This window comes from Leptosomus discolor, chromosome 4 (genome assembly GCF_034619465.1).
Source record: "Leptosomus discolor isolate bLepDis1 chromosome 4, bLepDis1.hap2, whole genome shotgun sequence".
NCBI classification, from domain to species: domain Eukaryota; kingdom Metazoa; phylum Chordata; class Aves; order Leptosomiformes; family Leptosomidae; genus Leptosomus; species Leptosomus discolor.
In genome coordinates, this window is record NC_141394.1 from 53,338,483 (window position 1) to 53,595,520 (window position 257,038).

The 257,038-nt window shown below is 41.1% G+C and overlaps 2 protein-coding genes and 1 non-coding gene across 3 annotated transcripts; 1 reads left to right on the forward strand and 2 right to left on the reverse strand.

Annotated features, from left to right (window-relative positions):
- Nucleotides 1-3,672: 3,672 nt before the first annotated feature.
- SCFD2 (sec1 family domain containing 2) lies at nt 3,673-206,772 on the forward strand. The gene is made up of 9 exons (XM_086464441.1): nt 3,673-4,405; nt 13,106-13,274; nt 38,517-38,644; nt 58,009-58,184; nt 92,609-92,858; nt 193,309-193,454; nt 196,906-197,040; nt 202,394-202,513; nt 206,680-206,772. Exons 1-9 carry the CDS (start codon nt 3,673-3,675, stop codon nt 206,770-206,772), a joined length of 1,950 nt encoding a protein of 649 aa, XP_086320567.1.
- A 4,230-nt stretch (nt 206,773-211,002) lies between these two features.
- RASL11B (RAS like family 11 member B) lies at nt 211,003-213,735 on the reverse strand. Its single transcript, XM_086464333.1, has 4 exons — nt 213,600-213,735; nt 213,454-213,510; nt 212,302-212,378; nt 211,003-211,470 (listed from the first exon to the last, which is right to left on the reverse strand). Exons 1-4 carry the CDS (start codon nt 213,733-213,735, stop codon nt 211,003-211,005), a joined length of 738 nt encoding a protein of 245 aa, XP_086320459.1.
- Nucleotides 213,736-254,780: 41,045 nt separating this feature from the next.
- LOC147415674 (small nucleolar RNA SNORA26) lies at nt 254,781-254,898 on the reverse strand. The gene has a single exon (XR_015183486.1). It is a non-coding gene; the product is annotated as a small nucleolar RNA SNORA26 (small nucleolar RNA).
- Between the last annotated feature and the right edge of the window lie 2,140 nt (nt 254,899-257,038).

Here is a 257,038-nt window from a genome sequence, read left to right on the forward strand (position 1 = left end):
CTTTGTCGCCGCTGCTCTCGGTGGTCCCTGTGCGCTTCTGCGTCCCCAAATGCCCCGTCCGTCCCCTCAGCAAGGATGACCGGCGGCGTGGCGATCTCCTCTAGGACACCCTCGCCCATCTCCAGAAGCAGGACTTGGCCAAACACACGTACAGTCCAGTGCCGTGCTTCTACTGGCGGCTGATGGCAGCTGCTGGGGGGAGCATAACCACAGCATAAACACGCTGCTACTTTTACTAGTACTGTCCTAGCTCTCAGCTCGGGGACTCTCCCAGCTGGAGGTAATATTTTAGGTTTAACAGCTCTCTATGATTTTTTTTCCTCCACAAATTGTCTGATTTTATTTTTAGTTCCACTCCAGTAAGAGTTTAACATTCGTAGTGTGCTGTGAATGTTTGAGAGCGTAACTACACATTTCATAAAGAAGTTGCTTTGTTCTAAAAGCAATGGGAAGCAGCAAGCCATTTTTCCTGATTTTCTCACTTTACGTCTGCGAATGCTGCATTAACTACTGCAAGACTCATTAGAAAATTTGAGTACCAACGACTGTCAAAGCAAGTTTTGACCAGTTGTATGTACAAGTGGAGCCTTCAGTGTCTTAGGATGTTTGTGGAAACTAAAAAAGGGACCCCTCTTTCACAGCAGGACAGCTTGTGAAAAATCAGACCAGAGGGCTTGACTGTGTCATAAACACAACACAGCTCTGGGTGGGGGAAACTTAAGCTTTGAATAGCCTGCATAGAGAACCTTGTTTTAAAGTTTCATGTATGGCATGACATTGGAGTTCACATGAACAACCTACCTTTCCAAAAGGCATTTTTTCCCCCTGAAATTAAATATTCTGGTGTCATGTACAGATCCTGAGTTATGTGGTGTAATTGGGTAGATTTTCATCGTGCAATTCCATTTTTATACATATAGTAGCAGAGTCAACAAAGGTGTTTTTCATCCAAAACATTGCTAGATGCTTGTTTCTCATAAACCAAGTTTCTACTGTAGTACCTCTTATTGGGCATCAGTATCTGTCTTCATTTTCATTCCTGTTCTGTTTACTTGGCCATTTAGCACACTTCTGGCTGACATTAAATGACGCAATAGAATTCTGTTAGTTTTCTTTGAGTGCAGACACAAAGAAGAAGAAAGAAATTACATTTGTGGCAAATACCACAAAGAGAAATTAGGAGTAAGTGTAGAACATAAAATCTCTTAAAATACGTCAATGCGGATCTCAAAGCGGTTTTCCTCATAGAAACTTTAGTCATCGCATTGAGCTGGCAGTGACATAAAAATCCATCTTGAACAGCTTGAACACTGGAAGCTGGTACAAGAAGGCTAAGTCCTGAAAATAGTTGCCAGCCTTCCACTGCTCCCAGAAAGATCTTCACCCACCTCTGGCTCTGGTTGACAGAGAGTGTGCTCTGAACCTGCTTCCTGCCTTGCTGCCGAGGACAGAATGCTGGCCTAGATGGCATTTTAATTCTGCCCTTGACGATAAAACTCCCGCCAGTCCCGGCCTCTAGAATGGACCTTGCAGTTTCTCCTTACTGCTGTGCGGAGGAAGAGCAGCAGTTGGGGCCTGAAAACAAGGCTTCTCCCAAGGCCCTGAGTAGCTAAAAGGCTGTGGACAGAAGATGACATCTTTGCGAGCTGCGTAAACATTTTAACTCACGGGTGATGCTCCAGCAACCCACAACAAGGTATCAAGTTTACACGAACCCTTTGATACAGTTCTTTTTCCAACACGGTAGTTGTAAATGTGCACATGGAATAAAATAAGCTGTAAAAACTTCTTAGAAAATTTTGGGTTTTAATTTAACTACCGTGCTTTAAACTGATTAGCCTCATTTTGTCTTTTGGCTAGTAATCCTCTTTTTCGACATTGGCATCTGCAGAACTAGTTGCAATCTATGCGCTATTTATAAAGTAAAAAAGCTATTTGTTTTCTTAAAAAAGCTTCTGCTGTTTTGACAATATGGCTGAAAAAAAAAACCCCAATCTTTTAAAAATGGTAACTAAAGAGTTGGACAAGCCATAATATATCTAGCTTTTGTCCATGGCACTCAAGCAAGAGCTCAGCAATACATAATCTCTGAGGTAATTGAATCTGAGAAGAGGATAATTCTAATTGTGTGTAAGCCCAGGGGCCCAGTGGTTAACCATCCCCAACCCTTTCTTGGCATTTATTTTTCAAATTTAAAACAGTTGAGAAAGCTATTAACTTAGATATTTTTCTAGCATCATAAAGTTATATGCCATAAGTTTAAAATAACAGCTCAGTGTTGGAAGAGCACAAAGGCATTAAGTCTGGGTTTGGAAAAGGGAAGAATGCATCAGGGTAGTGATTTGCATGGAGCAGACTGGAAGGAGAGGATTTTACTTCATTACTGGAAATCTGGTGATTCCACATTACTCGTGTTTTTCAATGTTCTCAAACCAGCTGAACCTGCAAGAACCAGCCTAAGGTGACCAGTTAAGATAGTGGATGAGCCAATTAGATCATGTATCTTTTTGTTGTTGCTGATAATCCCATCATGTCAGAAGAAGTATCCTCCTCACTCTGTACTAAGGAGGTTGCCCAAGCGAAATACTATGTAAAACACAAATTTGCAAGCGAGCCACCCATTCTCTGGGGAGAAGAAACTGTAGATGCGTATTATGGCATTTTTTCTGTTTAGCTTTGAAACTGATTTTGAGATCAAGAGCTTTTTAAAGGAGAAATGTCATTACTTTGTCGTGTCTCCAACTGTATATCATAAAAGCTGCGTTTGTTAAAAGAGACTATTTCTTGTTCCTAGCTCATCAGCCACTGGGTTTATTAATACTAACACAAGGAATACAGAATTACAGGACAGGGAACAGTGATGGAAGTTTCACCTTTCCACTGCTGTACATTTAAAAAAGTAGCAGCCAAACAGTTCTCTTGGTAGAACAAAGATACCGAAGCAGCACAAAAGACGTAGTGACATAAATAGCGACACTGAATTGTTTTAACATTTACCAGGAGCGAGACCACAGAAGCTCCCAACCTTTTTGGGAAAATGCCAGGCAAAACTGAACCGTCAGTGCTCAGGTGTCCCTGGCCAGGCCTACTGTCCTGGTTTGAGCTTAACAGGTATAGGCTGTAACAGAGTTTCTGATACAGACTGTAGGTGAGAGAAACACCTTAATGCTTGTCAGAATTTGGCACTGCCAGCAAAAAAAGAAGAGCCCCCTGCCCTCTCCTCTCGCAGAGGTGTAGCCCTGCTGCTGCTCTGGTGGTGGAACAGACCCGGGCCGGAGAACCGGCCGAGGGTCACCCTTGGGGACACCAAGCCCCGGACCGGCTACCAGGAGTGCTGCACGGGCAGCGCTTCAGCAGACGCCCAGGCTACGGCGGCTCCTCCGGGGACGGGCGGCCCCTCGGCGGGACACGGCAGCGCAGCGCAGCCCCCGCGGCCGGAGGAAAGGCCTCACCGGCGCCGTTAACCCCGCCAGAGACACCCGGGCCTGCGCGGCCTCCCTCGAGCCACCACTTCCAGCCCCGTCACCGGGCAGGGACGCTGCCGCCCGGAGTGCCCGCCCCACCCCGCCGGCGGACAGCCAACCCGCGCCCGCCGCGTCATCCCGCGGCGCCTGCGGCGCGCCGGGCACGTGCGGTGTGTTGTGGCTGTCAGCGCTGCCCGCTGCCGCCGCCATGGCGGTGCCGGTGCCGGAGCTGCGGCGGGTGTGCCGGCAGGCCTGGGAGCCCGTGCTCGCCAGGGCGCACCGGGCTGTCGTCTTCTTGGACGCGGCGGCAGCCGAGGCGCTGCACTGGGGCGGCGGCGGGGCGGGCGAGCTGCTGGCGGCGGGGGCGCTGGCCGTCAGGGCGCTGCCCGCTGAGGCGGGGGAGGCGGCGGGGCCGGCCCGCGTCGTCTTCGTGGTGAGCGGGGCGCTGCGGGGCGGCACAGCCGCCGCCGTGCGCCGCGTGCTGGGCCAGGGCGCCGTGCGGCACTGCGTGCTGGTGTCCGGCGGCGAGGCGGAGGGCGGCGGGCCGGCCGAGCTGGAGGAGACGCTGAGGCGGTGGATGGGCGAGGGCGGCTACGCCGAGGTGGTGCTGCGGGGCCCGCCGCTTCTGGCGCCCGTCTCGGCAGAGCTCTGCCTGCTGCCCGCCCTGGCGGCGCTCCTCCCGCCTCTGCCCGGGCCCGGCCCCGCGGACGTCGGGCTGGGCGCCCTGCCCGGCGAGCTGCGGGCAGCGGTACGGGCCCTGGTGGGCGACCTTGACGCTCTGTTCACCGCGCTGGGCCTGCGGGAGGAGAGCTTCGCCGTGGGGGCCCTCAGCAGGGTGGTCGCTGCTGAGCTGGCAAGCTATGCCCCGGCCAGGAACAGGAGGAGGACAGCCACCAACAAGGCCTCTGTCGTCTTCGTGGACAGGACGTTGGACCTTGCTGGTAAGAAACCCACTGCTGGCGGGGGCTGTCATCCCTGCAGGCCCACGTCCACCCCGTCGGGAGGGTTTCAGGTAGTTGCAGGAGTCCTCGTGGCCTGGGAGCATGTCCGCTATGGCCATGGTGGTTGCACACACCCCCTTGCTCTCCAGTGGATCATAGAAATGAAGAGTGAAACAGAAGGTACTGCTGGAAACACAAAGGTTTGTTTCTGGCTCTTCCACTTTGCTGCAAACTAGAGACCTTAGCTGTGCCTGTGTGGCATCCCAAGGTGTGAAGGAAGTGGTCTGCATGGACTGTGCCTGGTGGTTTACTGTGAAGCATTTCCCAGTGTATCTACTTGTCACCCTTAGCGTTATACCTGGCTAAACAGATATACATCTCTATATGCACTTAGCTATATCTGTATGCCTGAAAGTGTCTCTGTGTATTTATATATGTATATATGGCTTTTATATGCTATACATTATAGTTAGTCTTTTAATGAAGCAATTGCACATGACTGGTGTTGTTAACACGGAAAACGTGTTTGAGTGAAAACAGTACAGAATTGGTTATACAACACCTTCGGGGAAGCAAAGGAGTGTAAGAATGAACCATATGGTAAATTAATATTGCCAATTAATGCAGAATTAATGCAAAAGTTGAGAAGTGTAGGGATTGGTGTGAGAAACTGTCCACTGGGAAACTGTCAGAAGGAGAATGTCTAGTATTGTAATCAACCTGCGAACTTGGTAAGTGAGGTAAAGTCTCTTAAGCCGGTAGTATGTGATCTCAGAAGGGCAGAAAGGGAAAGGGTAAGTGAATGAGTCACCAGCAAGGTGCTGGGCCAGTGACCCAGAAAAAGTTTGTATCAGGCTCTCACTTTTGGAGTAACTGTCTTTCAGAGGAAACAGTAAACTCAGAGAATAATTGATATAGGTGTGGCTGCATTTACTTACCCAGCATGATTGATAGACCTGCTCACATATACAGTGTGCAGGCCTGGTTCTGTTTGCATTGCATATAGTCAATAATTCAGGTTGTAATTTTGCCATGTGACCCACAGCAAGTGCTTGGCACCTGCAGCTCATCTGTTCCTGAATTGTCTTTGTTTTACCCTCAGTTTTGGCTTGTGTATCCTTGCAGTGCTGTAGGGTTTGCAGCTGTGAACAGCGTGCTAAAGAGCAGCTGTGGATCTGGAGGGTTAGTGCTGTGCTGTGGTTTGGGAAGATCACTGGAAAGACTTCAGGAAGGTGGACTTGGATGAAGAGCCTTGAAATGAAACTGTGAGAAGAGTGCCCGTTTGGGGTGGGGACCGGTGAAACTGGGCAAGGATTCGTGCACTCAGGTAGTGGGGAAAAATTAAATAAGAAAAGGAACCAGAAAATGTGGGTGACAGGGAGCTGCCTGATAAGGAGACTGGTGAGGAATTGTGAAGAGAGATAATTGTTACCAACTTAAATCTGGGAAGTGAAGTCTGGAATCTTGTATTTCAGTAGGAGAAGGTTTTTTGGAGAAAACATCAGGGCTGTGGTGGGGAAGCTTTGGAGGGGATGCATCAAAGCTCTTGAACTAAGGATAAGAAATTAAAGTATTAATTTTTTTTAGGTATATATTCTCCTCAGTATCTGTAACTGAAAGCAAAATCCCTTCATGCAGCCATTCTTTTGTTCCCAACAAATGTCTCCAGATTCATTGAAGCCTTCCTGTGCTTTGGACATGATACCATACTCTTGCCATTAAGTACGGTGCAAACTGAAGGAAGAAAAATCTAGTGCGTTTCAGAGGTAAAGCACTATATGGACCTGATTTTAGTGCCACACAATGAGATTTGTTTCATTGGTTTGCTAGAAATTGTATGATAAAAAGTACATGAAAAGAACAGCATTTAAGTTGTGAAATAGTTGTCAGGAAGTAGGAAATGGCAGAACCCGAAACCTTAATTTTCTTATGTGTACTCAGCCTTTTATATACTCTCTCCCCTGGACCCCTACCTCTGACTCCACTGCTTGGCCTTCAAGTGAACAAGTCTGTTGAATTTCAGCCTTACACTTTGTAAAACTAAGGCTTCCTGTCTGCAAGTTTCCAGCTTGGTATTGGCAACTGGGCTACTGGATTATTTTTTTTTAAGCTATGATATGTATTTGTAGTCAGCAGTATAAAAATGATTTTTTTTTTTTTTTTTTTTCAGATAATAGCTCACTGCAGGTGGAAGTCTTTGAGGTAGACTTTCTCATTTGCAGCTCACTTCAAACAGCTTTATAAATCTCCCCTCTGTAAAGATAAAAGATTTTGGATTTGATTTGTAAATGTCTTATTGATACCTGAATCTTGCCCAACATCTGGGCTGCAGATATGAGAAATGGTTATGTGTCCATGAATTGTGAGAGTGCTTTCATATTCCAAGCACTTCCACAAAAACCTGGAAGTTCATTAGGGGTAGATGCTGGGCGCTCTCTGATTAAGTCAGGCTACTATGTCAAACAACGTGACTTTGAATCACTCTGAATAGGCTATCAGGGGGCAAATATTTTCAAACTCAAACACCTGAATGGAATACAGCTTTATGTAGCTCTAGATGGTGTCTAAAGGAGTTGCACTAACAGATGTCTTATTTTTGGCTCATGTTCCAGGCTTATCTAGAGCAAATAAGATGTTGGGCTAGAATAACAAATAGTTTTTAATAATACCAATTGATTTCTAATAGTAAAAATCAACATGTCTCAAAAGTGCCTTTTCTGCTGTTGCAATTGCAAACAACTGAACTAAGTGAAAATACTGGTACTTAAATATTAAAACTTTCCACTTTAAATAATATACTAAAGAAGTATTAAGTACATTTTGGTAAAGCACCTCTGGTGCCAGTGTCAACAGACTGTGTTATCTTTGTTGTGACAATTATTTAAAAAAGTAATCACATACAAAATGGCACATTTTTCTATCAAAAAAAAAAAAAATCAGAAAGCATCTGACTGACTAGGTTAGCTTTCTAGGTTCCATGAAGCAAGGATTCTTTTCTGACCTATTAGTCTAAAATTTGGATTAAGATCTATTGAATACTTTTTATAATCTTATTTTTTTGTGTTCAGCTTTACTTATGCATGCTGTATTTAATGAATAGAGAGGAAAATACTGGATTAAGATAAATAATTCTCCTTTTTGTCCTGTATGGCGTAACATTCAGCTGAGCTGTAGCAGGGATATTCTTTTTGTGGCCTTTGCTGTCCTCACTGCAGTGGCATGACTTCAACTGGGGATGGCATGGATACTGTCTGTCCTTGCAGTGTAGGATTCTATGGATAAGGCAGTGCCCCTGAAGGTGTGATATGTGTTTTCACACCCTGGGGAGATTGCAGGCTTAGTACTTTGTGCTCACTTCTTGAATTCTGATTGCATAAAACTTTGTTACTAGTGCTGTCCCTAATCCATATTCCTTCTTACTGTTTTAAAGTTCACTACCTTTGCTTTGAAAAGCAGAATAAATCCTCCTAGCTGGAGTGGTGCTCTGATAAGTGACACTGGTTAGGGTCAGAGCTAACTCTGGGATCTTAATTCCTCTTTATTTTGTGCCTCTAAATATTTGCACCCCTAAATATTTGCATTGTGATATCCTCCTTCCATGTGTTTCTTAGTCACCACCCTGCCAGCAGTCACACCTTTTATGAAGCAGTTTTTCTAGCTTCCCATTTTCCTTTTTAATTCGTCATCTCATTGATATCTTTCAGAGACTGGTGTTCAGAACAGCTAGATGTGTTTCTCTTTCCAGTCTCTTGGTGCTTTGCAGCATTTGGGATGTGGGCTGTTGTAAGCACAGGGGATAGTGAGGTCTCACCCACTGGTATGTGCAGGTGATTTTGAAATGCAGTACAGTGAGCAGAAGACAGAGAAGAATGAATAGCGGGGAAGTGCCTGTGCGGTTAATGTATAGTTTTGAGTAATAACATTTGTATGAGTGTTGTTGGATATTTCAGTGCTGTCAGCAGCAGCAGTTTTTTCTTCCTATAGGACTTTTGCGGGTATCAGTCCAAATCACAGGAATGTTTCCCTACAGCCAAAGCTGCAAACTCAGGTTTAACTTTCTGTATCGTCTCTCTCACTGTCAGCCAGGCATCATTTTTGCATCGCACCCTTGCTCTGGTTGTAATGTTTTCAGCTGTTGTCAGATATGAAAAGCACAGTTCAAGCGCTCATCAATGAAGTGTAGATACCATTCTCTTTCAGTTCCTGGGAGCAGCCACAGCGATGCGAGAGCTGTGGTGTGCTTTAATTGTTCTACTGCATAATCCCATTCATAGAGGAGGAGACGAATGTAGGCCAATGCCTTCCTGGTAAAGTCTGCTTCTGACTAATATCTCTTTTTGATTATTTTTGTTTTAAACTCTTTGTAATTGTCTATTTCTTTCATTCTATATGTCATGTTTCTAATTTGGAATGCTTTACTCATGCTCTTTTTGATTGCAGGATCTTCCAAGTTGATGCATCGGTAGATTGACACTGATGTCTTTTTAAAGGAAACAAAACCATCTCTTCCTTGCCATATAAGCTGAGGTCTTGAAAACATAAATACTGAGGCCCGTAGAGTACAGTAGTACCCTTTTTACAAACCAGGCTGGGACTTTGACACAGGAGGCAACTGTTGCTTAAGTTGTTATGGTTACTTGAGGTTGTAGACTGCAGCTGTGAGGAGTGATGGCAGCTGCAGATATTCAAGTGGTGTCAACTCAATACTGCAGGTCAGGCTGCAGCCTCTGCTATGGCGTGGTTTGTAAAGATTCTGCTGTTGTGGAATAGGCACACAAATTTTTATACTAGGTCTTTAAATCCTTCAGACATTAAATTTGTTATAGAGGCTTTACAGAGATAAGCAAATAAATGGAATGAGTTTTGCCTGTTTAAAGAAAACTGCAGGTGGTTAGGTCAGTCCATGGGACTTGGAAATTACATGAGCCTTGAGCAGATGCTTAAGTATTTCTTATTTCGAAATTTACTACTCTTTACATATGTTGCAATAGCTGGCTGTGAGAGATGGAGAATCTCTCATATTTCTATGGCAGCACCCTGATGCTGTTGTGCTTGGCTGTGGGCTTCTGTGCTCCTACTGGTGGGCTGTAAGTTGGTTTTTTTTTTTGGAGGGGTGGGGTTTTTGTTGTGTTTTTTGGTTTTGTTTTGTGTTTTTAAGATTCGGTAGCCAGCATAGTGGGACAGATAACTGACTACTTTGATGTTCCTTTGTACAAAGGAGAATGTGAATCTGTCTTTTGGCAAGGTAGAAGAATGCTCTAGTTTGCCTTGAATGCTGCACAATGATTCCTGGGAACATACAGGCTGTATATTACAGCACTGTTTGACAAGGTCAGCTTAAGCTAACACTGGATGAAAGAATATGGCAGAACTGTGAAGCTTTGGAACCAGAACTCCAAGTATCCAGCTTCTTTCAAGGGAATAGGTGTAAATATTTCTGCTTTCTGATATTTTAGATCCTGCTCTCACTGAGGTGATGCATTGCCTAAGAAAGCTGCATCATAGGAATTGTCCCACTGCAGTCCTTTAGTGTAAAGTCTTCCTAGTGGTGATCTTATTCAGAAAAGCATTGGGTGAGTGTGCGGTGTTGAAACATCATGAATGTTTCATGATGGGATGGGTTTGTCCATGTATCTTACCAAGATCATCAGTCCTGAACTAATGTACAAAGCAGTTAAAATGTCAGAAAGAGCATTAAGACAGCTTGATAGTGGGGGCAAGATATACTTTGCATGCTGTTTTGGTGCACACAGACTTATATTTGAACTTTGATTGAAGGAGAAGCCCCCAGTAGAAACTAGCTGCATTAGTTGTTGGGTAGTGAGCAATGTCATTGTAGAACTGCTTTCTACTTCAAGCTCCTCATGTTTAGTAACTGACTTTAAAGTATTCCCATTGCCCAAGCTCTCATGTTGCTTCTGTGATGTGCAATTGCCCCTTAAATCAGCTGGGTTTTTTGCTTGTTTTGTTTTTGAACCAGACAGTAGAACCAGTAGGAGAACGTTAGGATTGGAGTAGAAATGGTGTGATATAGGGATGGTAATGGGCTTAGGAAAATATTTTCTTGTATCCATGTCATTGATGCTTTTTGGGGGGAGGGAGGGTGCAGTTAATGAGTTCCTGGCTGCGGTTAAACAATCGGTTGGTCAGCTTAGCTGATCATGCCAGCTACAACCTGTATCAATTGTCACGTATTTCAGTTTGTAACTTAATGAGAAGAAAAAGTAAAATGAAAACAGTGTGATACTTAAGATTTCCTGTATCCTCAAGACTGGATATGAGCCTAGCATGAAGACTCCTATTTTACATTGGCCAGACAACTTCTTCTTGTCACTTTAATGCCTCATCTGTGTGCACGTTGGCAGCATTAAAAACTGCCAGCTGTCTTGAACACTGTTGGTCATGAGAAGCTGCTGAGTGGCCTGTTGACTGTGCTCAACGGTGATGAGGAGAGAGGATGGAAACCAGTCCCATACACCCTGCTGAAGTCAGTGCGATTGAAAAGCGACTCCCTGTGACTTCCTGTCCTAGTCTTGTGAGGTTTAACTGCCTTTCCAGCCTTGCTAATTTGTGTAGTTGGTCAGGGGTGACAGTGATTTTTAAAACCTCCAGGAGATGTTTTCTGATTGATTTGGTGAGACACAGCAAAAGCTGTTAGCACCTGTGGGTCAGTGGGAGCATCCAGGTTGTGGGAAGGATACTGAGATGGCACTGACTGATCATGGAAGCAACTCGAGTATATTGAGACTTCTCCCTATGTCAAGGAGAAAGGAGGGATGTTAATAATTAATGTGGGTTTATTTGCATTCTAGGTGTTTCCAGTTTAGTTAATATGTTGTCTAGCTAACTGTTGCTCGCGTGCAGCAAGTGTGGAGAGATAGACATTGCTTCCAGTACGTGGGGGTGGAGGTTCAGAAGATTACCATCTGTTTTCCATGTCTGTAACTTTGTGAGTGTTGATAACTGCAGTGTGGCTGACAAGCAACTGACCTAGCAAGAAGAATGTAGGGATTTTGGAGAGCAGATGGCTTAGGGAGTCGCAAAAACAACACAGCTCATTTCATCTGTACTTCAGTGGTCTAAATCTGTCTGCTGATGGTAGAAACGAAAGTTACTGTCATTCTGTGAGTATTACAATCTCTGGTGAAACAAATTGGTAATCTCAATCCAGCTGAGCAGCCAGGTGTCCACACGTACCACCATGTGCTGGGCACATGTGCCTTGATTGCCTTCTGTGGATAGAGACATTGCCAGCATGGAGTTGGATTTTACTTTTCTGCTCCCTTTTCATCCTTGCTTTTCTTTTCAACTTCTTCTACAATTCAGAATAGTTGATAAACCATGAGATGGTTTCACAGCATGGATAGCTGGCTGCTGTAGACTTGCTGGAGACAATCTTCTGCTTATCCAAGAGTAGTTAATAATATGACCCCGCTAATGTCCTTGATGTACGGGCCTTGCTTGGATTTATGGTGCACATGACGCTACTTCAGCTGTTGAAACAGACCTCCTCTGTCTTTGGAAATGATGAAAAGTGAGAGCAAATAGACTGCCACATAGACAGATTTGATGGCATGGGACCATAGCCTGAAAGATCTTTTTTCTGCCTCTCAATGGTGGCTTCAGAAGGCCCTGTTCTTCTGTGAGAAAAGTCAGGAGAACAATAGTAAACTCAGCACTGGTGTCCAGCCCTATGGTGATAGTTGAATCATAGCTAAAGTGGCAGCGTACAGATACCTTCAACTTGTTCCTGACTTAAACGCAGTAAGGTTTCTGATCCCTCTCTTTGACTTTTTTGTCTGTAGTGTGTGTTGTTTTTCTGCTTTGGCTTGGCTCACTGTCTTAATATTTTGTAAGTTGGTTGTAGTGCCTGTGTTGAGAGTTTGTGAATGGAAAGAAAAGCATGTGTGTTTGAAGTCAGGAGAACTGAAGAAATGCCAACTGGAATTCAGAGTTACTCTTGGAACGTGGTCAAACTGACATTTTATACTATGTAACTGGTTGGTTTAGTTATTTCTCAATAACTCGGGTTTCACCTGAGCTGCCCTCAGTCCATGCAGAAGCGATGACCTTGATGGTTGCATGTTGTTGGTAATTGTTTATTTTAATGTTGTCCTAGCCTATCTGGGTAGCTATGTATGCAATTTGCATATGGCCATTTTAAGCACAGTCCTATTAGTTTAGGTAGAAAAGTGTAGTTTGCATGTGAGTGTGTGTATAAAAATGTTTGCTGGCTTTTTAAAATAGCCACTGAAAATTGTGTTTAACAACTTTCTTATGCAAAGAATAGTATTTTGCATGTTTAAGTGCAAAATCAGTGAATATCTAACAACTGTAAAACTAATAATTTGTGCTTTTTAAATTATTTTTTCTGAAACGTTGTCAATGCTTTTAAATTCAGACATTCCAGAAATTAATTTTATTTTCATAGCAAAATATCTTTGAAAAGCTAAATGTGATCTTGATGTTATGACTACTAGTGTTCTTCTCCCCAAAACATGTGGTTATTATTTTGTTCTCAATTCCTTGTGTTTTGTTTTTGTTTTTTTTTTTTGGTGGGGTTTTTTCTTGTTTTTTTTTGGGGGGGGGTTGGTGTTTTTTGTTGTTTTGGTTTTGTTGTTGGTTGGGTTTTCTTTTTTACTAGTTACGTGCCTGACAGTTTTTGGGTCTTTTTTTTTTTTTTTTTTTTTTTACCCCTAGGAGCAGTTGGCCATCATGGCGACAATCTTGCAGAAAAGATACTTTCCGTGCTTCCAAAGCTTCCTGGCCACAAGACTGATGTGATGGTTAACATGGTGGAACTTACGGCGCTGCAGACTACAGATGAAACTTGCAGTATTATAGCACCTGGCTGCTTAGCACAACCAAAGTAAACAGTCTTTTCTTCTTTTTTTTTTTTTTTTTTTCCAGAAGATGAATATGTTTATCTCTTGACAAAATGAACTGAGAACAAGTCTCTTCTTTTTTTTAAAAAAATCGGGCTTACAGCAAAACCACATCTGGTCCTAATTCTGCTGCGATATAGTTATCTATATGTGTACATTGAGCAAACGGGCCTGATAAGACTCCCAAAAGTGGGGAAGTCTCAGGACCCTTTTAGATTTGGGTTGTTTAAATTGCTGTAGATTACTGTAATAGAAAACAGTACAGATTAAACACCAAGAATTCTTTTTTGTGACATTTCTTTTTCTGATGAAGTTACAGGTCATACCAACAGGTAGGTGTTAAATGTGGCTGCCTTTTCCCATAAGCCTCTTTATAAAGTGAGCTGCATGCTGACTTCTTGTTACAGTACCTGTTAACTTAAGGTTTTATCCCTGCTTTCAAACACAGTACTTGCAGAGAAAGATAATTAGGCACAAATTTAGGTATATAGACAGCTTCATGAGGGCCTGTTTTTTGCTTAAATAAGGGCAACATAAAAGCAGTAACTTTGAACAATTGTACTTAGCTATGTATAATTTGTAGCTAAGACTTTGCTTGTAAAGTGCATCAGATTTGATGTTTCACTTTCTAAATTTAGTTGTTCAAACTGAAACTTTCCTGCAGCCTCTGTTACCATGCATAAAATACAGAATACACCAGGTGCTGGTTTCATTCCACAAAAAACATTTTGCTCAGTAGTGCTCTAGAAATTCATGCAGTGCAAAGGAGATTAAAAGTTCTTTCTCTTTTGCTATAATGTTCCCCCCATATATGAAAAAGGGTTTTTCAAGATGGGCTATCTAATGTAGTTTCTGTTGTTCTATTTTGACTCCTTTTGGTGCTTTACACCTGTGCTGTAGTCCCTCTTCTCTCCCTCCTAAAGATTTCACAGAAGACTTGCCACTGTTCCAAAATATGGTCATTATTTTCTGAACGCCTGCAGATCCTTTGTCATCTTCCATCTCCTAAACGAGTTGTAACCGGGTCCAGTTTCTAGGTTTCACATTGCATAACTCTTCTTCTTTAGGAGTTGGAGAGGAAACATTTCCTCATATAGGTGGATTCAATTGTAAGTTGCTGCTGGGATGACTAACTTAAATAAAATTTGTTCTGGTTTTCTTCTCATTGGCTGCTTTCCAGCTGGTCTCTAAAGCAGAAGTGAGATGTCCTTAAGATCTGTCTACACAGCAAAATGAAGAGGTCATTGCCTGTGGTGGACATGCTGTGGTAGCTGTTGTTTGTGCTAACTTTGAGTAGCTACCAGAAATAAAGAAAATTTCTGGCAGCGTGGACAATGAAGGAAAAAAAATATATTTATTGTCCTGGGATTGTGACTTGTGCTACCACTCCGTTATTGCTGACATTATGGACAGTGAGGAGACTAAAGCTAGTGCTAGTATTCCTTCCCATGCTAAAATTATGACTTCAGTCAACATTAGTGTGCTTAGGAACAGCCGTCAGAGTTTTATTGTGTACTAAGGTGGCTAATAGTGTATATACCGAGGTTTGCCTATTTGCTAGCCAGTGGGAAGGTGCACTCTGTTAACAGTGCAGTTAGACTTAACATATTTTGCAAAGTCTCCTATGGACACAAGTGGTTAAAGAACAACAGGATTTGGCTACAAGGTGTAAGCGTGGCAAAACTGGGTGACAGTAGCTGGTACCTGGTACTGAGGCAGTGGCGTCATTACCACACCAGTCTATAACAGCTTTCCCAAAATACCCTCCCTCTGCAAAGTCATCTCACAGAATCTGTTACAGTGGAAATTTTTAAGAACAGATTAGGCAAATACTGGTTTAAATAGGCTTGATCTTGCCTTGGAGCAGAGCAAAGGGTCTAGATGACCCCTCAAAATCACTCCTGTGGTCATTGTTCACAATTGCAAGAAGTGTTGCATGCCTCAGCATAGTCTCCAAACTCCAAAGAATGTGGCTCTGTGATGTTCAACCCTCCGTCTTTCACTTTTTCTCTGACTACATAATGATTAGGAATAGTTTCTAATTTAAAATAGGCATTTCCAAAGCAACTTAAGACAGTTGCTGAAGAGTACGAGAAACCAAAGCAGTGTCTGAAGGGGTGACTGAAGGTGGTAGTTTCCATTCTGTTCAACAGGACTGTGTTCTTAGTGTTGGGTTATCAACATCAGTATTAATCATCTTTGCTAGTGTAAAATGGCTGAAGTTCTTCTGAAGCACCAAAATGGATTTAAAATTCCCACTAGTAAGTTTCCATGTCAATTCTGGAAGAAATTCCATAGAACGCTCTCAGTTCTTAGTCAACATGGTAGCTGGCTCCCAAGTGTTTCTTGTAATTGAAAACTTAAGTCTTGATAGATATTTGTGAATGATGCATGGCAAGGAGTGTTCTGTTTGTAAATTTTCTGTTTACTCTGGTGAGTGAAAGTGCCAGCACCTTTCCCAGAGACAGGACCAGTAACTGCAGTTATACCCAAATGGAATGCGTGGGGGCTGTTTCACGTGAAATTTTGTGATCAGACTGTGTGTTTCACAGACTTGCATATTCTGAATATTTTTCAAATGTTTTCATTATTTTTTCTCAAGTAATATTTGAGCATGCTGTGGCGGGGAGAGAGAGAGAGGTCTGCTCCTTCCACACATCTTGCTATATTTAACTTTTCTTATGGAATGCCTCTCCAGCAGAAACATCTGGGCTCAGTTACAGAGTTAGCAAACAGAATTAATGAATAATTTATGGCTGGTGTGGTGAAATAAAGCAGGGTTCTTTTCTTAAATCTAAGGAAATAATGGACTTCTTTAAAGATTTAGATGAAAATGTAAATGCCATATGCTGCTTAAGTTACTGTACTTTGAAGGTGCTCTCTTTGTGAGGAAGGCAATTTCTTAAAAAAAATAAATAAATCTATTCTAGAGTACTTAATTTTATTAGTCTTAGTAGCCTCAGAAATATCGCGGAGTAATTGTTTGTCCTACTGTAGTCACTGATGTGTTGCTGCTCCAGTGTGAATTTTAGCCGAGTTACACTTTTTGGAGAATTGTGTCAAAATATTTTATTCATTTTTATATACATATGGATACATATACATATAAAAATTAAACGGTTTATGGACCTAAAACTGAAGACATCCACTCTTGATCAGAACTGTTGGTTTCTGATTAAGAAAAGTGATAGCCACCTTGTCGTTTCAAACAGATTATGCTTAATGGCAGAGGTAATTAAAAAAAAAAAAAGATTGCAGTTCTCTTGCTGATCTTTATATTTTGAAAACCTACACAGGATTTGTTTGGGTTTTTTTGGAGGAATTCTTCAAAATTTCAGCTTTTGATTTTAAGCATACATGCAGTGGCTTCTAGGAGTTGTCTGCTTGGATGAACATCAAGCTCTCTGTGTTTGTGAGCCATCCATCCTGTCCATTTGATAACATTTTGGCCACTTTTTTTCTTGAAGCACCCATCTTGTGTTTTTAAGATTAGTATTTTATCATGTGGAAGCATCCTGCTGTCAGTAATGGGTTTATCTTGATGGAGGTTTATCTTTTGCTGTTTTCCACCTCTTGCAAGCTGGGAGCCAAGGTTCAAGGAGGTCTCATGGCTCCCTGAAGCCTCAAATCAGGGTTCAGATGCCTGCATCCTGGCCACAAGTCTGTGGCATATGAGAGCAAGAAGTAAAGAGTTATGTGATACTGAACTGTGGGCAACTGAAGAAATATGTATGTTTGTTCTTTTTTGATCTGCTCTGCTCTTTTATTACCCAGGAACACTTTTATGTGCTCTTGTATTTTGCTGAATAAACTGAATACTTAATTCATTTATGCACATTTCAAGAACTTGCTGAATAGAGATTTCTTGCCTGGTCCACTCTTGTTTCCTCTCTCCAATCTTTGGAGTTTACAAGCTTCTTGGAATTCAATGTGGTGTTAAAATCCCAGAAAAAAAGACAAGATTTTTATTTAAAATACTTATGTATTTAGTGCAATATGCAAAGAACCATTGGGTTCTTACAGCAAGCATTTTTCCATAAACATGCAAAACTGTAACATAACACACTTCATGTTTGGGCTGCTATGCCTAAAGCAATTCAATGAGCAATACAGCTGAGGTGTCTGGGCGCTTTTGACAAAGCAGATGGAGCCAGTAAATCATCTGGGTTTGCATAGGGGAGGAAAAATAGCAAGTTCAGAATGAGGTGATCATGTTGATGGGTGTGATGCAGAAAGCATTGATATGCAGGCCAGATGTTTGAAACACAGCACTTGCAAAATCTTTCTTTAGGTCTTTGCATGAGAGGTGGGAAGGAAAGGTGTGCCCAGGGGGAGCTGGTTAAAAATCAGAACATTCTTGGAGACGTAGTAATAAAATTTCCACGTCTTATGTTAATGGCAGTTAAAAATGCATACTTCTCCCAATCCTCCTTAGTTCTGAGGTTGTTACTCCTATTTTTGGATTGATTAGTACTTTTGTTTACAAGCGCTAAAACTATTACAGTTTGGATGGAAAAGAAAGCCCTGCTCCAGCCGCACCTTTGCTCTTGAGCATGATGTGATGATGCAGTCCTCCCTTGATACTGGTGGGACGCGGACAACCCTGAGCGTAGAGGAGGGGCATGAGGTGAGGGGACTTGTACTCCAGTCCTGGCTCTGCTGTTGACTTGCAGAGGGAGCTTGGACCGGGTCACTTAGTTTCTTTCTGCTCCTAGTCCTTGCCCAAAGAACTTGTTTTTTAAACCAGTAAAACAGGGATACAAGTTTTCAGACCACATGGCAGAAAATCCTAGGAGTTCTGGTCTTTAGAAGGGTACAAATAATGATGTGAATGATTATGTGGGGAGTTAGGTGTCAGGGCAATCCAAGGCAGGATCTCCATTTGTCCTTTCTTCAGTACTGTGTCCTTCCCACTCCTACCCACAGTGCTTTGTTGTGCTGGCGAGAGGAGACTGTTCTGAGTTGTGCCCTGCAGCCTGTTTTCCTGTGAGCTGATGGAACAGCAGTTCCAGTGATCTCTGTAAAACACACCACTGCAGTATTCTTTGAACAATTATGTATGATGTGAATTTAAAATGAATTGTGTTTGTATGGCAAAGAAAAGGGCAGCAAGAATTAAAACTGGAAAGGAGATTAAAGTCTCCTTTTAAGCTGGGTAATAGACTTTTTCTGAATGGCTGATCCTATTTTCTTGATTATTGTTTTTCCCACTTTTAAACTGGGGAACAAGCATCTGAAGGATATCAGAATGATGTTTTTCTTAACACTGAATTAATTACAAACTAAGCTTTGGGGGGGGGGGGTGGTTCTTGGCTCTCTGTGGTATTTTCAGTTTTATTTTTTTATTTCCTTCATGCCAGATGTAGATATTAATAATAAATAAAACCCACAACTTTTTTGCATGCATAAGTTTATAAAAGCTTGTAATAAGAAGGTAATTTGGGACAGTGTTATTCTTGAATGAGCTAGGAATTTATGGCATAAATTAATTTTCGTTTCTGGAATGTTAAGGAGGAAACGTTAATACTACAGTAAGAAAATCCAGATGACATGGCTGTATTGCTTCATAGCCACTGAGAGCTTTGAGGAGCAGAAGGAAGGGTAAACCGAAACAATGGATGGCAAGGCTCTTTCAGACGGGGAGGGGGGGTAGCTGCGCTCTCTGCCCCGGTATGTTGTTGGCGGTTCGGCAGCAGCGGGGTGCTGCCGGGGCTCCCTGCCCGTCCCTGCCCGCCTGCGCGGGGCTCCCTGCCCGTCCCTGCCCGCCTGCGCGGGGCTCCCTGCCCGTCCCTGCCCGTCCCTGCCTGCGCGGGGCTCCCTGCCCGTCCCTGCCTGCCTGCCCGTCCCTGCCTGTCTGCGCGGGGCTCCCTGCCCGTCCCTGCTGCCCGGGCGCTCCTCCGGCTTTTCGGCTGCTGGAGGCTTCCCCCTGCCGGGCGCTGCGCGCTCCTGCTCTCCCGGGACCCGGCCGCCTGCCTCTGCTGCAGTGCCCTGCTGAGCTCCGCTCTTGGGGGATTGCTTTAAAATGAAACTTAACCCCTGCCAAGTCACAAAAAACCCAACCAACCAAAAAAAAAAAAAAAAAAAGCCACTACCCGTGTACAGCTTTTCCTATCTGCCTTTCTGAGCAAGGTCAGCAGCACTTTTACGGAGAAAAGGAGGTCTTAACTGCAGGATTTCTGGAAAGCAGACCTCACATTAAAAATACCCTTGAAATTTTCCTTCACCAATGACTGAAGAAGTCGTGGCCCAGCCCCATGCTTCTAGGACTCGTGCTGTGCCACTGAGGTCTTTTTTCAGGGAGATGAATTGGGCTTTACAGGGTTTTTCTGTTGATAACCTTTTGCCTTTTCAGCAATCTAGCCAAGAGATGCTTCTCTAAGTGGTGGATTGGGTGTGAGGAATGCCCCAAACACCGCATCTCCCAGCTGCGACCATGTTCCTGGACTGGCGGTCTTCCTGCTCAACACTCTATTTTACTCACACAGGCTCAGAGTACAGTCCTGAGTCGAGGCCTATTCAGAGTTTCCTTATTGTTCAAAATTTCTCAAGGCATCTTCTTGTTGGGAATAACAGCCCCAGCTGCATCAGCTTCTGGGGTTTGTCAGTCAAGACAGGCTTTCCAGGAGAAGCTTTCTGCTCAGTTTCAAACCAGCCTGAATCAAATGAACATAATTGACTGTTGCCAGAGGACAAGATGAACAAGCTGATAAGATTTATTATATCTTCCAGTAAATGTGTATATTTGCCCAGATCCTTTCAACACAGGACCTCCTTGAAATGGAAAAAAGGAAGGGGTGAGAGGGGTGTACCGAGGGTGGAAAATTCTGGGAAGAGGTGAAGACCTCTTGCTTGCCTGTGCTGTGTAACATACAGCATTGCTATAGAAGACCTTGCTGCTGCTCTGCAAAACCCCAGTTTGCCTCAATAGCGGGTTTGTTGAAGAAACCAGTGGAGGAGTTGCATGAGGGTTCTTCATCCAACCAGGTTCCTGCCTAATAGGTGCCATGTTTTTTTCAATTGCCTGTTATGACAGGCCTCAGAAGCCTTAGAAGTTGTTTTCTAGATAAGAGAAAGCTTGAAGCTTATTTTCCTTGAGATAAAGAATGAATTGAGCTGACAAACTCTCAGCATCAGCTGGGCAGTTCTTCCTTATCTGTGCTTCTCTGCCCACAAAAAGGACTTCGGGGGGTTGTGGGAAGCTGGACTGCTCAAGACATTGTTCCTTGTGCTTTGAGGATCTCTAACTGCACTGGTTGTCATAAGCTAGACTAATGAAAGTTTTCAGCCAGAATTCAGGTTTTTTTCCTGGCCTTTCTGACACTCGCATAGCCATCCTTAGAGTGCAAGGATCAAGACGTTTGAGATACTGTTGCCTGTAGAATCTGCTAGTTGAAAATGGCAGAATCTAGAATGCTTTGTGCTTAATTTTTTGAAGACATGTTTTTAGTTCTTCTGGGGAAGGTCTCCATGTATTTATATTCTCAATATAATCTCTGTCTGTCATTAAGTTCCAAGTTTCTGACTTTTTCCTTTGCCCACGGAAAGACACAATAAATTTGATTAACTATCAGAAAGAGTTGATGTCTGCAGTCAGGACAGAAAGTGGAGATCTTTGTGTTGCTTAGGGGTGGTGGTTTTTTGGTTGTCTGCAGCATTTCTTTAAAAACTGACATCCCTTTCTTGTTACCTGAGTGCTTTTGTTTGAGGATTTTGCGTGTTCCTTTTTTCCGCTGTGTACGTTTGCAAAATGCTTTTCACTTCGTGTGGCCACAGTACATTTTCCCACAGATGTATTCAGAATTCAATAGCAACATAAAGACTTATGTCTGTTTAAGTTTAATCTCAAAAGTGAGCGCTGATCTTTCTTGTGTTTTAGTATGATCTCCCAGTAACTGTTGCTTTGGCTGATGTGAGATTCTTCTAAGACTAGCTCTCACTCTGCTTGGCCAACTGCCTTCAAGTTTGCCTCCTGAATGACCTTCAACAACGACGTTTTAAATGCAGTGATATGCATTGGTGTTATTACATACTGCAGAATTACTCATTTGCTGTTCCCATAGTGCCAGAACAGAGAGTGACTGAGTGACCTGGAGGGGTGTTTTAGTTTGTCATTCTGATACTATAAAGTAAGCCTGCTGTCTCTTACAACAGAGAAAAAAGTGCCATGATAGATGATCAGAAGAACAAATGACAGCTGCTCATTCGGATGACAAATCAATGTTTGGGAAGGAAATAGTATTATCCATTAGCAACAGGTTTGGTTGCAAGTTTTAATTATATGATTGGGATTCTTTCATGATTCCAAACTTAATATGAAATAGGAATCAAAGCTTATGCAGGCTGAGACTTATGTGGAGTGAGCTATTTACCTGGCAGAGCTTAAAGGTGCTTTTACTCTGGAAGGCAGACAGAATCTCTGTGTGGAGAAATACTTCTTTGTTTTTATACAGACAAATAAATATCGATTTTAATTTTTTCATAATTGATCCAAAAATCTAGCCTCCTCTTCTATTATTTAGCATGGCTAAATAATATTTAGCATGGCTTCTGTTGTTTAGATGGCAGAGCTTTGGGTTCTAATTCATAATGCCTAGCTCCAGTGCTCGCTTCTCTTCATGCATCTTGTTTTCCTGAAGTGTAGGAAGGAGATGCTGAAATGGGTTTTGCTGCTTTATAGCTGTTTACAGCTTCAAAAGTGGTTGTGAAAATTGACCAAACCAAGCCAGTTTTTATGCCCTGATGAACTATGGCACAGAAGCAGTCCTTCTGCAGGCTCTGAACAACTGTGCTACACCAAGTACCACTTAATTTCCATAGATTGTGAATGTATTTTCTAAAATTATCTTCAACGGGGAAAGATTCCCATTCACTGTGGGAGAGAAAAGTTTTATGACCTTACCTAAATCTCTCTGAGACTATACTACTTATTTAAATAAGCAACCAGAAAAAGAAATCCATATTGAGCCACTTTCAATTACTGGATGCACTGAATGTGTATGCTGCACATGGATGCTTGAGCTACAGTTACCCCTTAGAAAAAGGAAATTAACCTTGACAGAAAAAGCTACAGTTCTTATTAATGTCAGGGGAATATGTCATTGCTTCAAACACTCTTTGCACAGGTCAGAAAATACTATCAATGATACATTTGGTTTGGTGGTAAGGAGTGAATGTGGAGGAGGAGGGCAAAAACACTTCTTATACAAGCCCTTTTATAGGAGGAGAGTGCAGCATTGATATTGAATGACTACAAAAAGCCACTGAAAATCCAGAGATTTTGGATTAGGACAAAATTCTGCTCTCCTTACACTTCTGCCTATACAGAATGAGTATCAGGGAGGGGTTGTGAGAAGATATCCAGAACACAGAGTAAGTATATGAAATGTAGACAGAAGTCCTTATCTCATTCTCTATGACAGATTACCCAGAGTATGGAAATAGTTATAAAAATGAAAGCCTGAGGCTGGAGCTTTATTCGTTCTGAATAGCTGTCAGTTTGGTTTTGAAGGCTAGAATTGGCCATATTAGGTTTGCATGAGATCTGAAGAAGCTAGGACTCTAGGTTTGCATTGAAACTATGACAAATATGCTGCTTTGAAGTAAGAGAGGGGAATAAGGAAGATATGCAGGGCCAGGCCCTCAAGTTGATCTAAGTTTGCTTCCACCAACATGCTAGCAGAGAATCTGGCCCTGCATGTTCAAACAACATGTGTTTAAGATGTAAGGTCCGCTTCAGATTATTATTTTACTATTTATTTTGGGTCTCCAAGTCTCTACCTGAATACTTGTTCTCAACTTATGAAGGGAGTATCTTTGTTTTAACTAGTCTATGCCATAAGACTTCATAAGCAATGACTTTTGTGGTAACCGAGTCACTTATGGAAAGGATAGTCTTTCTTTGTGTGATGAAGACATACTCCTGTACGTTAAGCCCTCAAAATGGCCTAGTCCAGAGCTTGCATGAGTAACACAAGGCTTTAGGCCAGAAAATGAGGGAGAGAGGTCAAAGGAGACTACCAAAAAGTGGCCCTGTAAATCAAAAACATTGAAGAGAGGGAATTCCTGGCATTCCATGGTATCTGGGTTTATTTTCTTACATTTTTCTAATAAGAAAAACACACTTCAGATGTGTTCTTGGTAAATGTTTTCACTTGTCTCATCTATTTCTGCTCCCAAATGTGACCCAAAATATATTGGTTTTACTTACCTCGAGGACATCTATTGGATAACTAACCAGTGCATCTGTAAAAGTGGAGCTGGCACTCCAATGCAATCCCTGAATATAGATTCAGTTGTCAGCACCTCATTACTAACTGTTCTTCCACTGGAATCATTTTTATTAATATAACCTTATGCAATATCTTTAAAACACAGAACAGAATGCTCTAAAGTAACCTATGTTACATGTAGTATTCCCAAGTAATACATATGTTGTAAGGATCAGACTTTATTTTTAGCGTAATTCATTTACTTTGTCCAAAACCTAAATTAAAATCCCTGACAAGTAACTCTTTCATATGCACATTTTAAAGAGCTGCTTGGCAAGAATTTTGATATACTTTGTAGTGTACAAAATCCTACTCAGAAGCTTTCAATTAACTTGATTCATACAATAACTTGGTCTGGCATTCTGCATAAGCTGTCCTGCAGCTTGTAGGAATGAAACATTTTACAGAACCATTTCGTTGGACTAAAAGGCAGCCAGTTGAAACTCAGATGTAACTAAATGATAGTTATGAATATCAGAAAGTTTTAAGAAATTATTTGTGGCTCTTTTTTTTCCTTTGCCTCTGCAGAGTTTGGCCACTGTTAGAGGACCAAGAGTGAATTTTGGGTTAATGCTGGAATGATTAAGGTCTCCTTTATTACAGTGACCAAGAGGACTGTGGCGTATCTGGGAAGCCTTTCAGCATCAAGCCTTCCCTTTACCTTGTGAAGTACTGTATATCCACATCTGCTCATTTGAAAACATGGTGGGTCAGGTTGCAATAAGCAATTCTACTTCCAACAGAAAGAATTTAACTTTTCAGTGATTTTCAGTGATTTTTGTTTTGTTTGTCTTGAAGACAGCAAACTGTATTCAATGTTCATCTGAATGGTCAGTTGTTTTGTTCCTGGCAGTCCTCCAGTTGCTATGGTGTGCTTTGTTGTTTATTTGGATCAGCCTGCCTTTAATTGTTGCTTTGGGGCCTAAAGATCAGGTGCTGCTTCTGCTTTTGAATGGTAGTGGACATAAAAGGGAATAACCTTTTTTTTTTTTTTTTTTTTTTTTTTTAACCTGTATGTGACAATGTCTTCACATGCTATTACAGGCTATGCATCTTGCCCTTCTGCAGGAGCTTCTTTGAGAAATCTTTGAAGACTTCTAAAGAATGTATTGCGGGGTGGGGGTGGGGCACAGGGCAAGAGAAGAAGGGGAAGGAGCACTCCTGGTCCCATGCTGAGTCAGGGGAATGGCAGGGGTTGGAAGGGACCTCTGGAGATCATCTAGTCCAACCCCCTGCGAAAGCAGGTTCATCTACAGCAGGTTGCACAGGAACGCGTCCAGGTGGGTTTTTAATATCTCCCGGGAAGGAGACTCCACAGCATCTCTGCGCAGCCTGTTCCAGTGCTCTGCCACCCTCAAAGTAAAGAAGTTTTTCCTCATGTTCAGTTGGAAAGAGTCAATGCAGAGGACCTTAGTCCTGAATACCTCGCAAGAAGTGACAACACTATGCTGTATTTGGAACTGAAACTTGTTTTTGCAAGTTCAAGTATGATGCATAGCTATCCACCGAGTGCCCCAACGCCACCATAATTGTTTAAGAGCTCCTTTAGTACTACTGTTGGAATAATGGGAAAGTTTTAGGGTAGCTTAATGTTCTGTGGCCTGTAATAAAGGCTCTTCTGCAGAGATGGCTGGTGTGAAGCAATGCAGAAGGGAGGGAAGCCTACCAGCTGGTTAATGGATGAAAATTATAACAGTATGTATTATCTATTGTTAAATAACATAATTTAAAAAAGGAACAGATAGGGGTTAGAGGAAGGATAGAGTTAAAATGTCTTGAGGTATGCTGACTGCATCTTAGAGCTAGGACTCTGCCCAGTTGACAGTTAATCTGCTTTTCTCTTTGCACAGAGCACATTCAAAAACATGTCTCTGTACAAGATGGAGCTTAGTGGGACTTAATACTTCAAGGATTAGTAAGACCTAAACATCAGTCAGCCTCTGTCAAAACCAGTCGTACCTTCCTGAGATGCATCTTGCTTGCTCTTTCAGTAATCTGCCAGGTCCATCTGCTTAGGGTGTCAGCAGAAAAGGTTAAAACGATCAAACCTTGTGTTTGGAAAGTACACTTGCAGCACATCAAAAAGAATAATGCTTAGAAAAGATTAATAGAATTCCTGTTTTATTGGTGCACTTGACTTTCAGTAAAGTTTTTGAGATAATCCAAGTTTTGAAAAAAACACACTGAAATTCATGTATTTTAAGACAACCAGAGGCATTTGGTTCCAGGATAATAATCAGGCAAGATTATAGAGGTTCTTGAAGTTGATAAGTAAGGTCATAAAGTGATTTCAGGCAAAGATGATGATCTGTTTCTTGTTGGTGCAATTGCCAGGCATGGCTTCTGTTTCAGGGCCGTTCACATGACTAATGAATGCTCCCCTTTCAGTCATGCTTCAGCCTGATGAGCAGCAACAGCTTTGCATGGGTTCCTTTTCCTACACCCCTTACCTTCCTGAATTTGCCTTTGTTTCCTCAAGGCTTGCGTCAGGGTAGCATCTTTCAGCATTAGCATTATGACAAAAAACATACTACAGTTTGCGCGGTAGTCATATAATGGTGTGAAACATCACTGGCAGTCAGTTTGGAGAATCTGAATAGAGCTGGCTTCAGAAATGTATTTAAGGAAAGCCTGGTCCTTTGCCAGCCATTTCATGCTCGTGCTGTTGCTTCATCCAGTAGTTCAGCAGGAGCAGCCTTACTTGTTTAGAGGAACTCTCTTCCTGACAAAACATTTGATAGCTACTGAAGAAATGATCTTGTAGCAGTATCAGCCACCATATGTACTTGCAGAGCAGTCTGCTAACATGACTCCCAGTATGTGTGCGTTAGTGTTACATTTAAATTAAACTTTTCCAAAGTGTACAGGAGCTTTGGTGTTCTGGTCAGTAACCCAATTCAGAGTTCTAGTAACTTTGTAATTCGCAGACAACAAGGTGTTATGGAATTAAGCAGTAGGTCTTCTTTTCACAGGGTGGTTTGGAGGAGATGAAGAATCCTAACCTAAATAGTTTCTCCCTGCAATGTCAAGCCTCTTCTGCTTCTCAGTTTATTTTACAGTTTTTGATGTACTGTACTTGGATGCCACAGCACATGTAGGGGACAACAATTTATATATATATATTCCCTCCAATGTCACAAACTGGTTTATCTGCACGTATAGCTTTGTTAGTGTTGGCATGGGTCATCTGCAGAAGGATAACTATGTGAGAGGTTAGTCAAGGAGTTGCAGAGGTTTTGCTTGTTGTTTGGTCCACAAGCAGACCCCTCTTGGTCTTAAAACTTGTTGCATTTGTAAAGTTTTTGTGTGTTCTCAGTGCTGCTGATGCCAAGCTTATACGTGCAATATAACACATCACTGCTGTAGGTTAACAACAACGATGTGTGCCTTAGGTTTAGTTTATGGTTTAGGGGTTTATGTTGCTTGTGGCAGTGTAAGGTATTTATACAGTATTAGAGTTTTTGGGGTATGGTTTTATTCCATCTATGGAATGTTTGAATATTTTTCTACTTGTTCTGATTTCATAGCATTTTCTAGAAAGCCACAGTTAGTAAATTTCAAAATTACTGTATAAAAGGAATTACTAGTCATTCTGTACATCTTCCAAATTAAGAATGCTGGCTCAATATGGAGTTTATCTTCTTATCTCTTCTATTACTAAGAAAGAAGAAAAGAAAGTGTAGTTTAAGGAAACTGCCTTAATGTTTCACAGCATATAATCCAGTTGAATGCTCTGTATTGTATTGCTTCCTTATGTTTCACCTTTGGTTGACCTTGAAGTTTACAGGTTCAAGTGGGTATTAATGATCTTGGGACGAGTTAAAGTAAGCAGAACACAAAGGTGATGAGAATCCATAGCTCCCCAAACTATTTGTTGGACTGTGTAGTTTTGTTTTTAACACAGGAAAATGCTGTATTGGCTGTCCATAATCAGATGAAACATTGTAGAAATGCTGTCTGTCTAAAGGATTGTTAGATGTGACCATATTGGTTCAAATGTATAGTAAATTCTGTTGCAAAAAAAGCTCTGAATGTTTTCTTCGAAATTTTTCACTAAGCAACTGTTCTAATGTTAAGCTGATACGGAAATTCTGTATCACTAGTATATGTAAATGGAATAGAATAAGAGGATTTATAAATTAATTTTCCTTTCAGATACTGTGTGTGTGCATGCATTTGTGCTGACTTTTGTTACAGTAAAATAAGGTCCACAGCTTATTTTTCTGCTATCTTGAATTATTTTTCTGTTTTGGTTTAATGCACGCTGGTGTCATTGGTTTACACTATTAGTCTTTGATACTGGAAGCAGGAATGAGCGGAGTTGCATTGCTTTTCAGTAACATCATTCCGTGCACAGCTGCATTGTCTCATATATGTTGCTGTTAGCATGGAAAGTTGTTCTGTGTCATGGATACCAAAGTGTGGATGTTAAACTTTTTGCCTTTCTGAAGCCAGAAAACTTCTTGTATGTGTATCACAGCATATATATATATAAATACTTCTATATTTAGATCAACATGAAACAGTACTGTGGTTAAGATGCTTGTCCGTACAAGTTTACATGATGCTTGGATTGAGGAAATGTTTGATAAAATTTAAGATGGTGGGTTTGGCAAGTGACAAACCTGCTTCAGATGGTGGTTGACCACAGTCATCAGACTTATGTACATATTCTAAGTATGGCCATCTGTAAGTTAGATACATGAATGATCCAGAAAGTTAAGTTTCTCTCTTATTTTTTTTTTTAATTAAAAATAATAGGGCAAAACATACAATGCTGTGTTACCATTCACTTTTGTTGGGAGCATTTTTCCCCTCTTTTTAATCAGTTCCTGATGTAAACTGTATCCTTGCCAACCTTATAATAATTAATTCTTAAACTGTATTGTAATTCAGTTCACCTGTGGGACCAAAAGTACGTCAAATTTTAAGAGTCTGATTTACTGTCTATTATCTGTGAAGGACGGGAAAGGAATTCAGCCCCAAGCAAAGAGCTATAGGTAAACAGAGCAGTTGTGGGGCAGTTTGGGGTTGCTGTGTTGGTTGTATTTATAAGAACCTCCTGAATTGTTTGTTTTTAAGTTCTCCCATGCTCCACTGATAACAGGAAGCATATTTCTTCCTGGTTTGGAGTATAGTGGTCATGGTTTTATTGGAACACAATAATTTATATGAAACATAGCGGTTTTGCAACTTAAAATTACGATGTTTTAAAAGCTGTTTTGACTTAATTCTTTTCACAATTCTTGTCTGTCTGAAATGAGCTTGTGATTTTGTGTATTCTCAGCATTTTTTAGACTTTTGCTACTATGTCCATGAAAATCCTGTCCCGTACTTCATATGCTTCATTGTGAGACGAACCAAAACTTACTCGCTCATGAGGCTCAGTAACAAATTCAAAGAATACTTTCCTTTTCCTGTTGGTCTTAGTCATTGGTCATGTCTGCTGATCTTATTTTCTCTTCTCCTAATAGTAATTAACAGCCTGCTTTATCATCCTGCATCTGAAAATGACTGCAAAGTTTAAGTTAACTTGACCAGGTGTACAGCATTGCCCTGAAGTGTTGCTATGTGTAGGTATGCCTTTATGAAGGTAAATAGAATAGCTTGAATATAATAACTTGCATGTGGTAACTGCTCCCTCTCTTATTGCTGTGTTTTAACAAATTTTCCCCTGGTGCAATAGACAGTGTACCCTTAGTTTGTGAGCTGGAGCTTTCACAGAGTAACACCTGTGCTCTGCCCCTTTGTTTTATGGCCATGTTGAATCAGCTGTATGCGAAAACAGTAATGAAGGAAAACTTGGTCAGTATCCTGTGGAGCTGCCTGGCAGTCCCTCCCAGCTGTTGAGGACTAGGCTAAGCAAGTTCTCTGCTTCCCAATTCGGCTTGCAAAGTGATCCTGCATGCTGGGTCAGTATTGCTGGCGCAGGGGGATCTATGCTAAGGTGAAAATTGGGGAGAGGAAGCAAAATATTATGGAATTTTTGACTTCTAGTGGCAAATCATGTCTTTTTATGAACAAGTCTACTGTATTAGTCCAATTAATACTGTACTTTCTCAGTATGTATACCTGTATGTTGAACCACATAGAGTGAACTGACCAATAAACTCCTGATAAAAATGTGTTACTTCTAACAGTTATTAATTACAAGTATTTCAGGTAGTCCAGAGGAGAATCTATTGTAAAACTTTGTGGCTGATCATCAGCTTTAGCCTTGCTGGCTGCAAGCTGATTTGCAACACCTTGTATATTATCTCATAACTGCTTTTAGAATGCCTGGCAGCTTCTGTATTATCTGTCTACTGTTTAAAGTAAATTTTAAAATTGGTGGCAAAAGGTTGTTAAGAATCTAGTCTATTTTTAATTATTTTCATGTATCTTTAGAATGAGATTCTTTTTAAATAAATTATGCTGCTTGTGTCTTGCAGAAAAGGAATCTAATTGTATAATTTGATAAGTTTGCTAACATCTAATACGTAATAATTTGGTCATATAGGACTATGTTCCTTATAGGAGTATTTTAACAGTACAGAAACATTAATATACTAGGAAATACTCCTAGTTTGGAGTAAATAGCACAGGATATCACATAGGCAAGGCCCCTAGTTTTCTTTTTGGGAAAGTTCAGTAGTTTACAGAACTAACAATATAGAAAATTCTCTTATTATCTCATGAAGTACTGAAGTAGCTTCTGAACTTTGCAGTGCACTTTGACAATTTAATTTCTCATAGCTTCTTCCATCAGTTTTTGTAGTGTGATTATTTCTTTAAAATTGCTGTTTGCAGTGTAGAAAAATGCAACTCTTACGATTTTGCAAAACCTTATGCATTGTTGAGGCAGAAAAGTTGGTGTTTTAACAGCACTCCCCATGACCTTTAGTGAATCAATTGTTTTATCAATCAAATTATGCTAGTATGAGCTAATTAATTAACTTGATCTTGATGTGACACAGCCTTCCTGGAGTATACGCAGAAAGGAGGGAGAGGAAAGAAGGGTCTGTACAAACAGCACATGCAAAGGCTGAAGCTATCAGCCTGCCATTAGCCCTTTATCTAGGAGGCTCTTGGCATATAAATCAAACAATAACCTCTCTTTTTTGACTTGGTGCCAAAGTACACAGCCACAGTTGAGTCTAGAGCAGATTACACCCACCAAGTGGCTTGAGGGCTTGGAGTGAAACTGGGAAATAACTTAAATTATTCAGGAACACATTTATGTTCTTTAATGTTGGCCGTTGGATTTTTTTTTTTTTAGTACCATTTGCATGTTCTAATCATAAAAAAACAATACACAGAGAGCATTTTAACAGTCATCTAGATGAGGACGTGAGAATAATGTTCTAAGCCGAACAGCTTGTTTTTTAAAAAGTTTTGTATGTTTTGCCATGTTGCAATATTTTTACTAATTGATGGTGAATGTGGTAATATCCAATGCTTCTTCTGCAGTTTTCTGCAAGCGTAATTCCAAGATGACATTAGCTTTCCATTTACCTTTTTTTTTGTGGCTAGGATGGATTGGAAAATAGTACAAGTTCCTGCTGTCTATGAGGTGCATTTAATTAGGCTGAGCAGATTTGCCAACCATATAAAATATCGAACAGCAGGATTACAGTCTGCTGCTAAGAGCCATTTTAAAACTTCAAAAAGTTGTCATTTTACTCTCAGAAACAAGAAAGTGTTAGTCCCTTCTGGGGATGTGCGTTTATCTGAAAATAAGTATTTTGCAGGTTTTGTGTTTTTTCTGTGAAGAAGGCATTGCTGCATCTTCAGTTGAACACAGGTTGGCTAGCCCATTGAGTGCGTGCGCTTGGGATGTGCACAAATACACAGCGATGCTAAAGACTGAAGTCCTGGAAATACCGATAGCTGTTTCTCTATAGAAAGTTTTTAATAAATATTAGAGCCATTTGTTTACTTTCAGAAGGATGAAATGAAGAGCAGCTTCATTCTTTCTCCAAGCCTGGCTGTGTCCAGGCAGTGCGGAGGTCGGCTCTTTCCATCCCCATGGCGTTCTCCGCAGCATCCCTGTGGCATGGAGCAGAGGCTGTTCAGTGGAGGCTGTTCCACGTGTCCCTGTTGGTTCTTGCCAGTGGGGGCTGCTGTGCATGAAGTGAGGTGCGTTGGGGACTTGGCTGTTCCCCCGCAGTTGTCAGGCTGGTGCGTGTCCAGGAATGTGCAGTATATCTGGTGTAGCCTTGGCGCAGCCTCCGCTCGCTCTGAAACAGCCGGGCAATTAGAGGAGGGGGGTGTCTCTTGATATGTGGCCCCTCGCTCCAGGCTCGTAGCCAAGTCGTTGCATCTTATCGCAGGCTTGTGCTTCTCTTCGGTTTATCGGTATTCAAATTACATTATTGCCAGCAAGGGGTTTGTCCCTCATAGTAACAGTCTTCTAATCACTTTGGTGTTACTTTTTTTGAAGTGTTGTGTGCTTAGTGTGGATCTTGCGTCGTCTTTAAACAAATGCGAGTTATTGCAAAGGATATGTAGTCAGCACATTTACTTTTTTTTTTAGCAGTCGCTCAGTTTCGGACAGCCTTGTGGTATTAATGAAGCTCTAATTTAATCTTTACTGAATTTTTCCCTCCTTCCTTCCTCTTGTGAAAATATACAGGCGCAGCTGAGATGTAAAGCTATATAGACAAGGTGAAAGTCTTGCTGATACAATAACCACAGAATCTGTCTCATGTTGAGACTATTACAATTTTCCTTCTGATTTTTTTTTTGTCTGTAAATGTACAAACAGACTATTTTATTATGCTGAAATGCTGTCATTTCAGCTGGTTAGTTTTTGAAGCCCTACTCACTGTTGTTTTCTGTTGCTTATTCAGAGCCTGTGTCAGCAATTTGCTCTTTGAAATCCTGTGTCCTTTGCCAGGTGTAGAAATAACCACATTTCCTTCCTTACTTCTTGCTCATATGATGTCCTCCACCTGGTTACTTGCAGTTTCTGATGTAGGCTATGCTTTCACCTGACCCCAAGCAGTTTAAAACCAAAATGAAATCATACAAAATCATATTTTCCTTTCTTGATTTGAGCTACAGGAGATCTGGGAAGGAAACTGGATGTAGATACTGGCTTCTCAGTTTGGCCTTTGAAAAGGTTATGGAAGAGACTCTTGACCTGTGTTTCAGGAGGCCTGGGGACATGGCAAGGGTTGCATGTAACTGAAAGAAAAAGTTTCTTATGCCAGTGTTTTATAAGGAGAAAACAGGATGACCTGAATTTGTCCTGTTAGGCAAAACACTCCAGGCAAAAATCCACTAATAATGTACATGTCGATTTTATCCTCCTGACTGGAAATTAGATCATATCAAAGTAATTTGCAATAGCTTGCCAGAGACTACAGATGTGGCTGGTAATTTTGGTGATTATGGTATGCTGCTTTGACAAGAGTGTTTGACTTGTTTTCATTTGGTTAATTATACATGGTGATTGAAGAAATATGTTGACAAACCAATGTTAGAATGGCTAAGGGAGTTAAGAATGGCCTATTGGTAGATCTGAAAACATAATAATAAATGGGGAACACGTAGTTATTGAGTGGACATATTTTCCAGTATGGTCTTACTGCTTCTTGTCCTTTTGCTCTTGCATTTGTGACCTGGAAGACCATATTTTAATAATTTATCAGTAATAGACAAGACCCGGAGCAGTAAGGGAAGTAAATATCTTTCTGTACTGGTGGTATGAAGCAAGAGGCATATAATTTCAGCCAGTCTAAAACTGTGGTGTTGTGCGTTGGACCTCCCAGGATAATGTCCCTGGGTTTCTGTTTTTGCCTTTAGGTTTGCATCTACTTTGAGAGTTTGTTCTCCATTGACTAGTGCTTGATTTCACCTATTTCCAGACTCCTACTTCCAGCTTGGTCATAGCACATCCCAGTGCCACCAGCCTCCCCTGTTCTCCCCAAATGCATTTAAAATGAGTAGCTTTGAGACTAAGCCTACAGATGATCACACATAGGGGCACACAAGGGTCTGTCAGATAACATTGACAGTGTTGTCCTTGCAGGACTGGACGAGACCAGATCAAGAGAATAAGTTACAGTTATTTTTACAGATGCAAGATTAGACATTTGATTATCAATCTACAAATGTCTTGATCAAGCAAATTAGTTTAGGGATCTGAGCTGTGTTTAAAAATTACCAAGTTTTTCCTATCTGACTCAATGCGTAGTCCCACATGGAACGTGTTGCCACAGCTGAAAAGGGTGCCATGGGAATGAGAACAAGTTACCCCACAGCAAGTGTTACTGAAGCTAGCATGCCACCACCAAAAGAACTGCTTACCAAACTGCACCCTTATTTCTGCTCAAGGCTTTGGCTTTCACCCTGGCATCTTGCTACCATGGAACAGCAGATTTTGTTGAGCTGTGTTTCCTTTGGGTATTGTAAATTAGGGAAGCCAGCTAGTTAGCCACTTCACAGCTAACTTGATTTTTATTTTCCTGTCTTTCCTATCTTTAATTAAAAAAAAAAGAATGCCTCAAGGGACTGCAAATCAGAGCTTCTTTGAAATGCCTGCAGCTATCTTTGGTCAGCATAGAACATCCCAGTCTTTCTGAGCTGCTTCTTATCAGCACCTCTTTCCTGGCACTATTGGCAGCTGATGTCTCATTTTAGGATTCATAAAGATTATGGGTCTGATGATTTGGTCCTTTTTCCCTCTTTGTCTTCACGATTAAGCTTTGAAAACTGGCATGGAAATACCAGAAGTAGGGAAGCTGCATCTTTTAGGTGTCTAGATTTCTCCCTCTTCCTTTATAATCTTGGTTTTTTAATTGTTTTTAAAGTCCTAATTATATGCAGTTGTGTAACATTTACGTATGAGGGGAAGGGAGAAATTTGCAATTATTAGATCTCTGTCAAAAACCTTGCTTTGTGTGTATTTAATGGTATAGTTCTGTCTAACAGGACTTTTCAAAGACTTCAGCCTTATCTCTGAACATAATGTAATACTTTTGTTTAATAAACTTCTAATTTGTCTACCAGATAACTGCTACGCTTGTTTTTGTTGTATTCTGTTTTCTGAGGTGGCTGGTTGATTAGGTACTATGACCATAGTGATAAAAGGAAGGGCCAGGGTATCAAAACCTGGGAGCAAAACTCTAAGCTTGGTGGTGAAACTGGTTAATGACAGAAGCCCCTGAATTTTCGTGCTCTATTCTCTTTGTCACTGTAATATTTACCTATTGTTGTGACATTTATTTTGAAGGGTTCCTGATCCGTATTGTAGTGTAACTAAAGAATTTATTTTTTCTTAAGCAAAACAACATGGTTTAGACAATATCGTTAGAAGTTTTGACATGCATAAAGTATTTTTAAAATAATCTACTTAGTTTCAGAAAACTACTTTCAGAGTGCAGTGGTTCACTTAGATAATGTGTAAAATCAATAAATAATCCTTGGGAAGTCAAGGAATGCAAGAGGAAGGAGAAATTTGAGTTGGGGTACTGGATCCCATACAAATCACTGATTAGAGCGGCAGTGTCATCAGATTAGGGCATTTGGGCTAAAGCAGAGGAACTGCAGATGGGAAAAAGAGGAGGGGAAGGGCACCATGACAAGAGCTGGAAGGCAGTTACAGACAAAGGTCTCACCAAAAGAGAAGATAAGATAATATTGTTTCCGAGTGTTAGAAATCTCTAAAAGGAAAATGTTGTGGTAACTTTTCAGATCAGGCAAGAGGCAACACCAGAGCCCTGTGCTGCATCCTACTGACTCATTCCCAGGAGCCATTCCTGTCTTGTCATTGAGGAAGTTAAAGGATGGGCAGTTTCTCAAAGCAAAAGCCCTTCACTGAAGGCGTAATAGTCGGGGAGCGGGAAAAGTGTTTTCAGCAGAAAATATGCAAGTAATTTTGTTGCTCTGTTTCCAAAAAAATGACTGAACGTGAGAAATGTTGCTTTCTGTGGATTGAGCTAGTCAGTTGGCTATGTATGTGAGCTATAAGTATATATTGATCTCATCCTGTTTATATATTGTTCTGTATATGATACCTAAACCACTAGGTATTCTGCAAAGCAGTGGGAAGAAAACTGTCTACAGAAACTCAGTGGGTTGCACAAAGATCCAAGCATACAGGAGTGTGGTTGACCCCCATCTGCTTTTAGGCTGTACCACAGTTGTTTTGCTTTTTGCTATTTTTGGTGTGCTAAAGCAACCCTAAGGGATCATGCAAACATAGGTCCATTAAAGAAAACCTACTGTGGCTAAAGGAGGAAGAAAGAGTTTACAAAGCAAAAAGCAAACCTTCCCCTTTTCCCCCCCTTCCCCGCCATCTTGTTTTATTGCATTAGTATGACTCACTCTTACTTTTGTTTTTGTTTTTGTTTTTAAGTTTAAAATAATTGGTCTGTTATTTTGGAGGGTTTTTATTGTTTAAACTAGGAGCAAGTAGAAGTACCAGCTGAAGCAGGGACTTGTCATAGTGGTTATAGTATATGTTGCTTTCAAAGACGTTGCAGTCTAAATTGACAGGACTAATCCACATGTGGTGTGGAAAGGGAAAGCAGCAAGCAAGAACAACAGGTAGAAAAATGGTGCAACCTTATCACATACGTTCTGACTTTTACTGAGGTCTATAGGTGCTTTTGGGATGAATTTTCCACACTTTACTATTTGCTAAGTATCTTTTTGAAGTACAGGAGTGAGAAAGACTACAATAACATGTGCAATATTTGGTAACTTTTATTTTAACTTCCTTGTGTTGTTTGTTTTCCTTTGTAAAGTCTTAGCTCCCGGTGTCTGTGTTTATGTGAGACTCTCTGCTTGTATTTACAGTGATGAAGAGAAATGGGAAAATGTGAATGGGTTAAAATCTTAGAAAACAGAAGCTTGACTTTTCTTCCAAATAGGAAAAAGAATATTTTTAAAACTAGATTCCTGATGGTTTAGGCCTGATTCCTGATGTCTATAGATTTGTATTTGGAACTGCGTGTTCAGGAAGGGATTAGTTAACAGGCAAAGTGGTGGCCTTTTGCAATCCAAACCTCAGGCACAGTTTTAAATGACAAGGAGACGTACTCCATGAATGTGATGTGAACAGGATCAATAGGCTACATTTAAAAGTGATGCTGGGTGGCTAGGACTGAATCACAATAATTGAGCAGATAGTCTGTAAAAATAGCATACCCAAGGATCCGTTACTTAAAGAAGATTCTATTGAAGCATCTAGTTGCTTTGGAAATATCTTTCTTAATTCTTGCGTTATCATACTTTATAAATTGGTGTGCTTTTTCTTGTGAGAAATCCCCTTGGAGCTGCTGCCCATGAATAGTGCACAGCACCAGTGCTCAGATCACACTTAGTGATGGAGTAGAGGGAGTTGCTGCAGATGCCCTGGCTGCTTTGGGATGTGCTGCCTCCTGCCTCGATCACTGGAGGAAGGTTGAGTTTTGCAATATGTGAAAGAGAAATGGAAGGACTGTGTCAGGTCATAGAATCACAGAATGTATTGGGTTGGAAGGGTCATCTAGTCCAACCGCCCTGCAATAAGCAGGAACATCTCTAGCTAGGTCAGGTTGCTCAGGGCCCCATCAAGCCTGACCTTGAACATCTCCAGGGATGGGGCTTCCACTACCTCTCTGGGCAACCTGTTCCACTGATCCATCACCCTCATATTAAAGAACTTTTTCCTAATGTCCAACCTAAATCTACCCTTTTCTAGCTTAAAAACGTTACCCCTCATGCTGTCGCTACAAACCTTTGTGAACAGTTCTTCCCCTGCCGCCTTATAGACTCCTTTCAGGTATTGGAAAGTTGTTGATTTTTCATGCATTTCAAAGTCATTTTTCCTTTCTTAAAGCATGGCAATAGGATGAATTTTGCTCTTCCTATTAATTTGTGGTTTGTTCAGAAGAAGGGTAACTCAGCCTTCTTCCCATGGTCCTTCCACCCACTCAGGCTTTGACAGAGAATGTGCATTCCTGGGGTGACAGGAGTAGGGCTTGGTGATCCTCTTACCTGGTTTGGGAGATAGCACAGATTTGCTAAATACAGCAATGCTGTTGCAGCAGAGTGTAAGCACAGCTGCTCTGTAATGGGTATCAAATGAATTATTTGTTTTTTTTTTTTCTTTTGTGTGGAACTAAGCTTGTTTTGGCATGTTTATAAGCATCTTGTAAATGACATCAAAACTTATTTAGGAGCTAAACATCTCCTGAGGAAAAAACAGAGGGAAGCTTTTGCTTTAAAAGAGAAAATTAATAAAAAAAGAAATTCAACACAGTTAATCTCAATGTGTGGCTTTAGCCCCAGGTGAGGGTTTTTCCTCTGTTCTCCTCACCCACCCCCCTACTGAGAAAACACTGAATTCATTCACAACAGCAACAAAAGCAGTGTCCTGAAGGAGAGAGAAGACTGACAGGGAACTGAGTGCAGATGAGCCTCACTAATTCCTAAGTTAAGCTTAGCAACAGCAACAATAAAAAGGAAATCTAAATACAGAAACCGTAAGGACAGTTACATTTTGCTATGGATTGTTCTTTTTGTGTAAGGAGAATCCATGGACCCCAAAGTGACGGTAGTTCATCAAATCATACCAACAGCCTTCAGCATTAGAAGTATTGGCTTTGGGATTTAAATTCTCATGGGGAGGTTAGAGCCTATCCTTTCCATAGTGTTTTGGTAACTGAAGAAGTTTGGACTGTGACTGATATACCCATGGTTGAACAGTCGTGGTTACTTTGAGGCTGACACGTGTATTTATTTCATATGAATTACAGTGCTTTATGATTAGTAGCAAAAAAAATCTAGATTTTTTTTTTCTGTAAAACTGTAGCAACTGTTCTGCTAAGAAAAATCAAGCTTTTACATCACTTTATTTTTGCTTGTATCCTGCTCACCTCAGAGAAGTTACTCAGTAGAAGCACTCATTTTAAAAATATAAACGTTGTCTTAAGCTTACTCCATTATTCAAGCAATGTTTAATGTAACCCTGTCATTTTCTTATAGTGATCCAGCTGCCAAAGCTCTCTGGGAGTCCTTCATGAACCTCAAACAAAAGGAAGCTGTGATGGAGGCTAGGAGACACCTTGTGGAGGCTGCGAGCAGAGAAAATTTACCTATTAAGATGAGCATGGGTGAGTAGTGTGACTACCCTTCCCTATATAGTGGTAATGTGAAAGATTATGTCACCTCCTCTTCTTCCACTGAACGCTCTCACGGAAAACTCACCCCGTCCTTGGTTCATCCCCACTGTTGTCAACAGATTCTGGGTGAGAATTGTGGCTACCATAGAATCTTTCTGGTATATAAGTGAGAGGCAAGTGTTTTCTTTTAAATACAACAATCTTAAAAACATTGAGAGCAGTGGTGAAGCGACGGAGTTCTATGAAGGAGGCTTTTAAAGGCATGCAAATGGTTAGCAGTGCTGCTTGTCTTTATTTTGCAAAGCATGAGAATTTTGTTATTCTGAAGAAGTCAGCAGGATCTATGTCCTGAAAGCAGGCATTGTGAATAGCAGCTGATCTGATGGAAGTTGTGCAGGTCTTGCATATGATTATATTTTATGGGTAGTGGTTGCATTACATAGATAGTGAGGTTTAGGTGAAGTAAGGCTGCCTGGCTCAAGAGAGTTTAAGCTGAAAAAACACATCTGGACACTGTTTAAACCTGATTCATTCAAAATATTAGAGATACAGATTATAACATAATGATTTTCAATAGCTTTTATAGAACCTCATTCTCACTATGTACCATACTTGGAGAAATGCAGGAATTGATATAATGTTAGGCTTATAAAACTGGTATTGCTCTATACCACAGTATTTTTTTGCATTTTATGTACTCTTAAGACTGTTTTATGCTGAACTTTTCATCAAGAGAGAAAGGTCCTCATGGAATAAGAGTAATAAGCTTTTATCTGGGACTCCAGACTAAACTGCCAAGATATTGTAGAATTAGTTGTACAGCCAACTCATGTACTCTTAAGAACTATAACATTTTGTATATTGTATGGTCTTTACAAATAACTAGAGCATGCATTTAGTAGATTATTAATCAGAAATACTAGATCTCTGCAGCAGTAATGCTGGAAGCTGTTTTAAAGAAATGGAAAAGGAGCAGCTATGAGAGGGCTATTACAAATTTGTCTGAAGGAGGTAAGGCACAGTAAATAATAAAATCTTGTTTAAGCTTTCACTGATAATGTGTGTGTGAGTATTCACAATAACAACATTAAGAAGCTCCCACTGTTTTCTTTTACATATGCCTTAAAAAAATTATTATTGTTGAAATTCAGCTTTGTTTTAACGTTAATAACTTCCTGTCTTTGGGAGGTAACAATCCATCTACCACCTTTGCTGCTTTGTGTGAATGATTAGATCAGCCACCATTTCCTCTGTGTCCCCTTCCCACTGTATCCAGTGAAGGCTGCAGTAACCTGGTTCTTAATCATATTAGCTGACACTTACTGATGGCAGCCTAAACGTCTGATATACCTGGGCCCAATATAGTGCTATGTAGAAAGGTTTGGGTTGATGGTGAAACAAATTTCTGACACTGAATTTCTTGAGACTTGTTTTTTGTTGCAGTGTAGCTGTAATTTACTAATGTTAATGGAACTTTGTTATTTATTTTGTGAATTGTGTGTTTATCTTGCACTAGAATCATAATTGGTTAACTTCATAGTTGAACTCCAAAGGGTGAAACAAAATTTGAGGCCGTCTTGTAAATGATAAACAGGGATAAAATGAGAAACAAGAAAAGCAGGGCATTACAGTTGCCAAAATCAAAACTTCTTATTGAGCATAATTGCAGAAAACCAAGCCTGTTGGAAACTCAAATGACATATTTTTTAATGTCTTTTTAGTACAAATCTGCATCTTTACAGCATTTACTGCTTGTTCATCGTGCTACAGAGCATCTTAGTTCTCTGTAGGGAGGCTGGAAATTGTGGTGTTTATCAATTGCTGCTTTAGCTGAGAAGGAAGAATTCTAGTGGCCTGTTCTGGTCCCAGTTGCCTTGTTTAGTTGAAAGACTTCTGCCATGGCAGCTATGATATGAGGCAACACTGGCTGGAGAGAAGGAAAATGCTTTCACTGTGGTCTATGCTTAGGCTTGAGTTTTTATAATCTTACCTCACGTTCTGCCTGTATCGGAAGATCTTGGTGGATTGCACACAGATTTTCCCAATGTATAGGGTATTTTCTGAGTTTTTTATGGCCTTAATATTGAATGTCAGAGAGTTTTTTTTTTTTTTCTGGCATGAAAATTGCCTCTTACTCTCTTTACCAAGACCGGCTGTGCCAGATGGTAAGAGTATTTTCCTTACTACTACTTTTTTGCTTTTTTTCCCCTCTGGAAATAAGGAGTTAATTACATTTGAAAGCAAAGCGTTGAATTCCATTTGGTGTAGCCAGCCCTCCTGCAGTGGCCACCTGCCTGAAAAACTGCATCACGTGTGACACTGGCAGCACAGAAGCCCTGTGCAGCAATGAGAAACTCGATCCCATCCTGTTTCCGTATTTTCAGTGCAAGACAAATAAATTCTGTTGTTTTCTGGGCTGCTTATTACTCTGAGGTGTGCGTGTGCTTGCCCACGTTTTGCCTGCAAGCAATGTACCTGATGTCTGGCTTTGTTCTTTCTCTGCCTTGACTGCATGTGGCAGGAGCTGTGACAGTTGTGGGAGGACACACAGCTCAAGCTTTCTCTTTATCTTCTGAATGTGTACTCCTCCTGAGAGGGAAGGAGAGTAGGAGAACTGTAGAAGGGGACACGTGTCTTCTCCCCAACACCCCTAAATGTCTGCAGTCCACTGGGAATGCCATCTTCTGCCATTGAAATCAACAGGAGTGGAGAGAGGAAAGTAGTTCTGAGGAAGGAGACGGAAGAGAAATAAAGGAAATGAACAATTTTGGTCACATATTTTGAGCTGAGTAGATTGGAGTGCTGCTTTCAGGTGGTCTTCACTTGCATATTCATTTTATTAGTTGTATTAAGGAAAGTGGTAGTGAGGATGTCTGGAAGTTCTATTGATTGTTTCAGAAGGAATCAGTGTAGAAAGAAGGTGGCTGAAGAGGAGCTGACAAAATTTTGTTGAAAGTTTTGGTACATGGACTCTTGGAGCAAGCTCAGTTTCAAATTTAAGACCATCTCCATGACATGCATAAATAGAGCAGAATTGTTGTCTTTTTCTGTAACTGTCTCATACTCAGGTTTTCAGGTGGGCCATTAAGTGGCCTTGCACCATTTTCAAGGAAGATTTGCCTTTTTCTCCCTTCCATTTCTGTCTGAGGAAAGTGCATATTTTACCTGTCATTTCACTTTGTGAGTGAAAGAACTATGTTGTTGTTACAAACTTCAGCAAGTGACACAGGCTAGTAAGCTGTCCAGAACTGTTCATTGCAAGCATTTAAAAATCCTATTTCTTTTTTAAAGAATTGCAAGTCTTGGGGAAACTGCATCACAGAGGGAGACAAAATGCCAAGTGATGGTCCATAAACCAACTAGAAAATGAAACTGTGGAGCTATTTGCCATTTCATTACAGAACAAAACCTGAGCTGTATAGTTATGTAGCATATTCAGTTTTCTGAGTTCAGCCCTGAAGAAGGCAGGCAAAGCAGTGTGTGGAATTCCACCCAGTATAAAGGCTTTACACATGCCACATCCGGTTTACTTACTATTTAATCTATTCCATCCATAACAACATAACAAGGGTATATAGGTTTTGAAGATGTAATTTCCTGTGGAGTTTAGTAATGCTGCCAGTATTGACTTTTGCAGAGTATTTGTTTGGTTTTGCTTACTGTGGGCATGTGGACGTTGAGCCCCTTCTTTACAGAATGATATAGATGCACTGAAACCATGTTACTAACATAGTAGTTACATCTAAGTTTTTGCCTTAACTCTTTCAACTACATGTATTTCCCAAAACAGTATATGTTTGCATGTAAACAGGTGGAGCTGTCTTTTGCTAAATGTCCATTTAAATAAAGAGGCATTAAAGTATTCCCCCTCTCTCTCTTTGTGTATATATATATATATACACACAGAGAGAAAGTTAAAAAAACCCAAACAAACAAACACCAAAAACCCCCCCCAAAATCCAACAAAAAACAAAACCCAATGCTTTTTAAGAACTACATCAGCTTCATTTTGCCTCTGAGGCAGTTGCATTTGTGTTTTGGATACCCCAGTGAATGCTGATAAATATCTGGGGAAGATAAATATTTGCCAAGTTCTGGTCAGATATCCCACTGTGTAGGTGTAAATTATTTTGGCATCATAAAAATCCTGGCATTTAAAGAAATATTTTATTTCAAGAATTAAATCTCCTTTTGAAAGGCTCTTTGGAAGACAGTTTAGAAGATTGTCGGAATAGGGTTTTGGTGAGATTTATAGCACTGTGCTAAATTCAAGTGAGATTGTAAATACTGGAAAGGGATTACTTCTGCTTGGCTCTTAAAGTAAGTGACTGTAAGGAGTTCTGCTCTGAGGCAGCAGCCTGACTTACAGTACGGCAGAAAGGTTGCAGGTTTTTCCATTCGTCTACTTCCTGTTCCGTTCTTTGTAGGTCTGCTGCATATCTTGATCATCTTCTGGACGTGGCAGCCCATGAATCTCTTGCTGAAAGTTTTGCTATTAGCATAGTATTTGGCAGTGGTAAAAACTGCTACAAATGTTCTTTTGTGGCTTTAGAAACACCCTAGCTCTTCTGTTTGAAAAGAGCACAGTAAACCTTGATCAAGTCTGAATTCCTTTATTGTGTCTTTTTACTGGCATGGATACTGAAGAAAGTTGAAACACTGGTATAGTAACAGAAACAAAGTGCAGTGTGCTGTTACACAAGCTCTTGTTAGCAGAAGAAAAGCTTTTTGGTCTCTTTCCATTTGACCTGTACAAATAGTTTTAAAAATCAAGATCACTACAAAATTAGCAAAGCCGCAGGCTTTGTGAAGTAAAGAGGAATACTGTAACTTTTTCAGGCGGGCTGGTTTGCATGGGTTGAATTGAATTCTAGAATTTGTTTGGGTAGAAATGGGAAGATCCTGAAATTTTCGCCTGGAGATACAAAGTAACACTTTGAGTTAGAAAAGTACCTTAAAATGGACAGGAAAACATAGGTGAATACTTTACCTGAAAACATAAAGGATATAAAATGTGCATTTATTATTTTTTTTTTTAATGAAAAGTTGCATTGGACTGTAACAGTGTTTAACATGCTATTTATTTTTGACAAGATCAATGTAAAAATATTCAAGATTCAATACCATCAATTCTGGGAATAAACTTTAGGGATAAAAGCTACCCACTAAGATAATAAGCTGTAATAAAGTAGATAAGTATGTATATATCTTTCCAGATAAATCAAATCTAATCTCAGATATCGAAAATCCACCCTGAACAACCATTAGGACAATTCTGTGATAGAGACAAGTAGTGAGACAATGTCAGTCTGGGTTTGAGGTCCTTACAAAGGAGGAGAAGGCAGATTGGCATTGCAGGGCTCAAAGCAATTTGCAGGGTGTTCGAACCCCTTCTGTGGCACATCTCTGAGTAAGTGATGGGCACCTGGATAACAGCTGGGCTTGGGAGACACTGTGGCCCCCATTATGCAGAGAGATCATATTATAGACTGGTTCTTGGGATGTTTATATACATTTCTCTGTTGTCTGTTTACCTGGTCTCCAAACCCATCAGGAGATCAAGCTGCAGAATCAGTGAGACAGCAGCAAAAGTCTCCCTCCAGGCATCCTAATGAAGCGGGAGGCTTCCCACACCAACTCGACTGAGACAGGCCTGGCTTAGCCCAAGGACTCCCAAGTTCCTGACAGTGGGTCTCACAGTGCTGTTCCAAGGGCTCAGTGGTGTTCTCAGGGCATTTTTCCAAGGAGAGGGGATGCTGCTTGTCTCAGACCTGAACTCCTTTCATTGTGCAGCCTGGACTCTGAGTAGGTGATTCCTGAGTTAAATTAGTCTGCTCTTTGTCTCATCAAAAGTAACAGAAGTCCTGCAGTGTGGGACTATCTAGCCAAGCGGACTTGGTTTTTCCAGCCTGTTGCAATACTGAGTTCCTGATTTCTCCCTGTAGTGCAACTAAAAACGTAGTCTTGACCCTGAAGCAAATGTTCCCAATCTCAGTGGTGGTCAATATAGCAGATGTTTTGTTGCATCACTTGCTCCCGGAGGCAGGAAGGCTTTTTGCATCTCAGAGTGCTAAATGTTTTTGAAGAGCTTGAAGTGTTTCTGAAAGTTTTGGCTGTGTTCCTATTTGGGGAGCTTCTGTATAGGCCTATGCATTCCCAGTGGGATGCTTTTCAAGTATAGTGGGGGTTAGGCTTTCCCTGATAACTCTTGATGAAGATGGTCTTTCTGAATAGTCATTACCACATTGAGAACTGTAGAAAAAAATTGATATTATGGCTATTTCACCTGGCAGTGTTATACCAGGATGAAGTTCAGGGTTTCAACCCTGTTGAGTATGGTCAGTGTTCACTAAACTAATTAGATCCCATCTTCTGATAGTCATCTGGTTTTGCCGGTCTAGGACAGAGATGTTGCTCCAAGCTCCAGATGTGCAAAGAGTATGTAGCCTTCTGCTGTTTTTCTTAAGCAACTAAACTTTTCAGGTCATCTCTGTAACTCATTAGAAATAACAGAAAGGATGAAGGATACTGCTAATCCTGCCAACAAAGTTCTCTGTTTTTCAGATGTGACAAAATAGCTGAGATGGAGAGATATTCAGGAGCAGAAGTTTGAGTAAGTGACACTGTATTTGTGTGCAGTGCTGCTTAGAAGCCTCACCAGCTGAGAAGCCATCTTTGCACTAGTCATTATGCTTCTTTCAAGTTGGATGCTGAATTCAGGAGAGTGGTGTGCCAGTTCATTTTTTTCAGTCTCACCTGCCAATACACAGGGTGGCATCCTTGAGAGCACAAAACAATTGCTCAAAAAAGAAAACAAATGTACCTTAGAATAACTGGAACTACGTGAGGTGTTATGTCCATGTGCATATTTTGCAATTTATCCTCCCTCCCTTCTTTTTCAGTCTAGCACATATAGATTCCTATAGTTGAAAGAAACCTATGATTTATGAGGAGCAAGTACTTATGAACAGTGAATGGACTGCTTACTGGGCTTGGAAGTGGCTGTTAATGCAGAGGCAACAGTGTGGCAGACACTTGGTGGCAGTGAAGAAGATAAGGCAGTGGCAGAAGGCTCATTTTGAGATCACAGATGTGCATCCTTTCCTATCAAGTGCATTCCAGAGAAAGAATTCTATAACATGAAGTTGACTGAAAAGGCTTGGCAGGAAATTTGCCCTTTTTGATGACTGCCTGCAGCTTAGCGTAGACTGAGTGATATCAACGGATATGGATGAATTGTAGAATACTTTTGGGTTGGAACAGATCTCTGGAGGTCATCTAGTCCAACCCCCTACTGAAACCAAGGACAGCTCAGGAGTTAGACTAGATATTTGGACCTCGTTCAGCTGAATTTTGAGTATGTCCAAGGATGGCAGTTCCACAGCCTGTCTGGGTACCCTCCACTAGTCTTGACCACTCTTGTGGAGAAAATGTTCTCCTTTATGTACAGTTTGATTTTTTCACTTGCTGTAATGTGTAACCATTGCTTCTTATCCTCTCACTGTGCACCTCCAAGAAGTATGATTCAGTCTTCTCAGTAATCACTTATTATGTCCTTGAAGGCAGTAAGTAACTCTTCTCCCTGCTTTTATTTCTTGGGACTAAACAAACCCATCTCCTTCAGCCATTACTTGTGCATCAATTTCTCTAGCCCCCTAAACCATTGTAGTGACCCTTCTCTAGACCCACTCCAGTGTGTCTTGTACTGTGGAGCCCAAAAGTTCATACTCCAGATGCTGTCTCACAAGTACTAAATAGAAGGTTTATAACCACTTCCCTCTGCCTGCTGGCTACATTTGTGCTGATGCCACCTAGTATATGGTTCGCTTCCCTTGCTGATGTACAGCTGATTCATGTTCAACTTGACAGACACATTTAACCCTGAACTTTAGAGGGATTTAGGTCACAGTTTCATTATTAGACTATTGCAAATGAAAGAAACACAGGAAAAGTTGAAATTAAGGCTGGGAAAAAAAAAAGTCGTTGCTGCAAAACAGTGTGTTGAAGAAAGCAAAAGGCTTGCTAGTGTCTACAGGCATCCATGAAATATGTTCTTAGTGACTGCTATTGTTTCTACAGTTGAATAGAGGACTGGAAACTGCTGTGTCCCAAATGTTGAAATATTGTGCTAGCAAATAATAAATTTTAATCCTCCACATTGGACTTCTGCTTGAACACTGGAAGTACATAAAAATGAGAGGATTTCTTACATGCAGTTACTTAAGCTTACTGTTGTTAACTGCATTTGTTTTAGTTGGGCAAGAACTTGAGGACTGAAAAAGAGGTACTGTGCCAGGTCCAGACACAGACTGTGACTCTTTAATACCAATGCCTTTAAAAGTGAAGGAACTCTTAACTGGTGGAGCAGTGCAGTATATTTCATGAGGAAGAAGAAAAGTCTGAAGTGATAAAGGCAGCTCTAGGTAGCTTGTTCTTATCCAGCTCCGTTGACCTTGTAGCTGCTCAGCCAATTGAGTCAATTTTTTTTTTTTTTTAAACAACTTACCAGTTTCTTTCCTTCATCTCTCACTGTACCTTTCTCCCCTTCCTTAAATTGTCTTTCTGTAGGTTATGTTCCTTTATGACTTCGGGAAAACAGAACTTCGCATCTATCTGTTATTTATGTACTGGTTTGTGTATCTTCAATGACAGAGTATCAATTTGACCCTTAAAGTGCAGTTTTTTCTGGGAAATGTACACACTAAAATCCTTCTTATTGAGGAGTGAAGAGAGGAAAAAATGCTGATAGAACATATATGTCATTTACACATCCTGTCTGACAAAACTCTTGAAATACCAAATCTTCATCTTAATTGTAGAGATGAATAGAATGGTGTGGATTGTGCAACCCTACTGGGTTCTCCTACGTGCTGCAACAGCTACAGCTTTCTGGAATGGGTTTCAAAGTGGTCCTGGAAGTTAAGTCCTGCCCTCTGCTTAAAGAAAACATGCCTAATTAGAGCAGGAGACTGAGATAGATAATGTGAAGTGCACTTATAACAAAATGAAATAGATTTAACCAGAACACGTTAGCAGAGATGTTTTAATCCAAAATTGAAATTGCTCAGAATAGTATTAAAGGAAAAGCAGTAGTTTTGTAGAGCATCCTGTACTTCCTCTATTGCAAGAAGTTTATTTGGAGACAAAATTTCTCCCTCAATGTTTTAGGAAGATATTGCCTGCAGGTGACTGTAAATGGCTTTTTTCTGTTCTTGTTTAAGAAGTCAGGTGTTGTTCAGATCTGTTCTGAGTGTTGTGTGTTCGTTTGGGCTTTTGTTTGTTTGTTTAATGACTCCTGTGTTATGCATTGTGTGAATTTACCTCTATGAAAGAAGTGTAATATTGGGACTACTCACACTGACATTTAAAGAAAGACTTCAGTTGGTTCTGAAGTATCAAGTACCATGTTTTACCTTAAGCTCTTGTTGATTTTTTTATTTTTATTTTTTTTTTATTTATTTATTCTGTGACTTCATATTCTTGCAGAAATAACAGTTCCTAGGTTAAGTTAGTTTACAAACTTTCAGTAAAGGCATTTTTGTCTCTACTGTCTCTTGTTTAGTGAATAATATACCGCATGCTACTCTCTTGTGGTGTAAATGGGCAATGGTTCAAGCCCTAATAAAATTATAAAGCATGTCATATTTATATCTCATACCTCATGCACTTCACTGCTATAAAACAATTAGCAGATGTAAGTGAAACACAGAATCCTGTGCAGTGATGTGAGAGAAATATGCTGTTAGTATGTTATCTTTGATTAACTTGTAGTTGGCACATGGATGCAAGACTATTTGGCTAACCTTACTGTTACTTTTAAGAATAGAATGGGGTGACAATAGTCTTTCTATGTGTCTGGACTTCTTGGATAAAGGCTTTTTTTTAAAAAAAAAAAAAAAAATTTTTTCTAGACAGTAAACCCAAACACTTAAATATGAACTTGTGGTCGGGTCTCCTTCCACGTCTGGTTGTGATTAGAGTTGAAGATAATTCTTAAAAATTTAAAAGAAAACAGAAGTGTGTTGCTCTTGCAGGAGTTCTGCAAATATATAATTTCATTATTTATATTCTTTGCTAATGTAATACTGCAAAGCTTATATTAACTTCAGTATGAAGGCTTTTTGTCTTCATAAAAGTATTGTGAAAAGCCTATATTAAGTGGTCTTTCTCTAGACAATTTGCATGATATTCATGATAGTTGGGAGTAAACATTAATGTTCAGGTAAACATTTGTGAAACTTTGAAATGTACGTTGTTATTAATTTTTTTATACCATGAATCTTTAGGATGAAATGACTGTGGCTAAAAGCTTAACATTTTAAGTAGCATTTACTTGCAGATATACTGGTAACTGGTATTGTTTTGAGAGATGTTTTAAGTAACAGTACTTCTTCATTGGCTGAAATCTGTAGTGAGTCACAGTGTTTCTAACATGTCTAAACAAACAACTTTTATATCAAAAAAAGCAAATTACCCAGGAAGGGTTGAAATGATTCTTCCAGTTTTTGATTATCCATTAGTCAGTAGTGGATATAAAGCTCGGTCAGTAATCCTGTTATATAGAAATAAGCTGATTTTATACATATATAAATAAAATATAGATAAGTAAAGTATTAAAGATACTATTTGTTAGTTACTGAATGCTGATGCAACTTCCTAAAAAGAAGTAATTGTATTGCCATCTTCTGTTCTATGGTAAAATTTATTTGGTGGGTTTTTTCCAAGTAAACACCAGAGATTTCTTTTATTCACTAAGCTTACTTTATTTTTTTGCTGATGTTGAGTTCTATTATATCTTCTCAGTCTTGAAAAGAAGTATTTTGAACTTTTGAATTTGAAGGACTTTTGTTTGGTTGTTTTGTTGTTTTTTTTTTTTTTTTTTTAAAAAGCCGCTGTACTTGTAGACTGTCCATTTGGGATGATCAAGACATAGTTAAAAACACAGGAGCAGGTCCCTTAAGCCTCTTTGAAGCTGGGTGAAAAATAAAACACTTATTCTTTAAGTCCAAGAAAAGGAAATTTACTACAGTTGCTGGGGGGAAGCAGCCTGGTTGGAAATAAGATACAACATACTGTACCTGTGTGCTGTGATATCTTCTTTTCATAGGGTGTGTCAGCCATAATGACTGTTTTACATTAGCAGGAGAGTTCATGAGTATGGGTTGGGAGATGACAATTCTGGTGTCTGCTTGGCATGCAGTGGAAACGTGTGGCACCTGCACTTTACTGGAACACTGGGGCGGTTGTGGGTATCAGCACTAAGTACTGTGCTTTGTGTGTCTTGAAGATAACAGAAGCGGTTTCAGAATTTCTTTATCTTAAGAAAGGAGCCATCTCGTCAAAAAAAAGGGGGAGCAAACTTGAAGGAAGTAGCTGAAAGTGATGTAGAAGTAAAGGAGCGAAGTGTCACTAAGAACAACCTGTGCCAAAGGATTTACATGTTGGTGTGCTTGCAAAGTCTCCAAGTGTAAGATTTGAGGTAGAACATGGCAGTACAATAACACTGGGTGCTTGCCCAGTTCTTTTTTTCCAAGCATAATTGTGTAAGCCTCATCATTCAGTCTTGCAAAGGATGACTCGTTACACAGGAGACATGGTGAATTACATGTGTACATACTCATACATCATCATGTTTTCCATCCCTATTTGTTTGCTTACCACCCAAAATGATTGTTAGGGTATTCTCAGCTGTAGCAGTCTTCCAGAAATCATTAGAGAAATAGTGAGTCCTGTGAATAATGTACCAAAGAAGAACGACGACCTCCCTCTCTCTGGGACAGCGTGCCAGGAACATGATGAAGTACTCAGTGTCTGAAAACATATGTCTTAGTGCTAAATGAGGACATGCACAAGCCACCTGAAATCCTTTGGGCGTGTTGTTTTAAGACAAACAAGTTGATTCATTTCTGCGAGAAGTTTAAAGCATCCAGGAGATGATTCAACCAAATTTACAGATTTCAAGTCCCTTTCTGTTTTCAAGGATTACTGGTTTTCTAGGGCTGGAGACCCTCTCTTTGGGACTTGGCCTAGTACCCTATTCATTAACCTGGTGGAAGAGGTGAAAATATGACCGTGATACTTATTTAGTCAAGATTAAGAAGGGGATTTGAGAAACTGGTATGCCAGTATAAAAATGGAAGTTTAATATAGATGGCAACCCCTAGGAAGTTTAATTCTGGAAGATAAGATTTCACTTATTTATTCAAGCAGTTCTGAAATTTGCTTTAATATTTGTGAGCGCAACCAGAGAATATTGTAGATGCTGGTAGAGGTGGTTGTTACTTTTTTCTTCATACTGATTTAACAATGGAAAGGGGAGACTGAATATTGGAGTGCACAAAGAAGGAAATAATGGGTTGAAGTGGCAATGCACTTAAAACAAAAGCTCTGAAGGATGGAAATTAAAAAAAAACATTAATCCATATTGAGACACCTAAGCTGCCAGTTATGTTTGCCAAAGCCTTCTGAATGTACTGGGAAACTTCAAACTGTAGCTAATCTAGTAATGTAAATCATAACTGGGGTCATATTTAGGCATCTGCACTTAGGTGCTTAGGACTGAAAATCTTGATGGTTAGAGTGCTTTAGTTACATTTGCCCCACCTGATTGATTAGGTATTATTTGTGTTGAGGCACACAAAAGAATTTTGAAAGAATAGTAACGGAACTCATATTTAAGCATGGTTTCCATTTTGTCGTAAAAGACTGAAGCTAATTAGGAAAGAAGGCTAAAATAGCATATGGCACTTGTGTGAATATAAATGAACTATATAGGAACACTGTTAAAACAAGGATTTAATGATACAATACACATCTAATGATGAAAAATAGACAGCTTTTTTAGATAAGTAACTCGATACTACAGCTGATGAGACTGGAGCCAAGTCGGGTTAGATGTTCACACTCACATGACAAGTGGTAGTTGAGTAGCAGGCAGACTCCAGCTTTATTTGTTCTGGGTGTGTACCTCTATTCCAGAATTTGCTAAACCTCAGCACAGTTGTCACCACTGTCAATGGCTTCTATGTCCTTTAAAGCCGCTGCTATGCACGCCTTCAGACACATGACGTGTGATAGGCTTTCCATCACTCTGGAGTGACTTGAGATGCACTGGAAAGCCCACAAGGGACAGGGAAGAGAGGCAGACCTCCAATGCCTGTGTCCTGCATCTGTTGCTAAAGGTGGCAGAAGGATTGGGGGTCAGTAAAGGCCAACAAGGAAGGGAGGCTGGTCACAGCCCTTCCTTGGTGGCACAGTGCTGCTGGGCGCAGGCAACAGGAAGCTGTCTCTGGCATGCAATTTGGGGTGTACTTCAGGGGCTGCTCAGACTCCCAAGACGGGCTTATCCTGGGATTGCTCTAGTGGGGACTTGCTGTTTGTGCTCATGCCAGTGACCGTGGGGTTATCTGGATGCTACTACACCTGCAACAGAAAAGGGAGAGAGGCTTACAAGTGACCGTCAACTCCAGAGCAGATGGGTTTTGTTTGTGGGAGTTGAGCATATGCTCTTAGAAATAAGCCTGTAACATCTGCTTTCAGTCTGCTATAAGGTTTAGTGCTCTTCAGGTCCAGAGCCTTATTCTGGAGAAGCCAGCCAAACAGCATCTCATACTGGCCTACTTTTCATCTCTCCAAAGAACTAGGGAGTAGTTGGCGTTCTTCTCTTCTTTATTAACAATTGAAGGACTGGATGACTTTTGAAGTTAACAAAAGTTGAGATCAAATTATTTCTGTGGCACTTGCTGTTGAAGAGTGTTACTGAAACTTCCTAAGATGTACAAAAGCATTTTGAGTTAATAATAACATCTGGAAATTACACTAACAAGGAGTCATTAGGGGCGTCATCCATGCTACTAAACTGCTCTCACTTAGTTTGCAAAATATCCGACTCCCTTAGCAGTACTGTTGTCCAATTGGCTTCGTGGCGTATGAGAGCTTTCTACATTCCTCGCAAGTATCCGGCATTGGACATGATCAGAGGCAAGCTACTGGGAGAGATAGGTCTATATTCCTAAGACTGTGGACAAGGAAAACAATTTATTTGGAATTTTTCAACCCTCTGATGCCTTGAAAAATCTCACCTGTGAACATAAATGTGCCAAGATAATTTCGTATTCGTGGTTCTGTCAAGTGAAAAACGGACCTCAGCAAAAGCGCTCTAGCCAGTGAAGCTCAAACTGTGTTCTTGTATAAAACTGAGCAAAGTCTAAAGCTATGTGTATTTGGCGGTTCCTGTAGTCTTGGAAAAGCGTCCACTTATTTACTCAATTGGTCACAAAATGTACTTTCCTCTTTACTTGTTTTCTTGTCCCTATGGAGATAATTAACTAAGTGTTAGATGAAAAAATAAGGACTGTATATTTGGAACAGTGCATTGATAATTCTGACCTTTGCTCTTTAGACACCTCGTTCATCCATAAATCTTTATGTAACAAAAAAAAAAAAAATCATTTTGGGATTCTGAATTTTAAAAATTTACTTCTACCAGTAAATCTGTATTGAAAAATAATTATTTTCTTGAAGCAATGCCTGCATTACACTATGTAGACTGCAGCATTAATTTAAAATGGAAAAAAGTCATACTGTGGAATCGTGTCTTGATGTCTACAAATGTGGTTTGTCCAGTTAACTTTTTGTTTAACTGTTGACGTGAAAGTCTTTCTGTTCCACTCAGGCAACTCTCGCTACTCAAAAACACATTTTTGACAGACTTTTAATATCAATTGCTGGCAATTTCTGCCCCAGTATGTCTAACTTCAGTGATCTACTTTACTAGTAGTGGAATTGTTCCTTCACTTTAGTCTAGCTGCTATTTTAATATCTAACAAAATTTTTTTTTTTTTTTTTTTTTTTTTAAATAGAAGGTATGGCTTCTGTAATTTAAAAGTTGGCAAAAGTAGTTCTTCTAGAACCTGCCCTGAATTCTTGACATCTGGAGGTGGAATTCAATATTTGTATGTCCCAGTATGTTTGCAACTTAATTATTGTAGGAGTGAAGGACTGAAGGGGGACATTTGTATTGAATTAAGTCTTATGAGCATTTATGCGACGGCTCATTAGACACTCATCAAACCCTGCCTTAGAAGAAGTTAAATTTATTTGCCTCCACTCTTTACTCCACTGTTGGAAGATTGATTGATACAGCGATATGTTTCTTAATGTTTTGTGCAAATATATTCATGCTTTATTTATGCCCATTGATTTTAGTATCAATATTGACCATTAAACATTTTTCATGCATTTGTAGAGATCTCTGGTTTTTTTTCAGGTGGGGCAGGGAGCCCATATAAGCCAGGCTTTCCTAACTTAAGTCCTCTGTCCCCCTAGTCGTTATGGTAGCCTCTCTGTGCATGCAGCACAATTTTGAGTTAAACTTCCAGGAATGAAGCTGCATGGAGTGCTCCAGGAGGAGAAGCTTCGTACTTTCGCATTTCTATGGCCCTGTTTTTACTGTAACTCTATCAGCTGGTATGGATTGTACCTGCTTTTTTACAATGAGGTGGCTTAGACATTATTTCCTCCTCCTGTCATTTCCAGGTTTTAACTCCCAATTTACAGCAGACGTTCTTACTCTAGCCTCAAGATGCATAATTTTGCACTTTATATTGTTAAATTTCATCCCACTTACATTAGTCCAATGCTCAAAGCTCTTTATCTGTATTAATGATGTTTCACAACCTTGTGACAGCACCTGTTTTGGCACTGTTTAGTACCAAAATTTGTACTATAAATACGTACATGCACACACAACCACACTCTTATTTTACCTTTTCTTTTTATATGCTAGTGCTTTATTACGTATTACCTGCCATCTACTTTTGGAAGTTTCTTAGATATCTTACAATTCTTCTAATCCTAGTCTTTTCCCCCTTAAATATGGTTATAGCATAGTTAATACTATGCTAAATCTATGTGCATTGCAATTAATTCGTTGATTGGTTGCACATCCGTTTGACATGATATTCTTTGATAAATGTACTTTGCATTTTATCCCACTGTGATGTATTTTTTTCTTTGACAGCTTTTCATACTCCTGATGTTAGACTAATAAGGCAGCTAATTTTCACTATTTCTTAGACATAAATATTAGTTTTCTTTTTTCCTAGCCCCTGTTATCTCTTCCTTTTTATCCTCAGTTTATGAGATTACTAAAATACAGAGCTGCTTCATCACACTGACTTTCGGTGTTTCCTGGACAGAACTGGCTCTTCAGTAGTGAGACTGGTACCTAGTCCGCCATGTTTCTGTTACTTCTGTAATGTCCAGTTTCATTCTCTACACTATTTTTTCATTCTGTTGCCCAAGATTGTTGCATTAGTGCACAAATACTTTGATCGTTCCTTAACTAACCAGTCACAGTTTCGTACCTGAATGAATTCCTGCACTACCTGGCTCATCAGTCTATCAGCATTGCTATTGTCCTTCCCTGCTCCCTCATCCTCCTATATTCTATTAACTTTTGAGTTTCACTGTGAGACTTTCCAGTCACCACCTACTCATTTTATCCTCTCTGCTATACTTGAGAAGATGCATGAAACTTTGAAACGTATTTTTTTTTAATGTTGCTTTCAGTAGGTGTAGTTTTTTATCGAGTCCTGTATCATGATTTAATGTCATTGACAGAGTTTGGGATAAACGTACCTGTTTCACATATGCTACACTTGATAACTATTAATGGCCAAGGTTACTTCACAGACAATATAGAATTCCCAGTATTAGTGCAAGAAAGGTTATCAGTACTTTTAAATCCTTTAAGGGTGGTTGAGATCATAGTTCTTCTTCCCACAACCAGGAATTAAAAAATGATCAAGTGCTTTGTCAATATAACGTAGTCCTCACAAGTCATACTTTGGTGCCCACAGAGGCATCTGGCTATGCATAGGTGTAGAGTTTGGAGCAGAGTGTGGCTGCAATGGAGCAGGAAGAGACAAGATGCTTACACTACAGTCGTTTCTGCCAGTAGTTGCCATCTTCTGCCTGTGAATCTCTGGATTTGCCTTAGAAGAACAAAATGACAGTTGAAACGTGATGATGTGGTTGGCATCTATCTCCTCTTGATTTTATAGGACTTGCCTGCCACGTTGCAACAGAAAGGATCTGAAACAGCAGAGGGACTTAAAAAAAAAATAGGAGGTTTGTAGTGTTGGGAATAGATTAAATTCAATCTATTGTGCTGAAATTTGCATCTGTGAGCAAGCAACAGGAGTGAGGATTCAGGCCTCAGGAAAAGTTGTTTAATTGTTGATTACCACCAATCACGTTCCCAAATTCCTTTCCTCATCTACTGAACAGTTGTATTTATCAGCCAGCTGTCCAGGGTGATTTGTGTATAGAAATTGGCTGAAACTCTTGAACACTGGATCCGAGTGTTCCATGGGTATTGTAAATACCACAGATGAGATGCTGGACTCTTTAATGCCAATGTAAGTTTTGTTAATGACTCACTGAGGTCAGGATTTCACTTAATGTTTACATGTTTGTTGGACTTTCTTTTGGTGATACTCTGAGGGTGGGAAAGAATTTGATTGTTTATCTCAAATGGTGCTGAATGGATCTCAGACTGATGCAGTGCTGCATCTGGATTCACTTTCACAAGGGACAATGTGGAACAAAACTCTTGAAAAGTTGAGTTTTTTTAAACTGAGATCAGAAGTCTTGAAAGCCCTCCCGTTTTACTGTTTCATGTGAGGGAAGGGCTGGCAACTTCATGTTTTCTCAGTTGAAGCAAGTTACCAGATTTTGAATTTGCTACAATTTATCAGGACTGCTATGGGTAATAATGCAGTCATTATCAAAGGTATGCTGCAAGGCATCGTGGACTGACATTTTCAAATCACCGTGTAAATCTGCCTGACACAGCTTTAAAAGAAATAAAACAAGACTGAAAGCTCCAGTGTTTAGTCTAAAAACACACATGGCTGTGGTTGCCGTTTTAGCCTATGTGGGCTAACTGTGGAAGCCTTTTGTCAGCTCTCGGGCCTACTGAGTGATGTCAGCTTGATTTGTGTGTTAATTTGCTGACTTATAGGTTTGATGCTTTCCGTTAAAATTCACATAAAGAGCCTGTGTGTTTTTGCTTTATTTAGCAGCTTTCCCTAATCGAAATGCTCTTCCGAAGACTGCCCTTGATATCATTGAAACTAAGAGAAGGCGCTTTCAACATTTATTCACTGTTGGAATAATTTCTTTGCCATTTATATGATACTGAAAGGATGGAGGCAGATGGAGAGCCTGTAAAGTGATGATATAAGCAAACACAGAGAAGAAACACAGTGGCAGTCTTAGAAGGTCTGTCCCTTATGGAAAAATACTGAATGAAATGATAAGTAGTGTAAGCCATGAACTGCCTAACATCAGCTCAGCCTAGTGCCTTCCTGGCACCAAAACTTCTCCTGTTTAAGTTAAAGGACGCTCCATCTCACACGTCCCTGCTCTTTGGGTCTGGTTTGCTTGAGGAAGATGACTCGTTACTGGCAGAGGCTGCCAGGAACCAGGAATCAGCCCTGGACTGGATCTCAGTCCAGCCTTGCAGTTATGATGGTGTTTTGACACCATTTTTCCTTGCGTTGTTGATGGCAAGTCTGATCGCCTATGATTTTCTTGGGACAGCTGAGGTACTATGGACCTTCCTCCCTGTAACAGATCACTTCTAAAATATAAATTGAGCACTTTAATGTTGGATGGAATAACTACTAATTCTGTAGTATTTGTGTGGCCTGAACGAATACCCCTCATGCTCTTCTATTTACCAGCCAATGTATGGGCACTGTGGTGTTTATTTTCAGATAACATATGAAATCGTGCCATGCTTACTGCATCTCGGAAACTGAGGAGTCATGCCTTGGAAGTGACCCTTCCAAGAACAGCTCCAGAAAACAGTTCCTTGAATCACTAACATTATCTCTATTTTTTGAGTCGTGACTGATTAAAAATGTACCCTCAGGACGCAGCTGGAGGGTGTGGGTTTGGTGTAAGGTAAAAGACTCACAAATTCTCATGGGACATTTGGTAAAAATAGAAAGATCAACAATTGTTTAGAAGTAGTCAAGTATTATTTCTCTAGCTTAAATGAATGTCCCTCTATGTCTGAAAACAAGAAATGCTATTACCCTTTATGTCAGCATCTGTTGTGTATTGTTAAATACCTGCCATACCACATACCTTAAGCCACAGTTCACAGATGAAGTAAGTCTTTGTCCTTCCAAATCATTTCAAGTGATTGCTGTGAAGCTAAGATCAGGCCCATAGTGGAGAGAGCCTCTAAAGTTCTCTGTAACCCATTCACTCTAATTTAAAAAAAACCTAGGTTTGCGTTTGCCACCATTGAATGCTGTGTCCTGTTTTCCTTTCCACAGGCAGAGTCACCCCAGAACAGCTCAGCTCATACATTCAGCTTTTCAGAAATAATCTCAAAGCTTTGGAGAACCATTGTGGTCTTCTACAGCTTGTGCTGGCCACGGTCCAGACTTTGAAACACCCCCAGACTTCCAAATGGGACAACTTCCTTGCCTTTGAGAGATTACTTCTGCAGGTACATATTATGTGAATTTCTTTGATCTTAGTAGAAGTGTTTTATTTAATTTTTTGAATTTCCATTGAATTCTGTAGCTTGGATTTTTTATGAAGCAGCATGTTGGATGTCTTGCTAAAAAGCTGTTCCTTATTGCCAAACTGGTAAAAGGAATGGGAACCTACATGGTTAATCTTTTATAGTTTTGTCTAAGAATAATTTTATAAAAAAAAAGGTAGACATTAAAGGTGAAGTACATAAATAATCTGAATTGGGTGACCTTTTTACATCTGTATGAAATTTCAAGAGGACATAACTTTTAGCATTGGATAGGATGATTATTATTATTATTATCGCTACCAGTCTAAAGATGCTTCTTGAGATAACATGATGAATCAAATGCAGAGAGGACTTTGTTACTATGTGAGTGTAAAACTTGGGTAATTTTCTAAGCAGATGAAAATATAGTAGGAAATTCCATGCACCAAAAGATTGAGGTTTCTCTTGCTCGCAGCTGTCATCTGCCCTCAGCTTTACCCACCACCACGTTTTTTACGGCATCCTGTTGGTGACCACAGCATTATTTACGTACCATTTTGTGTCACTCTTGGATTTCTCTCAGGAAATTCAGAGTCAGCAGTATATTGAACTCTATCCTGCTAACCTTTGGAGATGTACCAAACAAAGGAGGAGTTTTTCTAAGAGCTTAATAGAGTTAATTTTTGCTGAAATTCAGCAAAAGCTCAAAACTTTCCTCCCTGTGCTGTCTCTTCTGCCAGTGTATCGTTTTTAGAGGAACCATCTTCTGAAATCCTAGCAAGAGGCAAGTCTTCATGAGCTAACTTCTAATGAAGTTAGTCAGCCTTGAATGAAGTGTATAGTGTGGACCTCAACGAAAACTGGATACTTCTGTAAAAATTAGCTGACTTTGTCTAGATGTTAAAAACAAACCACAACACAACTCTCCTGATGATCTCTGGTGGCAGGATGTAATCCCTGGTACCTTTGAGAAGACTTGGACCATACTTCATAGCTTTGTAGTCAATACATTTCTGTGATATTTGGGGACCAAAAATTGCAAAACTTAAATAGTAGCAAGCTCTTGTCTATATTAATTTAAAAAACTATTCTCTCTTGGTAAGACTGAAATATTTTTGAAAAACATAGGCAGCCTTCTTTCTGTACTTAAGAAACAAACACATCTAGGGTAAAAGAACCCATTGCAGCCATTCTTTGTTTTTTCTGCACTGTAGAGCATGGAACTGACAGCCCATAGTCCCCTTCTCTCTCCTGCAGTGACTCATGTCATTAGCCAGCTTCTGACAAGAGCTATAGTTCCATCTTAAAACTAATTCAACTTTAGAATCAAAATAAAGCTGCAAGCTCAGCATTGTTTTCACAACAACAGACAGCTGTCTATATAAAAGCCACGCTGTAAGTCATCAGGGAGTGGAAAAACAGAGGTAAGAAACAACCAAACTATATATTTCATAAGAAAGAAATGTATAACAAGCACTGTCATAATCGTAGGCGGCTTTGGATTGTACCCACTGCCTGCCACCCATCATATTAAGGTAAAATGTGTTAGCCAAAGCAAACTTTCTAGGCTAACATTTGTAACTGTTCCTTAGGCACATACTCATTTTCGGTAGTTCAAACAACAATTATTTTGAATTGCACAATCTGTACAGCATGTATGCTTTTACTGACTCTATTTTGAAGACAGAGTCTGACATGCGCTATCTGCTTCTGAGCCCAGTGCCTGTCTCTGATCTGTTGACAGGGGTTTGTAAGAAGAGCAAAATACTGAGAGACCCAGAAGACAGCAGAGATATTTTTATTTAAAAAAATCAACTAGGACATTACATTGTGAATGGTTGGTACGTGGCACTCTGCACTAAATTTGATGCCATGGTAGTTTATATCAGCAGTAATACTGAGAAATTCTTTAGCATAATTGTAATGTTTCAGATAATTTATAATATATCTTTAAAAATCCTCAATGAAAAGTAATTGTTTCAACCTGAAAGTAGTATTGTTGCTATCCTACATTGGAACCATATAGAAGACAACTATTTGTGAAAGACCTACTGGGAGTAATATTATTAGACTTGGACAGTGTAGGGATTTTAGATTTTTCACTGACGGATGCATGTCAGACTCCAGCTGATGCTAAAGGAGATAACCCAGCATAAAGAGCGGTGTTAGAATTCTTAGATTTCCCAAAATAAGAAATCTGCATGGTTTTGGAATTTCTCTCATTACTGGATCTCTCTGATGGGTCTCATGATTTTCTGCTTAGTCTACTTTCTGCTTTTCAGAAAAAACACATTGTTGACATGAAACGTTCAGTCTAACTGTTACATTGAATAACCCCTTCCATTTTTCTTCTTCTCTTTTCTCCTTAATTCACGCCTTCCAGTTGATGTTGCAGGTACTCAGTTCTAAAAATAGCATGGTAGAGGTAGAAAGCAGCCCACTTCTGCTATTTTATCATAATTAAAGGTCTGTAACTACATTTTTCAGACCTATGTTGTCTCAATAAGTCTTTTACCTCTCCAGCAAGGAAGTTTGGTTTTTAACTAGAAGTCCACTGAAAATCAGTGCAGCTGCATACTTATTACAGAGTTGTCCTCTTCTTACTTGGGATGGATAAATTGGTCTGAAACAGAAATGGGATTTTGATGGGATCATGGCCTGGACCTTGAAGGAAAGAGGATCGTGTGCTGGGTTAAGAGTAATGCATCTTGTCAATCACCAGTTTTCTCTGTGTTCTGCTGCTCTGTCTCTGCACATAATGGAGCTTTTACTACACACAAGTTTTAAATGCTTTGTGAATTGAAACAGTATATCCTATTTACCAAGGAGATATCCCCATTGTATTTTCCTTCTCTTCAGGTCCTTTTCCTGTTTTTCTAATTCTGACCATCCATAAAACTGATAGGTGGGAAAGGGAATACAAGCTAAACGCTGCACCATGCTGCCTGCAGCTCCCCAGTATTCCTCATGTGACTGCATTGTTTTCCTTCAAGTGAGGATTTAAAATTGAGGGAGGTAACAGAGAGTAAGAAAGGGTGTTGTCACTCCATTCTTTTCAGCTCTGTGTAGCTATATCCCCTGTTCTCCTCAAATTTATGACTTACATGTAGGTTTATTAAGCACCAGAGGCCCATGAAATATAAAAGCACAAGAGCAGCAGCACACACGTTGTCCTATTGCTCTTGGATTTGAGCTCATGAACAGCCTACCTAGCTCAATAGTGCATTACTTCTGTGCTTCTAGTCTCTGCCAAGAACATACAGGTGTGCACTGTGCATCACTTTGGCTGCCTAGAAAAACAAATACAGTGCTGTAATGCCAATTAGCAAGCAAAGATAGATCTTACAAGATAGGCTGCCATATATCTATATATCAAAGCCATCATTATGTGTGAATTCAATATAGAATATGTGATGTATCTGTCAAAGTCATTACCTTCTTACCTAAGTTAACTTATTTGTTTTCAAAGGATGACTTGGTTGTTTGTTAAATTTTACAGGTTCTTTTCCATTCTTTTTTGAAAGCTTTGCTGTCATAGGAAAGAGAACACTAATATTTTATCAAAAGTATCTGGAGTTTCTAGTGGCTCCTGGTAATAATATAAGTAGGTCAAATACTCTGGTGGTGGAAGCTATGTATACATACTTACAGGGAGAGCTCCCGACAGTATAATATTTTCATGTTTAAATGTCCCAATTTTAATTACTTTTATTTTATTTTTATTTTCTCATTTTGGTCTTGTAAAATTTGTCAGAAGACAGATTTTGGTTTTTGTTTTTTTGTTTGTTTTTTTTTTTATCCTTGGTGCCTTGAGAAACAGAAAATACAGACATGTTTTTAAGAGAAACAGAAACTTCATGCCAGATGGCGATTCAAATGTTTTTATTTTTCGGTTGGCGGAAAGTGGTTATGAGGTTAATAAAATGACATCGTTCTTACTCCTATGAATATTAGAGTGCAAACTCACAAAAAAAAAGTGAAAAAACTGCAATAAAGCTGAGTGTTTTACACTGTAGTTAATGTTTCAGTAGCAATATCTAATAGCTAGGGTGTTAGTAATCATTCTGTCCTGTGCCGTGATTCTCTACCATTTTTACAAATGCAGGGTACAGATGAAGGGTGGCGTTATTATTTATTTGCACTTTTGGCCATTGCAGAATATGGGAGGCACTGCTCACATATGCATGCCTGCGCAGGACCCCATGCCAATAAATTTGTAAACTTTAAGACATCAGTTTACAGACTTTCCCTGCCTAGAACTCACTGTAGTTTTCAGACCTCTCAACTTTTCTACAGGGTACAGTAGTTACTAGGTAACATTTACGGACTCTAAACTGGTATAAACCAAAAGCTTAAGCATGGGCTTCTGGACTGCCAAAGCAAGGAGTCTGATACAAAGCAGTGAGGAAACAGAAAAGTTTTTGGAGCAATTCCTCTTGCTCTGTAAGAATAATTCATAGTTCAGCTGTAGTGAGACCTTTATTTCTACATAGACTAGATTAAGATCAGTGGCATTCCTTGTTGTTATTATTTATGTTGGTTTAGTCTACATGGAATTTATAATTATGTAGTTCAGCTCGGTGCAAAAAATTTTTGGTGGCCTATGATGATCAATAAATCTGTTTAGAAGAGATATCGCAACATTATTTGGAAAGAAGAACCATGATAGCTGCCTGTAATTAGAGGTATTAAAAAAAGTCTTGAAATTAGATCAGACAGGAATGAATTGTCTTGATGGGAGTCTTGCATGATACCATGTTGATTGCACAGGTCATCTTCAGGAATTCAGTACCTTTTGGATGAGATTGCCATTTGGACACTGATACACATTCTGTCTTACACAGATAGAGAATCAAATGTAATTTGTTGATGACTTCTGAAGAGAAAATAGTCCTGCAGCAATCACTTGCTTAAGCTTCCAAATTATTTACAGTAAGTTCTTATTTAACCATCTATTTGTTAGACTTGCTCCCTTTAAACTGGGAGTCATTTCCAGAATATGTATACCCATTTGGATTCTGCCTTTACATACGTGGTATTTTTAACTTTGCAAGTATTTATTCTACATAAAATTTGTTCTGTTTCATGGCCTTGCTTAAAAACTGATATATACAAGCCCTGAAATAGTGTTGCTTCTTGTCACCTGCCTCACATGGTCTCAGTTCACTCCTTTTGCTTGCTCAATGCCTCTTATGTTCATGATACCTTGTTTTTAACAAGAATTCAGTTGTGTTTATGTGTTTTCTATAAATTTCTATAAAATAGAGCTCTAAACTGCTGGGGACAACTTAGTGCTCCAGCAATACAGGTAAAACTGTGGACTAAATTTGTGGTGAGCTGTTTTGAGTGTGTTTGGTTTTCTGCACCACCTATGATACTCCATAGAGGAGGAGCTTGTTGGTTACAATTCATATTCCATGTTCTCAGGGAGCTTGGTAATTGACCAGTTCCCAGGTCTGACGTGCCAGAATTAAGACATTGCAACTAGTTTTGCTCAGAAAGATGTGTGTGTGTGTATAAATTCTTCTATTCTGTATATGTATACATATAATTCTTCTAGCCAAACTAACTTTCTGTGAGTAGAATGCTCCTGTAAGACTACTTTGAGAGCAAAATTAAATGCAGGTAGGGATTGTTTTAGCATTAAATAAATCCTTTGAGAGTGAACAGAAGCTATTTCTACTGACAATCTATTGAAAGAAAACTGTTTTAAGTTTTTCTAACTCTGGCTGACAAGGGGTTAAAATATCTTAAGTGTGGTTACCATATCACATGAGAATTAAGAGTATCTTTCTGTATTCTTGTCAAAGAAATGTGTTTGCGTTTGGTCTGAAAAATTGCAAAGTATTGCCATTGTGGCTCTCATTTAAAAAGTGAAGACTTCCCTCCCTCCTCTCCTGAAAGAGCTAATATTTTGTATCCAGATAATGGTCACGTAGAGCCTCTATAATGAGCACTTAATGAAGAAATGGCTTTCTTAAGTGAACAAATGTCGACATCAATAAAACTTAAAAAGCCTTGTGGGAAGAAGAGGCCAAACATATTAAGTCAATGGGAACTGTTAAATTAATGTTCTATGTACAAAACCAAAATACTTGCTGTAAAAGAATTCCAATGTATAAATGATTGTAATGGGAGCCAGCTCTTCGGGTGGCAGGGGGGAGCAAAAATCCACCACTAACCCCCTCTACACACATGCACATTATTTTGTTAGAAGTTTAAACAGTTAGTGGCTCTTTCTTGCCAGTTTTCATTTGAGCTGCGTGTTGAGATTACATAGCAGTTGATATCTGGTGAGCCCGTGTTGGAGAAGGACAGCATGATTTTCAGTTCCATATGAACACTTGTCACCAGCAATAGCTGAAGCCCTTCACCAGCCCTGGGGAATCCCTGTGCAGAGCTACAACTCTGCCTGTCACTTGCCATTCTTTCTCCTTTGTGACTTTTCTCCTTAAAATGTAATATTAACTGCTTGCTTGCTGTAAAAGATAACATTAACCAGGCCGAAAGGCAGATGCCCTCACTCCCTGTCAGTGTACGTGGAGGAGTTGCGGAGAGGCACAATGTTAACAATATTGAATGAGTCACCATTTACTCTTACACAGATAATTGTGCTCCAAGAGGCAAAGCTTCTGTCATGTGTGGTCCCACTAAGTCCTTGCTTTGCTGTATGCATTGCTCCACTGGTAGAGTTGCGTACTACCTGATTTACATTAGCGGCAGGATCTGCTTTCCAGTCTTTACTTCTTAAGGAGATTGTTGCCATCCTCACCAAAAAAATTATCTTGCTTCTTTCTGTTACTGCTCGCACAGCACAGGCCGAGTCATGCATGAAATGTTTTTTAAAAATACTCTTCAAAAAACGTAAGAAATGTCTTCATAGACTGGGCAAAGCTCTTGGCTTACTAACCTGCAGAAGAATGAGATGCACTATTTTGATCTAACAAAGTGGAGGATTCAAGTGCTCTTGGCAGCATCATCTTATATTTTGTGAGGCAGGGACCTGTAAGCGGTGCCTTTTTAGGTGTGGCTTCTGTGATCACAGGTGAACAGTGCAAGAGTGCAGATTCCCTTAGTCCATCTTTTTGCCTCTTAACAACAGAAATCCCATTAGCAATGCCCATTCATCCACCTTCTGATGGACAAGTTAATTGGCAAGATTTGACCAACTGCTAAATCGTATGTTATTGTGGTGCTTGGTCTTTGCTAATAAGCTTATTAATTTGGTGTTGATTGTGTGTTACTGGACAAAGTGGTATATGAATGGAGATGGGGAGGTAGGCAGCTCCAGCTGTGCTCTAGCATTTTGTTTTCTATCCATTTTGCTCATTATGATATCCATGCTTTTTTAATAAAAAGACGTGTTTGGTGTATTTTTTTTGGATGCTTCTAGTCAAGATGGTTCACTCAGCTTGTCATAGTCTAAGTTAGAAAAGCAGGGTTTTTTTAAGACAATACGTAGGGGTTTTAGCTAATAATCCTAATTGGATTTTACCACTGCTATAGGTTTGGAGCAGGACTGCATTTATCTTTGGGTTTTGTTTGCTTTCACCAATTATATTATAGTCTTTAAGGAAATGAGCATTGCCTTATTTTCACAGTCCATGTGTGTCCCTAGGTAAGATTCCAGGTACTCAGAGAATCAGAATAGTTTGAGTTGGAAGGGATCTTTAGAGGTCCTCTAGTCCAACCCCCCTGCAGTGAGCAGGGACATCTTGAGCTAGATCAGGTTGCTCAGAGCCCTGTCCAACCTGACCTTGAATGTTTCCAGGGATGGGGCTTCTACCACCTTTCTGGGCAACCTGTTCCAGTGTTTCACCACCCTCACTGTAAAAAATTTCTTCATTATATCTAGCCTAAATCTGACCTCTTTTAGTTTAAAACCATTATTCCTTGTCGTATTGCAACAGGCCCTGCTAAAAAGATTGCCCCCATCTTTCCTGTAGGCCCCCTTTAAGTACTGAAAGGCCTCTATAAGGTGTCCCTGGAGCCTTCTCTTCTCCAGGCTGAACAACCCCAACTCTCTCAGCTTGTCCTGGTAGGGGAGGTGCTCCAGCCCCATGTTGATCTTTGTGGCCCTCCTCTGGACTTGTTCGAGCGGGTCCATGTCTTTCTTGTGCTGAGGACCCCAGAGCTGGACACAGTACTGCAGGTGGGGTCTCAGGAGAGTGGAGTAGAGGGGGAGAATCACCTCCCTCAACCTGCTGGCCGTGCTTCTTTTGATGCAGCCCAGGATATGGTTGGCCTTCTGGGCTGCGAGCGCACATTGTCAGCTTCTGTCCAGCTTTTCGTCCACCCAGTCCCCCAAGTCCTTCTTGGCAGGGCTGCTCTCAATCTGTTCATCTCCCAGCCTGTATTGATACTGGGGATTGCCCTGACCCAGGTGCAGGACCTTGCACTTGGCCTTGTTGAGCGTGTTCATGTGGGTCCACTTCTTAAGGTTGTCCAGGTCCCTCTGGATGGCATCCCGTCCCTCAGGCATGTCAGCTGCAACACTCAGCTGGGTGTCATCTGCAAACTTGCTGAGCGTGCACTTGATCCCACTATGGCATTGAGGAAGATACTAAGTAGTAGTGGTCCCAGTATGGACCCCTGAGGGATGCCACTCATCACTGATCTCCATCTGGACATTGAGCCATTGACCACTACCCTCTGGATGCAATCATCCAACCAACTCTTCATCCACCAAACAGTCCACCCGTCAAATCCATGTCTTTCCAATTTAGAGTGAGGGATGTTGTGGGGGACCCTGTCAAAGGCCTTACAGAAGTCCAGATAGATGACATCCATAGCTCTTCCCTTGTAGTCACTCCATCATAGAAGGCCACAAGGTTGGTCAGGCAGGACTTGCCCTTGGTGAAGCCATACTGGCTGTCTCGAATCACCTTCCTGTCCTCTATGTGCCTTTGCATAGCTTCTAGTAGGGTCTGTTCCATGATCTTTCCAGGCATAGAGGTGAGGCTGACAGGTCAGTAGTTCCCAGGGTCCTCTTTTCTACCCTTTTTAGAAATGAGTGCAATGTTTCCCCTTTTCTAGTCACTAGGGACTTCACCTCACTGCCGTGACTTTACAAGTATCATGGAGAATGGCTTGGCAGCTACATCAGCCAATTCCCTCAGGGCTCTGTTTAATAATATTGAAATCAACACCACAGAGCACAGCATCTAATGAGAGCTTTACTTATAGGAACTGCGTATCGTTGTGGTTGTTGGCCCAAAGGCAGTAAATCACCTATCAAATCTCTTATCTGCAAACCAGTTTGATAGCGCCAGGACTGTATATCTGGGTTTGAGTCTGATTGCATTAGTCTGTCAGCTTAGTTTTCCTCATTTTTTGGAGGATATACTTGATTATTTCCTACAGACTGGCAAGGAGCAAGCGGAGAAACAACACAACTGAAAATTAATGAAAACTTTACTGTGGGCGATATCCAAAATTAACAGTTGGGCTGCCACATTGCATTCCCTCTGTCTCCCCACCTTAATGAGTTGCATATTTCTCTTTCCACTGGCCTACACACTTCCTTGGATCACAGACATTTCTGGGCACAGGGTACATGCACAGACATACAGGTGCACACTGAATGGCTTTTCCCACAGTCTGGGCTGCCTGAATGTTAGTCAGCCCCAACCTGGAAAGCAGATAGACCCATTGGCACAGTACTGATCCCTAGATGTAAGCCTAGCCTCTCCGTTCGTCTTCTGTCTCACAGAATATGCTAAGGGATTCTCGCCTCCACAAAAAAAAATAAACTTTGTTGAGTCTTGATGTGCTTGTGTAAACATGTCTTTATGGCTGCTGCCTTCAAATCACAGCTCTTACCTCTGCATCGTCTCTTCTTGGTTATGGAGCTCTTTGAAGGCACAACTGTGCTCAGACTCTGAGGCTAGTATTTTTTCCCAAAACCATTATTTTCAGTAGAAAAGTAAGTATATTCTTAATTTGCTTACTTGGTGGAAACCAAGGTGGTGGTAGTTTTCCGAGTTGTCAGACCAGCCAAGATCGGGGTGGTCTAGGACTTAACTACTTCTGCTGACTTAAGATTTTATCTTTTACGTGGTGAAATTGAACTGGCAGTGAGTTCGAGAACTTGCAAAACTCTGAGTTGTTGGCCGTCTTTTCAATGAAACCCCCCTGCCAGAGGAGATAGTACTACACAAGTTGGTTATGGCTCTGTCCAGTTATGGTGCCATGGTAGAATTTTGTTCATTATAAATTATATCATTGTTTGCAGATGTATAGACTTGCTTGATATCATTTTCTCACTTCCAGTAAAGAAGGAAGGTTCCGCTCTCCTTGTCTAGGTTAGAAAACCAGGTCTTGTTTGAAGGCAACATGCCAACTCAGCAAGCAAAAACTTAGTGGAATTTTACCTCTGCATTAGATCATGAAGAATTATTTTTCAAACCAAATTTGGCTTGTCATAGGTCTGCCTGTGTAGTACTTACTGCCTGGCATCCTCTTGGAGATGACCAGTTACCTCTGCTTAAACAAAGTTGTAATCCCAACTCTTCCCTCTTGGAGAGGTGAATATTAGGATTTAATCAAGTGGATACTACTACCTCTCTGACAGGTATATGTAACAGACAAATGACTCAGTCCTAGCAGGTGTTTCCCACATGTACCTGAGGTTTCTTAAGAAATGGAGAGAGATTTCTTTTCATGGTCTTCTTTCTTTAGGTTTTCTCCAGTTCATGTCTCTTCAGCTAAGTTACCTTTTGTTGCCATGAAGTTTCTCTAGGGACTTTCTTGATCTAAGAAGATACCTCTTTGGAGCCTGCCTGTTTTACCCCATGGCACCATATATGGGTACAAGAACATTAACATAAGCATGCCGTAGGCCTGATAAAAGTGGATTTTTCCACCACAATGGTGGAAGCTGCCTGCTAGCTGTGGTGTCCCAGCTCAGCACAGAGCAGCGTGAGGGCTGATACAAGACACACTGGTCTAACAAGACTGCTTCCTTCTCATTTGCACCCCACCTCCCCCCAAAAAGCAAAAGGAAATGCTTCCTCCATACCTAGAAATGACCTGCTTTTACCTAGTCTGAGTCTTCTGTAGCATTGTTGTCTCTGTGTTTAGTCTTTCATGTATTCTCTAAGAATACTTTGTTAATTGAAAATGTAGTAGGCAAAAGAGAAAAAAAGAAATTTCTCTCTGGATGTCCCCCCCACCCTGCACAACCCCATCCCAGGGTGTTTGCCTTTGTGTGCCTTTAAAACAAATAGCATATGGTTCTGTGAGTGTTCTTGTGATTCAAAGTAGTCACGTTGCCTGCAGAAATGAAGGGCACCATGCACATGTAAAGCTTGTACAGTATTTTCTAATGAAATACGACAGCCCGTTTGTGCAGCTGTGTCTAATGAGGCATGAGTACAGTTAACTGGTATTTACCTCCTCACACTCTGTTTGTTTGAAGTACAGAAATGCTGTACATTCACGTTAGGCAATTCAGTATAGAAATCTAACTTGGACTATTGACAGGAAGTATTTCATAATTTTGTAGCAGGTTAAAACATATGGTTGTAGTTACAATAAATAAATGGCTTAGTGCATAAAACACTGCCATTCAGCATAACTGTCAAATTGATGTAGGTTTATCCTTCAGGAGAGTAAAACGTAGGTAATGGATAAGTAATAAATGAAAGTCTGGATCTCTGCCTGGGGAAGGGAAAAGTTTCAAATTCTTTTTAACGAGGGCATTTGTAGGAGAAGAGGAAAAGGTAATGTTCCAGAGATGAGAAATTCTCCAAATATGACTTAATTCTCTCCATCAGTTTGTCTTCTAGTATTTCTTCTTACCCATCTCCAAGTCTAGGGAAAGTGAAATAGCTGCTAAGCCGTAGGGAGCAAAGGATTCAGACAGACTCCATGTTTCATCTGACTTATCCTCACATAGTAGTGCTGCCTTTCCTGAACAGAGCAGAAGGGTCCTTCTCCGATAAAAATAAGGAATGTTTTCCTTAAGTTTTTGAAAAAGTCTCCAGTTTTCTCTCAATTTCTTAACCCAGTATTCTTCTGCAACACGGGAACAAAGATAACACAGTTAGATTTGGGAATATGTAGGCACTGTATTAAGTGAGGTCATCAAATGCTGTAGCTATTAAATGTATCTGCTCAAAATATTGGTTTTGTATCTGCTCAGAATATTTTTTTTCAATTGTCAATAGGTTCAGAGTGTGTTTAAAATAAAGGTTCCCTAAGTGAGCATGGCATGGGTCCTCAACTGCCTTTTTATTAACAGATATTTTAAAAAAGGCTATGGTGTCCGTGGTGACCAGGCTGTCACTGGCTTTATTTGTTTTGGTTCTCTTTGGTTTTGAAAGTACATTTTTAAAGAGAATTCATTCTTATATCTGTTTTAACAGATACAGTTACCAGAAAACTATGAAAGTCTAGACTTGCAGAATGAAAAAAATACTTTAAAAAGCTAAAATTCTTGGTATCATGTATCACTACCTAAATTTCATTGTCTGTAGTGGACAGTTGCCTTAGCTGGGTGTAAGTCTTCTGATTGTGACTATATGATACATAGGAATACATTTAAAAATATATGTTCTTGTACCAAAAGCTAAGTGAAAAGCTCTCTTAACCTTCTCAGTTGTCTTAATTGAATTACCCTGCCTCCCCTCTATATAGGTTTTTCCCCAGACTGTAGATGGATTTTCTGTACAGGTTATTTCATTTCTGGAGTTGCTCAAAAAATACTCTGTGCTCAAGGAGTCCATATAAAACACTCAAGTACCCTGTGTTCCACAGTAGTTCTGGAGAGCTTTAGAACAACTCGAGTAGCACCTTCTATGTCCTCTTATCTGCTGTTTCTCCAAGCTTGTCTGGGTGAGAGGTTGGCTTTTGCCAGAATTATTGGAAAATTGATGCTGCTTCTCCTGTGTCCCCTGGAAAAAAAAAAAAAAAGGCTGTTTGAGAATCTACATACTGCAAGAGGGAAATGGTTCACAAGATCTCTTCATTGCACCTACAGAGATGGCAGCAGATCTACAAAGGTGTAAACTGCTGCTACTTAAGGCAGTGTCAATCACTGACGTAGGCAGAGTTTTGCATTCTCTCCATCCTGTTTCAGATTCATATGCGTGTTCACTGCAAAGGAGCAGTTGAATGTACTGAAGGCACATGTGCCAACATTTAATTGGTAGGGGTCTGACTGCACACATTGGCAACAAACGTGGAGCCACCATGCATTTCAGGGGACATAACTGAGAAGTCTATTAGCAGCATGCAAAATGTCAGTGTGTTGCCTCAGGTTCTGATTTCACCCAGTTTTTGCAGCTACATGGAATGAATCTTTTTGTGTATGAATTCAACCTGTGCAAGGCTATCAGTTTGAACGCCAAATATCAGCATCTGCAAATGGTTTGGCTGCCTCTGTGAAATTAATTGTTTCCTAGCCTATCACTGTATGCATTTGTCCATAGCTTGAGCAAGATCGCTATTAGAAATGATCACTACTAGAAAACGATTACTTTTGTACCTGATGGGTGGACTTAGAGAAGTAGAGATAAGTGTGGAGTAGTGTGCCCTTTCTTATCCTGCCTCCCTTTTGTAAGTCAAAAGAGGATACGCAGTTTGAAGATGTCAGTAAAGCACCTGTGCTGGGCACTAGTTATCTTGTCCCATTCCTGCATATGCTCTTCACAGCTTTATTTCATAAAATATGTAGAAGCAGAGGGTACCTTTAAGTCTTTTAACTCTTAAATGTTTTCAATAAGTAGTGGCACAGGAACTGAGTTTCTTCTGTAACAATACAAAAGCTCGATGCTGTCTCACAGAGGGAGCAACATATTTCATGCAGATGGGCTCTCAAACGGCGATGAAAACAGCGACTCATGGATGACCAGGTGGCCTGTTTTTGTGTCCTGAAGAACTAAAAATAATTTACATATTTTTGTTTTTAAAATATTTGCATGTCATCTTGGTGTGATTACTGGCACATGTTGTATTGATTCAACTTTATTGTCGCATTATTCTCTCACATTCAAGGCCCACATGTGCTCCACATCTGGTGAACATTCAAAGGCCTTTTGAAAAACATCACCACGTTTTTGTTCTTAGAAATGCTTATGACAAATATCACGCTCTTGCATCTGCTTCTGCTATTGGTTGCAAACAGGATGCACTAGGCTATGCCTACTGTCCAGTTACAAAACCACCAAAAATAAAGTAATACATTTCCTGTTAACCAAAGTGATTAACTGCTTGACTGTTGATCCTTGTTCATTCCACCAGCATGATGATGTGTCCTTGTTCTGGTGAACTGTTCTGGTGGGCTGTACTGGATGTGTGTCTCTTTATGGCCACTTTCATTAGACTAGGCAATGTGAGAAAAAGGGACCGCAGGAAGAAAACTTGCATTTTTAGGAATTAATAGGAACCCTTTTTTTTGTAGTTACTTATGATAAAATATAATCTTGCTTTTGAGGAGAGCATACCTTAAAAACTGCTAGCATAGTATTTGATGTCAAAAGTCCCCAGTAAACTACTACTAAAAACATTCTGGAAAAAGTTTAATGTTTCCTTACAGACCTGTCGGTACTGTTCTGGTTTGGTACGTTGCTCAATGCATTATATAGTGTGACTGCACGACTATTTACCACGCTTCACGACGGATGACGTTGCATTTATCGTGAACCTCTCATGGTGTGAAGTAAACTCATTCTGAACACCATCTGTTTAGAATATACAGTTCCCTGTACCAAATCAGTTGCATGCAAAGGAGATTGCAGTGTGCTTTTCGCACATTATTTACTATGTAGGGCAAAGTTAAAAATCATGATTAGCATCTTCTTACATTTCACCCTTAGGTGCATATAATATAAAAATCTCATTTGGAGACACCTAAAGCCAAACTCAAACCTGAAACATGTTTAGTTGGGCTTAGAATGAAGGAGAAAATATTCTCCTGACTCAATAATGAACTTCATTTCTCTTTTGGGACTTGACTTCTGACACCAAGAGAAGGCCAAAATAAAAACCAGAGTGAGTGAGGGCCCCGACTTAAACCTGCTTTTAATTAAGTCTTGCAAAGAAGCTTTTCTGCTAAAACTCTCAGGTTGAAGAGTTCATGCAAGAAAACCTCTCTGTGGCTTATGAACAGCCAAAGTGGGGACATTCAAATGCACATTTTTTAATAGTTTAAACCAGAAAAAATGCAAGCGAGAAAGTCCATATAATTTGTTTAATGCAGTTTTTAGCAGGCCATTCCTTTTCCAGTTATCTTCTTTTTTATTATTATTTTGTGTGTTTCTGTTTAAAACTTAATGCTGCTACAAGATGTTTTGATATTAACAAACATGAAAACTAAATTGCTTTGGTTTCCTTTTTTCCTAATTGCACATAAATCTGACCCAGTTCAGCTGGACACAGTTACAGTGCATTAGAAAAGTAATACACGTTTCAAATCAGAATCCTTGCGCCAAAGCAAAGGTCAAAGTAATTTTCTTGTTTGTTTGTTTTTAAAAGGATTAAATAAATGTAGTTTTACCACAAGGAAAATGGTAATGCCCTTTGCTCAAGTATGGCTTTTAAGTCCACATTTAAATGGGCGTAGACAATCCTGTCTGCAGCGGTGGCAGGGATCATTTCAGAAGTAAAGGTTGCATGCTTCCTGTGCAAAGTGATGCTCATTGCGCAAGACTTCTGCTAGATCACTTACACTATCAACCCCAGACAAGAGCTTGCACTGCATTAAAATAAAGCTCTGGCTTCAGTGACAGGCTGTAAACAAAAAGGGGTGGGATACAGTTAATGGCAGCAGTATAGCACTGAAGAAAAATAAATAATTCCCTTTTACTTGCAACTGGCAAAGGCCCAAATCCTGAAACATCATCAGTCATCCTTGATGACTAGATGAGATCATAAACTGAATGAGGAAAAATAAGCTTGAATTTAACTTAAATTGTGATTGGCACAGTAAAAATTAACTTTCACCCAAAAAAATGTTTTCTTCTTCCAAAACATCTCTAATTGCTGCCCTTCCCAAATTTTCCCCACCCATTGCAGAACTTCCAAGTGCTCTTCATAGTTGGTAGATGTCATTCCTTATCCTTCCACTTCTGTCTCAGCATGTGCTTTTAGTTTTTTGTTGAGAAGCAAACTGCTTTTGCATTTCTTCCAAAAAAACATTTAAAGTGTAGTCTTCCTATGAATACTGAACATCATGTTACTCATAACCTCATAATTCACCAGTCTACCAGCTGAATAATGTATCAGGCATGGAATACTGAGAAGCAAAGGATGTTATACAGACCAGGAAAGCCATTCTGACAAAAGATCTGTTGGGGAAAAACTTCCTGAGAAAAAAAAACATGAAGTTTCTTTTTCAGTTTTTCACACATCTACAGCTTACTATGAACAAAATACACACTCTAGGGAACAGTTATGTACTGTCAGGAAAATTGACTTGATATTTTAATTTTTACAGCTGTTTATATTTTGCTTTGTGATTTTTTACAAAGTTTCTGTATAATATTCCTTGAGAGAGAGCTTTGTTCTTCATGAGCTGATAGATTTAAATATAAAAGTTAATTTCTGGAAAGTTGGAGACCTGGTGGAAACAATACTAAAATTCCACCAACAGTATGAAGTCTTGAGGTTATGAAATCAGTTTTGGAGCTGTCAAACTATATCTTTATTAGAAGATAAAACAGCATTTCATGAACGTTTCAGCCAGGCAATGATCATTACTGATTATTTGAGAAACATCAGACACATGGTTGGAAAGATCAGTTTAATACTTTTTTTTTTGATAAGCAATAAGCAAGGAAAATTTATACTTTTAGGTAATTGATTTAAAGGCACTGTTACATCCTAGCTGTTCATGGCACATATGAAGTAAGTTGAGAATATCAATCTGGTTCTTAGGGGTCTAATTGATGCCAAATTGGCAGAGATCGAGTAGGAAGGGAGTTTGGGCTACCCCCTAACCTCTTGTGCTTTTGCATACTTACTTTATCAGTTGTGTAGATAAGGGCTTTTGCTTCACCATGCTGTCAATCTGGTCCTTGCTCTAACATGGAAACACTGAATTTAATTATGTAGCTGTGGGCCTGGGTTCAGCCATCCCCTGTGATATCAGATGTGCAAGGTGAACCTCTGCTGGAAATTAGTATGTATTACTGATGAGTGTTGGGAACAAACTACGTGAGCGATCTTTTTGATACATACTGTGAGAGGTTTAATTTTTCCCCCTTATTTAAAAAAAAAAAAGAGGCATAAACACTGACTTAGAATTGCTCTGGTTATGTAGCATTGAAGTAATGGACTGGTTATGCTGTTTATTTATTGATTTACATAATAAGATTTAGCGGGAAAGCTATTCTAGGCTGAGTTAAATTTCTGTCAGCATATGACAATGCCACGTTATTTTATGTGGATAGAGCTTTGTAAGTTGAGAACTTGTGATTTTGGAGGAATGTCTTTCGAAGGCTCGCTGCTGGTTGCAGCTTACAGTGCTGGAGGGATGCAGCCAAAATAGTATTTTAACTTTTTTTTTTCCCCCAGTTATACATGTCAGTTTTTCTGGCTGTGTTGGCAGGAGGCTTAGTGTGCGGATAGATGTTTATCCTTTTATACGTGATCGTGTTCATGTAATCGGTCTTACCAGAAAGTGGGGACTTTGAAACACCCAGTGTAGATTTTGTGGATGTAGGGGTTTTGATAATAGTCTGTGAGACCCTTTCCAGCGGCCAGTGCACGAGTGTTTGGATGTGAGAACTGTGGGCATTGTGGCAGTGCCCTGCTGTTGTCAGAAGAGGGAAACACGTCTGCCGTGTGCTAGGGCCATACGGCTCTTCTAGGGCCACAGTGTCCCTTGAAAGGACCAATAGTAAAACTTAAGTGTAACGTGTCGTTCTGGGGTATTTTGTTTCAATTTCACTTTACTAAAGTTGCCACATACTCTCAAGTGGTTGGACGTTGAGATTTAATAACCTTGTCTTCTAAGTTTATTATATTTTCAGATGAGATTGGTGACCAATGGAACGTGTGACCTAATTCAAGGACAGAACTAGTGGAGTGGTCCTTTAGGACCAATTCTCAGTTATTTTGCAGTTGGCTCAGTATTTGCTAGTCTGCACTGAAAAGAAGGGCTAAGAAAAGAAATGGCTGTGCTGTTTCCGAGGAGAGCTGCTTACTGCTTAAAGCTAGGTCAGCTTTTGCAGATCCCATTGATACCTCCATCTCAGGATACAGGGCAAGTTTGGATATCCCAGTAGTCCCAAAAAATTCTCAAATGAAGAAAATACTTTTCCTCATTGTTTTGCTATTGCTGTATCAAAGTTGCCTTTGCTGTGTGGTTTCTATATTCATAGCTGCAGCTTCAGAGCCTGTTCTAAATGTCATGGCCATCTTTGCACTCTTTGCAGAGAACAGTATGAAATAATGGCTTTTATAGCTCAGCCTTACTCTTTTCCTGGTGTTTGGGATGAATGTTTTGCTCTTACTGTGAATTTTCTATTGCTCTGTGCCATTCAAGATGAGGATTTGCTCTTCTTACCAGGATTAATAGCTTCACACCAAAAGTTGGTAGATCTAAGTATTTGGAAGGATTGGCAGATAAGGGTATGTTCTGTAAGACTAGGTGAGTAATGAGTGTAAAATTCAGGCATCTTCTGTTAATTCAGCCTTTCAGATTAAATATAGCATACTGTTGCTTCTGTAGTAATCTAGAAATTTAGCAAGCTGATTTTTGGTAAAAGTAGGAAGAATTAGGGGTAACAGAGATTTTAGAAATTTTTTCTGATTTTCATTTCTTCTTTTGGTAACAGCAAATACATATTCATAGAATGATAGAATGGTTTGAGTTGGAAGACACCTTAAAGATCATCTAGTTCCAACCCCCCTGCCATGGGCAGGGACACCTTCCACCAGACCAGGTTGCTCAAAGCCCCATTCAGCTTGACCTTGAACACTTCCAGGGAGGGGGCAGCCACAGCTTCCCTGGGCAACCTGTGCCAGTGTCTCATCACCCTCACAGTAAAGAATTTCTTCCTAATCTAAATCTACCCCTTTTCAGTTTACACTCCCTGATCAAGAGTCCCTCTCCACCTTTCCTGCAGGCCCCCTTGAAGTACTGGAAGGCTGCTAGAAGGTCTCCTCAGAGCCTTCTCTTCTCCAGGCTGATCAACCCCAACTCTCTCAGCCTGTCCTCATAGGGGAGGTGCTCCAGCCCCCTGATCATCTTTGTGGCCCTCCTCAAGGCTGTATTCCCCATGTCCTTCACTTTATCCATGCATACCAAAAGGTTGCAAGTTTTAAATGATCGCCGAAACAGTTAAATAATCATTCTTGTTCCTTTTGTAATCCTCTGGGAATTGGGTACTGGGAAGAAAGATTCCAGGAGCCAGTTCTCCTGCAGGAATGAGGAATGTAGATCACTGGTTTGGGAGGTTTTCTCCACTCAGGGGACTGGTTTGAGCGTCAAGATCTGACAAAGAAATATAGCTGGCTTCCCCAAGGGGAGCGAAAGCCATTGAAGGCAGTGAAGATAATCTCAGTAGCTTCATTTTCCTTTTCTACTGCTTCTGCCAAGGATCACCTAAGCCCTCACAAAAGTTCTACTAAATAGAAGAAAACTATTGCAGTTAACGTACATGTTTGCCTTTAGTGGTTAATGCCGTATATTTGCATCATCTTTCATGTTGGACATGAAGTATATAGCGACTTCTGTTTTTTCTTGTTTGTCAAAGAAACATCTGGTTTCTGTAAATGAGCAGGGAATTCGGTACAGAAGATGATTGCAAAATAGCGTCTATATGGTCTCTGCATCAGTAATTCAGCCACAATTTGTAAAAAATCAATATTTATTACTTCTATAAATGCTGTCCCTTTTTCAGTGTTCATTGTTAATAAGCGTGTTTTCCTCCTGCGAATTTAAAATAATTAAAAAGAAAAAAAAAAAAAAAGAGAGAGAGAAAGAAGCACGTTCGCACTAGCAATGTAGCACATTTTCGTGATGTTCGGGGAATTGCAGCGGGCGGCTGGGCTGCAGCCGGGATCGGGTGTCCCGGCGGCGGCTCTCCGCCCTCCGGCGCTCCAACACTGCCGCCTGCAGGGCCCCGCCGCCGCCGCCGCCCCCGGCCCGGCCCGGCCCGACCCGACCGGGGCACCCGGGGCAGCCTCGGGGCGGGGCTGGTTTCCAGTCGAGCAGGAGAGTAACGCGTGGGGCCGCTTCGGGCTGGGCCGTGGCCCGAGGGTTTGTTTCTGCCCCTCTCTTTTGCGTCTCTGCGAGCAGATGCGCGTCCTGCGGTCCTGTGCATTGGTGTCCGGAGCGTGCGCTGGCCCCCTTCCCACCAGATGTCGAGGTCTATACAGGCTTTTCTTTTTTCGTTTGCAGAAAGCAAGCTGGTAATTCACCTTAATAAATTCAAAGCGCCGCTCAGCACCGAAAAAACAATTCTTGTGTCAAAGTTTGTTGTTTTTTTTTTTTTTTAATTAAATCTGGCTCTGACTCGATCGTGTTTTATTAAAATTATTTTGGTGGCATTTCTGTTGCATGTTTTCTGAGGTGGAAAAACAGATCAAAACCCACTTATCACATGAATCATTGTTGAAGTCAGCAGTAGTCTTCTGTGTAAGATCTGCCAGTAAAAGCTGGGAGGATGGGGATTAAACCTGGAGCACATTAAATTAGTTCCAGTCTATCCCGAGCAGGCTCTGCATTGCTTGCTTAGGCAGGCAAAACGGAAACAGGCAGTTTATAACAAGGCTGGTTTAAAAACTGTGGGGTTCATTTGAAAAAGATTTATATCCCCCGCTTACATAAACATTACAAATGTGGGCTGCAAGCAGGAGGCAAATCTTTATCGAAATCTCTTTAAGAGCTTTTTCATTGTGAATGAAATGGACAGCATGTACTCTTGTTTGAAGATTCGCCAATATTTGTACAATAATCTTTTCTCAATGCTTTGACTAATTAAAGTACGGCTCAGGGTAGAACAGCGAGACCACCAACTGGTAGTTTGCTGGGCTCTGACAAAAGTGACGATGACTGAGGTGGCAGAGGGAAATTATTTGGAGGCAGAAGAAAGATTGTCCTGAGACCAGTTTAGGTTTTCTGTAATGGTTATTAAAAAAAAAAAAAAAAAGTGAAATTTTAAAGAGAAAACAACTGTGTTTAGATTTATCTCCACCCACCCCCGTTCCCTGGTGGATGCTGCTGTTCTTAAACAGTAGCATAGAAATTTTGTGGGTTTTGTGATCTTTGCTAGGGCCTACAGAACTCTGCTGGGAAGGTTGGAATGTTTGCTGAAAGTGGCCTGGGATGTGAGGGTCCCAGCTGATGGCTGAAGTAGCTACTCACATTGTAACATTTGGGAGTAGCTTAATTGTGATGGTGTTATTTTGAAAGTTTATTCTTAGAAGGTTTAAACATATATTAGTGCAGTAAAAAAAATGTATTTTTAGTGTTAACACACAGTTTTATTTCTAGCTGTTGCAATATCATTTTACTTTGTTGATTTAGTGTACGTATTATAAGACTTGTCCAGATCCTGGATTTAACAGAAAGTGCTTTTCATATTTCATTTTTATGTTAATAAACAGTGTCTAAAAAGAGGTTTGTAATACTAGTCTGCCTTCCAAAATAGGATCCAAGTCTCAGATAAATGACTTAAAGTATTTTGTGAGTTGTAACATATAACCAAGATCCTCTGGATTCTGTCATTCAAACTACAGTTTCTCATACCTCTTCTTTTTTGCTGCCGTCTCCGTACGGAATGTCACTTATGCCCCAAATGTCTGATTCTCGTGTCCTGAGAGCAGACTGACAGTCAGCTTGTTAGAAAAGCGGGAGCTTTCTACGCTGTGGAGGGGGTGAAGAGTTTTCTAGTAGTTGCCAAAAAAGAAATTAGGATTTTTTTGCTCTTACAGTGGTATGTATACACTGCAGTAGAAGCCGCGTACAGTAGAGGTTGGAAGCACTCCCACCCTGAGGTGTGGGGAAACAGGTGAGAAGAATAGAAATTATATCAAAGTGCTATATTTTCTCTCCTACAAAGGTTGTGCCAGAGAGGCTGTGAGGTAGATAGACATACTGGTACTGGCTTTTGCAAAAGAAGCTAGTTAATACTGAGCTCCATCCCATGACAGCTCAACGACGATTCATACTTGAACTAAATAGGTTACAGGGCTCCGTGTGCCTCTGCTGTATTGGCATCAGCGTACCATGGCTCGCAGTGTATGTGGGGGCTGCAAAGGGAATTATTTGCTGCACTGAATGTTATTACTCATACCTGTGTCTCGGCATCAGACTACCAGAGCACTAACTCCTGATAGCATGAGGAATCTACTGCTGGTTACAGATTCAGAAAAGCAAGAAGCTCACAGTTGGACATGGAGGTGAGCGTCGGTCTCCAGAGTCTCAGTCTGGTGCCTGACCACTGGGCCGTGCCTCCTTTCTCTCCTACCAAAAAGCACAATGGGGAACTAGAAAATATCTTGGTACCTCACTGTCTAGCACATACAACTGAATTTGTGGGGTTTTGTTTTGTTTTTTACCATTGCACATACAACCACCTTATTTTCACCTGTTATTGAAATCTGAATTGTAAGCATATTTTGGTATTGTCCTGGAATAATTAAATGGGTAAGGTGATTTTTTAATTGAAAAAAATAGTTAATATAAAGGTAGATTAAATCACATCTGGGCTTATCTTTAAGGCTGGGTTGATTTTTTTCTAGTTAAAATGGAATGGAATATACATTTCCCCAGATCTTCGGAGTGAAACCTGAATGTAAGAAATCCTTACTAGGAAATATATATGAAAGTAACTGGAAACTTCTGAAGGCCTTAAATGTTTGGAATGACATGCATGATTTAAGTGTTTTAGATATTGGGACCAGATGTCCTGTGCTTCAGTCAGCTCCCTTTGCACAAATGTGATATCATGAGGGATAGTTATGCTGACTCAGGCATTTGGCTGAGTGGGAGGGAAATCCCAGGGGGACAGAAAGCCGGGATTGTTTTCCTAGCTGTAGCTCGTGCTGGACAAACAGACGGGGAGGAGGAGTGGCAGGAGCCATCCCTGGCAGCCAGGATGCCCTCACATGGCCCTTGCAGCCATAGTGGGAGAGCAGCCTGATATCTTCTCTATCCAGAGCAAGGAGTCAGCTGCAAAACCACCGTCACTGCCACCCAGCACAGCCCAGTCCCACAGGTGGACAATGGGAACACTGAAAGGAGCTGAAAGAGGAGAGGACTTGCTGCATGCTGGCTGTGGCAAGGGCACGTGGGCCAAGGGGCATGGAGCATCGTGACTGATGAGCAGGCGTGGGGTATACTTTCTGATCACTGGTGTCCTGGAAGGTCGTATACCCGTGCACAGGTGTGCCCAACCCAGGGCGTGCAGTCTGTTCACCACCACATGTGAATGCCAGCGTGGAGGATTCCTGCTCAGTTAAGGAGCTGAAGGAACAGCTCATAGGCAGTCGAGTTAAACTGTGCTTGAAGACATAACTTCTAGCTTCTAGAGCAGGAAAACATTTGCCAGATGGGATGAGAAGATTAAAAGAATGGGATTTCGGAAGTTTTTCACTGTAGCACTATCACATTGGAAAAATAATTGTCATTTTGCCTATGCCTGTATTTTGCTTGATGTTTTGTATTAGATATATGATCAATAGCCATTACAGCTGCAGTTCTTGCACATTTATAGGGAAAAAAATACATCCTTTATTTTGAAGTATCACTGTGGTTTCTGCCGTCTGTTCTCTGAAAGATGGTAACCTGTTTTTAATGGCAGTTGAAAGCTGGACAGAAAATGAAGGTTTTAACCTGATACATTTCATAGGATGAAATGACATATAGCTGTATAATTAAGCTTGTTTTATTCTTCCAAACCTGAAAAAGGGAAGGAAAATGTTCTTCCTTGTGCAAATCATGCCACAGCAAGCATCCTCCAGTGAAGATGTCCTGTCATTGAAAGATTCCTTCCATACACAAAAATGGATGAGGGGTTCATAAGTTACAAACTTGCTCATGCATGTGACATCTGCCTTTAATCACCATGAAAGCCTGAATCCTGTTTAAAGCATGGTGAGCCTTGTACAAGGGCTAGAAATGTCGGTACTCTATTGTGATAACATTTACTGTACTGATTAACAACTGTGGTGCTTTGCAGTGGACTGATAATCTGCCTTTGCTTGTCTTTGTGTTGCCGTTCTGTCTCCTTCCTGTGGTTCCAACCGGGGCTGTAGGCAGAGCAGTGGGATCTTCTCCTATGCAAACCTCCCATGTCCATATATTTTTGCTTTGTGGTTTATGTCATATATTATGTCTTTGTCTATCTGCATACCAAGTTATAGAATATTTTAAAGACGATGCAAAACATTTCCAAGTTAGCTACTGTTTAAATTCATATCTGTAAAATGCAGTAACATGATCCATCATCTAGTCTCATATGACCATCTCATGTAAGTTGATGTTTTAAATGGATTTAAAGTTTCTTGACTTGTAGGAGTTTCAATTCCTAGTATTTTGGTAAATTCCAACAGCTTTTGGCAGGTATGTTTATCTTTGTGCCAAATTTTCACGAAGTTTTTTGGCCTTTTTTTAAAGGAGAAAAAGAGAAGGGATGGGGAGAGAGAATGCTGCTTTGCTCAGATCTGCATCCATTTTTGTTAAAATTGTCAACAAGAAGTTGCATCTCAGGGATACTGCAAAATGGGGTATGTTTTGGTCAAAACAGTACCCTTATTCAGCATATTTTATGTAATAGTATAATCTCTAAGCATCACTAAAAGCTATCAGGTTAATGTTTCCCCTAACTTAGTTGGAATGGTAGTTCGTGTGATGCTTTGGTGCAAACTGGCATGGGTGCTTGTGGCAATGTATGATAGAAGTCCTAATTGTCTGTTAGTGTCAAACTTCTAGGGGCAGAACTTCAAAAATTTTGATGGTGAGGCAACACACTTAAGCACAAAAAGCTAACAGCAATAAGAAGACACTTTTCTTTCAAATGAACCCAAACAGTTGTGTGGGCTCCAAACTCCTGTTGTTTTTCACCCCTTAGGACTTGTTTTCCTGTTTTACCCCTATCTCAGGTAATCTCATTTTTTCATTTCTGGTACCAGTGTCCACCATGGGCTGACCTGTCACCAAAAGTCTGGAGGTTTTCCTGCAGCCCTGAGGAGTTTCTGGAATATCTGACATTAAACTAGCGTAGGAGTGAAGGATGATGCATAGAACAAAGGGCTGAGAGAGAAGAGGTGCCTGAAAAGGCAAGAATGTGGAGGAAAAGGCACAAGATGGGGTTGTTTTGACTGTCAGTCTCCTTTTATAACTTCTGCTGTGTGCCAGCACTCACAACACGTCCAGTCTTTCAGTATGTGTTACCTTTATCCTTTCTGCAATTTCTGAAGTGTTTTTCTCTCACAGTTCACAATTCCTTTCACTGCAATTAAGCACTGTGCCAAAGAGTTTATGGGTTTATTCACCGGATGCATTTTATGCATAGTGTTTTATTGCGTGAGACCACTGAGTTTGTGCTTTCTGCTTGTTTTCTGTCCTTTCACCCTCCAAAGTCTCCAAAATATGCACGCCACTGAGAGCATCTCCACTGACTTGAGAACTGGCAAAGTCGTAGTTTCAACTTCCCTTGTTTCTCCTGTGCCTTTCTTGACTAGATTCAAGAGCTGTCTTGTACTCTGAAATTTTCTTCTGTCTGAAGAGACATACATTAACTGTTATTCTTCCTCTCGTTAAGCCAGCTGTCTCACTCTTTTAGTTGTTGTGTAACTGTCTCCAACATTATGTCTAGTTTTCTGCATCTTCTTAGAAATGTGGACACTGGAACTGGGCACAATATATCAGAATTAATCCTGACAGTGCCACATACTGTAATAAACCTGCTCCCCGATTTCTTTCGCCTGGATACTGTATTTTGTAGTTGTATTGGTCCTTTTGCCGTGGCTTTGAGGTAAATACATGCATTCTGGATCAAAAATGTGGCTGAGCTAGTTTGCTTTTTCTAACCATACTCAGAAGCAGCTGCCTACAGAAGATTAAGAGAAGAGGATGAGGTTATATGATACTCTCCCAGCTCCAACCATTTTGAGTTCTGGAACAGATGTGGTTTCTCTGTATTTACTAATATTTGATGAAAAATTTTTCCCCTGTGAGTTTTCACATTATCTTTGTGAACCCAAGTAAGAGTTTAGCAGCACAACAACCTTTGGCAAAGAGTTCAACATCTGAGCAAATTGCATGAAGAACTACCTCCTTTTAATTTGCTTTTTAAACTGGCTCTTACCAGCTTTGTATATTGTCCCTTAGTTCTTGTGTTGGGACAGAGAGTGAGCCATCAATCCCTCCATGCCTTCTCTAGTCTACTTGTGATTTTTTAGATGTTTTATCACCTCTGGATCACCTGTTTTTGCAACCTGGAGGGTTATAGCTAGTGATCTAAGGAGGGATTCACATCCTTGTCTTTGTCCAGTGCACCTCAAATCTTTTTCAGTAACCATCTCCTGGGGTAGAATTCTCTGCTTCTGCAGATATGGTCTGCACTATTGAATGACTGGTTTGGTTGTACTATATTTTTCTTGATTTATATCCCATTTATTTGTTTTCTGTCCCTGCGGATTCTTTTCCTTTGCTTTGTAGTGACTGAATACTTTCCCATTGTTCTCCTCAAAGCCAATGTCAGTCTTGACCTCCTAGAATATTATGTTATCCCCGTGCCCTTTTCTCAGTTTTGAACCCCTGCCATCTCTTGGCAGTTTTCCCAATATTCCAAGGCTTTTAAAAACAAACAAACAACCTCAAAAAACCACACACACAAAATCCTGACGTGGATACCACCAAGATTTTTCTCTGATACGTGTTTTATCTTGACTATGCCTGTACTCTTTCATTCTTCAGACACTGTTTTTGCCATGCTGATTCATGTTTTTACCAAGCACATCTGTAGAAGCCATCACAGCTAAAAGCTTTTGACTGTGTAGGTTGGAAGTACTCCCTTTTTAACTTGCTGGTGAGTCTCTTATGTCAGACATGCAGTGATTTAAGTAAAATTGTCCTTATTCTTGCAGCGCTTTGTCTAATAAAATCCAGACTTATTAAATATCCTTTTCTCAGTATACTGATGCTGCTGAGCCCCCTTGAACCCGTTAAAATATCTTAACACAGCTGTACGCTTAGATGGTTTCCAAAGAGAGAGGGGAAAACTGGACTGTATGATGTAATGATAGATCGCCAGACAGCATAACTCATTGGAATGAAGTGATTTCTGTACTATGGAAGATTAGATAACAGTGGGTTTATGAGAAGCTTTTGTGGTGCCGTTTAAATTTTCTCAAAATGTATGTATAAGTTTTGGGATTCTGTATCTGCCTCTGGTAAATCAAGAAAAAAAAATAACTGAAGAAGTTGCAAGATGATTGAAAATGGGAAACTGTTGAACAACTGCGGTGCTCAGTGAAGGCAAGAGAAAGGTGATAGGAGGAAATCTTAATTATGTTGTTCAAAATAGAATTTCTTTTTATTTCCTGAGGAAGTTAGGTTAAAGAAAAATACTGGAATACACTACTTTGGCTATGGGTTATGTGTGGAATTCAATTGCTTAAGTCATGATCATGGGCTCAGGAGCTATTGGCTGAAAGATCTGTCCTGGGCTTTGCTTTTGTTTTGGCTTTAGAAATGATAGGGCTTGAACAGCTTGTTTTAAGTATTTTGTTGTTATCACATATTAGCTGTTAAGTGTCGGTGGTGTGTTTTTGGAATTATGCAAGACATATGTTAAAAAAACCCCATCTCTGACCAGAAGAGCTTACAAATGTTGTGCTTTTTAAAAGCTTTATGTTATAGGTTAATTTTTCTTGCCTTTGATTTGTCACTGTGTTTTGCAGTAAGTGCTAACTTCCTGGAGAGATATTCAGCAGGTATAAATTGGCAAAGGAATGTTGATGTCTGTGGTGTTGACTGATAGACACCAATTAAGAATCTGGCCTTATGACAGTGTATTGAAGAAGTCATCCAAAGAGCAGGTGATTATTTATATAATTGTCTTTTATATCTCTTGGCAACCTTAAACTCTAATTCATGTAGGCTTCAAACCAGCGCTGTTGCATAAAGAAGCAGTCCAATCCTTGTCCTTCGTGGCTTGTGTAAGTGTTTCTGTGGCCAAGCAGTAAACCCAAGCAGAGAACCAGTCTGGTTAAAACAATTTGTTTTAATGCACAGTCACAGAAACGCTTCAGCAGGCTGGAAGGAAGGAAGAGGCTGCTGTGGTGGGCAGAACGCAAGAATGAAGGCTGATTGGGAGAGCATGCATGTAGGATGAGTGTGGATCTGTGTCTCTGACAGCATGAGCCAGGTTAAAAATAGCTTTTTAAAAGCTTTCTCGTTTTCTTTTATTTGCTTTTTATTTGTTTACGGTAGAATTTTAAGACTCTGTCTACAAGGGCTGCCTGGAAATTGTCTCTGCGGTTTTGAGAATATAGTTCTTGGGGCAGTGCTCAGAGCGGGTGATAAATGCCAAAAAGGGGACAGGAGACAGAATTGGCTCTGTAGGGATATTTCATTAAAGACGGAGGAGTCATTAAGAGTAATGACAGAGGAGACGGGTCCTGGGTGCTTTTACTGTTTCCTGTGTCTCTCACTAGCAGTTTAGTTCTCTGCTATTTTCTTTATATGCTTATTCTTGGTGGATTTCTGTATCGTCTATCAAGTCAATAGACAGATACTTCCATTAAACAGAGGAAAATGAAAGTCCCTTGACAGGGGCAAGCCATAAACCTGTTTTGGTCCCCAACAAAAGGCAATGTGATCCTCCCGTTATCTTTAACGACTTGCACTTATTTTTTTTTTACTGGAAGCAGCCATTTACTGCCAGCATTTCACACCTTCACTCTCAAGCTGCCTTGAGTTTGCTGGATGCTTCTTTTACTTTCTCCTGAGGCTAAAGTTTGCTCCTTCTCCCTGCAAGGCAAGACTTGGTCAACCCTCCCCAGCTGGAAACATAAGTTTGAGACAAAAACGTCTCTGGCATCCAAGCTCACTTCCTGCAAAAGGAATTGTACAGACAGTGGACTTCAGTTATCAAAATAGTTTCATCCTCTTCTTAAATAGCCTGCCTGAATAATCAGATGCTATGTATTTTGACTCTGACAGATTGAGGGGTTTCTTAATGGTGAGAGCGTAGTACTGCGAAGACCTTCACTTTTTGTGTTGTGTTTTGGGTTGGTTATTCTTCAATCATAACCTACAAATATGGAAGAGGAAGACAAAGAGAAAGTATATTTTTATGAAAACCTGCCCAAGTCAAGAATTATAATACTTTGTAGAGCTTCATGTGAAAAACATAATTTGCATGGTAAGATCATACTTCCACTAGTCACCCGCAGGCCATTTAATGAAAACTAAATACATGAAATGATTGTTTTGCTAGGACTAGGGAGTACAGACATCTTCTCACCCATATGGAAATTACATGCAATCAACCCCAAGTCTCAGGTGGCCAAACAGTGTAAAACAGCGAGTAACAGCACTACAGCGTTTGATTTATGGGCAGCTGAGCACTGCAGGCAGCTAAGACTCCTTAGCTTCGCAGCGCCTCTCATTTTCACTAAGATGACTACTGCCGCAGAGACCTGTTGCCATCAAAGGATCTGAGCTGGTTTTGCATACCCATGAGGTCCTCCCTTGGTGCCATTGTCACTTTTAGTGGGTAGAATATTCTGCCTTTGTCTGGATAGCGGGTAATCTAATACGCTGCAAAATTGTGAAACACAAAATGTCAAACCCAGGTAAAACATGACAAATCAGATAGAGTGACATTGGAAAGCTGCTTAGTCCACAACTCATGAACCCTCTTTTCCTGCCTAAGTTATCAATAAAAGGAGCTTCTATTAAACATGGCAGCCCAGGAGCGAATGACCCAAGGGCCTGTGAGCTTCCACTGATCATTCTGCTGGTTTTACCTGCAGATGGGTTTTGGGGTTGCTTTTTAGTTTTGTTTTTTCCCAATAAAATTCCTTGCTATTGTAAAGCTGTGTGGTTCCCATTCCAAAAAGTTCTGTTAACTCATGCGACCTCTGAAGGAATTAAACATGTTTTGCTTCCTAAATGGAAAGCTGCTAGAATATTTACATAATGAAGTAGTCTCTTAAGATTTATCTCCTCCTTCCTCCTGGATTTTAAAAGAAAATAAATTCCACTTCCTTGAAGTTGATTTTTGCTTTAATATTTTTAATGATGTGTTGAGGACAGTGGGCTGGAAGCATGGGGATTAGAGTGCTCAGTTCTCTTCTCAATTTTGTCAGGGACACGTGTTAATTCAAGTAAACTCTGACCTTCCTCTTCTCTTCCTCCCCAGTGCACTCTGTTTTCTATTGTGTAAAAGATCTCTAATGATACATATGGCTTTAGATTCTTACAGGTTTATTTAATACTGAAAATAATGCCTTTCACAGAAATGCAAAACATTTTTTCTTGAGTTTATTACACTTCCTCTTAATTCTTGTAGATCCTTTAAATCACATTTTAAATGTCACTTTTGAAGCAAAATATCATGTTCAGTATTTAAAAATTGAAAAAAAATTACATTTGTTCTTTTTTCACTGTCCTCTCATCTGCCAAAACTCAGGCCTTTTGCAAAAATCAGCAAATTGATGTCAGTTCATTTACCCTTAGGGACAGTAAGTTATTACACAGCTTAAGTTTTAAAAATAAATAACTAAGGAGGGTGGAGGAAAGAGATGGAAAGCAACAAAAATCTATCACAAACTCTCCCTGGATTCTGAAGAATATATGATTATAGCATTAAAATGCCCAAACAGTTCAACGGAGCAGAAGGTGTTAGAGCTTGGGCCTTAGCTGGCTCTGCGTTAAGCAGCGGTAATTTTTTATATAGACTTTGGAAAGTTCAGAATTGACCTGTTTTTATTATTTTTATTGGCTCCCTTGATGATAGACAAATGGGGCTAACCCGAGGCCAACATAACCAGCAGGAAATTTGGGTCATGGGTAGTTACATTTTTAAAACTTGTGTTTTAGCGTTGTTCAATCAGGGTAATTGATTGATTGTTAGGCAGTGCAGGGAGCCCCTAAATCATCGGAGGTGGCCAGATAATGACAATCTGCCCGTGGATTTTGTTTGAGGCAAATTTCCCAGCTCCCTGCGGAGCCATGCTCTGCAGTGAGGCTGCGAGTTCCTTTTTTTTTCATGCATGCTCCAGTCCAACTGGCCTGTTTGGACAAAATAGCCTCTGAAACTTGGCAGTTCCATTTGAAGTCCTCTGTAGTGCCATTTCCCAAGAGATAAGGGAAAAACATTCCAGAGAAGTTCATACCCCAGAAAGACCCTACATGCGTTCTGATGTTAACGGTTTATTATAGCTCTTTAATTTTTTTTTTCTCTTTCATTTTTACTTTGAAGATAAGAGGTGGCAATTGTTGCTTTAAGTTGTTGAGTTTTAGCCCACCCTACAGTAAATCATCCTGAAAGTTTAGACCAAATTTTTTTTATCATGTGTGTTTGAAAGTTTGCCAGAGATGCTGTACACGTGTACTTTCAGGAGCTACTATCCTCAAGCACAATCTGTTAACTCTACTGTTTTGGACAACCTCGATGCTCTGTGCATTTGGATAATTTGTGCATTTGGAGTAGAGCTTTTTCAAGAACTCATCTTTGGTGTTGTAGGAGCATGCTATGCGATATTTAGAGATGGGGTGAAGTAGAGAGTTTGTGTGTTGGGAGGGGAGGGGGGAATAGATGATGGGCCAGTAGATGTGGCATAGGACTTGCCTCTTCTTAAAAGTGACTTCAGGTTAATATAGATTGAAGGTTGTCATCTATTCCAGAATAACTCCACATGTAGGTTAATCTTCAGTTGTTAGATTTTTAGGACTGATTAGGCTTTTGTTCGTTGTGGGTGGCTTTCTCCCAGTAGCTGCATACCTCTGAATTCCTTTAAGTTTTGTCTTTATCCATTTTAGGATCTGGATGATCTGATATTTATTGTACTGGTGTACAGATGAGAATTTGTTTGTGTCACTTTTCAAGAAGAGAGCAGGTAATACTGAACTGAGGCAGGGCTGAGTTGGAATTTGGGAACCAACAGCCTTGTCTTGAGGGTGACCCAGCTGCCAGCGTATGCCAGACTGGCACCGAACACCATAGATTTGCTTCCCAGGCGAAGCAGTGCCTGGACTTGCTGTGCATGTGATTTAACGCTCCCTGCCCAAACACACACAGTGTGCCAACCCCTCCTAGATTTCTAAATGTTCTGTTTTGGCTCCCACATGCTTTTGACCACTGTAGCTTTGTAATTTACTGCTTCAAGTCCATGGTTGCACTTACTTTTAGGTTTAGCTTGTGGGTAGTTAGAAAATGCTTCTCTAAGGTATGTATTCAAATAGAAACATTACATCTTCCTTGAGAGATGGGTCCATGACAAAACTTGTATGTCAGGAGCTGGGGCCCAAAGTCTGGAGAAGTGTTTGCTGTAGCACAGGCTGGAGAAAAGTTCCTTGAGAGCTAGAATAACTCATGCTTACTTCATGATCAAGAACTGTAGTGGATCAGTATAAGTATAAAAATTACAGTTTATGAGATGCTTGTTAGTGTTTCTGAGATTGTCAAAGAACAACTAAAACAAAATACAGCCAAACCCAGGACCCCCTGAAGTGTTGTATGGAGTACTCCAGGAGATGAAACTTCCAGTTTCTGTGTTTCAAAAGTTAGACTCTGAAATCCATGCCTGGGTTTCAGAAAAAACTACTCAGTTGTCAGAAAAGCTCAGAACTAAATTAATGCAGTTAAAAGCAGCGATAAACCTAATTGTGTGATTTTGTTATTGTATAAACTTGTGTCTCTTTCTGGTTTGGTTTTTTTTGTATTTTATTTACTTATTGTGAATCTATTTAAAGGGTATATTATTGGCTGTGATGCCTGTTTACCATGACTAGTCTGTTTGAAGTTACTGTAGTAACAACCAAGAATAAATATTTGCAGACTTGACTCTTTAGATTATAAGAGATTTGATATTTTGCTGTACACAAGGAATTGACCCACAGGTCTTCACAGGGAGCTTTTTGGTGATCACAGGGCAAGGGGCAGGGTACTGGTGTTGCAGGAGACCTCTTGGATGGATCTGAGCGATTGCTGCCACCAATACAGGAAAGCTTTTCTCTCGGCTGACACCTCTCTCCCCACGCAGGAACAGCGCGCGTCTCCTGCTTGCCTTGCACTGGCCCTGCTCCTTACCTCATCCCACTGCTGAGCTGCAAACTAACCTACTGCAGAAAACTAGCGTGTGAAGATTTCATACACATGTGTGTGTGCACAGCAAGGGTGGCATTTTGCCAGTACAATTAGTCACTCTGCGCTCCTGAGTGGTAGAGACATGTATGGTGGATCTAAACCCTGACTCTGGTGTTAGATGATGTGGATGTCAGTGTGGCACTTCAGGGGATTCATGTCTGAAGTCTCGTTTTTACAACACAGTAAAGCTGTACGGACACCTGTCCCACAGAGATGAGTGCAATTTCAACTACTGAGGACCTGGAACATCCCAGAATACTCTCAGTTTCCCTTTCTTTTCTCTGGCAGCCTTCCTCTCATACACTTTATGATCATCTCTCAACCTCACAGTCATGTACTTCTCCCTGCTTCCACATGGCCTTGGCCTTACTTGCCTCACAGCATGGATGTGCTGTGGGAATGAGCCTGACCTGCCTAGCAAAGAAGGCTTTTTCAGTGTGGAAGACTCCTGTTACATGGCTTGAGAAGCTGCTGAGCGTGCTGTGAAGGAGGCAGAGGGAGAAGAGGGTCAGGGCACACGCTAGGGTGGTGACTGCTGCCCTGTCCTTGCTCTGTCGTAGAGCTCTTCTAGGAAACCATGCCGGTCACTTAAACGACATGCTTCGCAGGTGGTTCCCTCGGTTTCTCATTTTTTGTGTTTCTGACCTGAAAGCATAGGGTCAGCATCTCAGCAGATGTGCTGAGAGCTCACAATAGCGGCTGAAGTCAATGGGAGCTGGGCTTTGAACTCCCTGCTGGAGTATAAAATCAGGCCCAAGGAGCAGGCCCAAATTTTAGAGGAAGCATTTCACCTTGTGTTTTGTACCATTTCTGCCTATACCACAGAGACTGATGCTCCTGTCCTCTCATCGTACTGGTACATGGAGAAGATGTAATCAAGTGCTAAGATGCTGCTATCCTGAGTCCCTAGGAAAAACCTTGTAGGAAACTAATTTGCTGTCTGAGCAGCAAATAAGTCACAGGGGCATGTGCTAACAAATGAGAATGCAAATACTTGAACAATGTTACATTATATCAGCACTGCTATTATGAGAAATAATAACTTGCAGTTGCAGGCAGGAGTGGGTCTGATGCTAACTGATAAGCAGTACGGGGGCAATCTGACACGATCTTCCTTCTTTTTTTCAGACTATTGGTGAGTCAGAAATGCCCAGTGTTTTGAACCAGTTATTGCCAATGATCAAGTCTTACAATGAGAGGATGAAAGATGATTATACCTGCGAGGACTTTCTTGTCTTGCTAGTATACATGTATTCTGTGGTTGGAGAAATCAAAAGTGGGAAAGAGCTGGATGCAGCTGAAGAAGAGGTGAAAAAGGCCCTAGTCGAGGCCATTTGTGATGAGCCAGACACATCTCCGTTGTTGCAGAAAATAACAGGTAAGATTCTGCTTGTGTGGTGAGAAATTGGATGGCTGGTAATGCAGGAACTGGGAGAAACACGTAAAAGCAGCTTGACTCGTCTGTGGTGCTGAGGGTACATGAGTAAGCACAAGGATTTCCTGTAGATTTGTTCCATCTCCCATATTCTTATATGCCAAATGCTGACAGGCTGTCCTTGAAGAGTGCTGAGTCTGATGGAAGCTCTACAAGTTGTTCTTTTTTGTTAAAGGTTGGCTAAGTTTATATGTTTTCATAAGGTAATCTTTTCCACCATTTCTTTAATTGATCAGTGTAAAGTTGACCCTGGGAAGTCAGAATTAATTCTGGAAACATGTTCAGTGAACCGCAGTTGCTTTGTGAATACGAGGAGCTGGCCTGTCTGGCATAAAAGAAGAAATGTGTCTAAAACCAACACTGAGCTTTTTGCTGAAACAATGTGAACATTAGCCTTTAAAAATAGCACAGTAAGCCTTTTTTTAGATGAGCACTCATAGAGTAGGAAAGCCCTAACCTCTTGCTGCTGGTGTCACATTTTAGAAAAATACAGTGGTTAAAAACATTCATTAAAATGCATGAACTATGGCTCGAGGGTGGCATATCTGAATGGCAGAAGGGATCTTACTTCCTGCTGTCAGTTTTCTCAATATTTACTAATAGCGGGCAGGTCATTGGCCAGGTCATCTTTGAGGTAAGGAGCATATGAACATAAATCAAGATGTCGTGGGCAGCTTACAATCAAAAGCCTTTGCCAAGAATGGGCCTAAGTGTGGAGTCTTAAGGGAAGTGGGATAATACCACTGTTGGTTATTCTGGTACTATTCCCTGTGGACGCTTCTGCTTCAAAATACAAGTGTGATCTGACCAGTCTGCTGTTGGTTTGAGTGTAAAATACTGTAATGGTTAAAAAACTTTTACTGAAGGAATGGACATGTTCATTCATATTTGCACAGTGCAATTATTTTGATAGTCCTGTCCATGGTGCCTGCGATGTTCAAGGCTTCTTGTAGACTTCTGCTCTCCTGTTTTTCAATATGTACTGTATGCACATCTTGTCCCCTATATGGTGCTTCCTTCACAGCTTCAGTGGTGTCTTCTACTGGATGTGGTGCTGTCATTCCTAAACCTCCATTTTCATATTTTGCGTTTTCTCCTATAATGGACAGTGGTTTTAATCACAACTTTATCAGTTTCTCTTTGTTGTGCCTAGCATAAATATGGAAAGATTTGAAGTCTGTAAAACTTCAGTTAAGTACCAAAGAGAAGCTACATTCCTGTGTGCATAGATGCTTCCCTTGTTGCTCTCTATGCTCTCAGGTTATGTAGTTGCAAGCACAGATGGAGGTCAAAATAGACGTTGTGCTTGTCTTATGTTCCATAACCTGTCAGTAATTTCAGTTTTTACAAAATATTTGTATGCTTGATTTCCAGTGTGCATGTTTCCTGAGTAAAAGTGAATATCTGGGTGTTTGCTCTCAACTTCTGGGCGGATGAACAGGTGTATGAATGTTTCAGTACAAAGATTCTTTAGTTTATGAAATAAAATTACTTCTTTTTACATGATGGGCAGACTATTAGAAGCATGGTGGGTGTCTGAAGTACAGCATTCATTTCCTTAGCCGTGAGTATTCACTCTGTTATGTGGGGCATCTGACTATGAAAAAGAGAAAGCCTTGACACTGTGGAAGCACTGTTCAGCCACAGCCAAAGCATTCGTGAGTTATCAATGTGGGTTTAGCCACAAATCCAAAACACAGCACCATACAAGCTGCTGTGAAGAAAGTTAACTCCATCCCAGCCAGACCCAGTACAGGTAGTTTTAGACCAAGCACATCATTATTATGTGAAGTTCATTGCATAACACAGAGCCAGAGTCCTTGCATCCCTCTATTTCTGTATCTGTGTGTTTAGCACAACCATGTTTGTGCTTTCTGCACAAGCATGTGGTAGTATTTCCCTTTGCTTGCAAACTTTTTTGGTTTATCAGCATTCTTTGGTTTTACATTTTATTTAGAACAACAGTTCTTTGGCTTATTCATAAAAGAGGAAAAAAAATTAAAACTCATGTCATGACCAAAAATAAGGATTGTCTTGGGAGGAAAGTATAAAATGGAATTTCTAGGAATGTCCCTTAGGTAGTTTTCAAGCCTTTATTCATCCAACAGATTGCTTTCTCTGCATTAGTGGAATTTGCTGAATTTGTAGTTTGCTATATTTGCAGTTGAACTGGGAAGACTGAGAAAACATAAGCAGCCTTAGACCTACTCTTCCTTGACCTGCATTTTGCCAGGCCTGTGTTCTACATCCTGCTTCCCTCTGAAACTTGGGTACCTTGCTTGCTGCTTGAGAGGCAAAGCAAGTCAGAAGCGTAGGAGCACCCTCAAGCTTTCTTTCAAAGGCGCAGCATGATGACTTGCTTTGTAATAGGGCTGAAAGTCAGGGAACAGATGGCAGCGCCAATTTCCCCTTTTGATGCAATAGCGGATACAATGTGGAGACGTCTCCTGCTTCTGCCATGAACCCCAGACCAGCTACTCCTTTTAGCAGATACAGGTTGGCCTGTTTTCACAAGGTCAGCCCAGCTCTGCAAGATCTGTCCAGACAGCCACAGGTCTGGACGGATCGTGGTCCAGGCCTACAGCATTCTTTCCTCATTTTACTTTAAGTCAGAAACAAAAGAAAACTTTTTTTCTCTTCAATGGCCATGAAAGTTAGACTAAAATAAATTTAAATAATTCTTGGAATCTCTTATTCATGATCAGAACAAAGCAAAATGTTCACTGTCTTTTATTTTCAGCTTTCCATCAAGGTAAGTGATAGGAAGAATGTTAAATTGAATGTGTCAGGAGAGCAAACTAAGCCAGTTACTGAGTGGGTTCAAGACACTGCCTGCTGGCTCACTCCTCGCCTCCAGATTCCCATGTGGGACCTGAGTTTCTGAATATTCAATATCCATTCTGCAGTAAATACGCTCTTAGGAAGTAGCTTAACCTGCAGAGCCGCATGCTGAAGTTTCAGACCCTGCTGGCGATGCATATTTGCACAGCTTTGGTTATAGCAACAGATAGCAAAATTCACTCTTGCCTTTAAAAAGGCATACAGAAGTAATAATGCGTAGGCTGCAAAGCCAAGCACTTCAAAGTTGAGAAATGCCAGTAACTCAGTTTCCCATGCAACCATCATTTGACTCCTGTGTGCATTGTAGCACAGGCTTCAATTTCATGATTATATAGCCTATTTTCTATGAGCCATGGCTGCATTTAGTGTATGGACTGAACACCACAGAGAACCAGAACAATGTAGCTTCAGTTATTCCTACACATGATGAATAAGTACTAATAAAGTAAGTGAGACTCTCTATATGATATTCAGCAAGTAACTTTCTCTGGGTCGCAGTTTGCAGTTCATGAAGTGGATTGGTGCGCTCAGCTTTATGTGACTCATTTTGGAACTTGAAGAAAAGCATTAAATTACATTTTTAGGTATTAGTAACTACATTTCTTTGAACAGAGAGGACTTTGTGCTCTGCTTCCTGTTACACCTGGTGCCTGATATTTTTGTTTCCGTTTGGACCCAACACTGTACTAAGGCTGTTCAGTTGATTTAAGTTGAAACTAAAAGGTTTATCTCAGCTGTGGCTCTGAACTGCTGCCTAAGCTTTTTGCTTTCCTCTTCTCTGCAAAGCATGGAAGGTGTGCAGTCTTGACAGATACACATTTTTGTTGGTTTCATTTGGTGTTCCCATGGAGTCACTGGAGAAATAAAATGCGAAACCCTTGTAAAACTTTAGAAAACTTGACTTTTGAGGTCAAGTCATCAGTCAATGTAATAGCCAGGTTTATACCGGTGTCTTTTATTTCTATTATACTTGTTAAATGTGAACTTACTTACGCTTGCCTGAGTCTCTGCCTATAGGAAATCTCTAGTGATGTGACTGCCTCACAGAACTAGAGCAAACCTCCCCCAAAAGGCGCTGCTCATCAGTGCACAGGCAATATTTATGCTGTGTTTGGTTTTTGGTGTTACCTAGTGAAACTGGATTAGTATTTGCAGTGGTGCAAAAGAAAGCGATTCTGTCGGTCCAGTTGGCCACAGTAGGTTTCCCTGATGTAGCCTAGATGGTTACAGCCCTCTGCAGAATACATTAAGATGCAGCACTTGTGTAAGCTAATATTGTGAAAGAAGCGTAAGCACTCACAATTTCCTGGCTGTTGAGTGTTAGGCTTTTCAACCTTATTGTTGCCTCAACATATGTTTTCCAAAATATTTATACATTCTGCATTTATGTAACACCTTGTTTCACTGAAGCACTAAAAATATCCTGGAACTGTTAATTAAAATGAAAATGCAACCCGTTAATCACTCAATGAGATTTAGGAAATATGATACAATTTTTTTTGCATGCATAATAATATAAAAGTATATTAATAGTGTTGTGTTTGATGGAACTGTTAAATAATACGTGTTGTGGTAGACTGTCTTAATGCCTTGGGTAATAAAACTGAATGTAACAGTTCCAAGATTTCTCCTGGGTGTCATTTACCGCAGACATATGTTCTTCATCACTGTTTCCAGCAGAATGTTACAAATTGGAGGGGAAACAGAATAGACTAAAACATGATGGAAAATGATGCTTTTCAACAGAATGCTGGGTTTGGGGGCATTTGGGAGGGGGGGGTATGTCTTTTCGGCAGCTGTTTAAAAAAAAAACAAACTGTAAAAGATTGTATTTATTTTATCATCTTATCTGCTCATCTAGTTTTGTAAATGTCTGCATAGAGCTGTGTGCAGCTACAAATGTATGCAAAAGTAATGCTAATAGAGCCGCAAAGCAATTAAAAATCTATTTTTTCAGCTGCACCGTTCTCTCTTTTTCATCTGCAAATCTCTTCGGGAGCTTTGTAGAGCAGATCTGCCTTTTGTGGTCTGCTCAGGAGGCCAGCAGGCCAGCCCTGGGTGCTGTGGGGCAGCCAGCTACGCTGCCCCTATGCAGTAACTCGCAGCTGGTAGGGTTCTAGGTACCAGTTGCACCCTCTCAAGCATAGGTGAGGCAGGAACCCTTTTGTGCCAGGAACTGCTGTTTACCAGCTTCTAAAACCTGAAATTTTTAAGCATAAAATGGATTTCTATACCTTTTCCTTGCTTTTTCTAAATTCTGTGTGTTGAAGTGTAGGCGTTGCTGTATTGGGTTAGACACATGGTGTCTTGGCTGCTTCTGCTTCTGATTGTCCTCAGCACACAATTCTTGGGGGTAATGTTATGCAGGCTACCTGAAGGTATACTTACCTTCCTGCTAGTGTGGCCTAAGTATCATGAGTCCTAAAATCAAAGCCAGTTTTGCAATAAGCATTTACATTCCTAGAAAGGGATGGCCAGTTCCCTTAGAGGAAGGACATGCTCACTTTTATTTGGCTGTGGTCTTGGCTTCATTGCTGGTTTGGAGCAACGATTTCCCAGTTATGGGGAGGGAGATGTGAAATTAGGTCCTGGGCTGTGGTTACAATGTAGGCCCTTTAGATTTGATTGAATGTGCCACCCCCTTGTGCAGGGACGCAGGAGGGCTTCCCCTGCTTCCCAGTGGAAGTGTAGCCTAGGTATCTGCTAGTGATTTCTACCCCCTCCCCACCCCTTCCACCCCCAATTCATGCAGTTCAGGAAAATATTGTGAAACTACCATTGTTTAAAATCATAAAATCCAAGAGTAAATGCTGAGTGAATTAAAATTTTTCGTGCTTTTGTCAACAATATTTTCTATAAAGTTTCCACTAGTTCAGTGAAAGGCTAGCCCCACCCCTTGCTTGTATGATAGCTTATTTCCAAGTAACCCATGAGTTTCACAACAAAACTGATAAAAAAAGTCATGTCTTGCAGAAAACATTTGCAGTCTTTTTTTTAAATTATTTTTCTTGTTTATTGAGAGTTTAATCTGTGCTACAAAGAGGGTTTTTTCACATGTTGGTAAAAGCTAAATGCTTTATTAATGAAACATGTAGACAAATTAGAGAAGGATTAATCTGGTATTTCTATATAATGTAGGTATTTATGCTGAGAACTATAACTGGCTCTATTTATCCAAAATAAAATAAAGCTCCAATCGAATTGTTCCTTGCTATCATTTAGGGGAAAAAAATAGAAAAATAAAAATTATATATTGTCCCCTCTCAGTTTTCAAAGAAATGAAATTCAAGAAATTCAAAGTTCAGTTCTTTCTTTTTGAACATTTAGAGAAGTCTTAACAAGCTGTGCTGTCTCCCAGGCCTTCCCAAGGGCTTCCATTTTGCCCTTTCACGCTTCGGGAGCTCTGCATTTGCATTGTCTGCACAAAAAGTAAGAGCAATGCATTAGCAGTGCTGGGTCCTTCTGGGGCAGTCCTGCAGGTCTGGGGTCCAGGACTTGGGTTTAAGGATTTCTCATTGATTCCAGGCATGAGTGGGAGTCTGACTGCAAGTAGATCGAGATCAGCTCCCCACCAGAGTGAAGGTTTATAAACTAAACTGTTTATGTTAAAAGTTCATGGAGTGGGTTACAGAGGGTGGGGGAATACCTCAACACATCAAATATCTAAACATTTTGAATGTCCAGACAGGCTTCTCTCTGAAATACTGGTTAGCTGCTTCTAGTCCCTGACACTAAAGGGTCATTTTCATGCCTAATGTTAGCAGGAAAGCTTTGCACCACAGTTTGAGTTGGGAAGAAGACCTCTTCCCACCAGATTAGGCTGTTGTATGTACATGATTATAGGCTGTGGTGTTTGGGGAATCAGCTCTGTCCTGTAGCTTGCAAGTCATAACTGCTGCTCTGTAATAAAGGAAAACACCAGAAATGCCACTGAGTATGGTCTATGTAGAGCTAAATCTGCTGAGATATAGAGAGGAGCTGTAAATGCTGGTGTGGCGTGGCTGTGCAAGCTCCAGGGCTGCTGACATCACCATGGATGCATTACAAGGAAGAAAAACTTTCTCACAGGACGGCTTCAATCAAATGATAAAAAAGAAAGTCATCTCAGATTATGGAAATGTTTCTTTCTCTTTCTCCCATGCTCCCTGTGTCTCCTCCAGTAACAAGGAGATGGTCCTTGCCCCACAGAGCCCTCCCAGGCTGGCGTGCAGATTAGGCACAATTAGAATGAGTTTTCCCTTTTGTGTTGGATGACAAAATGTAGTCTCTGTTGATAGAGCTAAATAGCTTCATCCTGCCACAGTGCAGTCATTACTACAGCCAGAGGAAACCCAGACCATTTTCTCCTTCATTCTGAAGTGGGAGTTGGATGTTCAGGAGGCTTTTTTTCCTGTTGCCTCAGCTGATTTTACAGACACTTATAATACCCCTCTCTCTGACTGGCAGAGGGTAAGTGTAAGATGACCTCCTGGTATCTGTATTTTCTTGATGCATTTGGACACAATCCAATGGAAAGTATTTGTGGTCCGGCAGTCCCAGAGGATAGTGGATCTGACGTTTGCTCTGCCAGGAGCACTGGGAAGACATGAGCAAAGCTGCTGCCTTGCCATGCAAGCAAGGCTGTGTGGGGAGCTCCTGCACTTTAATTAACCCTGAGATGCCACTGCTGCAACACTTCAGTCCTTTGCTTCATGGAGAAAAAAGTTCACGTCTTCCAAGATATTTGTCTGATTTACACAACAATTGGAAGGATTCATGGGGAGTGTTGTGACGTCTCTGCAAAAACAGGGATAAACTCGGTGTTCACTGAAGCAATGACCTGCTCTGCTTTAGCCACTGAATCTGCAGGCACAGAGTACATATCCTAACTTTTGTCAGCTCTCCTTAGGACCCTTGAGCTCTCCGAGACCTCAGTACCTTTCTGCTGTGACCTTTCTAAAGGCTTTTTCCTATTTCTGTTCGAAATCTGTGGATGGCGAGTGGGAGATGAGTGAGCCAAATCAGCAGTTGCCGATTTCAGGCTTTGTATCACTGCCTGGGTAGATTCCTGGGCTATTTCTCAGCTGGGAAACATGGAATGTTTTCTAGTGAGTTGTTTGGGAGACAAATTGCAGTAGTGTTCTGGATCAATTTATATCTAAATTTGCATATGCATATTTTTTTAGGTCTTAAAAGTATGGGGCATATCTTAAAAATCAGTGTTAAAAAGCTATAGTCCTAAAGGTGAGAAAAACCATCTGCTTTGTACACATGCAGGGATATTTTGTTTGGATTTCATGATGTACATTAAAATGTATGGTATAAGACAATCCCAATGGAAGCCCAGTGGTGTTGGGGATTTTTAATTTTTTTTAAACTTTCATATGTTGTCTGTTATTTTGTCTTCAGCACCTGGTCTCAGTTGGCTCCAAACTGGATAGTAATTTTCATTGAAGTGTTTATAACATGAAGTCTTTTTTTTCCTTTTTAACATGAGACATATGCCTGCAGCTCTGCAGGCCGCTGTCTCGCTGCCAACTTAGCAGGACAGCCAGCTGCAACAGGAAACTGATACGGTGCAATTTTTGTTAATGATTTGTATTCTTTTTCAGCATGTAAATTCAATAGCGTTTAGAAGATGCTTCTAACATCAAATATCTCTTTGCTTTAAGCATAAAATGAAAACAGAAGCTGCTTTAGAATTAGGCAACTTTTTTAAAGGTACTTTTATATGTATATGGCATGGTTAAATCCTTTTTTTCTTCTTTCCATATGAGTCACTTCCTTGCAAAATGTTCAAGTTTTGGCATATTGTAAAATTACGAGTGAATTCTTGCTGTTTTGCAGAGCACACCCAGCCTGGCAAACCAAAAATAGTGAAGTATTAAATAACTGTCTAATTACAGAAAAAAAAAACCCAAAACAGAATAAAACAAAAAGAAAAGAAAGAAAAAAAACGGACTTGTTAGTAGTCACCACCCATATGACAGACAACTAATGAAATTTTTTGGAGTTTGTTTTTCTTTTGCACAAAGACACAAATCTTAAGGTGTTTGCTGTAGATTGCAAAATTTTGCTTTGTTACATTTGAATGTCTTCTAAGAAGAGTTTCTAAGTATTCTAATTCTTGTCATTTTGGTATCTATTTTAAATACCACTCTGTGTGCTGGATCTGATGGCACAAGGACAGACAGCATTGCCTCCACCTAGGCAAGGAGGAATAACTGTCAGCTTCAGATGTTTCTAGTTTTCTTCAGCTCCATGTTGGTGGTAATTCTCTTGTGCTTACCATGAGATTTTGTCAGGGGTGAATTCTGTCCTTTGAATTTTGGGCAGTCAACCTATGTCAAGCTAGCAATCTCTGTGTATTTTAATGATGATGCAATATGTTGAAATCCAGTATTTCAAGAAGCAATCATGCCCAGATGTAAAATGGAGCCATACGGTCTGCGTTATCGTAGTGTTAAAAGGAAAGAAATCTCTTGAATAATTGATCATAGCCCGTCTCTTATCTTGCAAAAGCTTTGCTGTGTTGGTCATCTTAGCATCTCAACAGCAGAAACACAAATATATGAATCACATTGAAAATAATTTCTATAATCTAATAAATAGCTCAGGGGTTTGTGGCTTATACATCACTTGCCTGTGCAGTTCACTAGTCATCATGCTGTAATTTTCCCCTTTTCATCTCAAGCTTTGGAGACTCATGGATTTTGGCTCTGGAGGTCTTCTGTTCAATCGTTTATAATCAAGATAATTTGCTTTCACATCTATTATATTTTAAGGGTCAGGTTCTGCTTCTGTATAAATCAGTGTGAAAAATAGTGCTCCTCCTGCTTGCAACAGTCCTGAGATCAAGTTTAAGGTGTAGATCAAACTGTTGTAACGTTGTCTATGGATCAGTTCTGAGGTAAGGGGATAAGCAGGATTAAACATTTTCATTGATCTGTCAACCTTGCTAAAACAACTTTTGTTTTAATATAACAATTTAAATAGCTTCCTTAGAACTGTTTTTAGTGCTACCACCTTTTTGTTTTCAATAACATCTAAATATTGTTACATACTACAGAGATTCAAAAGCGCTACCTTACTTAAATGAGTACTTTCTCACAAATCTCTTCATGTGTACTTAGGCCCTTACTATAAACCTAAGAGGCAGATCTCTCATGGTCTTGAATTTCAAATCAACATGGAGAAGGTGCTCTCATAGTCCCTTTCTCCCTGTTTGTTCTTGTTTAGTTTTAAATTTTATAGTTGAGTAAATATCGCCTCCAGTGGTTAAAGTTCAGGTCAAGTTACATTTTGCTGTGGCCCTCCTGCTGTCTTATGCAGACGTTGGGACTGTGGTCTGTCAAGACAGGAAAATTTACAGATGATAGCCTAAGGATTCCCCCCACACCCCGCCCCGCCTCTTTCTGTCTTGGATATGCTTTTGTCAGGCAAGGAAAGTAATGTTTGTAAAATTGGATTGAGAGAGCTCTGTTAATTGAGAGTTTTGTGTAAATAACAGAGAGATGTTTGTACCCTACACAATTTTAGAAAGCATTATACATCGCTGGAGCTAGTTGAGAACCAGATGTCTGATTCTCTTTTAATTTCCCACTTTATTCATTAAAATAAACATTATTGTGGATATAGTTGCCTGATGAGAGGTGGCAGCAGCCAGTCATAGCCAATTAGACACATTTATTTAACAAAACCCAATACAAATATGTATTTGACTTGCATGGATTTGTGTTAATGTGAGGAATGTGTGGATATAATGTGTGAATGTTCCTGGTTTATTCAAATCTCCTTCTTCAGGCTTTTGCTGTCTGTGCATATTTGTTTTACAGATCTGTGTACACCACATGTATTTGGTTTAACAAATAATAGAGGGAGACAGAGGTAGAGTTAGACCTATAAAACAGTCTTGGGGAATGCTTATAGCCATGGAGAAGTGTTGCTGCCGGTTCACCAAGCAGAGCTACCTAGATTTCTGCTTTCCCAAGTTGTACCGAATATCAGCATGTCTGCACCCAGGAGGCTTCGCAGAGGAATGCCACAATTCTGGTGGGAGTTCTGCCTTTCTTCTCTTAAAATGTTGAGCAATTGGAGAATATATAGACATGACAGAGGCACCCTTGTGTTAGCTGAAAGGAGGTTTATTAGAATGGAGGCTGCAAAAGAGAAAAATCTAATAAAATAAAAATTTTGAAAGAGCCTTGCCTCCAGTAGCCTTGCCTATCAGCAGGTGAGAATTGGAAGTCAAAGAAAGAGAATCTGATTCTTCAGTTTCTTCATCATTTTTTCCTTTTCTGCCCCTTTCTGCCATCTTCTCCATACTCTGCTCACATTCCTGCAAATCCTGTGCTCTAAGTGAGGAAGAAATGGCAGAAGAAATAGTAGGGGCTAATCCATTGCCTCCATATCTTAAAAGTTGTTCATGCTGAGGAACTGTAATTCTGGCATTTGTTAACTTTTGAGTGCTTGCATTCACAAACTCACTGTTGTTCCTTTGGTGCTTTCAACATAATTTCTGAAGTAAGCAAACAAAACACTTAAAAGTTGAAACAACATTTTGACTGTAGAGAATGATACTTATTTTACTGGCAAGTTCAAATAGTTTGGCTGCACATCACAGCTGTCTGCTGCTTGCACTAGTGAAGAGATCAGCGCAATAGCAAGTTATCTTCCAAATAGACCAAATTTTTACCAGCAGGTAAGCATACCACCTAGGCTTTGCAGGTATTTGACAGCAACAGAGTACTGAAGTTTAGAATAATTGATTCAATTTGAGATTTTCTGCCTATATTGCTTTAGCTTCTTTTGTGTCTTCATGCCACAGCTCTTTTCCCCCACCATCCATCTCGTATTCCTCTCTGTCCATCTGTTTTTACATCTGCCCCCATTTCCAGCCCGTTGCCCCAGTTCTTCCCTCTGCCTCTCCACCACCCACGTGGATCCAGTCTGCCCTTAGCTCCTTGCTACACTTCATTTTTTTGTCCACCTCCTCCTGAAGTCTGCCTCTGGTCTCCCCAGGCCTGTAGGAGGTCTTGCACCTCTGCTGCATTCGTGTATGTGAACTATCTTTCTGCCCTTCATTATTTGTAATTTCAAGTCAAGCATTTATGCTGTGGGGACTTCAGTGACCAGTTGTTGTATCCCCAGGTGAAAATGCTATGTTCTTACTCTTCTACTCGTAGATCTACTCTGTTCCCCAGAACAAGTTGCTGTAGAACAGTTCCAGACACAACTGGTTACCAAATTCAATTTTAAAAAGTAAAAAAAAAAAAAAAAACAAAAACAAAAGCATTACACTTATTTTTTATAGCTCCTTAAAAGCCCTCTATTCCTACATTACTCCTCCAAAAGACTTGTATTGATCAGGGATGGAAGTGGAGTATGCTGGATTTGTTCCCACCACACTAACCCAGGTTTAAAATAGGAGACTTGTCTGTCTGTCTGTCTTTATATGGCCAACAGAGTTTTTTCACAGGCCTGATCGTCTTGTTTAGTTGGGTGCCTTGAACCAGCCTTATGAAGTACTTGCCCTTCCATTCCCAAGGGTGAGGTGTGGGAACCATCCTTCACCAATTTGGTTATGTGCCTATGGAGCAGGCGTACCTGCCTGGCTTGTGACGTGTCTGCAGAGAGCCACAGCGGGATGGTGACAGTCCACACCCAAGCTGCTCCTGGGGGATTTCATCCATAAAGCTCAAGTTGCAAAGTTGGATGTTACTTTATTTTTGTTCATAATTATTGATTTGTGCCTTTCTCTTTGCTTCATATTCTGCAAACCCCTTCTTTCTTCAGAAATAGTCTTATATTGAAAGTTTACCTCCTTTCACCAGCACTATCCTTGTCTAAAGGTCTGGATATTTGACTTCACATTCGTGGTGGTTCCTTCTCAGTTCTTGTGTCTTAGCATTTCTCTGTGCAGAAAATACACATTTATCTGGCATATATTTCAAGAAACAAGAATATGTATAGATGGTAATATGTACTTGTTTACAGCTGGTTTTATGAGACAAGAAATTACAATCTTTGTTATTTTTGCTTCCATTTTCCATGCGCGTTTACAATCTGCTTCTCCAGCAACACACTGTTTCTGGCAGGTAGATAGGAACTGGGAGTGCGTCATGCCTTTTATTTTGCAGTAAGTGGACGTTTCTGCACTTTTCAATGCACATGTCCCTTCCTTAACTCAATGGCCCTGGGTTTGAGGTGCTGTCTTATGTGTTGCCTCTGCAACTAATTTCTTCCAGTCTCCTACTTGTAGTGGTAGGTGGAGCGATTTGGTTTGGTTTTCCTTGTAGCACCTGTGATTGTTGGATTTATATTTGATTCTAGTATATTCACTAGTATATCTTTCCTTGTTTCGAGGAGATAAACTGGGATGAGTCATAGAGCACTAATTCCCAGAGATAGCTTCAGCAATTGAAAAGAGACCATGAATACTTCAGGCAAAAGTACTAAATATTAGGCACAGATGCTATGAAGGTCACTGGGTTTTGTTGTTTTTTCCCCCTCCCTAAGTAGATGAAGTTCTCTTCAAACAGACTGCAGAAATACCAATTAGTGTGCTTCATTCTGAATTGTAATCAAATTTAAAATATAAAAAATCCCTTTCGGCTACAGTATAATCGGGCCCCTAATTATGAAAGGCATATGTTCCCCTCCATCTTTCTTCCCTCCACGCATGTAGATAATTGTCCTTCTTGAATGATTTCTTCTTTGTAAAAATCTTTGTGACATTCTACTCCTGGTTTGCTCAAAGCAATGCTGTTATCTGGTGCATTAGGTTTGTGGTGTTGGATTCTCGCAGGATAATATGCAATGTAGTTACACTGATTACTTGCTATTTCATGTGTCATCTGTGTTTTGGAATATCTCAAAGCTTGTCAGTCTTCCACTGGGGATTACATCATTTTGGGGGTCTCAACCGTTGTGAAACAAAAGCATACTTCAGTAGTAAAGTATGTAGGCCCGGATGGCTGGCAGTCTTTCAAGGCTCCAAACTTGACACAGAGTTAGTCTCAGAGAAATGTATTTTCATCTATTCATAGTAACTAAACAATTATTTCCATGCTGGGTTTTTTTTTGCCTTTTTTTTCCCCCGCTTTTCTTTACAAATGGTAATTACTGGCATAAAATACATTTCTTTGTTTTTTTCCCAGCCACTGCAGGATTTATTCCGGGGTAGTGATTTTGGTTTCTGCATGGTCTTTGAATGTTTTGGCAATGGTCAATTCAAATTAATAGTTGTTTCTTTAGTGGTATGTTTGATCTTGTTTGAAATGTGTTTTGTGTTTTCTGTGAAACAGAGTCTGTCTGTTACTAGCTTGCCTTTTTTTTAGGGGCAGACCTTTGGGGAGAAAGTCATCTGCACCTGCTAAGATACCTTGTCCCATATTGAATTATAACAACAAATTGGTATCATAGACCATACCACTCTATCATACAAAATATTTACAACTATTTATGCTGTAAAGGCTTCATAGGAGTTGAATTAAAACACAACTTGTTGCACTAGGGTGAATTTCGTCCAATATCAGCTATATAAAATGGCTTCAAAGCTGTTATGAGAAGATGCTAGAAAGAACAGCAATGCAAAATTGGACCAAGAATTTGCCATGTGCATACTTAATCTAGATTTTCCTGCTATTCCTACTACTCTGTTAGGTTTAAAAGATGTATGCTGCATTTAACTTGTTCTGAGGAAAACCTGTATGCCAGACTACCAACTCCTAGCTTTTATTTGTGTGGCCCAGTTCCAGACTCATGCCCTTGTGGATCTTTTTTCGGTACCAGCTTCTGCAATCAGGCTCACCCATAGATGGGCAAAGTCTGCTTTGGGAGCTGCTGCATTCAGAGGCACTGTGTGAATCTCTTTCGCAGACCTACTATGTAAGGATGTAGCTGAAGTGAAAACACCTGCAGAATATTCTCAGTTTTAACAGAGTATCTGTTTTATTTTCCTAAAACATTGTTTCATCAAATATTTTTATCATATATCCCTAATGTTAAGAATTTGCCTTTCCATTTGAGAGAGGATTTAGGCATAGAGTTTGAATAACTGATATGAACTAATAGTAACAAATAAAAAATGTAAATGAACTAAGAATATTAATTTATTTTAATTTGGCATATAGTACCAATAAATACATTACTATTGTTGGGGATGTATGTATGGATCTATTTCTATATACGATTCACCAAAAAACTTGTGTGAGTTAACTTAATAGCTTGCAGAAGGTAAGGTTTCCTCTGGATTTTTTGATATACTTTTTTTAATTTGCCAAGAATTCATGTTAAAAGAGTTATGGGAATGGGGGATTTATGCTTTTGTTTCACATAAGATGTAGACATCACTGGTATGACAGATGAGTTCTTTCTATATGTAGAAAAGCATTTAAATAAGTGGAACGAGAATATGAAAAAGTTCTGGGATTTTTTTTAAGACTAGACTTTTCCAAAAACATTCCTTAAAAAGATTTTCTATCTCCTTTTAATTTATCACAGATTAATGAAATCTATGTTCCTCTTAATTTTAGTGGAATTTAATTTTAATTAATGTTTTTCTTTCCTGTGTGCAAGAACTTTCCAATATAAAGAGATTAGATGGCCTTCATTCATTCTTTTCAAGGCACACCACTGCCAAAAGAGCACTTTGTAAGCAATTAAGCAGAATTGTGCAAGCTCTTATTGCTGTTGTTTAAATCAACAGCAAATCTGATTTCCCATTGGTTTGCATGCAAGTCATGCAGTCAAGTGTCTAAGTATGCAGGTCATGTCAATTACAAGTTTATTGAAGGGTCAGTATAGTTATCAATGGCAGCTGTTCATAGGATCCTTAACACTGAGCTGAAAATTTATCTTTTGATTTGGATGGTTCTCACCCTTAGAAACATTATAAGGTCTCAGAAGCATTACTATTTTTAACTAAATAGTGGTTATGTCTTTGAGTTTACTTAGGCATCAGGCCAAAGATCATCGAAGTCAATATGAATTCTTTCACTTACATCAGCATGCTCTGGGTCATGCCCTTAATAAACTGTTGTGTTTACTATTCAAACCAGAGGAGATTACAACATAAAAACTGGTTCAGTACAAACAAAAATGGGTTCAGCAATAGCCTTAAGTACTGATTCTACCTCCAGTCAAGCCAGTGGTCGATAAACTTCCCACAAGAAAAGTTGAACTGTTTGTTGCATTGAAATTGCCTTTCAGCTAACCTAACCATGGTAAAAACGTTTTGGCATGACCACCTTGCCCACACACTGATGTTAGTGATGAGAGGTCAGGGTGGAGGATAAAACGCCATGTAAGATTTTGGAGTGTGAATGTTTATCATTAAGCAAACACTGGGTCAACTGTGAAGTCAAAAAAGGTTTTGATCTTTGTTTGGGAGGTCTTTTACTCATGATAGAACAGTTATATTTCTAATGCAGAAGCTTTGAAAGACATGGTGAAAATTCTAGTAACAATTAAGCTGATATCAGGACCCTGAAAATATGCTTGGAATAGAAAGTTCGGTAGTCTAAACATTAGGAATTCAGGTATTGTACTGTATGAAAGTTTCATAATAAGGAGAAAGAAGGAATCATATGGTGTTTTGCAAAATTACTCCGTTAGTGTTCAGAGGAAAAATTGGAAGGAGAAAAACAAACCAAAAGACTACATTAAACCCTTTCACATTATTGCATTATAACTGAGTAATCCAGTGGAATTTAAAAAATATTTTTATAAGGAAAAGAAAGGGAAGCGAAATACCCTAATACTAAAAATATTGCAGACAATCAATGAATTTGGGATTAAAAATGCGCAATAGAAAAAAAAAAATACCTGATTTTGAAGCTTGATTTTAAGGCATCTTCAGCCTTCTCTCTGGAAAGGCTTAGAAAAGCAAAATTTTCTGCATGAAATGAGGCTAATTTTTGGTGGGCCTGTTAGGCCCTTACTCAATGTCACGAGGAATATTCTTAGAGGTGAAAATAACTGTTAGGTAGAAAATTGCAGTCTGAACTGCGGGTTGACCCAAATAGTAAAATGGAAAGTCCTTCACTGGTGCGCCTGAAAGTGCAAAACTCTTTTACTTGCTTTTGTTTGGTAGAAGTATTAACCTTGTGGGAAACCTTATTGATAGTAAACCTTTTTGTGTGATGCTGAATTTTAGCTTTGCAACAAGAAAAAGCACAAGCTGCGCAAATGTAATAATGGTAATCTTAAAATTTAGTTTTGTTTAGTTTAATTTTTAAAATAGAAGCTTTTTTTGACTTATCAGAAAGGAACTGAAAGAAATGGCTATCATTATGCTAAATTGTTCTCTGCTTTCCAGTTTCGTTCCATGCTAAATTATTCCCTTGACAAACAGGCTAGAAAGTATTTGTGCTTCAGACATTCTATGATTAATCAGCCTCTGTGTTTGTGTGTGGGTTAGTAAAAACAGAGCTACTGTTGAAGGGTGGAAATAATCATGCTGGCTTATGCCTGGAGTCAATGCTTCTACCTCTGTTGGGTACATTTTTTCGAAAATGTATCAAATACCATATAGAAGGTATAGCAGTGATTAAGGAAATGGCTGCTAAAGGGCTGTTTAGGCAAAGCCTTTTGCTTACACTTTATACAGTTCAGTAGCAGAAGTGCTGTGGTATTATTAGTGGTTATTTGTTAATGTTAGGTGCCTGAGACTCATTTTTGATGGTGGCAAATTCTCAAAAGGTGTTTGTTACTACTGGCCCAGGGTTGGGGACGGGTTAGGCTGGTGCTCCTCACCCCTGAGAATCAGGTCGATGTGATTTTTTTTTTAATTGGCTTTATGGTCTAGCCGATGGAGTGGTTTCTTTGAAGAGGTTTTGAACACGATTCACCAGCTACTTTGAAAAGATTACCAATTAAGGCCCTTTGGTACAATTTTCAGTCACTGTGGGCAAAGTGCTCCCTTGCAGTCCCAGCTTTGGTAGAAATTGCTTCTGTGATATTTTGCAGATGCACCTAGAGGGGATCTTGGCTCAGGTTTCTGGCTGCTTATCATAAAGCCACGAGGCCCTTGGTGCGGGGGGAGTCATGCATTGCCGAGGACATCTGAAGTTCAGACTTATCTAAGAGAAGAAGCTGAGCCACGGGGTTCGCGCTTTCCCCTGCGTGTCCAGGTTGGGTGGAGACCGGGGCCAGTGCTGATGATCAAAGTGGAGAAGTGCACACCGTGAATACTGGCTTTGTTCCTCAACCCTGTTTATCAAAGAGGAAGGTGCTTATTAGCACAGAAGTGAGAAGGGAGTGTTGCTGGCCTGAAAGTCATTGTTATCTGGATTTTTGCATGGGAATAGATGGAGAGGAGAAAATGTTCCTCCAAATACAGCCTTATCTACTAGCTCGTTTCATAATTTCCTTTACACAATCAATTTGCGTTCTTTACAAGCAGTGTCTTGCCTCTGTTTTTTCTCTACCAAGGGGAAACGGAAGTAAATGGCTCGTTTTCTTGTATGACTTTGGCGTCTTCTACACTTCATAAGAAACAGAAGGTTTTCTTCTAAAGATGGTCTTGAATACTAACGTTTACCTGGTTTAGAACGGGAGAAGCAGATTTTTATGGCTGATAACTGAAATTGTGCGTGCAGCTTTGTAGAGTATGCTCTTAGTTATGTGAACAAGTGATGAGTTGTTCAGATAATGTTGCTCAGTTTACCCATGCAAATGCTACACCATGAGCAAGTGCCATCGTATGTAAAGGTCAGCATAGAAAAACAAAGCAAAAAGTCACCATGAAATAGCCATGATGATTTATTCATTATTATAAGTATTAACGTAATGTAAAATCCTTGCTCAGTTTTCTTGAATACCAGCAAAAAAGGTATTTCCCTATGTAGGACACTGCAACAGAAAAGTGGTTCTTTCTGGCCATTAGTCTAAGGACAAGGAGTGAAAAATTGTAGCAGTTCCTGGTCACTATAGATCAGCAGAAACTTAGAGTGGTTTATAGCATTGTTTTACAGGTTGTTGTTGGTTTTAGTTTGGATTAATTCCCTGACCTGGTTCACAGTGCAGCTTCTCTATCAATATGGCTGAGGGAGCTGGTTTGCAGTGCCAGAGAGTGCTGGGAGGAGCGAGGACTCCTGCCATCACCATGGCTGCTGAGCAGCCTGGACAACCATTTCTTCTGTGAACTTTAATTTCACATGATGAGCACTTTATCAGCCAAATTCATGGATTCCATAGCTTTCACCAGGGCATCCCTCTGCTTTTTCTCTTCAGTCTTTCCCCGATTGTTGAACTATCAGTGAAATAAAATAGCAGGGAACCCTCCTGTAGATAGAAGTCGTGTCAGTCCTCCTCCAGCACCCTTCAGCACATAGCTGGTGCCATCATGGTCCTGCAGCTTTGAAATGCATCCTAACAAGCAATCAGTTGTGTTGTTGGATGGGTGCTAAATCCCACTTCCCTTTTCCCTCCCCATCCCCACAGCACTCACAAGCATTTGTCTCTAAGGGCACTGGTTATATCTTTATACACTCTCCTTTATTCATTTTAATCTAATCTACCTCCCTTACATCATTCTCTCTTCCTGCCGGGAAGTCATGCTGAGGAGAGCTCCCCTGGTCCTCTGAGACTTGTCTCAGGGAGATACCTCGTGCTGTTGAAGGCCCCATTTTACACTTTGTGGAATGTAGATGGTCTAGACACAAATTGCGTTTTGTCTTTCAACACAAAGCACTGCATTTTTGACACATACCTCCAATGAATACAGCAAGAGGGGAACCAGTTAGCAATGGTTCCTTAAGGCAGATATTCCAGTTGTCTTGGAGTTTTAATGTGCCTCAGTATGGCATGCCCCCCTCAGGAACATAGCTTCTAGGATATGGGGTTGCTATAAAGCAATAGCACAGGACTGTCAATGTGCTAGCTTAAGTCCTTGCTGTATTTTTTCATCCTTTGTTCTTTTTAAGTAGCTGTTGGTTATGCTGCTGCACACAGGACTATTGCTTCAACACAACAGTTAGATTTCCTTTGTTCCACAGAAAGTTATGTCATATCTAGCTACATTTATTTAAGCGACTACATGGCTTAGCTTCCATTTGCAATTTTTTTGATCTATTATTTTTTGCCTTAAATTGTACCAGTCTCTCTCCAGATGAAATGTGAAATTAAATTTTAAAATTGCACGCAGTTTTTATTTTTAATCAGTTACAAAAAGCTTCCTTAAATGTGCTGAAGGCTTTTTAAAAACTGATTTAAAAGCATTTTGATAAATTTAAATGCAAGTTTTTCCAGTTAATAATGAAACTGAAAGATCATACTGTTCTAAAGGCTTCACTTGATTAGACCTCATGCATTGCTATCTAGTTTATCCGTAAATTGGAAATTGGTTCTCTGTATCCAACAACCAAAGATTTTCTCAGCTTTGAGTGAACTAGCCTTTGAATTGAGCTAGATGAATAAACTGACTTAAATAAAGTGTTCTCCCTGCACCTGCAGAAGAAGCTGCAGCTGTCAAAAGATGAATACTTCAAAAACTTGGATCCCTAGGATTTAGCCAGTGATTTCTGCCAGTTCAGTACTTTGATGTTCTTTGAAAGTTCAGCACCAAATGCGCAGTAATGGGGTTATTATGTAAGTATAGCCCTTTTTAAAAAAATAACATAATCTCAATTTAGAATCTTAATAAGAAAAAAAAATCCAACTTAAACTGTTGGTGGAGGCAGTTTTTAACACCTGCTTTGTATTCATCCTCTTGGCTCTGAAATCAGCTTTCCATATGACTCTTGTCAGTGCAGGTGATGGAGGTCAGCTGCCAGCAGAGAGGTATTCATTTAAAAGAAAAAAAGATAAACCAGGGAGGGAAGCATCATTTCACTAAGTCAGTAGGGATGGAGGGTGTTCATCCAAGGTTTCTGGAAGAATTTCAGGAAGCAGTTGAGTTACAGTCATATGTAACTCACTGAAAACAATTACTTCAGCAAAGAAACAGATGTGGCCAATAGCATACCTAGCTTAGGACAGTGGGTATAATTATGAAGCTTGCTTTCCTACTGGCACAAACAGTGAAGTGCTGAAGAGAGAAGTACAAAGGCAGAAGGAAGAGATGGCCGTTAAGCCCTGTGAGTACGGGCAGGAAACCTCTGGGATGCAGGGGAGGGGATTGCAGGAGGCAGCAGTGACCTGTGCAGGAACTCACCCTGGGTTTTAACAGCACTATAGATACATTCCTGCTCGTCCTGATGGAAGGAGGGTAGCCATCAGAGACCTGGATCATCAGCAACGGGCTGGTGGGTGTTCTCACATTGTGAGCGGAGGAGGAGGGAGCTATTCAATATGTAGTCCCCTTCACTTTATTCAGCTTGAAAATGCGGAAAGATTGCAATAATTTCCAGAAAAATCTTACACAGTTAGCAAACAGATTACAGAACTTCACTGTTAACAAATGCAAGGCAGCAAGCTTTGGAAAGAGTATGTAACTCGCTCTTTGTCCTGAATGTGGTGAAAATGACATCTGGTTAGGTTTTTGCAAGAGATTATCTGTATGTGTTAAGCCTGGACAGCAGTTGTCAGATAAATGAATTTAGTATTAGCATCTTTTTGTGGGTGTTATTTTGCGTAAATTGATATTGACATTTACAAATGAAATCATCCTCTTATTCTGTTCAGCTCTTGTCATAAATTAATAGAAAAGGTAGAGAAATGAAGCCATGGGAAGTGAATAGCTGGAAGATCATATAAGGAGCCAGAGTTATCTGGAAAAGTTTGGAAGAGACATGGGGAAAAAAAAGCCTAAACATGAGGTTTTGTATGAAGAATTTTGTTCTGTGATATGTGATATTTGCCTGTGATATGAGGATGCTGAAATTAAAATAGCAGGCAGTTTAAGTGCTGTCAATGGACGTGTCATTTCAGGTATAGCTTTTGTGTTCATTTTCTGATGTGAACCCAGGAGGCACACACAGTTGCATGGTGCACATACACACTCTCATGTATGTCCATGAAGGTACATGCCCTAGAAAGTCTACCCAAGGCTGGAAAAGATGATTCTGCAAAGACAAGATCTAATGCTAAATTGCTTTCTCATGCTGTTGCCTGAGCAGACTTTGAAGGATTGTATCGCAAAGTAGTCACATTGCAGGGAACACATGCTGGTATTTCAGATGGCCAGATATCACATTTTTAAAGATAGCACCCCTTCAACATTAAAAAACCCTCAAATACCAGAATGAAATAAAAAAATAGAGTTAAATTATATCAGAGATATAGATGAAATATATTCTATTAGTAGTGATGATGTGGTAGAAGTAGAAATAAAAGTGCCATATTTCACAGTTGGACACTTCAAAGGATACTCCTCTCCCAGTAATCCTCTGATCTGCTTCATGTCACAGGTCACCTAAACAGCATTTACAAACCTCCTGATTGGAGCACTCATTCAGGATATAAGGTGTCGCAACTTTTTTTGACATCAAAAGTTCAAGTGCACTGACATTTCTCTGGGAATGTTACATCAGACTCACGTTTACGAATATGTCTCCTCAAGACCGATGTGAAACTTGCCTGGAGAGAGGGAAAAGTTTTCTCCTGACAGCTACGTGATGAGGTTAGACAGTGTCTGGTAGTTAGCTGGGTGCTACTTCGAACGTGCTCAAAAAGGTGAGCATGAAAGCCAGAGTCAAAAGGCTTGGCTTAACCATTGTGTGATGTATCACTGAGAAACTGGTGTGAACTCTGGGTTCCTGTTACATGTGAATGTAAATATTGATGTTCTCCTCCGAAGTGCTTTGCCACCTTGAAAAGTAAATGCAACGACAGTAATTGCTGCTATAATTTTGAGTATGGGCTGGACTTTCGAAACCAAACTGCTTCTGAGAGGCTGATATTTACCACGTGGTGCTTGGGCAACGATGGATTCTTCTCTCTCAGGCAGTCAGTCCTTGGTTCTAGGTGGCCTTTCTCAATCCATCAAGTCATGAGGGTCTGAGAATTTTGTATGATCAGGCAGTTGGCAGTTGCTGGTTGCTTCAATTAGGTGGCTCCTATCTTCTACTCTTTCCAGAAAGGTTACTTTTTACTCTCAAGCAAATGATGGCATAAGCTGATTACTGCAAGTCCCTGCGCAGTAGGAAACTTGGAAAACCCTTGCAGTAGGAAAGCTGCTCTATGGAACTCTGGTGCTAGGCATGTTGGCAGGCATTTGAAGAAGTTTTTCATGCTTTTCTTCCTGTTTTGTTTTTACAAGAAAGGAGAGCATGTTCAAAATATTTCTACAGCACCAAGGTGAAAGGACTAAGTTCCTAGGGTCACACCTGAAATAAAACTCTTGAGTATTTTACACTTGCCAAATTAAGAATGCCTGATTGCTTTGTCCATGAATTATTTGAGGGAAGAAGGATATTTTTTCAAATCTGTTTAATTAAGATGCCTCTTCAGTTCTTACTGTCCTTCATTTCAATAGGTTTTCAGAGGCTTTCAAACCAGAACTACACAGGGCTCTATTTCAAGTGCGCTGTAAAGAGCTGATAATATAGCCTCTGTGGCTGGGGCACAGAATCTTCCTTATATAGCTTTTCTGAACAGAATACGCTTGTTCTGCAACAGATCTTGCGTTGTTTATTCCTGATAACCATTCTCAAGTCAGTATAAATGACACTTCCAGATAACTTTCTTCCTCCCTGATAACAATCTGGTAGTTTATACCACTTTCCAGAAGTGTATATTTCTGTTTAGTTTTTTAGGGTACATTTAGTATTTAGTATGGCCAAAGTAGTAATTCTTTCAGTATCTGCCAGCTAGATCAGTTTTGAGAAGAGTCTCTTCAAAGCAATGTCTGTTTAGAACTGACTTATTTATGTGCAGTTTCTGCACCACAACAAAGCAGTCAAAGAAACGGAGCATCAGTTCTTGGTGCCTGAGAAAGAGGCCTGAGAAAGGTCTCAGAAAACAGGTATGATTTAGAAAGTAATTTGCAAGAACTCTGTGTTCTGAATAGCTGTGTACTCGTGCACATTTCAGATCTTATTTTTAAGACTTTGTTTTTAGAACAAAGCACTGACAAATGTGGAGCCAACAGTGGATTGTGCTGAAAGGAAAGTGATTGGAATCCAGGGAGGTTACTAGCAAAGCTCTTTGAGGATGGTGCTCAGGACAGTTGTAGGGTCCCATAAATGGCTTTAGCATGTTAAGAGGCGTGCTCATGTAGGTTGCTGGTGACCCAAAGTTGTCAGTACAGGGGAAGGTGGGCTGTCATGCAGAAAGAAATTGGACGACATCGAAGTATAATAGAAATGGGGCAGAATTTTGTAGGTCAAAATATATGTTGAGACTAATAATGAGATTTTCTTGGCTGGAAAGAGTCACTGTGGTCTGTTACTGAGTGGTTACAGAAAGGTGATCCTGAACTACAGCCTGTTGCTGGTGCATGTCAGGGCAGCAGATTACAGCCAGGCAGCTGTGGCATTAATGCTGCTGAATTGGGGCTAGGAGTTTTCCTCTGGTTCTGTTTGCCCACATGTAAGAAAAGTTGACTGTAGCTGAAACAAGTTAAGAAGAGAGCTTGCTGGATGTCAAGGAAGGAGTTGCTGGGTGCTAAAGAGGCATATGCGTTTTACAGGATGGAGAAGAATTCTTAATAAGAATAGGGAGCAAAGCAGGACTGTCTTAGGTGGGGGCACTAGCTGGTTTGGATTACATAGCATAGCAAAACAAAGGCAAAGAGAGGAGGTGGTTGCTGTCTGTAAATTGTCTTTTGTGAGGCAGAACCCAGGCAAACAGTGGCGTTGACTACACAGAGGGTAATGCTAGTGTAAAAACAAATAGCATAAACCTGTTCATTCATAATGTAGAAAACCAGTAACAAGTTTCTGACTGTGGAGTGGCACAATTGTATGAATGTCAGAGGGAGGAGAAATCCCACACTTACAGCCTGTTCTCCAAACAGAGCTCAGTGAGTAAGTAGAACTGTACAATATGGTGGCCTGCAAAAACAAGAAACTAGTAACAAGGGACTGATGGATGTCAAGAAACACTTTTCCAGTCCTTTTTGTTCCTAAGTTGTAGGTTGGCTAATAGATATTGGAAAGCTAAACACAAAGTATCTCGGGGTTTAGAAGAGTGCCTGCCATCTCTCCTGCCATCTCTTTCAAGCATTTGAAAGTACTTTCTGATTTGTTTTCTGTTCTGAAATTGCATTTACCAGTAGAAAAAAGAAAAGATTTTGCCATGCTTGTAAGGGAAAATATGTTATGTTGGATCTGACAACCCAAGGGAGGAGAGGCTGCTGCAGCTCCACGTCCCCAGGTTCAACCAGTAGCAAGGCTGAAGAAGTAAATATTCCCAGCAGCTACATGTGCACACAGCATATGTATATATAAATCTTTTCCTCTGAATCCTCAGTTTAGGTTCCCCACTTGCTATTGTGCCTCTGTGCTCCTCTGAGCTTGTGCAGGGGGGCCTTTGATGGGCTGAAGGCTCCAGTGGGGCTTTCCACATCCCCTTCCCATTCCCTGGAAATTCAGAGACAGCTCCATGCCCACTGCCAGAGGGACAGAGGAGAAGGATTCCTGGAGTCTTCTCATCACTTCTAGGCTTAGACTCCCATCTGAGGAATTCCTGCCTGGTAAGTCCTCATTCGAATGTTTCTGCTCAACAAAATATTTCTAAACAGCACAGTATTGTTAACATAACTGTCAAAAAACTCATCTAGATCCATAGTATGTATTGTGAAGGCAGGGGTGACTATAGCGGGTGACTTAATTCTCCAAATTGTTCAAGCAAAGCCTATCCATTTGAGCCCCTCCAGAAAACCTGTGTATACGTTCCTCAGTTTGTCTTTCCATCCAAGTAGAGTGCCTTAGTGAAGCTGCTTGGGTGACGTTACTGTCATAAGAGAAGAATTGAGTAGAATCATGGAATCACAGAATGGTTTGAGTGTGAAGGGACCTTCAAAGATCATCTAGTCCATCTAGACATCTTTCACTAGATCAGGTTGCTCAAAGCCCCATCCAACCTGACCTTGAACACTTCCAGTGGTGGGGCATCCACAACTTCTCAGGGCAACCTGTTCAAGTGTCTCCCTACTCTCATTGTAAAAAAATTCTTCCTTATAGCCAATCTAAATCTGCCCTGATTAGTTTAAACTGAGTGGGAGTGCTTCCAGCTTTTCTGAACACTCACGCCTCTTTCCCACAGGAAGAAGTCAATTAACTCTTAGTTCATTTGAAACACTCAGGTGATGAGAGGTTTTCCGTTATGAAACCTTGCTCCACTCTCCTCCCCTCAACTATTCATAATTTTATTAAAATAATGCATTTGAATAATTCAAAGCTTTTATTGTTTGATGTCTACCAAAAGTTACTGTCAGAAATTCTCTTTGAGAAATCATTTTGAATCAAGAAGAAGGTGCTCCTATTTTGTATCCCTAACAAAATTCTTGGATTTTTTGAATCTTCATTACAAATGCAGTAAAAAACATTTTTAAGGTAAAGTCAGAGCAGGATCCACTATAATATGGGCACATTCCCTACTGGTACTAGATTCTCCTGTCTTGCTTTCAAACAAATAGGCAAATTAAGTCTCTTTAGTCTTTACAACATCATTACATGTCGGGAATATATAGATTCAACCAGTGATTGATAGTACTTCAGCAATAGCTGGAAGCCCTTGTTGTTATGCACTCCAAAATATGTTGTTCAGAGTGGTTGTAAAGTGAGATGAACCAAATCAAATAGTCTGCAGAATAGCTGCAAAGTCTGCCAAGCATGTTCTGTCCACTTCCATCTTCGTGGCTCTGGCTCCAGCAAGGATGGTGTAACTCAGTCTCCCTTTAGCAATGGATGTGTGGGGTCTACCTGACTGCCAAGATCTGTGCAATTGGGACCTGCCTTCTTAATGACTTAAATTGAAGACTTAACAGGTACGATGTGGAGTAGACCAAGAGAACAAGCTGGGGCAATAGGAAGGAGTTTCAGTCTCCGCTGGTGCCATCCTCTTCTCTTTCCCACCAAAGCAGTAGTTGTGCAGCAGTAACTATGAAGTGCATTTATGTTGTGCATGCAGAATAGGCCTGGCACATCCCGAGCACACTGGATTCTCCATGGATGGGCTGCACAGCACATGTTGCTGTATAGACTGTTGGGTAGCTGAGATTTCTTTTACTGAAGTATGGGAGCCATATGTACATGTGCCTGGATTATGTGCCATGACTGTGCAACGTCATCTGGCCAGGTCCGCCTGAACCATCCATCCAATGTGATGATCCTGTGCCACACAAAGTGGGTTTGTTAAATGTTGGAGTAAGAAAATGGAGTGACTCCCTTCTGCACATCAAAGCAATGAGAGCTGGGAACCTCAAGATGGAAAGATTTAGGAAGTATAAGTCTTTGGCATTTTTTTTCCTCAATTAATTTTGTCTAGGGTCATAGCTAGGCTTGGCTACATATCTGTTTTTAAACTTCTGTAAGCAAGCATAACTGTTGCAAATATAAATGCCTTTAAAACTTCCGTTTAATGGATAATTCTACAAATCTACAGTATTTTAAAATTGGTTCTCCACATATTTAACTTTTAAGGGCATCTCTTAAAATAAAGAGACTTTGCAAAGTGGCATCTAAAACATAGCTGTTAGAATTGCAAGCAGCTGTGTGTGGGAATGGCACAATGCACATAATGGTACTGTGACAGCAGGGGAGGTGGTTTTGCAGAGATTTGATGCATTTTTTAACTTTCAAGGTCACTTTAGACACCACTGTGCAAATCAGACCTCAAAATTATAAGACAGAAGAAACTAATAAATATTTTTATGAATGCAGAAGTTAATAAGAGTAGCTGCAATAACATTTGTGAAAGCAAGATTTAAAGATCATAAAAGCATTTTTACATTAAAGAGGTAAAGTTTCTGAATAATCTGTCATAGAATTTAAGCTCATTTGAAGCTCAGATTAGGGATTTTTTTGAACTGAAACAATGCACAGCTTTCAGTGTGGTTAAAACCTCCATTCAGGTATTTAATTTTTAAAAAACTCTATAACCACAGAAAATATTCATCCATTTTCTTTCTGCTTTACGAAAAGACACATTTCAGCTTTATGAAGGAGGTGTTCTCCGCAGAATGGGTGCTGATGAGAACCATGCACAGAACAGGAAGTTCAGAAGACGGGGGATGGCAGCTGAGAGCGGCTCCATCTGCTCTGGAAGCGCATTGCTGTACAGCGGAGGCCAAAACAACTGACAAGACGAAGTCATTATTTATGGAAAGACTCTGAACTCTGGCCATTTGTCAAGCTGACTCAAGTAGTCTGCTGCTGGACCTGATGAGCTAGCGAGTATCTAACATAGATTTGTGCTCCAATAAATGTCAGATACAGAGGCGTTACTGAAACAAATTGCTAAAATATTAGGAAAAAAGAGGAATGTACATTGAACAGCAAAAGACCCTAATTACTAACTTCACAAATAAAGACTGGAGAGCATCAGAACTCCTCATTTTCAAAGGAAAGGTGTGGGGGAAGGGGAGCAGTGTGAAGTCCCAGCCCTGAAACCAATGGCAGAAATCTCACTGGCTGACAGGGAGCTAGGGTTTCACCTGCCATGTGCAGTGTTTCAGTGTACTTCTCCATCCATTCACTTCATCCTGCAGGAGCGGGATGGTTCATGTGTTTGTGAAATAGTTTCCACGTCTGCCTACTCAGTAAAAGTTCCAGTCCCCAGGCCAATGAAAACATTCCCTGTTCTCCTCAAAAATGTGCATCAGCAAGGACAAATGATATCTCTTAGACTAATAAAAAATGATTGGGATGATGCTGTGCTTCTTTTTCATGCAAACCTCTGTTGAAAGCTGGGAGTTAGAAAAAAATCAGACGAAATAAGTATGAATAATCTCATAGCCAAGTCAGTTTGGGTACATTTTTTTGTCTGTTGTTTGGGGGTGTCCCAATTCTTGTCATCATTCTCTGATATATGAGTTTTGGCATGTTAGAAGATTACCAGAAGGACGACTTTCCATAACTGTATAGTATACGTGCTACGTACAGTCAACAACCAGAAATTCATGTGCCTTCCTGCTCGATTGCTCCACTACCTGACTTCAATAGCAATGAGTAATTTGATGTTGTCTTCAAAAAGTGTCATGATTCTCCAGTTAGTTACAGGAATTTTCCTATTGCAAAAATATTCTCTAAACATAGGCACTTCTAAAAAAATAATAAACCCAAACCTCCTAGTAGGAAGCCTGTCTAGATTCATTGCTTGGCTGCGTGACATACAGCAAGAAAGGGAGCCACATGTTCCTGTCTGGAAAGTGATCAGTTACATTATTCTAAGCATTAAAATGTGTCCGTATGTGTGCATCTGTATACACAGAGACACGCATATTTCAGATCGTGCTGATAATGACATTTCCAGTCTCAAAAGAAAAACAGATTGTGTACGAAATCTTTTATTTATCAGGTGTAGAATTTCATTGTGGTCTATCCCTTCAACTTTAAAAATACTCTTTATTATAATGGCAAGAGCAGTCGTAGAGTGGTTAACTGACTCTGTGTATAGCCTCTCATTTAGTTTGTTACTGAATGAAAAAAAGGAGTACAATGATCTCCTACTTTATCATATTTTATATAGTGTAAGGGCAGGTTATGTTTATCTGTAGTTCTGTATAAAGTAATATATCCGTTATAGTCCTGTACATTGGATATTCTAGATAGCTGAGAGTCTCATGATGAGTTGTAATCATGCGACACAGTCATTTATCACGTCTGTGACAGTCTCACCTGCATGTTGGCCATTAATCTGTTCTCCAAGAATGTCTAACATTACTGTCCCCAGATAATTTTGCGGTTTCCCTGCATCAAAAGGCAAAAAAAAACTGCTACAAAAGTTTTCTTTCCATCCTATCAAATGTCGAACTTCCTCCAAAAGTACTGTCAGTGAAGTCTAAAATGAGCAAGGTTCAGTCTAGAATTAGTGGTGAAGTTGTGGATGCCTCATCATTGGAAGTGTTCAGGGTCAGGTTGGATGGGGTTTTAAGAAACCTGATCTAGTTGAAGATGTCCCTGCTCATGGCAAGGGGGTTGAACTAGATGGTCTTTGAAGGTCCCTTCCAACCCAAACCATTCTGTGGTTCTGTGAAGCAGGACATTAACAATGTGGGTGATTTTGGAGAGCTAGAACTTCAGACCTCAGCAAGACAGGGGCAGCTGTATTTCTGCTAGCCTAGGAAAGGCATCCACCACAGACACTTCACGCTGTAGAGGGCTTTGGCAAAGGTGGTAGGTTGGAAAGGAACAAAGCTGTCTTTCAGGCATTGGGATCTGAGGCTGTCACCTTAACTAGGGACTGTAGATGATGGGGAAGCAGCTGAAATAATACACCTTCTACAGCTTGCCCAAGCCTATTTAGGAGGAAGTGGAACAAGGCTTTGGGACCTCCAGGAGTTTTGCTGGTGACAGAAATAGTGGTTGTAACAGCACTGAACCTGTGCAGGGTTTTGTCACTTTGTCAGAAGGCGGTGTAGAGGGACCCTTCTAGAACAGAGTTCAGAGTGGAACATGAAGTCAAGGTACAAGCACAGACCCGTGCTGGATCATGCCTTCACTGTGCTGTTCCTATCAGCATGTTCCTTACTGTCTGCTTAAAAACAGCCCTTTTGGGGGCTCTGAGCATTAGGTCTGATCTCACGATGAGCCTTCTGCAAACAGCAGAACCATGCAGCAGTGGCTTTACTCTGTGTTGTGCTGCTTGTTACTGAAGAGTGTTTATGGTCATGAAATTTAGCTGCTTTTTTCTGTCTGCATTAGGAATTTATATTTGTCAGTGACAAAAGGAATTTATTTTGTCAATAAATTTATGTACTTTTCCTTCATTTAATTGTAATTTTCACTGCAAAAGACAAGTCTTGGTTTGGGGAAGGGTATAAGAGTCAGATATTTTACAAATGAGCAGCCGGTTCCTAAGTTCTGCACTACAAAGGTTATTTTGCATTTTTACTGCATTTGATACTCATTATGCTGTACATGATCTGTTCTTTCCATGAGGAATCCTGCAGATGTAACGGCTCACACTGTGGCTGGTTTAATTAGAAATGAATTGTCAAGAAATTTGACATCTTTTTTATTCTTTGCTCAAATAACAAATGTTGAACACATGGACACCAATTAATTCCTGGACCAATTTAACTGATTTTAGTGGTATTACAGCAGGGATCATTTGGCCTATGACATTGATTTCAATTTTTTTTTTTTTTTTAATTAACGTCTCTAATTAATGTTGCGATCTAAAAATCTGTGGTAAAAGAGGAGTAGCTTGAGATCTGAGAAGAGCGTTGTCAGCCATGCTTCCACTTGGCCAGTCATTTACTAGGTGATTTTCTGAATGTTGTTATTTTGCTAAGGGGTAGTGTTGGAGAGAAGAGAGAGTGTTTTTATTTATCCTTCTTTTTTTGTTTTTTGGGAGAGTGGTGACTTTGCACATTACTGAAGATCCTCTTCTGCAACTAGAGTTCAGTCGTATTCTTGCAAATTGTGAATTGAAGTCGTTTGCTGCTGCAAGTTATTGGCAGTAATGATTGCAGAATTGGACTCTTAAGTTACAATATTGTCAAAGAAGCTGTTACAAATAGTAATAAGACCATTAAAATGTTTTCATTAGGATTTGCTTTGAGAAATGGCCATTTCACATGCCTTTGCTGCAAATGTTGATTTGTATGTGTGTCCATACTCATTTCCAAGGTGCAAATTTAGCAGATACTTGTGGAATGAATCAGTAAAACTATTGTGCTCTGTGAAGAAGTGAATAAACCAGCTATTTTAATCTGAGCCTAGGCTTCCCCTCTCCTGGGCTTCCTAGCGGATCCTTTTGAGATATATCTGTTTGTAAAATAAAGACACTTTTTATGCTTTTTAGTACTTGCTGACTATTTGCCAAGGATTTCTATGAAGTATCTGTGAATATAGCCTGAGACAACCCGACACTGCTTCCCCTGTTTCCTGTGCTGAATGGCCAGCCCCAATGATAAACTGTAACACTACTCAAGGTAGGAAGGGTGAGCTGCCAAAAACTATTTATCACTTCACTGGCTTTGTACCATGCACATCCGTCTGAAGTTAAATTGAGGTTATAAAAGGAGTTTTCTTTTTACTCTGGCTTTGCCAGCGATAGTATCTTGCATAAAGATGAACATAGAAGTTCAGTGTTTAGCCCTTAGATGTTCCCATGCCATGGAAAGAAGATGGAAGTGATAGAAAATTTGACTCAAAGACCTTCAGTTTCTGACTGCTAGTGCTATAATGTTGATCTGCCATTGACTTCAGTAAGGTGAATATCTGTTTCTAATGGCAGATATCAGGATGATGCTTTATGTACTAATATATAAGGTCAGGTTTCAGCTCAAATTTTCATCCTCTTTGGATGTTTTAGGAGTTTTTAAGATAGTAATGTCTCCTGTTCTTTCATTCTGTTTGATATTGTTGTTATGGAGAAAAAAGTTAATTCTCTGTTGTCTGTACAACCTCATTTTAGAGAATGTAGATATTCTAAGCTAAAAGTAAAACATAAATGCTATTCTAAGCAAAGCTTTGGGTAATTCTGTGCAGTTCAACTCTTTATAAAAACTCATAAATCCATGTGAAGTTAGTCTTAAATGTTTCCTACAGCAGAATGAGAGTTTAACTTTTGTGATGTTTCTCTCTTAATCAGCGTCAAGTACCATGAATCCCATGGTACGTAACTTGTAAAATGGAAGCATCATCAAAAAGCTCTCATTTTAGCACATCCAAAGCAGATGTGCATCTTCATTATCAATGCTGGTTGTGTTTTGATGTTAACAGTTGAGCCAGGTGTTACCTTAGAAAAAATGGAATCAAAGAAACAACAGACTTGACTTATAAAAAGACAGTACTTGAGAAGTGGTCGCTGTGATAGCAGTGGCTGATGAGACACACCATGCTTGTACACATCTTCAGATAATTCACTGTCTGTAGTTGTTGCAAAACGACTTTGCTAAGAGATATTCCCAGTGATTCCGTCATTACTTTACAGCTTCCATTTCTACCGACTGCAGTTTGCTAAAGTTTAAGCTGTTACTTTCAAACAGTTGGCTCATGCTGACAGGAATATTGGCTGCCTGTCTCATCAGCTCGAGTGGGACAGGGTACTCAAGTCGACCACCCTGCTGTCTGAAGACAGGGAGCCTGAGAGCAGAGCACACCGCTCGGGAGCAATTACGTGCTGGGTGACCTCCCAGCCGCTCCACACAAAGCATCCCCTTTCCCATGCTTTCTCCAGACCTTGGCAATGGCAGAGCACTAAATGGATAAGAGGGTGTGGTAGGAGAGGCTGAGCTGGGGATGAAGAGAAGCGAGGAAGGCTTTATTTCTAGACATTGGGAAGAGTGTGTACGTAAGAAGTCTTTATGAATATTTTGCATATGAGCCCAGAGCTTTAAGTGAGGCATACTGTAAATTAATCAAAATATATCATTGAAACAAACTTATTTGTATAACCAGAATTCCATCATGCAATCAAAATTCACTTACTTTTTCTTTAAATTTGTGGCAACAGCAAACTTATTTATGTTTATGCTTTTCTAAGCATGTCAAAAATGCTTAATGTATCACTTGAAAAATGTTGGTGCAATAACTATGTTTCATTTTTATACCAAAATACAAAAATGCATGATAAATATGCTATGAAGAGAAATAATTGATTGCTAGTCCGTGCCGTAGAGACTGACTGACTATGCAACACCCTTAAGTAATTAAATTGCTTTAACCACAGATAGCTAGGCCAGATTCCTTTACATGATTCCCGCCCCCCACCCAGGATTCATTATTTCATTTCACTTGGTGTTGACCTTTCTTTAAGCTAAAAACACACAGATAATGTGTAAACCCAACTCATAGTATTGTTTTTGCTTTATGAAAGAAAAGAGTTGGTTTTACTCTATTATTTTAATGAACTTCAGAAAGGTCAATTACTTTCAGTACTTTGATGTGTTTGGGGTTTTCTTTCGTAAAGAAATAAAAGCTACTTACTCGAGTAAAGGAGACTTTTTCTGATAAAAATCCAGTTCTTCTGACTTACTGCCTGGTTTTACTGTGCATTCCCTTTTCCTTTTGAATTTTGCTCTTACAAGGAAGGGTAGCTAAACAAATACAGTAGCACAGAAACAAATGGAAAACATCTGTTGTTCTCAGTCAGGAATTTAGTGAGTCAGGTTTTATGAACTCTAAACTCAGCACTTTTACATAGCTGTAGAATTTTCTGTAGTTTAAAATTATTATTGTAAAACATATACTTACAGAGAATACTGTAAAAAGTATTGAGAGTGTGCTTGCACTTTGGAAAAGCCAAAGCTGAACAGGAATCAAAAGAAAGTGGTTTTTTGGTTTTGTTTTTTTTTTAATGGAAACAATTGAGAACACCAGGGAAATAAGAAGAGCAGGACCGAAGCCTGGTGCCTGTGTCTGGCAGTGGCCAGTAGAAGGAAATGAAAGACCTGCTCTTTTCAGAGTGATCCTTCCCTGATACGCCGTCCTGTTCTCCAGCAATCAGAGATGTAAAAGATTTGCTGAGCTAGTGGTGGATCTGGTAATGGCAATAGCAGTGTAATGGAGATGGATACTCTGTGATTTATAATTAGCAAGGCTAAAGGATATTTGTAATAGATGGGAGCACAGATTTTTTTTACAGGAAATGAGTAAGTACTGTGGCTTAAAGAGAAGGTCACTATATTATAGCAACTTTTAAAACTATGATGTTCTGATAATGAAGAGAATTGAGTTTACCTAAAATATTAGAATGCCCTTCTCTGTGTTACATCAAGTTGAAAATGGCTTTTTATTCTCGTATGGCCTATTTGTTGTATCAGTGTTGTCATTATGAAAATTCTCTTGTTGTCTCTCACTCTCTTAGACCATGAGCTCATCTCCTTTGTTTCTACAGCTTTCTCCTTCTCTGTATTCAGAGCCCCTTCAAAACTTTATTCTGCACAAGTCTGGTATTTGAGACATAGTAAGTATCACCGCATTGCCAGAGCTGGATGTCATTAGTTTCTTAAGTCACCTAATGTTCCCACAATTTTATCTCTCCATGCTGAGAACTACTGCAAACGTTCATTAATTCAGTACCTGTTATGTCATCTTTATTTTGGCAGTGTTAAAGAACTTTACTCCCACTCAACTTCCTCACCTGTAAACTGCTAAAAGTGGGAATAAATTAATTCATTCTTGTACCAAAATGCAACACTTCATAAAACTTATTTAAATCCTCTTTCTTGAAAGAGAAGCAGCTCTTTCCCACCAAATGCCAGTGTGCATTTTCTTGCAGTTATGGCAGCGATGTTGTGATGTCACAAGTACTGTTTTGGTAATCTGTAGGAAAGGAAAAAGAGCCTACAGCTTCTGTGTCTTGAGCCAGTAAAGTTTTCAAACTCTGTGAAAATCCAATGCCTCCAAAGATAATTTTTTGGCTCCACATGGTGGACCTCCAAACTGTATTAAAACACTACATGCTGGGCACCAAAAGCTTACAAAATTCAAGTTAGTCATTCCCCCCACCTTTAAAATGCATGTTGAAAAAAGTTGAGACTAAAACAAATATCACCTATCAGAAAACATTTTGTGCTAACAGAAATAAAAAATAAGCATTTAAAACATGCAGGTATTTCAGTCTGAATTGCTGAAAAAGACAGTGCAGGCAATGAGGTTAACAGCTGATAATTATGGCAGAAAGCACCTTCTTAGTTGTTGGCAGATGTTAGGCTGCAGCCACTCATTTACCCTAGAGAGGCTTAGTGTCCTGGAAGGTCTTGTATAGTTTGAAACATAGAAAACTAGGTATACCCAATCCGCTGTGTTGTTTTGAGCACTGGAATACTAACATCTACTGATACAGTGAATGCCAGCGCTATTTTCTGTATCTGATTAACTACATGGGGAATAGCACCTGTTCAGTCAGGCCCACCCATAAAAAGGATGCATGTGTTCTGCAATTTTGCTTGTATGTGCTAATTATTGGCTTTGGCATGCATGTTATTCATTATTGTTTGGAAAGAATGTGGAAAAGGCATTTTGTTCTGAAAATAGCTAAAAGAAAGAGGTGGGAGAAAGAAAAAGTGCTTTTATAATTGTTTCAGAGTGAATTTGGGATCCATTGCTTTCCATCTCCCACTTGTGCAATTTCAAATCCTCTGCCCTTCAAGGTCAGTTGAGCCAGGTCAGAGCAATTCAAAGGAGCTGTGTGCTTTGTGGCTTGTATATCCTGTCGGTTTCAGCATTTTCTGATAGATCTTCAGTATCTTGTTTTATGCCTGCACAATGGCTCTGACAATTTGTATCACTTGAAAAGTCTTGTTTACAATAGGTTTCGCAGCTATGCTCCAAGTAGCTAGGTTTGTTTGATCATGCAGACTTTATTGTCTCTTATGTGCTTTCTCAAATTTCCAGCCTGGTCCTAGTCTAAGATTTATAGATACTGAAAATGTTTGTTTTCCCTTCAGGATACTTACATTTCCAAAAACATTTCTGTTTTCATTTCTTTACACAGAAAGCTGGGGCACAAAACCTACCACTAGAAATGGCCTTATGCTACTCTATGCTCTATGTTTACAGATGTAATTAAACTTAAAAGAGAGAGGCAACAGCTTTGCTGACCTACTAGAATGACAACAGCAATAGGTAGTTTCTGATCTTGAGGCTTGACTTCTGAACAGTTTTGTAAGTCCCAAAGTACACGCTATTGATGCTGTGTAAGTAGTAAGTAATGATGATGAGCTTTCAAGTAAAGAGCACAATTTCCGTTTGTCTTTGGAGCTGTCAGCATGGTGTCTGAATGTCTTGACACTATTAACTCTCAGGTGGAAAAATACATCGATCTGGAACAACTGGCAATTTCTTAACAGGAATAAACTGGTGTACCTCTGTATAACTGTCAAGAATCTGTGTTGTTTTAATCCAGCTGAGAATTTGTCCCATAATTTTGGTTACCTCTGTGGGTCTGTATATGGTCACCACCCTTAGAGAATGCTGCACTCTACCGTGAGCTAAAAAACACATCCAGCTCCTTCTTGTCTCAGTTTAAGGGCTCCATTTTTGTTGTTTTTTAAAGAATTAGTGAGATTGAGGATTCTCCTGAGAATCATCTCCCCCTTCTAATGAGAAAACCAAAACTCTTTCCCCCCTACCGTAAGAGTTTCTCTGGCAGGAGATGGCTACCTCTTGACTTGAAATGAAGGGTTTCAGATATCACACCTGTGTCAGACACTCATCTTTTTGTTTGTCCTGCTCTCTGTTGTTATTTTTATTGGCAGAAGGGAAAGACTTTGTAGGAATTTTCCATCCTTCATGTCCGTAATTTTGAGCTTCTAACTTACGTATGTATATATGTATGAAAATCAGTGTTGGTCTGGGTTTTTTTATTTTCCCTGACCAAAGCTCTTCATACAACAAGAAAAAACAGTCTTTCTTTATCACAAAATTCCCAGAATGGAGAATTGAAATACACTGAATGCAGTTTTAGGCTGTAGCTCTTAAGAAGCAGAAACAAAAGCAAAACATGATGAGGAGTGACCCTGTTGAACTTAAGTGACTTTTGCGTCACCTTTCACCTTCCTAGTGAGTGGACTGCTCTGGAGTGGGAGAGTGTTCTGACGTAAGAGAAACAAACTTGGACATACCTAATTTAATGCAGCATGCAGAAGCTGCTAAAGAGGTCATAAAGTTGTTTAGCATTTCTATGTCAGCTGCTTCTTGTGACACCATTTTCTGTACGCCAACAATTGTGAAAACATTCTGTGGAGGGCTGTCTGATGGTAATCTGCCAGTTTTGTACCAGCAAGTCTTCCTTGAAATGGTGAAGAATCCTTGTCAGATTACTTTGTGCCATGTTAGCACTTTGCATGATGCCACTGTGGGGAGGAAGATCTCATCCTGTCCTTCATGCCTTTATTTAAGATGCTGGCCCTATTCAGATAGAAATACCTTTGGATAAACACATTCATGATTTCTAGATGCAGGACTTTGACTCTACTTTCCAGTCTTGCATCTCAAAATTCTGTACAAAGATTGATGAATGCATTCATCCCTATCATATACCTGTGGATGCGAAGACAGACACAGTCAGGATAACAAAGACAATGGTCACAAAAGTCCATTAGAAATGGTTTCCCAACTTCTGGTCTAATTTCTTGAGCAATGATAGTCTTCTTCCAGTCTGAAACCATCTTACATGATTGTATCTCCTACCCCATTCTTTTGACATATGAAGGAAAAGTTTAATTGAGTCCTTTAAATGATTTTCCAGCTGAAGTGGGTCCTCTTTGTGTGCAGCCAAACTTGAAACTGGCAGGACAAGCATTCTTGCTGTACCCCGTGTTTATCAACGTGTCAGGTTGGACCAAGAACATTTTGTAAAAGTTATTCCTCATTATGACAAATCCCCTAGCTAGATTACAGCATCGACAAATTTTTACCAGATTTTTACTGCCAAGTTCACTGGGAGCACATCTGGAACTATTAGACATCACCGCATCTGGCATATCATGTTCCTTTTCCATTTAGGGCAGGTTGGTCATCATTGGGAGAAATGCTAACTGCAATCTGATGTCCTTTCCCACTGATAACATAAAGGAATGGCCTGAGATCCATGATCTTCTCTGTTTGACATAGTTAAGGTCTATAAACTGATTTAAGGAGGCATAGAAGAGAGCTGTGTTTGCATACTGATATATCTGTTAGAGAGTTTGTTGGGTGAGGCATTTATATGTATGTATGTGTCCAGAGGGAGAGAGAGAGAATCGTGCCCCCAACTCCCAGGTCTTGTGCCCTGTAGGAGAAGGAGTCTGACAGGACCCTGAAACATCCCTCAGTGCATCCCCTGACCCCAGGCAGGATCAGTTCTGCCTAAGACCTTCCTACCAGATGTTTGTCTGACCAGTTCTTAAAAACTGCCCATGAACTCCCCTAAAACTTCCAAAACTCCCCTAGAGAGTCAAGTGCTTAACTTCCCTTACTGCAAAGTTTCTCCTAACATCCAGTACCTTAAATCTTCCTGCAACTTAACCCCAGCCTTAGTGGCCATAGAAAAGTCTGTTAGGTAAAGAGTGACTGAGAAGACTGTTTGAAAAATGCTCCCCTGTTGCTTCCTGTCTTCTCTGCCCCAGACTAAACAAACCAAGAGCTCTTATTCTTGGTTTTGCTAGTGCTGTGATGATTTTGGGTGCTTTGCTCCGGGCTCTCTCCACGTTTTCCGTGTGTTTCCTCCAGTGCAGTGGTCACAACAAGGACCAATGTTGCAATGGAGTCATCCCTGCAGAGCAGAGGACTGGATTATTTTGTGTTTTTCCCACATGATGCTTCTGTCTGTAATTCCCAGCATGGGGCTTGCTTCTCCTGCGGTGGTATGGCACTGACCTCTTCCTGCACTCCCCTTCCTAAAGACAGGCGCTATACTTGTCTCCTTCTGGCCTTTTAAAACTTCAGCCGTTGCCTGCGTCCCCTCAAAGAAAGCCTGTAATGGGTCTGAGATTAGTTCAGTGACTTCTCTAAATTCTCTCAGGTGCAATTCATCTGGCCCAGATGACATGAAGACATCTCAACTTATCTAGTCTGGTTTTCCTCTAGTCTATCCATGAGTATTTTAACCATCTGATTATTTTATCTTTCCTAGCAAAGACTGCAGCAAAAAGGCATCAAACCCGTTAACCTTCTCAGTAATAACTGTGGACATATTTACCCTGCATTTAATAATGGTATCTTTAATTTTTGTTGTCATTTTCCTGTGATTCCTTCCTTCCTTTTCTCTTTCCCTTTTCCCTCCTTCAAGTGTTTTTTTGCCATCCCTCTCAGGGGACATCAAAAGCACCTTTATGCATTCTCATTTGCCCCTGTGTGCCTGTATTTCATCTGTAGTGGTCTGAGCTGAGTTGCACTTCCCATGACTTCTTTATTTCTGAAGTCAGTGAAGACCTCATGATTTAGCCAAGTGGATATCCTGTTCTTCTAGGTTTTCTGCTTTCTAGGGGAAATTTATGCTTGTATCTTGTTTTGTGTCTTTTAGGAAGCAGTAACTTTCCTGCGGTCTTTTTACCTTGTGGTTTTGATTTGGGTATAGTCTTGTATACAAAGTTGATTATCTTTTTCAGTCTGTTTTCTTAAGTGTAGTTCCTTTTTGTGTTCCTCTTCCCTTCCTGAAACAGGTAGACTCAGTCATTTCAAGATTTTTGTTAATGTGATTGCTTTCTATGATCTCAGTAAGTTCCCTGATGTTCATAAAAATAAATTACTGAAAAAACCTACCTCTAATGACTTTTTCTATTACCTGTATTAAAAAAAAAGTAATCAGCTGTACAGTTCAGAAATTTTCTGATTGTAGTACAGGAGCTAAAGGTGACTTAGCTAATTAAAAATTGTCAAATTAAACCTGAAAAATTATTTTTATATGTTGCACAATCTGTGGAAAACACTACTACAAAATCTCTAAGGGCAAGTTTGTGTTGTATTTTTATTGTAACCTCAAATACACGTTTGATTATGAGATAGCGTAGCATCCCGACTACTGGTGGTAAAGGCTGCCTGTGTCTGCACAGAGTGTCACAAGTTTCTGAGATGAGACGGGAGAGTACAGTGCAGGGCTTTAGATTGCAGAAACCCCTTCCACAAGTTCAGCTACTTAACCTGCCTGGTGGATGAGCCAGCCTTAGCAATAGCCATGTCTACCCGGCCAAGTTGTTTGCATCATAGCCCTGTGAAGTCTTGCTGTGGTACCACGCGGCTGACATTGGGCAGACAGGGTGTCTGTGCACCTTCCTACAAGGGCCTGACATCTATTGCACTGAGTCAGCCTGAGATGCAAAAAGAATTACAGATGTTTCAGGAATGCAGACTTGTGGATCTAAGAGTATTGGCAGATCTGTGCTTTACAGGAAAGTGTACTCATAACCACAGGTAATTAACAGCTTGCTAGTACCAGGGAGCCAGTAGCAGTAGTTCTATAAAGAAGTCTATTGCAATAGGCTATATAAAAATGCTAAGCATGGACTATAGAGGACAGAGGCTGACACAACATTTTGAATGCTGTACTTTAGGTAAGCTTTTGTTGAGTAGACTTTTCACCATCCAGATGGAAGATTAGAAAGTAATCTGTTTGCTTTATAGTTTTGTTTTGCATTGAAAGATTATGCTACATTGCCTTGTTTGCATGGGAGATAGGTAATGAGGATATTTTTTATGATGCTGATAAATGGATGGTGAGCGGTGACTGGTGGTTCCTGGGATGCTCCCTCTTTCACTTTTTGTACTGTCTGTTCTGTAAGTCATTAATGTCTTGCATATGTTTGTACTATATGTAACGAAAGGTGGTAAACATCCATACGAACATGAAGGCCAACAACTTGCTTGTAGGTACACACTTTAGATGAGCAGTGGGGTGTGCCAGCAGAGGAAGCTCATATTGCCCTTGGGTGCAATGTAGTAGCATCTTATGGACAAACTTGAATTGCCCCACATTATTTCTCTAGAAAACGGTGGAAATGTAGCCAAAAAATCACTTGGGATCTGGAGGTGGCCTGAGATTGACCTTCCCTGTGTGACCACATGGCTGAGCTCAGAGGGATCCTGGAGACAGCAGCAGGGGTGCATAGTGTGCGGGTAGGGAGCATGGTGTGTATGACCCTATTCTCCTCAAGAGCTCATTGTGCCAGGAGAAACATCTCCACCTCAACACCAGCTTGCTCAGCAGTGGCACTGGATGTCCAGGCTTTTTTCAGTTTTGACAGATCAGAGACCTACAAATCTGTCAGTCAGCGTTTGTGTTACATCACAAGTCTTGTCATGTTTGTGCTTTTGCACCTTGTGCTCCTGAAATTGCTACCTCTTTGGAGGTGTGCACTCTGTGGATGGTTTGGTATCAAGTCTTGGATACATGGAGCTGTATCCTTCAGATACAATAATGAAAATATTCCTTCTCTATCCATAAAGAAGAATTTTGCTATCTTTGTTTAAACTTTGTCCCTGCATAGTGAACTTCTCTGAATTAAGAGAAAATAAAATAACCATTCCCCATTGTGTCTTTGCCATGTGTGCACTTGGGATACTTACTGCCTGGGACAACTGCTTCTTTCCTTTACCACAAAGTAAAAATCAACAGGGAAGTTGCTCAAAATGGTCTGGCATACATCTTCCAGAGATGAGAAGGAACTGTAGATTTATTTCTTCTTTGTATCGTGCAGACACAGCAGCAATTTTCTGACCACAAAAAGGGTGTATTCTGGTGTTTACCCAATTTTAGAAAGATGGCACTTCTGCCAGTTGCATCTGTAAAAGCTTCGAACATCTAAACACCAGAAGAAACTGCAGCTGAGAGTCAATGTTGCATGGTAATGCTGGAAATGCTCTTCTGAGTTCAGCAAAAGTGTTTGTTCCCTGTTCTGAAAATTCTGAAATTAATTAGCAAAAACTTGCAATGTGAGGGAGAAGAATTTGCATGCATATCTGAAGCTATGATGATGTGCAAGTTGTAAAAAAAGGAAGTTTAATTACTGTATGCTAATCTGAAAAAACTTATGTCAGGGTTACCATGTGGTATTTCATTATGGTGGCCATTTTTTCCTCTTTTTCTGTGCTTTGAAGAAAAGTTGGGGGGCAAGAAGCAAATATGTGAGAAGCAGTGTTTGCAAACTGTAAGGTGGAAGTGGTAAATGAATAAGACCACATTTGGAAGAGACAGATGGTGCTTTCCTTGATCATATGGTAGCACTGGCAGTAGAAATGTTGTGGAGTTAGGGAAGTGGGGAGGCCAGACATATTTCCTAAATGCAGGATGATTTATTTGTAGAACATGCAGAAACGCAGGGAACAAAAACATTGAACAGCCCTCAGAGACGTGCAAGAACATGATACATTTACATGTGGTTTACTCTGAACTCCTGGCCATTCATGTGGGATCTCTGATTGTGTATTCTTGCTTTGGCTGATGACATCTCCCAGCATCTCTTCTCCCCATTGCCAGTTTCTCCTTCTCTCGCACCTTCTTCCAGACACTGTATCAGCCAAACTTGTCCTATCTCTGCCCATGGTTATTTCTATTCTGGTTGGTTGTAGATTAACCTTCAGTCAGCTAGACATTTGTTCTTGATTAACAGGTGCAGCCATAGGCCTGATAAGGCAAAAGTCTGGATATTGGGCTAGTTTATCATAATGCTGGAAGGCATTAAGATGTCCTTGGTCAGTGGGAATGGTGCAGTACAGGCATATAAAATGGAAAAAACCTCATTGTTCAGGAGGAATTTTATATATATATATATATATATATATAAGTATATAATAAAAGGATGTTTTCTAAAAAACAGTTACTGGAGGAAATAACTTTCTGTAACTTTGTGTTCTTATAATTACTTAAGCAGCAATTAATTTCTGTTACTACTGATAACGTAATCACGAAGACTTTCTGAAGAATAGTGTAGCAAGAGAATAATTAAACCTTTTAATTATCACTTGTTTGATTGTGTTGTGTGGTTTCCAGGAAGCTTTTTTTATTTTTCGTTGTATCTTGAACAGTAAATCTTAAATTCTTGTAACTACTGAGTGTCTGAGTATATAAAAAATTTTCATAGCAATATATGGAAGATATGTGCATGCAAAAACCTTTCTAGAGTATGGGAAACAAATGCTTAAATATAGTTTTAAGAGTAAAAAAAAAAAAAAAAGAAAAATAGAAAATACAATTTGCAAACAAAACCTTTATGAAAATATGAGGAGGTACTTTTGAAAATCCACCAGTCATCTTTTCATCTTTTTTGTTCTGCAAAGATGGTAAAACTAATGGCATTTCACACACTAATGGAAGGAAACAAAGCAGACCTTTCAGTTGACAGGGTGAGAAGAATTTTGCTAAAGCTACAGTGGGAAGTACAGAATCTACAAGCCTGTCAGGCTCAGGAGTTTAAACCAAATCTGTTTGAAAATAGTCTAGTCCTGCTCATGGATATCTTAAATCTTAATGGAAGGTTGAATATTCAGTGATTTTGACTTTCACAGCATTAAACAAATTGTCCCTTGAGATTCACTGTTTGTTGACTGAGGGAGATAAATGTGAATTATTGGGAGTTTTGAGAGGAGAATTATGAAGACAAAATGCTTTTGAAAACTTCCTCACATTATGAACATTGCAAAAGATTGGATGCTGATTAAATGCTCCACTACAGATTGTGATTGTATTCATACAGAAGACCTTAGAAGATTAATTTTGACATCTTTTGCATCATTCTTCCTGGGCATTGCCCTGGTAAACCCCAGCAGGACCTGCTCAGCCATGGAGAGGCACACCACGGTAGTATGAATGATGTTGAAGGGCACAGTGGCTGAAAGGATCTTCTTGTTCCCCACAAATACTTTTCATGGGTTGGTACTGTGATATGAAGTCACACATCTTCCGTCGAGATATGATGTGCTTGGAGTAGATCACCTGATGTCAAAGTTTGTGAAGACAGCTCGACACCTGGCTATTAGTGATGTTTAAACTTATGTTTCTTGTACATTTGTAACTGTGTTAAACTTTGTTTTCAGATGAGCATGAGAACTGTTGGTATGGTCAGATAGTCCCTTGTTTAAGTCTAGGCCTGTCCTTAACTAAGAGTTAACTTCAGTTGAACTTCAGTAGGAACTCCCCCACCTGCAGATTCCCTGAAGGCTGCAGTGATGCCCTTCCCTGTCCCTAACACACCCCAGACCTGTCTCATGACACAGCCCTGCTCTCAAAGCAATTCAGCACCATGTTGGCTCGTCCTTACTCCTCAACAGTAAAAAATGCATTTCCCTCTTTCCTAGATTTCCTGTGGCTGGCAGGCCTTCCCTTCACTTCGCAGCCCCAGCTTGAAGTGATTTTATATTCAGCAGTGAATTGGCAGTGCTGTTGGCTGGACAAAGTTGCTGTAATCTTCCTTCCAGTGCTGTGCTGGATGAATGTTGAAAAGTTAATCAGTTTACCTGAACTGGAAATGCTGAGTTTCATTGACCTGCTGCGTATTACTTGTAGAGCAATAAATGATGAAGTTATGCTTAAATGCCCACATGTAGTAGACTTTATTCAGAGAAGCATGTAATTTTGATCATACTGTGAATGCAATAGCTGGCCAAGCAAGCATAGATAGCAGTGATGGTGGGGATCAAGAGGCTTTACCCAGATTCATTGCTGAGGCTGTGCCAAGTGTAATTTTGGTGAGACCAGTAGGAAGAGAGGATTGTGTCGGACAATGAAGTATCAACTCTCCTCGCTTTATTCCAGGAGTGGGGATTGTTTCAGACAAGCATTTCACTTTATCAAAGTAAAAATGCCCACTTGGCTGCACGGTACCCTGCTGTCCTTGACTCAGGTACTCAAGTTTCTTTGAATTGGAGACTTTTCAGGATATGTTACTTATCAGCTGAAATCGTGGAGATTGTAGTTGAATAAGTCATACAGATTCAGACTCTTAGCTTGCAGAGGATTGACCTAAAAGATACCTTGAAATGGGTCCTTGGAGTTCTGAAGTTTATTTTTGTTTCTGCACAGCTGGTGTACATGTGTTTCTTTAAGACCATATGTTAAACATCTTATAAACACTAGAAAATGCACTGTACATGTTATGGACTTGCTTAGCAATTCTTAGTCTTTATTCCTTCAAAAAATAAAAATTATTATTTTACTTAATTTGTCATAATATGTTAGCCCATATTTATTGCTTTCTTTTAATAAAAGACAGTTATGTAACCTCAAAAAAATCAATATTTACTAGACTACAATTTGTATTCTTTCAAGGTTTAGAACAATGAGATCATGTGTTGTGGAGTTTGGGTTGATTTGGTTTTCCAGAAGGCCTGGAAGCAGTGATTGAAATCCTGAATCCACTGAAGCTGATGGCAAGTTCTTGGGAATGAAATTTCTTGGGACCAAAATTTCTTTCTTTATTCTAGGCCTGTATGATATACCGCTAATCATCAGCCTTGACTGGCTGCAGCAAGTTGGAAAAGCATTTCTAGCTCACACTTTTGTAGCCAGTAGTCTACAGAAGCTGACTTATGGTAGGTCATGGCGACTGAAATCCGAAAAGGAATTATAAAAAACAATGAAGTGAAGATGTAAACAGTTATTAGCAAAGACTTCTGGCACAGACTCAAGCAGCGCAGATATAACTACCTGGGTGTTTCCCAACAGTGCACCCATCACCTTTACCATAATTGCCTTCAGTTTTAACTGAAGCTCTTGTATACTGAAGTTGGTCCGTGCAGCTTCTACTCTATGAATAAAGATTTTTTTGTATGCATTTCAAAACATTTAAGATGAGGTTTGCCCTACTTCTGAAGCTGTTCGTGAGCTATTTCTCATGATAGGTTAGCCAGTCAGTTTTGATATCTCAGAGATCAGACCTTAGAGATGTACAGAGGCCTTTTCCAGAAAAAATATATTTCTTTAAGTGTGGAACTTTGTGGATTGGTAATGCTAAATTAAGCACTCCATGATCTGCTGCAAGTCTCGGTCTTCGGCTCATAATGACCTTCTGAGCCCTTGGACTAAGCAAACTACTAAATTTCCTGATGTCCTTAAGAGAAAAAAATGCATTAAGAGTCAATTACTATGAAGGCAAGTCAAGTTCTGTGTTGGGTTTAAGGTGAGCCTCTTCATTTTGCAAGTGCAGTAAATGTTGCACCCCCTCCGTAATTCCACTCATTTGGACTACTTCTATGATAATATTGGTCAAATTCTGCAATTAGCTTGTAAGTTAAAATGCACATTTCAGTTTCTTGTGGTTAAACTTACGCCAAATCTTGCAGAAAGGCTGTTTTTGGAGAAATCAGGAATTGTTTGAAATAATTCACATCAAGAGCTGCCTTTCACTAATTAAGCAGCTTGATCGCTGTTGCTCTGGTGTGTTGCACACCAGCTTACCCATCAGTGCTTGAAAGGCTCCCCATAGCATTGTTGGCTTTTGCTTCACTGCTCATTAAGGCACCATTTCTGGGGGAGCTCAGGCAGTCACAGACTCCTAAAGCCCCAAGACATCATGAGAAAGGGACTTTCTTTGTCTTCCCTCTCAGTAAATGTCAATCTTGCACAGCTATTGCAATCAACTTCCAGCTGACATACCAGGGGCCAGATTTGCTCATTGATCTCAGCAGTTTTGCACTGCTCCAGAGGTCCCCGATGGTTTGCTATCTGTGAGCTTTTCTTAGTTGGGTAACGCATATCATCTGCTTTGGTATAGCAGTGAATATGCACATAAAAATATAATGCTATTACTGCATATCTTCAGACCATAGAAGTACCATTTATGACATTTCTAATATTGTATTAAATTAGGAATGTTTACAGACCATTAAAAAATGAAAGACTTAAGGATAAAAAAATCGCAGGGATGATACACTTATCCTCAAATCAAGGATCATAAACTACAGTAAACCTTAAAATCAGAATTATACCCCACCCTTGAAAGTAATCTGAACATTTAAACAGAAGCAGTCTTAGCTCCATTTGGTAGTGGCATGAAATGAGAATGGGGGGAAATGTCCTTAAAAATAGGTTTAAATTCACCTGGGATTGCAAATGCTTTAAGTGCAATCAAAAGTGTAGCACAGAATAAGAGTAGGACTGAGTTACAGTTGTTTGTATGTTTAACTGTGCAAGGGTTACCTGGTATGTCTGGATTTCTTTCAAGTATAGCCATATGGTATAGCCTATATACATCTATAACCTTAAGTGTAACTTTACTACTGTCTTGTGATTCTTCTTCTGATCTGTTCTCTTTTGCCAAGTTTGTAAAATGTCTATTAACATATCATGTGAGATCTCAGATGGGGAGCGTGAAGCTTTAGTACAAAGTTAGGGCTGGAAGGACGGTCATCCCAGTGTCTTTTTGTAATTTGTGAGGGAAGTATTACAGCTGTGTGGCCAAATTTGCAGAACGAATTGAGCACTCGGAAGCTTCTGCCATTTCTTTGCATCCCAAGGCAACCATTTATGAGCCAACTGTCGAAATCAAATAGACAAAAAGCGTACAGGATACACCAACAGGTTTCCCAGTATTTCATTATTATTTTTCTTTTGTTACTTTTAAATTTCTTAGACTTTTTTAATGTTTGAGGAATGAATAAGGAAATCTGCATGAACAAAGTAGAATTTGGTCAGTGTAGCTCTTGCACAAGACTTTCGGAAACGAGGAGAGTATTTTCAGATTTAGCCTGCAGGTATATTTTACAAAAGAGATTGAATTTCTAGAAAATACCTTCCGTGAAAACTGTGCAAAAACTGTTCATTGCAATCAAATAAAATATTTTTGTTTGGGAAAAAAAAGAAACAAAACCCCAAACTACTTTACTGGGTGTATTTTGACATCCCCTGTGTAAACTGATCTGGTTCTGATCATGGTCATGAAATGTGAGGTCTGATTGCAACAGTTCTTGACCCAGACACAAACAAACAGTGCTTCTCGCTTTAATTTAATTTTAGTCTATGATTGGAGCACCACCTCCACTAGGGAATATAACTCCCAGCTTGTTACAAACATGCAAAGTAAAACAGCATGACTGCAGAGCCACAGAAAGCATGGACCATGGTGAGTCTTTGACTGCCTTTGTCCTTATCATCTTAAATCTGCAATAGACAAGGCTAGTAGTTGGTTACTTACTGTCATTCTCAGTCTCACCAAACTGAAAGTATGTATGTGTATAGTGTAGATCTTAAAATAAACTCAAGATTTTTGGAATTTATAGTCTTATAAAGTGAGTTCTTTAAGCTGATTGGACACAAGAGTATACATAAAAATTCCCTCATGTGAAAAAGGAAACAGCAGCATCTGAAGAGTGAAAACTGTTGTGCATCCATGTCAAGCACCATAAATTGCTGTTGGAATATGATAGTTGGGACCTGCTGCTGCTCCCATCCTGTCCTGTGCAAGGGGTAGTTTTCCCCTTACTTCTCTGAGAGCCAAGTTTGTCCCTAAGGAGAATCCAAGCAGTCATCACATGTCTTAGCTGCTCCAGACTTGGCCCTTATGCAATGATTAAAGCCAGAAATTCTTGATACCATTTTCTTCCTTTGCCTGTTTCTCATCTTGAGTTTTATATTTGATTCCCCAATACCCCTGTGTCCTGAAGTGTGATCCTCAGACTTGTTTTGTGCACAGGCATTAGCTTGTGAAAGTCCAAGCTTCTTTTTCCTGAGTTTATATTGGGTTTTATACCCAGAAACTTGAGAATCTGGCAGCTGCCTAAGGCTGGACAAATGTAAATTTTGGCTCTTTTCTGGGCCCCTGAATCGTTTTCCCTTTCTAATTTCTCAGTCTTTTCTGGCCACTAGGGCAGCAGGCCCAGACACTTAAGGCCGTTTTCTGCATCTCTGCCTGGGCGGCCTCCCTTGAGCCATGCAACCGCTCTCATGCCTGCAAGCTTTGTCCACCACAGAGAAGGTCATTAAGAAGCTCTTCTGTGATGATTTTAATCTCTCCCCTCTCACACCTCTAGGCTTGAACTAGAGAGTTGTCCCATTGTCATCCCCTGTGGGAGGAGAAGTCAGTTCATGACCCCAGAATGGCAGGATCTGGGCTCCGCAGCCAGCCCGGAGGCAAAGCCAGGGCAGCAGTGTCCCCTGCTCCCCACCGTGGCCAGGCTGGGCTTTCCCTCCTAGGAGATGCCGCAATTCCTCCTCTCCCTCCATCACCTCATTGGTTCAAAAGAGTAAGAAAATGCTCAACATAATCTTACTGCCCCTAGAAACTCTGTGTCTAGAAGGCCAGAGTCATATGTCTAACTAGCCCGCTGCCAGCATATTTGCTCTGGTAGTTTTGTTTCTCATGATGGGCTGTCTTTGCTTCCCCACCTCAGCACTCTCACGTTTCCTTCTCTGCTGCTTCCTTTTGCAGTGTTTAAAAATTCATACACATTTAAGCTGGTGGTTGCACTGCAGAGCTTGCGCTGCCTGTATAGTACAAATGCAGCCATTTGTGGGGTTTGACTTCGCTGGTCGTTGCTTTTGGACTTGTGTGATGAAAAATGTAGCCCAAGTCTTCCTCTCACACTGCCTTTGGTAAATATGTGGCCATTTGAGAAGGTAATCTTGCTATTGGGTTCAAAGTTTATCAAAAGTAAGAGGGGAAAATGTAACAGACTAGGAAAGTGATTTGAGGAAATGGCCATTGGGATTTGCTTGTATCTGGTAGGCCCTGAAAACAGCAGGTTTCTCTCTGCAGTTGGTTGTTCTGTGCTATATGCTCTTACTAAATAGCAGTGTATTCCTAAGCTGTTGTATCAGAGTGGCTTACAGAAATTGAAATAGTGTAAACAAGGAACAAAACACACTTCAGGTGTTGGTGTTTTGGCAATTAGGGTTAGTTTTCCATGTCGCGCAATACCTAGGGTGGAAAGGAGGGGGTTGAATTCCATCCTGCCAATGAGGAGGTGCAGGCAGCTCTCTGTCTCTCCCACTGGACACCTCTGGCATGGCTTTTGCAGCTGCACTCGGTTGCTCATCCTCCTCATCCTCCCTTTTCCTCCTTGCAGGCTCCCACTGCTCCTGGTGAGGGGTAGTCAAGTGATTTCACAGCAGCTCTTTGGGACCACCACAAGGACTTTGCAGAAGAAAAACAGTGTCTTGGAACTGTGCAGGTGGAGGCAGATTGCTGCATTTTGAGTTGACTGGTTCTTCTTCCTTATTTCAGAGACCCTACTCACTCCCACTTCCTAACAGGAGTCTTTCTATTCTAAACCATCCTTCAATAAGTTTTGAATGGCTTTCCATCTGGTCTTCTACACATTTCCCATCTTCCAGCTTTCTTAAATGATTGGGGTGAGAGCTTGCCGTAAAGTGATTATCTCCAAAACGTTCCTCAGATCAGAATTACTTCTCTTTATTCTCACTGAAATCTAAGTTATAGTTACTGGAAACGATTGCAAACCTGTCATGGCACAACAGAGATGCACAACAATTTTACCTTGGGATAAGATTGCTCTTTCCTGAGCAAGGTTAGGAGATTTTTACTAGCTCTAGGCTTAAAAATGATTTTTTTTTGCTTCTTTTATTGTGAAGCATTTTTAGTCTACTTTTCTTTTTTTTTCTCCCCAAAGGACCATCCACAGTCCAGAGCCAAGTTACCACAGGAATATCTCCTTTCACATTAATATCAAAAGAGTGAAATGATAGGAATGCTTCCAATAGCCGGCAAAACTTCTTTTAAACCAAAAAAAACCCAAACTCACATGAAGATCCAGGGTTTTATACAGCACTGTCCTGTAAGCCTCCTTTATTTCATACCCTGATATCCTGGCATTCAGTTGTTTGGACAGGATTGTCCCACCCTGTAATGGATTTCAGCTGCTGTCTTGGCACTGTTGTTCAGGAGGTGTCGCTTGGTTCCTATCTAGGTCTTTCTTGTGCCAAGACGCCTTGCAGGAGAGCAGGCTATCTGTTGCGTCTCTTGGCAATGAGGTGTTTTAGCAATACAAGATCGTGATGATTTACATAAATGGAAAAAAAATGAGTTTTGAAGGAACCAAACTCTATTGTGTGAGGTTTGTTCTGCGGAAGAAGCAAAATATTACGCAATGAGCATTCTTGTATTGTTTTTCCATAAGAAATGAGACACAAATTATGCAGCTTTTTTTTTTTTTCAGCTGTGCTGAGCACAACTTGAACTGGAAACTGAGACTTGCCTTCCTGAGAGCTTCAGAGCACAGCTGTCCCCCTCAGAACAAGTCACTGTAGATGCACCTTTGCACTTTTGTGCTGAGAACATCATATTTGCGCACACACCTCAGTTTGCCATATGTTCCTAACGTAATAGCAAGCAATTAAAACAACATCCTTATCACAACGTTCATGTAGTGATGTATTGCTTTGGAAAGAAGTTCCTGTGCTATTCCCCAACATGTGTCAAAAAGGTAAAAAACATGATTTGAAAGGGAGATAGTTTGGAGTTGTGGGTTTGGGTTTTTTTTTAATTCGGTCTCTTCTTGCACTGATATTTTAAAATTAAATGCTGAACTCAGTTATGAAAGATTATTTTAACAGTATCACAGTGTTTATGTTAAGGTAATTTCTAAGTTAATGATAGTAAACACTACATCTTCTAGTGGAGTATTCTTAAATGTGGAATTAACTGTTAAAAAATAGTAGGTTTATTTTGTAAAATGGAAGATTTTCTTTTCCCTGGCAGCCCATACAATATTTGTGAAAGGAAGACCAGCTCAGCATTTGTGAAAGCTGAGAAGAAACAGCATTCACAGTTATTGCTGTTCCATTACCTCTATCATTTCTTCAACAAAGAGGCATTTTGCTTTTTTTGAGGTTGGAATTGAGACTCACTGTTCACAGAGGAGAATGGGACTTCATATGGAGAGAGGTGATTATTCACATCTCATGAGAATCTACCAGAAAATGGAAACAGTGCCACACAGGGATTGTCACACTTGTCTGCTGGGCCTGCTTTGGGGAAACCTGAGGTCAGCACAGATCCCACTTTTTGTTTTAACAGCTAGGCACCATCAGCAGAGATGGCTGCTCAAAGCAAACAGGCGAGCTGGGAAAAACCACTAGTGTCTCCTCATATTAGATGTGCTGTCAGTGCTCACGTATGGTAGGGAAGGCTCTTGTCAAGTCCTGTCGTCGTGGGTCTGGGTTGAATGGAGGGGGGTTGCTCCTCGCTAGCCTGACAAGCATAGTCCATCACCCCTCATTGGAGGTGTGGGAAGACCGGCTCTCCCACTTGCTCAGCAAGATAGTGTCAGTTGGGGGAGGCTTTGGAGATTGACCTCTTTAGCCTCTGCGCAGCACGTTGCATTCAAGCAGTAATTAGCGATGGGGTGGAACTAACACGGGCAACTCGGGAACAATGCGATGGCCCAACTACAAAAAAAAAAAGCTACTTTTTTACCTTTTAAATTAAATCAGTGTCTGGGGAAGGTTGCTGACTTGTCTTTTGCTCCACTGCCTTTGCTGCTTCGTCCTTTCCACCCCCATTCAAATATTTCTAGTCTGAGTTTCAGCAAAAGCTGCAAATAAGAGCAGTTTTCTCTAATGCAGGCACAATTGATTATGGGTATACAATAATAGTTAATTATATTTCTGTAGTGGAAGCAGAACATTCTGCTTCTTTATCAGCTTTGTTATCAGTCCTTATCATTTTTATGGGATAGTATTTCTGTACTATTAGCAGCGCTGTATATGCAATTGAAGACTGGATGCAGTGAATTATGGCTGAACACCAGCAGTCCAAAGGTTAATTTGATTGTACAAGTACAATCCCAGAGTTATGTATGAACATATGCTCTACATACTTATTAATGAGTAAGGTCAGACTGGCATGAGTTGTGTTGTATTTCCTGAATATTCTTCAAGAGTTTACATATGATCTTCAGTACAGATAATGCAGATATCTGTTTTCAGGAAACGCCTATTTAACCATAAAGAAAATAGTAGGATGCAAATTGTTAGCTGTAAGGTTGACTGTTTTTCAGTTAATGGAGGGGTTGAGTGGGATCTGAAAGCGTGCCAGTAACTTGTGGTTGGCATCATCCTCAGGGCTGTGTGCATTTGGGAAAGGCACAAAGAAGGAAACCCATGAACCTGAAAGCATTTGTGAGTTATAGTCAGCTGGGCTGTTGCAAGGGAGTACTTCAAGGAACCTGGTCTGTACATTGTTATTTAGTGCAACTGGCTTGAGAAAAGGCTCTTTCACAGCACCCATCTGTCCCAAGTCCTGCTGCTTGGATCATCTCTGTCTCTGTGCCAATGGATCTGTGCAGCTAATGCTGGGTGAAGTGAAGCTCCTCAGTTACATTTCTTCTGTGATTTAGGGCGTTTTCCTCTGATCGTTTGCTGTAGGATAACCTCACTAGATGAAAACATAACCTTGCTGGGTGAAAGAATCCAGCCTCACATTTCTCTTTGTGTAGTTTCAGACTTTCTTCATCATACCTGATTTACTGTGTTACTACATTATTATAGCTTGGCATAGTTAAATCCAGTTTAGTGTTTGCACAGTTCGTTCAGTCTCAGTGTCTCATTGTGGGCTTAAAATTTGGTGTTTTTATTTAGCATTAGTGTTATGGAAGAACATGGAATGGCAGTTAATTTTGATGAGCTAACACAGAAACTCATCAAAGTCAAGATAAATTACACTCTTTCTGCCTAGGAGTAGTAGCTTGGTGAATTAAAGCTACACAGATTTTATAAGCTGTGGCCCTGCTCCAGCATTGAGTCCAGATGCAAGGTGGGTGCCCAAGTGGTAAAATTTAATTTGTTTGCTGAGCCAGTTCTTCTTGGAGTGTTTGTCCTCAAGTGCTTGAACTGTGAATACTTCAGGGGAATATTTGCTTTCAGATACCTGTGCTCCACAAACTTTCTAATATAACCTGAAACACTAATAAAAAAAAAAACTTAGTTGGATGTGTTCTAGAATATCTGAGGAATATTTTTACATAAATCTAGACTTATCTTTCTTGAGAGAAAAGGGTCGGCTGGTCATTATCACTGAGACTGGCTTCCTGCGTTGCAGTGGGACAATTGCCCCCTTGTTCCCTCTGTACATTGGGTGGTTATGGGTTGCTATGGGGTTTAGTGGAACCTAAGGCTGACATTTTCACCCGAGCTTTTCTTAATTTTTAATGTTTTGAGATGCTTAACATCAGTGTGTCGTGCTTGTAAGAGGGAGAACTTAGGCATTGCAGATATTGCCAAACATAATTTTGAAAACCCCTTGAAAGGGTGTGAATATATTCATTATAAATTCCACTTCTGTATCTGAGCAGAGAGCACTGGCATTGCTTGTGCTTTGTGATACAAGCCTGCTCAGGTGGGTGTGAGAAACATGGAAGGGAGAAAATCAGGTCCTCTCTGTGCCTGAAAGCCAAGGGCAGGCGGTATGTGTGAGCTGTGGGCAAGTGGCTTTCTGCTGGGGCAGGAGAGCAGCTAATTTAATTTGGGAGAGAAAGCAGCAGCTACAAAGCAAGTGGTTCCATACACTATCTCTGTTGTCATTGCCAGTTCATCTTAATTCAATTCTGATAATGTCGACAGATCTCTCTGTACAACATCTTTCAGCCGTATGGAGCTAGTCTGGCAGCTTCCCCAACCCAAATGGGTGTCTGGCACTATCTATCATCTTGTTCATGAGGCTCAGACAGTGTTTTATCCAGAATCATGTAGGAGCCTCAGCAGATATGCTACCCTAAAGTAGGTTTTGCAAGTCTGCAGTGACCCCACTTGTACGATGGCTCGGTGCTGGCCTTTAGCTGTGTTATGGAGAGTTTTGGCCCATGCCAAGGCTCTTTCCAACAATTTGAGGTATATAGACATCACAGAGAACAGCATCACTTATTTTCTCAGTGCGGCTGCTCCTGCTTTTTTGTGTTCATGTTAAGGGAGGAATAAAATATGGCTGTAGAAAAGCACTGTTGAGATTGTCCACTCCCTCGCTCATCTCTGTCAGCAAATAGATCATTTGTTAAGGGAAGAGGAGAGTCTCAATTCTGCTTTTCCAGCTGACGAGTTCAAATGTAGACAAAAAGATTGAGCAATCCTCTGTATGAACAAAAGGCTGTGTACGATTTAAAGAACAACTTGCCTGTTGGAGGAATGTTCAAACATTTTAGACTGAGACAAGGCTTCAGTTTTTTTACCTGCTTTAAAAGTTTTATATTCTTCCAAAATATCTTTTTTCTGATGCACTCAAATATGTACCAAGCTATTTCTAAAAGACATGCTTGGTCTATGTCACCCTATTCTCTTCATATGTGATCCAAAAATGTTCATACTTCTAAATTTGTGAAATCATATTAATTTCCATGACAACTGACTAATGTTGCAAACAAAGGATTAATTGTTTCGTTGTGGGATGAAGCAGAAGGGGAATTTAGGTCACGTGAGAAAAATTGAAGTGCCTATAGAAATGCAAACATACTGTAATTGCAAAAGGAATATAGCAAAGGAAAAGCTAAATATGTTTCTCTTTAACTAAATCTACAAATTCGTCAAGCTTATTTTAGTGTTAAAAGTCGCTTTCTAGGGGAAGATGTACAAGAATACCAGTTAATTCCGTGTGCAAGGCTAAAGAGCTTATCTCACTCACTGGTCAAGCATCCAAACTGCAACTGGCCAAACATCTGCAGGCAGACAAAGGCAGCTGTCCTTCATGACGCTGGAGAAACCCCCACATCTTGTGCTGGGCCTTTAGCAAAAGCCAGCAAGAGCGAAAAAACCCTGGCAATTCCCTCCAGAAGTATCAGCATGCTCCTATTTGTGAACATACAGTGCCTTCTTGTGGGCAAAATGTCTTACTGCTGGATGGAAGCCTTGGCACGGCTGCTGCTTCCCCTTCCTTCCCTTTTAACGCAAGACAACTTGAGGAAGAAACCCAAGGAATGTGAAACATGTGGGTTTAGATATAGAAATTGCAAACGCATGTGGAGCCATCCAGTTTGCTGTACATCACAACTTTCCATTAATGAAAGCTCTCTTTCGAAGTCTGTAGCAATGAGATGAATGTAGGGCTGGACTTTCACAGTGCTAAGAAACATTTTCCCTTTTGATTTAATTTGGTTTAAGAAAAAGTTGCAATCTCACACAGAAATAGATGTAGCAATAACTTGTCAGGCATTTTCTCATCACCTTCCCTCTTTGTAATTAGGTTTTCCTCTTTCTTTCAAATACAGACACACATACATGAATGCCAGATGCTCAGGCGCATACACTTACAGGGCTGGATGGATGGGACAGTAAATCATCATTCCTTTTCTGCTTAGGGAATAGCCTGGCTATTTGGGGTGCCGCATACACCTCTGAACATCAAGCCACTTAGCAAGCTGAGGTCCTAGCCCTGCAGTGCCTGTGCTTACCCGCATGTCCTATTCCTCCGTCTCCCCACTCCTCAGCCCCAAGGATTCTCCAGGCGTGTGTATTTACAAGTCTCTCTTCTCCCCACAGCCAAGCACATGTAAACTTGGATATTTCATTTACCGCAATCACGCTGTTAAACCCAATGCCAGATCTGATAAGCAAGCAGGCTGGCTGTAGGCGTAGGTGCGTGCTGCGGTGGGTGCTGAGCGAGGAACAGAAGGAGGCTCATTTTTAAGTGGAAATAAGGAACCCGGAACGAGAGGCCGCATCACTGCTTTTCATGTAATTGTTGCATTCTTTTTGTAACAAGTTTGTAGTAAATACAATAGCTGGATGCTTCCCCTTCGTCAGATTTTGAATGTTTGCGAGACTAAACTGCAAATGTGTTTATTGCTGAGATGAGGCTTACATTTGAAACCAGTTCCTGAATTTGCAGCTTCTTTTATGGAGCCAGTATCAGTCCAAGTGTGGTGGAGTTGAGTTTAGTGAAGGCCTCTTCCTGTCATAAATAAGATTACTTTCATTTCACTTGTGGAGTGTGTTATTCCTCAGAGTAATGAATTTCCTCTGTGCCTTTGAGCACATAAACATGGTTTTCATTAGTTTTCTATTAAAAAAAAAAATAGTAGAGTAAAATTAATAAGAAGACTATTAACTCCATAAATGCAGATGTGTTTTCACTGTATAACCATGCTGGAAGTAAACAGCTTCTTTGCTGAAGACTGCAGATTGCAGAAAATGAACCAATTCTGCAGACCTGGATTCTGCTATCAGAGAACAAAAGTAGGTAGAAAATCTTGACTGTTCACAATCAAGTTTCTTAGGAGGAAAAATAGACTATCAGATTAAATGTAGACAGACAAATAGCCTCAGGTTTTCTACTTAATATATAAGGTAGGTGATAATGAGTTTTAAGACATATATTTAGAATTAGCATTAAGCTGAGAGTTTGAACGTTGCTTTTTTTTGTGTGCCTTTTACCAGACTTCTCCCTGCAGTTGCAAAATAAGGAATAGCGACGTTTGCAAATATTTTGCTGATAGACCCTGTAACTCATAAAATTTTCATGTACTGTTGGTATTTGCGGCTTGAGATCTCTGTCAAGTGGTGAATCCCTACAGCATCACTGTGGTTTTCTTTTTTTCATAGCTACCAGCATTTTAAACAGAAACCCCAAAATCACCACGCACACAAAGTCAAGCATTCGTAGAAATGCAGACTCTTAAACTGCTGGTGTCTCTTTCCGCTCTCCCAGTCAAAAGTATATCATAAAATGACAGAAATTAGCAGTTAGAATACATACTCTTTACACTCCTCTAATTTAATATTTTATTGAAGAAAACTGCAGTCACTTTCTTGCTACTCAAATCTTATACAGTAGTTTTAACTTTCTCAAAATGAAATGGATAGAATTCAGCCAAAAACTGCAGCTTGGCAACTACTTAAATTTCAAAACGTTACCAGCCTGCTGTGTGTAATTTTACATTGTCCTGTGTACTGTTTTAAGCCTTGTTTTCCCAGAAAATAAAAATTCTGAAATTTTTTTGACATAGTTCCCATTCTGCTTAGGCAAATTCAATGTGAACAACAACAAGGCATCACGTAATAGCTGTTGTTCTTCATGCTATTAAAAACATGTAGTCTACCAAGACTTTTTGCTTGAACACAGAAATATACATGTTCCTTTCATATATCAAATCACTGTTTTTAAAATAAATTATCATCTTTTTAATTTTTCTTCTCAGAATTTATTTCCTAGTAATACTGTAAGGAAAACTCTGCCAGTTTTGCCCAAGAGAAATTTTCAGTCTGATGCTAAACCTTACAGTTATTGTTCCTTGTTACCATGCAAGTTTTGCAGTGCTGTTCCTGTAACAGTGCACATGTTTTTTATTTAAAATGGTAAGGATAAAGTTGTTTAAAGAGCCAGTCTTAGTTATGGGTGAACATTGCTGGTTGAAACCTCAACCAGCTCCCATTTCCCTTAGCTTTTGGGCAGGAAATTGTTTTTAGATATTTTTTAACTTCTTTTGGGGGGTGAAGATAGAAAGTTCTGCATATTAAAAATTCTGTATGGTTGTTTAATATTTGCTCAGTAGTGTCCTATTCCCTAATCAAGCCCGTGCAAGCTGTAAATCACGGCCACTATGTCACTATTTTCATTGGAAGCAAGAGCTGTACCATGGCATATCTCTAGGGACAGCAACTTTCTGCAGCTGTGGAAAGCTGGAACTATTTCCTATTGTTGTTAAAGGAATCTGAGAATTATTTTTTTTAATGTGAAGTTGTAGTGAAATTCGTAAGGTGCACAGAGGTGTAGTATGAAGGTTTTACAGTAAGTGTGGCCTGTAACAATGGTGCTCTGGTAATAGAAACTGAGTTGTTCTAAGTGTCAAAACAGCAAATGTGAAATTATAGCACGTTTCACACCTCTTTGCTTGTTCATCTTAGCAAAAAACATGTGCAAAATAATCATAAATTATTTCTAAATGTAAAATACCAGTCAAGCATTCAGGGCTTCAGTAAAATGTCTTCCTGTTGAATGAAAGAATGGGTTTTCCTTCTAGAAATGTCCTGGTAATTTTTACCATAATTTTGTTTTCGTGAAGGTGATTTGAGTGGTTTTTGGGCTTTGACTGAACTACAGCCAGTATAAATGGAACCTGAGGACAGAGATGTTGACTTCTCCAGATATACAATGTAAATCCTTGAGTTAATTTATATGCTGTTCTCGCAGAGAGTCTAGAGCTAGGTGATAACTTTCCATTAGAATATTCTCTTAAAGATACTCTAAGCTTCCCCAAGATTAAATTGAACAACTGCAGAGGAAATTAATTTTTGACATGCAAATTCTCCATCGTGTATGCACAGGCTTCTTGCAGGATTGATTGTAATATTATTCTCAGATGCCCTAATCATATGTTAGGCCTTGATTAATTAAAGTAATAATGTAGTCACACTGGGGTTTTTCTAACAATAATCTGGCATTCTAATGTATTCAGTTTGAAAGTGAGGGAAAGTGGACGAATTTGAAAGATAACGTGCTTATTGACATGTGGCTTTAACTAGTGGTTATAAATTAAAAGGAGATATTAATGTGGAAAAAATAATTCCTGTTGGACTAAAAGATGGCCAGATCATATTTTGACATCTGAAATCAGCCTTTGCATTTACTGCAGCAGCATACTTTACAGTAGCGTGTCAAATTCCCAGTGAGGTACAACTGTTTATAATACAATATATAATATATAATTAATATATCATAATATATATGGGTTGTTTGGAGAAGATTTTTGCTCTTTGATTTCATCTTTTCACCTTTGAAGAGAAATGGATAAACATTGAGTAGGCAAGCAGAGAAATAAGCTTCATTGCTGTATTATTTTTAGTAGGCAAACAGTCACACAGCATAGAAGTGCTGGGTTTCCACAGGGCTGATGCTTCTTGCCCTTACTGTTTTGGAAGTCCTATAGCTACAGCATGCAATGCGCCTGGCTTCATTCAGGGCTATTCATAGCTCAGCTTTCACAATTATTAAATGAGCCAAATTTACATACCTCCTTATCCAGATACAAATCTATTTTAAAACTACTGTGGAAAGAAATGCTTTCTAGTAACAAACCCACCTCGTTATTCCTAAGCCTTAATAAGAAGCAGTAAAAGGTGGTAGTATGGTTGGTAAATGTGCCTCAAGGGATCACCCGTTGAATGTGACTCTCATTTTTTGTTCCCATGTAAGTCCCTTTACACTGCCCTGACTGTTTAAAGTGCCTTTGAAGGAGCACAGATCATACTCTGGGCCTTTATTTCTTAAACTCTTAGGAAAGAGATCTGGCAGAAGGCAAATCAGGTGCATGAGAGTTTAAAATGTGCTGTGAAAGCATCAGTTGCATAGTGCACAGGTGAAGCAGTCATTTTTCCCCCTGGCTATGGAAATGCAGAGACATGCCGATAGACTTGCCTGAGGCCACCCAGTGTGTTAACAGCACAACTGGGATTATTGCTCAGGAGCTGGTTTCGTGCAACCCCATAGCTAATCCGCTGTTTCACATGACTCCCTTTGCGTGGAAAGCATGCAGGCACAAACCTGGATTGCTCCGGCTGTGCACAGAGGAGTCGAGGAATAAATCCACCCTTACTGGCTGTCCAGGATTGCAAGCCCTGTTCCACCACCAGATCTGCAGTGTCAGCACACAGCTGATCAGAGCGTGAAGTGCAGGGTTATCTTCACATAGTCCATCTCGAAGCCTTTACTGCACCGATGTGTATTTTAGTCCAGCGTAGAAACCCCATCTGAGATGTGTTGCAGTGTCACTGGGTGACTGCAGGTAGGCAGGAGTTACTGCTGCTCTTCGGGCATTCAGTCTTCCCAAATACAAATGAACTTGCACACATCTATGTTTACCACTCCCGTTAGAGAATCCAATGACCTAAAAACCCCCTCGATGGCTCTGTTTCAGTGCATGTCAGACAGGAAAAGAAGGCTCCCAGGTGTTACTTGCTGAGATGTTACTTAAAAAGCAGTTGTTTTTATAGGATAGGAAAGTGAATGTTAAAAAAAAGAGTATCCCAAATCCAGTTCCTGGATGTCCTTGTGTAGCCTCAGCTGTCTCTGTGTAGACAGTTATTTTCCCTCACAGTCATTTTTAAAGGCTGGGTTGCTTGTTTTTTCTTTATAACCTTCACTTCCAGTTCTGCATATCACAGTGAAATCTTACAACAGAGTCAGGCTGGACATGTTGGTGGCTTTCCTAAAACATCCCTATGATGTGAAAGTTAAATCCCAAACCTTGCCATATAGAAGTATAACCTGCTGGTCCTTCTTCATTTTGAACTTGCTGTTGTGCTTTGCCAGCTAGCATAATGGGTACCTTACCTCCTTTTTCACTGCAGGATGTTGTGCAATGTTATCAAATGCTACCATTCTAGCAGTGTAGAACATATTTAATAAGACCTGCATGCTTTTCTGCTATGAAATAATTAATAGTGTTTCAACACTCTTCGCTCTTGATCTTACGTAGCAGCCCAAATACCAGATCATGTCCAAAATCCATTAATTTTTATTATTTCATGGTCGTATAAGTCACCCTAAGAATGTCTAATAGGAGAAGGCTGATAAAATATGATGCGTTGCAGTATCTAGCCTACAGCCACTTTTTAATTCAAGCAGACCACCCACTAATATTATGTGCATATTTTATATTGAGTGTATTTGTTAATTTATTTTATATTGAATGTATTTGTTCATTTATTCTGCTGTTTGGTGGAAGAATAAAATATAGTGCCACTTTCTGATAGCACTTTTTCTTCTCTTGTAATGCCCAGCCTTTTGGGCAGTTTTGTATCACTTAGCGTGGCTGTCACGTCGTCTTTGCTGCATGCACATTTTGCAAAACCAAAAAGAAATTCTCATCTGATGTATTTCACCTGAAGTATACGGAAATCTTCCGTATGTCTGATTTGGTATGCAGCAGGGTTGTTTTCCCTGTGTTTTTATAAATACTAATTTCAGTGCCAAAGTTCTCCAGTCACAAGGATGTTATTTGCAGGACATAGTTCGGACAGAGTCCTGTTTGGTCTTCTGAGTCACACTGATTGTCTCCTGTAGCCATTTCATCCTGTACCAAGTGGCATCTGTAAGGCATAACCATACACAGTGGTGTGGTGTTTCCCTCTGTGGCTGAAAACTAAATATCTAAGTACGGCTTCTCTTTATGGAAGAGTGTAACTATCAGAGTCTCTAATTAAAGGGGAACACAATTACCATTTAGAAGTCTAGGAAGATACTCAGAATCAATGGAAGCTGTTTTGGACTTGTTAGACTGTGCAGTTACCTAAATAAATAGGATTCCCCTTTCTTCTTATTTACTGCCCTCTATTGCAAACACCCTTGAAAATCTAGCCAAGTTTACCCTTGTGGCTTATATCATATTTGCATCCAATATAATTTTTAAAGTTAGGGTATTTTTTTCCTGTTAACTTTGATTATAGGTACATTAGTTCTCAAATGTCAGAAACTATCTGTGGGGTTGTTTTTTTTTTTTTTTAGCTTCTCTTTAAACCTGTGTCATTTCCTTTTCGTTTTTCCCCATCTCATTCCCAAAGGAATTAGCAACAAACTCCCTTTGAGAGAAAACATGACTAGGGAAGAAAAGTACTTTTGATGATTAAGGCCCTTCTGTTCAAACAGTTCCTGCCTCACTATGGAATCCATAGATACTGGAGATATAAAGGAGAGGGTTAGAAGATAACTGAGACCCCTCAGGCTTGATATGTAATCAAAGAAGTATTGTTTGGGAATGACTTAAGGGGAAGCGGAGTGCCTAACATTTTGGCCCCAATCCAGCTACTGCTGGAATTGATGGCAGAGTTCCCAATGACTTCAGGAGAAGCGAGAGCAGACCTTTTGTCTGGTGAGGACAAGCATATAAAAACACAACAGGAAAGATGACAACCATGCAAATTGGGAAGGACAACTGCCTACAGATTCCTTATTTAAAGGATATCTCTGCCTGGGTAAGTGATCTTGACAGGAGAGGCATGTTTCATCCTCAGTTCCTGGGCAGTGTCCATCTCAGTCAGTGGCACCTTTTGGTGGAGGCAGAATCCCGCCGTACAGATAACAGCAATTCCAGGAGTGTGGCTCTGCATCTTGCCAGCTGAAGTTGTAAAGGCAACTGAAAATCAACTAACAAAAGCACAGTTATACTGGTTAGGAATGAAGACCTGGCTAGCCTGGCGATCTCTTTTCTGTGAGGATTAAAGAATAGCAGAACAGGGCATATAAAGCACAGCGCGTCCCTTGGTACACCATCCCAACTTCCCTAATTCAATAATGTAGAGCTGTTTGGGTGTTACCTACATTTCAGAACGTTGTGCTTAAAGACCATCAGTGGACCTGTGTGCAAACAGTTGAAGTCTGGACTCCGGGCATAGCATCTCCCATTATATGTATGTTAGCAGGTCTGCAAGTTAGTAGATGTACTGTAGGGCATCTCTTTCAAGGTCAGCCCCTGAAAAAGGTGCTCTCCACCTCTTTCCTGCTGTTGCTGTCATGTGACTGATCAGAGGCACATGTTTCAGGGCTAGCGGCTAGTTTCCAGGACATTTGCAGCTCAGGCATTACAAAGCCGGTGCTGGGCTCTAGCTTCTGGTTGGGATTAGGCTCCCCTGAAAGTTGTGGTTTCCCTAATGAGTCATGACAGCTGTGATTGGCAATCCTTGAAGTGGAGAAGTGCAGATACCTTAGTCTTGATTAGGAACCAGCACTGGGCAAACTGGCAAAATCGAGAGAGAGGAGAAAAGCGCACCTTTAGGAAAGGCTGAGAAGGAAAAGAAATATGCAAGGTACAGAAACCTGGGGGGGGACGGGACACGACAGAATAAAAGAGAGACTTGACAGCTGTGCTGGGACCTACAAAAGGGGCCACATCTGTTCTGGAACTATCCCAAGCCATGAACAGGTCTGACATTCACAGAAGAAGCTTTCTCCATGCAAAGATTGGAGAGGTGTTTGTTGGAAAGGCTGCAGTGTAAACTAGCTGCATTTTCCCTCGCCTTATGATCATATGGTTCCCATTTATTGGGTGGAATTGAATAGCTGCAGACTTACCACTCTCAGAGGAAAGAGATCATCTTACTTACTGTAGAAGTCTTGGGGGCTTTTTACCTTGAATGTACGAAAAGGGCACCTTGGCCTTGACCTGTGAAACCTTGTACAGTGCACAGCAGGAACTGCAAGGTGGTTTTGCTTCAGTGCAAGTGTGAATGAAGGGCATGTGTGGACACAAATAACATTCAGCTGCTGGGACAGTCTTCACTGAGCAGCAGCGGCCCTGGTGCTCTGACATTCAGTCCATACCTTTTGCAAAACAGGCTCAGAAACAAGAAGAAATAAAAGGGGTGTGGGGGAAGAATTCGTTTGGTTAAGGAAGATCCTGGGCATGAAAATAAGACTTTTTTTCTGACTGTCTTCCCCAGGTCATAGCTGTTGGAAGAAAAAAAACCTGGTACCCACTCGGTGCTGGTGCAGGCAGAGTCAGGGTCCTTTGTGATTCTTCCCTCGTTCATTGCTTTTCCACTCGCCCCACGTTCAAGTCTGTCAGATTTTAGTCTTTCTCTTTAAACTCCAGCTGCTGGGTTTGGGCTATTACTCAAGAAGAAAAATGAGTTGGTATTCCTTGTGGCTGAGGGAGAGAGGCTTTAAAACGTGAACCCGAGATGTGTCAAGGCCGATGAAAACAATTGAAAATTTAAAATTGCTCATAAACTTTTGAAGCCTTTTTCATAATTTCTGAATGGTAGTTCAGAAATAACTGAATAATTCAGGCTAATAAAATTGTGCAGGCAATTCTCCACGCCCGCATTGAGCGAAATAAAGCCCTAATGTTATTTATTTAATTACAGAGAGCTTGGAGGAACATGTAGTTAAGTGATGGATACCATTTAGCTGTAGTCAATGACTGCCTGTTTCAGGAGTAAAATGGAAGGCTTAAAAAACGTTGTATCCTTTGCTTCTCAGGTAGAAATAAGTCCTTTCTCCAAGCTTGTTTCTCACTGTGCTAAATAATCCAATCATTTTTGTGTTCCTGAGATTAATAAGAACTATCAGATTTAGTAAATGATTTTTTCTTATTCTATTTTTGACAAAGTTACTCTTTAACTGAGCATTTCTCCAAAGGACACTACTCTTTTTTTATAAATTATCTTGTAAGCAAAGTCTCTTCAAATTTTTTCTTCATTGGGTGTTAAAACATAAATAATAATCCAAGAAAATTCTGATTGTATTTAGACTTGAGCAGTTTCTATTGACTGTGCTCTTCTTCGGAGGTGTAATGCTCTGTAACAGACAAGGGAGCTAATGAACCAGTGGCTTCATCGGGCACGATGGAGAGAGGAGTCGATGTGGCTTTTTCAGAATTAACTCTGATACAAAAGTGCTCAGTGATTAGAGTAAGGAAGGAGCCAGGAATCAATTATCTTATGGTTAAGACCCTCCACATAATCATAGAATCACAGAATAGTTTGGGTTGGAAGGGACCTGTAAAGGTCCTGTAGTCCAGCACCCCAGCAGTGAGCAGGGACATCTTTACTTGGATCAGAGCTCAGAGCCCCATCCAACCTGACCTGGAATGTTTCCAGGGATGGGGCTTCTGCCACCTCTCCGGGCAGCCTGTTCCAGTGTTTCACAACCCTCTCTGTAAAAAATTTCTTCCTTATATCTAGCCTAAATCTGCCCTCTTTTAGTTGAAAACCATTCCTCCTTGTCCTACCACAACAAGCCCTGCTAAAAAGATTGCCCCCAACATTCTTATAAGCCCCCTTTAAGCACTGGAAGGCTGCTAGGAGGACTCCCCGGAGCCTTCTCTTCCCCAGGCTGAACAACTCCAACTCTGTCAGCCTTTCCTCATAGGGGAGGTGCTCCAGCTCCTGATCATTTTTGTGGCCCTAGTAATATACTTGCATTTCACCAAGAACCCTCACCCAAGGTTTTTACATAAACTAAGCAGTCATGGGTCAGTATGGAAAATTCACTTCTAGATTGCTAACTGGTTACAGATTAAGAAATTTAAAAAAGAGGTACATGAGCAGGGTACCAAAAATAGCCGCAGACATTCAATGTGAGTGTGCCTCAATTTCTCCAGACATGCTGAAGTGTGATGTTACTGATTGTCTTTGCCACCTCACTCCCATTTGGAGTGCAGAGCAAAGGGTTCACGCTGAGTAGCTGCTCAATTACTGTCCCAGGGGTGAATGAAACATGAGTGAGGAAGATAATATTAGGAAATTACACCACTGCTCTCAGATTTCTTTGGCTGTATTTTGACAGCTGAATTAACTTGAGTTATCTGTGCTCAAGTGAACTTCTGCCAGCATAGCACAGCTTACTCGAGAACAGCCATCCTGCAAAATTATACTGGAGCTGCACAAATGAATTAGGGGATCGACAAAGTGACTGTAGAGCAACATAGAGAGATTAAGTTGGGCAAACTAAATATTTTGCCTCTTCATTATAGCTTGAGGCAAATCACACAAGTTAAAAGCACCATCACTTTTGAACTAATGTTTTTCTTTATGGATGGAAATCTGGTTAGGGCTGAAATTTTAGTTTTGGCTCAAGTTAATCTACACTGAAGATATGTGCTTTGATTATCACCTTACAGAAAAGTATATTTTTAAAAAACTTATTTCAACCACCTTCTAAAGGATGTCCAAGCAGCTCTGGGACAAATGGCTTCTGGGACTCAATATTTTGCCTCTGATTCATTCTGCTGAAGAACTGCTTTTGGAAAAACTCACATCCCGCATTCTCTGTTTACATCTATCTTATTTTGCCCTGCAAAGAGAAAGGAAAGTTGTATCTGGCAGACAAAACGAGACTGGAAGATTAGCACGATACTTGAGAGTGACATTAAAATTACTTTCGTCAGCCAGAGCCCACCAGCACCTGGGTGCAGTTGAAATAGGAGCTCCTCTTGTTTTAAAGCGTTATGGAGACCCTGGGAGCATGTGTTCGACACACAGCAATGGAGGTGTAAAGCCATGAACTCAGTGAAAGTTTAATTTGTTATTTTTGTTGTGTAGTTACTTTAACCAAAAAAAAAAATAAATAGTATCTTCATTCTGATAAAGCTTTGAATTTTCCAAATAAGACTTTCAGGAGGGAATCTTTTATCTGTATGTTCTCCAGCATTGGCAAAGCTGCTTGTTTCATATGTCTAGAAATGTTAATATGCCTTTTTTCTGGGGAGAAGTCCCAACTGCAGACAGCCTAATTTGTTCTTGGCACATCCTAGGATTTGCATTGCTGTAGGGGTCAGAAATGTAATAATTCATGGATCTATCTGCTGAGCTGGGCTCAATTAGTCTGTCTTCTTTTTTTTTTTTTTTTTTTTCACTTTTCCAGTTCCCTTTTGGGAAGGGTAGGGCCTTCCCTGAGCAGAGCAGAGGGTCTTGGAGTGTGTTATGGCAGTATGCCTAGCAATGCTTCAGAGAAGAGCAGAGACAGCACAACATTGTCTCTGCTTTCTGCGGGGATGGAAATGGGGCTTGGCAGGAGAAGCTACTTATCTCCTCTGGACCCTTGGTTGGTGCAGGCAGAAATTGCACTCCCCTTGCTGACATTTAAAATTGTTTCTTCCATATTTTTTTTTACAATCTGCAAGAAATAAACCCCTGTCATTCAAGGCTGGGTCTTCATGCCCCTGTGTGCTATCTGGAGTTCACTCCTCTACCCATGTTTCCTCCTTGCTAGACCCTGGAAGAAGGCAGACACAGGAATATAAATTCCTCCTATATGAAGAAGGTTGCATCCATGCCCAGCACTTGGCAGGGCAGCTGGGCACCAGGCTGGCGCTGCTCCCCTGGGAATGGGAAGCGGAGGAGCCAGCAGCCTGCAGCCAGGCTGCAGCACGGGCAAGAGAGCTGCATCTTGTCAGGGGGCTGCTGTGAAGTTTCTGTGAGGTCTGGGGCAGGTCACGTCATTGCTACCTGCCTTGGTTTACCTGGGCTGTATACAAAAAGTGGAAGTAAACTCAGGTGGGAGCTAGATGCAGTGATTCAAGCTTCACACAGTTCTGGGATCTCTGAGCTGCTCCTAAGTGCTTCAGGTGCCATTATTCACAAGCTACAGCTGTGTGCTTTAAAAACACTTTAAGACTTGGCCATATCAAAATGGATATTGACCAGACACAGTAAAATATATACCTATGTAATCTCAAACCCAGATTTAAGCTTCCTAGCTACTTCTAGGTGTTAGAGCAAAGATAAGAAAGAGAGCTGCTGAAAATATTTCAAATGGCAAGGAATGTCTCTTCTCTTTGTTCTCAGAAGCAGCTGAACTATTTTTACCCCTTCCTTCTAAGCCCATCCACTTTTTGAGGACAAATTGGATAAAGATGCTGCTGTTTTGACAGAATTATGAGAAACTGAAGAGTGACTTCTGCATGTAACTGGCAACCTTCAGCTAGAGCTGTCACTGGCTGCTCCAGCCATAATGAAATGTCACATTTCATGCACATTTCATGCAAACATCACATTACGTTGCAAAACTTTTTAACGTACAGACTGTAGCATCATTGAAAGCACAATGCGCTGACTTGCACTAGGACCTGATATGGGAAACTACCTGATATGGGGTAGTTCAGGTGCACAAATGGAGTCTTACTGAAGGCAGTGGGATTGGGTTATGACTTTTCTACCCCTTTCTGCATCATAGATTGGGGTCTTAGTCTGTTTGGGCTTTTTAGTAAACAGTGTAGTTGTGGAAGAGTTAAAGCGAGAGCCCTAAGTATTGTGTGCCAAGCAAGAATTGCCTACTATGTCAGTTTAAGTTCAGCAATGGCATAAACTTTGAAATATATCTCTGGGGCAGAGCCAATAAGGTGGAGGTTAGATAATTGGGATTTAACAGAGAAATGACAATCATTCAGAACAATATAGGTGAAGGTGTAAAACATAATTGGTAGAGACTTTGTCTCGTAGTAGAAATAAACACCAGCTAGTTGTAAACAGCCTGGGAAAACAGTGAATGAGACTATTTGACCCATCAACTTTAATGCAATAAAGTATTCATGTTATAGATTGTATTAGGCTTTTATTTATTTGGAATGTAATGTCTTGTATGCTATCATTCATTTTGTTTCTTTAGCAAGACTTTTGCAAATGTACAGTGATAAGAAAACAATGATAAGTAAATAAGTAGAAATTCAGGCAATACTATACAATTCAAATAACTGTAAAGGAAATTAAGAAGGAGTTTAGGCAAGAAAATGGATGGAGGAAGGGAATACGTACAGGAGAACTGCTGAATTTGTATTTCCTATAGATTTGTATTTCCTATAGCAGTGAATGTTGTCGACCTCAACTTCAGGAAGGCCTTTGACACTGTCTCCCACTGCATCCTCATAGGTAAGCTTAGGAAGTGTGGGATAGATGAGTGGACTGTGAGGTGGATTGAGAACTGGCTGAAGGACAGAGCTCAGAGGGTTGTGATCCGTGGTGCTGAGTCCAGCTGGAGGCCTGTGGCTGGTGGTGTTCCTCTGTACTGGGTCCAGTCTTGTTCAGCATATTCATCAGTGAACTGGATGAAGGGACAGAGTGCACCCTCAGCAAGTTTGCTGATGATACTAAACTGGGAGGAGTGGCTGACACACCAGAAGGCTGTGCTGCCATTCAGCGAGACCTGGACAGGCTGGAGAGTTGGGCAGAGAGGAACCTAATGAGGTTCAACAAGGGCAAGTGTAGGGTCCTGCACTTGGGGAGGAATAACCCCATGCACCAGTACAGGTTGGGGGTTTACCTGCTGGAGTGCAGCTCTGTGAAGAAGGACCTAGGAGTCCTGGTGGACAACAAGCTGACCATGAGCCAGCCGTGTGCCCTTGTGGCCAAGAAGGCCAATGGTATCCTGGGGTGCATTAAGAAGAGTGTGGCTAGCAGGTTGAGGGAGGTTCTCCTGCCCCTCTACTCTGCCCTGGTGAGGCCACACCTGGAGTACTGTGTCCGGTTCTGGGCTGCCCAGTTCAAGAGGGACAGGGAACTACTGGGGAGGGTCCAGTGGAGGGCTACAACGATGGTTAGGAGGCTGCAGCATCTCTCCAATGAGGAAATGCTGAGAGACCTGAGGCTCTTTAGCCTGGAGAAGAGAAGACTGAGAGTGGACCTTATCAACACTTAAAAATATCTAAAGGGCGGGTGTCAAGAGGATGGGGCCTTTTCCATGGTGCCCAGTGACAGCACAAGGGGCAAAGGGCACAAACTGGAGCACAGGAAGTTCTGCCTGAACATGAGGAAAAACTTCTTTACTTTGAGAGTGACAGAGCACTGGAACAGGCTGCCCAGGGAGGTTGTGGAGTCTCCTTCTCTGGAGATACTCAAAATCTGCCTGGATGGAGTCCTGTGTAACCTGTTGTAGGTGAACCTGCTTTAGCAGCGGGGTTGGACTGGATGATCTGCAGAGGTCCCTTCCAACCCCTGCCATTCGGTGGTTTGGATCTCAAGTATACTAAAAATCCTCTCCCCTCTCCTTGCACTTTTGAAGTTCAAATCTAGTAATGTGATGGGAAGCATTGTTGTATTATTATCGAAGAGATATTTTTATTGAGACAGAAGCTGTGAATTTGGTATGACACAGCATAGGGAACAATAGCTGATATATCAAAAATGCAGACATACAGTGCACAGGAAAGGTAGCAAAGCTCAGTTCAAACTTCATGGCTATTTTCATTTCCCATTTTTTTAGGCATCTTGGCAGACACAATCTTCTGAAATTGTTTCTGGTTAGTTCAGCACATCTCTGTCTTTAATCCTCTCCTGGAGCGCAAGTCACACTGCCTGCAAAAGCTCTGTGAAGGAGAACTAATCAACTGTGAGCTCCCCTGTGGATGTGACCTCTGTCAACAAGCTGTTTATGATTCCCAGAATGGATTTAAATGGATACCAGTTCTTCCTCCGCTGTGAGATGCTGTTGACATGGTTGCGGTTGATTAAAAAAAAAATCCCTGTATCTTATGAGAGAATAAGTGATTCATTGTTTTATTTAAGGAGCCTTCAGATCAACACCTCACTCTTTGAACAAAAGCGTTCGGGACAACATAACCACCTCCAGGACATGCTGGTGATACCCGCCCAGACCAGAGAGTCTGATTTTCTGCAGCTAGGACAGACAGATATCCAGAAGGATTCCTCTCTTTCTTTTAAGATAAAGAGCAGTAAGTTGAATATATACTGCTTTTTTTCACTGAGTAAGGTGGGAAATTGATGAAACGGGGGAGGGCTGCGGAGTTCTCACTGTATTTCCGAACAGGCTGTCTTTCCCAAGACAGCAGAGGTCACTGTGCTCATTAGGAAAAAAGTGGGGAAATTGGCAGGTGCTCTGGATATTTTAGTCCTGTTGACAAAATCAGTGCCTTTCTTCCTCCAAAAAGGAATTGCTAATTCAGATTAGTTTTCCTGTATTAAAAAAAAAGAGTTCTCTTGGCCAGTAATAAATAAAAAACCTACATTTATGAAGAATCCTCTCAATTCTCACTGCCATTAACCTGAAGAAGTTATTAAAAGGGATTTGTATTTGGAGACCCCACAAATTAATTTCTGTGGCTTGGGGGACAGGAGGATCTGCAATGACAGACCCTGTTCGGGCAAGTTTCAGTCTTCTCCCTAGAATACCAAGAAGCTTTTTAATGACAATTGCCATTTGCAAGAACAGCTCAAGAGGGTTTGTTATTCTGTTATTCTGTGTGTTTACCACTAGAGAGCTGAAATTTTGAGCATGACAAGTTGACAGCATGCCCTGAGATGTCAGGGAAGGTGTGTTGGTGCGCGTGCAGCCCTCATGCAGCATCTTTCAGACGACCCTGGTTAGAGTTGAGGGCAGCGTAACACAGGAGAGGGGAAAGACTGGAGAACAAATACAAATTGCAATAAGCTTTTTTCCCAGTCAAGCAGTTTCTGTTCAGTCTTTGGTACAGTCGGTGCTGTATTACCTACCATGCACATTTTATATTTTTATCCTTTCTCATCATTATAAAATCAAATCTAGGATTTTTTCTGACAACTGACATTAAAATTTCACTTTTTCCTACTGTATAGGAAAAAAATAACAAGCTGTCACTTGCTTGATTGTACAGCTGATAATTTTCTGTCCAGAACCAGCAGTCTGAGGATAGAACAGGAGAGGGCAGTACAGGAGTGTCTGAGCACCCAAACTATCAGCAAAATAGGTGAGCAGGGATACAGGCATTTGTTTCCATTAGTGACAAGACAGAAGCTCTTAAAACTCCATTTGCTTTCTTCAAATAAATGTTTTTGTTTCATAGACACACAGTAAATGAAGTTGAGAATTGTTTAGTGGCTAAAACTATAGAATGCTATTCTTTATGTTGACTTTTTTTTTATTTATTTATTGTGATAAAGAGAGGACCATTTCTTATGGGGACTGAAAGAGCAAGGCAGAATTTTTTGTTTCAGCTAAGGATGATCTGGGATATTAGACACGTATTCTGGTACCTTTCCTGAGCTGCAATACAATCAGTGTTTCATGGGATTGCATCCCTGCATCCAGCTGCGTTTGTTGGAATTTGTGGTGTGGCTGAGCAGGGGGAATGCACCAAGGCACCACTTAATCCAGAGGCACTCAAAGCACATACCATGAAGTGAGGAGAGCCAGTTTTGCCCTCTGACACAGGGCAGCAATTGAGCCTTTTAATGCCATTCTTTCGTAGAACAGTGGTGCTGTAATGGGTCTGTAATCATGTACAGCTCAATGAGCACGTAAAGGAGCATCCAGTGTTGCTGTGCATCCTGCCATCCTTATTCTCCCCTCCTCTCCTGGAGGAGGTTGCCCGGCTGAGCCTTGCCTTTCTCTGCCTACCCACCAAAACAAGCCCTTACAGGGTGACTTGTATGTTTGTAGGCAGAGGAAGAAGATAGCAATCCTCCAGACAAGAGGAAATCCCTCCCTCTTCCCTACAAAAGCATGGAAACACAACTTAAAAAGGCACAAGGCTAGTTCACCTGTGGGAGTGGGAATTTGGCAGTCTGATTGTTCATCATAGAACACATACTGGACCAGAGTAAGGCAAATTGGTCAGCTGAGCTAAGGCATCCATAGATTGACTTGGGTGATGTAGTCTTCCTAGAAATCCCTTTATTTCTTGGACTATGGAAGCACTACGTTTGCACAACACAGAAAGAAGCAATGAGCTCCTTACTGACCTGGTTCGAAGAGCTATGAATAAAGACCTGATCATCATTTATGGTAACACAGATCTCTTAGAGGCCACTGTGCCACCCAATCCTGTCCTAGCAGCTGTCAGTACAAGCAGCAGAGAAATTTCTGCTCCTTAAAATCTCTCCTAACATCTGTGTGACAAGCAGTGGTATAGAAGGCAGCATGAGGGTTCATCTTTGCTTTGCATGCTGCAACCCAGCTGTACCCTGTGGATTTTGAAGACCCAAAGCCACAGATGCAGCACAGAGAAGGACTGTACTGAACCACCGTACATTAGCTGCTGTGTTTGTTTTGCAGCCTTGGGTATGGTGAACTGATGTGGGTCTTTTCGAGTCACAAAGTTTAATAAAATTCTCACATGCAGTAAGTACATGGAAATAAAAAGCAAGCAAAAGAATTTGTTGTGGATTTTTGTTTTGGGTTTTTTGGGTGGTTTTGGTAGTGTTTTGTGTTTCTTTTAAAAAGGAGATGTAGAGAGGAACTCAATCAAAAAGACAAAAAAATAGGATCTGTTTGCAGGCTGACCTTCATGATGTTAGTGATTGCTTGATCACGTCTGCTTTGTTTTGTGCATCCTTATGGAAAAAGGGTGACCTAGACTTACTCAGATTTTCTTTCTTTCCTTTTCCTTTTTCCCTTTTCCCTTTTCCCTTTTCCCTTTTCCCTTTTCCCTTTTCCCTTTTCCCTTTTCCCTTTTCCCTTTTCCCTTTTCCCTTTTCCCTTTTCCCTTTTCCCTTTTCCCTTTCCTTTCCTTTCCTTTCCTTTCCTTTCCTTTCCTTTCCTTTCCTTTCCTTTCCTTTCCTTTCCGTTTCCTTTTCTGAGCCATCCTCTTAGTATCCCCTCCCTTTTGTATCCTAACAATTCTGAAATGTTTACTTCCACCCCATTATCTTTTATGGTACTTAGTAGCACTGTCATTTGTTATTTTTAGAGCTTTTCAAACAGCAGAAGGTTTCATTGCAGTTTTGCGTGTCTTTGCTGCCTACTAATGTCACTTTACTTTTTAAAAATCACATAGCTCTGTGTATATCATAGTGTTTTCTTTCTGAGTGAAGTAACTTTCTGTTTCCCTTCTGCTTTTTGTCCATATACACTGTCACAGCTGATGCTGAGGATACAGAGTCCATGCTTGATGAGCTGGAGACTCTTTCTCATCTGCACCTGTGATCTGGATTAGTCATAGGAGGACATTTTTGGTTTATTTTCAGTGGGAAGGAATTCAGTTTGTGCACTCCAAGGTTACTCTGTAATCCAAGTCAAAGCACAGCAAGTGGGAACTAGGGGAAGACTCTCTCATCAAAACTCCTAATCCAAACTAAAATCTAATGTAGGTGCAACTAATGGAACTTAAATGCCTATGCCATAAAGGTAGTTTTTAAAGTGAGTCAGAATTACTTCACAGCTTCTCTACAGGCATTTTTGAACAGAACACACAGAGTAATTGACTTTTAGCATGGGTGTGCATGGGTAACTGGAGTGACAACACCACCAAACGTCTGTTCTAGCTCTGGTTTTGTGATTTTTTTAAACAGTCTTTAGATCTGTTAAATGTTCTTAGGCTTGAGGTTTGAGTAGCATAATCAGCTTTTTGGTATAGAATTTGTTTTGCACAAAGAATTTTCTTTCCAAGATGATAGAGCTGATAAACATAGATATATTAGAAAAGAATATTCTGGGTGTTTGTGTCTCTGTGTGTATAGGAACATGCCAAAACCCACATCTTAATTTGATTTCTAAAGCATTCAGGCTCATATATTGAGAATCAACAATCAGATCCGAATTCTCCTCCGAGGTGGATTTATAAGCATTAAAAAATCTGCTTGCATAGCACTGACCTCTCTTCAGCCTACATAGATTTACTGCTAGATATACTGCATCAGTAAACTTGACATCGAGTGAAGAAAAGGAGCTCTCTTGCAGTAAGTTCTTCATTTAAGAAAACCCTTTAATTTGTTAAACAGACAAATGAGTATATGTTGAAAGGTTACCTACTGACAGCTGATTGCCGGCCCTCTGTGTTCACCAGTCTTCTGCAAGGTATCTCTTCTAGCACAGATTTTTCTACATTGCTAAACACAGCTCTTGACTCTTTTTAATTTTTTTTTCATTTAGTAGTCCCCCCAGTTGCAAAACCCCTGTGTAAGTAACAAATAAAAGTTGATGAGACTTATGCTATTACCCAGAGAAGGACATGTGCATAGACAGCTACTTTAAAAAGCCTGCCGCTCCTTTCTAAATTTTCTTTTTTTCCCTAAGGCCATGCCTTGAACATCAGAGGCCAGAAAGCAGTGTTAAGGCCAGGAGTGGTTGTATACAATGGCATGCCCCTTTTCAGTCTAATGAATGTGTAGAGGGATCATTTCAAGTAGTGTATAGAATTGTGGGTTGTATTGCTGTTTCTTTGAAGTAGCTTTTTCACACTGACTTGTGCTAAAATTCATGCTTTCGTCCTTAGGGTGGGGAATCTCCTAGATGTCTGTCAGAGTAATTGGCTTAAATCCTTTGATTTGAAAGATATTGCAGTATTGAATTACCAAAGGGATTTCACTAAAGAAAGGAGAGAAGGGGATTTGGGGAAGGCATGAGCTCTCTCTACCAAAACGGTGAGCAAACAGCCTTTGCTTGTACATTGCCAAAAGCTGTCGGATCACATCACATCCCTGTCTTACTTGTAGCTGCTAAGTTCCCTGAAAAGATGATAAAAATGTGTCAGTGTTTTCTTAAGTCATTCAGTAGCTGAGCAGTTGTTACAGTTACTGGAGGGTTAAGATGCAATCGGAAGGGGAAGATATAAAGGCCATCACTGTTGAGAAGTCATTCTAATAGTAAAGAAGGTGTGAGCCACCCTGTTGAGCTTGGGAGTTTGGTGGCAATTTAGACTTCAGTCTCTGTTTCAGGGTGGTTTAGAGTATCTTATACTGTATAACTTAGAACTGAACTCATGCCTTAAGACAGCAGTTTTACATACCTTAATACAGTGTGGAGAGCTTTAATACCACTGCAATTCATTGGCCTTTCTTTTCTCTTAGTTACATTATAATAGGCTAACCAAAGCAGAAATAATTCACCCATCATTTTATAATGAAGAGATCTTAAAGTGAAAGGAAGAAATCTTGCCTTTAAAAAACCCCTGAAGTTTATTATAACAATGGCTTTTATGTGTGATCACTTGCATTATCATAACTGAATGATCCAGAGGGATGCAGGTATACTCTTCAGATGAATTTGACGCACCGCCTATTTTAAGGTGGGTCTGTTGCTCTGATCTGATATTGTGTGATCCATTGGTTCAACACATCTGCCTGGCTGGGTAGGTCAGGCTGTAGCCATTGCTACAGAGAGGCTTAATCAGCTGTTCAGAGTGCAGCACCGAGTGATCAAGTCTGGCATGCTCTGTGCGTTCAGGTTCTCCACACGTACGGCAGTTGGCATGCTGGTCGTTCTTGTAAGAAAAATGAGCTAAATTTAGTGCTTAGAGACAGAAAGGTTTAATTAATCTGGACACCTATCATGCTGACATCTAACATAACATTTTTGATTGCTAGCTGAGGATATGCTGGGTGTAAAATGCACTTCCAACATCTCTGATTTGTATTTACACAGCTATAGTGGGGTTTTCAGTGTTGCTGCCTGTGAAGCAAGGGATGAAATGCATTTTCACTGAAAGTACAGTGAAGCCCATCCAGTTCACTTTGTAAAATATTTTCTGTAATTCCTAGAGGTTTCAATGGCAAAAATTGTATTGTAACAAGTATGTGGTGTTTGCAGATGGTCTTCCAAATTTGTGAAGTAAATGTGGTGGCTGTGGAAGCTACACATTGACAGTCAGGGAAACAGTAATTGCTGGTTATAACACAAAGCAGAGAAACCTAAGGCAGCAACAGTACAAGCTTCGTCATGCTGCCCAGCATCCCTGGAAGATCAAGCCTATTCGGTGTGCCAGCTCTGTCTTTGGCTTTTATTCTGATCAAGTTGACTTTGGTGGTCTGTTTTGCAGGTGTCCATAAAAACAAAAAGGGTCTATCAACTCAGGTCAGTTGAGTCACGGTTCTTCTGTGAACAGGCATGCCTTAAAACTAGTGATTGCCTGAAGAAAGGCACTTCTGCCACACATTACCTCTCCAGAAATATCTCTTCCCTAGAAGTCAAGTCCCTTGTCTCCCACCTGTCCATTAGCCAAAGGAGCCTTTCTGCAATGTTTTTAAGCCCATATTTGCAGAAAATATTAGTGCAATATTTTGAGCCTAGTTAAGTTGTGTTTAAACTTTGACCTTAATACTTCTGGAGCCTCTGGTTCTTAAAGCCCAGGTTTACTGCTAATCTCCTTGTAACATGGCACCGATGATGTCACTTTCAAATACTTCTTTTTCAGTAACTTTGCGTGGATTTTTTTCCTTGTAAAGATGTAAAAATAACACTCTCACTTTAACTTACAAGCTAGTAAAAAGACTGTGAGCTAAACCAAATTAATATTCTCCAACGAGAAACTGAGTTCATGATGTCCCACAACTGCTCAGTCTTCTGAGGTTTGATCTGATAGTGTTCAATGCATCCTTCCTAAGTGCATTCCTGTTGAGCTGGAAGTGTAGCTAGAAGTCATTGAGCCTTCTCTAAAATCCAAGGAGCCGAAAAGCACATGGAGCCATGCAGATTCAGGCCTTTCAGCCCATTTGTATTGTTTGTGGCTTAAACAGTGGTTTTGATTCCAATCATTCCTGCATCCTCCATCGTGAGGGCAGCAGAGCAGCTGCCTTCATGTTGAGCAGGATCTCCAAGCAGCAAAAGATGCCAAGTCACATCCTGATCTTCCTGGCACTTACTGCCAGGTACGCTGAGGTATGCTGTCTCCCATTCTTCTGCTATGCTTCATGATAAACCTTGGCCATATTAGGTCCCATATTACTAGTAATTTCTATGTTTTATGGGTCTGTGATCGTCTGTGATTTTTTTAAATGCTTTTTGCGGTTTGGTGGGGTTTTTTGCCTGTTACAGTGTTTTAAGGCTCCCTAAAAAATGGAACCAAATAAAATTCCTTTCTTGCATATGACACGCGGACTGTTGCTTCCTGACATCTGATTGTGTCTTCTTGCAGCAGCTGCTCTTAAAACTTCATCAAGAACATAAGAAATATTTGCCCAAAGAAAAGAATACTCTTCCTTACACTTGACCCATTTTTCTATGCTTACCTATTATTTCTCCCTTTCGTGTGTAATTTTATTTTTATGTAAACCATTTCTCTGATGTACTAGTCTTCTTTACTGACTCAATTTCTGTAATTCTTTCCTTATGTTTATTGTCCTTTCTAAAAAGTATGGAGTAAATGATTCCTACTGAGGTCATGTCGTTTTGTTTACATTCCTAGTAAATATGAAGAGCTTGATTGGAGCCCTTTAGGCATCTCAAGTATGAATGTCTTTTTCCTGAGTCTTGTATAAAAACAGAATGCTGAATTTTGTGGAGCTAACCTGGCAAAGAATAGATTTAATAAAATAAATAGAAGCCAGCCTCATAAATTTATTGATAAGTATAGTTGGTTTTTGTTGAATTCCTCTGTAGTTCAACAGCTTACTAAACATTAAAAAAAAATAGAAATGAGCTTTCTACAACTCATTTTCAATATGTACTTTATCTTTTGACAGAGCCTTGTCATTGCCCTGGTGCCATTTGTAGCCTGCTCCTTGCTGTAGCTGTGGGTGTAACCGCATGGCACCAGTGCAGTGCCTGAGCTGCCTCCGCCTGGGTAGAGCCCAGGAAATGGGACAGGCTTACAGTGCTTTGTGAAAATGGCACATTTTTTGCTGTCTGATCACAGTTAGGAGCTGGGAAGTAACAGCTTATGGCTTGCTGCGTTTTAGCTATGATGGATTGACTGCTCTGTTAGCACTATGTCCCGTGAAAGACTGGAGTATGTTTGGCAAGAGCATTCTTCGACATCTTAATGGTGAAAATCCAGCAGGGCTTAACTGAGCATGTGTGAGCAATGGTTTTTGAGAGGTTTACAGCTCACCCAGACTGGAGCAGACTTGCAGAGGAGCAAGGAAATGCATGTCCCTGGCTATAGGACTAGGCTGTTGCTGTATGCCACCTCCCTGTTCTCTGGAGTACTGGCAGCAGGAGATGTTCAAAATATACTTTTTAACAGACACATTCTCTGCTTCATCCTTCCATCCGTTCAGCTAAGCTTTCTAAATAGTGAGGCGGTGAGTCTGCCTTTCTATGCTACCCACAATTATGTGGCACAAATCCTTCCTTGCAAGAGCAAGTTGCAAATCCTACAGAATCCCATTTGCTAGCCCATGAAATCTTGTTTCTCCTGCCTTTTAGAAACATAACATGTACAACTAGTTTCAAGCCTCCTGCTTTCCTTTCAGCCTCGACTTTTTCATTACTTTACCTCTCTGATGACCTTTCCACACTTGTCCAATGCTGAAGCAGTTTGATTTATTAAGGAAGTGAGAGCACTCCACATCTGTGGTCTCTGATGGCTTTACTATTCCTACCAGCCTTTTCCGACGGCTAGGCAACTTACACAACATTTATGTTTTGAGAGAAGGGAGGAGAATTTTAATCACTTTTTGGAGGGGGGAGGGGGGGCAGGGGGAATGTTTTCATTTCTGTTAGAGACTGATTCCCAGCTTTGAGCACTTTGTCATTAGCAGGTTGTAAACCTCTCAGACAGACTGTCCCATAGCTACCCACTGAGCCATTTGTCGCAGCAGAAGAATGCGCATGGTGAAATCGGCGACCGACAGCCTGCAGCTAGACTGAACCAGGCTTTTAAAAAGTCTACCAGACATTTCTACACTTTTAATAGTCACAATCCTCCATTAGTATTTATGAGAACATTTATAGAGAGTTTGAGCAATTGCATTGCTTTTCTACTAGATGTAATATTAAATCTCTGAAATATAAAAATTGTTTGAAATTATCAAGGGTCTACATGGAAAGACAGAAGCAGAGAGGTGCTTCCCTCACCACCAAACTGCTCCTTTCAAGGCAAACATATCATATAATCTCATTTATAAACTTATCAAAATCGATCTTGAAACTGCTCTTATTTCCAGCCACATCCAACTACTGGCACACAAAGGCTCTTTCAGGACCTTGTTCCTTTGATGGCTCAATACTTTATTCTATTTTCCTGCTTACATGTCTTCAATTTCCCTGTTGCTGAGTTGAACAAGCCCCATTTTTAAAAAATAAAAATTATTTCTTATTCCTGTGGTCATGTTTACAGATCTTCTTTAAGCCTGTTCCAGTTTGAATTCAAGTATCTCAAGCACCAGCACTATCATCTTTAGGATGGAACTAGCATGTCTGTATATCTACAGGAAGTATCTTATCTGATGAGTTGTACCTGCCTCATGTGATGCTGGTAGCCCAGGGTCATCCCTGGATCAACTAATACCACTCAGATTCTTCTCTTCCTGTTGTTTTGCATCTCAGAGTCCGAACTTATGAAGAGATTTCTTATTATTACCCACTAAGTTGATGACCTTGCTGAGGTTTATCTCATTTTGTATTGCTGTACTGGTCTGCTTTGTCTCATTTCTGGTGCTTCAGAACTTAAATCTTGTATAATATTTCAAGCTCCTTCTAAATTTGACAATACCTCATATTTTTGTCATCAGCACTTCTACTTTTTGTGCAGAAGTCATCAATAAAGATAGTAAGACCAGTCCTCAAGGAACGTTGCTAAGACTCTCTTGTTGGCCCAGGCCATTGTTGTGTCTCCTTCAGCCTGTTCCTTACAAATTTTACCAAGTCACATGTCTTCACTCCAAACTAATTCTCCAGGTGATGTTGTATCAAATGTTTTATTGAAATCTGAAAAGGCTTAATCTACCAGACTTCTGTCAGCTGAACAGTCAGTTATCTCACCCAAAAAGAGGTATGGTGAGCCTGGTTATCACCTGCATTCATCAACTTTTGTCCACCTTCCTCATTCATTTTTAACACTTGGTTTTTCTTTTCAAAATCAACTTGAACTTTATGCCTGTTTGAAAGGCAAGTGACTAGACTGCAGTTGCCTGTGTCATTATTCCTCTTCTCTTATGTTTATATACTGCATTTGGTATTCTGCAGTTACTCAGTTTTCAGTCTTCAATCGAATGCAAGTGGGTATATGCAGAGACATGACTTGCAAACAACTCTGTGGGCGTTGCATGTTTACAGCCACTGTAACTCATATCAAATTTACTCAACTTACAACTGCAAATATGTTTTTATAGCTGCAAGCTCTGCAAAAACATTCTCAGATTTGCAAACCAAGCTCAGTCCATTTTGGCTCACACATTGGAGCTTCAGATTCCACTGCTTTTCTGGTCCGTCAGGATTCTGGTCAGAGAGAGCTTCATTCTGCTTTCATTTGGCTCCCTTTGGCCACAAGAGTTGGCCAAGGCAATCTTTGCAATTGACAGACCCTGAATTTCTACTTTGTTGCAGCACTCTGGAGAAGCTATGAAAAAGACTATGTAAAAAAACCCAAATACGTAAAGCAAGTATTATAAAAATTAAAGACTCCTCACAAGTGGATTATTTTCCATTTATCATTCCAGGATAAGGTTTAATCTAGCTGATATCTCTGTACTTTTTCCTTTCTATAGTGTTAGCATAAGCAGAAAGTAGGACAGTTTATTTATATCTGCAGAGTAAGTGTTTCTGACTTTGAATGTGCTGAGGTCTGACGGTAGCATCTATTCATAGTTGTTTTTTAGAAGAACAACACATGCCTTATTATGCTTGTCATAGTTCTTCTGGTCTACAGGTTAATCCTTTTTCTTATCTCAGGTTTATCTTACTTTAGTTTATTCCATGTTAATGACTTGGGCCTTTAGTTAGAAGTGGGAATTGTTTAATGTTTGATGATAGGAGGTGAAGCTTTCTAGAGTCTACCTGTAGTTAGTGCAGACAGATTGGCTTTTGCAGGAGATTCCCTGGGATGAGATAATGAGTGTGGACTAGATTTCTGGTTTTCATATGGCTAACACTATTAGAGATGAAACTCACTTCAGCATACTTTTAAATGGCCAATAATCAATATAAAACAAGTGCAGTTCTGCAAGAGCAACAAAAGGTCTAATTAAACTTCTGGGAGTGCAGAGAGTTAAAATAAGCTGTGACAGGACAAGTCAAGACCAGGGCATCAGGGTAGAAGCTTAAACATGTTATTTCACCTAGTGCAGGGGGAATGTTTCTTGCTGTGTGCTTTTCTTGGGGACAGCTGGATATGTCCCATCAACTCTGCAACCAGAAGCAGAACAGCTGTGCCCACAAAATGCAGCACTCCAGCCTTGCCGAGGCCAGACCTGGTCAATCTGGGTGAAGCATCATCCTTGTGAGACGCTGTTTTTCCCAGGAGCTGAATGGTGTGGCGCTGGACTGCAGCACAACCTGAGCTCAGCGCCAGAGCTTGAGCATGGTGCTGCCTTCTGCCATCTTCCTATAGCATAAAGATCACCATTAAATAATTTCCAGGCTCTCCCCTCAGGTTTTATTTGATTATTGGGGCTGTTCCATCCCAGTGAAGAGAGGAAATGCCTGTGCAAGAAAACGGTGTATTTTCCAGATGCTGTATAGAATGACTTAATAGAGTATTTTTAATCCTTTGTTGTAAAAATAAAGACATAGAATGTCATGCTCAGTATATAAACTGGGAGGAGCTGGCCGGGGAGGGTATGGATTGCTGCTCGGGCATCAGTCAGCAGGTGGTGAGCAATTGCGTTGTGCATCACTTGTCTTTTCTTGAGTTTTTCTCTCTCTCTCTTTTTGTTATATTCCTTTTCATTACTTTTTTATTATTGTTGTTATTATTACATTATATTACATTACATTATGTTATGTTACATTATATTATATTTTAGTTAGTAAACTGCTCTTAACTCAATCCACAAGTTTTACTTTTTTTTCGATTCTACTTGCCATCTGACTGGGAGGGGGAAGGAGTGAGCAAGCAGCTGCATGGTGCTTAGTTGCTGGCTGGGGTTAAACCGCAACAACAGGCTGAATCTCAATAGAGAACAGTTTCGCCACTGTTTTCCACCAAAGTAGATGGGGACATTCAATAATTAGGGCTAGTTCCATGGTCCAAATTAGGTAAGAAAAAATGAACAAGCAGATTCTGCTAATAAATAAATCTAATAAAGTGAGACCCAGTGCCCAGGATGTGACAAGAGGGCTGGTTGGTTGAACCATTATCTCCTCTGCCATTCCCTGGTTTGTCTTCCTCCAGGTACCTGCAGTTTAGTGATTGACCTGGTTGGGAGCAGGGGAGGTAGCCGTGGCCTGAGGCTAAGACATTGAGTACTTTTATGGCCAGTCTCCTCACAGGACCTCTGCACCTGTGCTCTAGGTGGTTGTTAGCATCACATCTATACCTAGGCGTATGACTATATTCTCCATTTTCAATTTGGTGTTGCCTAGCTGTGGGAGCTGACCTTAAAAATTAGACCATCCGTGGTAACTCACCACTAACCCCACCCTTCTGCAGTGAACGGGGAAACTTGTTTGCATTTCAGCATGTCAGACACTGAACAGTGTGATCATGCAACAGAAACATGTGAGCAACTACTGCCAGGTGACCCTTGCTGATGCTTCTCCTGCTGAGCTGTTTCAGCACCCCGGGTACCTCTCTCAGAGGGCAGCATAAAACGCAGCCTGTGCCTGAAGTGCAGCTGCAAGTGTGTAGAGACACTCTGTCAATGCACCATGTCAAGTAACATTTTCAGCTGAGGCAACAGTGTAAAATGATCTAAAGCGAGGTGTTTGCCTTATTTCCATTTCTCTTGTGAAAATATGGTACAGTTTTTCAATGACAGCCAGCAGAAGATGACTGATGACAAAGTCCTTTGTGCCCAAAGCTGCCAGAAGTTAGTGAAGAGAAGGCAGGCGAGCTGGCAGGGGTTGGTTTTTACACATCCTTGTTGCACAGAGACAAAGCTTTGAAGAAAATCGATATATATTCAACAGGAGAAGAGGAGCATGGCTGGGAGTGGTGCGATTGGTGCTGGTTTTTTTTTCAAAATTTTCCATTTCTGCAGCTTAAAAATTAAGTGAAGCAAAAGGGATGTGAAGTAGCAATTAGAAATCAGCTACAGAAGACAGCATTTATGTCTCCAAATGTGCCACCGGCTTATCAGGGAAAGGCGAGGACCAAGTTGGTCAGTAGCCAATGCATCAAAGAAGTAGATAACTCCCAGTTTCTCTGACGTGGGGTTTTTTTGTACAATTTCTTGGCTTATTCCTAAACTTTCTTTCACCAGTTTCACCAGTCCTTTGACTAAAACATTAAAGTAGGGAAAATGAGGCCATTCTTCTTGTTTCAAGATCTGCATGGAAGTGTGAGGTATCTTTCCTTCTCTGAGTGGTTTTGTGCAAGAAAGAACCATATGGGGAAAATTAACAAGCCATTATGAGTGCAGTCCTGATTAATTATAATGAGTAGCGAATGAGGGAACGTAGCACTGTGAAAGGTTCAGTCAGGTTCAATATTGAATTTCAACATGGGAAAAAAAAAGCTGTAGATGTGAGTCTTCACAGTGTTTACATTCACCACTATATCCTTGTATAATTCTGCCCTGTGCAGGAAGTATTCATTGAGATTAGTGGTCACAAGCTAGCATAAGGACTTCAGGGCCAAAATCAGACAATATTTTCCCCTTCCAAAATGAAATGTGGTTATACCATAACCACAGAGTAGTAGGAGTCTCAGGAGTCTCCTCTCCTCCACAGGCTTCATTCCATATGGTACATATCCATGGAAGTGCATCTACGTCTACTGATCATTTGAGAACCTATTAGCTTAGATGCATTATTGTAGTTCTGTTCTATTACCATTATATGATTACAGGTTGTACGAGCAACCTGCAGATGGCACAGCACCTCTGAGCTGCACTTGCACAGTCCCCCCCGGTAGCAAACAGCATTGGGCTGCCACAGATCAGCCTCATGGCGAAATTGCTGCTGTCAGTCCTTCAGACTTGACTGGTTGCTTGCATCTGCTAATGTCTTTGTTTCCTAAACAAACAAACAAACAAATACAGTCAATTTTGAAATTACATGTCCTCTTTCGTTCTTAGGCAGGCACAATTTAATGAAAAAAATCCCTGTGATTCTGCCGTATGCTTGAAGCATAAATCATGTTATGCTTATTCTTTTGGCCACAATAAATAAGCAGGTGTTGAAATTTGACCACAAAATTATGAGTGTATTTTATTATTTCTTTTTCCTGGAAACAGTAACAATTTACACTACATGGAAATGACTACAGATCCAAGGCATTTTCTATCAGATGTTGTTTCTTCAAGTCTGTGTTAAAATCTGTGTTTTCACCCGTGCATACAACATTTTTGATTTGTTTTAAAGACAAAACATGTTAATTCTTAAGTGCTTAAGAAACATTCTACACCAACTCCACAAGCCATTCAATTGTTTGTTCATTAAAATAGCACAATTGTTTCTGAATTTAAACTGGAGAGTTCAACCCTAATTCAACAAGGCACTTAAGCACTGGCCTAACTTCATCCCGTCACACCTTTTAAGTTGAATGTGTGTTTACATTTTCTGCTAAAATGAGGCCTCTGCCAGCATCTTTTTTTATCTATTGCACATTTTATGAATTATTATCTGTTTTATGAATACAAGTTTATTCCACTTAATACTCTAGGATATTTCGTCCCTCTATACAGGCACATGTTGTTTGTACTGCTGATCATTTTCTTCATTGACTGATACTTGCCATCTGCAGTACAGTGTGCTTTCTAGTTAATAGACAAGAAAAAGAATAAAAATGAGCATTAATTGTGTAATTTTGTGTTATTCATAGTCTGGGCTCTTCTGTGTCTTGGTAGTGGCCGGCTGCAACACCCATGTGCTCGGAGGAAGGCGATTCTTGGCACATGGTGTCATTGTTCATCCTTTGGAAACAAGTAGTACCACACTGGTCCATGTTCCCATAGTAGGGTTCCTCCCTCTCCTCTCCTCTCCTCTCCTCTCCTCTCCTCTCCTCTCCTCTCCTCTCCTCTCCTCTCCTCTCCTCTCCTCTCCTCTCCTCTCCTCTCCTCTCCTCTCCTCTCCTCTCCTCTCCTCTCCTCTCCTCTCCTCTCCTCTCCTCTCCTCTCCTCTCCTCTCCTCTCCTCTCCTCTCCTCTCCTCTCCTCTCCTCTCCTCTCCTCTCCTCTCCTCTCCTCTCCTCTCCTCTCCTCTCCTCTCCTCTCCTCTCCTCTCCTCTCCTCTCCTCTCCTCTCCTCTCCTCTCCTCTCCTCTCCTCTCCTCTCCTCTCCTCTCCTCTCCTCTCCTCTCCTCTCCTCTCCTCTCCTCTCCTCTCCTCTCCTCTCCTCTCCTCTCCTCTCCTCTCCTCTCCTCTCCTCTCCTCTCCTCTCCTCTCCTCTCCTCTCCTCTCCTCTCCTCTCCTCTCCTCTCCTCTCCTCTCCTCTCCTCTCCTCTCCTCTCCTCTCCTCTCCTCTCCTCTCCTCTCCTCTCCTCTCCTCTCCTCTCCTCTCCTCTCCTCTCCTCTCCTCTCCTCTCCTCTCCTCTCCTCTCCTCTCCTCTCCTCTCCTCTCCTCTCCTCTCCTCTCCTCTCCTCTCCTCTCCTCTTTCCAGATCCATTCTGCAGCCTCACTTCTTTTATTTTGCTTTTCACCCAAAGTATGCTTTATGCAGTCTGTGTCTTGTCTTTTGTATAATACTAATTTCAATTTAAAAACTGACGTAAAGTGGGGTAATTCATGCAGTGCTTTCTCTCTAACTTGAATTTTTTATTGCTTTATTATTTATTGGTCTTTCTGCCCATGCTTTTTACTTGGTTGCCTTTTCTTGTTTATCTGCAGATTGTTAGATGTTTGGACTGAGCTGTATTCTTATGATCTCTGCTAAGTGCGGTGCACAGTTTCAATGGATTATAAGAGTAGATGAACATAGGAAGACTTTTAAATCATTTAGATGAGTCAGTGTTATCTGCTTTCATAAAGAAAAAAACCTTCTGTAAAGATACTTTTTATAGGATGTTATTCTCACTGAGATGTGAAAAAAGAAGAGTTATCTTTTGAGACAGTACTCCGGCGATGATTTCAAATGAAATAGTTTTACAGTGGGTGATTAAAAATATAAACAACCACTTAAACCAAAGTGAAGAGAGAAATTTGCCAAGACCTCTCGTGTTTTATTTCTGACTCCAAATGTAGCGCTGGTTTTGCATAGAAATTTTCATGAGATTCATGAAAAGCATATGCCTCTTCAAAATATGGTTTTCCTAATCTTATCAGAGACATAATGCTTATTTCAAATAACATAATCATCCATGCTGTAGGCTAAACTATGTTTTACCTTTTTATCCAGACACAAAGCATTGTAATATCAAACTCTGGTAAGGTGACAGACAATACAGCTTGCTTTTATACTAGAATTAAATTGTTCACAATTCATAGCTTCAAAAATTGACAGAGGCATCTCAAGCCCACGTGTACAACACTGTGCTTTACAGATAGATGGTTAGTTGTACAAACGATGGCAGTTTTTCTCTGTGTATTCTGCAGATGTAAAACACAGTAACGGCACAGCAGGTCATTTTTTTCAGTAGATTAATACAGTGACTCACCAGAGACAGGGCTTTGTCTTCAGAGGGTCCGTTGTATGTACAGCATGCAATACAGTTGAGCTTGTAACACAAAGTGGGTGCTGTGCATGGATTAAACCACACACGCTCCTTGCTGTGATCACCATTGGTTGTGATAGAAGAGCTGTGCTTCAGTGTGACTTCTTGACTGCCTGCAGAATATGGACATCTGTGCCCTATATACACTCCTTGCCTAGGTAGCACGTGTATGACCAGCTGAGGGATGCAGGCACAGCTTCTTTACCACCCATTCACTGCCTACTACGCATTTCCCTCCCTAGTGTGCAAGGAGATGCCAAGCCTCTTGGACTGGGAGAGTGAAAGTCTGCAGCAGCTTTCCTGCAGCCCCAGCCAGCCCCTTACTGGAGGTGTCCCCTGGTGAGGCCAGGACACCAGGGAGATGGAACCCTTCATTTACGTGCATGGTATGCTCTACTGACAGTAGCAGGGTGAAACAGCTCCAGTGAGGGCCAAGAGTTGTCATGGTGCAAATGCAGAAATTTTCAGCATTCCAGTTTCTTGTCCTTTTGCCCTTGGTCATGTATGACTTGCAATGTGGTAAGTGGTCATTAAAGTAGAATTCCAGATTTCTGTGTGGTGAATTATGGCTGTTGCTTTCAATATTATGTGTTAAAACGTTTTTCTTTATGTTGTGCAGTGAAGCCCTTTACCATAAATATTTCTGTTCTATTTCTCTGGAAACTGTTGTGCTTCACTTATCTTTACTTGCAGGATAGAAGAAGAGGTGTTCTGCCCCTACCCTGTTCTATCCCCATAGTCCACCTCAGTGTCCAGTGTCATGTCCAGTTTCAGGAGAAGAAGTATCAGGAACAAAACCAAAGTGTAATATGGTCCTTACCCAATACAACTCGTGGTCTCCAGCAGAGCATCACAAGCCACATTTCTCTCATTTTCAGCATCTTTAACAATTTTCACAGACCATGGGCAGCTTTTCACTACATTTGGGGAGGCAGAGCATGTCACAGTTCTCACACTGCTGATGAAAGGAAGAGAGAAACTCTTTTGCGATCTGCCAGGCAGAAATTGTCTCTCTAACGCACTGACGGGTGCTTGATAGTACAGAAAAATCGGAGCCCTTCCTTCCCCCTCCTGATGCCTGTAGCCCCTCAGAGATGCACCGCTTGACTTTCTCTTCTGATCAGCTTGTGTCTGGCAGGCCACAGTAAGTTGTTCTTGTCATTCCCTCAGCAAACCTGCTTTGAACTGAGCCTGGAGTTAGGTCGTAGCAGCATCTGATGGAGCTGGCTAAGTCCCCAGAGGTCCTGTGAGCACACAGTACCAGGCAGCTCCTGAGCCTGTGCCTGAGCTGCTGGGTGGTGATTTACAAGATCATCTGTCTACCAGTCTGTGGCCATAAACTTTCCAAATCTGGTTTGAAATTTAGCCACAAAAGGGGAATATTCACCTTTTGTGTCATTTACGTATACTGTGAATATGTGTATAGTTGCTAGTGTCAGCGAAATGTGTTTTGAAAAAGGCAGCCCTGTGAGACACTTTGTTGAAATTTGAATTAAAAATCACCAGGGAAATTACCATGAAATGTCCAGTTATTCTGGGCGTTATTCTTGGTTACAATCACTTTGCATGTTTTATTTTAAAATTAATGATTTGCTTGTAGTGAAAGTAGAGTAGTAGGATTTCTCTTTCCTGGGGAGCTGGAATGCTAAAATAAGGTTTGAAGGTATTCTGGCTGGATTTCAGCGGCATTTCACATATGGTTAAGCACACTCAAATGCTTTCTGTAATCAGGATTTCACAGCTGAGCATGGCACAGTTCAAACAATGTATTTTGCTTCTAAAATGGCAATTAAGCTATAAACTCTGATGTCATATATTAACTTTAGTACTTCAGAGAGTTTATTGTTATATGTTTTTGTTCTGTCATAATTACACTCAGCATGGCATTTAGTCTTTCTTTCATTTCTCTTCCAGTTGGGTAGTGCGATGCTAGCTGAATAGTACATAAAGTATATAAAAATGGTGTGTCATTTGTCAGATTTTCATACTCAGATTCAAATTTTACAAGAACTGTAAATCCATGATATTTTTGTTTATCTGACAGCTCCATTTCTTACTACCATGAACTTTGTGAACTTGTTACAGTATATTTCTACCTACTGTTAGCATCAAAACTGTCATAGCAGGGTGAATTAATATAGGATTGGCACTTAGCTCTTAGCTTTTTCATGCTATCTCTTCTGGAAAACAACTTGCTAGTGTTTTGGCTGACACTTAATCATTTTATAGTTTAATTTTAATTTTAGAAGGTAAGCTATGACATTTTTTAAGAGAAACAAGGAAATTATTCTGAGCATAGTTATGAATTCAAAGCAAAAGGTACTTAAGGGATATACTATAATTCTGTTAATTCATATAAGGGGGAAAAATACAATTGCAGTTATTATCTGTTAATTAAGTAGAGCCCGTTGAATGCAGCCTAAGTGCCTGTTATCTTTGTCAGTTTTCAGATGGCTTTTCACCTGTTGTATAGCATACTGGGTGAAGAGGCCTTTTTGAATAGATAATTCTACGTAGCATTAAAATGTCATGATTTTTGTCTTCCTGGTAAAAATATTATTTTGTTTCAGTAGCTGATAAATAGATTACAATTACTAGTTTTAATTGTGATCTTATGTTTCTATGCATTTATGTTATTGTGTAAAGCTGCCTTCGACAGTTTAAGGACACCATGAGTTCTGGTTTGGCTCAGAACTTAAACTGGGAAAGAAAATGTCTCTTGGACATTTCTCCATTACTGTCATTCTTAGATCCATCAGTTCAAATAGTTTCATGCATTTTTAAAAATTCTAGGTAGGTCAGTTGTACTCAGAAGCATTTTCTAATTATGTCTGCAAGCCTGACTTGGCAGTATGAGGAACATACAATCAAATTGGACTGTGAATGCAAAAAACATTGATCATATTTGTTTCCATTGTCCAAGCTGAAAAAAAGGTGGAAAAAACAAACAAAAATACTGAAAGACTTATTTAACTTTGTTGGTTTTTTTCTAAAAGTATGATTCCTTGCAATCAACATATAGATTTTTTTAATAAAAATAAGGACATTTATAGATCTTGCCATGTTTTCCTGAGGTTACCTTCTGAGGCTGAGTGGGTAAAGCATCTAGACTCCCATGGACTTCTACTTGAGCTTCCTCCCTGCTCTGCTGCTTCATAGTACAGAAACAAAACAGGCTGTCGGGGTGTTTCTTTATGAAGGGCTTTAAACGCAGTTGCTTGGGAACACTTTGCATACGATTTTCCTCAGCCCAGGCAGTGTGAAAGTGCTGCATTAACAGTGCCGTCTGAGCATAAGCAAGGCCATAGCCTAAAAAAGGCTCGTCCAGCTCCAGGTGGTCTCTCACATAAGGGTGGCTTGCAGGTGCTTGGAGAAAGAAAGGAAGAAACAGGGACATGAGGTCCATGTGCCACCATGCTGGCTGTTCTGAAGGAGAACAGCCATACTGTTTCAGACATGCAACATGTCCTCTGTTCTCTGTCCACCCTGGCCAAGGAGGCTTTGCTGCACTGGCAGTACTTGCTGCCTCACCTGCTGCTACCTGGACACAAATATCATCCGTCTTCTCCATGCATTGTTTGTCTTTCACGTACATGGTGCCTCTTGGAGTACCTTGCAAAGCAGGTGAGAGGCAGCAGATCAGAGGGTGAAACTTCATAGCATCACTGAGTGGTATTGGCTGATGCATGAATAGCAAGAAGGCCCTTGATGGGTGCAAAAATCTGCCCTTGCCAAAGTGCAGCCACCAGTCTGAAGACAAAAGGAGGGTACTGTAGAATAACTTGCAAAAGACTGAGAACATTTGATCATATTGGTCCTAGGGTGGCATGTTCATAAAGCTCTATATTGTTTAGTAAAACTTGGAGTTTTACTGATTTCTTGTAAGAACATTATTGGGAGACCTTATTAGACTTACAGAGCATTTACCATAGCTTTATTAACATGTGTGGTTTTTTAATTAAGATATGGACTACTCGAGGGAACAACTGAATGGCTCCCTAATGAATTTGTTACATTAATTTCCTTCAGAGAGCACATCTGAGCCTAACTTAAATTCCTCCTGCAATTAATTTATATAATTTATTCTAGTAAGTGCTGTGGTTTTTCCCTGTAATTGTTCACTGAATTGGCAGCTTTAATTTCATGTAACATGAGAGCCTGCAGTCCTGAGTTTGCAGTGCTTCATAAAAGTTGATATTACATGTTGTGCTGTTGGATTTTGGCAAGAAGAAGTCAATAAAACATTCCCGTAAAACAGAAACGTCCAAATGACAGATATTGAGGCCAAAATTAAAAAAAAAAAAAATATTCGGTAGGTCTTAAATCCATATTTAATCATGTAGGTAAGTGGCCAGATTTTTACACATGCAGCTTCAGAGCTTGAAATCCAGCGAAGTACTTAACAACACAGGCTATGCGTGCCTTGCACCCCCAAGAGCAGTTTCCAGAAGGGCTTTCTGCACTTGAGGCGAACAACAAGCTTTCCAAACACACCACTGGCTCTTGCCATCCCTCCCTCATGAGCTCCAGAGCTCACAGGATGTGTCCCTATATAATAAACATCAGATCTGTGCTGAACTGCCATGGAGACATACATGTGCAATCCCTGGATGCTCAGCACTGCTAACTTTGGACACTTATTTAAAAGCTGAAGTGGAGTTTTAGGATTCTAAATTTAGTAACTGTTTAAAAAAAAATTCCTTGGCTTTTCTCTCAAATGGGAGACGTTTGTCGTGATTAAAATAAACTACAAATTGCACCTTTGCCCATCGCAATACTAGCTTCCATGGTTTCCTTGGCAGTGGATCAGACCCTCCCTTCCTCCCATCGCAGACGTCACATCCATACTTCCACTTGAGCTGTGTGGTGCTGGTGACTGCCCCAGAGCGTCCCTGCATGCCGCTGTGTTTTCATTCTCCATGTGCCAATTGGATCATAAATGACATTTATAGAAACGCGGAGCTGACCTTCTCTGTTGTGTGGCTTTTCAGATAATCCCTTTGAGTTATTCTGAAGTTTCAGACTTGAGCTGGAGCCCTACAGTGACCCTCCGTGTGAACCTCGGGTTTCAAATAGGTTCAAATCAGATGTTGCTAAAAATTGAGGGAGAAAAACGTTCTGCTTTGATTTTTAGCATCGTATATGTTTTCCCTCCCTTTTCTAATGTTTTTCCCATATGTTGCTGTTCTTTACTTTCCTCCTCACCTCTATTTATCTTTCTGCCTGCTAGCATTTGCAGTCTGTTATTCGGTGCTGTGTGGACTGGCAGAAGGGCTGATCAAGCCCAGGGCTGTGAAATCCCAAGTTCACGTTCTGGCTGTGATGCTAACCTCTTGAACACCTCAGAGGAGTTTTGGCCTCTTGGCGTCTGGTCCACAAATAACTTGCTTTGCCCCAAGAAGAGACATGGGGACAGGTGGTTTCACAGCAGCATGGCCCGAGCCAAGTCCAGCCTCCCAGATGCAATGAAGGCTGAGGAATGACTTGGGCAAGGGACTATTGCAGGAAATGGAGGGAAGAGGGAGGGTGAGAAAGGGGGTTGAATCGGGAATACAGCTTAGAAATCTGTTGTGGTGGCTGGTAGGTGATGGTGCAAGAGCGTCCCAAGGCTGTGGGTAGGGACAGCTTATCTCTGCACCTCTGTGGCTGCCCCTTCCCCAGTTGATGAGCTCCTGCCCCTCTGTGCCAGCAGCCCCAACACACCGCTTTGCCAGGGCCTCAGCAAAATGGACCTGATACTTTTTTATAACTTTCATCTATTTTTTACTAATTGCCTGTTTTCTTGGGATTTTAATTCACCTTTGAATTCCAAATACCATTTTGAGAAATCGTTCAGTTTCTTCCCTGTTTCTTTTTTACCTTTCTTTTCCTCTAATGCAATCCATAGCACCCGAATCACTTGCTAATGTCAGAAAAGCCAGCCCTGTTTTGAACTCAGCTCGCTGTGGCATTGACTTGGCCTTCAGCATTTCAAGGTTGCCCAGAGCCTTCCCCCTCACTGGGAGGTGCCAGCAGCACAGACATGGCTGCCTCAGCTGGCACCATGCACACTCGCATTGGGGATGCAGAGGACCAAGCAAGCGCGGAGCAGGACCCTCTCCATCCCCAGGAACAGGGATGTGCCAAGTGCTGTGGGTAACCTGTCACAGGCATCACTGTGTCTATCCTCTCTGGATGCTTTCTTCTCAAGGGCCGGGGAACACACCTTTCTTCTGTAATCTTCCAAACTAAGATGGAGTCAATTCTGATTTTTCACCTTCTGCTGATGTTGCTATTGGTGAATGACAGGTGTCTTGTATTCTGGCCCATCCTTTCTTGTCCCACAGTGTCACACTCGCTTACCAGCTTCACTTTTATGATTTAATACAAATCAGATTTCACAATAAAGATTCAAATGCATGGCAGAATGCATTGGGAAGAAAGGTGAGAGGAGAATCACACAAATTTCATCCTAGTTTTGGTTTTTAGACTTTTTTTTCCCTTGCAAAAAACAGCCATGGTCTGTATAACCATATGCATTCATACCTACTTTTTCATAACAACCCTAATGCATGAATATATCAAAACTATTATAAAACATATGGCTGTGGGTATACATATGTATGCTTTTAGATTTATCAGCTAGAAAAAAAAGGGCCCCATTGCTATGCTGTCATCTATAGTATAAAAATAGAAGATTTTCATTACTTTAATATTACAGTGCTGTATTTTGAGTTCTGACCCTCAAGGCACCCTATATCTCTGTTCTTCCTCTGTCTTTCGCGGACAAGCAAATTAACTCTACATATCTAGAAAACAGCTTGCATAATGCAATCCTGGTGCTGGATTTTCTCTTCTTCGAAGTACCAGTTTTCTGGTTTAGCCCATGCTTCAGTGTGTGCTTCTAAAATGGCCTGGGTACTCTGCCAGCTCCATTCCAGGGTTTGCAGGTTTTGTGTTGTAAATAGGTAGGTTTTCTGTAAATGGACTATAGAGAGACCCTAAGATAGAGAGAGCCTAAATTAGTACCAATGAAACAGAGTAAAGTGGTGAACTTTCAGCTTTCCTAAATTTTTGATTTTGTAAGAATTGTAGCCTTTCAGTGGTGTCCCGGAATGATCAAAGACCTTCACAAAGTGTTAATAATTAACATACTGCTTTAGAGAAAGAACAAGTTTGTTTATAACGCCTGGACCACGTACCAAAAGAAACAAAGCAGAGTGAAAGGTTTTCCGATAAACAGTCTGAAATTCTCATTTGTTGCATTCAGGGAGGGAAAAATCAATCACATGCCAATCTGTAATTATGTGTCTTGTGGGTTCACAATGTCTGTGTCCTTTTCTTAAAGTATCTTCCTTCCGATTTCAGGAATCACACTGGTCCAGTTTGGTTTCTGGGTTGCTCCAGACTGTAGAGAAGAGCATCTCCATTCTCCTCTTCTCAAGCTTCTTGTGAAAATGTGTTAGTGCTGGTAACTAATAAGTAATGGTTATGCAAATGTGTAGCTTAAGGGGAGATGTGCTGTCTCTGATTAAAAAGTTCAAAAGTAGGTCAAAAACAAGGGCCTGTAGTCTCATCCTGTTAGGCACTGAATGCAGCTCCTGACAGTCTCACTCTCCTCAAATTCAGTGCAAGTGGATTGTCCTGGTTTGGGCTAAATCAGAAGTAATTCTGTTTTAGTGCTTTAACTTTTCAGTTAAGTCTCCTCTAACTAACAGCACTTTCTGAAACAGCAGCAGCACGCTTTTCCAGACAGTGACTGCTTCTAGCAGTGATAAGGCCTGATGTTTATAGTCCATACCAAGGAATGGGATGCAGAGAGGCCCTTGCTTATACTTGTTCTTATAGCGACCGAGGTCACTGCTAAATCTTGTGCTCCGTGTTGGGGTGCCGGGAGTGAAAAGGGTCACACCTACAGGGAGGAGTGAACCGGACAGGTGACCCAAACCTGACCTACAGAATATTCCATCCCATAGATGTCATATTCAGTATAAAGCTGACAGATCACGAGGGTCTCACTGTCTTCTTCAATGGCCGACATCTGAGGAGGACTCTGTCTGTTCTTCTGTCGTCGATCCCGAGCCGTGCATCCCTGAATCCAGGGCCTGAGTCCGGCTCCTGCATCCGGTTCCTGTCTGCTGCCACGTCCAGCCTGGGACTGCCCCAGTGCCAGCCCTGCAGCGTGGTGGTGACGTGTCGTCATCAGGGTGGGAGGAGTTGGGTTCGGTATTGGTTTTGTATATATTTGTACATATTGTATAGATTTCATTATTTCCTTATTCTTATCTTTTCTTTTATTGTTATTGTTTCATTAAAGCTGTTTTAGTTTTCTTTTCCAAACCGTAAAATCTCTCTCCCTTGTTCTCTCTCCTTTTCCCTTTTGGGAGGGGAGAGGGGTTAATAGCGAGTATCTGTCATTTGTTAGTGGCCAGCCCAGCCTCAAACCGTGACATGGATGGAAGCAGAACAGAAGCAGTATCAGTGAGGACAAGCACCACTTACTTCAGAACTAGGTCATGTTCTTCTTGGGATATCATCAAGATCTTGGATATGTGCTTTAAAATCTTTAGGCCGGTGCTCGTTAATGGTGATTTTCTTTTTTCCACAACTGGTCTTCAAGTCTGACAGGAAATCCCCAAATTTCATTTAAATGCCTTTTCCCATATATAATAGGGCTTGGAATTCAAAGGAATTCATTCAGCATGCTCTCTGAATGCCATTTAACTTACCATGGAAAAACAGTAATGGGAAGAGTTGTTTTAATTAGCAAACGAGCTGTGCAGCACCTAATGTATTCCACCTCTTCATTGTTGTAAAAGGAGCAGATTTCTTGGTAGCATGAAGCAAGCAGAGAAGAGGGATTGTGCTCTGCTCTCCATATGCGCACACAGCCCCATTCACGGGGAAGGTGTGAATGGGAGGTGATTTGTAGCCCCCTACTATTTGTACAACACAAGCTTCTGTTGTTCTCCAGGCTGGAGGGAAACCCAGCTCCCCTTTTCAAACCTACTGCAGTGCCACAGGTAGGCAGCAGCCTTCAGAGAACCTGAGAGTTTGTTATTAATTTCAACAATAAGGGATTGCCAAGAAAACTTGTTTTTTAATTTACATTTAAAAAAAGAACTGGATGTCAGGCTGGAAAAAGAGAGCCATGACTTCTCCAGATATGTGATATTTCTTGCTCAAAAGTCCCAAGGAACTTTTAGAGAAACCTTTGAAAGTACACTTCTTTTCCCTTCGTCTGGCCAGCCTTAAACTGGTGTCAGACCAGAGCTTTGACTCCCAGTGCCCCCCTGGGTCCCAAACTGGGTCCAGCACCATGCTCTGCCATGGAGACTGGAAGCACACGTTGTGTGCTCCAGTGCTCCTCGAGATATACTCTGGTCTGCCAGGAGACATGGTTGAACACGGAGGGTGAGGAGGTGCTGGTGCACAGTCCGGTGCACCAAGGCTTCTGCGCCTCTCATTTTGGTTCAGGCGATGGTGATGAGCAATGTGCCCTGTTAAACAGGTGGTGAGGGTGAATGATTTCATGGCCTCCTCCAGCCCACGGGTGTGTCAGCCCAAGCTGTATAGGAAAGCCTGAGCTCCAGACAGCTTTCCCTGGTAATGAGGTTCAGGTGGTGAGTGATGTTACAGAGGCTGCACTTCCTCAAGAAATTGCTCAAGAGAAAATTGACCTGATAACAACAGCAAAGTGGGACGCGCTGGGTCAGGCAAGGTGAGGAGAATCTCAGGGGCTTCCAGCCACAAAGCCAGACCGTGTCCACTGGGAACTGCTCTGCAGTTCCAGAAGTGGGAAGTGACAAGCTGGTTTGAAACTTCTTGGTCAAAAGGCTCTTGTTAAAATAAAGAGAGAGAAAGCGAATTGATGCCAACGGGAGAAGGAACAAAGTATTTCTTTTAATGAGAAAAGTAACCATAGGGCCAAACCAAAAGGCTTTTAAATGGTCCAGGAAAATAAACAATTAAGAAAAAAAGCAGAGTGTGCAAAGCAAAGCAAACCTGATCTGATTTTTACCTTGCCTGAACTTGTTCAATGTGGGGCACTTGCATTCGCTAATGAAAGGACACATTGCAGAGGTGGCTTGGCCAAAAGCAATGGCTTTTGCTGATAAAGGATTGAAGAGAGGACAAAGAAAATAACACTACTTACGTTAGCTGGGAGCTGCTTATCTCTAATGTGGCTAAAACAGAGAAAAGCTTGTCTCTTGGAGAGAACAAAAATCTAGTATGAAAATGAGATATGGCTCTTCATTTTGATTTTCATTTGCAGAATGATTTATAAATATTAACTATTAAATACGCACAGCCTCTGAGTTGGGAGCTAAAAGGGACTGCCCCGTTTTCTTATTCCTGTTTTCCCATGGGCTGGGTAAAAGCACACCGGCAAGACAAGATCTCTGAATATTTTCTCTGTACTAGTGATAAATATAAACCAGGATTTGTTACTTCAGACTTTATCGACATCACCTGTCCAGGAGGTGTTCAGTTTTTTCAGCTGTTGGCTGCTGTTCCCTTGCACATAAACAGGCACAAGATCACTCGCAGGAGCCACCTCTCTGGTTTCAAGAGCACCAGTGGAGTGGGGTAATGAGCTGCAGAGTTTGTGTTCAGGCTTTCACTGACAACATGCAGGCTCCTCGACCAAATAGAAAACTAGGCTTTGATCAGTCAGAGTATCAAAGCATGCAGATCTTACACATGCATAAAACCAAAATTATGTCTGTAAGTTAGCATTCATTTTAAAAAATGTTAATAATTTCAAGAGCCCTGTCCAAAAATATGAGTGTCTGCCTTAGAATTACATCAGGGGAGTCACTGAGGCCCAGTTTGTGTTCGCGTCATTGCTTTGTGGGTTATAATGGCATAAATTCTCAGCAGCTTGGTTTGATGTAGCCCTGCAGAAGTATAGTCATTTTATCTGTTCTGCTGCACCAGCTGGGGATCCATCTTGGAGCCTTTCAACAGATAATATTCAGACAAATGAAAGCTCAGTGTCTAATCACCATCTTGTGGAAATAGTTTCAGACCTCTGTAAGTGTGTATGTGTATATATTATATATATATGTTCTGCTGTACAGAATGCAAAGATGTGAAAGTGTGATCCAGATGAGCTATTACAAATTCCCTGCAACTTTTGAAAGTACAGCCTTTTTTGTTGTTTCTTTAGTGCATAAGGAATCTGTCCTCTGTCAGTGGCAGAAGAAAGTTTGTTCAGAGCCCTCCCAAGCAAAAATACAAGTGCCTTCATGACAGTTTGGGTGTCTGTTTTCAGTGCCAGGCTTTGCTGGTGCAGCACGATGCAATCTGACAGGTGCTGGGACCTGCAGGGAGACCCCATCCTCTCAGCAGGATTCTGCACAGACGTAGAGGTTTGCTGGTGCAGGACCAATTGTGGAACCGGGGGATGGACACACAAATCGCTACAGCAGCGTTCCCAAGAGAAGACACTGGCGATAAGCAGGAGTGAGTGTGTGTGTGTGTGTGCGTGCCAAGAAGGGTTATTTTGTGATGGATCTTCCGCCATAGGGGCGAGGAGTCAAGTGAGAAGCGAGACAGGCAGAGATGTCAAAAGGTGTAGAGCTGTGTTGACAGGGCAATAAAAATACCACATGAGCAGGTCAGTTGAGAAAGCATTTTTTCAACGCTACTGTGCAATATAGGTGCTGTGGTGAAGGGGATGGAGCCAAGGCTAAGAATTTCTCTTTGCCAAGGCACTGCCTAGCTGCCTGAAGGGACCTTTAACATGGTCCTGTAAATGGAGTTTGGCCTTAGTGGAAGATAACCATTATATCTTAGCAGAAGTGCTTTGGAAAAATACATTAAAACTGTGCCACTTTGATGGATAAGGACTTTTTTATGGTAATGCAGCTCTTTCCATTGTGTAGCTATCATTTCCACTGTATTTAACACAGACTCTTCTCATTTTTCTTGTCACAAAGGTAGGAAATGTATTTGGAGTCAGCAGGCTGCCAGCCAGGGCCTGGGTACGATGCCCGAGGAGCAATTCCCCTCTTCATGGCTGTTTTGCACTGAGGAGACCAGCAAACCAGCTGGCTGCTTTCCGCATGGGGCTCTTCTTTGGGGCCAGCTAGCATAGGATCTTCTGTTTGCTGTGAGAGAAAAACATACCCTGCACCGATGAAATTACTGTATGATTTAGGTTACGAATGTGGTTAGAGAGGTACTTCCACTTTGCTTGCTGTCTAGGATTTATGCCTTCTTGCTTAGCTATAGAGACTCGTGCCATGCTGAGTATATGCTGTCTAACAGGCCCCTGAGTCTTTATATAACATGATGAAACTAATTTAAAATTTCCTCCCAGTTATGCTTTTCCTACTGCTTATTATCAAAACACTTGAACGTTTTTCACTCACTCAGCTCCGTATTTCTTTATTTCTTTAGGCTGTGACTCGTCACTGAACTTGACATCTCAGAAAGCCACAGATGCAGTGGACGATATCTTTCAGTCCCTCAGGGATATTGCAAGAGCTCGAATGAACATGAAACAGTTTAATTCCATACATAATCCAGGCAGCAACACTCACCAGGCAAGTGGATCTTTCTTTTCCCTGTGTATATTATTTCTCTAGCGTGCTGTCAAAATTACAGCACTAATTTTGCTAATCCTGTATGTGTTCTGCCCGTGTGGAAGATATTTAAGTATAAATTTTATAATTTTTATAATTTTTAATTTGACCTAATCATCAAGAACTTCCTCAAGTCCTTCATCCAAACTCAGGCATGTCCCTGTCAGTGTCAACAAAGAGTTGTCTGAGGAAGAAATTTGGGATTTGCTCTGCAGCACTGTGATATGACATAAAAGCCTGTGAAAAGCAGGGCTGGGCCAAGACAGTTCTGGACTAAGACCTTTCATGGCATAGCAAACCTGCATCCATACAGCGACTGTATTCCTGTGTATTTTCTCTCCCATCCCTATAAGCGTGAGAGGCAGTCCCATTTGTAAATAGGTGAAAAATGCAGCTTTTGTTTGTAAAATGTGAACACATGAACTATGATATTACTATAACTCATCAGGACTAATATACAGTGTTTTTCTCTCTTGCTGTCTCCCCCAAAGTGTTTTAACTTTTTCAGTTAAAAACAGAATTTTACAATGGAAAGCACATACAGTGATTTAGAGAGGGACCGTAAAACTTGATTCTACCCTTGAGCCAGACAGAAATCACAGAATTACACAGAATCACAGAATGTTCCAGACTCTTAAGTATGCTGCAGACCAGCAAAGGGATGTAGTTCAAATTAAGCATTGCTTTATAAGAACGGAAATTGGCAAAATGTTGCTGGAAAACTAAGGTGGAAAAAACCTGTTACTGAAGTCTCCTAGCAGTTGGGACCAGTCTGGTGTCTGAAATGGGGAAAATTGAACATTTAATACAGTTCAGTGGGGGGGCAGTCAGATGATAAGAGAATAACCTCTAAAAGTTTCCTGGAAGTGTAATTAGCATCAGTATGTTCTTTGGATGTAACCCAGGTTTTTTCCTTAGGGCTTAGTGCTGGAACACAGCAAGGGATGTATTAACACCTTGTGGCCCCCTAAGCTGGCTATGTGATGGATTTAATTGCTTGGATAGGACCAACCTGCTGCTGAGGGCAGTTCAGGAGGTTTAGAACAGCAGAAATAAGCAGGCAGTACAGGTTTTTTCCATTATACATATAGCTCTGTACAAACGGACCTCTCTTTTGCCTGGCAGGTGTTAATACATGATCAGTTTAGTTCCTCTGAGGTAGTGCCCTTCCCGTGGCCATACGCATTGCCGGCCTGGCTTAGTGCTACGGGAATGGGTTTAGCCTATAGGTGCTTTTCCACTTTATCTGTTAGGAGCTGGGAAGCCTCCATTTCTTGATAAGACTCAAAAAAGGGTTCTATAGATAAGTGGGAATTGGATAGCCTCTTTGAAGGACTTTTTGTAGCATTGAAGTTTTTATGTCTTACATAAAAGCATGAATGTTTTCATCAGGTTATCAAACCAGTTCATGTAGTTATCATGCAAGAGGAGAGCATTTATTTTGCCTGATTTTGTAACTACTGTTCTTTTCCTTCCATCTTGATCTGAAGTTTATTTCTTCCTCCCTCTCTCCTTCCATCCCTCTCTCTCCTTTTCTCATTCTCTTTCTTTCTCTCTCTTTTTCTCTCTCCTTTTCTCCTTATAATCTTGTCTGAGGTATGTCCCATAGCCATTGAGGTTTTTAACAACTGTTTTAAACAGAGTTTGTGCCCAGCCAAAATTTAAAGTTGATAGAAGTTTTTTATATGAGTGAAAAATCAATGCAGTTATTTGGGGTTGTATAAAAAAATAAGGTAAAAACTCCTTAAAAATATAATAGAAGAATTTCAAGTCATAAAAGATTTTGAAAATATTTGAATCTATCATAGCTAAAAGAAAGTAAGTGATCATAATATCTGCTTTTTAGTATCTGTGTAGCTGAATTGGATCATTTTGAAGGGCACTGAGTTTTGGTGCTAAAAATTTAGACATGCAAAATCATAGCACATTTTTAACGTCTTTTGAGTACATAGTTTTATTGAAGCAAGATAATATTTTTCCTTTAATTTCATGCAGTAAGCCTCTGTTTAACTGTGATTTGATCTCTACGCCAAAAATATTTAATTCCTAATGTCTTTCTGTTCCTCATCTATAAAGATACTAAACAGATTTTTATGCATAGGACTTCATGTCTGCCTGTGTATTTTCAAACAATTGTTTATTGCGTGACTAGATTTGACACAAATCTTGGCATGTTCTCCTAAAAGATCCTGCAGCTCATGTCTGCTGTAATTTGCTTTGTTGGCTCAATTAAAAATTATGCATGTCTTGTGAGAACTAGATGAGTAGTATAAATCTTTGTTGACAGGATTGTATTCAAAAACTGTAAGTTTGCTTTTTTATTTTGCATTCATTGTTACGTTTATCTTGCATGGTGTCTCTTGTAGATATCATCTTTACGAAATGAACAAGGTTACATTTGATTCCCTTAAGAAATCTAGGGGATGATTTATACCTGGATTAATCCCAAAGGAAAACAAATGTGCTAATTTGAAGGCTGCTAATTTTCTAAGACTGTTGCACTTCCTGAAATTATTGTGGTTCCATTGCAGTTTGGCCAAAGCTGAAAGCAGTAAAACAAAACTCCATCTGTAAACCAAGTAAGGTCAAATTTTCATTAAAGACCATCTTTCCACAAGTCCCTAAATTTCTTTTCAGGTTTTGTGGACCCTGAAAAGGATGCAGGGTGGATCCTTTGGAAGTGGATCTTTGAGAAGGCTGACCATTTGTACCTTTACATGTTCCACCTTTCCTCATCTTTAACTTCTTTAGAGCTCTGACATGCTGATAACAGTGGGGTTGTTTGCCCTATTTTCCTCAAGGTTTTCCACAGGTGAAATTATTATGTAGAATGCCCTGGCTGTAGAAGGTGAAGGACTAACAGGGACTCCTTAGCCCTGCTCTCCCATAAGGGACAAACAGGCAGGTTGGCCTCTTCCCAGCCCTGCTGATATCCAGGCTTCAGTGCTGACATGACACCTGTGGGAAGGCAGAAGTGGTCAGCAAGCAATCCTACCTAAAAATCCCTGTTTACATGTTTGTAAAATCATCACAAAGGGAATGAGATCTTCTGGTTGCATGGTGGGAAACAGTGTCATCCCTATTGCTATCCCTTTCTGTACTACCTCCAAAAAGATTCCGGAGAAACTAGAAGCCCCCTTTCTTCCTTGCCTCCCTTTACTCATATAGTACACATGGGGCAGAGTAAACGCGTGGCCGTCTTCCCGTTGTTTCAGTTTGATGCTATTGATGCGCACCATTTGCAGTCAAGGTCACAAAGACCACTGCTGCTTTGATAATTTTTTAGCTCTCTGAATGGTTTCCTTTCTAGGATAATTATTTTTATTACCTTTAATGGAAACAAAACTTTTAGAAGAGCAGTTGTACCAAGTCTAAACAGCTTTATTCACAGCACATTGTTCTTTTTGTTCAGGCATCTTACAAACCGCTGCTGAAACAGGTAGTGGAAGAGATCTGCAATCCTGATCGACCTGATCCTGTTGATATTGAGCACATGTCATCAGGCCTCACCGATCTCCTTAAAACTGGATTCAGCATGTTCATGAAGGTAAACAGGCTTCCCAAGCTCATCTGTAAGATTTTCCTGAGGTCATAGCATCATATGTCAGTAGCTGATTTTATGTATTTGAGTTTATATTGTTCAGCAGAACTTAAGGGGAGGTTAGGAGAGTTAAATCCTCGGGAGGGGCGGGGCTGGGAATAGCTTGAGGCACCACATTTCAGCTATAGTACAGATGGGTACAGTACACCTATTGAACAAAATAAGAGGAATGGAGCAGACTGGACACCTAAATAAGGGTGATGCTGGACACCTAAAGAAGGTTAATATGTCTGGGAGGAGACAATGTGGCTTTGCTAAGGGAAGTCCTGCCTTGCATAGCTTTTGGAGATCTTCAGAGACTCCCAGAAAGCAAACTGGTAAGCGAGTGCCAGTTCATATAACCTGCCTGGATTTCCAAAAGGCATTCCACAAGGCACTTCATCAAAGAATTTTAAGGACACTGAGGAGCCTTAAGATAGGAGAGAAGTAAGTATTAACAGTCAGGTCTCACAGGGGGGAAGGTCATCAGAGGAGTTCCATATTCAGTGCCTTTTCCATGACTTGATATGGTTCAACTTGCAGTGGGGAGGAAGTCAGAAATTGCCTTGTGGATGATCTTAGCGTGTTTTAAGATAGCCTTTCTACAGAGCTTACACTGCTTTACAAATTAGCCTATGCTAAATGTTCACTAAACGTCTACAGAGATGAAGTGTGGAGTAGCTAGTATGCTGTATGTTCAGCTGTCTTACTACATATCTCGAGTTCTCCATTGAAAACAAACCCAAATTTACATCAAACTACATCAATACTATGATTATGAATACAGTACTGAATTGTTCTGTGATTCTATGGCAATAGGAAAGAAAGAAGTTTTTTCTGTTCTGTGTGAATGCTTGCTAGGCCTGCCGTGCATTTAAAGGCAGGTGACAAAAATAGTTTCGACTGTTGTGTTGGTACTGTTCTAGAACCCACTATCAGAATAACAAAGTTGTCTTTCTGTTATTTCAGAGCAAGTTAGTCTCAAGCCCAAAATCGAATATGTCTAAAATTCAGTGCTTGTTTTCAGGAATTTCTGTCCACAGTTGAAATGGATTTCCAAAATGTGTTTAGTTAGGTTCCTAAATGGAAATTCTCAGCTCTTCACAGCTTATGATAAAGCCCTGAGAGAAAAGAAGATAGCTACAGAAACAGTGACCCAATGTTCTTTCCATTTACATGTCAGTACTGAAAAAATTCATGCCAACGCTCCAAAAATAGTGAAAGAAAAAAACGGATGTTCCACCAACAAACAAAGTAGACAAGCTGGTGCACACAAGTGGTTTTTCAGTGATTGGTTTTATTTACCAGTAATTCTCACAATTTTATTTATTTCATTTGGTTTCGTTATTCCTATTTTTTTAAGCAGGAACATAGCTTGTCCTTTTTTTGCCAAAAAAAAAAAAAAGCAAGAAACATACGGACTCCTGAAAGTCTAAATAGTTAGATGCAGACATGGACACCTTTGGCTAGTTTGAGGTCTATTCTGTCCTTATTAATAATTTGTGTGAGTGTATCACATAAGTACATTATGGCAATATGTACATGTAAGTACCTGCATCTCTGCTAGTAAGAAAAATATCCTGCTGTAAGGAATATGTAACAGACGAGCAAGTGAACCTTGTGTAGGATGGATATTTCATAGGCATCATCACGTACCTCACAAATATGTGTCCATGCTTGCTCATTTGGTTTGTAGCCTGGCTTGTTGGCAAGTGCTCAATTATTATTTGAATGAGTTTCTGACCTGTATTTCTCACACAAGAGGATCTTCTCTACTTACCCCACTGACAGCACGGTAATCATTTCATGAGTTTCCTTATGTGTTTATTTCTTTCTCAATGCCTGAATATAAATGCCAACTCATATAAACATGCTTTGGTAAGTGATCAACTCAGACATGTTCATCCAGGACAGACTTTTAAAGATACCTCTCATCCAGAAGTTGTTTCTCTGGTAGATGTGTTTGTTTTGAAGCTTAGGGAAGGTGAAGGGACAAGGTTTCCCTGCCACAAGGGTTTCTCTTTTGACTGCTGCTCTAGAACGCGTGTGGTTTATGATGATCTGAGCTTGGTATCATTGATACCAAGTGCCCTGCATGGTAGTCTATATTCTGGTGATAGATGTGTTTTCCTTTTTCCAGTTATTCAGCTAAATTTGTTGGTTTCTGGTTGGTCACAAATACCAGATGCATTGGTGCTGGTGTCCCGGTTGGCAGAGATAGCATTGTGGGGCAGTAGAAGTTGTTTCGGCTGACTTTCCTCAGTGAAAACGGCTGTGTTTTGTGATCTGCCATAAGAACAAACCTGCCCTCCAACCCCTTCCTGCTTCAGTTTCAGTTTTATTGACTGCTGTCACCCCAGTTTCCCATCTGTCCCTCTCCTCCATGCAGACACATGTGCCAGCAAAGAGCCCTCTGACCATCAGCATCCTGAGGAAATGCAGTAGTGGTGGGCTCTGAGCTGGAGAGAAGGCTGATGTCCAGCTGGGATGCTCTGCTATCTTAGGGAACCATTCCTCCTTCTTCCTTCAGGCTCCTTCACACGGTGTAATGGTTTTGCTTTTTTCTTGGTTAGTCTTTCGAATTGCCTGAGATAACTGTCACATTTTTTTTAATGCATGGCATTTTGAACTAAAAGGGAATGTCACTTGGAGATTTTTGCCAAATTCAGATTTCACAGTAAATGTGATTTCGAGGCCTCAGACATGTCTCAAAACACCTGAACTTTGGAAGGATCCCAGAAGACACACGTTGCTTTTGTTGCAGTCCGTTTCAGTTCTGTATCACAGAAATCAGCTGTGTTTAACTACATGCAGCCAGTTTCTTGAAAAGAGAGAGCCTTGGGTGGTTGTATTATCAAACAAAAAAAAATCTTGGCAGAAACTTGCATTCTTAAAGCAGCCAAATGTTTTGTACCCAAAGTATTGTCCTCCTTCAAAACACTTGTGCATAGCATAACAAAATTACAGATTCCAAGACCCTTTTCATTGCAATTTTAATTTAATTTAGAGTTTGCATGCCTAATAGTACTTTTAATATGCATTTCTGGAATTTGTGGTTTGAACTTTAGTCTTCTGAAAAATAATAAGTTTTATATAGGCACCATGTGTTTGGATCTAGGCTTATTTTGACTGAAGGAAATTATTTGTCAAGACATTTTGTCTTTAGTATTGCCATGAAAGCTTGTGTTTTCGGATTAATGCTCTTATGTTGGGTGTCCTTTCAGTGTGTCCAATGTTATGCATGCATGTTTATGATGAGTTTGTTGTTGCTAGGAAGAATATTAGGAAAGAGAGGCTTTATTCAAGAGCAAACTTCTGAAATTCAAGCTCTTTGCATATATCTTGGGTCATTCAAAAGCTTCGTAAGATGGAGTGGAGCTGTTTGCTGTGATGGCAGGGTTAAGAAGAGCAAAGATACATGAAAAGGAATAAAACAGTAATTGCCGAGTTACTTGAAGTGCCACAGCAGAGCATTTGTCAACTTTTATTTTCATGGGTTTTTTTTTTAATTATTTCTTTAAACTCATGTCACTGCTTACAACAATTATGTCATCAAATACTCTTAATATTTTAGCAAGTAATAGCTCTATCTGACCTGCTTTGTAAGTAAATATTTAGGTCTTACTTAAACTCCTCATTGTAATAAGAATGGACTTTCTTTCAAGGTTGACACTATGTTATATGGAGATAGTAAGAAGTGAGTAGGCTGATGTGGGAAAGTGCATAAAGAAAGTCTTTGTAAGCTCTGATATATCTATTTAATTGTTGGAGTAAATGGAAAACTGCTCAATATTGCACCAGAATTGCAGGACACCCTGCTGGATTGTAGTACATATGCTATCTGTGCCATCAGTTCAATGAAGGTGGCTGACAAAGTGGGGGCAATTAAGAGAATAAACACCCAGTACACAAATGCTCAGCTCACTAATACATCTATCTAAGGCTTTTTGTGCTGGCTTCAAACTCCCGGGGATTTGTAGAGCTCCCTGCTTGGGAAGCAGCATTGATCAGGGAGCTCTGGGTAATCAAAGGCCAGCTAGCCTGTAGAGGGAGAGCAGCCATCCCCCCTGTGCTTGCTTCAAAGGGAAGAGTCTCTTCTGAAGGATGCCAGTCAGAAAGCCTGACAGAGCTGCAGGGTGAAAAACTGCCCAAAGGCTAAATAAAGGGCAGCCACAACAAGGAAGAGAAGAAGAGCTGTAGCCTCAGGAGCTGTAGCCACAGGGATGAAAGATAGCTGCCGTGGTGGGGAAAGCAAAGGAACTGCACTCCGCTCAAACACGGGTTGATGACCACTTTCATTCTGTCGAGTGAATGCTGTCGAAAACCCACGCTTGTGGAAGGAGAGGGGGTGAAGAGTCTAAAAAGGAGCAAATAAAACTGTTCTCACTGTCACTTTTCAGAGCCAAACAGTTGGAGTGTTTCATACTCAAAGGCGGTGTGACAAGAGCAATTGCATGGGCTCCATTGACATCATTCCCAAAGACTAGAGCAAGGCATTGTCAGCAGAGTGTGTTTTATCAAGAAAGAGTTTGCTAGGAAACAACAAAGTAATCAAACTTCTAGAAGTGGTTAAGAGGAAACCAATGTGAAGCATCACCTTCATGTTTAAAATTAAACCGCGGTTTTATAAAGTCTTAACTGAAGTGGAATGTTTGTGCCATTTTTATGGTGATTGAGGAAAAATGAAACAAGTATTTTGTTTGAGCTAAAGTTTCTCTATATTAGTTACAACCCAGTCACAGAAGTATAGAAAACTCTGAAGTGAAACAAGCTAGAAACTGGTTTTATACTATCATGAACCTGACTTATTTTCATTGGATGAATTGTAAAGGATTATTTGCTGGCCTGGTGTGACTTACGATTCTTTCCATTGCTGACCTCAGGCAGGGATTCTAGCACGTTTAGGCCGGACCCTTTGCTTCTACCGGGTAGTAATTTACCTCTCATTCCTTAAAGCCCCATGCGTACATGTATGCAAACTGTGAGTCCACCCACGTACTCTCCTCCCACTCTGGGAAAAGGAGAAAAGATATGAAGAAGGCATGGAGAGAGAAGCCCCCAGACCTCATGAGAAACTCCTCTAGGTTTCAGTGGAAACCATGAAGACTCCATTTCCCTGGAAACTGTTCATTAGTCTTAACTGGAGGTCATCCCCATTGATTTCCCTCTCAGCTGCTACAGAAACCAGCATTCCTTAAATATTTCTTTCTGAGCTTCCTCATTAGCTTTCCTCCAGCAGCTTAGGGAGCTGATCACTGCTAGTCCATGGGTTTGGAGTTCAACTGAGCAACTACAAATAATGTTTTCCTTCATTTCACAGGTGAATCGCCCTCACCCTGGTGATCATCCTCTTCTGATCATCTTTATGGTTGGTGGAGTGACAGTCTCCGAGGTCAAAATGGTGAAGGATCTCATAGCAACACGCAAACCTGGTACCCAGGTAAAACCAGTTGTAAATGTACAGTTCCTATCTGAACAAAGACTAAGAAAATTAATTAGGTAATGTTCCCTATAGCCCTAGTACCAAACCTACATGAAGCCACAGCCACATAGACAGGAATGATGTTAGGATTTTGCTGTGAAACATCTGTAGGCAACAAGTGTTCAGGCACCAAAGTTTTTTTTTTCACATGTCAGAGTCAGCAATAAAAGTTCAAATTCAGACTGGAGAGTTCAGAACAGACTGGCATTATTCTGAAGGAGCTTTCATCATGTCTCAAAAGTTTAGTTTCTTGGTATTCTTTATAAACAGAAACATTTGCTGTCCAAAAGCCTACAGGCTCCCTGGCAGTGCATCTCTAGGATATAGTGCAGGGATGCTCAGAAGGAGCCTGCCAAAGGCCTGGGTACCGTCTAGTGACAGATCAGTGATGATCCTGCAGACAAGTCAATTAGCATTGCTGAGGAGCAAGATAAATTAGCCTGGATACAGCTGTACTTGTTTCTGGTCCAGGCCAGGTATCTCTGCTAGATACCTGACCGCTAGGTGCCTTAAGTAGCCTGAAGCAGGTGATGTGGAGAAAGCCCCAAGTCTCTGCGGCCCTTGGATGTGCCTTTGGACTCCTGGAAGGAGAATGGCTCCCACAGTGAAGCTTCAGTAGCATCCGTGCAGCTGCTCTTTGCCTCTTCCACTCTCTGACAGCAGAACTTGTCTACAGTGGCTGTCATCTGAATGGAATAGGGAGGGAGAGGAGGAGTATGGATAGGCTGTGGTGGCATCTGAGATGTAGACCAGGTTGGATGGAGCCTTGAGCAACCTGGTCTAGTGGGAGGTGTCCTTGCCATGGCAGGGGGGTTGGAACTAGATGTTGGAACTTCGAGGTCCTTCCAACCCAAACCATTCCATGATTCTATGTTAAAAATCATTGTTAACAGTGGTGGAGCATGTACAAGAGCAATCGGGTGTCTGCTGAGTAGTACAGATATACAGGGTAATCTAAAAACTGCAACGAAGTGCTGTGTAACCAGCTGCATCGTACACATAAGTCTAGTTTCCAGGGTGGCTTGTAAACATCTTGTTTTCAATTCCTATGGAATGCAGTTCTGATTAGTGAGAAATCGTTAGCAAAATGGAGCCAAACAAAAGCTGAGCAGCCCCTGGGTTTGACATGTGTTTTCCACATTGTAGTTGTCTGCAAGGCAGTCTCAAGGAGTATTTTGTAAGAAGGAGTGCCATTTTTAGCAGGTTTTTTTATCTGATAACACATTTCTCCCCAATTAGCCTATTGCTAATCTCCTCAAAACAGCAAATAAAATTCTTTCCCATCTTGAAGAGGGATTGAGGTGTGACACACTGATGGACAAGTTAATCCATACCCGAAATGTATTAATACACCCTGAAAGATAAGCAGAGGGTTAACACGTGAGTTGGTTGAGAACTATGCAGGGAGACTTTTGACTGGCTTTCTAGAGGGACTTGAGGCTTGACAGTGGTGACATGGGATCTGGTGTTGCTTTGCTTTGGCTTAACCCCAGCGGCAGGTCACCCTCTGAGGCAGATTCCTAAAGAATTTTAAGCTTTTACTGTGTCTTGCCCTTTGTCCAAATGTGCTGTGTTAGAGGTGAAAGGACCTGAGGGGAGAGGCGGGAGGAAGAAGAGAAAGAAGAAAAGAAGCAGTTGTGCGAGTCTCTCATATAAAAAAAGTTTATGAGTTTGTTGGATTTACCTGGATTTCTGCACTATAGCTGTGAATATGTGACACCTGTTTGGGATTATTCTCTTTTCAAAAAGGCAGGCATTTCTCTAACTCAAGCCAGCATTTAACAGAGCTTTTTTGTGGTGTTCAGGCAATCAAGTTCAGGCATCAGGGGAGCACTGGCCTCCCAAGTCCCTTCCAGTCAAACAAAGCACTGACATTTATACTAATTATTGGCTCTTGGCAAAATGGAGAGACGTGTGGGTGCAAAAATAAAGAATTGAGGAGAGTAACAGAAAAACTGACAGGACACAGTTATTTGGAGTTGAGGGAAATGACATTTAAATGCGGAGTAGGAGACACATGTTTCCATCCACAGAACTGCTTTGCATCTGAATAAGAATGGCAAGTATATTTCTCATGGAAGAGCACAAAGGAATATAGCATTTCCTATGTATCATTTGGGTTTGGATTGTGGTGAATAGCTCCCCTAACCTAGTAAGAAGTATCCTACTGTCAAAGGAAGAAATTAGCTTTTTTTTCCCACTTTAATCAGGAGAGTGAAAAAAAAGGGGAAAGAGCATGAGTGGATGTTTCGCCCTCCCAACGTGCACAACCATCTGTGTGGTTGTGGCTGAGACACGCAGACAGATAAACCCCTCCAGATGCACCATCAGATGTTAGCTGTGTCCTTCTCCGCCCTCTGCTGAGGGGGAACTGCCCATTGTGGCGCAGTGCGTCAGGACAGGAGCTCCTGACTCCTCGGCTGCCCTCAGGAGGGGTAGTCCTTCAGGTGAAGCATCAAAGACAGATATGCTGTACTGATCAAGGAGAAGGTCTGCAAAGGAGATACACTGCCCTGAAGAAGAAATGGACATTACTTATCTGGGCAATTCCCACCTTCTCTGTAAAAATGAAGGAACAAATCACATTTATGCCCCTCAGTGAGCCCTCAGAGACATTGGGGGGAAAGGAGGGAAGTCCCACTGCATTTGGCTGCATCCTTTCTCAGATGTTAAAGTTGCAGATCTCATTTTTCTCTGTGGGCTTGCTGTTAGTTGCACAAGTCCCCTTAGGGTTCAGCGGTGGGACTCCAAGAAGAAATTGCTTTTATCTGGCACTGGCTATTGTCGATGTTTGGCTTGTATATCCAAAAAACTTTGGTAACATGTCCCCTCACGTTTTTCAGAATTAAGCTGCATGATAACAAGATGAGCACATACTGTGCTATAGTCTCATTCTCACGTAACATAAGTAAGACAGTGTCAGCCTTTGGCATCTGCAAATTACAGAGTTTTTCATCCATGGGAAGGAGAAGAGATAATCAGTGTCAGTTTGCCACAGATTGTGTGGGAGGACAAGAGAAGGGGAGAAGTGAGGGGGAGACTATCATCAGTACAGAAGGGATCTGTAATAACTTAACTCCAGATTCCTTTCATTATTTAAAGTGAAAAGATGAAAGAAAGAACAACAAAAATGTTGAAATGCAGCAGTGCCGCACATTCAAGCTGTGCGATGAAGGGCACAAGTGGTTTGATAGCTACTGCAGGAAATGGACACACAGACATACTCCATTGTTGATGCTTGTGCTTCCTGTCCTCGGATTTGCACTGAAGAAGCAAATTCATGTTCAAGTGGGCTAGTAAGATAAATCTGGCCCCGTGTCCCTGCCTGCAGTACTGACCCTATGAATGCTACTGAACTTAGGGCTTTGTAAGAGCAGTGCCTGCGACTTTGACCCTGATTTAGCTCCATGCAGCAAGCGTGTATGCGCTTCCTCCTTGCTGATGGCTTTGCCCTGCAGAGGAGACTTCACGCTAGGTATCTGCTTACTGGTTTTCACTGAAGAAAAACAGGTATCTGCATCTAGCAGGGTGTGTATTGTGGCTGTAGTGAGCGACGGTTTCATTCATCAGGCCTGTCTTGGATTAAAAGCTCGACCAAACAAAAGCGATGGCATCCCAGCAGTGCTCAAGGTTGAGCTTTGGTCCTGATGTGCAGAACAGCCTGTGCCTGGTCTGAAGAGACATTTCTGAATAGGGAATGCAGCTCCTCACAGCAGGCCAGCAGCACTGCTGTGGTGCTCGCCTTACCTTCAACTGAGAGGAAACAGCCATCACTCAGAACTGTGCTATAAGAGAGGAAACCCCTGCTCCACCAGCTGGTGCAGTAAACAATGGCAGTCACAACAAATCACTAGGTAAGATGTGGGTAGAAATGAGTCAAAGCACACATTCATTAAGAGTACAATGCTACCAGTCATTATGCTCCTTAAAGTGATTTAACTACAGTTATTAGTGAGCAGACACTGTTCACTGGGCAGGTTGTATTGCCCTGTCAGTAAAACACCAGAAACACACAGGCTGTCTAGCGCTGGGTGAAGCAAACAGTTCATATCCACAGCTCATTAGTGCTGCGATCCATCTCAGTCCCCTTCGTTTTGACTTGTTTCTTGTCCCGCCTCTTTCAGGTAATTGTGCTGTCCTCCGCACTCCTGACACCACAAAGTGCTATTGAGTTGTTGTTTGCCACAGACCGTCTCCAGCCTGACACCGACATCTGACAAGGGAGGATCTGTGGAGGAGATGAGTGAGTGCCTCAGCTGGAAACCTCAAATCCCTGGTCTGTCGCTCTTCCCAATAGCTTTCCAAAAAAATGGCATGTCCCCTGCTGCAGTTATGGCTCCAGCTGAAACAGGGTGAAGCAGCTGAGTATCTGGCTGCAAGGGACCATGTGCAGCTCACCGGCAGCTCTTCAAAACAGTCCAGTTGTCCAGTGACAGCTCCCCCCTCCTTAATAGTGACACTGTGCGGTGCTGACTCACCCCAGCCCTGATTTGCATGGCAAGAATGATCACTTGTAATAATTCCCTAGAAAAGGAGCAGCTGAGGACCAGGTGATGCTGAATTTGTACTCCCCAAGCAGTACTTTTCTCTCTTCCTGAGGGTTTTGCTGGGGTTGCTTCTGGTGGGAAATGCTGCTGAGGGAGTGGAAGGCTAGCAAAATCCACCCTCTCTGTCATGTTACCTTGCAAAACACGTGTGCCTTATACAGTGCTAACCACCTCTGCTCTTACTTTTGTCCCTCACCCCAGAGAGGCGATAGAGCACAGCCCTGATTTAGCTGGCAGAGCGGCCCCCAGTCCGATGATGCTCTCCCAGCAGGACTGGCAGAGGCAGAGAAGCAGAGAGCCAGACTCAAGGGCTGGGTTACATGGTTGCCTCTCTCTCAGCTTCCCATTTCTTGATCTAGTTTCTCCACCCACAGTTCCGGGAGAAAAGACCATTTCTGATGGCACACTTCTCTGTAGGTTTACGCAGGAGGACATATGGGCTGTGATGGTTTGATGATAACCCTGAAAGAATCCTCCCCTCACATGCATATAAAAAAAAAAAGAGGAAAAAAAAGCACGATCCTATTTTCAAGAGGCCGCAGCAACAGATTCTTTCTTGAGCTAGATTTCTGAACAGCATGATTGGAGAACAGATTTTATTTTTAATTTATGACCATGAAAGAGCCACTGTCAAATTCAGTTATGTAATTTTTCCTTATAAAACTTTGATACAATCTGTGATAAAAAAGCAGCAACCGATAGAGATTGTGATTGCGTATAGCACCAAGACTTCCGAATTGCAACATAAAATGGTAAGCTCTAAAGCTGCATCATCTTGTTTCATCCAAGGGATGCTGGGACTACAGCTTGCACCGAGATGAGAATGTGAAATTATAAGTGGCATTCTATATTATGCTAAAGGAATATATTCAATGGGAAGTCGCTTTTTAACCTTTGTTCACTAGCTAGCCTAAGTTCTCTCAAATGTTTATAATGGTCTTCAGAAAAGGGTGCATTTTGATTTAAATTCACTTTTGAGTGGCTAGAAGGAAACAATGGACCCATTATAAAGCATGGACAATGTTGCCTCTGTGGAAGAGAGGTTTATGAGAATGACTATAGAATGGATATTTGTGCTATAAAAAATGAGAAATATGATGAGACTGCAATATTTAAAGCTCAAGAAACAGTTTGAACAGAGCAACTGGAAAGCAAACAGACAGTCTTTTGGTTTCTTTTCTGTCTTTCTGTACTGTTTAATCTTAGCATATGGATGTTTTGTAAATTCTGTAATCAATAAAGCAGTGCGCTTACAATGCCGAACCTCACCTGTCTTCTCCTTCTCTCCTACTACACAGGGCTACATGTGCCGGGACTGTGTATTCCTGTGACCCATTTTTCTTTTGCATTATTTGATTGCCCCTAAGAACCTAGACCTTCTGTCTTGGGAGGTGTCCTAGAGGGGCTTCCACACACGGCTGGTAGCAGAAAGACGCTCCTATTTCCAGCGGCCATTGCTGGCCAGTGAGTTCAGGTACTCACACCTCTGAGATGCTGCCGCTTTCCTGAGGTGATGGAAGCTGGCAGTTGTGGTCTTCTTGCCCTCACCTGTCTTTCATCAGATGCTCTCAGATCTCTGACCTGGCCATCAAAGGACGTACTATATAGGATGGTGAGAAGCAGGGGGTGAGTCTAAGCAGACACTGGTTCCCTTGCACTTTCCGAGGCAGAGACTAGTTTTCCAGGCCTACACTTTGGAGGAATCTTTTAGCCAGTGGGGCCACAGCTGTGGGAGTGGATGCTGGGACTCAGCCACCATCTCATACTCAGTAGCTGAAGACATGAAAGAAGGTGGTCACAAAAGCCTGCTCCTCTTTTAGACCAAGACTGAAGCAGAGTCTTTTCAGTGGCCCTTATTTGTAGGAAATAGCTGTAGGAGCTACACATAGGCTATGTTTGGGGAAACGGCCAAGGGGATGAGAGGTCTCCTGCTAGTCACATGTGAGCAGGAACAGCACAAGAGACTTTGCTTGGGCAGGTGCAGAATCAGAGCAAGGAGCCTCTGAGCTCTGAGTGACACTGAACAATGCTCAAAAGGTAAAAGAACAAAAAGCCACCCTTGGTAAACACATTTACTACTGTATTAATAAGCTAAGCAGTATTTGGTAATAAGCTCAGACTGGAAGAGCAAGCTTAGTTTTGTTTGCAAGTCCAGTCCTAAGAAGCTCATGGTCAGAAAGACATTATCATCATCAGAACCTTGCCAGGCTTTCCCTACACCAGGTATTGCAGCTGTGCACTGACCAGGTAAGCCCATGCAGCAGTCACCCTAGTCCCAGCACAAATCCAGTAAAGCTACTTTAAACATGAATAAAATAGTTGAAGACTTGTCATTCGATTAAGCTCTTTGTTGTGATATAGCTCAATTCATAACACTTTTTTTTTTAAGAAAGTGGCAGTCACACTCAAGTGTTCTTGAGATTTTTACCTATTCCTACTTCACATCATTGCTTTCCCACTGGAGTTTCTTTGACAAGGAGAAACGAAGAATCCCATTTTAATTTGAAAAGTCTCTGCCTTATTCACTTCCTCTCCTAAAAGAATTTCTTAAAAGGAAATTGTAAAGCAGTTGAGAGATCCCCCCCCTGTGGTTTATGCTAATAAAGCAACAGTATAGGCAGGAAAGGCCTTCTGACTGTTTCTGCAATGTATGTTAACTACCTTGAGAAAACTATTGCTTTGTCTCAACATTGCACTGGTTATTGCCCCTTGTTTCTCACCCACTAAGAACACACAAGGAAACATGCAATTCAAAAATTTAATGTTGAACCAGGCAGTAAGAATGAAAAGTCCACTCCCCAGGAGGAGTAACTGTACACAAAATAAATAAGTTACAGTTTAAACAAAAGCACAACTGGCTTTTTAAAGTGCATGTGTGTAAGGCCTTTAGCCTGTGGACTCCATTGGCTCAATGTAAAAAAAACAACCAACTTATATACGTATAAATTTGTCTCATGTGTTTAAGGATGAAGAGGGACTGGCTCAGCTCAGAACAAACCACCAGCTTCATTGCCTGGAGCCAGCCGTGCTTCACACAGAGCTGCATCACAGCCGCGTTCCTTCTCTGCCTGTTGCACGCAGAGGGAAGTGTCTTGCGCTGGCAGCTGTAATGGACTCTCACTCCAACTCCACACTCTGTCTCAAAAGCTCCATGTTGGATCATTTAGTCTGGAGAGTTATTTTTTTCAGACAGTAAAAAAGCCCACAAGTTATTTGTAATTAGATACGTTTACACCCTGCGGACAAGAGTTTCACATACAAAGAGTCTGGTCAAGTCGTCAGCAATAACATAGCTAGTACAAAAATAAAGGACCATTGTTTGCAGTCTTGATACCCAGTCATGTCCACTTATTTTACACATATTTTTACAGAACTATTCCATCTTTGCTTATTTGTTTTGAAATACATGGGAAATAAACAGTTCTACTGTGCAATAAAATTGAACAGATACATCATGCTGTCCATCCATGTGAAAACAAAACTCAAGTGGTTACTTCTGAACAGTGAACTGCAGTCCAGGGTGTTTCCCTGCTCAAGTACAAGCTGGGTTACAGCTAAAAGGTTGTTTCTGCACAAATGAAAGCCAAATCTGTCCGACTGGAGAAGAGGCAAACTGAAAGCTTATTTCATTTACTGAAAAGTTCCTTTTCCAAATGAAAATAGTTGTTCTGCAAGTCACATCCTAGAACTTTCAAGAGTTTTGGTTGGGGTTTTTTTTTTTCCTTTACTAATCTGCCACTGCTCCTTTTTTAAGCAACCGCTTAAAAACTTCTACAGCCATGCAAAAGGCTACCCGAACCATCCTTCTGTCACACTGCCTCAAACTCTAGATGTGCCAGTGTTAAACACCCCAGGTTTCAATCTCAGGCTAAACATTGGGAAGACCCAACAGCTCTGCTGTCAAACAGAAGTGACAGTCCTCACTTTGGCAGACAAAGCTTGCTTAAACCTTCTCTTCAGATCCTGCATGTTGGGCGATTTAGGCCGTGGAATAAGAGAGGTTCTCCTTCTCTCAGGGGTGCTGGTTGTTTGCTGTTTACTGACTTCTTTACAGAGGAGATGGAAAGCATTGAAGATGTCATTATAGTTTTCACTGACAGATACTTCATAGAAAGTACAGCCCAGCACGTTGGCCAGCTGAAGTCCATGCTGAGGCTCCACCTCTTTAATATGCAAGAGATCAGCTTTGTTTGCTACAATGACAACAGGGACTGCGTTTCCTGGATGCAGCTGTCGAATGTGATGGTAAAGGTGACTGAGTAGTTCATAGCTCTTGTAGTCTGTGATGGAGAAGACAATCACCAGAGCATCTGCCCAGCGAATGCATCTGTTCAACTGCTCATTACAATGGAGACTGTGTTCATGGATCTGAAAAACGAATGGTCTCCAATTAGATAGCTGAAGCCAAAGGATTAAAAGAACCTGTCTTTAAGAGTCTGTAAAGACAAATAGCATTTTACAGCTTCAGACACATATATTTGTATTTCACATTGTAAGTACAAACTTAATCTGAGCATGGCGAATAAATGCGTATGTTGATTCAGCTGCAAAAACCTGGAATTTAACACTGGAGTTTGCTATACTCAAATGGAAAATTGACCTGAGTAGTTCTGCATGTAGAGAAAGACTTTGTAGTTCCACAGAATGGGAAATTAACTGGCTAGACAGTAAGTCTGGGGAAGCAAAGATATGAGCTGGAAGCATTTAGACCTGGAGTGCTGCCCAGTTCAAAAAGGCAACAATCCAGCATTACTCAGGTCTATACATTGAAAACTAACTTCTGACACACTAACGAGCATAGCCACAACACAGCAGACTTCACTGTCACACACATTGATAAAGCTTGTTGGGCAGCAGTCATGACATTTTCTTCTACATGTATCTTACTCGCACAGAAGTGTTTCTGGTTTTGTGTCTAATGTTCCAAATACACAGGAACAAAACACTTCAGTAATTCAGCCACTCAAAAGTAATGGGCCTGCAGCGTACAAATGATTCGCCAAAACAATATTTTCTTTTACTACCAGCATGCTGCAGGCACATAACACATCTGGCTTCACTGGTTATAACATAAGTTCCCACCTCTCCCACACAGAACACCAAGCTCCGAAACGGACCATAACCAGATGCTGCACAGAGGCACACGCACATGCAGGCTTAGAGCTGCTTTGGTGAACTGCACGGCTGCAGCTAGCTCACCTGAACTCCTGGAGTATCTTGCACTTGAATAGCCAACATCTCTCCATCTATCTGGATGTGCCTGCTGTAGAGATTACCTGACAAGAACACCAACAGGTTCACAAGTGTAGCCACCACTCTACACACACACAAATGTTGCTTCTGCTGCCCATCAGTTGTGCAAGAAAAGCTGTATCGCTGTTTACAAAGTGAAGGACCAGTGTTGTAAGTTTTTTGTGTGTAACAACCCATAAATTTATGGCTTTACTAGAAGCCTGGGATTTAATCTTGCATTGACTTGTTTTGAAGCTTGGCATTTAAGATTGTGTGACTTGGAATTAAATCACTTCCTAAGGACTGTCTTAACTTAGATGATAATGGTACATGTGCAAAACAAACAGCTGTCACAGAAGGGCAGTTTGCTTGTCATCCAGCATTTCTACACTTTAGCAAACCATTTTTCTAAAAAAGCCCTCTGCTGACTGACCTATTTGTTGGTTTTTCATTTGTCTGGCTTCTCCAAGCCCTTTCCTCAAGAGGATGCTGTATATTCGACATTCACCTTAGATTAGACTTCCCCCTGCGCTACCCTCGAGTACGTAACATCACCTCCCCGCTTTCCTCACCAAGCCGGCACTGGCTCGGTCGCTGAGCCGCTGCCGCTCCGCCGGCCAAGCACAACGCCGCGTTAGGGCTGCAGCACGTTGTCTCGGTTTAGCTAAAAGGCTTTTTCAGCGAGGGACGTTTTTACGGCACAAAGTAAGTTCTGCCGGAGACCGGGGCGCAGCGGACCCGCCGCACCGGCCAAGCTGGGACCGCCAGCGGCATGGTGGCTGCGGCCGGCGGGCACCTCCCCGGGGGCTGCGAGAGCCGCACCGGGAGCGAGTTTTGAAGCGCGACACCCCCGCGAGATGCACCCGCAGCCCCCGCTTTCAGCTCCTGCTTTTGCACTGCGGACCGCGCTCAGCGCGGGGCTTCGCACCCTATTTCCAGCGCCCGCACCCCCCCCCCCGCTCCAGCCGCGGCCCCCCAGCGCCGCTCCAGGGCAGAAGGGCGGGGCCGGGACCCCACTCTCCCGCGCCCCAGACACCCCCCCCGCCCCTCGCCCCTGCCGCCGCGGGAGACCCGACCCCCAAGCCCAGCGGGCCCAAAGCCGCGCCGCCGCTCACCTACCTGCGTTCCTCTCGTAGTCGCCGATGAACCGCCGGGTGAGGAACCGCACCACCAGTGCTGCGGGCAGGCACAGACAAGCAACCGTTAGCCCCGCTCCACCGGCCTGGCCCGGCCCGCCTCCCCCGGCCCCCCGCCGCCCCCCTCACCTGTCTTGCCCACGCCGCTGCCCCCCACCACCGCGATCTTGACGAGGCGGGGCCGGGCGGCGGCGGGGCAGCCCTCCCCGCCGGGCGCGCACTCGGCGATGGTGCACATGCTCTGCGTCAGGCGCGTCAGGCGCATCGCCGCTCCGCCGCCCCGCGCGCCCGACGCCGCCGCCGCCGCCGCTCCCCCGCCGCTTTTCTCGCCCCCGCCCCCGCCCCAAGCCCCGCCCTCCGACCCCGAAGGCCACTCAGCGCGCCCGTCGGCCGCCCCGCCCCGCCCCAAGCCCCGCCCCAGCCCGGCGGGCAGAGCCGGGCGGCTGCGCGGGCAGCGGGAGCGTGGCGGGGGCGGCGGGGGGTCACCGGCCCCGTCGGGGCGTGGGCAGGGGGGGCGGGCTGTCAGCAGTGGGGCGGTGCTGGGCGGGATGAGAAGCCTGGAAATAGGCGCGGGGGGTTGGGACCCTGACGGTCCCCGGGTGTCACCCACCCCCAGCGCTGAACGGCAGCCGACCGAGCGTTTCCGGAGGTCTGGGCGCTGGGGTTACGTCTGAGCCCCACCAGGTAGGCTCCAGCGTACCCAGCACGGCGTAAAGGATCTGGTCTGGTTCTCACCCCGCCGGGGGCACATCGGTCCCACTGCTATGCCGGGGCAGGCGTCAGTCGGTGCACACCCGCACCTCCATCCGCCTCCGGGCACCTCTTCCCCTTCCCTTTCCCCTTCCCTTTCGCTTCCCCTTCCCTTTCGCTTCCCCTTCCCTTTCGCTTCCCCTTCTCTTTCCCCTTCCCCTTCTCTTTCCCCTTCCCTTTCTCTTTCCCCTTCCCTTTCTCTTTCCCCTTCCCCTTCTCTTTCCCCTTCCCCGTCTCTTTCCCCTTCCCCGTCTCTTTCCCCTTCCCCGTCTCTTTCCCCTTCCCCGTCTCTTTCCCCTTCCCCGTCTCTTTCCCCTTCCCCGTCTCTTTCCCCTTCCCCTTCTCTTTCCCCTTCCCCTTCTCTTTCCCCTTCCCCTTCTCTTTCCCCTTCCCCTTCTCTTTCCCCTTCCCCTTCTCTTTCCCCTTCCCCTTCTCTTTCCCCTTTCCCCTTCCTTTTTCCCTTCCCCTTTCCCTTTTCCCTTCCCTTCCCTCTGCAGCAACTTCAGAGAAGAGAATTGAAACCAAGGGACGAGGCTGGGAGAGGTCTGCACCCTCTCAGCTCGGTTGTGGTACGCAGAGATAGGAAAAAAATTGAGTAAAACATGGATTTGACAATGGTTAAAGAAACAACAGAAGATGATGGCAAGGGAGGAGAAATATAAATGAGAGGTGGGTGGGAAGAGAGGACTGTACCAACCTGGGAGCAGGGAGTGGTCAATGTGAAGCACTTGAAACTTGCCGGCATAAGCAAGGAGCCTGAGCAGCAAAATGGAGGAATAAAACCTGCCTGTGCATGGAACAAAGCTCACTGGGAGAGAGGTGACACAGCAGGATAGAATCACTCTCCCGTATCCAGGAAAGACAGACCTGATAGTACAGGCCGCTGGATAATAACACTGAGTGACAATTATGCAAAAAGAAGGAATAGACCCAAAGCGTTTGGCTCAAAACCACAGCAGGGCGAGTGTTAAGAGTCAGGAGTAGAACCGGGAGCCTGATGGTGGCATCAGCCAAAGACGGTCACCACTGCAGCAAACACGTGCTTGTGCAGAGCTTCCCATAAGCTGCAAACCTGTGTTTGCATATCGAAAAAAGATACTTGGAATATCATGAAACGAATTGCTGCTCCCACTGTAGCTGCTGCTTTCCTAGGTACAAAGGTGAGTGCAGATGCTGTGAACGATGCCCGGGGCTGAGCAGTGCGGTGGGCAACAGAGGAACGGCTCTCTGCCGGCCACCAGACCAACAAGAGATGGTGGTGGTTTCGCTTTGTAACTAGTGAGTATATTGTAAAGCTACTAAGGTCATCAGGGGGAAAAAATTGTTTGATAGCTGCAGTTTAAAATAAATAGATGGGTAAAACATAGGTTTATAAAAAGGCATTCTAAGTCAAAAGAAGAAAGAGTGAGAGACCTAATTAGAAAAAAAGTCAACAGGCCTGAAGGACTCAAGGACACAAAGGAAAGATTGGATTTCTTCACACCTGAGCAGCAGAAATGATCTGGACATGGAGTCTTAAGCAAAGGGGAAGGGTTTCACAGAAGATCTCCTGGCAGCTTGGTAACTACAGTCACTGGAAACAAAACCTACAGGTAGCAGTGACGGGGATCACTCTCCTAGGAAAGTTTATCTTCGAGATGAGGAAATAAAGGAGGTAAGCAATGGCAGCTAGAAGCAGTTACTTCAACCAGGGAAAAAGATACAGTGCTGTCATGCAGTGAGAAGGGTATATAGACTGAAGGAAGTCTGGAAATATTTACAAAACCAATAAGCATTTTGCTTCCACTTTTAATAAAGATGATTATGTGCAAGATGGGGGCAGAAAGAAGACACGTAACAGGAAGAAAATCACGGGTAATTACTGCACAGGGGACAAACAAATGAACTCGTCCAGAGTGCAGACAGGCCAAGTGTGTGAAGATGAGGGTGAAAGGTGCAAGAAGTTTTACTGTAGCGCTCGAATCATTCTGGAATACTTGCATTAAAGAAAGGGAGGGAAATTATTTACAATAATTTGGAGAAAATTTGAAGGAAAGAATAAAGATAAGGGAATAAATGGGATAAGATGAAGTATGCGATTACATGAGGTGTTGCTTCTGCATGATATCTTTCCCTGATACAGCTTTGTTTCCCTTTTCCTTGAAGAGAGGAAATGAGGCAGATGTAATCTATTTGGGGTCAATAATACCTGATACTGTCCAGACAGGAAGCAGCTATTTAAGCAGAAGAATGTGGGAATCAGGAGACAATGTCAGGGGTGTGTTTTGTATGGGAAGTGTCAGGCTGAAGGAAGGCTGCTCCTTGGGATTCACCAAGGCTCCTGTCATCCTTCACATTTGCATGACAGTGGTGGCACTGAGAACACGAATGTGCTAATGAAATCTGCTGCTGGCAAAGCTGGGAGACCAGTTCAAACAAGGGTGGGAATAGTGTATTGCAGAAACAGCATGCCTCTTAAAACTGGATTGATGAAAATCTAATTAAATATGAACATACTAATGACATGCAGAGATGAATCTGCAATTAATCAAAAAATTTCTTCCATTGACTATGAGGTCAGCACTTGGAAAAGAAAGGCTAGTTAATCACAAGATGAGTAGGGGGCTACGTAAAAATGGGAAATGTAAACCCAGCAATGTCAGATAAGTCATTTCAGAGAAGATCTGCAGTATAATGTGTGATTCTGTTGGCCAGTCAAGAGTAAATCGAAGCGGAACAAGTATGGACAAAAACCGCTATGGTGATCAGGGACTGGACAGCCCATTTCAGAGGAGGATAAAAATACCCAGTGTATTCAGCTTGACAAAACAAAGTGGGGCTTGGGAAATGGGGGTGCCAGGAAAGTTAAAGCTGAGGGCCAATGTCATCATGAGAACAAGTGGATATAAGCTCAAGTCTGCAGTTGGAGTAGCAAGACACCGAACAGCCCTCCAGCAAGAGTGGCAGGAGCAAAATCAATTCTAACTGCTTCTAAATGGATCTGGAGGAGTTTATAGAAGAGATTGCATGGTGTGGTTGACTGCATTGGCAATGAGATTGGGTGACCAAGAGATCCCTTCTAGAGGCCTACGGAGAATGTTCTAACACTATTCCATAAATAAATATTTAGGCCTAAACATACAGTGATGCGTGCAGCAGTGGTGTCTCCAACACGTAAAGGGATATGGTTGGAAAGGGGAAATGGGAAAGGGTGACAGAAATGAGACGATGCCTCAATAAACCGGTTTTATAAAGGAGATTATTGATTAGAGACTTGATGAAAGTGCTAAAATAGCTGGAGAATGAGATATTCTCCCTCTGTCTCAGAACACCGAAAGCAAAGCAATCAGCCAGATGGAAAGGTGGAACTTCTGGAAAAACTGAGGTACAAAATACCTTCTTGTAAAATACGTAATTGAGCCACTGAGTCAACTGATGGAGGAAGGCCCTGGGACAAAAATTGAAATTATCACTGTACAAAGATGGAGGGTGCATTTATAAAGTATGAGAAAATGCATTTTTGCAGCACTTCATGCTGTCATAAAATTCATAAGCAGCAGTAAATTATTCTCCTCAAATTTTGCACCAGTGTCTGAGTATTATGAACCAGGAAGAGCTCTAACACAGTGTGGACAGGCTTTCTCCTCCATCAGCCTTTTTAAGACAAGATTTCTTATGTTTTCCTCTCAGCTATGCAAAAGTGACTGCTGTCAGAGACAAGGTCTTAGCCTGGATGGTCACGGGCCAGAGCTGGTGTGAATACACATTTCAGGGCTGCATTTCTGTAGTTTATTTTGTGCCACTGTTCAGAGGGTAAGTTTACATGCAGCTTACACCTTCCTTAAAGACACTTCTATCAACAGCCAGGGAATGAACCTTACTTTGTTATCTAGTACTTTGGTGATTAAATTCTAACACGTGTCTTCAGAGAAACAAGTGATGTGGACGCGGTGTTCAGAAACATGGACAACATCTGCTCATCCAGATGAGTATTTACTTTTCAAAGCACTGTGAATTCACTTTTTAATAACAGTAAATATAAGAAAGCTCTCTGTTCATGGCACAGTACATATGTCCCATGCTCCCAAGACACAGAGCTAAGTCCACCAACCCCTGTGAAAAGCCTGAGAAGACCGGAGTTTACCTCCTCCTCTGACACAGCCCTGCATCACCTTCCAAAAGCAAAACAAAAGAGGGAAGGGAAAGAGACACTGAAAGAAACTACATAAAGAGGAAAACAGTTCTCTCTGTACTGGGAGAGATCTCCTGGCCAGTGAAGGCCAAGCTTACCGTGTAAGATAGGATCTTCATTCCAGGGCAGAGAAGGGGGCGGGGGCAGGAGGGAGGGACATGCTCCTTGCACCCTCATCTGCCCACAGAGCCTACGTGGTTTCTATAGCAGCACAATAGCAGACATTTTTCTCTCTCCACAAGAAAGCCTGAGTAATGTTCTGCAATTATATTAGTCTGCATTTTAATCAGATTTTATCTTCTCTTAAGCTTGCGGTTTTTTCCCCATTTCCTCCTTATGTAACACTCCCGAACTCTAATCCAAGAAGTGAAAAGCTTGAGGTTTTCTTTTCTGTTCAGGGCTGCCCATCTGCTGCCAGTGTTTTTTTTGTGCCGGTTTGTGTCCCCACAGCACAAGCAGTTGTTCTGCACACAGAATGCTGGTCTGATCTGAAGAGGGGTGTGGGGGGGAAAAGCCCTGATGACAGAGTCTCTTGAATTAATGCAAGCTTTAATGCTTCATTCAAAAATGTATATGAGAGAACTTAGCAGAATTTTTGTTTTCCATTTTAGGAATGCCTCTAGATCTATATTAAGCCCTCTCAAAACTGTGGCATTAAAGTGCTATTGCTGGCCTCTCTAAATCTCACCTTGTGTTACAACAGACTCAGTTTGTCAAGGGGCTAACGCCTGGGCTGCGTTAGGAAAGCTCACTGACAAGTCTTCCTGTGCCAGGGAAACCGTAGGACAATGCTTGCACCGTCAGAGGAGCTCTGGGGCTGGTACAGCTTCTCTCAGTTGCTAAGCAAATGAAGAGCTTTTTGCAGATACCATCTGCAAGTCTAACCTCTGCAGCTCCTTTATCTTCTTGGAGTCATCACACAGAAGTGGCATCCCTGAAACTACAGACAGGGAAGGCAGTGTTTCGGTTACCACCTCTCCAGATTTCAGCTGTCACCTCTGGGCATGCAGTGACTGGCCCTGGAGCTCTGACAGTGGGAGGCCCAGGGTGCACATGTTCTGCTCAGGGACGTCAGCCAAGATGGCACAAACCCTCATTGAACATGTCTTGAGCTGACCTTATTCTGAAGTGGGAAGATACTGAAAGCTTTACATTTCTAATACAACTTCTTTATCAAGGAGGATGTAAATTCAAGACGTGCCTACATACTACAACAGAAATTTATGATGAGTGAAGGTGTAGGTTGCAAAGTCAAATGCAGAAAATATAGGAAATGCCAGAAATAAGATTGCCTGGGCAACCTTAACTCGTCCTCCCACATGCCTATGCATTTTCTTACAGCCTTAATTGCATAATATCATACCACTACACTGTCTCCTGTCATACTGGCCGTCTGTCTTCTATTTGCCCATGGGAACAGAGCACCTAAATATACTTGAAGATCTGGATGTTATTCAGCATTTCTTTTAAATCCTCAGTTAATCAGCCCATGGTGCAACACAGGAAGTATTCCCTTAGTACAGGAATTACTAAAACGCCTTTATAGGCTTGTCATGGTGTATAGCAAAGATACACATGAAAAGTTCAAACTCTAAGTCAACTAGGCTGCCTAAGTCTGGCATGTACCTCCCACTTAAACTGCTTTCCAACTCCTTTCCATTGCTACCTCATCTTGAAACACCTCAGTGCTTTGTACACCCAAATATGCTGTAGCAAAGTCACATAGACACACCGCATTGAAGCAGGGACTGTAGCCTTGAAATTACTGAGAGGAGCAGTGGAACCACCAGGAAGGAGTCTTTCTCTCTCTTTACCTGAATGAACATCAAATCCCTTAGGGCAGTGGAACAACTTTGACGGGAAGACTAAGAGAGCCACATCTCTGTCTACACACTAGACCAGGTGTCTGAGCTTGCTTCTGTAAATGTCGCAGACCTGGGGCCAAGGGCTCCCTTGAAACTGGGGAGAAAAGAGGGAACCTGAACATACATGAAGCAAGCGTGACAGGAGGGCGTGTTAGGCCAGCCACCTGGCAGGGAAGGGTGGTGGGGTGGCTGAAAGCTCCCCAGGAGCACCAGGCACAGATCTTCTCATGCTGCAGGTGTAACTGGTGCAGCGAGGGGCTATGAGGACAATCAAGGGAAGAAATGGCAATTTTACAAGAAGGGAGGAGGAAAGACAGGCTTGTTTACCCTGGCGAATGGTGCCTGTGAGGGGAGATGGTAGTCACCTGCTGCCAGCTCACACAAGAGGGACCATAGAGGAGAGCTCCTTAGAGCAAGGAGCAGCTTGTCAAATGGTTTTCTTTATGAGTGGGTTTTTCAGACCTTAAATGCCTAAAGGAACTAGGTGCTCCACTCCTACTGCCTTTCTGTAGGAACTGGATCCACATGCCATTTTAAAACTGCAATTATTGTCAACAATTTGTAAGTAACAGTTTTTTAAAAAGCCTGCCACTGTAGAGATTTCCATAAGAAACCAGGTGATCCAAAACATTTTGTCGATAATACAAGCTAGATGAGCAATAAAAAGGTAATGGGGAAAATTGAGAAGTAAATTATTCCCCCTTGGGAAACACTATTAGTAAGCTATATAGCTACATAGATATGCAGGCTACAAGAAGCTGTTTATATTTTGCTTCACTGTGTTTCTGTATCGTAAATTTCTACAGTTTGTTTTGACTGAGGCTAGACCCAACCCATGGGTGATGCTTTGTGAAGGATGTGATTTAAGGCATTTAAATGAGCAAGCGCTGCTTTAACAGCCTTAAAAAAAAATATTCATCAAAGTTTCAGGATCATCATTAGCATTCACACAATTATTATGCAGATAGGTGACTATATAGATAGGCAGCCAAAAATTATCAGAGGAATAGCATTCATTTTTATTAGCAAAAAAGTGAGACTTTGGAGCTACTACAGCACCCAACATTTTAATAACAATCCATTTTTCGACATTACACTGTTCAGCTGGCTAAACATGCACAAGGATTAAACACAGGAAGCTTAAGAGCAGACTCTGTCAGCTATGTTTGTTTTCTATAAATCCCTTTGTGATGATGAACTGCACCGTAACAGAGAAGGATAGTTTAGTGTTATTGTATAGAAGATTCATATAGTCTCTACAGTTTGACAAGGGCACAGTTTTTTTTCTAAATAAAGCAAGTAGCCCAAAAATAGAAGTAACGCTTAGAAGAATGCAGGTCCTGGAGGAATTACAAATTCCATCTACCAAAAACACAGAGGTTGGTATGCTGGGGCATCTCTGCTGAGGATATTGTGTGAAAGCCATTAATTCTTCATCTGGAATGTAGATCTATGCTGTCCAAATGGGATTTAAGTATTTCAAGGTAGGACTTCAGTTCCCGGCTGGAACCAGTTTTAACCGGTTGGGCAATTTTCATGGTCATTTTTATATTTGCTTTCTTGCTCAGAGCCCAGAATTATTTGCCCTGTGCTACCTGCAGCGCTGTGGCGTGGTATGGCTGGAATGGGACCCCAGGCAAGGAAGGAAATGGGGCCCTGGTCCCGCCAGCCACCAGCTTTCCTCCTCTCTTCACCCCTGGCAGGGCCTCCCCCACCAGCAGGATTCAGGGCTATTGCACTGCCTGCAAAGTTGAAGGGGACACTGCCGCTGCAGTGTGTTCAATTGCACATTTTAAGGTTTAATGCCATCTTATTAATAGGAAGAAAAGGAAACCATCAGTTCCAGATAGGAGCAAGGCATTTCCACTCATTTCTTATGGTACGCCAGAGCACTTTTCCCTTCTCCCTAGAAAATTCAGGAACTTCGAAAACAAATACTCTCATTTGCCCAAAATGTCCTGGAGATGGGTTCTGTGGCTGAACTATGAAGTACCTTTAACACAGTCTCACTGAATTCTCAAAAACAGACAAGCAAACAAAAAAAAAAAATCTCATTACTCATGTTTTCTGACAGAATGAACTACAGAAATCACCACCAAAAAAGGAAAATACTAACAGAGAACAACTTACTTCTTAGCTTCTAGCTAAAAGCTGTAGTGGTAAGATCCTCAGACAGGCTGTGCCTGTGTGCTTCGTGCTCTGGTGCACCGTTGTTCAGGGTGAGTTTTATCCAGCTGCCTAGGAATCATTTGTAGTTCAAGATGGGTTGAAACTACATCCTGAGAGGAAGTTTTTTTCACACTGTCCAAAATAAAGCCCGTCACTATTAATGCTAGTCAGATATAGGTGAAAATGTGAAGGAGAACCTGTGCTTAAACTACTTCCACCGAGAAAGGGCCCTCTCCTGGGTGCACGCTGGGGTGGCAGGTTTGCTGAGAGGGACGGACATGAGGACAAGGGAGGAAGCCAGCTGGCTAAAGGTGGAGGGACTTCCTATCTGGCCCTGTTGCAAGTAGGTTTAACATGAGCTTTCCTTGATTCCTGCTGTCCAGGGAGTCACGCTGTTACAGGACAGCTGTGGAAGGGATGCGAATACAGCGCGGCGGTTGCCCCTGTCCAGATGGGATGGACATCTTGGACTAGAGGCAGCCTTCCACATACCAGCAGGTGACTGGCGTCTTCCAAGGCTCTCATCAGTGGACAAGCCACCATTTAGGAAGTAGGACTGGGCTTGGTTTTGCTGTTACAAAACATAAAATACCCTGCAATATAACCTAAACAACAAATGGCTCATCCTCATTTCCATGTTGCTTCTGCTTAGACCTAATGACAACTCCCAATGCTTTTTTTCAGGGGTGCTTTCCTGTGCTTGGAGCAGGTTGCAGAGCAATGGCTTCAGTGTGACTTAGCTACCCGTGGGCTCCCTCTGACCTTAGGACTTCTCTACCTTCTTATGTTAACTGGCAAAGGGGGACCGGAGATATAGTCTTCATTAAACGTCAACTTGAAATACACTGCACTTTAAATTTAAGAGGAAGGGGCATTTAAATGCAAAGTACTACCCTTTAATTATTAAAGTATGCAAGAAAACACTCCATTATATGCTGCTGTACTACTGATGCAGTATGTATTTTGCTACAGGTTTGGTTCCACCTCTGTTGATACTAGTAACAAAGTTCATGATAATTTTTACAGTATAGGAATAGAATTATTCAATACAAAATGAGTTCCCATAGTCTGAAGTTGAGCAAAAAAACAGTATGTAGAAAGTCTGGGAAATTTTATGCTTTTTCACAGTTGCATTTGTAAAACAGATTGTTTCTTTTAATTTGAAATAGAATTCTGACCAAGACTGGTTTGTAACTTAAGACATGATTTCAAATTGCTGAAATGAATATCGAGAATCCTCATTAAGCTAGCTATAAAGCTAGCTATAAAGCTAGCTATATTCTTCCTAAGAGCATATAGAAAAAAAATTTCATGATAAGTCAGGCTTAAGAGCAATTCCAACTACAGTCTGCTACTGGAAAATTAGACAATGTGGAAATGTAATGTGCATTGGGTTTTTATTGTGTATTAGACAAAGAATCACTGTACCTGCACATCTGACTACAAACAATAGTAATTCTCCCTGGTAGTTATTGTCAGCATCTCCCCCAAATTCCTGTGGGCATGAAAGGGAATAGGTTTTGCACAAAAATAATTAGGAGAACCAGTCAAATGAGATGTTATTCCAGCCTTATTACTTAGCTGTAGATGTAGACAACAGCTGACTCACTGCTTAGAATCACACATTCTCTCACATCTTGGCATCTGAAATAGCTGAAACATCACAAACTGATAATAGGATTTCTAACTGAGAAGTATGAGTATTTTGCATTAATATTTCATGCAGCCATGAATAAAACATTAACACGTAACTAGAATGTTTTTCACTTGTATCTGAGCAGTAACTGCAATCTCAGCTGTTTCAAGATATGTATTCTTTCAAAAGGCAGTTGTACATAAAAGATTCATTCTGTTCTGGTGTATGAATCAGCTATGAAAGAAATGAAGTTGCAATTCATTCTCCTGTCTGCTCAGCAAGCAGCACAACTACATTGTTACTGATTTGGGACAGATTGTGATGTTATAATTAACTCTAAGATAAAAACTGAAAAAAAGTCAGTGCTCAGTAAAAATATTCTGGGGGAAAAAAGAACAACCGGCTGAGGCTACAATAGAGCATAATTTTCTGTATCTCTACTCATACAGTATTTTCTAAACCAACATTTACATTTATTAATGAATGTTCTACTTTCTTTAACTAGCAAATCATTTGCAGAAGTAGAAACCTTTGTTCAGAGTTATAATAAGAGATTGCCTTTACAGAAAGAAGCAATTTTTTCAAGACTCTGGAGGCTGTACAGCAGCTCTTCTATGCCAAGTTAGCTTACAATTTTTCCTAACACTAGGACAGACTGTCCTTTAGCTGGCTAGTAGTACTAAGCAAGGATATTTTATTTATCATGTCTTATTCTTTTAAATAAAATACAAAGGCAAATTATTTGAGTCTTGGTTTGTGTTTCAGGCTTGTAGTTCCACTTGAACTTGAAAAAGTGCCCAACATATTTTCAGGGAAAAGCTCTTCAAATATGAGAAAAAAAGCATGCAACAAGTAGAGAATGGAAAACAAATTCTGCAACAGAAGTGAAAGTGAAGAGACAGACACTGCGGGCAGGCTGGCTACAGAGCCTGTGGTAGTACACCAGAAAGTGAAGGGTCTGGGAAGAATGCATTCACCCTCTAAGATTTTGCAGTCCGTAATGTGTAGGTTTCTTAAACAGAGCCATACCACTGTGTTCTGCAGGTAGTTGCTTCAGTTGTTACATCCTCAGAGTTTCGTCACTCACCAAGAGCTACAGCAATCCTATGCAGCAACATTCATATGCTGAGAGACGAGCCATGCTGCCAGCCCCACCTCCCAGCTCTGCTCGTGGCTGTTGACTCCCGCAGCCGAAGCAGCAGAAGGAAATGCAGACACAATTCACCTTTCTCAGAGAACAGATTAGCTGTTGCCCTGAGCAGAGAGGTATATGGGCAGCTGAAGGTGGAACAGGGAGACTAGAAGAGGTCAGAAACATTTCTCTTTTCTCCATTCAGCCCAGTCGCAGCACACGGCCACATCCAAAACTCAATGGCATCACTAGGGTTTCCAGAGCTTGGTGGCTTTGGCTCAGGGCCTCCAGGAGGTGAATGCCTCCCTAGATCTGAGGTACTCAAAGTTAACATGTTTGCCACCACTGACAGCAGTAGGTACCAAGATGTAAAGAGACAGTGGACACTTCAAACAGCAGTGATCACGGGCCTGCCTGCCATCACACCTCAGGACAAAGTGTGTCCCAATCCCTTTGCTCCACCCTTGTACCATCCACCCTAACACGAAGCCAAGTCCAACCAGACTCCATGTCTTCCTCCACCACCACCTTCCTGTCCCATACAAACTCATAAGCCAAGCCCAGCCCTGGCACCTGTTTGCCCGCCCCATGCCTCAAGCTTTTGGCATCTCAAGCCGAAATCACGGCCCCTGTGTTGGCGGTGTTCCTGCAGGCTTCCGTGCCAGTCCACCCTTGCATCTGAGGGCTTGCCGGGCAAGAAGCCAGAGCCTCCCCCGCCCCCGGCCAGTGCTGACGGGACACCTGAGACAGCTGCTGGCTGCTACCCCAGAGATGCTGAGAGGAGAGCAGAGCCGGCTCCAGGTTTGGGTGTGCACCGGCTTACGGTCTCACCGGTGGTAGGGCCACTGGCACACAGCAGTGATGCTGCACGAGGGATGAGATGGCCTGGGTCTGAGTTCAGGAAGCCCTGGGTCTCAGGACAAGTTAGTCTGTTCTTTTTCATGAGGGTTTTCTCTGGTTTGTTATTTTTTTCCCCTCAACGTCTTTTCACATATTTTCCCCTGGCTAATTGCCATAAAGGTCTGTCATCATGCAAGAAACTGCTGGTTGCCTGTAGGTGGAATATGTGGCTTCAAGTATGACTTTGTCAGAGGATGTATGAGAAAACATAAGTGTGCAGGACTGTTGAGGCTTCCAGGGAGAGACTGCCAGCGCAGGCAACAAGACTGGATACAGAACACGTACAATTTACATTTCATCGCGTGTTACTGGAGGACATATACTTCGTGTATAGAAAATGAAGCTGTTATTACAAGATGAAAATCCATATGCTACCAGGCTTGGTTTTGGCCTCGCTGCAAGGCTGTGCTCTCAGAAGCAGAGCTGTTGTGAAGTAGTAAGGGACACACTCTGATTTATCATGTGATCCAGCAACAGCTTCCAAACCATGGAGCAGTTGTTTTTCTTACAGTCGCCGAACGGCTTTTGTTTGCCTGCCAAATTCAGCTGACTTGTCCTGCCTTGTAGCCCTTTGGGAAGAAAGAGCAGACCCAACTGGCATACGCTGTAGTCACAACTAAGGCAAGCTTCTCTGAGCTCAGACATACTTCAGCCCATGGAGAAAACAAACTGCAGTAAAGATATACAATATGTTTCAAAGAGACAAATGGAAGCAATATGTGCTGTATCAAGAACTAGCAGGCTGTATTTTTGTGATACATACTGTTTTTTTTGTGAGAGACAGAGTAAGATTAGTGGGGCTCTGCAAGAAAACCCAAACAAGACCACAGATACAAGAACCATATGAGCTCCTGGATCAGCCCCATTGCTCAGGGAGGTTTCTTCAGCCTCTTCCTGTTGCCTTTCTACACACTTGCTTTTTGGAGTCCCCAGTATTCAGTCAGTTTTACCAAGAGGAAACATACTGTACACAAAAATATTATTAGGAAAAAAAAAAAAGGTACACGTAGCTGATTTCCTAATTGCAGAAAAAAATCAAGAACTTTATGCACAGTTCAAGAAGCTACTTTCCTATTTTTCTTCCTCTCCTTTCTCCGTTTTTATCCTCCAAGTCTGCTGATAGATATTTCAGGGTGTATAAATTGTGGCCACAGAATGTGCATCTCTAAAACATACTCTGCTGTTCACCTAGCTATAAAACATGTAGTTAACCCTCTCCAATGGACCATAAATACTGAATCGTACACCTAGCTGTTTGCTGTAATGCTGTATTACTTCCAGTTCTGGATTATATCAAAAACAAGCTGAATTGCCTGGTTCCTCATTTTCCCCATCTCTGGAACGAGGCAATAGTGTTTCCCATCATCATCAAGTGATCTAATGTGGGTGGATGAAAAGCACTACCAACGTGTGATGCATTGTTAGTAAACTGGTGGCTTGCAAAAAAATGTGCAGGTGCTTTCAGTAGGCAAGTGAGGCCAGATTGTGCTGGCAAAGGGTGAAAGTTGAGGGAGCTTTCTGGGAGTGAAGTCTCATCATTCCCTAGCAGAGATTAACTTTAGCAACTTGGCAGAGACACCTATTGACTGTTGGATCAAGGATGAGTTAAAAAGCCTGGAGGCTTTGCCCGCCATGTTGTGTCAGTGGTGCTCCTCCCCTGGGTGATGGCCAAAACAGCTTCAGAAGGACCTCCATAGGACTGTCTGTGGCCCACAGAGCTTCACAGGGACTTTGCTACCAGCCAGAGTATGTAGGAAGGATGATACTTTTATACCCAACCAGTCTATTTGTCATGTCCAAAAAGATGTAGGGTCGCATGATGATCTGGGTTGCATGAACACTGATGCTGTGAAGTTTCTTAGACCCAGCTTTACTAAGACACTTAGGTATAGTGATGCTCAGCGACACAGGTTGATTCTTTTGAGTACAGATGTTCAGCGCATTTTTTTCCCTTCAGAGAGCAGTGATGGAGACTGCCTATCACTGCCTATGAGTGCTTAGAGGTTGAAGTGCTCATCTAGAAAACAGGAGACGTACACTCAGTACTCTCCTCAGCCTAAGATCATTCAAAGACATATCTTGCCTCCTCCAGGAGTCTCCTCCAGCCACTGGACTGCATACTTCTATGGAGACAGGGCATTCCCTGCATCTTCTGTCAAAGCAAAGTGATAGAACAGAAAAGAAACAAGTTTCAGAGCACCAGAGAGAGAGAACAAGCAAGAAAGCACCTCTCTGTCATCCACTAATGTGGTCATTCAGCTGAAGGAATAAGGCATTGGTTCCAGTCTGCTTCCATAAGAGCTTATATATTTTTATCCAATCTTTTACAGCACTAAACATTCAGGGAAGAAGAAAAAAATAAGGAAGCGACTATACTTGTTATTTTATGAATAAGGAGGTCTTCAGTCTAAATTTACTTGACAACTATTGGCATTTGCTGACTCTGGATTGTAAAAGGAATTTAAGAGCTATATACTTCCATCCCAGCTGTGAAAATAATTAACATGAACAGACGCCCTCTTGAAAAATGAAAGGTTTCTTGAGTAAACCAATCCAATGACTGTTGCTAGAATGCTGTTTCCCATATGAGCAGAGACAAACGATGATTCGTTAATAAAGGTAGGGGCTGTTGTCCTGTTGATGAATGTAACCTCTTATCTCTCATTAGAACACAGACTGGATGCAAGCCCCGGTCAACCTTTATAATTATCATGAGTCCTATGCACTGTGGCAACTGTTCAGACCTCCCCTGGAGCCCTATTGTGTTAGGGGCAGTCCAAAGACCTGACTGCTTCACAGACCAGTCCTGGTCTCTATTACAGCCACAGGTAAGCTCTGCAGTCTTAACTGGGGCTCAGAAATTGCCAACTCAGCAGCAGGGAAGCCTAATGGTAACCAGCTTTGGGGGGTTGGGGTTGGTGAATTTGTTAAGGCCATGAGCAAGTGCATGCATTTCGTGGCATTCATTTTCTCCCCACTGCTGGCTCTGCTTTTGAAAACAGCAGGGGATAGAGACTGACAATGATCCAGACCTCTGAAATGCTCAGAGAGGGAGTGAAGGTCAAGTTCAAGTACCTTTTAATTAATAAGCAGAGAGCCAATAGCCAGGATATGGGGACAGGGCAACATGCCTGCATGTGTCCTGCACCCAAGGCTTGCTGATAATGCTGGCCTGTCTACCAGAGATGTTTAATGCTGTTCCAGCCCATTTTTGTAGACCAATGCTTTGTTATTCATTATCAGATTTCTCATTAAAAGCACAGCATCAGATTGAACTCTTGAATCCATTTTCTGGGTACCCAGGGATGTCACTAGACATTAACCCCATAGGAACCATGACACTTGTACCCTGAAGTCTGCCTTGTATCTGAAACCTGAGGAATGCCATCTTAAAAATAGTTCAGTTAAACAAGGTAAAAGATATACAGAATAAAAGGTGTTTGTACTTCTTTCCAAACATCTGTGCATACTCAGCATATTGGAACCTTGCACAAAGATTAAGTTTTATATCAGATCTTGAATGGAAATAAACCCATTTTTAAAAGTTGTGTTCAGTGGAAAGGAAGATTACATTCCAGTAAAACTAAAAGTAAACATTTCGCAATGGCAGGCAACAATAAGGTAGCTGATATTTCAGAACTAACTTTTTGTCCTCTGAGATCTACAGCTTACTGTCATGGGAATACAAGACAAAGAGAAGCATGAAATAGTGAAAATCAATGAAAAATTTATCACTTAGTAGTTGCTGAGCTGGACCAATGTTGCACATTTTGAAAACATCTTCGGAGATGTATTGCTTAATCAAAAGCAATAAAGCAGGTTAAAAATCCCAACAACCCAACAATATCTCAAAACCACATTACAGAAATTAATGTGTTAACTCTGGAAGCTGTTGAGGTTGAACTTGCAGGGCATGAAGTAGCCACAAAACCCTTTGAGATTACAATCTTTTTAGGTTAGACCCATTATTGGTAGTAATTCCTACTGTGTTTATAAGTTGGTTAATTGCTACAAGACAGCTTGAATGCAGAGAACCAGGAGCTGGGGGAACTTGTAAGAAAAATTCCTGGCTGATAGTAGATTTTAAAATGAGCAAGCAGCAAAAGTAGCGAATGAGGTCAAACTGCCCAATTCCACTGCCTTACTGGCTTGTTGGGATGGGGAGAGGAACAAACACTAGTAAAGGTAAGAAATACTTACAACTTAGTATTAAAGTGTTTGGTAGCTGCTTTACCAGCTTTGATGTAATACTGAAGTTTTAAAGCATATAAAGAAAGACTTTTTAAATAAATGTGATCCCAAAGCCTCAGAAACTGCCCCCACATAAAAGAGAGAGGTAAAATAACATAGTAATACTCCGGTTACAAAATGCTAGGAGGAAAATTACAGGCAATTTCAGTCCCATTGCTATTTTCTTTACTGCTTTGAAGGAATGCAGTAGATTACCTGCATTAGACAGGCAGGCTTAGAAAATGGTTCTCTTTTACAGGCCGCTATAGTCTCAAAGGCTTTAATGCCTTTGGAAATGTCTACACAGCAAAATAAAGGACACAAAATAGTGTGGTAAACCTCAGCGAGCTTTTATCTTGCTATTACAGATAACAATAGCAGCAAAACCAAAGCAGGTAGAAAGGGCTTTCTACACCAGCATGTGTCTGTAACATCTGTATAGAGCCCTGCGGTGGTTTATATTTGGGTTGCTAGTTTGTGCTCCAGTCTGTGTCAGTTCATCTTGTGTTATGTAGACATGTTTTCTGTCTTACAGGCAGTAGACACAAATGATAATGGTAATTAATGGACCTCCCCCTCACCCAACTGAAATCTGAACAGGCTAGGGACAAAACTGATGACTGCATGCAACACCAAATGGCATCACAGACAGTCAGCAGAAGGTTCATTTTGCATATCATGTCCATTTTCACTGTGATACCAAGAGAAGAGGACCTGTTAAGAAAGATTTGCAGGGAGGAAAGCTTTCAGAACACGAAGACCCATCTTGGTCCCTGACTAGTACTTATTATTGGATATCAGTCAGCTTGTGTCTCTATGGGTCATGTCTGAATACCAAACCATTTGGGGAATGACTGGATGCAACAAGACCAGAAATAGTCAGTGAAACTGTTTGTCTTTAGACTGTCTCAAATCCAGCCTAGTAAGTAGTGACCAGAAGGTCTGGTTAATATCTCCTGCCTATTCAACTTATTTTTAAACAATTGTCATTAATACTATTATTTGCACTGTGACAGGTGCTGTATAAATAGGGCAGAGTAATAGGGGAGCCTGGTGTAAGGGGAGGAGTGATTTTGATGCCACTAATTTGGGTTAACAGGCACCTGAACAGGCTCTGGACAAGAAAGCAAGGCACAGTATGACACATCAGTAGCACCAGAAGTGGCAGCTTGCTGTGTCCATGCTTTGCCAGTCCAGTGACTGTCACTTAAATGACAATTATACAAGATCCAACCCAAGTTTATCACTGTCAATGTAATGCACTGCAACGTTGAATCATTACACTCCTTGCCCCTCTGCACACGAATAGCAGAGTCACTGCATGTTAATTCCCTTCAGGAATGGCACTTTTATATATTGCTAATTAAAGCTAGTTGGAAAAAATGTTTTTTTCTCTAAAGAAAAATAAACTGTTTTCATCAAAAATCTAACCTACACACCTTTCTTCCGTTTCTGAGATACAGCTTGTCCAAAGAAAAATTAAAAAAAAATGTTGAGGAAAAGGTTAAGCTGATTTCTTTCCACTTTATTTAGTTAAAAACGATCTGATTGGGAAAAAGATCCTGATCTGCTAGTGAGGCCATGTATGCATTGACTAGTGTAACTGAAATTTCTAATCGAGGAATACAAGAGAAAAGAGGCTTACCTTATCCCGCTTGTTACAGCTGTTTTCCATTGCAATGGCATGTTCGGCCTGCAGTCATCTCAAGGCAGAAAAAACATACCAGACTAATCCAGATACTAGAAATGTGCCAACCCAAAACTCAGGGTAGGTTAGTTTATCCAAGAGGTAAAGTGCATGTCCATGACTGTGACAGACACACCTTTAAGTCATGTCTTTGTAAGCCAGTCACTTTATATGGATGTAACACATCTGTATTAATGGCCTTCTGTTGATAACCTCACTGGTGTATGGTTTTCTAAAGCAGATAATGAAAAAAACATGCAACCTTTCCAGTTTCCAGCATTTCCTATTACAATAGCAGTAAAAGGGACCCAACGAGGTCGTACAGTCCAGCCCCACCACTCCCACCCCAGACATGAACAACTAAATTTAAACCATCTACCGCAGGAACTGCTTACTATAATTTTCTTCTCTGCTCACACCTTTTTTTTAAATCAACTTTAGCCTTTCTCTTTCAATTAAAAGAGGACAGATGATATCTTTCTTGCTCAATAGTCTTCCTGCTGTTTCTCTTTTTCTATGTGCTGGTTTTGCTGGGTATTTTTCAAAGTCAAATGCCCTTCCTAGGAATCTGGGCACCTTGCTGTTGGAGCTAAAAACTGCTGTCAGAGTTCGCTATTGACTGATGTGTGCAGACTGGGATTGATGTCATTTTTGTAAGAAAAGCAATTGCTTGCAGGAAAGAATGGGAATGTAATATATATTGAGATAGCATTATGGAGATGGTATGTTTTCTGTTTCTTATCTGATAATTTCCTTGATTTTCTGGGACAGATTCTCAGCTTGCATAAACACGGTTTCAAGTAGGCCCGACCCATGCCAGTCTACGCCAAGCAATAAGCTGGCTTTTGGTCTTGACAGACAGTGTACTTGAGCAATCTTATACAAGAATTCACAATATTTCTCTGTGGCTCCAGCTGCACTGTACCTGATGGTGTTTACCAAGAAAAGATAGAAACCTGTGGGAAAACACAGTTTTGTTTGTAATAGACTACTGAGAAAACATCAAAGACCCCTTTTTTGAAATAGAGATTTTACTTACAAGATGCTGTGGCTCAAAGGTATATTTTGGCCAAAATGCCATGCTCTGATGGAACACAGAAAAATACAGACCACAAGAAATCAGCTTTGATGAACAAATGTAGCATAAACAGTTATCAACTAATTATGTCTCTGCCGTTCCCTGCTGTAAAGACTGTAGAGTTGTGGAAAGCCCTGGAATAGTAAGGGCATGAACACAAAATAGCTATTTTCTCCTATTTCAAGCGATGCAGAAAGAAGTAACAGTCTATTCATTTTCGCTGTGAGCTTTTTTAGTGCTCCTGAGCGGGAAAAAAAAAGGAAGTCTCCTGCCCATTTTCTCCTCCTATGTACTAAACTAATTACTCTGCTTTAACAAGGGGAACTTTGTTCTCATAATTTCCAAGTTTCATTCCAACCCCTGCAGCTAATCATGACCACGGTCGCTGATAATGAGTAGTAAATTGTTATAGTCCTCGGAGCCTGATAGGTACATTCCAGCCTGCATCATGTAGCCCTGCTTCTCTATACATTATTGTTCACAGATGGTAGCTGTCAAACTCTGTCAACTTCATATACACATTCAGAGAGTCACATCCGCATTCCTGGAATTTATGACTGCGCAGCCCTCACCTTCTAAGGCCCTTAATTCAATAACATGTCACGTCCCTTCAGTCTCACCCTGCTTTAAAATACTTTCACCCACTTACAGACCTTCCATTTGGAAAAAAAGCCCTACTGAGTTATTACAATGTAAATATTTTAATAGAAGTGGGGGGAAGCCTATCTGGCTTTAAACAGCCCCATTATTACGTTAAGATTGATGGTCAGGAGCTAATGGAGCATTTGCTTTAAAAGTTTATTTAACTACAGGGAAGTGGATATAGATTTGTGTATCTACTGACTGCCACATCACTTAGTCTTTGGTACATAATATGAAAAGATATTTGCAGGGCCTTCATTGCCTAAATGGTATTATTTAGTCCAACTTTGTCTAATATTTAAACCCCAAGAAAAGTAAAAATAGGTATGACCAATTTCCATTTCATTTGAAAAGCACCTCTTTTTAAATGAATAAATATTGCACCTTGAAGATGGATGTCTGAGGACGCTGTCACTAATTATATGAATGGAAAAAGAGACATTCCTTCTTTTGCTCAGACTGAGAAAATGAAGTGCAAATAAATAAACAAGGCAAGTAAAGCATAATAAATAAATTAAAAGACTTTTTTTTTCTGCCTAACGATGCAAAGATGTTACTGGTAACCCAGAGACCATATTTGCTGCATGTACCCCCCTTCCTCACGGGGCTCTTCTAGCCAAGCTCCTGCCAGTTCAGGAAAAGAGATCTGTATAGAAGCACCTTTCCAGAGCTTTTGCAGTTTCAAATTGGCTTTGTCTCTAGTTCACCCAAGGCCATCTTCCAGAAAGGACTTGGGTAAAGGAAGCTGCAGTAGTGGTCTGTAAGCTGACCATGTCTCAGGGCTGGACATGAATCAGCCAAAGCTCTGAGGTGGATCTACCTTTGCATTTCCCATCTCTGAGCTACTCAAAAAGACAGAAAATTTTTAAAACTGAAGGGAGCTGGATTTTACTAGGATGTGCACTATAATTACTTCTTATAATTGAGTTGGAAAACTCAAGCTGCCCACATGGCAGATATCAGACACTAAGAAGATTGGTACACAACACTCCCCTGTCCTACCATGTCCTTAAAGATGGGCCCTTACTTAAAGGCTCAGTGTTTTTTTTAATTTCTCCTCTTCCACAAAGGAAGAACACCTGAGCATCTCCCTGCTGACACCCGTGTGAGTGACTTGGCAGGAGTGCATGCCCTGTTTCACCACTAACTCAGCAGCCGCACTGGCTGTGTTAGAAATTAAGTCAGTCTCATGCTGTGAAGAACAGAACTGAATTTTCCTCCTCTGTGTATTTCAGGCTAAAGTAAGCCAGTTTGTATCCATGAATAATGCAGGAGGACATAGCTGGTCTTGGAGAAACACTTCAATTACACCTCCACACCCCCAGTAAGAGGAGAACTATGAGTAATCCGATAGGGGTTACTCTGAAATTCGGTTGCAATACTGGAGTCTCCCTTCATTAACCTTTTTAAAAGACCCCTAAGACTCCCACCAGCGTCCCTGGTGGGAACTGTTGCCACCATTAAGGGCATATAGCACACATGCTATGTCACATTTATGGCCATCTCCTCCACTGCTAATATCACTGTGAACCCATTCATTGTTGCAGCAGTGATGTATACGCCAGATAAAGGTTTGTGAGGCTATAATTTACCTAGAGCTGGATGTTCTGAGACCGCAGTAGTGGTGACCTCAAGATCACGTCACATTGGGACTCTTTTATAGGTTCCCCTACACAAGAGTGCATCCTGACAAGGTGGATTGCAGCCTAGGTCAGAGGCTGGATCTTGCAAAATTTTGGGAATAACATTCTGAAAACAGTATGTTCTGTTGTCTTCCTTCACTTTGTATGAAAGAATAATTGCAAAATGCATCAAATGATACTTCAGTATTAACAACAAGCAAGATAAAAATAGCTGAGGATTTAACTCGAGATGTGATTTTAAGTCAATGCATTCCCGAAGAAAGTGTGATAGACCAAGACACCTGGGAATGTAAGCAAAACAAAAAGAAGAAAAAAAAAAGGCAAAAATGCATCCACCCCATTAGTAAAACATTAACAAGGTGAGGAATGTTGTGATAGTCTGTGGTTTCTGAGATTCTAGTCTGATTCTCTCACTGCCACAGCTCTTCTGTATAACAGGGTAAATCCTGTGCAGCCTCGCTCTGTCACAGAGGAGATAAACAGATTCAAGACTCCAAAACTACTCAGATATCACAGTAAAAGTGACTGCAAAAGGGGCTGCATTATCACAGGTCTGGACTTGAGTCAGGAAAACATCTTTAGTCAGGAAAGCTCTTCAAGTCACCAGGAGATATGGTTTATTCACAGTGACATTGCACTGGTGCTCTGTTGTTTGTCTCTTTGGAGATCAGAAGCAGAAGGTTAAATGAAAGCTTTTCAGTGAGAGCTTATCTGGTTTTAAGATATTGGAAGGGGAAAAAAGCGATTTATGGGCTGTGATTTTAAAAAGGCTCCTACGTATAGCTTTTTGCCATGACAAGACAATGTCTCTGTTCTGCCTATTCTCTAATGCTGCAGGGCATAAAAGAAAGGAGCATTACATGGCACACAACCTGCTAACAGAGCCACACCATCCATCAGCTGTGAAATCAGTCAGCTGGGCCCATTCTGGCTCTTACTCTGTTGGATTTCTTGATAACTATTCAGCTAGAAGTATATGGGATGTCTGAGGAAAATAACCTCAAGGAATAACCTAGCCTTCCTACAAATATCTGTCTTGATCAGCCAGTTGTCTGAACGAAGGGAGCCATGGGTACCAATTACCCTTCCAGGTGCTAGTCTATCACTTGTAAAATTTGATGAAGATCCATGGGAATGTGAAGAGCAGCAGTTAGTACCGATAGTGATTCACTCCCACTGAATCGTATCGGCCAAACTGTTGGTCCATGTGATTCTGCAGTGACCTGTATCTGGGTAAGAAAAGTACTTCTCCTATTAGTATGCTTAATTTGAATAGCTTGCCAAAATGTAGACTGCCTGAGCACAAGTGTGCGCAGAATTCAGCAGAATGTGGCTTGGATCTTAGCTGATAACTTAAGTGTTAATATATATGACCGGTAATTACAACTCATACTCAAAAGAAAGTGCTAGAAAAAATATGTTCCTTTTGAAGGAATGGTTATAATTGTTTCCTAAATTTAAAAAAGGGGGAAACTGTTAATTTGGTCCTACCGATGAGAAGAATTGCAGGTTAGAGAGAACAAAAAAAGTCTAATAATTTTAAGATTGGCTGGATTTAGATTTACAAACTTTCTCCACCATTGCAGGATCTGAACCAAATCCGAGTATTCGAAAGCCACTGAAATTTGCTCTTTTCAAAACACACATCTAATCCACTCTAATTCTATGCACTGCTTGTTACAAACAAAAAGTGGGCTTTTTTTCCTGTTTATGTATCGGTTACAGCTTAACTGGGGACACAGTAGAGCCACTGTACTGGTGACTTGCTGCTGATCTACACCACATTCCTTCAGGTGCCGATTAGAGTGGCCTTATCAGAAAGCTTTGTGCAGGTGCACCAGGGAGCGCGCCACTCTGGCAGTAGGCTGGGGAGCATTCTTCTGCCGAAACATCAGGGCCTAATTACACATCAGTCCTTGGGGAACACACACTACACAGAGGATTTCTGATCCAAAGTCCACAAATAATAGTAAAAAGCATTTTCTAATGTGAACAGAAGCTATTTTGCAAGCCATGTTTTTGCTCCACCTTGCCAAGAGACTTAAATAGAAACATTCCTTTGTTGAGTGAGCCTATGTGAAAAATACACAACTGAATCAGTAAACAGTGAAACAATTCACAACCAGCTTGTAAAAAGTGCTGTAGGTACATGCTTTTAAAAATATGTATGGGTCTGTACTACACTGCTTATTTTCAAAGTGTTCTGTACTTTGAGCAGCAGGATTATGGATTTGCCTGTCTCACCAGGTGAAGAGGAGGGATGAAGGTGAGTAGCAGGAAGACCTGGCAGGGGCAGGAAACATTAAGATTTTGGAGGGAAGAGAATTTAACCCAATCTGCTACTCACCTTCCCTTCTGTGCTGGAGCCTTGCTGGAGAAGACATTGATGGAGGTGAAGTATCATGTTAAAATGCTGCAGACACCCCCAGAGATAGCTGTGGGAAAGGAAATGGGGGGCACAGGACATTACTTGCCAGCTAAGGAGGAGCTGCACAAAGAACTTATGTCATATGAGGAGGTGCAGGAAACCTGTTTCCTTACTAGGGCAAGAAATGGTTTAGATCAGAATTAGAGCAATTATCTCAGCAGCAGTTGCCAAAACCGCTTCCTCTTCAAACTGATGCTCAATGTGATTTTTATCCAAGCAAACTGTATTCAGCACTACAACTACAAGCTTTCAAGAGCCTCAATGGAACAGCACGTCCAGTGTGCTGAAACCATCATGCTGGCAACAAAACACCCACTTCACACGCTTCCCAGGCACTGCGTCCACCTGGCTGTCTGGGTGCTTTTGGGACACAGCTTTTTCTAGTTGGCATATCAGAAGCAGAAATAGGTTTGGGCTCTTTTTCTCTCACAGAACAAGGCACTTTGTTGAATGACAAGGTAGCAAGGTTTTGTGATGGGATTTGTAGGACTGTGTGGTGGGTTGACCCTGGCTGGATGCCAGGTGCCCACAAAAGCCGCTCTATCACTCCCCCTCCTTGGCTGGACAGAGGAGAGAAAATATAACAACAGGCTTGTGGGGTCAAGATAAGGACAGGGAGATCACTCAGCATTTACCATCACGGGCAAACCAGACTCGACTTGGGGAATAACTTAATTTATTACCAATCAAGTCAGAGAAAGGTAATGAGCAATAAAAACAAATCTTAAAAACACCTTTCCCCCACCCCTCCCTTCTTCCTGGTCTTAACTTTGTTCCTGATCTCTCTATCTCCTCCCCCCAGCAGCACAGGGGGATGGGGGATGGCGGTTGGGGTCAGTTCATCATACGTTGTCTCCACTGCTCCTTCCTCCTCAGGGGAGGACTCCTCTTGCTCTTCCCCTGCTCCACTGTGGGGTCCCTCTCACAGGAGACAGTCCTCCACGACTTCTCCAGTGTGAGTCCTTCCCACAAGCTGCAGTTCTTCATAAACTGCTCCAGCCTGAGTCTCTTCCATGGGGTGCAGTCCTTCAGGAACAGACTGCTCCAGCATGGGTCCACTGTGGGGTCACAAGTCCTGCCAGCAAACCTGCTCCAGTGTGGGCTCCTTTGTCTCCATGGCTCCACAGGTCCTGCCAGGAGCCTGCTCCAGCGTGGGCTTCCCTCAGGGTCACAGCCTCCTTTGGGCGTCCACCTGCTCCAGCATGGGGTCCTCCCCAGCCTGCAGGTGGATATCTGCTCCCGTTAACCTCCATGGGCTGCAGGGGCACAACCTGCCTCACCATGGTCTTCACCACAGGCCGCAGGGGAATCTCTGCTCTGGCACCTGGAGCATCTCCTCCCCCTCCTTCACTGACCTTGGTGCCTGCAGAGGTGTTTCTCTCACATGTTTTCATTCCTCTTTCCTCAATGCAATTGCTCCCGCACAGTAACTTTTTCCCTTTCTTAAATACAAGAGGTGCTACCACTGTCACTGATGGGCTCGGCCTTGGCCAGTGGTGGGTCCATCTTGGAGCCGGCTGGCGTTGGCTGTATTGGACACAGGGGAAGCTTCTAGCAACTTCTCACAGAAGCCACCCCTGTAGCTCCCCCGCTACCAAAACCTTGCCACACAAACCCATTACAGACTGAAATGTTTCTAGGTAAGTAAGACAAAGAAACCTTAATAATAGATATATGGATTTTGATTGCTTTAACAGCAACAACTTCAGAACATACTTGCTTGGCCACTCTGATCTTGATTACATTATTAATGTGAAGATGATTCAATTATAAATTAATTGCTCTTTAACAGTTGAATAAGGTAATCCAGATGTGCTGTGGGATATATTACTTTACATTTTTAATAAATATATACATTATATTGCTTGGTTCATAAAAAGGAACATAAGTACAGGAAGATAGGTGTGATGTTACTACCTCCTTTAGCGAGCACAAGGTCAAGAGTTATCTACATATAACGAAGCAAGGTCAACACTGTATATTGATCTTTGCTCTGTGGTAGAAGGGATTTTGTTACTGTGCACTGTCCTCCTAGCAAAAAATTGACAGAATCCAGCATAAACTGGTATTCACAGAATTCAGCAGCAACTCCTCTGTGAAGTCTAGTGCTGAGTTATAAAATCAGTTGTCCTTTGTGGCTCTTGCTTTAGATGATGAATGGGAACTTTTCCCTCCTCTTCATCCTAGTCATCTTGTGCTGTCGGATGAGAAAGTTCACACTGTACTAGTTCTGGGAACAAAAGGAACGGTTCTTTTCTCTAGCACTGACAACCTGATACCATTGACAAGCACTGCCAATTTAAATTAGGAATGTGGAAAAGGTACAAGAAGTTTAGGCAGCTTAACTGAACTGGCATGCTTATTGAGAAGGGCCTCTGGTACCCTGAATTTGTATGCAGCCAGTGGATATGCTAAGCCGGAAAAATTGATCACAGGCAACACAAACGCAGACCAGATATGTTTCATTCAATTAAGCATTCAGTAAGATTTTTGTCCTCCATCTAGGCATTCTAACTACAAATGTAGCTAGGTGTTATTTTTGAAATAGAATCGTAATTTGAATATTAACAGGACAATAAGGTCATTACCAGAAAGGTCACAAGCAGCCTGAAAAACAGCATGAATTGACCTATTTTCTAGCAACATAACACCTGGAAGGTGTGATTTTTTTATCACTTTATATGTAATTATTTTTTTCTCTCAGTATTTCAATATCAGCTGAAAAATCTTCTTAAGTGTTACAGTATGGTGGCAGTAAGTTCTCTGCTTTCATGCTGGAACAAGAAGGAAAGCTAAGTGGTGTTCTTTCCTTGTTGTATATGTAGAAAAGAATAAGTAAGAGGGTAGGCCAGTACAGCGTTGAATACCGATGGTGAAAGATTATAGCCTAATGATTTCAAAACCTCTTTAAAAATTATTCTGAGAACAAAACGTACCTGTATGCTTTTTCCCAGTATGCTGAAAGATTAGATGAGTACAAAACAGTGCATGGGCTGCCTGTCTCCATAATAAAAGAATCACCAGGCTCTGGAATAAATCTGCAGTCATTCTAAAATGAGATTGATATGGTTATTACTAGCAACTCTTCAGCAAATGTCTCAGCTATCAGGTTTTTGAGTTACAAAATAAAGGCAAATAGGAGAAAGCCACTAGTCTTTTCTCCACTCCCATCTTACCAACTCCACATTACTTCAGTGCTGATTATTAACCCTTAGCTGTTTTTAATGGTGGGTTTGGATCCTACATGGCCATGTGGAAACCTTGGTGCAACCCTGACAATTTTCTTCCCTTATCCCCTTGCTCTGTGTAAGTCTGATATTTTCAAAATTGGAAAATGAAGCCTAGATTTCAAAAAGAAATTTTATAATAATTTAGAGTAATTTGTTTGCATGTTTTTTTTCCCTTCATCGAGGATACAATGCAGGGGTTTTGCTTTTCAGTTGTATGCTCCAGCGTTTTGCCACTCCTTCTGTTTCAGATTTTTCTCCTTTCATGCCAACCCTTGATTTAAGTGTTGCAACTTGAATAAGGCAAGGTCTCTGCATTATAGAAAGTACCCTGGATTTGATACACTAACATTTCCTTCACAAGACAAAAGCACTTTTTGTTACAATTCATTAGGTTTCAAAAACCTATATATGACACTTCACTGGAATTTTATAATTTCTGGGACCTATGGAAGCTTCTTTCATGTTGCTGTGAATCAGGGTAAACCTGCTATAAGCTATGACTTGGTAAAACGCAGCCCTGTTACCATATGCAGAAAATTTAACAATTAAGTTGCCCTGAATAAATAGGGCACAGGTACATCTTTAAACAAAATGACATTTTTGTCCTTGGGTAGCCAAGGTGTTTGGCTGTTGTACAGTGGGTACGATGAGGTAATGGATAACACAAGAAGGAACTAATTTTCTCAATACAGTAAAATCAGTTATTTACAGAAGTGTGATTATAAGGAGGCATATGTGCTCCTATTGCTTTACATACAATTCCAGCTATTTAAAACTTTGCAGAAGATCAAAATTATTATATAATCATTAATGTTATATACCCTGCAATGCTGCTGGATGCCCATAGAGAACCAGGTCCCTTAGGATACATCCCAACTCCATGGCACAAGCTCCCCCAAAAAATTAGGTCTAAGCAGATTAATTTGCATACTGCAAGCAGTCTAAATGCAATTTTATGGTGTTCTCTATAGGCTTATTTACCATGTTCCTCTCTGCTACCAAAACAAGGACTGATTCTATATAAATTACAATGGACTTTTCTACACTGCACCTATCACATCCATTTAGGCTCATTTGTGGATTTGCAGCTCCAGGGAGAGAATAGCAAATGAACTCCTGAGTGATGGAACTGTACCCTATGAATGTCTGCGAGCACACTTTCACAGGTATGCTGATTGTAATGAGGCCCCATCCATTTCCATTACCTTCCTCCTCACTCCCTAACTCTTTCCTGAAGACATAATGCCCCACAGAAGCTGGGCCTGCTGGGACTTACATTTCTTTCCCTATATCTCTTTAGAAGGGGCCTTGATTTTTTTCCCCTCAGTTGATGTTTTTAAAGGACTGAAGAAATAGACTCCCCACAATAGTGGCATTTAGTTAATGGTGTTTATTGACCTATTCCAAACCAGAGCAACCAAACCCGGCTCTCAAGGTTCCTGAACAATGTGTGAAACACAAACCACTGCATCTTCACTTTCTTCTTTCATTCTTCAGAAGCATTCACACAACCATGTCTACACTTTTCTTCAGTCCAAGTGAAAAAAATTAAATTTGCGGTAGCTTTCCAGTTTCAAACTAAAATTGGAATTACAATTCTGTATGTGTGGCTATAAACTCTTTTTCAGTCATCTCACGGTTCTTCCTCTATAATTTTCTAAGTAGCTTTGTTTAATTATTTTAACTCTATGTTCTATCTAGTTTTTAATTACAATTAATTCCATTTTGTTTAAATAGGATTTTCTTGTACCCCAGTGATGCCACCACAATGACACTAAAGCATGCACAAAACAATCTAAGACTGTCCTTGTATTCTAGATCAAGTCTACCATACCATTCTCTGTATGGGGTGCATCTTTTCCTAAAACTCAGTGATTGTTTTGATTTACAGGTTGGCACCATAGTGTGTTACAGACCATGGGTATGAACTGTGTATAGTGATTCTGCCCCTAGAGCTGTATTTTAAGAAATAAAATTCAAGCAGTAAAGTAATACTCAGGACTAGCTCAAGTTCTTAAAAGAGCTGCATCATGAGTAACAAAAGCAGTTTCCCAAACAAAGCTCCTGCCTACTAATATAGTTCATAATTGCAAGACTACTTGCATTGGGTAATGTATTTGATGATACATAGGGCATAAAAGACAGACTACAATTATGTCTGTGTGTTTTATATTTCCTTCAGTGCCCACAGGGTAATAAATTAATTTTTCCTTTTGGCTTCATCATGTAAGTATGGAATTACATTATCAACAGTTTCAGTGTGTCCAATCCACATTACCTGGCTGAACCAAACACGCCCTGCCACCTGAAGAGATTAAGGAATACCAACAATTTTGATTTTAGTAACCAGCAGTGGGATTTTCAAACTATGCAGCACTGGCCAAATTTTGCTCTATTGACATCAACAGTAAAATTCTAATTTCAGAAAAACTGGAAAGAATCCAGTTTTGAATACTTCTGAAAAACCTACCCTAAAAATCTTTATTTTAAATTACTTCAAAACATGCAATTTATAGAATCTACCATGAGAAATTCTGCCAGAGTGGATCTGAAAGGCAGCTGGCAATAAAAGCAAACAGATGATCCATATGATATTCTTACTTGAAGCTTTGAAATCTGACAACTGAAAATAATTTACTTGGAAGGAAAAACAATTCCTCTCCACCCTCTTTTCAATACATGAAATATTCACCTCTAACTTATTTCTTCAATGAAAATGGCAACAGCATTTTGCACTACTGAATTTTATGCGAGACCCTCTCAAGCAATACAAGTTGTACTCAAATCTTAAGGCAATAAAAACATATACAAACTGTGTAAAAGTCCAACAGAATAATAAAAAAAGGCGCTTCTGATTACAAATTGCAAGGGACTTTTTCCTCTCTGGGCTCACAAAAACATACACAAAATATTGGGAAGATATTAAACAACCTTTTTAAGGCAGACTCAGTAATACTACAATTACTCTGAATAAAACCAAAAGTGGTGAAACGGAAATAATTTACAATTAAACTACAGAAGCCACAATGGAAGGACAGATCACTTATATGGAAGAATAAAGATTATTATTCTTAAAGCATAAACCAAAGGTAGTACATGAGAAACTGTATGAGTCAGGCTAGAAACTTGTGACACCCTGCTGAACAAGATCAAAGATGAGTTCAGGTTAACAGCATGAGGATCAGTGAGAAATGGTATAAATAACCCAAATTTATATAACCCCAGACCTTCAGACTGGGTACCTGGTAGCACAGCACAGAGCAGGAACGGTGAGGTGAGCTAATGAGATAAGAAAGAGGCAAGACTGAGGACAGGAGCTCAAATCATTTTAGATATTAGGTTATGAATAGCAGCCTCAGAAATATAACTAAGGTTTGTAGGGAGGAGTGGGACCTCTGATTCTCCTCTGCTGAGGTAAACAAGCACAGGTTCATTGAATTTTGGTGAAACTGTCTGAAGAGCTACTTTACATTTGTGCTAGCATACTTGTCATCCACCGTACTGATTTACAGGCCCTAGTGTCCAACTAAGTTTGCATACCTTATTTTTAGAAGTTTTAAAACTACCCAGATTGAAACAGCCTTTTCAAACTCTAACTGATAGGTCTCAAGCCACAGAGCTGAGAGAGCAGCTCTTCTATCACGCTACAGCTTACATAGAATGACATCTCCACTTAATAAAAAACGCAACAATTTTCTATAAAAAAAAACATTAAACAATGGTAGTACCCTATCTATATTATCTGAACTGTAAATCAAGATCTGTCCAAGGGTTACATGGGAGCTGTTACTAAATACATAACAAATGTATCTGCTTACATTTCCTGAAGTGACAGCAGCACTATAACTCAGTGTTGTGAAGCAGTTTGAGATATTTAAGAGGTTATATAACATATTCACTATTTTTCTTTACCTTTTTATTTCATATCCAAACCCTGTATTCAAATATGGAGAGAGAGCACACATCTGATAGCTGAAGCTGCATTCAGTTAACAGTCATAAATTTAGTTAAAAAGGAAAACCATCAGCCCACCTCTAAAGGCATAAATACAGATGCTAAATTTCTCAATGTTTCATGATGAATTCTTGACACCCTTTCTTTTTCCTAGCAATTTCCAAAAAAAGTGAGCAAATAGTTCAAGAAAAGAGTTTATAAAAATTGTGGACTACCCAGTATATAGTGCACAAGCCAGGTGGTGCTAACTTCATTACGCAAGTATGACGACAGCAGTCATTTTTCTCTTCCTGCTCACCTCTAAAATATGCTGCCTGTGGGCATGCAAGGAAGAAAAATTTAAAATTTTGTGATTTTTAAATATCAGCTTAATACTGTCTGTAATTGTAAGTATTAATCAGTTACACAGATAGCTACAAGCCAGAGCTAGTATTTTCCCATGTCTTAAACTTGTCTTCGTTTTGCTTAGCACGTCTAATTTTGTAATTCTTTCAAGTCATACACGCATATCCCATAGCATTTATTAAAAGCAGTTGCTTCTGCATATTCTGTTAGCGTAAGATGGTTTTTTTGTTTAGCATTTCTGAAAAACAGTAACAACAGCAGAATGGGATGGGACAGGATCCACCTAAGGGTACTGAGGGAGCTGGTGGAAGTGCTCAACAAGCCACTTTCAATCATTAATCATTAGTCCTGGCTAACCAGGGAGGTCCCAGTCGACTGGAGGTTAGCAAATGCGACACTTATCTACAAAAAAGGACAATAGGAGGATCCAGGGAACTCCAGGCCTGTCAGTCTGACCTCGGTGCAGGCAAAGGTTATGGAGCAGATCGTCTTGTCATCACACGGCACATACAGGACAACCAGGTGATCAGGCCAGTCAGCACGGGTTTATGAAAGGCAGGCTGTGCTTGACTAACTTGATCTCCTGCTATGACAAGGTGACCTGCTTAGTGGATGAGGGAAAGGCTGTGGATGTTGTTTACTTAGACTTTAGCAAAGCCTTTGGCACGCTATTTCCCACAGCATTTTCCTGGAGAAACTGGCTGCTCATGGCTTGGATGGCCATACTCTTCACTGGGTAAAAAACTGGCTGGATGGCCAAGCCCAAAGAGTGGTAGTGAATGGAGTTCAATCCCGTTGGCAGCCGGTCACAACTGGTGATCCCTGGGGCTCAGTATTTGGCCCAGTTCTGTTTAATATCTTTATCAGTGGTCTGGATGAGGGGATCAAGTGCACCCTCAGTGAGTTTGCAGACGGCACCAAGTTGGGCAGGAGTGTTAAGTGTAGAAAGGCTCTGCAGAAGGATCTGGACAGGCTAGATTGATGGGATGAGGCCAATTCTATGAGGTTCAACAAGGCCAAGTGGCAGGTCCCACACTTGGGTCACAACCACCCCATGCAGCGCTACAGGCTTGGGGAAGAGTGGCTGGAAAGCTGCTCAGTGGAAAAGGACCTGGGGGTGCTGGATGACAACCAGCTGAACATGAGCCAACAGTGTGCCCAGGTGGCCAAGAAGTCCAACAGCATCCTGGCCTGTATCAGAAATAGTGTGGCCAGCAGCAGTAGGGAGGTGATCGTTCCCCTGTACTCAGCACTGCTGAGGTCGCACCTCGAATACTGTGTGCAGTTTTGGGCCCCTCATTACAAGAAAGACTCTGAGATGCCAGAGTGTGTCCAGAGAAGGGCAACAAAGCTGAGGAAGGGTCTGGAGAACAGGTCTTATGAGGAGCGGCTGAGGGAACTGGGTTTGTTTAGCCTGGAGAAGAGGAGGCTGAGGGGAGACCTTATTGCTCTCTGCAACTACCTGAAAGGAGGTTGTAGTGAGGTGGGGGTTGGTCTCTTCTCCCAAGTAACAAGTGATAGGACAAGAGGAAATGGCCTCAAGTTGTGCCAGGGAAGGTTCAGATTGGATATCAGGAAAAATTTCTTCACTGAAAGAGTGGTCAAGCACTGGAACAGGCTGCCCAGGGAAGTGGCGAAGTCACCATCCCGGGAGGTATTTAAAAGACATGTAGATGTGGCACTTACGGACATGGTTTAGCGGTGGGCTTGGCAGTATTAGTTTAACAGTTGGACTTAATGACCTTAAAGGTCTTTTCCAAATGAAATGGTTCTATGATTCTATAACAAAACTTGAATACTATGATTAATCTATTGAGCGTTCATAAATTGGTTGAAGGGAGGAAGTGAAAATCATGGCTCCTGCAGAGGAAGACTGCAGCCTGAGGAGTCTGGAAAGAACATTGCAATCTGAGGAACATGGTGTAATGCTTAAAATGACCAACCTACAGAAGTACTTTGAGATCTTCCTTCTGCTTTGACTCATGGTAAACTGACACACTGCAAGGTCTTGTATCAAGTCACACTCACTGTGACTCAAAACAGACACAGCAATAAAACGTAAGTTTGGGAGAAAAATTGGTAGCACCCCAGTAGCAGCAAAAAAAAAGTCCCACTGTTACTTATTTGTATAGTTTCCTTTAACTAACACACGTGGTAAAACAGTGCTAGAGAGGAGCCACAGCTGTTGGAACCATCATTTTTGAGCTCAGACCAAGAGAGCAGGTGGGGCTCAGACCAGTGAGACTTCTCAGCCTTAACACAACACAGGTGGGAATCAGACCACGTTGTTATTACATCTGCCACACTAAGAAGAAGAAATGACCTACAGTTCACGTACCCAAACCTGGGGTGCTCTCCCTACAACAAAATTATATGAAAATACTGACCTGGCAGCACCTTTTTGCATAAGGCCAAAAAAGATTTATGCCCTTCCATCAACAATATACAAATGAGGAGTAATGGACAACTGGAAGGACTGCAGCTGATATGCAGTTCCAATAAATGTACTCATTATGCAATATAAGAAGCAGCAATGGCTTGAATCTGGGAGGGTCTTAACGTCATCTTATAGTTCTTGGGGTTGCTTTTTAATAATTTTCCCATTACTGTTACTATTTAAAAACATAATAAATTAAACCATTTTTATTGCACATATATGAGTTTTATCATTATACTTTTTTTTTTTCTTTTCAGCTTTTCTTGATAGCAGGAGTATATCTAGATGAAAATCCCAGACTTATGTAAAGCAGCAGAAGAGACTTTTTTTTTTTTAATTTCTACTTATTTCTCTTTTCTTTTCTATTTTTTTTCCTTTTATATCATACAACAGAGGACAGAGAAGACATAACCTATCTGCAAACTGAAACAGCAGCAGCAAGGTCTAAAACAGAAATTTTGAGGAAACCCGTGGGTACCTGAGAAAAAAAACATGGTATGTCAGAGCATACCAGGAACTCTAAAAACCTTGTGCCATAATGGACCTGAAATCAGCAGAGTTTGGGCATGTGGGAGAGAACACATTATTTCTGGAAACAGACTGCATCCTTCTGTATGCTTTACTTGGCTTTATTCCCTTGTGGTTACTTTACCAATAAAGTATGTTGTATGTATTCTATGTTTGCACTTCGGAGAAAAAAAAAAAAGTGACAAACCTAATAGAATCTATTACCAAAATCCTGAGAACATTAACGTAGCAATCTGTAGTGGGTCCATCTTTTCCAGTAGCTTGCAGAGATTATTTTCTACAGACCTGCTATTGATTTTCTTTCACTTCCCACACTGTATGAGATAATTTTCTATTTTTATGGCACAGGCCATGATATAGCCAAACAGAAGCTGGGATTTCATCATCCTGCATCATCTGTAATACGAATCAATGGCAGAAGCACTAATGAAACCTAAACCAAATTCCTTTATACAATTTACCTTCATATAATCCCTTCACTTACCAGGAGAAAGTCTGAAAAACACTGAGTCATATGCCACATACCACCTCTGCTTCGGTGTGCAATATACCACTGAGAAGGAAATAAAATGACCTCGCCTGCTACCACATTAAACAAACCAGACCTATTGTCTCCAAATCCAGGCAGTGCTACAAGCAGGAACTCCTAGCATTTTTTCATCCCCTAGTTTTGTGCACGCTGCTATTCCTAGGCCTCTGCCTATTTCCAGTTACTCCTGCTCATGATTTTAATAAGGTGTATTTAAGTTGAAATACATTCACTAGAATGTGTGGTGAATTAAATTAACTTTGTGTTTTACAGTAAACACATCTAATGCAACCTGAAGATGGCAACTCATTGTTGTCAGCTTGTATAGGTTTTTTTTAATCTGAAAGAGCATGAATGTTTTCAGTATTATAGTGTTCAGCATTATGCATTGAGTCAAAGCTGTAGAACTTAAATATAAAAGCATAGGAAGAAATCTCTGATCTTTGCATCAAAGTCCACTGAAGAAAAAAGTCCATGAATGGCCAGCGATGAACGTCAGTGAAGGTGACTCAGCTTTTCACCTTTATTCAGATAAGCAAAAGTATTGATGTGTTGAAAAAGCCAGTGTGAGTTGCATCTGAAACCAAATGTAGAAAGTTTAAAGAAAACATGTTCTATATAGATCTGATATCTAAATACCATAAAAAGAGAATTTTTTCCATCTCAAAATTTTGTGAGGAAAATTTGCCTGCATTGATCCAAACCAGAATACATAGACTGCACACTCACTGTTTCTTAGGTACAAGTGCATCTATCCTATATTCTCACCCTACTGTTATTTTGCTCTTTGAACTCAGGAATCCTGGATATGACTGCAATGTCATAAGGCATGAGGAAAAACAAGAAGGATGCAGGCCGCTAACTAGCAACTCAAAAGAACAGGCAGGACAACAAGTAGCCATTATTACCTGAGTATTTCCTCCAAGCTTCCCGCTGAAGATCAGTATGATTTATTAATGCAAGGCCACAAAGTCATAAACCTAATTCTAACATGAATTAATATCTGCATCCAAACTTTAGATTCTTAAAAACACAGCAGTACAAACCCCAGAGATCACAAATCTGTGTTACTAACTAGAAGTCATCACGCAAATTCTGATATTGCCAGGCTCCTCAGAACTAAAACTCTCGGGGAGTACCAGACTTTCAAGGTGGTCCCCCCAAAACTGTTCCCAAATCAAAAAAAAGAGAAGAATAAGCATTTTTGCGTCTTGCCAGACCCTTGCACAGAACACAAAACAATGCTGTTGCATGTAGCCGTGTGTACAGAAAACAGTCCATGGCTTAGCACGTTACTCCTGAAGTATATGTCATTCTTCAGCTTTTGTTATCTGCATTTCCTTTGATCATCGAGTCTCAGCAGTTGTAACAACTTACTAAGAGAAAGTGAAGTAGGAAATACTGTCCTTTTCAACTGTCTGCTAGAGCATGGAATAAATACATAGATATGAAAATATTCCCCCTTCTGTCTGACAGTCTTCAGTCTTGCTGAATGAATTTAAGATTCTTGCAAATTTAGTCAATAAAAAGCCAAAGCAGCATTCCTAAATTTGCAATCAATAGCCAGAACAGAAATGTACAGATTAAAAGCTGTATTATAGCTTTCCTCCATCTTTATTTCCCCTACAACTCTCATATAATCCCTGTTGTTCAAACCATGCATACAAAAACTTATAAAATGACAGAATTTGGCTTAATGTCATTTAGCCTGTAACAAGGTTAGTTAATATGCATCTGAGACAGTGTAAGCTAGCTGGTTAGCCCTCAACTATTTTCCAAACCTGGCTATTTTTCTTCCATTAATCTTCACTTTTCTACTGAGTAATAAAAGGGAAAATTGCAAAGTTATAACTTCATTTAGAGAACAGCATTCATACAAACCTGCTCTCTCTTAGTGAACTGCACAGCCCCAAGTATACAGTCCCATAGGGCAGTGGTCAAGGTGAATGAGCTAATTTACAACAATGAAGTTATCAGATTTAGACTTACTTTGTATTCCTAGACTAATACTAATCCTTTTGCATTGCTTCACCACTTTAACATGATATATCATAAGATTAATAACATGAATGATGCCTGAACTGACAAATTTCTATTCCAAAAAGCTCAAAGATGGAGTAAAAACAAGTCAAAGTTAATTGTTAAGATATTTTTATTATAACTACTCATGAGAAGCCATAGAACAACGTACTCTCAAGTGACCTGTCTTTTTGACCAGTTTCTTCAGAATGAGCCTTCAGAGTAGAATAATGGCCTCAACTGAGTGGTAATAGTCCAATGTAAAGAGCCATGAGCTTTATAAACACATGAAATAATTTGATACTTCTTTAGTTTAAAATACAAACTCTGATTTGGTATTAAATCAGTTCTACTGAAAGAGCTTTTCCCATTTTTAAATAGTGCCTTAAGATTGCAGTTACCTGGAGAACAAGGTAGGTGAAACATTAAGTATTCACCATAGTCTCAAGTATACTTTTTTCATTCTTGCTATCTCCAGATGTACCAAAACCAATAAACTGGATCTATTTGTGCTGTGAGACACCAGAACAGTAGATCGTGTTTAGAATGGGTTCCTTCTCTCTTCTTCAGCCTTTCTGACCAGACATTTCAGGACAGAACAGCAAAGACTGGACTTTACACACAACACCATCACTTAGTGGCATGGTGGTATTTCATTAATAGCTACAGCAAATTAGGACTTCACTAACTGCAATTTTATTGGGAAACTTGTGTAACATGCTGCCAGTGTACAGAGTAAGTGCGTAAGCCAGTAATGTGAAAAAGCTGATCTTCTGCAACAGGATAAGGAACAAAACTTCATCTGTCAGCAATGGAAAGAAGTACATCCTAAAACATTTTTACATTGAACTTCTTGAGATTGAAGGCAGATTTCTTCCTTTAAGAAGGGAAGAAAAGGAGGAAAGCAATAAGCAATGAAATGACTTAAAAGTACCAGTTAAAAAGGGTGCAGTACAGCTAAACAGATAAAAAGTTGCTTAAGACAAATTTTAATCAGCCTCACAGGCAAATCGAAACACACAAAAATGAGAGCACTTTTAAAGTGTGAATGTGCTCCGCAGTGAAGCTGTATCTTTCAGTAACTGTGAGTCATGCCAAAACAAAGAAAAGTAAAAATGAATGACCCAGTTTAAATCTGTAGGACACTGAAGCAGCACAAACGCTTAAGGAGCAATACGATAAAAGAATATTAAAATCTATTCAAATTGTTCAGAAGCAGGCAGTCTGCAAAAGAATTTGCAAGCCCAAGAAATGAACAAGTATGAAAGCAGCCTTTGAGAATTTGAAGGCTGCATCACAAAAGCCAAATGAATGATTTGTCTGTGGTAGAGATTACTTTCCCAAGGTTTTTAAAAACTTGGGATGAATGAACAAGGATCTGCCTGAGACATTTTAGGACAAATTTGTGAATAAGGATCAAGTCATTAGGATTTAATGGTACTTTTTATCACCGACTGCACAGCATGAAGTTGAAGAGTAGTAATGCCTCAAAAAACCCCTAAATAAGTCTCTGAAGGAGTCAGCACCTAAGCACAGAGCATGACTCAAAGGAAGGCTGTTTTTGAAGTCTTCAGATAGGTCCTTCAAGGGCATGATAGCTACCATGAAAGGGAAGGGACCTTTAGCGTCCTTTCAGGCTATTAATTCAGCAAGAAGAGGAACAAAGTTTTCATAAGTGAAAATATTTCAAAGCTGTTTTCAGCATCAATTGATGTGAAAAAAGCAGGATACTCAAAGCTAATCATGTCTGCAGACTCCAAAAGATCTTAATTCTGACAAGATCCTCATGGACAGAGCAGCAGATGGAATTTAACATGATTTATTGCATGACTCATGAACCTAGGATGGAAAACTCCAACCCTATTTCTAAGATAGCTTCCACTCCCTTCAGAAAGTTCTGGAAGTGTAGACAACTCACTGAAAACATCATCCCAAGCTATCAAATGTAAGCAAGCTTACTAGTTCAGGAAAATGGGAGAGAACATTTAGGAATCTGTCTATGCTGAATACCATCAATTAGCATTAAACCCAGGAAGCAAGGCATAGAAAGGCTGAACAGAGCAGCATGGATCAGATATGAAACCACAGTCTGAATAGCAAAACTGAGTAGACTAAAACTTGGTAATCCTTGATCAGGACTGCAGAGGTCTATAAAATGACTGACAAGGCCTGTAGGAAAATGATTGTTTCTCATAACAGGAAGTGAACAGTTGTCAGACAGGTTTAATATAAAGAAGTACCTTTGTACACTCCAAATTTAGTTTTAATAACTTTTAATAAAACACAAGCAAAGATAACTAGAAACACTTCCTGGCTAGAGGGGGGTTAAATCTGACCAAGTTTGATCCTAAATCCACACTAACTTGCTTTCCTGTGTAGGCAGTGGGCAGTGCCTGGCAGCTACATTGGTTCCATATTGGAAGCACTGGCTAGTAGCAGGGTGCACACAAATCACATTACCATCTGCCACTGAGGAATAAGTTTCTAATATTTAGACATAACCAACTGAAAAGTGCATACAAGCTTTCAATCACTCAATATTGATCTTGCTCTTCAAGGATCTTCACACTTGTTTTTTACATGCAATATTGCAACATTTCCCTTTCTGTTTATTTGAAATAGGCAGGTAATGGGATTCTCACTGAGGATGTAATGGTACTTGTTCTTCAAAGTTTGAGACAATCTTTTGACTAGTCGGAGAACATGCGAGTAACAGATACAGCCTAATGTATAGTTAATAAAATAACTGATATTAACTGGCCAACTTCTAAAAGTGCTTTTGCATTTTAAAATACTTCACAAAACCATGACCAGACATTCGGAGTGAAAGATGAAGAGGGCTATTTTCAACGGATTTGTGAGTTAAAGATTAAGCTTATCAGGTTTGCACGTGGCAAGAGAATGTTTCTGCATGACAACACAAAGCATTCACATCCATGAAACAAAGCCTTCACACAGGAAGTACCTAAACAAGAAACCTTCAGAACACACAAACTTCTGGTAGCATTCTCTTATTTTATTTCAATGAATCCAGACACAGCAATAAATTACAGCAGCTTTTGATAAGAAACCTGTTTCAACAAATGGCAAGGCTCCTGTTTAAACATGATCATTGAAGATGTGTCATTTTAGCCATTACTTGTTTCAATTCCACTTTCAAGACAATACGTCACAGGCAACAACTGGAGTCACCACATACGAATTCAGAAATCAGCCACTCATGAAATCGTGTGATGTTTAATATCAGTTCAAATCCCTTGCACATGCTGGCTTCCTCCCTGTAAAAAATTTTTTTTTTTTTAATTTGCAGGCAGCATCAAACACACAAGAGGTAACTGGCCTAAGGTTGAGCTGTATAAAGATGCTACGTGATGATAACCCTTATGTCAGAGCCACTTCTCAATGCCAATTTAATCATTTGTAAAGGACAGACCTTTCCTTTCCCCTACCATTAGTATGGATTCCATTCCAGAGGACCAGCCAGACTAGATGTTAGAATAAATGGATCCAATTGCCATCATAAGCTTTCTTCAGATTTTTTTCCAATTTAGATGGGCTAAATTTATATAAAGTTCTAACAACTACCACCCAGGTTTCCACTAGTCCAAAATTCTTGGATTTTGACTTTTTTGTTTGTTAAGTAAGGAGTAAATTAAACTTCTTTACATTCAGAAGGCAATGCATCCACTAACATCTGATAACCCTTTTTACACCACATACCTGTAGACCAACCAAAGTACAAGGAACTCTTTTCACTCAAGACATTTATCACATAGGTTCATAAAGCACCAGACTTGAGAAACCTGAAAAAATAAGGTTTACATGAAACTAAGATGACCTCAGACAACATGATAATCACATGACAGTTCAAAACCTACCTACAAGCCATTAATAAAGTCAATTTAGTAACTTCCTAGAAGTTCAGTAGTTTCATGAAATGTGTTCCTCTCAGCATGATCCAAAGAAGAGTTTCAACCTCACCTCTGGGACTGCAAGAGAACTTTTATACCCCTCTGTGTTGGCCACTTAAGACACAGTCAGACTTAAGAGGGCAAAGCATAAAAGGGGAATTGATTACAGCTCCATTTTTTTCTTATTAACTAAAATGATCTGAACTTGCCACTTAGTTTTAAATCTTGTTTTTTGATACTTCACAAATTTCAAGCAAATTGTAGTATCTTTTTACTATCTGCAATTGTCATTAGACTAGAGCACACTCACCTTCTAGTAGAAGGTACTATTCATTACTAAGAAGTCCTGAGCATTGCTTCTAATTTAGGTGTGACCATCCATGTCCACAATATTTCAAAGAAAGTTGCTAAGCAGGACTCCTAAACAGCACAAAAATGACAATTATAATATAATTTTTATTCTCTAATTACAAACCTTCTTAAAGCCATATTCTACAGAACTGGTAACATGTTGAATTAGACCTTCTTAAAGTCATATGCTACAAAGTTGCATAAGCCATTTACGTAAAGTTCAAGAAATCAAGACCTAAAGCAAGAGGTAGTCAACAGTTCAATCTGTTGAAAAGGTTGTTTTAATTAGCCCATTTAAGCTACATAGAACATCTTTTAAAATATATTATTAATCAGAAACAATTGAAAGTTTATTAAGCCTAAATTGCCTTTAGTGTTGACACTACCCTGAAGCAAGCTGTAGATTTACCGGACTGATCTTTACCAGCCAATTCACTTCTACTTTGTGCCTACTTACATATACCTTGTAACAAATTGTACACAGAGCTCAACGAAGAGACATCGAAAGTGACTGTTATAGACATACTAGAAGACTGGGCAGAAAGACTATGCAATCAGTGACTTTATTTGAAAAGTTAAGTCCCTTTGAACTTCAGTGCCTGCAGCATTTAGCACCCTAAACACTGCAGGTTGCAACTGTAATTTTCTTGATGCTGCCTATAAAAAATGAAACCGCTGCACTGAGTCAGATTTAAGGTCCATGCAGCTCAATTCCTATAATTTAGAAAAGAGCAGAAGGGTACAAATGTGCACAAATACTTGTCTCGCAGTGATACAGACCACTACCCCCATCTATACGTTTGTCCTTAAGTGGTACACAGTCTCAGGATTCAAAGCCCTGTTTCTGAAGCCCAAAGCCTCATCTAGTCAGCCCCAGGCTGTGACGTGAGGAGGCCGGCGTGCCCCCTTACCTACGGGCGTTCAAAGGCACGACTCCAGATGCTCAGCGCTTCCGGCCGGCGAGGCCCACCATGCTTTGCCTCCTGCCCACGCCGGGAGCAGCCGAGCGCGGCAGGCCGGCCGACAGAGCCTTCGTGAGCATGCGAAGGCCTTGCCGGTACCTTGGGACGCTTTCTGCCGCCTTCCTCCCCGCCAGGCGGCCGCCATGGGCGTGCGGGCGGTCCACGCCACACGCTGCAGAGGGAGGGAGATAAGTCAGCCCGGAGCAGCGAGGGGAGCCGGGGAGGGGGAAGGGAGCGGGAAGGGCTTGTGCCTCACGACAGGATGCAGGGCGGAGGGGACGGCTCCGCACTGGGTTTCTGTGAGGGAAAGGCGCTCTATCCCCCTGTGTTGACTCCTCGGAGCACCGCCAGGCTTCGAGAGGGCAAAATGCGAAGGGAAGACCGAACAGGTACCACCCCGCCCCCAACCCCCCCATCCGTTAGGAGCCCGGGGCTCCCTGTGGGAAGCGGCTGCAACCACCTTACCGCAGCGGCGGGCGGCAGGGAAAGAGGAAAAGCACCGCCTCCCGGCGCCTTTAATACCGCCCCGCCGCTCCCGCGAGACCCCGCGCGGCGCCCGCCGGCGCTGGAGGGGGCGGGGGCAGGGGGAGCCAGCGGGAAGGGGCGCCGCAGCCGATTGGTAGCGCTGGCGCGCGTGACCCCGCGTGGGGGGCGGGGGCGTTCGAGCCGCGCAGCGGAGCTGCGAGCAGGGGTGAAGGGGGAAGCCCGCCGCGCAGCCCCCCCCCCGTGGCGCTGCCCCTGGACCGGGGGAGGGCCAGCGCCCCCGGGCCGCTGCGGTCGGGGGTGAGGGGGCGGCCTTCTGCCAGCGCCCCCGGGCCGCTGCGGTCGGGGGTGAGGGGGCGGCCTTCTGCCTCGGACAGCCGTGCTCCCTGCGGCGGTCGGTCAGGGGCGGACCCGCGGCCTCGGTCGTGACGGGGCTTTTGCCTTCGTTGGGTCACGACTGTCCATCTGTGCCCAGGCGGAACCCTACG

Excerpts from the sequence above, each read along its gene's own strand:
- RASL11B (XM_086464333.1), bottom strand. The coding sequence starts at position 213,735 with ATGCGCCTGACGCGCCTGACGCAGAGCATGTGCACCATCGCCGAGTGC. Across the intron at positions 212,379-213,453 it reads CGACTACGAGAGGAACGCAG|GTAATCTCTACAGCAGGCAC; the intron begins GTAGGTGAGCGG and ends TGTTCTTGTCAG. Across the intron at positions 211,471-212,301 it reads AAGATACTCCAGGAGTTCAG|ATCCATGAACACAGTCTCCA; the intron begins GTGAGCTAGCTG and ends TTCGTTTTTCAG.
- SCFD2 (XM_086464441.1), top strand. The coding sequence starts at position 3,673 with ATGGCGGTGCCGGTGCCGGAGCTGCGGCGGGTGTGCCGGCAGGCCTGG. Across the intron at positions 13,275-38,516 it reads GGCTGCTTAGCACAACCAAA|TGATCCAGCTGCCAAAGCTC; the intron begins GTAAACAGTCTT and ends ATTTTCTTATAG. Across the intron at positions 92,859-193,308 it reads GTTGTTGCAGAAAATAACAG|GCTGTGACTCGTCACTGAAC; the intron begins GTAAGATTCTGC and ends TTATTTCTTTAG.